Source organism: Ammospiza caudacuta, chromosome Z (assembly GCF_027887145.1).
Source record: "Ammospiza caudacuta isolate bAmmCau1 chromosome Z, bAmmCau1.pri, whole genome shotgun sequence".
In the NCBI taxonomy this organism is placed as follows: domain Eukaryota; kingdom Metazoa; phylum Chordata; class Aves; order Passeriformes; family Passerellidae; genus Ammospiza; species Ammospiza caudacuta.
Window position 1 is genome coordinate 28421126 of NC_080632.1, and position 288358 is coordinate 28709483.

Here is a 288358-nt window from a genome sequence, read left to right on the forward strand (position 1 = left end):
ATCATATTCATCTGAACAGAAGTATCATTGGTAGCCATCCCTAGTAGAAAACTAGCACAATCTTTTACAAGGTCAACTCCTCTTTCCTCCTCCTCAGAGCAAGCTGTCTTCTTTGTTCAGAAGGTAATATTTTTTTAGGTTAATTGTACTAAACTGGGACTTTAGGCTAAGATAAGCTCGATCATTACATAGCTGTAAAGCAGTGTCTTGGTAAAGGTAATTTGAATTAAATTTTTAAAGTGTAGTTTTCTGTTTTCAGTTAAAAGGAGATGAGAGAGTTAACATACGTAGTAGAAATAAAGTACAAAAAATATAAGTGTAGCAGTTCCTTAACTTTTAACAAACCACAATATGTGCAGCAGCACCAGCTAGACTGAAATAGATCATTTCTGTGCTACCTGTAGTGCCATGTGACTTTTTCAACAAAAATCCTATATATCCATTTAAAAGTTATATTAGGAATAAACAATACCTGAGAGAGAATAATTACTTTTTTTAAAGTACTTACATGCAAAATGAGTTAAATACTCTTCCTGCTTCATTGAAGGCAGAGTTGAAATGATAATATTTCACTTTTCAAGTTCAAAATGGATGGTCCTTATCACAGTTGTCAGACATTCCTAATTTTCCTGCACAGAACAATATGAGATGGAGGACACCATGAGGAATAGCCTTCTCTACAAAGTCAACATATCTGTAAAGTAGGACAAATGTTTTTCACGTCTGCACAATGGAAGTCATGGGACTTGGAAAGAAAAAAGTTGTACAAAATATGGGGATATTTATTGAATGCTTATGGTATACATTGAAAAGGTTTTAGATCTCTTAATGTCTCCTGTAACAGCTACTTTCTAGAGTTCCTTCAATGTTCTTTTTGAATTTTGCTTTTACATTCAGAAGCTTATTTTCTTAATGTAGAAAGGTGTCCCTAAATATTGGTCTAAAGTATTGTACATATTTGTTATTTTGAATACAGCTTTTTTGTCAGGCCATGCTCTCATAAAAACTCTGAAGGTTACTTGATGTGCTTTTTAATTTAAATAGCTGAGAGTTTATTCCATCAGGCAGCTCTTTAAGCTTTAAAGTTAAAACATTCGCTGCTTCTTTCACTGAATTTGATGGGTGAGAAACAGCAAAGTCATCCAGCAGTTACTAAGACAAATATTTTTGTAGTTTGACTGCTTTATGTACTTTTATAGATTCTATTTATTCTTAAAAATATTGACTCAATTTTACAGCCTGATTAGACTTAGACTTTTTCTTGTGTAAACCCAAGCCTAGATGACTGCTACATATGCGCCTTATTTATTACACGGAAATACTTTGTTCGTGTTCAGCTGAGATGCAAATTTTATACAATTGAAGAAAGCTCTTTCAGTGGTGTAATATCCTTGTCACTAATGAACTTTACTAGTTAATTAAAAAATTAATTCCCCACAATATTATATGTTTTAAACTGTGTGTATATCCATTGTAAATAATAGAGTAGATCAATAGCTGGCATCACTACTGGAAACCCTCCTGACTTTGGTACTAGTTACCATTATAGCAGTGTTATGTCCTCTGCATTTCAAAGGGCTGACAGTCTGCCCTTTTAAGGAGGGGAAGAAATTAATTACAATTATTCTTTTTCTCTTTTATTATCATTTGTGCTGATGCAAAATGATTAGTGTAATTTATGTGTGAATATTTTGCATTTTGTTAATAATTTTAAACTTTTTTTGTAAAAAATTCGTCTAAACTAGTCTGTGGGAAGAGTGGTTTCAGGGAACTGTCTGACTTTTCACTGTTATCTTTAGAGAACCCTCCTCAGAAACTTCTCCTGAGGATACCTATATCATGACCTATTTCACCTCCACTGTGCATTTCACAGCACATCCACAGCAAAATAAACTTTCTTTCCACTTAATTTGATGGATTAACTTGGAAACTGATAATGCCGTGGTCCATAAGGAAAAAATGTCACTTGGTAACCATCAGTTACTAGGAAAAATGGGACAAGATGTGCATCAACTGACATAGCTGGCAGTAAAGTGACACTGACTGTATAAAATTAGATAATACCTGGAAAAATTCAAATGGCTTGATGTTGTCTAAGCTGTTATTATGCAACTCTAGCTTATGCTTGCTTTTAATAATCATTGATAATATCTGGCTCTTTTGAACAAATTATTGGTCTTTGGGTTTTGTTGAAATGTAAATAGTACATTTCAGTATATTTTTAAACTACCCTATTATTCTTCCTATAAATGCAGAAAACATAGTTTAACAGAAGGAAATAAAATGTAGTTATATAATCATGAAATGAAATAACATCTAGTAAATTTTTATTACTGTTTTTAAAGTCATTGAAATGTGAACTTATTTGAGATTAATGTTATCTGTCCTGCACAATTCTTTCCGTTTTTCTCATTAAACTCCATGTACCAATTAGTCTGCTAGTTAACCTTCCTCTCCGGTGTCACACTGTGATCTCAGAATGCTACTGCATTTTCAAATTTTAGTTCAAGATGTCACTACTGATATAATTGTGTGTTTTGTACTCCACAAGTTTATTTATATGTAGTAATTTTAATCATAAAATTTAATTAATATTTAAATCAGCAAGAAAGATGTTTGCACTTAAATAATTTACTTTAGTCTTGTTTTACATTAATGCATTTTAGTCAGTGTCTAAAAACAAAGTAGAGCTTCTGCTTAGTAAGAATTTAGGATAGGATGGCTATTGAAATAGTATTTGTACTGCATTTAGTGGGGGTTATCAAATGCAGCAAAAATTATTTCTTAATCTCTTAAATATATATTAAGAAATATTAAGGACTATGTAATGATTCTATATTTGTAGAGGTATCATATAAATAAAAATAAAAGTATTTTAAAAAGTAAAAACTCATCTTTAGCATTTTTGGTCTATTTAAATTTTTGCGTGTTTATTGTATTAAGAAATTAATGGACCATCAGTAATTAAAGGTGGAAAAGTACATTTAAATAAAATCTCATGTAACGTAATACATTTACAAGAAAAATGGGAAAGGATTTCTGAACCTATTTGGTTACCCTGTCCACTAATAACAGATTTGCTATCTGCAGATACTGAATTTTGTACCTCTTCTTTAAGATAATTTTAAAAAGGGTTTGATATTTTTATATATGTTTTTCTTCTGGTTTTACCCTTCAATAACAATAAAAATAACTTTAGGACAATTCAGGTTGCAAAGGACCTCAGGAACTTCTTTCCTTCTTACAGAAGGATTAGTTATGATCTCACACTAGGCTGCTCAAGACTTCATCCAGTGGGGCTTGAAAACGTCTGGATATGGTGTCTAAATAGCCTCTATGGATAACCTACTTTTTATGCTTGACTGTCCTCAAGAAAAAAAAATCTTATATCCATTCTGAATATCTTATTTTGTTATAGATAATATAAAAGATAATATAGCTTGCAAAATTCGGTTTCATACTTGACCCTGCACAACATAGCTGATGACAGAATATGCTATCCAATGTTTTTAAAAACTTCAATAGCAACTTTGAAGTGCCTGAATATTATTTTTGTGTTGTATTTTATCTACTGAAGTTCAAGTGAGAAGGGGTCTATATACCATATTTCCTAATTCAAATTTAAAGCATTCATTTACTGGAGAAAAATGTATTTCGTTCTTAATAGGTTTGAATTATTTTCAGCTGGCATAAGCATTCTGAATTGCACAAATGCAGCTTCATATACCCAGTAGTGTCATGAGATATGGCCACTCCTTCTATTGAGACTTCCTTGAATAAAGGTCTGGTAACTTTTTAGATTAAATTTAAAAATCAGCAAAACAAAACAAACCCCAAGCAATCAAACAAACAAACAGAACAAACCAAATAAAACCAAGCAAACAAACAAAGCCGACAAAACGGAAAATAAGGATGAATTATAGGAAACCAACCCATAAATACGTTAGACTGGCTTTATATTCCAGAGGAAGCAGGGAAAACTGATGACTATTTGAAGATGGGAATAGGAATGCAATTACTAAGCAAGCAGGATCAAAGCAATAGGTTAGACACCTTTGTGAAGTTGCTCCTTAGAAGATCTCTCTTCTAGACATTGAGATACGCAAAAAGTTAAAAACCACCACTTGGTCTAATGTACTTGTGGTACAATCAATTTCAAAATTAGATAAATAATTGAAAGTTAAGGACGTTTACCTAAGTTCAAATGACTAGGTAATAAAATTATTTTTCCTTTTTTTTTCCCAGAATCTGCTCAAATATGGAGTATTTTAAGATATTAGAAGAATGAATTGAAAACCAGGGTCTGTAAAATTTGAGTAAAAAATAGCAATACCTCTTATGATAAATGAACAACAGAAATAAATATACATTAAAAAATGCCATACATATACTGTCATGAAATGACTATGACCTATCCAAATAGCAGTGCTTACATTCATTTCTGTATACAAAATCTACAAACTGAATTACTTACTTTTTCTTAAGCCCACAGGCAATTTTAGAAAGTAATTTTTAAAGTCTGCCTTAGCTTGTGCTATACTGCCCATTTCTTTGAGCGTTGGTTCAGTGCCGTACTTTCCCCATTGTCACAAAAGGCTATGGGAAATCTAAGAAGTTCTTTCAGGGAAACAAGAGAGGCACTTTTGCCTTTGTACCTACCATTCATTTTTGATAAATATCCAAATGATGATAATTCTCTAGGTGCCCTAGCCATCTTTGGTGTGGAAATAGACTTAACATGTTTAAATAAATAGCAACAGTGTGAATATTTGAGTACATTACTTAGGGAATCTCCTAGTTTCTTTCCAAAATAGTCTCATACTTCATTTGGGACGAATGAAGGCTTTGGTGTGAGCAGGCAAATAGGGGATTGTACTGATTCTTACAAACTAGTGCTGCATTTAGGATAGTTAATTTAGTGTTAAAGTCTTTAATGCTCTATAACAGTAATACCTGTAGGCTGTTTCAAATTCACCACCATTAATACTCATAAGCATTTCTGAACAATTTGACATATCACAGAGTGGCGTTTCAAATTTCATACTCCCAGTCTCCAAGTACTGCATTATTTCTCTGAATCCACATATTTTGCGACAGATTTCTGTACTTTCACAGGAAACCTGTATTAAATCCCCTTTTATTCCTTCGTAACTGATGGCTTTCTTTTACTTTTGCAACATTTTCTATCTAAAAACATGGAAACAAACATTGTGGGGAGGTGAGGGGAAAATTCTGAGCAGTGATCTCATGGATTGCTTTGTAACATTGGTTGAATAAACATAACTCTGAGACATATTAATTCTTAATAATAATAATCTGAGTAAAATCACTTTATGCACAAACAGCTCTGCTACTTTTGACCTTGAACATTAAATATATCTTTGGCTGTGTAAGTTTGTGTTGTAGATTTTGCTCTGCCCTGCCTGCACCTTTCTCAACTGATTACACCTAAAAGCCAGGTGGTAGCACAAATAAATATGAAAATGTATTTTTATCAGTATCTGAACTCTTTGTATGAGATATCTGAATCTCATGAACTGAATTTTTATGTATACTCTTATTGTGAGAGATACTAATGAATATGGTGCTTAGTGAGTAATATGCTTCATTAGTGACTGAAATTGTTTATGTGAATCTGCTCACCATTCTTCAGCATGGAAGTATCCGTAAAAGGAGATATATTAAGTCTTTCTTGCCTTGATGTGTCTTGATGGAGGTTACAGGTTCAACACCAACTCTTCCAAGCATCTGAAAATCTAGCAGAAATGTTTCCACTTTTGCCTTCTTACTCGTTTTGAATTGTGACCACTTTAAAAGTAGCTCTGTAAAAATAAGGTCTCTACTTCCATTGAATTGTATTTGACTAGGAAAGTAATAAGAGTAAAAGAGGGCAATTTGTAGAAGGATAATCCGCATTTTAAAGTAAAGTAGAAATTTTAAATAAAATCATTAATAGTAAAAAATATTTGTTTGTGATCATAACTAACCCTGAAACTGACATTTTAATTTTCTCAAAGCCTGCAGTTAAAATATGTTGAGTAAAAAAAAGGCATTTATTACTTGAAGTTCACAACTGTGATAGAAGAATGTCATTTTAATTAATCAAAGCATATATTTCATTAGTAAGATCCTCTTTTAGCAGTGCTATGTATGTTCTGAACTAAGTATTCATCTGACAATCATGGTCTATTAAAATTAGGAATTATGCTAATGGTACAAATTTATGATTCTAAATTTGTGAAGGTTGGTATAATTAAGATAGGCATGCTGACAGAAGAAATGCTTCTATCAAACTTGTTCAAGGTGATCAGTGTCAACATTTTGATATTTAAAGCCAAGATTTTAAAATTGTGCAATATAAGTTAATTAATCAAAATGTGGAGGAAGTGTCTTTGCTTCCTCTTCCTTAAGAATGAATGATTATGGCATTTTATTTCTGCCATAAAATAATCTTGAAACTGAAGAAATTATACCTGTGAAATTGCTTGAATTTGCTGACTTCAAATCTACCAAGTTTTGTTTTTTGAAATGTGAAGCCTTACTAAAATGTTAAATCTATAAAGTATGGATTAATTTCAAAGACTCCAGTAGGCAACAAAAAGCAGACACAAAATTTTATGTCCCTTTGTCTGGGTTTCTCACTAGTGTGATGAGAGTTACATGCTGGTCCAGCAAATTTCATCTGTTCAGTGGTTTCTGTGAGCCAGGAGACAAATCTTAGTCTGTGGAATCTGTAAACATTGAAAGAGGGCTAATTTTACATTGCATGGGGATTAATAATTTTACAGTTTCCAAGGCTCATTATAATGTTTAGCATACACCTTGATAAATCTCTCCCCCTTTGTTCTTCTGATTTGTCAGGAGAATGAATTGTCTTTGAATATTATTAGACTGAAATAGTTTATAGATTAAGGTGGCAGAATTTTGATCTCTTCAGAACTATGATCTCTTCAGGAGATGGTCTGTCTATCACTTAGGATCCATAAAGTTAGTAAAGATTTATTATTTCTGTAGAGCTGTTCAATCTTCTATCCAAAGAAAAGCATATCTTAAAAATTAGTAGAGCATAAACAATAGCAATATTGGGTGACAGTGCCTGATTCAGCTCTTAAAAGTAAGTTGTGTCTGCTAGGTAGAGCTTTTCCTAAGGAGGGACGTGTGGTCTAAAAGTAGGTATCTGTGAATAACACATTTTCCAAGGTGGTGTGAAATTTAGGATCATAATAAATAATGGTAATCTCTCACATGATAGTCCACTTCTCAGGCAAAAAAATTTAATTATTTTATTTATTATTATTATTTTTATTTTTAATTTTTTAAAATTAATTTTTTTGTTTTTCTAAGCAATCCATATTAATTTTCTTTATAAGAAAGATTAGAGTAAAAGCTACTTGAGAATACCAGGTGGCCTGACAGACACAGGAGTCTTTTGGCAAGAGAGGAACAAAACCTATAGGAAGGAAGGTAAATAAGTCACATATTTATTGGAGAAATATATTAGCCACAGGAAAATTGCACAAAACAGAACAGGAACCAAAATTTTGTTAATGTAGTGATAGGAACTGCAGTTAAAACTTTTATCAAATTTATCTTAAATTCTTATATGGGTCAGGAACAACTGAACTTGTGTTTTCCCACTGCCCATTAAAGAAAATTATTAATTAAATTTGAATTAAAGTCTTTCCAGAAGCAAACTACTTATTGGTACAAAACTTTTTTGCACACTTGCACCAAATTATTAAACTTTTCTGGAACAATATTAAAAAGCATGGTAGAATAGCACTGTACTGGCCCTCTCTTCACTCTTGCTGCAGTTTCTCTAGTAATAAACATTCTGCCAAAAGGCAGAGTTATAAAGAAAACATAATTCAGTCTTGTAACCTCAGTTACCTGGATGACCTGATGAAACAGCAGATGATATAAATAATAAGATTTGCATAAAAATCACTATCTTTCAAATCACATCAGTTGTGGTTCCCCACCTCATCCTAGTTCTAATGGCACAATAAAAATGTAGGTCTAAGTTTATGCCTGGGTGGAAAGTGAATTTAATGTATATTAGGGTAGTGAAATGTAGATTACTATAGATTTTAGATATAGCAGACAGGGATAGAAGACACATGAGGCTTCTCCTCCCAGTAGCTGTCAAAACTTTATAATCTAGTCTGCTAATTGTCCTATAAAAAATAGGAAACTATACTTCTTTCACATCACATTCCTATATCTCTAGATTCACACTCAGCCAATATCAAAATCATTGTGAGATATGTATAAAAAAAGAATATACTAAAATTAAATTTGAGAAAGAGTGAAAACATTTACTGATCTAAAGAGAATAGAGGTTTAGTTTAACTAAAATATATTTTTCCATAGCTGCAGCAAGAGATAATTTCCATATTCTTAATCTATCAGATTTAATAGATAATCAACTAAACTATGGCAAAAATTATAATAAAAATTGAATCCTAGAGCTTCATAATTTCATCATTAATAATAGGATTTGTGAGATTCAAGTTACTTATAACTTCTGAAAAGTAAATATTCTTATACTTATCTCCTAATAATATCATTATGTCACAATACAAATCCCTTTATTCTTCACCCTATACTAGCTACACCCAAATTGTTTTTTCCAGAATTCTTTCATGAGAAGCTTCTCAAAGAGGTTTATTTACTGTATATACTACTGCATTTAGGTGATTCCCCTGATAGTTATGAGAAAAATGAAATGCCTTTTTTCCAGTTTTTGACATAAATGTTCAAATATCATATGATTCTAGGCAAATAATGTACAATTATTCCTTTCATCTACTCTCTTTAGATTTCTTAGAAAGAAATAAGTTTTGTTAGTGTTTAATACACGTTTTTAGGGTTTCTAAGTCACATAGCATTGTGTACACTTTTGCTTTCCAGGTGCAAAAAGCTTCCTTCTTGTATTTTGCATTTACATGGAAACTATAATGGCATTTTTTTCTGCTCCAAGGATTTAAAATTCAACGCAACGAGACTTAAGATAACCCTGAAAGAAACTGGAAGAAAGTATGAGTTTCCTGTTTGTGAAAGATCTCAAGAAGAACCACAGCTTTCCATCACCCATCACATGGGTCTTGATACCTTCCTGTGCTCCACAGGGTGCCTAGGGTTTACCAAAAGTGTTTCTGTTGAAATAGTGTCTTAAATCAGTAGCAACTCTGTACACTCTAGTAGCCAGAGTTCATCCCAGCTATCCCACATTCCAGAGGTGCTGTGATCATTCACACTTTCTTATTTCTTGAATTCATGTATCAGTTTTTTATAAGAAAAATTTCAACCAGCATAAGAGAATGATTTTCTGCCCCACTCTCCCCTGCCCTACTTTTCTAATCTTTGACAGATTGCTTATTCAGTTATTTCACTCTCATTCCCTCCCTTTATTTTACAGGGTAAGGCCAAAAAATTTACGAAATTCGTCTGTGTCTGCCTTTTTAGTTGGCTTAGACTGTTCTGAAGACCAAATGAATAGTGTGAAATAGGAAGAAAAATTTTTATTTGGCAACAGATGGCATCTAACATGGCTTGTAACCTCCCCTTTGCTTTCTACTCCTTATTTGATTGATAGTACTGGCTCAAAGCATAGTATAAACTTTTGACTCCTTACACTAATACACCTACTAGATTTATGCTATGAATAAACTTTGCGTGGTAACTATTTTTTTGTCTGAAAACTTTGTTAAAAGTGATGAGCTATATCAATTTCTCATGAGGGTTGCATACCCTGGGAATATTAATGGCTGAGGATGTGGCTTGTCACACTACTCCACAGAAGTTAGATTTTGTGATTTTTTATCTTTGAAAACGAGTTCATAATTTTTGAACTGTGGAGATATTTTACATGTACTTTTATTCCATGTATGTGTGGTAGTGAGCAAATAATGTAGTCCAATGTAAACTGTCAGTTTTGGCTCTAAGTTTCTAGCAAGGCTGAGATGGAGCAGGAACATTCAATAATTGGAGCAAGTGTTAAAACCAGGTCTGAAAGGATGCTAGATTCAATGTCTAAAGGTTTAAAATAAGTGCTTTGAATTATATTTTACAGAAGGCTGTCCTGCTGCTGTTAGAAAGTATGAGAAAGGAACGTGAGGGTGCAGTCTTTTCCACCTGGGCTGGCCGTCGCTGAATCACCAGTAGGTTGACCTAAGCAGCTGTCTCCAATTTGGCTTTCAAAAACCCCCAATTTGGGTTCCCTGGAGCAAGATTACTGCATAGCAGAGGCAGGTGCACCTGATAGTCCTGTATAAAATCCCTTTGTAAGGTAAAATGTTTAGGTATTAATGCAGAAGATGTGGAACCATGTAAGAGTGGTGGGGTTTTTTTGTTGTGTTTTTGTTTGTTTGTTTTTTGTTGTTGTTTGTTTTGTTTGTTTTTTTTTTAAGAAATTTGGGGAAGTCTCTTACTGCTTTCCCATAGTTGTCTGAACTCTGTAGCTGTTTTCTTCAGGCCTTTAAAATCTGATAATTTGGTTGTAATTGCAGCTGAGGAAGGGCCTTCTGTAAACTGGTACCATGATGTATCTATACAGTAAATTGTTGGGGTAATTTTACCCTGAATGATCTTGGATTCTCCCCTGTCCCCTTATCTATGAAATTAAATCTGTATGAACAATCAGCTAAGGACTGTAATTTAACAGGAAAATTATTCCACTTTTTAAAAGTGAATATCCTGGTCAAATTAAAAGCTGTGGATGGCTTTGAAGTCACCTTTGGGTGACATCATATACAGTTAAATATTATTTTTATTTTGTTCTTTTAGATGTGACAAAATTTGTTGATTCCGTGTTGGAAAGGACCTACATCTCCATGCAATGTATAGCCTATTTCCGCAGAATGGACAACTTCTTCTTCACACAGAATTTACCCAAAAGCAAAAATACATTGTGGGTGATAGTACATATAAATTCACATTTTAAGAAAAGGACTTGTGTTGCTGTCTAGTAGTTTGTCACTACTTTTGGAACACAATTTTACCTCATTGTTCACTTCTAATGAAATACTACGTATTGTGGCAGTCAGTGAGGGAATTTGTCAAGTGCTTTGTAATGAAATTAAATCTGCTTATTAACAAATTTTCTATGTTTAATTATTTAAAAAACAAATCAAATACCAAACCCCTCATTAATTCCAATAAGTGTTCCTCAGAAAAGAATGAATTTTCTGAGTTTTAGTGTTGTAGCATCAGTGAAATTATGGATTTCTTCAGCTATTTATAGTTTCATTTTCTTAGTTACAAAGTCTTGGGGTTTTTTTAATTACAAAAAAAATTTGAAAAATTAAAAGAACTCTAATACCTCTTAGAATAATTTGCAATGTTTTATTTCGTGTTTTATTACATTTTGAAAACCAAAAGCCAGTCAGAGTTTTCTTATACTTGGAGACATGCACCATGAAAAGCTGTGTTGGCAGTTTATTAAATGTAGTAAAGGGATCTTGTTCCATCCCTACTGTGAGAGCATGTGCGTAACAAATTGTCCACTCACACATTTGCACAGCAACTACAGCACAACTTGTAACTACAGAAATCAGGGCTACAGATGCAAAAAAGTGTAAGAGTTTGGAGGGAAAAGACCCAGAAATATTAATATTCGAGGTGTTTGACTAATAAGCATGTAGATTTATAAGAAAGTAAAAGATATTTTCTTTGCCCTGCCCATGGACTGTTCATATGCAAAATTACTGTAAGTTTGCTGTCTTAGCTTTCATGGGGACTGTCGATTTTCAAATGAATCCACAAATTTAAAGGGCCACTGTGCCTTTCTGTTTCCAAATGGGCTTAAGGGGCTCTATATTGTGACCCTCTATTTATTACTTAGCAGGCAGCAAGTTAAAATTATACCACTTTTAATATAACATCTGGCAAAATGATATCTGTGAAGACACATCCACTTCATAACTGATTACCCATTTTCCCATCTGCCATGTAAAAAATTGTGTGCTGTCCTCAGTGCTGTGGGGAAGAAAAGAAACAGTTAAGAAGGTGTATGTCTTGCACCTCACAGACTAAAAAAATCCCATGTTTTTTCTGAATTTATCATTAATCTCCTTTCTATGTTGAAGCTACAGGATTTGTGTTGTGAGTGTGGTTTGTGCAAGGAACAGCATTACACTTATAAAGTCAAGCAAGATGTGTAATATAGTATCTCAATTACATAGATAGCTTTTGAAATTATACATTTGGAAAATGTTGATTCTTAATAAACACTATTGCCTACATCTTTGCAAAAATAAACCCCAATAATTTTTTTGGAAATCAATGAGTATCCTGTGAAATACTAAAAATATTATATTCAGGTTGGTTCAATATTAAAGAGATTGATTCTCTTTGTTTTCTTTGACTCTAGATTGCTGGGATAAATGTTACCAACAATGACTAAAAGTCCTTGTTGGCTCTAGTCTATGTGAATTGGGTTTATAGATTCATCTAGGTTTGGAGTGATGTGTGTTCAGCTGCTGCTTCCTTTAACCAAAAAGTACATTACAATATGAATTTTTTGTCAAAGAGTTTAATATAAGCAAAACTATAGTACTGTTTCAATGCAGGAATGTGACTCAAGTGGTGGGATGGGAAGTGACCACTCCATGAGAAAACTTGATTAAAAGGCTAAAAATGGCCTCCAAGATTAATTTTTCGTGGTGTGGAAAGACAAAGTTACCAAGGTCATCTCAGAAATGAAATTATGGGAAAAGAATTGGCATAATATATTTATTTATGCAGCCAGATAAGATGAGCCATTTTCATGTGATATTCTTCTGCAGAAAGGTATTAGAACATAGAGGGGTGAAGATCTAGAGAAAGAGCTACATTAAATATTGTATTCAGATATCAGTAAAAGGTGATGGACAAACCAATGGGATAGTCCATAGGAGAAAAAAAAAAAAAAAGAAAAGGGAAAAAGGGAAAGAAACCCAACAAGAATCCAAAAGAGAGATTTCAAAATCCTTGAAGAAAGATATTAACATTTCCATTTTACCTATATAAAGTTAATGTAATGGCTGGGATGAGAAGATTGTCTGTGTAGCATAATAAGCTCTGATTGTACTTTTACAGCACAACATACTGAAGTTTGACATAGTGAGTGCATTGAATCATAGAATATCCTGATCCACAAGGATCACAATGTCCAAGTTCTGTCCCTGTGCAGGACAACCCTGGGAATCACACTATGTACCTGAGTGTCTTGTCTAAACACTTTTTTCTTTCTCAGGCTTGATGCTGTGACCCTTCCCTGGGGACCCTGTTCCAGTCCCCAAACACACTCTGGGTGAAGAACCTTTTTCTAATATCCAACCTAAACGTCCCCTGACACAATTTCAGGCCATTCCTTTGGGTCCTGTCACTGTCACAAGAGAGAAGAGATCAGTGCCTGCCCCTCCACTTCCCTCCATGAGGAAGTTGTACCTGCAGTGAGGTCTGTCCTCTGTCTCCCCCAGGGTGAACAGACCAAATCACCTCAGCTGCTACTTTACCATTTCTGTTGTCCTCCTTCTGACACTCTAATAGCTTTATGTCCTTTGTATACTGAGGTGCCCAAAATTGTACACAGCACTCAAGATGAGGCTGCATCAGTGCAGAACAGAACAGGACAATTCCTCCTTTATCAGGAACCTAGAATGATAGAATTACTATGGTTGGAAAAACCCTCTAAGATCATGATGTCCAACTATGAACCCAGCCCTGCCACGTTCATTACTAAATGACTCTCAAAAATGCCAGCATCATGTATTTTTTGAATACTTCCAGGGATGGTGATTCCATCGCTTGTCTGGGCAACCAACTCCAATGCCTAATCACCCTTTTAGTGAAGAAAACTTTCCAGATATCCAATCTAACCCTCCCCTGGCACAACTTGAGAGTGTTTCTTCTTGCCCTATCACTTGTTATCCTGGACAAGAGGCTAATGCCCACCTCTCTGCAGCCTCCTTTCAGGCAGTTGTAGAGAGTGAAAGGTCAGATTCCTTTTCTCCAGGCTAAACAACCCCAGCTCCTTCAGCTGCCCCTCACAGAACTTGTGCTCCAGACCCTGCTCCAGCTCCATTGCCGTTCTCTGGACATACACACATGGTCCAGCACTTCAGTGGGTTTCCCATAGTGAGAGGCCCAAAAATGAGAACTTAGTTCATGGTGTGGCCTCACCAGTGCTGAGTACAGAGGGACAATCACTGCCCTGGTGCTGCTGGCCACGCTATTGCTGATCTAGGACAGGATGCCATTGACTCTCTTGGCCACTTGGGCACAGCTGGCTTGTGTTCAGCCATTATCCATCAGCATGTCCTTTTCCACCCAGCAGCTCTCCAGCCCAGAAAGCCTGTCCCAAGCCTGTAGCACTGCTTGGGGTTGTTGTGACTCAAGCACTTGGCCTTGTTAACCTTACACCATTGGCTTCTGCCCATCATCCAGCCTGTCCAGATCACTCTCTGCAGAGCCTTCCCACACTCCAGCAGGTCAATGCTCCCACTCAGTTTGGTGCCATCTATCAGCTTACTAAGGGTGCACTTGATCTCTTCATCCAGATAATTGATAATTAAGCAGGACTGGCTTCAATACCGAGCCCTAGGGAGCACCACTGGGCAGTAGCCACCAGTTAACAGGATTTAACTAAATTCACCACCTTTTCCTGTGCCTGATCATTCAGCCAGTTTTCTACTCAGTGAAGAGTGCACCCATCACACCATGTAAAGCCAGTTTCTTCAGAAGAATACAGTGTACCCACTGTATTATGGTATTAAATGTTTTATATGGTATTAAAGGCTTTACCAAAGTCCATAGACAGCATCCACATCCTTTTGCTCATCTAATAAGCAGTTCACCTTGTTGTGGAAGGAGGTTATTCAGGTTATTCAGGCTGGACCTGCCTTTCACAAACTCATTATGGCTGCCCTGATGCCCTGGTTGTCCTCTACATGGAACATGATTGCACTCAGAACGATCTGTTCCGTGACCTTCCCTGGCAACGAGACCAGGCTGAGCGCCCTGTAATTTCCCAGATCCTCCTTCCTGCCCTTGCAGATGAGCCCTCACATTGGGTAATCGGTGACTAGCTGTACATCCCGGTGTTCTGGGACCTCCCTGCTTAACCAGGACTGGATAAGAACTTCACAATGTCAGACCAAGGACAAAGGTCTGAAATGATCATGAAGATGATGGAGGACACCTTTACATTTTCTGAACTAATCAGAGTAGGAATTTTCATTCACAAAACATAGGAACAGAAATATGAGTTGTGCACAGCTCTAGATATAGTATCTTCTGGGAACAGATTTTAACTAACAAAAAAAAAAGTCCAGAAGCCAGTCTTCCATCCTAATGCATCTTTAGATAAAATTACCAGCAGATAGCTTAGCACATCTGTAGCTTGAAGCTCCATTTGACTAATTGTTCTCATTTAAATGAGGACTACTTCTTTCAGCAGACTGTGAATTGCTTTTAAATCGAAGTATGGTCTAGTAAAACATGGGACAATATAGAAGGATTAAGTTTTTCCTGTTTTCTTGAAGCACCTATCATTATTTAATTTTTCTTTAAGCAAAGTTAATGTGTTATTTTTGTATTTTGCCTTCAACCAACTAGTGAAATTCATGAAAACTTTGCAAATTGACTCCAGGGCCTTGTTCTTCTTGACAAATACATTAGACTGTTAGAGTTAATAGGAGCTACATACAGTCATTAAGGTGAAATACACATCAGCTTATCTTCACCTTGACAGGGAGTTAGGGGAGTAAACACCCACGCTGAATTTTTGTATGTGACAGCTACTTTTCCTTAAAAAATCCCCAGCTTGTAATGCAATGTTCAAATATTTAAGAGTGTGGCTTACTTTCTAGACATCTATTCTGAGAATCCTGAGTACATACAGGGCTTTTTACTTGCTGTTTTCTAAAGCATTTTCACTTAATTTTTGTGGTATGAATCTCCACAGCACAGATAATCCACAATTTATCTTGTATGAAAGAACTGAAGGTTGACAGCCTTTTTTTCTTAGAGAAAGTGTATAAATATATATAACACATAAATAGAAGATGTAATTAGGCGCTTTAAGAGAACTGGGTGGTCCTATTTTTTGTATACAGATTTTTTTCTGCGATGTAAATTCATTTTGCAATAGCCAATATTTAAAAAAAATAATTCCTCCTTTACTCAATCAAGATCTGATCTGGAAAACCAGTCTTTTAAAAATAATCAAAGATTCAACCTAAAATCCTCATAAAATACATACATGAATTAAAGATCATTCATTTTACACTGCCTTTTTACTTAGGTTAGTTTCAGCTGTGCTGTGTTCTTTTTAATAGTGACTGTTGCAAGGCAACCATGTCTGTGCTGCTGTTTAACTCACACCCAACTATAACTTACATTGCACATTTATCAGTAGTTGCAATATACTTACTTATGAACAGCTACCCCTACCAGGAGACGTTTTTGCTTTTCTTCCTGTACACCTTCCAGAAATGCTGTGAATCTGTCAAGTATTGATTTGTGTTTGTGACTATAAAGCATCTTTGAGCATGCATATCTTCAAAATAAATACAGCAGCTGGGGTTTCAGAATTGTTTTGCCCTTCACCTTTTTTATGGATCTGGAGCGTATTGAGCAGGGTGGAAAAAATCCCTGGCTGTAGCTGAGGAGAGAGGGATATAAAGACGTCTTTGTACTTGTGTTATTGCGAAGCTGTTCTGCGTCCAGGCTGCTGGCACCAGCGCGCCGTGCTCGGCCCACGACTCCCCAGGCTGCCAACGCAGCCAAGACTGGCTACGTGTCTGCACCCTCCAGGGGTTGTTCCTGCTGCCCTCTTTATTGTGCTCCTTACAGAAGCCCTGCCTCTGCTGCAAACACAGCTCAGACAAACTTTTATGCATAAGGAAGCCTGTCACAGTTGCTGTGCGCAGTGTACACACAGTTGTTATCAAACGGAAAAAATATCTGATGACTTTGTTTATTCATTTGATTATACACTGTGAAAAGTATTTTGGGGCAGCTGCAAATCTGTGTCCGTGCAAGCTACTATCTATATATTCAGATGTTTATTTTCTAATATCAAAAGCAAGTTCAGGCATGCTACTTGAGTTTTCTGAATGTTATTTACTGTGTTCTATGAAATGACCAATAGATATTAAACAAAGAGTAGAAATCACTATCATTCTACAAATAATAAAACACATTTTTGTGTTTTTATGGTTCAAAATGCAAGTTCTAGAACATTCTGAAAGAACATGTGAGAAAATGGATCAATATACATTTTTTAAGTAATAAAATGAGGAATAATTTTTTTAGAAATTTCATTTTATTTCATAAATTCACAAGAAACTTAACTTGAAAATTTTCTGTCTGCTATATTAATGCTAGAGGTAATTGCTACTGGGCAAATCAGGACAAGGTGATCCTTGTAGATATTTTGCCTATTGAAAAACAAAATTTCAGCCTTTTTGTTTGCAAAGTAAATATCTATTCCAGCACCAATCTTTAAATCCTATTTTTATCAGTTTCAGAGAATGTAGCCTCATGAAACTCTGCAGTAGAGTCATTCTGTAGGTTCACAAATATGAATAAGGGTATCACCATGTGATCAGAGGTCAGAACCAGATGGCTGGATTTATCTTTTTCCTTTTACAAAAATAAGCTTTTACAAAACAAAGAATTTGACCACATATAAAGAGTCCAAAATTATGCTCTGAAATTAAGATCTGCAACATATGTCTATTTCTCTTTCAGTTTTTGAGAAGGAAAATGATGCATAAATAGATTTACAGAAACTGCGCTCATGTATTTTACATCACAAATTTCAAGTGGTTATACCTGAGCATAGGTTTTGGACAAACTACTGCTAATTTTGCACAGGTTTGCCAATGGTGTATATATATATGCAGTCATAATGAAGATCTTTTGTGTTTTAGAAAAAAACCCCTGTTTTACTTAATTTGTGCATCTTTTCTGAGCAGACAAAATAGAGAATCCTGATACTCTGGGACCTCTCTTAAACAAAATAAGGACTATAACCATTCCCATTCAGTCTACCAAATATGTAGAACTGTTTTACACAGGTCTATGAAGAATATGTAGTAATTTTGCATCCTACTTCCACAGAATTTACCAATGAAGTAACCAGTTCAGGTGGCATTTCCTTCATGGCCAAACCTTATTAATATATATCTTAATCTTTAAATATTTTTGATACATATTCCATTAAAAAAATGATGTTTTATTAGCACCTAATCATCTTGATAGTGTGTTTCCTTCTATCCATATACTTTGCCTTGTAATGACTCCACTAAACCATTTAAATGTTTCTCAGACTCTTAACAGGGCTTTAAGTATTCAAAAGGGTCTATAATTATCCTTTAAAGGACCTTCATTACTTTCATGGTGATGAATGTTTAGGTCTGAGAGATCTCTTTATCTCAGCAGGGTTTTTGTTTTCTTAAAATCACCTTAGATGTCTTTTTTGGAGGTACTTTAACACTATGTATCTCTTGCCACCATAGTGGCTGCTTACCTCCGTATTTCATGGTTAGTTATATTTATGTTCTGTATTCTATATTACATAAATTTCTGAAGCAGAGTAGAAACTGTATCTTATAATGGTAAATTCATTACCAAATCCAGCAGGGGCAGGATAGAGGACAAGGAGGTAGAAGAGATAAAGAGAAAGCTAGTAGTGAAGCAAGAATTTAAACAAGAAGAAACGCAAAAGTCAGAGAATATGAATAAAGGGAAAACTACAAGGAATGCTCTAGACTGTAAGATCTGTTTTTAGATAAGTGAAAGAGGTTAGGAGATTTCTATACAATAAATTAGCTTATTCTTTGTAATCAGCATAAAAGTAACATTGCTACGTTACGTGTTTTGTTTCGGGATTTTGGTTGGTGGCTTTTTGTTTGTCTTTGTTTTGCTTTCTGCATCCTGTTGTTCAACTTCTCTTTTCCAGACTCAGAGTCACAAGCTAGCAGTTTGTAAGAGTCTGTAAGTCTAAGAGACTGGAAAGTCAGAAAAGAAAACCAAGCAAGCTACGGCTTTGGCCCCTGCAAGTTTTGATTGCTTCAGAACTTCAATCAAAATGCCTGGTTAATGTATTTTACAATTCCTCCTCTTCTGCTGCTCTTCCCATTTTCACTCAGGAACAATTTATTAGAAGAACAACTTCTGTAAAGAAATGAAGTGTCAATTTTGACTGCCAATATGAGAAAACTGAGAATATAAGTAAAGGGTCTTTAAGTAAGTGCCCCTTACTGTTTCAGTTATGAAAACATACTTGCAGGAGACGTAGGAATTGCAGGAATATTGCCTGTATCTCAGACTCTTTTCCCAATAGGCACCCATTCAGCAGGTTATTATTCTGTGGCACAAAGTTGTATGGGAGATGAAGGCAATGGCTGAAACTCAAGGGTTAGACTCTAGATCATATCAAGTATGTGGAGCTCCTTGAAGATAAAAGCAAAAAAAATCAGCGTATGTAATAAAAAGCATTGTATCAGGAAGCATTTAAGGCCCAGAAACCAATTTCTTCTTTCCTTCCTCCAATTAATGTCTCATTTCTGTCATAGTCAAATGGACATATTTATATATCATTTGGCTCTTTTGTATGTGACATTTCCACTAATGCAGGTTTGCAATTAGAAGCAGAGTAGGTTGCTTTCACTGTCTTCTTTTATTTTTTTAAATCATAAATATAATATTAATTTTTATGTTAAACAGCATGAATTTGGGGTAGCACTAGAGGACCTTCAAAAGTTACCTTTCAACTCAAACTATTCTGAGCTGAATATTCTATGTCTATAGCCTATGTTCACTACTTCTATTAAATATATGTACCAGTCACTGGTACAAGAAAACAGTGGAAGTCTAGCTAGAATGCATTTCTTCCTGATGAATCATGCTGGATAGTGGATTTTGGTATCTACTAATAATAATAGAACCTTACTCTTGATGTTAAATGAAATGGTGTTAAGTCAGTGATGTTCGTTTTTGTTTTGTTTCATTGCTTTTTCCTGAAAATTCCAACTTCTCTTCCAAGTCTCAGAATTATTTTCACAAGACTTAGAAACTGGGTCAATTAATGATGTAGGTGCCAACAAAGCAGTACATTCTGTGCCTGATTTTAAGCATTTGTCTTCCAAATGGCCACACAGAACACATGAAGTCTGAAAAAACCAAAAAAGTGCAAACTGTTAACTAAAAAACACTAAACATGGCTTTTATTGTTTGTTTGTTTTAATTTGAAAGTCTGTATTTATATGCTGTAGGTGCACAAATCAAATTGTTTAAGAAAGACAATCTGTTTGTCAAACCTAGCTAGATCACAAAATCTGTTTAATTTTATCTCTTTCTTCCAGAGATTTTTGTCTTTATAAAAAAAATTAAAAATCCCATCTCTGGTATTTCTTCTGATATGGTATGATGCCATGGCCACCAATCATTCATAGAACTATTGTTCTAGGGAACAAAAAACTTTTCCCTGTCATTTTTCACTTAACAGGGTACCAATTTGAACTGCAGAATACTATCTTCTAACATCATAGGATTATGCCTTAACTGTAATGCTATCTCAAAGGCAGAAAACTGAGCATACCTTCATTGACACCATCAAAAAAAGAGGATAAACTGGAGGAAAAACTGTGTGAAAAAGAGGATAAACTGGAAGAAAACAAAGACTGCATAGGACTTTCAGAATCAAGGTATAAGATGTTTGTTGTGGAGCCTGAATATCACATTAAGAACTCCTTTGTAAAGTTAGAAGCAGAAATCTCTGGGAAGGTGAAGAATGTGTGAAACTGTAATTCCACAGTTTAAGCAAAGAGTTAAACACAGATCGCTGGCCAGACCATTCTCTCATTGTTGGGCAATCGTACAAAAACAGATGCCTCACTTTTACAGCATCTGTTTTCTGAATCACTGCAGGTTGTATTCCAAAACTAGGAAAGTCCACACCTAAGCTGGAGTAGAAGGCATAAACATTGTACAGAACAGACCAGGCACTGCCAGTGGTGGATGGCTCTTACACAAAGATCTTTATCCTGCAGCATTTAAATGACCACTTCCAGCAGTGAGTGACCATTTGTTTATAAATTTATGCTCACAATTTCTCCATACAGTCAGGATATGCTTTTATTAATTCAGTGTGTCATTTTCTGGGCATTATTTGCTGCCTTCAGTTTGTGAATATTCTTCTACAGAGGGCTATGCACATTTGAATTAATGATGACAGGATGATTCAGAAATATAAGCGGCTGTGCAAAACTTTCCTTATCTCTGGAAATGAGGCTTCTAAACACTTGGTTACAATTTTGTTCCACAAATTTTCATCCACCACAAAGCTGTTTTAGTTACCTTTTTTCTGTACCTCAATTAGTACTAAGGGATAGTGTCATTTAGATAGTTGCTGGAGATTAAACAAAGTCAGTCAGAAAATAAAAAACATGTTATAGAGAAAACAGGTCCTTATAAAAAAATAAGGTCTTTTTTGTTGTTTTGTTTTTTTTTTTTTTTTAATTTAAGACTAAGGAAGTGTAGCTAGAATTCTTCAATACTGTTAATTTGTTTAATTTATTAGAATATTAGGCATTCTGAAAGTGTTAAACTGGGGAAACAGTGTATTTTGTCACCTAAAGATTACTGTCACAATAATGTCACTCTTCTGTGAAGGGATAATCACACTTTATACATTGTGATACTATTGTAATATTGGTTTTTGCTCCAAGAGTACAATAACTGCTCTGGAATAAGAAATTAAACTATTGAGAAATGTTTTTTAAGTTGATTGGGACATTCTCATCGTCACATTATTATATTCATGCATACATCTTAGCAGCAGTTAGGATAGTATTGCCAGTACTGAACCATAATCACAAAAATCCTGATGAAATCTCCCGAGTTGGGGCTCTCTTTAAATCCACTGTAGCCTGTGCTCCTGTGCTGTACAGGTGTGCAGCAGCTATTAACACTGGTACAAAACAAAGAGAAATTTTCACCTTTGAGTTTCATGAACTTCCACAGAGAAGCACTGACACATGGAAAACTTGCTTCCAAGCTTTGAGTTTTCCTACTAGGTACAAAATTTTCGGTTTCCTTTGGATGACTTCTACAAAATCTGTTTCAGCTTCTCCTTGCTCCAAATGCCTTTCTCATACACCTCATTGTAGCTTGGTCCTTAACCTTTTGCAATTTATTGTGGACATTTATCCCTTCCCCACTTCTCATTATATCCAGCCTGTGTTGGAGAACAGGTTTTGCATACACTAATCTCAGACATTTCTAGCTCTGAACTCATTGCACAGGGTAATCTCATCCATCAGGTCTCTCACAGCTTTTGGAAAATTAAAATTTCTAAAGCCTCTACAGACTCAAATTTGATACAGAGAATCAGCTAGAACAAGAGAAGTTTCTTTGGCTGTGGATGTCTGTGGATAACAGAAACTCAAGATAAAAGAAACTGTTTTATAAAACTGATAATACAAAACCCTTGCTCACAAATTTGACAATTCTCAAATCAGAGGAGTTATCCTAACAGATTTAAATTCAAGAAAGAGAGGGGAATGGTGCCATATAGTTCTTTCGGACATTTCCGTTGTGCATGTTTCTAACATGATTCTTATATTCTGGCAACGGTTGTTTCTAGAAAAAGACATGTTGGTTACATTAGACATCATGATACAAGTATCGACTTGGATCATATTTAATTTGTGACATTTCATTTTTTAAATTTTCCTTTTTTATTCATATCTCACATAATGCCTGCATGTTTTATTCCAAGATACTAATAACAATTGTGCTTTCTATACAGATTGAGTATACAGAAAATGCTAGTAAAAAAGTAAAACAGACCATGCGACAGAGGAGACAATTTTTTAAAAATGGTGCTAGTCTTGTTGCTCAGTAATCCCTCAACAAAGGTAAGCAGCTCTTTTTCACACTGGTAACCTGTCCTGAGTGAATCTCCCAAGGATCAAAACTGAGACCAAAGATTTTTAATAACTTACTAGGAGATCTGGAACATGGGATCAAGTGTGGGGATAAAATTTTGGGGCTGCTATAAAATTGGGTGGGTAAGTGAACATTTCAGCACCTGCAGGGACACCTGGATTGGCTGAAAGAGGGGGCTAACAAGAACCTTATGAAGTGCAACAAGGACAAGTGTAGCTGGGAAAATACAATCCAGAAGCGCAGCACAGGCTGGGATCTATCCAGCTGGGCAGCAGCTCTGTGGAAAGGGACCCGAGTGACCTGGCCAACAACAAGCTCAGTACAAGTGAAGAGTGGGCTGCTGTGGCAAAGAATACCAGTGGGATGCTGGTCTGCATCAGCACCACAGAAAAGATATTGCCATGCTCTACTCAGTACTTGTCGCCATACCTGAAATCTTGTTTTCAATTTTGATCTCTGCTATACAAAAGAGATATGGCTGGAGAGATTCCAGGCAAAGGTCACAAAGCTGATTAAAAGACTGGGAAACCTGCCATGTGAGGAAAGACTGGATTTGTTCAGCTTTCAAAAAAGAAGATTCAGGGGAAACCTTATCACTGTGTTCCATTATTTAAAAGGGTGGTTACTAAGAAGATAGAGAATCATTTTCTTACAAGAAATCCCATGGAAAAACCAAAGTTAGTGAATATTTCAGCACATGCAGGGACACCTGGATAGGCTGAAAGAGTGGCCTAACAAGAACCTTATTAAGTTCAACAGGACAAGTATAGGGTCTTGCACCTCGGAAAATACAATCCAAGGTACAAGTTGAACCTGGAAAGATTCTGATTAGAAAGAAGAGGAAAATATTTTACAATGAGAACACCAATATTGGACACTTTTGAGATTCAGCTGGACAGGGTGTTGGGCCATGTAGTCTATATTGTGCTTTTTCCGGAAAGGTTGGAGCAGACGATCCTCAAGCTCCCCTCCCACCAGGTATTTTGGTATTCTATAAATCTAGAATACTATCTAGATTCCTTTTCCATCTCAATTACTTACCAGCCTTCCTTCCCCTAGAAGCTTGTACTCTGCTTCTACAGTAGAAAGTAAGAACAACATATTACAACCACTATTTTTCTGTGTCACCAGCCAGCCTCTCCTTGAAGAATGGAGCCCCCTGTGAATCTGAATGACCAGCCCTTAAAGTTCACTGACACAAGATGGGTCATTGCTGTTGTGTTTAAAATACTTGAAAAGATTCTAGGTGGGACTTAAATTAAAATGAGAGGCCATCATTACCACTTGCTAATTCCTTCCTTTACTTCTTAAGATACAATTGCTATAATAATTATTTTAACTAAAATCTACATCAGCTTTTCTGTACTTAGCTTTTGATTTTAATGATGTTTTAGCAGATTCAACTGTTTGATTCCTAAAGCAGAAATTGAATTTGTTGGCTCTAACCACTATCAACTTGTTGCATTAACAACCTAGGGGAGCTCTTGGCAAAAACCACCATGAAAATGATGTAATTTCCTTCAGTCATATCATCTCAGTCTAGAGCAAGTCTACTTCTGGAAGTCAATTAATTACATGCACTTTTATATGTAAAAACGAATAGGGCTTGCTATGGTATCCTCAAAATTAAGAAAACTGAACATAAAATATCATTTGTGGCTACCTAAGGTGTAAGTTTGCAAAGAGGTTGCTTCATGAGACACAAATTTTTATCCCAAATACTGTGTCCCATAAATATGAGGCAACCATAAAACAAAACCAAAACAATACAAATCTAGTTTACCACATAAAAGAATAATTTTTTAAAATTATGCATTATTAAATTTAATTATATTTGACATTTAAATGGCTTCACTATTGCATTATCCATGCACTTCATAATTAACAATATTTTCTTTTTATATACATTGCAGCCATGAGAAAATATCAGTTATCTATATATTTAAAAAGGGGAGGGAGATAGGTAAGGCATAAGGCCCAATTCCACAGCTGACAGAATAGGAAAGCTAATTAAAAAACCTGGAGCGTTACCCTGATGATTGTTTCAGCATTCTGCATACAGCAGGCACTTCCTAGAAGACAGACCAAATCCACGATGCTTGCTGGGAGTTCAGATGCATTCTCCTGATTCCTAGGTTGTAGTATCATGTTTGCTGGCTTGCTTTTTTTCTCATTTTTTACAGGCCAGGGAATCTTAAACTACCTTTTTTTAACAATAGAATAGCTTCAGAAAATGGAAAATACTGCCTTCTACCATTGAAAATCTATCCTTGGAGAAGCTGAGAGACATGGCTTTCATTTCTTTTGAGGCTACGTGGTGTTTGCCACTCCTGGCATTTGTGAGAGAGGAAAGTTAGAATGCCTGGGTGGTTTTGCCAGTAATGCATTAAATAATTAAACTCCTTGTATATTCACCAGACAGTGGCTATAAGTGCTCTGTGAAAGATGCAGCAGGGTGAATGCTGTAATTACGGAGGTCAGCCACGTTTCAGAAAAATGGCTTGCTGCTCAGCTCAGGAAGACAGATGTAGTTTGGTGATTAAAGGTGATATCAAGACTAGTAGGTGGCTCTGCAATTTGGGATGGAACACCTAGCTCATAAGTCTTTGCTACCTTTCTTTTGATCTTGCCTTAAATGGCTCAGACTTATTCAGAAAAGCTGGGCCAACAAAGAATACTCAATAACCTGAATTAGATTAGCATCAAAATTATTGGCTTATGCTTCCTCTGTTATTGAAGCTGACTGAAATTTTCAAGTTAACCAAATTCCAAAGGCTGAGAAATCACATATAAAGCAATGCCAAGATGAACTTAGTTATTTTCAATTAGTCAAAACACCAAGAATGTATCAACTCCTTGATATCCTAGACCAATAATAATTAAATGTCATATGTGGTAACAGAAATAAAATCATAGGCACCTGTTCTGAAGATGTTAATCTAGGTATAAAAGGCTATGCTTTTTATTATTCCTCTGCTTTGAGTCTGTTTTCTACTTTAGTAAAACTCCCATTGATAGCTTTGTGACTGAGACTGGAACACGAGAAATATAGTCCTGTGCAAAGACATAAGAGAGAGAGTTTTGTATTGTTTTTGTTGTTTGCTAGTATTCTAAAGTTCTGGAAAGTAAACTAAATGAAGTAAAAATTAATACATTCTTGAAATATATGATTTCGTTGGAAATTTTGAAACCAGATCCATAAAAGGTGTTATTTGTCATCAACTAACTCTTTTCTACCTACATATTAAATGCAAAGAGTAAGCGTTATTCAGATGAAGTCATAAATCAGTTAAATCTCATTACTCGGTCCTCAATATAAAGTCCCAGGTTTTAACTATCCCTGTTTCCCATATAGGTTATATAAGAAATAAATAGCTTATCATCATTTGCATTCAGAATGCGCATGATGAAGTTACATTTTAAAAGACAGGGAAGCCAGTTGAATATGTAATTTGTTTCTTCCCTATTATTAAAACATGAAATAGCAAAAGAAGACAACAACTATAAAACATATTGAACATGACATATATGAGATTAATGTCTGATCATGTACACCATACAAATGAATAAGCAGATTTGTCAGTATACAACATTGTGACTTTTTTAAACAAGGACTTTATAAAAGCAAAAAGCCCTATTATAATCTCTGTCTCAGATTTTCCACATAGTGACTTGTATTACAATGACTATGCATTTAAAGTTTTTAAAGATTTTTCAGAAGAAAGGAAAGAAGTTTTGAGGTGAAGAAAGTTCATAGCAGCAGTATAGATGACTTTCAGTGATAGTTTTGAGGTGAAGAAAGTTTGTAATCAGCAGTATAGATAATTTTCAGGGATACAGTGTTGCTCTTACTGGATATAAGAAAACGGGACTGGGAATTAAAGAGCGTATAGAACCTCTTTCTGTTAATTTTCATTAAAATTTGCGAGTTTCTGTGCAAAGCAGCAACGGATATGTTCTGTAGAAGCTCTAGTGATGTCAAATTAGAAGTAAATAGGAGTAAACCTAAAAGTCCTTATTTTTTTCCTGTGTCTCTCAGATTTTTTAATCTCAGAAATACACGTCCAGTCTTCGCCAATGTGTGCTTCTGTGATTATGATAAATAGAAACAAAACCGTACCTGATTGTTTTGGCTGACTCTAACCAATTTTATAAGTACCCTTGAATTTCTCTCCAGCATGACATAATTAATGTTTATGCTCGTCCGTCTGTCTGTTGCTTGCTTACTTTCTTCTACATTTCTGTAAAATCCGTGTGTTTCCTAACCCTGTTTAGTTTTTAACTGCACTAGCAGTATTGCTGATATCAACAGGGGCACACAAAGCTCAATCAAGGTTATATTACAGACAAATTGTTCCCTTCTATGGGAAAAGTGCCGAGAAAGATCAATATTAAACCTTGGTTTGTGGAAAACCCAGGGCATTAGCTACTGTTTCAGGAGGGATAAATGGAAGAATAGAAGGCCTAAAGAACATAAGCTTCCATGTAATTGCATCAAGTGTGAGGATCTGAAGGGGATCTTGATTCGTAATGCAAAGATACAGATGCTTAGCCTCTGCAGTACCCCTTTCAAGGCGTTCCTCCTCTTTGCAAGGTATACGGTTTAGTGGATGCTCTGCTGCTTTCAGGTTGAGTATTAGTTCTTGCTTCAAAACACACCAGTCTGGACTCAGTGTTGTTTTAAGCAAACTGCAGTGGCAGTATGGCAAGAGCAATTCATATATAAAGACAGGTGCTGCCTTCAGAATGAGTGTGCAGAGGGTAAGTATTGAGCACAAGAGCAAACAGGGCAATACCACATGAAAATACAGTTGTGTATTAAAACTACTAGGCACTTGCTTTTCTTGTTTGTTTGTTTTGTTTGTTTTTCCAGCCTTGGGTGAAAAGTCTTGCTGGCAGTAAGGATGCAGTAAAATCTGGGAAAATCAGAGGTGCCTCTGATTCATTTACATCTTGTTTGTCATGCCAGGACTTTGAGATGTTGTATCTCATGAGATTTCCCTAGAGATCAAACACAAAAAACATAATTCCCAAGGAATTCTCCTTCCCAGACAAGATGTGGTCTGGGTTCTTAATGCATTATTCAGCAAAAAAGGCAATGTAAACAAATGAGTGAATTTGTCCAGTCAAGTCTGTAATAATAAAAAGAAGCACAAAAATAAGTTTTTTTTTTCTTTTTGGTTATATAAAAGAGCATCAGAGAAGACAATTGCTCATTTTACATTCAGAATGAAACTGCATTTGCAAGAGCTTGATTGCTTGCTGATACGGATGGGGAGAACAACTCATGTGGTTGCTAATCTTTCTGTCACTGCTCATATCCCAAATGTCTCTCCCTCTCAGTGTCTGTTTCATAATGAAATAAAGAAAGACTACTTACCTGAAGCACACCTCCAAAGCAATCTTACACCTTGAAGAGATAATGATCATATTTAACAGTGAGGCACTGGTACTAAGAGTTGCTCATGGTATCATGTGATGTTTATATTACTAATATATATACATATATGCAAAATATTCAGGCTGGATACTTTGCATATAATCCCAATAGGCATATAAAAAAGGAAAGGGAAATAAGAACATATAAAATTATTTTCCCCTTTCTGATGTCTGCAAAATAATATCTAAAACAGGGAGAAAAAAAAGGAATTAAATAATTTCCCTTCAGAGAATTGTATGTGTATGTTTCAATGCATTGAACAATGTCAACAACTGTTAACCTACAGTATGTAGAGTCTGACCCTGGTTTGTAAAATACAGCCCAGATCAATGAAACATTGGCTATTTGCAGCTTACTCTCAGTGCTGACAATGCAGCTGAGACCTACCCATTCAATTCAGAGATAGTCACATTTTTGAAAGAGCTGAGTCCCATATTTTTTGATCTTCTTCAACTTGCAGAAACCTGTTTACTAACTTTCTTCTTTTGTATTATCTCTCTGTTACACATTGCTTCAACAAAGCACCAGATTAGTATCCTAATTCTGCTGTCAAATGAACAATTTCACACAAATTAAGATAGGGAAGACATATTATATGCCTTTTTTTCCTAACATGGTGGAAATAAGGCTTGCATAAGTTACATCTTCTGTTGCACGACAACTGAACACTTGACTGCTTTCCACAAAATTGATGGATTTTACACATGAAATAATTACATATAATAAAGCCTTGTAGCAATGATTTTGGTACAGTCAAAAAAAATTACATAAACAACTTCTTCATGTTTACCTTCCTAATATTCTTCTTCAAGGAGAGTATATTCCTACCTCAAGGAGACTTGTAATTTGCATAGAGAAATAAACCCAGGCTCATTATAGAATCATAGTTTCATGACTCTTGCCTTCTTGGCACTGAAATCCAGGCTTGATACAGGAAGAAATACAGAAAATATCTCAAACAGAGAAATACAGAGCTGAGCTTCACTTTTCATACGTCAGGTAGACAGACATATTGGAGCTCCAGGCTGGATGCTTTGTAGTCTCATTTACACCTGTGTTTGTAGCTGTATTCTTGGGCATGAAGATAGCAAACAACTTCACAGCAAGCCGCTTCACCTGACTTTAAGGTTCTTGAAATCTCCAGATTTCAGCCAGGTAAATAAGCTCCCTATGTGATGCCCAGGGTATGCTAGTTGTGAATGAGAATTATACCAAGACAAACACTCACTGAGAAATGATGGAAGTTACTCTTCATAAAGCACTAAAGAAAATAATCTTAATTCCCTGTTTCTGTTGAAGGAAACTATATAAAATAGAAGCCACAGCACAGAGTCTTCTTCAAGATTTACTTGACTCCTTTGGCGAAGGAAGCAAATGTTATACCAATATTTGAAAAGATTTGAAGAACATCTGGGAGTTTGCATCCCAATCCAAGGCATGGATCTTGAGTTCTTGAAGATTTTTAAATTCGTATTTCATAACACTGGTACACAGCATGGGACTGGGAATCTCTGGTTACCTTGTTCATTTCTGCTCAGACCCCTTTGGCTCTCACTCCATTCCCAGCTTCCCAGCTCAGAAACATTCCTTTTGCGAGTTACAATTGATCTCTTCTTTTTTTTTTTTTTCCTGTGGCTCAAGCTAAACTTATATTCATCTCACAGTTGGCTGATTCTCCTAGGATCTTCTGCTTCCAACTAAAGAACTAACTTACAACTGGCGTCATCAATATTAGCCTCGGATAATGCACATTCTTGCATATTTTACCATTGCATAGCCTCTGACTTTTCTTTGGGAAGGTCATCTGTGTGACACCTTTCCTACACTGAGTGCATTTTCCTAAAAATCTCCCAAACTGTACGCCCCACAAGCCTGTTCCTGCTTTTTTCACTGTAGCCATATGAATGAATACATTAAGCAAGGCTTATACATAAATGACACTTTTTTCACCTTTCTTTACTGCCTTTCCTTCTGATTCATTGCACACATGCTTTGCTATCCTCCATCTTTTTTACATTATCAAAGAAACATCATAACAGTATCATACTCATATGCATCCAGTGTCAAAAATTTATACTCTTCCTTTAGGAAGGAATCAGATATCAAAGAGAACTATGAGCTTTGTATACTATGATCTGCCTTTGATAAATCCATATTATATTTTATGCCTTCACTGTGCCTTTCTGAACTCCATGCCTTTAAATATTCTATCCTTCAAGACATGGTTTAATTAGGTAACAAAAATCACCAAAGTACCTTAGCATCAAGTCCTCAATACTGTTTACTTGCTTCCTTTTGTTATTCACACATTTATTTCTACAAATGACTGTGAATAACATCCTTTTAAAAAATATCCATGCCACATGCGAGATGTTAAAAATACTTACTAAACACTGTTGTTTTTTATTATTGTTGTTGTTATTGTTATTACTGTTGCTACTAAAACTCTTTTTATTGTCACTATTAAATATTTAGAAAAATATTTGAGGCCAATTTTGTTTAATACCTTCATCAATGACCTCGAGAGGGGAAAGGAATGCATCCTTTGTAAGTTTGCAGGTGATAGCAAGTTGAACAGGAGTCTTGATCTGCTGGAGTGTGGGAATGCCCTGCAGAGGACGCAGACAGGCTGGATCAATGGAATGAAGACAACAGCATGAGGTTCAGCAAGGTGAAGTGATGTGTCTTGCACTTGGATCACAACAAACCCAGGCATTGCTGCTGGTTGAGGCAGAGCGGCTGGAAAGCTGCCTGGCAGAAAAGGGCCTGGGGGTGCTGCTCAACAGTGACTGAACGTGAGCCAGCTGTGCCCAGGTGGCCAAGAAGGCCAATGGCACCCTGGCCTGGCAGCAATAGTGTGGCCAGCAGGACCAGGGCAGTGATTGTTCCTCTGTACTCAGCACTGGTGAGGCCACACCTCGAATTCTGTGTTCAGTTCTGGGCCCCTCGATTCAACAAGACATTGAGGGGCTGGAGCACGTTCAGAGAAGGGCAGTGCAGCTGGTGAAGGGTCTGGAGCATCCTGTGAAAAGCTGCTGAGGGAGCTGGGGTTGTTTGGCATGGAGAGAAGGAGGCTCAGGGGAGACCTTACCACTCCCTACAGCTGCCTGAAAGGAGGGTGCAGCCAGGTAGGGGTCAGCCTCTTTCCCAGGCAACCAGCGACAGGAAAGAAGGAAATGGCCTCAAATTGTGTCAGGGGAATTTAGATTGGATATTAGAAATAATTTTTTGACTGAAAGAGTAGTCAGTGTAACAGACTTTGTAGCAAATGATGGAGCGACCATATCTGAAAGAATTTAGGGGGCATGTGGATGCGACACTTGTAAACATAATTTAATAGCATAGATGTCAGTACTGAGGTAATTGGACACGATCATCTTAGAGGTCTTTTTGTACCTTAAAGATTCTATGATTGTGTATATAAGTTCATTTTCCAGTACCCTGTATTTATTTCCCGTTTTGGGAGGCACAATACACAGGGTGTTTATGACAGAAATAATAAAATTCTTGACTGTGAAATGAGAAGAGCTAAGAAGAAGCATTTTCACAATCGCGGAAAAAAAGCTGTCCCCAGGATTTTCATGGCACCCTTTCTTGTGAAAAACCTGAATGGTCAGATAGTAGCAGCAAAAGAACTCGCTGTGTAGCCACGTATCTTGTTACAACCTTCAAACACAGATTCACAACAGTGCTAAAGGCATGAATCCTTCTGAAGGTGCATGGAGCCATGTCTGCCCTGGTTTGTGTTCTGTGTCTCATCTGAGAAAATAAAAAGGTTTTAAATCCTTAATGAAGTCATTAGTGTAGGTGCAATAAGTGTAGCTGCAGTAGGCAGTAAAATGAGCCATACACAGACGGCTTTCATCCCCTCCCCTTTTAACAAATACAGCCTAAAAGGAAATTTGTAGCTTTGCAATAAGACAAAATGTGCTATGCTGGCACTACTGGAAAATAACAAACCAAACAAAAACCACAAAACTAAAACATTGTTAAGACTAGTAGTTTTGCTACCCCGATTTCAATTTTTACTCTATGTCATACCTACTATAAAGAGATCTATGATTAAAATAATACATGTAGCAATATAAGGTGCATATGAGAATGATTTTTTCTTTAAAAATGGCTTAAAAACATTGCAAATATCACTTACAGTGTACCTGGCATTATGTGTTTCTGTTCATTTATTTTTGATTTATATTTGTCTTTGAGCATTTCTGCTGTCTGCAGTCTCTGCAGACAATTACAGCAGGTTTTTGTTTTTTTTTTTTTTTTTTTTTTTCTGCAGGGTTAGGAATAGTACTGAGCAGATTTTACGTGATTATGAAAGAATTCGATTGCATTAAAAAGACACATTCTCCAGCTGCATGATACGACTGGGTGCTGTGAAGAGAAACCTGCAATGCCAAGGCAACTGCAGCAGGTGGCACCAGAAGGAGGGTTAACCAAGGCCATGACGCAGACGAGGGCACCGAGGAAACCAAATAGGAAAAGATGAACATAAACGTTTAAAATTTTAATCTTTATTTCTGGCCTCCTGAAATAAAGTTGCAGTGTCACTGTTAGTTGGATAGTAAATGTGAGCTTGATGGAGCTGAATTAGTGAAGGGTGAGGTGAAGAAGGTAGTAAGTGAATAGCTAATTTCTGATTTGGTTGATGTCTTTGAATGAGGAATTTACTAGGAAGGAATAAAACAAGTATTCTCAGTTAGCCAGTATGGACGCTGCTGAATTTTCATACTTTTATTATTGTGCTTTGCAAGCAAATTATTATTTTGTTGTTATTAAATAATGTGTATTGTATAACTGTGATACACTTAAAACAATTGTACTGTTGTGAAGTGGATTTCGTACCAGAAACAGAAGGTGCTTATAACCATCCTTTTTAAAATTGGTTTACAATTAATAAGCAGATCACAATAATATCAGGACAATGGTTAACATGAATTTAAAAGTGTTTCTTCTTTATAGACAAAAAGTCACAGTGTAAATAATTTCAAGAGGAATTATTTCTGTTAGTTTTTGTCTGCTAGAAAAGGACTTCACTACAAGGTCCTTCATCTGTAAATGAAGGCTGGCAATACCCAGGTCAACTAATTAAAGTTTTGAACAACTAAACTTTGCAGATGCTTTATCTGCAAGGATTAATTTGTAACAAGACACAGTTCTTCTGGGGAACTTGCAGTCTTTCTAAAGAATACATATATGAAGATCAACTGGAAAGATTCTCTATCAAATCAAGTGTTCATAATGCTGCATTTCAAAAGCAAATAAAATGAGTAAAGTTTTTGGTGTTTAGGGGAAATTTCAAAAGTACGTTATGAGAAGAAAAACAAAACATTCGAAGAGTGGGGGAAGTTTTTAAAATACAATAGGAAAAGAGGCTTGTAAGAAACAGAAAGACTTGTCTGAATTCCACAAAGAGGATCTCAGAATTTAGTGAAAAATCTGGACACTGTATGGAAGAGAAATGGCAAACGAGATGCTGGTATACAGAGATAAGATTATGTGAGCAGAAATATTTCACGGATGCAGGAGAAAGATATGATGCAGAAGCAAAGAGGAGGTTGCGATATTCTGTGTGAGTCACGCTATGCTATTTTATGCACTTTACCAGTGCCAGATACCATAGATTCATCCCTATGAATAAATAGATTATTATCTTGATATTCCAGATACATATTGTATAGACTTCTGTAATTCTATCTGTACATGTTTCGGCATACCATTTTATTCTAAGACTGCTTTTTCCATAATTATAAAAGTATATTATATCAATTTGTATATTTGCATTCAATTCAGTCAAAAAAAAAAAAAGTGGAAAATTCTATGACCTTTGTCTGTTACATGTTCCATTTTGGTGACTGTAAGCTATTTTATAAGACAAATATTTACCCACAATGGCATTGGCCTTTTTACTGAATTTGCATTACATTACCAGAATAATAATTCTTTCTGATTCAAAGCCCTGGGGAACTTAGAGCTAATCCTAAAGAACATCATTACATTGAAAGTCCTTGCCAAGATTTTATGTGATATTTGTCCTATTTTTAAGCATGAAATTTTGTCTAGCTGCAGAGTCAAGGACCATCTCATGGGATATTTTTTAGAGATGGGATGTTGCACATGGAACATTTTTATGCTCATATTAATTTAGTTAGAAGGTCAATATTAACTCAAGGAACTATATAGCAAAGAAATCCAGCTTCTGGACAGTGACTCTATGGTTGTACTAAACTCTGGAAACAGAATGTAGAATTTAAAGGTTGATTTAGGAGAGCTGGAAGGCAGCTTATGATTCACATAATCTTTAATACAGTTTCTTCATGCATTTTTGTTCAAATAAAAGTTGACATGGAGAAATGGAAGGCCAGCTGCGTAACAGATTATTAACTTCAAGATTATTAACTTGAAACTTTCTACCCAATTTAGAAATAGGCCTCTTTGTCTCAATCATGCTGATTTTTAAAAGGATAAAAAAACCTGCCTCTCAAGTTTTTTATTTCAGTTGTTTTGGCTGAACTGAAATACAATTTTGTAACACCTAACACAGGTTGGCTTTGGTAGCATGAAACCAGAACCCATTTTACTCTTACTTCTGTAGATGAATAAGAGTATCCTTCAAGGAGTGAGGAAACTGATTTGAATAATGAACAAAAATTCAGATTCTATGGGAGCTTAATTCATGTTTTGTTTCTATCCCACAGTTATTCTTGACACCGAACAGTTCTACATAGAAATTTGCTGAAAATTCTCTGCAACATGGAAGAGAGAGCAGTCAGCAACATTGTACCTAGGGTCTAACCCACACACATCAGTATCACTTAGGATGAAAAATCCCGTTGGTATATATGAACTGCTAGATAGCTCACATGAAGTAGGAAGACGAAGTTTAGACCACTGGGCTGAATATAAAAATGCTAAGTCTGCTCTTTATATATCTCAGAGTCACAAGGCATGCAGTTTTGTATTGTCATAGTAATTTCTGCAAAAACATGGACAGTTCATACAGCTTAATCACTGCAGAAGCAGCGGGGATGGGGCCATTGATGTGGTCCTTTAATGCAGCTTTTACCCTCACTAATGTCATGAGTTTGCTAATACGCAGTTATTACACAGTTATTACACAGTTTCTCATACTTGAGAAAAAGCGTCGCTAGAGTTAGCATATACAGTAACTCAGCCTGTTTTGCAAAAAACCCACAAACAAACAAACAAACAGAAAACCAAACAAAACCACAAACCAAAACCATACACTTTTAAAATATAGTTTGAATACAATTACTTAAAATTTCTCTGAAGCTCTTTCTCAAATGAAGCTATTTCCCAAACACAAGCAATAGGAGGGTTTAAAGACAGCTTTGTGAAAGGATAGGAAGCAAAATGCTCTATGTGCTATGTAGGGCCCAAAGTATTTTGGGAAAGATATGTTTAGGTGTTTACTCTTAGGAGTTGAGAATGTAATTCTTTAATGCCAGCATTAATAGCGATAAAGCCCGCCAGGGACAGTGGTGGTGCCTTTTCCTGAGGGACAGTCAATCACTCACTCCTCAAATAAAGGCAGGCTGCTCATTTTACTCGCAGGCTTCGGCTCTCTCCTACAGGCAAATCGCTTTCCTTTAAGAGAGCAAAACTCGCAACGCTTTTGCAGCTGAAAGTGTAAAAAAAAAAAAAAAAAAAAAAAAAAAAGAAAAAAAGGAAGACAGATTGCTACGCCGGGAGAGGCTGAGCGGCGGGCAGAGCGGCGGTGCCCAGGCGCAGGGCAGGGCGGGCTCCAGCGGGCCGCCCAGCGCCGCCCCCGGGGCCGCTCGGTGCCGCCCGCCGCCGCCGCCGCCGCCAGGGGTGTCCGGCGCCGCCCCCGCGGGCTGCCGGCTACAGCGGCGTGCCGAGCCGGCCCGAGCGCCCCGGTGCCGCTGTGCCGGCGGGGGCAGATCCTCGCTGCTGCGCCTCTGGGCTCGCTGCTGCGAGACTGGGAAGCAGATCCGGAGGTGTGCGTGCGTGTGCCAGGAGATGCGGAGCGCGTTTGGCTGAGGTGCCTGGCCCCTGGGAAGCTGCTCTGCGAGGAGAGGCGGAGAGAGGCGGTGGGAAGGAGGCAGGAGCAGAACAGAAGTACAGCACAGCTGTTTCCGAATACTCTGGTTCTTTTGCGTGCCTCAATGATTGTGAACATGGATTCTGTCACTGAAATCTTCTTGAAGCTGCTCTTTTTCCTGTGTGTTCACCGCCAGCACATGGCAGTGACAGGGAATAAATGTAAGTATTGCATATGATTTAAAACTCAATCCAGAGTGTGTTGAAAACTTCTGTGATTTTTTTTTTTTTTTTGCATTTGGAGTAAATATAATTTTTGAGATAAACATTTATGCTTTGAAATCACGACATCAAGCTTCCAGCCTGAAAATGTTCTAAAACTCTTCTTTAGATTTTTGTCATGAGTCTATGTACAGAATGTTGTTTATAAAGCTTACTGTATAAGAGTATTTGAAAGCAGCATTTTGCTAAGGGATGCAGGTTCAGCTGTATTTTCATTTTTGTTTTCTCTTTTGAAGTGCAGTATTTTCCAAGAAATTTTGTCTTACATGGAATTACTGGCAGACTTCTATTGTGCAATGTTTCTATTGTGTAGTGGATTTTAGCATTTGAAAATTTTGAAAGCTAGTATCTGCATATCCTGGATTAAGCTGGCACTCAACTTGAATGGCAATCACAGTGCAGTTCAAAAGCAGTAGAAATGTAACAAGGAAAAATGTGGCTAGCAAGACTTTAGAGTCTCTGCATTGATTGCTTAGGGAGTATTGTTCATGCATGACTACAGAAGAGAATGCTAACAGTTACAATAGAAAGTTTGGTTTTTGTTTTATTTTTTTAATGAGTTAGCCAGCAGGGTGGTATCCCAAAATAAAGACCGTGATTACAGTTTTAAGGACAATCTACTCTCTAGGAGGTAAATCATATATAGAGAGATATATAGCTAGATAGATACGCACACACACATACATATATATATATATATAAAAATATATATGTATCTGAAAAATCTGTTTCCAGTATTGAATTAGGTTAATTACCTTTAAATTAAAAAAGAAAAACCTTATTAAATAATTAATTTTCAGGGCTTTTATAATTCAGTTATAGAAATGAGTTATTCTTGTTCCATTTGATTCAGCTTCAACAAGCTGAAGGATTTCATTTTGTGTTCTATGGTAGTGCAGTAGCCTAAATGCCAGATGCTCATAACCTGAACTGGACATATTTTTTCCCCTTCCTGTTAAGGCACTGCTTGTGCATCACAGGAATGGGAAGGGCTGAAGTAATGATTCCATGGGAAGAAACTGCATGTCAAAGCACTGAGGAATGTTCAGGAATAACCTTACACAGCCCAGTGGCAGGGGACAGCTCCCTGGAAACATTTGAGCAATGGCAGAGAAGTTTGAAGTGCTCAATGGATCTATAGCCTAGGGTTTTGCATATGGATGGTTTGTAAACTAAACATGCTCCCATGAGCCAGACATTCACACTGCAGCACCAAAATGATCTTGTGCTGTCATTCAGTAATGATATCTCATTTGATACTCAAGTGCATAGTGTAGCCCTAAACATGAATACTAAGTTCCTCATGTTAAACACCCTGCTGCAATCCAGTCACAGCTTTAATTCTCTTCATCATTCTGCATTGTACAGTTTATGAATACATCCATTTTCACAAGACCATGATAATTGAATTGCACATTAATAGCATTTGGCACTATGCATGAAACTAAATCAGTTGCTTACAGGAAGGCATATTAAAACCATTGCAAAAAAAGACTCGCATCACACAGCAAAGCAGTAAAGCACTAGAGGTCACTCTTACAATTTAGGAAGCAAGGTTGGAGGAAGAGGCTCAAGCTTCTTTCCAATACAGAATTCTGAAGGATGAAACAAATCAAGTATAAAATATGTTCACTACTGGCTTTCTCAGATACATCTCAAAAACAGGGAAAAATCATGTGTCAAATGGTTGAATTGAATGAACAGATTTTTTCATGTAAATGCGGTTATTTATAAATACAAAGTATTTTTTTTTAGGAATAAATCCTTACAACTGTGTCAAAACACTCATCCAAATGGAAAATACAAGAACTCTGCCCATGCTACAGAGAAGATACCATTATTATGGAAAAAATAATTTTTTTTATTTGAACACTGAACAATAATGTATTGTTGAGAACTTGGCCACCCTAATGCATATTGTTAATTTTCAAGATCTAATCTGGAAAAAAAATATTTTATTTATATATATATATATATATATATATATATATATATATATATACATTGTTTAGGAAGTGAAAATTTCTGTAGGAGAGGTAGTTTGTTTTAGAAGTGACAGTTTACATCTGAAGTATTATGGTATAAATTTTGTTAGCGTGTTACAATTAAAAAAAATTACCTTAGGAGAAAAGGTTTTTCGTAATTGCTGATTATGGTAGATCCATGCAGGAGCCATTATCTACCTACTTGAACTTATTTTACTCCTTTCTTCTTGTGTGTTAACCAGGAATTGAAATCCTTTTAAGTAGGTGCTTCTACTATTGGCATTAAAGTTATTAAACCCATTTACAAAATCAGGTGAAGTTTGAATATCTTGAATGAATTTTGATGGCTAGATTTTCCAGTAGGCTGCCAATCATCAAAGATGATAGGATGGGGTTTTAATTTTTCCTCTGTATTAATGTATTCTTCTTGTTTTAATTTTATGGTTCTTTCTGTAGTAATAGATCCTGAATACTTAAGTTTTCCTTTGCCTTTAAGGCCAGCGGCCAGTAAGAAAAGACAAAAGTAAAGACCTTTAAATGTCATCTTGAAGTGTCATTGATAATATTACTAAGTCAGTTGTCCAAAGAGAATTTCCTAGATCAAAAATTGATGTGTTTAAAATTATTTCTATCTCAAAGAAATCACAATATTCCTCTTCTGATAAAATGATTTTTAAGTTCTTAGGTTGTCAGCATATTTTTAATATTTTAAATATTATAAATTTCATTTAAATATGAAATTTTATTTCTAGGGTCTTATTTCTTTTTGTTTCCCCTGAAAATTAACTCTGACACTTCCAACCAAAAGAAGTAACAATTGGTGCTGAAATTCCAAATATTTTAAAAGTTCTGTAATAGTGCTGCTTAGAGCTTTCCTCTACTTTCTTCCTCCCAAAGAATTGAAGTTCCAGTGTAGTTGAAAGAAGTTTGAAGTGCAGAGCCTTAGTAAGTAATTGTATAAGGTTCAAGTGTGAGTTTTAAATGAAAGATTAAGGCAAGTACTGCTCTAAGTTTTTTTCCACTGGAGCTATGAGACATTTTTGTTTTATTGGTAACTGTCTCTAGTGTTGTAAATCAGCAAGTTACTAAATCATCACTTGAAAACCTGCCAGAAATTGGTACTCCAGTAGGTGCAGGGGCTTTTTTTTTAAACTCTCTAAAACTGAAGTGTTGCAGAAAATATAATTAAACCCTCTATACAGATCAAGTCAGCTGTGACTAAAAATTATTAAGGGAAATTGTTGCAGTGAATGGAAATAAAGACGAATTGGGGAGTTTCCATGCAAATTCTCACTTCTGCATACCTACTTCTCTGTGTTAAAACTCCCCAGTTTTGCAGAAGCTTTTATGAATTCAGATTTTCACGTGTACTATGATGATCACAAGTTCTGTAAGCACATAAACATTTATTATTATTATTACTACTACTACTACTGCTACTATTATTATGACTGCTGTTGATTTTATTTTACATAACAGGAATTTCTCATTAATGCTAGATTAGAGAACCTCTCTAAAGATGACAGAGAAGGACTATTAATGAAACTGAAGTTTTCAAAGAGAGGACTGAGTGAATACATACCTTGATTATACCATCAGATGCAAGTCATTGTACAGGTATTACCTGTTGGGAAGGGATTACTTTCTACAAGGAAAACAGTGTATATCAGTTTTGAAATTATTACCATTCTGATGTTAATCATTGGTACCAAACAACTCCGTAGAATAACTGACAATTTTATGGAACCGCATTGAAATGATACTGAAGTGCTGTTAATCAAAAGCAATTTAATTTAAATTGTAATTCTTTTACTGTTAGTTTGTCGTTGATACGAACTGGAGGGGAGGAGAAAGCAGTCCCTTCCTTAATTTTCTTTTAGCTTAATTAATATTTATTTTCTGTTTATTATCATCTATCTCTGCTATGAGAGGGCAATGGAGAACTCATCAGAGATCAGGCCATCTCTGGGCAATTACTTACGTGAATAAAACATTACAGACATCTCTGGTATATTTCATATGTTGTTTCTACAGTAACATCAAAAACTTGCATCAACATCGAATCTAAACTAACACCAAAAGAAAAATATGGTTTTTTTTAGACTTTAAAGGCTTAGAATTCACAGAAAAGCCTTGGATTGATCACACTGAGTATAATCAGCAATTCACATCCCATTGCTTCAGGCTTTAGAATTCCCATGAATACACTTGTCCCTGAGCCCAGTCAGAAGGATGGATGGAGCAAACTTGGTCATGACTGGAGAAAAGTGAGAGACAATTAATGACGTTCTCAAAGTATGATAGTATCAACCACAAGCAGAAAATGCAATAGGATATATGTTAATTATTTATTACATTTGCTGTGTAAGTTAGGACATCCTATATTTTGATTAAATGCCATTCAGAAATTCTATAGGAAGCACTAACTTCTTCATGTTCTCATAAATACTCAGTCATGGCCATTCTGCTTTCCTTCTTATTACATTAGAGCACGTAAGCCTACATCTGTGTTCGTCCATGAGAAAGACAACTTTTGGCTAAGATGATTTGCCAAAGTCTCACGAAATAATGTGCACTTCTGTCATATTTTTGTGTATGAGGAACAAAGTTCAGGTTTAATATTCTTTCCAGGCATTTCTCTGTTGCATTAGAAAAAAATCCACAAACAGATAATCTGTACTATATATTTATAGGTCTGTGTTGTTTTAACCCCAGCCGTCGACCAAGCCCAACATAGCTGCTCAGCGTTTTCCCCACCAGCAGGTAAAGATGAGGAAGGGTGATAGGTAGAAAACTTGTGGATGGAGAAAAATTGAACTTGATGGTCCTCATAGGTCTTTTCCAACTCAGAAATTTTCTAATTCTGTGCATAGAAAAGGTAGAAGTCACATGCACAAGCAAAGTAAAACAAGGAGTGTTTTTTCCACTTCCATGGGCAGGCAGGTATTCAGCCATCTCCAGGAGAGCAGGGCCCCATCACACATAGCAGTGCCTTGGGAAAACAAATGCCATCTCTCCAAATATCACTGCCCCACCCCTTCCTCCCCCTTCCCCCAGTTTTATATGCTGAGCATGATGCCATGTAGTCTCGGGTATCCCTTTGGGTCATCTCTCTTGGCAGTGTCTTGTCCCAGCCTTCCGTGCATTCTTAACTTCTTTCCATTGAGACAGTGCAAAAAGCAGGAAAGATTTTGCCCCTGTGTGAGCCCTGCTCAGCAATAACAAAAGAAAAAAAGAAAAAAAAAACCTCTCTATATTACCAACCTTGTGTTCTGCACAAACCCAAAACACAGACCCCATACCAGTCACTGTGAAGGAAATTAACTCTACCCCAGCCAAAATCAGCACAATATCTCATATGATATACTTGCTAGTACTCTGTCTACTGATTCATCTTTTGAAAAAAACTTCAACAATCTCACCTTCGAACAAGTTTAGCTGAGAAAAAATAGGCCACATATCCCCCCATCCCTTCTCAATCCTGCTACCTCCCCACTCCAAACAAGCAAATCAAAGAACAATTGAGCAGTCAAGATGCATTAAATCTTTCAAATATTTCTTTTCTTCCCCCCCCAGATAAACCTGTGCCTTTGTGCTGCTTGTAGATCTGAGAGTTCAGTGTGCTGTATCACACAGGATTGTGGGAAAGTTAGAACTGCTTCTCAGTACTTTTAATGTTTAATGTTAGCTGCTCTCAACTAACAAGGTGATAACAGAGGTGGGAGCTGTGAGAGCCATCACTAATTCAAAGGGCTTTCCTTCCTAGAACACTCCAGGCAATTTTTTAAAAACAGTGAAGAAATAACAAGTAATAAAATTAATCATGTCTGTGTCTGTCACTGACTCCAGAAGTATACATTATTTTTAAGATGTTTCTGAAGTAAAAAGTTAAAATTTGCTTTTCCCTCTGAATTTTCAGTTGTTTTATGAAAAGGAATTGAAAAGTGAAAACAATAGTGAAAACATTGATTGTGATGAGTTTCTGTAGAATTGCTTGTATTTTGCACTGTTAACTGTTTTGTTAAATTGATCTGGTAGTTCTTAAGTATAAAATTTCTTTGTAACTTGTAATTTTGGCAGTCAGGGCCTACATGTGACTTGTAGATTAAAAATTGAAGAAGAGGTGTCTTTCTCAGTATACCGATATATATTAGATAAATATCATTATAACAAAGGCTGTCCTTCTAAATTTGAGAAATAACATAAAACATATAGGAGAAACAGCATGCTGTCAAGACCAAAATGTGTTGCTCTATTTGTTTGTAAAAAATGATGCATCTTTACTGCTAGAATTTAGCCAACTGTGGTTTGCTGGAATTTTACCTCTGCAATGTTTTGTATCTCTGTATTTTATCATTCTTACTTATTTGTCATGTGTTTGTGTTTTATATATGTGCGAGTATCCCATTACAGACTAATGTTATTCTCTGTAGAATATACAATACTCTGTAGGTCATCTATTACCACTTGAAATTGAGGCCAGTAACCTTGAGTTAAATCTATGAAACACAGTGGAGGATTTGTGTCCAATTATTTTGCTTTTCAGAAGAAGGTTTTGAAGTGTTTACTACAAATTGGTGTGCTATTTTTAGGAACCAAAATACTGTGCGGACCTGAGGTAATATCTATACTGTAATCTACTTAATGAGCACTTTTTGTGCAATAATTTGAAAAGTGATTGAAATCTTGGAAGCTTCATTTTAAGTAGATTAAAATTAAGAACAACAGAATTATTATTTAAATATCATACTCCCTTAATGCGCAAGTAAAGAAAAGTGCCTCTAGGGCCCTAAGTCTCAAAGGATAGAGAAAAAGTATGGTTAGAAAATTTGTCCAGCTGGGTAGTGGGTCTAATAATTTTTCATTAAGTAGATCTTGTTATTTAGTTGTGCTCAAGAATAAGTTATTTCTTGTTCCTTGCTGTTAGAGTCCTTGTTTGTTTCTAAGATATTATTTGAGCAATTAAAATATTTGCATATGGGGTCTTGAGGGAGAAGTAGATTAGAAGCAGTATGTTGGAATATTTGAATTTATTTTATTACTTAATATAATTTTTTTCAGCCAACAGCTGAAGAACATCTTTCACTTTTTCAGGTCTTCCTCTGTCCTCTTCTAAATCTAAGTAGAAAGTGTTTTCAAAACCTTAGTTGTTTCTAAAAGTAAGATTTTCTATTTTTTTTCCGATTATGTTTAATATTTGCTGCAAGAAATCCCCGTCTGTATTTGCTTGATCTGTTCACAGTTATTGTAAAATAATACCTTTATAGAAAATTCTAAAGAACAAAACAAAATTCTCATAAAATACGTGGTTAAACAGAGTATGACAAATATTGTTACTCAGATGCCACTCACCTGATAAACCACACCTGGAGAGAAAAACAGAGTATCTTGTTATTAAAGAAGCCCTGGGGCAGAGGTTTTCAACAAGATGGCAAGAGTAAAACCTTTTGAGGGGAACATGCACTAAAAAAGTGTTGTTCCAAACAAACCGAGTTGCATACAGGGAGCCCGTAACACTGGTTTAGTTCACTGGCAGCATTTTGCCGCATCCTGAGTTACATTAGACTGGATGTGCTCAATATCGATGTTCTGTAATTACCTGAAAAATTTAAGGGGACAGGCAAAGTTGATTTCTTCAGTATTACTCATTATGGTAAAGTTAGATGATGTGTATGGAATACGAGTAAGAAAATACCAATTTGAACCTCAAAGACTTTTGGAATTAGAAATAAAACTATAGATTTTAGCAGGAGAAGGGAGAATTTCCTTGTTCCATTTATTTGCAAATATTACTTACTTTTGAGGCGTATGATTAACTTATGTCTTCCTCTGAGACAGGAAAAATGAGATTTATCTCTATGAAATTAAAAATCTGAAATTTATATATTTGCATCTGAGCTAGCTAAGTCCCTTATTAGTCATATGAAAGAAAAAAAGTTTTTCTTACGTGAAGAAGTCGTGACAAAGATGGAAGGAAGAAATCGTATTCAAAGGGAATTTGCAGTATAAATGTGCCATTTGGCTGTCATTACTGATTTTGACCAAGTAACTAGGTAATCTGTATGCTTTGTAGACATCTACGCTAGATAAGATGGGTTCCAGTTCTGTCAAAATATCTTACTGTAAGTAAGTGTTAGAAAAAAGTATACCAATCTGTATTGATTATCTTGTACAGAAATCACCAGCTATACCTGGCAACTCATTCATGTTTGCTGTTAAGACTCCCTGAGTCTCCCTTTTCAGTGTTTGGTAACAAAGGTGCTCCTTGATTTCCCAGGGGTTAAGGCTGCTGCCATTGCTAGACCTAGACAAAACATAGGGACTAAGTAAGAAGCTGCAAATGTCCTACCAGTGAGACTGTCTTTCATTCCTAAAAGTGTGCAACAGGTATTTTGACCATACACAATGTTCTGGTAAAGTGCAATCTCATTAAATTAAATAAGCTGAAACTGACTGTTCTATCCACCTGAGACAGTCTGATCTTTCCACCCCTTTGATAAACCATGATTACAGCTCAATTTTAACCCCAGACTTGTCAAAACTGTAGGGTTTTTTTTTTCTTCCAAAGAAAGCATAGAGTGAAATAGACTCAATTATGAAAAAAAAAAACAAAACCAGAACCCTACAGCATTTCTTTTCATAAAACAATAAACGAAATAAAAATATCCTGGTACTTTTGTGGTTACTTTAAAGCCTTTATACCATCCAGACTGACGGTTATTTAGATTAGGAAGCTTCAAGGCAGTAAACTGTGGCTCTCACTATAATTTTCATTTTCATTCAATGACAGGAAGCCTATCTGCAGTAGTCTAGTTTGCAATACTTTTTAATCGTAGTGAGATTTACTTACCCCTCTTTTTTAAGAAGAATAAGCAATCTTTAGGAATTGGTGGGGGGGGGGGGGGGTTTGTTGTTGTTGTTTTTTTGTTTTTTTTCTTGTTTGTTTGTTTGTTGGGGGAGAGTTGTTTTTCAGTCAAAAATAGCACTGAATTTCATCTTTATTCTTTATACTAAAGCTCCTAGGGAAATCAATGGAAGCTTTGCGTAAATAAATATTGAAGAATAAAAGCTTTAGAAAGAATGAGCTGAATATTCATTCAAGAGTGATATGCTGCATAGTTTGAATATGACTGGTCTCTTTATTTCCTTTCGCTATGCCTTGTTTGGAGGGCTCAGATACACAACTGTACAACAAACAAGAATTACTCATTTGTCCTGCTTGACAAAATATAAATATGAGAAGAAAAAGACATTTCGAATTTTAGCTACTTACTGTGGTTGGGGAATTTCTATGCCTGTATTGAAAAACTACTGCTGTTTTCTGAGTCAATGGTAACTTTTTAAAAAAAACTGTCAAGATGATTGATTTTAATTTTCAAGGGTGAAATAGCCCTTAAAACTAAATTCTTTCAGGACTATCTGGATGCAATGGAGCACACTGACGATTGCTGAGCTCTGCCCTGAAACTGATAAAGTATGCTGCAGTAAACTCTTAGTTTTATCAGCCTGAGCGTGGAAGTTTTAGGGCTGTTTTTCAGTTTCACCATGCCAGCAGGCTCTGGAGCTCCACTATACTTGTCAGAGATTACATTTCTGTTTTCAAGCAAGGTCTGTTTCAGGTCTTTCTCCAAAGACTAGACATGTCCTCCAGTAATTAACACTGAGAACAAACCAACCTCCTGGAGAAAGGAGGGTTTAATATAAAACTTGTTTGCAAATACTAACCCATAACTTTACTCCTAACATACTTGCTCTTCCATAAAACATATTTGTAAACAAATGTGTATGCCACTGAATATGTTTTTCTCCCTGCAAAACAGAACAAACAGTACCATGGTACTGTTTGTAATCTTCTTTCCTGGTGTACTTTTGGAAGATCTGGACAGCAGTGTTCAGCCTGGCACAAGAGAAGACTATGACAGGGTTTTTCTCAAAGCACAGTTCTGTAAAAATATTATTTGGATGTCAAGTAAAATAAAATACAGAAGGAATTCGGTGATAGATCAGTCAGCTGCCAAACCTTTGTTAGGTTTTGATCTACTGTTACCCAAAGAGACTATCAATATGCTTTTATATCTGGGTAAAATTTGCAGTGCCTATAACAATAATTAAGTGTAAAACTCTCACCTAGACACAGATGACAGGTTAAATGTAGCTATAGCATTCTCCTGAAGAATCCTTTCAGTTATGATAGGCAGTGTGTAAGATTTTTTTATGGAATATCACTTTAGCATCTACTCCTTGTATATTTTTAATGTGTTTGGGGTATGATGACTTTTAAATTTTTTTTTTGTTTTTCTTTCTCAAGGGCTCAAAAACCTCCATCTCTACTCAAATTGTTTTGACTTTTGTGAACAGTCATTACCTCATGGATCATACTTATGCTATATATCTGTGCTTTACTGTGTTCTGATTAATTCTCTGTGGGCAGGAAAATAAAGAGTTTAAGAGGTAGATACTGGGAAAAAGGAAGATTGATGTGCAAGTACCTGTATGTACATTTCTGTACTGTCTGCAATGAAGTGTTGTTGTTTTCAAACCCTTTACAAATTGTCTACATCTCTTTGCCAGTTTGCTCTTTGTAGCCCAGCAGTGGTAGATACACAGTCAGACTGCCCCAAATTTAGAGTGATGAGTGAGTGATGGATTCACAGTTTTCTGAACTTCCTCTCTGTTATACTTAGGAAACTGCAGTAGAAAACAAGCTTTTTTTTCACCATTTTGTGTCTGGTTGGGGCAGGGTGGGAGGGTGGGTGGAGGTGGGGAATCTACCATGGCAAATAAGTCTTTTCTTCTTGCATCTCTACAGTGACTACATAGAAATTTGACCACATGCTGCTTCTTGGGAAGGATGGTAGTATATTCTCTGTGGATATTCTACACAAGGACAGATTGAGAAACTCTAACAGAGAATTCTCTGATCTAGCTCTCAGCTCTAGTATAAAGTCTATATGTGTGATGGAGGTACCGAAGAGAGTAGTCTCTGTTTTGATGTTTCTAATATATTTTTGTAATGTCTCAGTGGAAGTGTTTCTAAGATAATGCCGCAGGTGTTGAAAATGTATATTGAGTAGAATCAAATTATGTCAAGTTTCAGTGCATGGTTGTGCATACTTGAATATTACAGATTTAGAGATGTTCATATTTACATGTTAGCTTTTATAGTTACATGTATCCTTATCTTGCTGAATGCTTCAATGCTGTCTCAATAGATTTTTTTTAATGAGAGATTCATTCATCTTTCACACCTGAATTTTTGTTCATATGTTACCATTTACTGATGGCATAGATATTTAATTATAATATCATTTTTGTGGCTTTAACTAATGTAGAAGTACGTTTGGGAAACATCCCAGATTGGACATGTGTCATTTTCTCAGTAATTCACAATGGTTAAATGTAATAAATCTACTCCTAAACCAGGAAGCCCAGGAAGAATTTTTAAATGTTTCTGTCATCCTTCCTACCCTGTCTCTTGCCAGTAAAAGCTATGTGTAGGAGAAAGTTGTGATGAAGACAGTGTTCTGCTGACTTTGGAACCCCACTGCTAAAAATATATTAGAACCACTTTTGTGGTAGTGGACAATTTTAGTCACAAAATCAGGTATTGTTTGGTACAATTTTTTTTTTTTCCAGACTAGAATATTCTAAAATATTGGATATTTCTTAAACTGTAATTTTTCATAAAACGTAACTGGGTAAATAGGTGGCAAATAGCAGTGAGTGGTAATCACTCAGTGTGTTACTTCTTGGAGTATAAATAGTGGTCTATCTTATAGGATCTTTTAATATCTGCCTAAAAATATTTGACAGATAGTGTCTTGATTGCTTAAATTTATTCCAAGCAAATAATTCATTGTCACTTTTACAACAATTAATCTGTCATCACTGAGAGAAGAAATACTATGCCACATCAGTATTATCAAAATTAGAATATGGAATTTTTATGAAAGAAGAATTGTGTTATTCCTTTAGATTAAACAGAAACTTTATTTTCAAAGCCTAAATGTATGACTCAGAAGAAAATAAAAAAATTTTTAAAACAGTAAATAGTAAGTGATATACTGCTTAAACTAGTTGGGGAATTTTTATTTTATCTGTCAAGGCATATAAAACATGTTCATGCTTAAATATATCTATCTATATATCTATACCTATATCTATATCTAGCTATCTATCTATATATACGTAATTGATGAATAACACAGTGAGCAGAATCTCACTTTAATAAGTTGTTTTAAAACAAGTCTGCATAGATGCCTCTTGACAGATGTTTTCTACCCACTAGCCCGAGAACCAGCCCTGTGAGTGGTCACACCTTGGTCCACCCTTTGGTCTAGGCCTTCTCCCTGTTCTGCTGCCCAAATTTGGACCCAATCACCTTACTGGTATTCCTGGATTGCTGTAAGACAATAGGGAGTCATCTATTTGGCAATCTTCCTCCTAGACCCTTTAATCCCTTCTGAGGCATTCTTACCCTCTGTACCAAATTATTTCTGAATCACAGATTTACTACTGATGACCAGTTAGAATTTGACTTGCCCCTTTCCACTTTTCTACGTATGTAGCTTTGCAGGTAACTGTTTTTTTATTGTAGTTGAGAAGTCTGATTTTGTGGTTCTAATGTTAAAATAGAGTTTGTACCCAACTTACACACAATACTATGTTTGAAGTTCTAGACTATGGGCAGGAGCAAAACACAGATGCCCATGTCTCAGTCTGTTATGTTTTCAAACAATATTAAAATTGAGGAATGATGCCTTGCCCAGATTTTTTAGGACTTGAAAATTCATTCATTTACTATAAAAATAATTACACTTCTATGCAGGATTTTTTTTCTTTTTTTTTTTTTTTTAGTTTTTTTTTACAGTGGTGGAGTTTGCTGTAGTATGAAATAATGTTACATGGTCAGTCAAAACAAAGGTTTGTGGAACTAGACTGTAAGGGATACTCTTTATCTCATAAACTCCTTCAAATCCCTTTTGCAGGTATCAGAAATTCAGATGCTTGATTGTTTCATTCACCATGGCCTCATTTGTTTCCCTGGCAAATTTTCCAAGATTTGGGATTATCTCTATTTCTCACACTTGATTTGGTTTCTACGATAGGCATTGGCCACTCTGCTCATTACTGTTTCTTACTATGAGAGTGAGAAATGTGCAGTTTTCTTTCATAGGGATATGAGCAGATAGGTCCTTTGAAATTGGAAGTCATGCATATATTTGAATATTAGAAGCAACAACTCATAAAATAAAAAGGAGCCTGATAGACACTAAACCTGTGTACTGCTGACATTCCATCTGTAACACATCATCTCTTGTGTTAGCAAATGGGTTTACTCAGAACCATTGGTTGTGCGTGTCAGCGCTGCATGCAGAGTGTTGCTATGTTGTGTGGTTTTAATGCTGGGTTTTGATATTGTACACCCCCTGTGTAACTCCAGTATTCAAATGGTTTCACAAAATGAAGTCTTTCCAATGATTTTTTTTAAGAATTTAATCTTTCTAATTGTGGAAGAGAATAAAACAACTTCATGAGTTGCCTCAGCTAAGGCATGAAATACCTGTGTGTCGCTCTAAAGGATTTTAAGTCTGGGTCCCACTCTGGGCTCCCGGTCTGTCCTTGTTCAAGAAAAGATTTCAACAGGAACCTAGCTGGCATGAGCACCTTTAAAAGAGCAAGAATATATTCCCTGATTTTTCCATTGTTTTGCATCTTAGTATTTTTTGGTTTTAAGAATTGGTTTTATTGCTGGGAAACTCAAGCTAACATTGATTGTATTGCCAGGTAACTCAAAATTGGGGGAAAAGAAAATCACAAAACCAGCAAAGCACTATAAAAGAACTTTTCATCATTTAATTGTCAGGAGCTAAACTTCTTAAAATTTTTATACATCACATCAATGAATTCTGTAGGGTGGCAAGATAGCACTTGTAACTGTACTCACAAATCTATATGTAAAGAATCATTTCACAAACCAGTGGAGCTTTTTGTTATTATTTTTAAAATTATGATTTAAAATTTCTTTTAATGAAATATCTAACATACATTAGGATTTTTTTAATGTGCCTTAGATTGTGGAGCTCTCTTAGACCTCTCTTTTTTGCTCAGTTTTAACATGGTTTTCCAATTGATGTTTATGTGTTTATATTCACATTTGCGAATTTAACACGGGACACAAGCAATCAAATTGCGAATACCAATGCAGACCCTGCCTGAGGGTGATCAGGAAGATATCTCTCATTACTCTTCAGTGTAAATTTCAGAGTTAGTTCTGATATGCATTCACAGTAAAAAAAACAAATGCCAAACATCCTGCACAAACATTTCTGTGTTTTTTTAGGTGTGCCATTCACAGCTGCTGTGTGTTGAGCTCACATCTGTAAGAAGGGATGCCTTTCCAAGTAACAGAATGCTTCACTTAATATGTCTTTTTCTGTCACTAGTACAAATTTTAACTATCTTATGCAACACCATTGAACAAAGTGAAAACACCACTTTATGTCAAAGGAGGAGGAAAACAGCCATGACCTCCTCTAGATGTGTATGTCTCTGATAGTGCTGTCTTCAGTCAAGCCCCCCAAAACAGCTGCTTCCCTCACCACTGCCCCCACCATAAGTTTAAATTATTGATCTAACAGTAAGAAATACTTGGTTTGATATTATAATTAGGCACTATCTTGAGGAGAAAATGGATAGATAATACTTCAATAATTAGAGCAGGAGCATTCTACACAATGAAAGATGAGTTTTATTTTAATTGTAGGTAAATTCATTAAGCAATAATGAAATGCAGTGTTTTTCTATGTGCTCTGCTATGCTATTAGATGGGTCAGTTTGTTTTCTCTAAAGGTGAATCACATTTCTTTAAGCAGACCAGCAAGATAAGCCAGGCTCAGCATAGTCTTTTTGTCTCCACAGCGATTTTTACAGCTGTGTATGGAAATGTGAGAAGGCAGTACTAAACAGAAAAGTCTAGCAAGGGATTTCCTTTCCATGCAAAGACTGCCTTCATGGAAAAGAGTGAAGAAAAACTTGATGAACTAGGGCCAAGAGAAAAAATTAATTAATTCTATCAAACAATGCATACTGTTCAGAAAAAAAAAAAAGAACCCAAGTTATTTCATCTGTTGTATTTTTGAGATTTCAGTATTTGCCAAGAGATTAAGATACCATCTTCAGCCTAAAATTATAATTTTTTTTATGGTTTGAGTAAGCACAACAGTAGCTATCTCATACAAATTTTTCCCTACTAAAAAACTAACATAATGATAAGAAATGTGATAATTAAGCTAACAAAGTAGGCTGGTCCTATAACCAGGAAGGTGAATTTTTTTCAAAATAATCTTTCTTCTTGAAAAAAGAGTTACTGGATTGCAAGATTTATGTAGCAAGTAAATTGAAAATTAAATTATACCTCAAAGGCCTTACTAATTCTTCAAAACCAATTACTAAATTGGTTTTAATGTGTTATTTTTGCACTGTTACTTTAACACAGTATTTCAATTCTACTAAAATGAGAGAGTGCAAAAAAGATCTTTTTCCTTTCTTACATTTCTGTTTTTTCTTGAAAGATTTCATAATAATTTTGAAAGATTTCATAATAATAATATTCTACTCGAGGAACAGGTTGAAAGGGAATGTCCTTGTGAATTACTTTTGTTTTCTTTATTTCACATAGGCAGCTTGAATAGCTTTACTTATACTCACATGAATATGATAGTGTTAGCAATCAAAATAAGGCAGGAACTCCTAAGGTTGACTGTCCAAATGTTTCTAATTGGCCCTCAATTATAGTGCACTTGGAAACTTTAAACAGACAATAGGTACAAGATGTTGGTTTTCACTGAAAGGTCAATATTTAAAAATTGGTTTATCTGTTTTAATAGTTGTTTTGGTTTTCTTTTAAGGCTTGGTTTCATCAGTATTTTGTACTGCTTTATAATGAGTGTGTCATTACGTCAGTAGAGCTCTATCATTCATCTGAGAGCAAGCAATCAGTAACACTGGATTTTGTTTTCTATCCTAGTACTGTATTCTTCCTTGTGAATATGTAAGGAAAGATGTGAAAAATGACCCTTGAAAAAGGAATTTTTTACCTTTCTCTAAGTCTCTTAGTCCAGAATGAACAAAACCTTGATTTTTTTCTGTCTTGGTTTGAAACACAGGTGTCTCCTAAGGAAGGCAGGAGCCTCCTGGAATGGAAAATGTAAACCCCCTCCCACTGAATTATTAGAATTTTGAAATTCAGGGGGTCTCAGGAAAAGAGATGAGGATAGGAATAACATTTCTTTACTGGTGTGTAAGATAAAGCAAACAAGCACCCACGGCTGCGGCACCGACACCAAACAGGCCCCGGGCCCAGTCCCGGCCTGCTCGGCCGCGGGCCCTTTCCCTGCGCTGCAGTTCCGGGCACGGCCGGCAGGGGCGCTGCTGCTCCCGGGGCGGGGCGGGGGCGGGGATTCCCCGCGCCTGCAGGGGGCGCTGTGGCGCGGGCTGGGCAGCGCGCGGTGATGGCGGCTCGGCCCGGCCGGGAAGGGAGGGAGGAGCGGCTTCGCCTCACGGCCCCGGGGCAGCCGATCCCGGTGCCCCAGCAGGGCTCTGAGGAGCACCAAGCCGGGACAGCAGGAGTCTCGGCAGGCAGGGTCAGCGGGGCTGCAGAGCAGTGAAAACTCGGAGCGGTGCTGAAGAAACAGCAGGGACAGGGCCGGGAGAGGCGAGCTCAGGATCCCGGGCACCCCAACAGTCGGGAATGGGTCCCTCTTTTAGTGAGGGAGGTGATAAAAAGGTCTCCGTTCAGTGGCTGCTCTCACGAGCAGAGGCTCACCCCACGGTAGAAGCAGCAGCTCCGGGCTGGGCTCTGGTGGCAGCAGCGAACTCCCTTCCCCAAGCAGCAGCTCCGACCGTCCTCCTCCAAAGCCAAGAGAGAGAGAGCAGCTGCCACAGCCCCGTCCTTTACCTGCCCAATTCTCGGGGAGAAACTCCCAGATAAGAGAAGTGCACCCAGACGCCCTCCTCTCCTGAGCCTGGCGCCTCCTTTTGTTTTTCTTAGGTACCCACTTGTTAATGTTTCTTAGCAACTTACGGGGAAAATTCTATAAGTAAAAAGGAACAAAAGGAAATAAACCCAATCCCCTACAGTTTTCTGCTCTGTTTTTCTTTCTTGTCCTTCCAGATGATTGAGGGTTGTAGATGAGATGTTACCCACTAGGACTAGCCTATAGTAAATTGTATATATCCATATCTTTGGGGCTGGGACATGGATTTGTAATTCTTCATGTTGAGACAGCAATTGAATGTGATAAATTTTAAGCATCCACTTGCTTTTTTACACGTGTAAATAATTTTATGTCATTTTATGACTGACTAGTACGCTTTGGTCATGTCTGTTTAATAGGCTTCTGACTTGAGCTGAAATTCTTGTTGTTTTCAGTCAGGTACATGACCTTGTATTTTCTGATGCCAGACTTCATTCTCTGTTACACTGCCATCATCTAGCTCTGTCTTTTGACATCTTGATTCTGCTCTGTATTGATGACACCTAATTGTACAGGGAGGTGAATTCATGGATATATCTATAGTTTTTGTTTCATGATCTTAATGAAATTAAGGAATTCCTTGATTCTGTGATTACTAAGTCATGGGTGGTTTGATTCTTCCCTTCTCAGTATCTCATATTGCCATTTTCCTGTTTTTATGCAGTATGTAGTTCCTTTTCTCATGTACTCATGAATGACTAGCAATTTCCTATATAACAATAGATAAAATCAGCCACTGCTTTTCTAAAAATTGCCTGTCACAGAAAACCACAGATTACTTTAACTTGATCTACATGAGATAAAGTTTGTTCCATTTGATCTAGTTTTTTATTTACCTTCATTTTCTTAAATATTCTTTCAGAATTTTCCTAAATTCTTTTGTATTATTGAAGTCAGATTTACACTTTTTTTTTCTATCAGTTTTTTTTTCTGTATACAGGATTTTTTCCATTTACTCTGTTCTAATTCACCCTGTTAGATTAGTTTATTTGCATCTGTAGTGACATGTATCAGGTTTTCAGAATTTAGAGACAGACACTTCTGAACAGAGCTGGGGTGCTATAATACACTGCTCTTGACTTTTTTTTTGTTTTTCATTTGTTCACATTATGCATTGTACTTCAATATCTTTGGCCATCAGTCACATTTATAAGATCGTTTGAGAGAATTTTTTATATAATTTAGTACATAACATTGTATTTGTGGGAGCAAGGAAATTTCACATTTAAGCCTGGATGTTTTCATGCTTCAAGAGGAAATGAGATGTGTGTAGTGGAAAGTTGAATGTCTCATCAATAAACATAGGCACTCTGTACTTGTTGGACATAATGATATGCAGAAGCATGGATATTAAAAGATACATGTGTACTCAGAATTAATTCTTAAATTTCATCATAAAATAAGATGGTAACAGCCAGTAAATGTGTAAGTAATATGAATATTGGAATTCTTTCTGGGATTATTGCTTCTAAAAATACTTTGCATGTACTTTATATTTGCTTTTTATTACATTATGAGGGAACAATCTGATTTAATTCTGTACTCCTGGCTTTTCTTTTGCTTTTCTTAATCTGGTTAGATCAAGTAATGTATTTGAGCTGTTACAAGTGAATAAATGGTTTTCATTTAATAAAGATATGTAGTAAAATTTATATCTTCACCAAACAAAAGCAGATCTAATAGCAGTAAGTTCTGTTTAATTGCCTAAATGTGAGGTGCCCAGTAAAAATGTTTTGTGTAGTATGATTTTTTTTTTTAATGCTTAAAAATATATCTGTGTTTCAAATTCCTGCACAGAAATTTTTGGAGCCCCTTGATTCTGTGGTGAGAGTTATTAATTTATGTCATTTAGCTAATCAAGTCTTTTCAAAATCTGGTATAGATCTGAAAAAGGGTGAAACTTGATTCTAAGTATCTACATTTGTATATCTTGAAATAACATACATTAATAACTTTAAATAGTTAAAGTAGTAGTAGTACACAGACATTTTTCTAGATGAAGCAGGGAAAAGTACTTCGTTTGCCATTTGTCTGAAGTTACCAAGTTTTTGACTTCTCTCCATTTGTATAAATTTAAAGGAAAATTATTAAATTATGCTGCATTATAACTGTAATGGCCCGTCATTTTGAATAAATACAAGCAGTTAAATGTAATGATGGTTTTATGAAAATTACTTTGGCTCAATCCCAATTTTAGGGTATTTTTACCATGTAACAACTTTTAGATAACTGTTATATTAAACAATAATATGAGTATTCTAATAGTATCTCATGGACTTTAGGTAGGAAAGAACTGCCAGTGGCTTATATTAAAATGTGTCTTTATATGACACTGAGTCCATTGTATAAGATTATATAAGATATGCCTTTTTCACTATTTTTCATCTATTGTTTTGATATTACCATCATATTGTGTATTTATCTGCTTGATTTAAGGTTTTGTTTGCTTTTTCTAAAGAAAAAGATTAGTATTCTGCAGTAACATTCTGCCTTCTCAACCCTGAATAAAAATACAGGAAGGAAAGAAGTAAACTTGATGATATTGCGTGATTGACTTGAGCTTTTATAAGCTTTCAAACTGTAAATATTTATGACTTTTATAAGGAGAAAACATAGTATTTTACTTCAACCTTAAAATGCTAAAACACCCCAAAACCAATTTTGACCTGCTTTAGAGTAAGTTTCAGCAGAGTGTACTAAGTATTGATACTAATAAAAAATACTGGGGAATAAGGGTTAGTTATCCCTCTCCCATAGGTATCTCAGTTTTGTTTGACTTTTGTGGGTTTTTTTCTTGTTGTTGTTTTGTTTGGTTAGTTGGATGTTTTGGGTTTTGTTTGGTTTTGTTAGTTTGTTTTAAAATTTCCTGGCAGGCTCACCATGAACTCTCCTGCTAAAGGTCAATGTTCTTAGGACTCTTTAAAATGATGAGTGTCAACCTTATTCATAGGCAGTTGAAACCTTTGAAAACTGTCAATTTTGATAGAGCTTTTTTCAAGTTTGGTTTTCCTCACCAGTATTTAAGACATCATCAGCACATTTCTTCAGTTGCCACACACACTGATTTTACATGACTGTGTGCACGTACACTGTTCTGTATGTAGAGGAGAAGAACCTCTGTTTCATTTCTACTCTTTCAGGTTTTATTTCTCCCTCATATTAAAACCTGAAATTTTTAAGAAGAATGGCAAACAAAATGAAAAACTTAACAGATATGATATTATAATAATAAAACCATTACATTTCTACAAATAACAACTTCTGTAGGGGGAAGAAGTTGGCAGGAGCTGATTAAAGATTTTAATACTTCAAAAGCTGCAAATGTGTGCATGCAGGTATGTCATAGTGTAGTTTGGTCCTGTCTCTAATAAATAACGGGATTGAGAATAATTAATGAAGCTGAAATAAGGAAAGGTGGAATTGAATTTCTAGAGGTTTGTATTTCATATATCTAATTTTAAAATATTTTTCTATTTAAAATTTTGATTTAAAATATGGATTAAAATTTGATTTTAATTTTTTATTAAAAATGTAAAATATTTTTCTTTCATATACCTAGGGGTTTTCTAATTCAATAAATTGGAAATACTTAAATAAATCCGAAATATTTTGTATGAATGAATTGATTTTGTTCTGTTTGAGGAAGAAAAAGAATAGGTCACCACTAAAGAAGCCATGATGGACTTACATTTTGCAGTATAAAATTGAATATATATAAACTGATATAGATTCACATTTTTCCATAGATTTATATTTTGCAGTATAAAATCAAATGTATATAAACCGATAAAAGACATTTTGAGTGCCACTGTAAGCATTTATCTGTGTTTGTGATTATTTGTAGTTGATTGTTTAGATTTTCTGGTGCCTTACAAGAAGAAGGTCCATCTGGCATCCTTAATAAAATCCCTTTCCGTTATGATCTCAAAGTTTTGATGAACTTCACTATCGTTATAACCTCTCCTGTTCTTAAAAATGAGTTGAAATAAGGAAACATAAAGCAAAGTTGGACAGCAGAATAGGGGAGAGACATAAATAGACACAAATACTGTAGAAATACATAGTTACAGAATTATTATGTCTTGTTTCTGTAGGGAACCACCTTAAACATTATAACACTTTCTTGATGTAGATTTTTTAAGTTCTTGTATGAATTGTGAGGAAATAAGTGTCTAGTTGCATATTGCTTGTGCTACAGCCACCAAGCCTTTGCTTTGTTTATTCACACCACCTGGTACGTGTCAGAAACTTTTGTGAAGGTGAATGTCTTGAAAATTACACACTCAGATGTCACAGTAATGGGTATTGTGAACTAAACAGGAGAGAAATTTCTTTCAGTTTTGGTCTGTGTTGCACCAGAGCACCATGGAAACTGTAAGCTCCTGGTTAAACTCTTCAGTGCAGGAAAGAAATATCAAACCTTTAGCAGTTTGTAATACATGTATCTGAATCAAATGTCATGAAATTTATACTGGACATGAAGATGGGCAGATATTTTGCTGGCTAGTTTTGCTTCAAAGTAGGTAGATAAGTCTGTGATTTCTTTTCATTTCCTGTTACTTGCTTTTGATGTAAATGTTATGAAATTGCTCTGAAGGAGAACATTAATTTTGCAGATTAAACAAGGACAGTCTGTAGTTTCCTGAATATGGTTGTGTACCATCTTCATCTGAGAGCATTTAGGTTTGCTGTGGCAAAAGTATTAAGCACCTCTTTGCTTTAAATAGATGATTCTTGGATATGATTGAAAACTTATATTTTTTAACCTTCCAAGAAATGACTTATGTGATTGCAAATTTGTTATTGTTTAAAATATATACTATTTTAAGTCAATGAAACTTGATTCAAATTCTCTTCAGTGATGGACAGAAATATTTTAATCATATGGCTCAAAGATAATTTTCCTTATTCTCAACCCCTTTAAAATCTCTTTGTGCTCTTAATTAGAGCTTTGTTTTGTAGTGACAGTGTATATTCTTGTAAAGCACTGAATTCTGAGGTTCATGCTGAGCATCTCAGAAAAGTAATCTAATGAGCAAATCTGACAGAAAAAAATGTGGATGCGTATACTACTGCTCCTTGTTTGTTTGGTTTTTTTAAAATTTAAAACAGAATATAAATTAATTATTCTGGGTTCTGGTCTCAGAGATTGTGAATTACAGATCTTTTAATTTCATATGTACTTTCCACCCATGGTCAGAGGGGGAAAAAAGTCAATTGGCCAGAGAGAGAGGAATATTCCCATTTGTTTCTTCATCCATTTTATCATTTTATGAACCACATAAATTCTTCTTGATGTGTAGAGCAAGACAGTTCATTTGAATAACATTGGGTGAACACTTGTGTCGTGATTCAGTATCTTATGGTCACTTTAAGAATCACCTGCAAAGGTATCAGTGAATATGAGCAAATAATGTAAAAGCTAAATCATGACGGAGTTCATTGGCAAGGTTCACTCTACTTGCTGGATGCTTGAGACACACTAAGAAAAGCAGACTAAATTCTAAAATCAAATTAAAACCAGAATCAACCCCAAAAGTGTCTGTCTCAAAGAGAGGGAAAAAGAGCAATAGTAGGAAAGGGTAAGGATAATAGGAATGTTATTTAAGGAAACTTGCGATAAGACACCCCGTGCTAAACTGATTTATTTTTAGCACTGTGAATAGAAGAATTTTGTTGTAAAAAATACTCTGCATTACACATATCAGAAGTGAAGTAGATTTATTCTTTATTGCAGTGAATCTAAACTTTATCATGCAAATAATTTCTTTACAGTGGGTGATATCTACTTTTGGAGCATTATCTCTCTGACGGTCATGTGTGTCCAAAAGAGAATGTTTCCAAGAATGCTATGGATTTTAGGTGTGATTTCAATTCAACTCAGTATTCAAGTTAAAAAAAAAAAAGAAAAATGGAAAAAGAAAACCAAACTAAAACTTGAGTGTTTTCCTCAGAGTTCCTGACTAATAAAATGGTCCTATAGCAGTTCCATAAGAAAAGGAAGGGCAATTTTATGCTCTGTTCACTTTCTTCATGCTGAGATCAAGTCCTTCCTTGTGCTAAGACCTTTTAAAATTAAAACCAGATTTACCAAGAAACAATAGAAATGGTAAATGAATTATTAAATGAATCTTTTCGGTCTTTACAAACCTATAAATGGTGGGATTTTGCCTTTGGGAATAATTGTTAAGTTATCACAAACTCTTCTAAAGTATGATCAACACAGCCTTCTTTCTGAAACTAACTAAATGCCCTTTCTGCAGAATTAAACACCTGACAAGTATCTCATGCTATCAGTTAAAAAGAAATCTTCAGTGAATACCTAATTCCACTGAGTTTGTGTGTGGTTGAATAAGTGAATCTTTCTGTAAATCATAGAATTAAAATTATTAATAATAAAAATTAAAATTAGTAATTAGTAATAATAAAAATAAAATAATTAGTAATAATAAAAATAAAAATTAGTAATAATAAAATTCAGTTTTTAACCATGAGTTGCTGTGAAGTTTAAAAATCCTATTTTATTATAATGCGAATATTAGAATTGTCTTCTATGGAACAGAAAAAATGTATTTTTTTAATTAAAAAATATTTTTTTAAATTCAAAAATAAGGTAACTACATATCAGAATAAATACAAACACGCTTTGCTTCCGAAAGCAACATGAATATTTGAGTGTTATTCTTCTAATACTTTAATGAGTTTGAAGTTATAATCCATAGAATCAAGTATATTTTTAATCTGTGTATAGCTAAAGGAAGATAAACATGACAAAAACTATAAATCTATTTAAAATTTTCTGATATTTTTACATCAGTCAATGCTAATGCTGTGGAGGAAATTGTGGGTTAAACAAAGTTTTTTTCTTCTTTTCAGTGCTGGATGACAGTATACAATTTCCACTGTCCATCATGCATCTCTTGTTTGATTTTTCCACTTTTATTTGGTAGACTACAAAATTCCAAGTTGTTTTGAAAACTTCTCAGTGCATTTGTTTGCATAGAGAGGGTTGTAGGATTGTTGTTGTTGTTATTTATAAGACAGAAAAACATAACTATTGTCTTTCATTTAGACATGCTCTTTGATATAAAATGGAAGGGAGGTAAACTTGGGGTGTAACTTTTGTTTTTCAGGTGTTATGTTCAGGTCAAGCTGAAGACAGTTCAGTAGGAAAGACAAAAGCCATGCATGCAAGCAAAGGAAATCAAGAACTTCATTCACATCTTCCCCTTGGCAGCCAGGTGTTCTGTCTTCTCCAGGAAGGCAGGGTTGTACTCAGTGTAACAGTGACTTGTAAAGATGAAAGAGAATTGCGCAAAAGACAATTCTTCCTTCCCATTTCTTCCCCCAGTTTTCTACACTGAGCATTACACTGTATGGTATGGTAGTGAAGAGGTTTTTCAGCATCAGCTAACTGTGTGATTTGCAGTTCCTGAAGACACCAGATTGGTGCAGATTAATATTTTGGTGACTGATACTACTTTATTTTAGAAAGTACCTACTCTTCTAGGAGTTTTACAAAGTACCTACTCTTCTTGGATTTCTTCACCACCTACTGGACTTAATTTTTGCCTTGTGACTTCATTTTTACTCTACCCACATTTTAATGCAGGAAGAAAAAAGTAAAAGGAAGGTTTTCCTACGTGCTATATTAATAGATCTTTTTTGTTGCCTTTAATTATAGAATTATCTGTTTTCAGAGTACTTTACTGTGGATCTAATTAATTGATAGATGAAATAATTTCTTTCAGTTAATTTAAAAACCTCTAAAAGTTTGCTTTCATTTTCTTCCTATCACTGCGACCCTTTGGGTTTTTTTTTCCTTTTTTTTTGTAAATTTTATTATTCATAATCAATGAAGTGCTTCAGTTTTGAGTAGTTTCTTGTAAAGATTTATAATCTGGCTTTATTGAAATGTTTGCAGCTTTACTCCTTACTTACTGTCTATTTAGCGTTTCATAACTACTGGAATCTTTTCTTTTGTAAATGCATTTTTCCATAGCAACTAAATAATAAGAGGCCTCAAAATGATATTAAAGTGTGATATGATGTATGTAGACTAGATAAGATAAGCCATGTGCTAACATCAAATTGATTTTGTAACTGAAAACTGTAAAATTCCTCAAAATCAAGCATGAAATTCTTTACTTTGAGAAACTGTAGATGTTCGTAATATAAGGATTTTTATTTTCAACTTTCTGAAAAAGGGAAAATTATTCACAGAGTTAAAAAAAAATGAAAAATAAACCAATTTAAACCAAATACTGTAGCTAGGAGTGAAAATCAGTTTCTTAGCTGAGTATCTCCATTATTGCTTGGCTTCCTACTATGAGTTTTACATACATAATATGGGACTTGGATTTTCCGTGTGATAAACTGTGTCATGTATTAAATCCAAGCAAATGCGATACGTCCCATATTTAGTTAGGTATACTAGAGTGAGAAAAGCTCACTATGCAGCAAAGAAATTCAGTTGTAATGATTTAGAGAAACAATGTTGCCTCCTTCAGTGGGATTTTGTGAGCACATACTGTGTTTTCGTACTTAAAAGAAACTACTCCTATGTTTTGGAAGTCCTGTATTGATCCCACAGTTAATGTAAGTGTAATCTTAGGGAAGAAAAATTGCTGTGAGATCAATAAAGTCAGTCTTCCACACATATACATCTACATAACTTAGTTTTGCGTCCAAAATGCTTTAATCTTCTATGCTAACGTAATTGTGAGGGAAGGCTTGATAACTTTAAGCGCTACAAAGTCTCACCTTAAATTTCTGAAATCAAAGGACTGCTCCTTTGTTTTGAGTTTTGATGTTGAGTGTTTTTTTTTTTTTTAAATACTAATGTGAATAATCTAGCTGTAGAGACTAATGACTGCAAGACAGCTGTGGAAAATAACATTAAGAGATATGGCTGCAGAAGGCTGGTGATGATTGAAAGGAAGATATGATTTACTCAAAAGTCAGGTCATAATGACTTCTGGTTTTTTCTCATGCTTTCTCTCTCTGCTGAGGGAAAACAAAAATGCTTTAGACCAGATAACTATTCTTGCTTTCATAATTTAAAACAGTCGTGAAGCTGGTGAATTGATGACCTGAAAATCATCTTCTTTAGGGGGATCTGCATGACTTTGAGCTGTTATAGAAGGCCCTAATTCATGTCAGTTCTAGCCTTGCACTCTTGGTATGAATGTTAAATAAGAGCCTACATGATTTTTGATACTGAAGGTTTTTGCAGGCAGAGTAAATTAACAAAAATTATCAATGCTATTGCATTATTTTGCTTTCCTTAGCTATGTAACTGTATGTTAGATGTTGTTATGATAGTAGTATGTTGTTGATAGTAGCTATGTAGTTACATAGCTACTTAGATGTAGCTATGTAACAGTATTATCTGAGGCAGTTGTTTCTGATGATTTCATTGTAAGATTGGGTGAGAATTACCTTATTTTGAAAATTATAGGTTACAGGAGATATAAATCTGCAAATGCCATAATGTGATCAAGAAAAAGCAGTAAATAATTTACTATGTGAAAATAAACATCTAAGATGTTACTTTTCAGTGTTAATAATTTAAAATTCTCAGAATATAGTGACATATAATTTTAGAAGTTCATTTAAATTTTCCTACAATTAGTGGTGACTCAGCTGATCCGGAATCCCATTATGCCACTGTGCTTCCTAGTCTACAGTTTAAATGAAGTTCCAGATACACAGTTAGCTTCCAATGAAATTGTGCAACAAAACCAAACCAACCAACTAACCAACCAGCCTATCAACCAAAAGTTCCTTATTGTAAGGCTGTTCTTTCCCAAATCACCGTAGAAGTCATTGTGAAAAGACACCATTATTTAAAATGGGCTGCCATCCGCTGCTTTTCTGCCCTGTGTGGCATTGTGTGGCTTCTATTTGAATTTGAAAAGTAAAACTTCATTGTAGTCAGAACCCTGTGTTCATCCCTTCCTGAGACAAAAAATTTGGTAACTAGGGTACGTTTTCTTCAAGTCGTGTCAAGAAATGATGAATAAAATGTTGACAAAACAGAATCTTGGAATTCAATCTCTTTGCCATCCATTCATAGAAATGTAGTTAAAAACAAACAAAAAACCAAAACCAAGCAAGCAGACAAAACCACAAGGAAGACAGGCTTGTTTTGTACAATGTAGATTTGTTCTTTCATTGTGAGTTGTCCATTATTTGACATGCTTTAAGTCACTTTACTTAAATTGGGTGGAAATGAAGTTTCAAAAAATCTCTGAATGATTTGCTTAATAATTTAATTATTGAAGTGTTTATAAGGGAAAAAAAAGAAATTAAAGGAAGAAGAAATTGTTTCCCTACTTTGTCAAGTATGCTGTTGGAAAATGTAGGATTGACTCTGTACAACACGGATATTACTCTTCCTTTCACTCTCTGCCATATTGCACTAATGTTTTCCTCATAAACTTAGGTACTAGTTTAAATGAATGCCTACACATCATAAAACAAGCATCAGTTTGAGATGCACTGTTCAATGATTTGGACATGTATTAGGGAGTTACCGTATTCAATTCCATTTACAGTGCTAAAACAGTGGAAAAATCTATATGGCATAAAGTGGTTAAAGTCCTTTCTCTGCGCTAGGCTGACTTGGCAAAGCATGGTGCTGCAGTTTTGCTTAGGCTATGTTTTAATGCCATGCCAGATACACAGACAGCTTCAACTAAACTTGTAAAGAAATGAAAGTCCCTATTGTAAGACCTCCTTATGATGAGTATGCGCTGCTGCTGCTGCTGATGATTATTACTACCCAAATCACTGTTAAAGTCATAAGGCTAAGATATCATAATTTAAAATTGTGTAGAGTCCCCTGTTTTATTTAGATATATGGTGTAGTTCCCTCTACTTTGTTTCATTACAAGCAATAATGCAACTATTTTAGAAGAGATTTTGCAGTTTTGGTTGCTATACGAAGACTTATCCAAAAGTCTTACAAATAATTTTGTTTCCATATTTCCTTCGTGTTTTTATTAATAGTAATAGCAATTGCAGTAGTATCTGGTTATTCAAGTAGATAGAGTTGTGCAAAAATTCAGTTTAACAGAGAAAATTATTTGGGAGGATTTTCTGGGAAATGTCCCAAAAAATATGGCATGAAGTAAAACTCTCACTGCTTAGCATTTAGCCAGGTGGCATAAATTTGTAAAACTAGCAGATTATGGAAAGGAACATATCTTCCTTTGTCTCTCTTCCTGAGATAGAGTTGAGCATTGAACCAGGAGTGGAAATTTGCCCACTGATAGTTTTGGTCTTCCTTCTGTTCTTTACTCAGATTTAATCAATGTCTATTGGGTTCCACATGAAATATCACTTTGTTTTACTTTAGAGAGGAAATAATTATTGAGGTATTTAAGAGAAACTTCTGTGTAACTCCTAGAGAAATGTTTAATCCATTCTGGATCTCCAATCACAGAAGAAATTGCTAGATTTTGTCCCTGGGAAGCCTGCATTTTAAGGAGTTTAATTTGTGGAATCCACCCTGATATTTTAACATTTGTTATATTATTGTAGAATATTTTCTCTTGGGAAACATGGAAAAGACATAAGTTATGAAAACATTATTTTATCTCCACAAAGAACTTATCTTCTCTGTTTACTGGACTGCAGCCAAGACTTGCAGGACATTTTAAAGTGTGCTTGTGACGTAGCATAATGTAGGTCACCTCAAATTCTCTCCCACCCCAAACAGATTAAATGGATAGTCACACACAGGTGTTTTTAATCTTCCCTAGTGAACTGATAAATACTAAATAACTCATCCAGTGCAAAAGACCTGTGTGGTAGCACGCTCCAATCCAAGAGCTTGGAAGGGGTATTATCCCTTTGGAGCAAGGAGCTGTTCATTGCCTAGCAAAGTAGATACGTCAGCCAGCCTAGAAAAGATACAGCTGTGTATTTAAGAAGGTGGAACAAAGATTATTTTAATTATGAAGTGTGGTCATCTCAAGAAGGGAATAGAAGGAGATATGGGAGGAAAAATTAAATCTTTCTGAATCCCTAGGAGACTTGGAAGATGAGTTTGCCTGTAAGAGTTAGGGAAGCAGTCAAAAGGGGGAAGCTCAGCATGTTCATTAATGGAAGAGCTCTCCCCAGCTGGTATTTTCTGTGACAAACAGTCCTGAACAGGCAACTACGGTTTATAAGGAGTGAACGGCAAAGTAATTGAGCAAAAAATTGACAGACAAAGAGAAATAGAAAAAATATGGTTGTTGTCTGATGTTATGGGCTTTCACTTTTCATAAGAAGAAATTTTCCAGATTATTTCTTTATCTTCTTTCTTAATTGAAAGTGAATTTAATGAGATTGAAAGTACCTGGGTAAGAACTAGGCATTATCTGTCTATGCAGGTAGTTTGGAATGTTAGCTCTCAGGATAATTCTTCCAAAGAATGCAAAAAGTAATAGTGTGTGTATTCACTCTAGCTGAAGGGGCAAGTGGAAAAATGTCACCAAAAATGAAAGAGAAGTTTGTTCCAGCACAACATAATAATTGAGAATGCACTGTAGCATGCAGTGACATGCAATGAGGTGTGCATGCCTAAGCTTCAGGATTTGTGAGGAGTGTGTAACATTTCTGCTGTAAGTATTTGTACTGGTTTTTTATTGTATCCTTATACAATATGATAGATTAATGAGAAATTTATATGGAGATATTACCTCTGCTTAAAACAATTTCCAACTTTCAAAATACTGCTTATTTTTATTAGTAAAATCAGTACAGTAAGTTTGCATGGGCATTCCTGGGAAATCCAAAATATTTCCAAATTTAATATGCTTTTCTTGTTGATTGTTCCTAATTTTTTTTCTTTAGGGTTTCATTGTGTCTTTAATTATACCAGATTTAATCATACATGCCAGTGAAGCTGACAGCCTATTTCATTGTTTGTTATACATGATGATACCAGGTGTCAGTTGTTCCCAAATATTGCAAAAAAATAAGATGTTACTCCTTGTTATCCATTCATGCCCACGCATTCTAGAAGGGCCTTAATACCCCTATTCCTTATTGGCATTTGCAAGTTATAAAGTGGTTAAAAAACTTGTGAAAGGAGGTGAAAAGGAATTGTATTTGGACTTTGATGAAGTTGTAATGAAAGTTTTTAGTGGCAGAAATCACTTTCATAAAGGTCTGGATATGATTTAAGAAGACAAACTTATGTAACATCCTGTAGGTTTGATCTACTGTGGGACATTATTTAAGGCTGTAGGATTCAAATAAATTCTTAAACTTAAAAATTCACTAATAATCAGAAGGAGTAAATGACATATTAATTGAAAACCAATTATAAAAGCACTTCTAGTATATATTTCAATAATTCAGTCATGTGAGGGATTTCTGGGTAAAACTTTGATTAAAGAATTGCCTTCTGTGTTATTTATAGGAAATCTGAAATTCCAATAAACTGGCTCAGTGCCAATCTTGAAGCATACAGGTGTAACTAAGGTGAGGTCACTGGATTGAGCATTGTTTAGAAGGATGCCTGAGAGACACGTACTTAATCGAATCCTGTTTTGTCAGTAACATATGCTGGGGTACAAATTACATGCTGCTAATAATGGAATTACTTGGATGAAGAAATAGACTGCCTCCTCAGCAAGTTTGCTGATGATGCAAAAGTGGAACAAGGACCTGTACAGGCTAGGAACTGACCTGCTGGAAAGCACCTGTGTGGAGAAGCACCTGGGAGTCCTGTGGGACAACAAATTGTCCGTGAGCCAGCAGTGTGCCCTTTGAGGCCAGGAAAGCCAGTGGGATCCTGGGGTCCATTAGGAAGAGGATTGCTAGTAGTTCATGGCAGGTGATCTTATTACTCAGCCCTGGTGAGGCACAATTGGAGTGCTGTGTCCGGTTCAGGCCTCCCCAGAACAAGAGAGACATGGAGCTTCTGGAATAAGTCCAGCAGAGAGCTATTAAACTGACTAGGGACATCTCTATGAGGTGTCCTGGTTCTAGCCAGGACAGAATGAATTTTTATCGGGAGTGGACGTGGCCAGCACCCAGAGGTTTTTCTGTACCACCTCACATCATCTTCTGGGGATGGGGGAAGGGCTCCTTTTCATGTTAGGTAGCCTGGAAGAGAGAGAGTTTGGGTGTTGTCAGGGGTTTCCACAGAGGGTGAGCAATGTGAATCCTTCCTCTTGTTTTTTTGTGCACTTTATCATTAGTATTGTTACTTTTATTGTTCTTTATTTTATTTTGTTTCTGTTTCCAGAGAAGATTGGAAACAAATTTGATCTAATAATTTGTCGGTTTAGATCCAGAGTCACTGGTCGCAATTTGTTTGGTCTCCTCATGTGATTGTGGTACCTAATCTGTATATATTCCTATATATGCACTATGTGCTCCTTATAATGTTCTTTTTCAGAGCAGGGAGAGGGATCACAATTTTTTTTTTTTGCTGTACTGTGTGATACCAGCTTATGACATCAGAACATTAAGGGCAATGAAGACAACTTGGAATGTGTATTCAGTGTTGTTGCGCTATCCTTACCTTGGTTGTTACCTTTGGGAATCTGTTAATAACTGTACTCACTGGAAAGAACAGGGCAACATTAATTTCTGCAGCCTTTCACCCCCCACCTTTTCTTCCTTCAAGCCTGTTACAATTGCTTTTGAGAATTTTGAATTTCTCTTTGATGTTAAGGAAAGCATGTTCTTGTTGCTAGGTCTGAGTGTGGTTCACACCTGTGTTTGTGCCAACAGGAGTGACAAAAAAGATTTTTAGGAGGGTCTTTCAGACATCTGCCCTCGAGGGTGGATGAATGGCATGGGAGGTGGAAGAAAGTGGGTCAGCTTTCAAAGGACTGCTCTGCTCCTGTGGTTCAGAAGTCTGCCCCTGAAAAACTACAGGACCATGATTAGGTGGCAGAATATCTGGAAGATAAATTGTGTGACAGCTCCAGAGAGGCACGAAGTTTTGCAACATGCTGGGCTGTGGCTGCTACTTACCAGGCACTGCTTGTTACTATACAGCACTCGGGGAGGAGAGGAAAGCAGAGCAACAGGCAGCAAGGCCATTCCGACTGCAGCTGAACCAGAGGAACAACCCATGCCAGCAGCAGTTGCTCCTATACAAAAATAAGATCCAAGAACAAATCCATTAGCTTAGTGAGGAATGAAGAGGAAACAGGGCTGTCAGAACTGGAGGAAGTGACAGAGCAAGAGGTAATCATCCAGTCTCTATTCTTGGGTGAGCTCAGAGATACATAAATAAATTTCAGCTGCCAGTTGAATGGGCCCCATGTGACACGCCCACTCTGATGCTGGGATATCATGGCCCATGGTATGAAACTAGATGCTAGTGAAGCCAAGCAACTGGGATCCCTATTCTGGGATGTGGGTGTTGACAAGGGGATTAAGAAGAGGACAGAAACTCTCGGCCTTTGGAGGTCTTCTTTAAATGAGAGAAAGGTGTTCTCTCAAGGGTGATCTAATAATGCACCCAAGCCTTTGGAGCACAATGGAGAAAAGTACCCAGTACCTGAGAGAATGAGCTGTGCTGGAGGTAATCTATAATGATTCAAATAACAAGTTGTAGACCTCTTTGTAGATCCATGTGAGGACCAGTGTACACAATCCATGTGGCAGAAGTTTGTACAGAGTGTGCCACTGTTGTAGGCCATCCCATCAGCTTTGATACCAATGAAAGAACAAACAATGCTTCAGGTGACTACCTGACTCTGTGAATGTGAAGATCATCTTTTCTCCTCCCTGCCAAAATGTAACTTGTCTGTGGAACCTGTCCAGGACTGCAGACAGACTCAAAAGACTCAAATAAATTAGAAAGAAGATGTCCCATGCCCTGCCAGAATGGACCAGAGTCTCTTCTGTGGGGAGCAAGCATCCCATGCTTGTGAGAGAGAGGATCCATGCCATGAGGTAACATGGGGTTTTACCCACATGACCACAGAGAGGACATGAGGAAGTGGGATGGAAAGCCCACTTCTGCACTAACAGCAGGGGTACATAAGCTGAAAGGAAAAACAGGTAGCACAGGAAGTTCTTCAGGGATAAATGCCACTCCAGTTTCCAATGGCCAGATCCTCCCTCAGACAGAATAGGAGGGCTGGTGTTACTTGTGGACCCCTTGAAGGGACCTCAGTTTATATTTACAATGAGAGCCATGACCAGGACTAGAGGGGCCCTGACTCCAGCCAGCTAGTGGAAAGGGACAGTCAGATCTGTTGGACTGTGAGGATCCCATTCCCTGGCACATCAGACACGCAAGGGTATAAAGCTTTAGTTGACACCAGAGCACATCTCATGCCATTGAGATGTGTAGGGGTAGCATCCATCTCTTGTTTCTGGGGTGACAAGGGAATCCCAATACCTGACTGCACTGGAAGCTGGAGTGAGCCTGGCTGGGAATGAATGGCAAAACACCCCACTGTGACTAGCCCAGAACCTGCATGGATCCTTGGCATAGATTACCTCAGGAGATGGTTTTTCAAGGACCCAAAAGGTCATGGTTAGGCTTTTGGAATAGCTGCTATGGAGACAGAGGGAATTAGACAGCTGAATACCTTGCCTAGTCTCTCAGAGGACCCTTCTGCTGTGGGGCTGTTGAGGGTCAAAGAGCAACAGGTGCTGATCGCTACCACATCACTGCACTGCCAGCAAAACTGCACAGCTGGGACTCTGTGTCCCCAGCCATGAGGTGATTTGTGAGATGGAGACTCAGGGAGTGGCCAGCCAGCCTTGCTGACCCTTTAACAGCCCTGTATGGCCAATGTGTAGGTCCAGTGGAGAATGGAAACTGACAGTGGACTGTCAGGGCCTGAATGAAGTCTGTTTTCACCTGGAGGGGCATGGAATACACCTGGAACTGACTGCCCCAGTACTGGAAACACAGCCCCACCATTTGCCATGGATTGATCCAGACTGCAGTGAAAAAGAACAATTTCAGGACAGTGATGACATCATGATGTGTGGCAACACAGCAGAGGAAGTTTTGAAGAAGAGGTGAAGACGATTCAAATAATCCTGAAGGCTGGTTTTGCCATAAAAGAAAGTAAGGTGAAGGGGCCTCCCCAGTAAATTCAGTTTTTAGGAATAAACTGATGTCATGGTTTAGGAATAGTACTCCCCAATTTAGTGTTCCTACTGGGACTCTCCAGACCACACTTCTGCTCACTTGCTTCTTTCTGCCTTCCCTCCCGCCCTTGCAGCAGGCTGGAGAGGAGAATTTCAGGCACAAAAGGTAAAGATCACAGTTGAGATAAGAACAATTTATGAGAAACAGCAATGAGATAAGGAAATAAATGATAACAGCAATAACACTAACAACAGAGTGTGCAAAAAATAAATCTTACTGCTCACCAAGGAAACCCCTGAAAACAGACAATACTCAACTGCCCCTTCTGCAGTTAAGAACTGAACCCCCACCACTCCCTCCGGCACAGAACCAGCGCACCCAAACCACTCCAACCAGCATAAACCAGAGTTACCCCACCTCTCGGTCCACTACACTTGCTCGATGGGAAGGAAGCCCTTCTCCCCTTCCCCTGCACCCTGTAAGGTATTCTGTACCACCTCAGGTCATCCTCAATGACATGAGGTGGTACAGAATAACCTGACTGTCCTGGTCTTCTACTGGCTACTGCATAAATTAACCCTGGAGTGAACCTGGATGAATGGTAAGACGGATGTCATTGGGATTCCAGTGGATGTGGTCAAAATAGCAGCTACGTCCCCCACAACGGGCAAAAATGAAATTCAGCCTTTCATGGGTGTTGTGGGGTTTTGGAGGATGTGTATTCGAGATCACAGTCAGATTGTAAACCCTCTCTCTCATGTGACCTGGAAGAATAATTTTAATTGAGGTCCTGAGCAGCAACAAGATTTTGAACAAATTAAATGGGGGATTGTTCATACAGTAGCCCTTGAGCCAGTCAGAACAGGACAGGATACAAAAAATGCACTCTACACTGCTGTTGGAGAGAATTGTCCTTTCTGGAGACTGGCAAAAACTATCCAGGGAGACTCAAGGATGACTCATGAGATTCTGGAGTTGTGAATAAAATAAGATCTGAGGCCTGTTACACCCCAAATGAAAAAAGGCAGCTTATGAAGTGATTTGAACTGCTTCAGAAGTGATTGGCACTGAAGCACAGCTCCTCCTGACTGCCTGAGTGCTGGTGCTGGGATGGATGTTCAAAGTGCCTTCTGCATATCATGACACTGATGTGATGTGAAGTAAATGGGTTGTGCTGTTCACACAGCGAGCTCAAATACGAAACCCCAATATTCCAGGGATCTCAGAAGTCATCACTAACTGGCCTGAAGTCAAAAATTTGGGACCATCATCATCATAGGAAGAGGGGAAGAAGATATGTGCTGAGGAGACCACTCAATATAATCAGCTACCTGAAAATGAAAAGTGATACATGCTCTGAAATGATGGATCTTGCCATCTGCAGGGGTGCATCAAAAATGGATGCCCTATGTGATGAGTCACAAAAGTTGTTGAAGGAAAAGGTGGATCAAGTCAGAGCTGAAAGCCTGGCTTTAGATATTGCTGAAAGGGAAATGGCCAGCACTCTGTCTCTACACTGACTTATGAATGGTGTCAGATGCTCTGTGGAGGTGGCTGCAAGGATGAAAAAAGACCAGTTGGGATCACAGAGACAAACCCACCTGAGCTGCTGAACTGTGGCAGGATGTGACTGCCTGGATAGAGAAATTGGCTGTAGAAGTTCATAATGAGATGTACATGAGATGCACAACTCATGTGCCCAAGAGTTGGGCTGCTGAAGAACATCACAACAATGGACAGGTGGATTGAGCTGCCAAGATTAAAATGTCTCAGGAGAAGCTGGACTGGCACCATAAGGGTGAATTATTTCTGATTTGGTGGGCCCATGACGCCTCATCAGGGAAGAGATGCAACACCCAGATGGGCTTGTGATGAAAGGATGGGCTCTTTATCCCAGGTTGTCCATAACTGTGGAAGGTGCTGGGATCAAGCAGGCCAAGTAAAGCCTCTGTGGTATGCTAGAGAGTAGTCACAGAATCACTGAATATTCAGAGTTGGAAGGGACCCATAAGGATCCCTGAGTCCGGCTCTTAAAGAAATGATCCACATAGGGATCAAATCCTCCAACCTTGGCATTGTTAGCACCATGCTCTAATCAACTGACTCAGATCAAAATGCAAATAAGGAAAGGTTTGATTGTGTCGTGCTCCTGCAGATGTACCAAGGCAAGAGCTACATGCTCTCAATGGTGGAGACAACCACAGGATAGCTGGAGACATACCCCGTGTTTCATGGAACAGCATCTTGGGCCTTGAGAAGCAAATTTGACAGATATGATATATGAAAGTAATCAGTGAAAATTTGCTTTCAGCCCAGAGGAATGACCCCTGCTACCAGTATTTCTGCTTGTACCTTTAGTTCAAGAAGAAGCTGGAAATGCTGACTGTTCAAAGTATGCCTTCAAAGTGATGCAGGGTGTGGAAAATAGGGCTTGCTGGATAAGACTGAAATAATTTGTTTTATTTAAGAATTCTTCAGGTAATTTTATCACCATTGGCATAAACTTTCACTTGAAGTAGTACAACTGATAGTGAAGAAAGGAGATTTTTTCTATATGAAAGATAACTTTGGATCTTGCTGTACTGCAAAATTTGAGGTAATTAAATCACAGTCAAAGCTTTCATCAAACCAAACAAACAGCTCTTTCCCCCTTTTGTGTGAAATCTCTCTGCATCTGCTGGTTTAGGAAAGAGCAGAAAGATTTCTGTGTACTTCTGGTAACAAGACATGTAAAATACCCTCTCTTGTGTTAAAGAAGATTTTATTGATCTCGAGAAACATGGATATATTATCTGATTATGTTATTCTGGATGAAAAGAATTTATTTCTAATAAAATATTCCAAATTTAAAAACACTAGGACATAGCGCTAAGATGGTGAAAATTTAATCAACCAGCAAGAAAGTTAAGGAAATACCTCATGAGAGGACCATACCTCATGGTGCTACAAAATTAGTTTTCATATGTTGCACAATGACATAGGAAAAAATGAATGCTAATGGTAAAGTTTATGTGCTTTTTATCTATATTAAATATTTTAATTATAAACTGTTAGTATTTTTTCAGTTCCCATACAATGTATGTATTCATTTTCATTCTCTCTAAAAACCTTGTCTTTTCTACCACACGTGCTTGAAAAACTTGCAACTGACATTATAAAGTGCATTAGTCTTTCATAACTTTGTTAGAAAAAAAACTCTGTTAGACCTACTGGATAATTTGATCTGATCTTATTTACCCACAAGATCATACTTACTAACATTTAATTTATTACTGTCTTTTTATACTAAACACTTTTTTCACCCTGTAGTCCAAGTTGCTAAGATCCCCACCAAAACTCAATGAAAATGCATTATATTTCAGAAATAGAAATATTAATTAAATATTATTTTGAGTTTATACAAACAAATAACCAAAAAACTCTGATTCTGTGATGTTTTGGAAAGTATCCTAATTTTGCCATTCTGACTCATTTTGAGAAGAATAGGCCTTTAAGTCAAAAGACACAAAACTTGTCCATCTAGTACAAGCCCTTCTACTTGATTCACTGTAGGATCCATCCTGAAGAAGTTAATCTAAAAGTATTATTGAAGCATATTTGCTTAATTAATAAATTTTGTCTTATTCTTTCAAAGTGAATAAGAAGTTCCTAACTGGAAGTCATCAATTTCCCCCATCACCTCTCAGGTCTAATCTGTCCTAGTCTAATGTTTTTTTGGATCATATGCTTTTTCACTACTGAATTCACAAATAAAAAATGCAAATGGAATCTATGAAAAAATACAGTCTTTATATAATCATCTTTGGACTTACTATAAGAACTTTTCAAATGGTAGTAGGAATTCAGAGTTAAGTTTTAGTGACAGTACTTGCCTTGCATTGAATCCTTGTCTGAAGGTTTCTGGAAAAGACCAAGAGAATCAGGAGTGAGTTAATTCCCTTGTCTTTCGTGTCAGTTAGTAGTAGTAGAGTTTCTGACTTGTGGCTGGTTTCTGAGTACTCAGAACAAGAAAGTCTTTTATTTCACTTGATCACGGATTTTCAGAACTCTCTATGATTTTCTGTCTCCCTTTCCCTAATATATATATAACAAAAGTATCATGTCAGCAGATAAAAGCAAAATAAAAATAAACAAATAAAGACCTAAGGAAAGCATAATTTCCAGCCATATAGCAACCATTTCAGCAATTGAAGATCTGTTGCAAGGTGTCAATCTTCACAAGTGTCTGTAGGGAAACATTTTTTGTATCCTTTCCATTCCTGTATAATTAAATTCTGATCTATATTTCTGCAGTGTTTATCTTATTCCTTCTGGTTTGTCATTTTACGTTTGCTGTGTTTAGTCACAAAAAGTCTTTCATGTCCCCGGAGAGCAACAAGGCTGTCTGTGAATACAGAGGAAATTTGGCTTTTTGTACTCACTAGCTGTTCTTGATTTCTTGTTGGCGTGAAATAGCTGCAGTTGTGGAAAGGGATGGCTCCTTGAAAGGAAGAAAATACAGCATTTCATATATTTTGTTAGAGTACAAGTCACATGACTGATGTGAATACAAAAGGAAGAATTGACTGCTAAGTGTAAGAATCCTGTGCTGAATTTGTGTTAGCTGCTGTCTGGAGAAGATGATCAGAAAACTGGAAGACTTTTTTCAAGTTCAAGAAAATCATCAGCCCTGCCATGTGGGTTATGTCCCTGATAAAGTCTTTACATTGCAGAAAAACTATTTCAAAATCCTAGAACCTTCTTTTTTTATCTTAATCAGTCAGCTCCCTGCCTTCTCTTTCCACCATCTTCAAGAAATAAGTGAAATCTATTAATGAAAACTGGTCTTTAAATAATAAATAAATTAAGAAAACCAGCCTGAGCTACTCACAAGTAAAATTTCAAAATTTCAAAGGTTAACATCTTTCAAATAAGCAAACAGCAGAAACCTTAGTGAAGTAAGGCATTATGAACTCATTTGGCTACTACATGCAGTTGAAATGTAATTATGTGGAAATGCCTAATATGTTCCATAAAACGAGCTGAAGAATGGAAAACACTGGTGGCTATCAAAAGGCATGAGTGAAACACTGCAACTTTCCTAGTGAGCTGTTTCTAAGCTTCTAGCTACAAATAGCCAGGACTAGACCTGAGATAAAGAAGTTCTTCAGCTCTCTGAAAAAGGATAATTTATCCCTGTCCAGGGGGCAAATGCAAGCATAAGCATATAGAAGCAGCAGTAATGACAGGCTGGGTCATCTGAAGTGACATTGCATCTTGTGTTGCTAGGCAGCCTGAAGACTGTGAAGGTCTAATGGTCTGTAAATCTGTTGACTTCTCATTTCTCTTATTGATGAAGATTTCACTAAGATTGGGACCAGCATAATGGTCAATGCCTCTCAGGAAAACAAGGAGAGGGGAAACCTCTTTTCACCTATGTCATAGGAATCTCATTAAATTCAGTGACTCTTTTGGAACTGATTACAAGCCTGCACTCTGACCAAAGACTAAATTACCACAATTAGCATACTTAAAAATTCTATTAGGTGAAATGACATAGGTGCTCACTCCTGGGGAAACTAAAGTCTCTTTTGTTGAAAAGAGTAGACAGGCTAGAGAATATGTGGTCTTCTCACAGTGTTGGGAGAAGAAACTTCAAAGTGCACATAACAGAACCAAAGATTTAATAAATATCTGTTGGAGGGCAAATTTTGTGGCACCTTTTTTTAGGTTTTAGCAAGCACTAGTCTTGTTGCTACAGTATGACGTGCTTTATTGGTATGAGTCTTGTTCCTTTTCATGAGGTTTTTCATCATAGACATTAATTTATTAAAAGTTGATAGCAAAGTTGAGCCTTCTTAGGGCTTACTTGCATGGGAAAGATGAATTCTTTTACACTTTTGAGAGACTTCCAGAGCTGTTGCCTCTTCTATTCTGTTCCACTATGATTGCATTTCTAGTTGTTTTTAGCTGTTCTATTTGTCTGATGATTAGGTATTTAGTTTTCCCTACTTGAAAAAAAGTTGCAAAACTTTCTTTGATTTGTTTTTTTTACTCTTGTGTTGTTTTCATGTGGTTTACTGGAACATTTTTTTTTCCTTCATAAAACTGAAGAACTTGATAGGTTTCTTGGGAAGTCAAACTTCGTAAATTTTTTCCTTCTATGTTACTTCTGTCCTGCCTTATGAGAAGTTTAATAGTTAATTAAGGAGTTGGTAGTTCTTGTTGGTTGAGGGAGCTTGGAGTAAATTGAATTTTAATAAAAAAAGGTGCATGAAACAATATAATAGCTGAAAATAATTTCATTAAAATGTAAAATAAGTGAAATTGCAATATATTAATTTGTGTATGCACTTGGGTTGGGGTGTTTTAGTTTGAGTTGAGATATGTCATGAGTAAAGTCAATGTGATGATGAAATGCATGTACGTTTTTGATAGTTATGAACAGAATATAATTTTTCACATCAACTTGTGGTAGCTATACACTGTATGTTGACATTTGCTTATTTAGAGTGAATTTGCATTCAAATTGAAAATCATTAAAATCTGTTAGTCATTATTGTGGACCAAGCTGATAATTCAGACAAATAAATTGTTCCATTCAAAGTAAAATCAGTGCCATATATTTTTTAAGTTTTCACAGAAAAGAAAAGGTTTATGCCTGTAAATGAATTTAGTTTTTTTTCACTACATGGAAATTAAAATATACACACATGTATTTTGACTTAATAACTCTCAGATTGTCCCAGTATTCTGCTATTTTTATTACAATTTTTATTTCAGCAAGCAGCTCCTTTGGTAGAAGAAACAAAATTTATTTGTTCAACCATAATGTTGTAAACATAGTGATGATAACTGAAAATATTGTTACTGTAACTGTTATTATTATAGGATGATATCCTATTTGAACTCTTTAATTGTAGTTCATATGGCATGATCTATGTAATTTATAGTATTTGTGTATTAAAAATTTCTTGGCTTATTCTGTGTATGCATAATGGAATATTGTTTGGAGCTGGAAGAGAAACGATAGGCATACTTCACTCATGCATCACTTCAGAGTTTTATTCCTTTAAAATGTCTCAGTTGCTTTGTAAATTTGATTAAACCCACACTGGAATTACATATATGGAAAGGCATGCCTTATATAGCTTGCATAACTTTTCTTGAATAACAGATAATATGTATTTTGTTTATATATTTTTTCTTTCACAAAACCTTATTTTTTACCAGATTTTTGTGCATATTGAAGAAACCCAGGGGTTCTTCATGCTTTTGGTATTCTTGTGTATTGTTTAGAAAATATATATTTATCACAAAAAATGTAATAAATGCTATATGATGGACAACTTTTAACTAAAATGCCTTGTTTTAAATCTTGTGGTAGAATGGTCTACTTAAGTGTTCCTTTAGCCTAGAAGAAGCTGTGTGAAATATCACCAGAAAGCCCTACATTACCTTCTGCAGCGAGATGTGTTCTGTTGAACAGTGGAAGGCTGTCCAAGAGAAATGAAAAGTCACTGTTACCATGTGAGAAAGCACTGAATTCATAGAGTGTTTCCGTTGTGTAGAATATCTTCCAGTGTAAGTGAAAGTATACAGAATTGTCACCCTGTAGAGAGTATTCTTTCATTTATGTTTATTTACATTAAGAAACAAGTTCATACTGGCCATCTGGTTCTTGACAATTTTTACAAAGTGTTTTGATTTCACTCTGGAATTCATACTAAATTTTGAGTTAAATTGCACAATGGAAGTTGCCACAAGAATATGTTTTAAGCTACATGTGCTAAGCAATAAAGCAGAAGTTTATATGAAGTAATTTTCATGAAATAAAGCATAGTCGCTGTTGTAAAATAAATGTATAATTATTCAGTGTATATCTATTTGTGACAAATTGCTCATTTCTCATATTGTGCAAAAGGCAGAAAGCCATGTCATGTTCTGTTGGATTTTGGATAATACCTCTTTTAATATTCAAAATTTTATGTGCCTTTCTATTATAAATCAAGTTTGACATAAACTGTTATATGATAAATGCTAAGTGCTCATAGAATTCTTCTGGGAATATCTCAAAGCAATATGTGTGTTTCACAAATACACATGTATTAGACCATCTGGGTAGAATAATTCAGTACCATTGATTCCTTTCCAACATGTACATTAAAAAGAAAAAAGGTGAAAAATGTATTTGGCAGAAGCTAACATTACAAAGGCAGATGTATCATCCATCCAGCGGAAATGTAGCTTTTTTTGGTTTATTTTGAATTGAAATTTGTGAAGTTATACCCAGGGGTGATTTAAAAGTAGTGTGCCTGCTGTTGTTTATCTACTAGTGCTTCTATGTATTAATGGCATGCTCTCATTCCTGATGATTCATTTCATAACACGTCACCTCTCACCAGAAGATCAATATTTAAAATATGAGGCATTTGAGAGAGATGAGACATTCTGCTGCAAGTAGCTCTGCAATTCTGAGCACAGGGAGGACATGGACCTGTGGAGCAGGTCCAGATGAGGGCTGAAAAAATGTTCAGAGGGATGGAGCAGAAGCTTGCCTCGAAGGAGAGGCTGAAAGAGCTGGGATTGTTCCGTCTGGAGAAGAGAAGCTGCCACGGAGACCTCGTTGTGGCCCTTTCAGTGCTTAATAAGAAAGTCTGTAGCAAAAGAACAAGGGGAAATGGTTTTGAAACAAAGGAGGGAAGATTTAGATGAGTTACAAGGAAGAAAATTTTTATTATGGGGGTGGTAAAACACTAGAGCTGTTTACCCAGAGGGGCTGTATAGGCTGCACACTCAGAAACATTAGATCAGGTTGGATGGGCTCTGGGCAGTCTGGTCAAGTGCAGGTGTCCCAGCTTATAGCAGGGTGTTGGGATCTACGACCTTTAAAGGTCCTTTCCAACTCAAGCTGTTCTGTGATTCTGTGGGTCCTTGATTGTATATCAGGCAGATAGATTTGAGGAAAAATAGCTTTTATTTTCTCCTCTTAATACGCCTCTTGGTATCTAGGCTTACAGTGTAGGCTTTGGCTGTAGAAACGGGATCAGTGACAGTTGAAGCGTTCCCTTGAATCAGCAGCGTAAGTAGCTCTCTGTGTGAAGCACAGCATCATGACATTCTCTTTCTAATGCAATTTATGACTAATAAGTTCTTTCTGTTTTCTGTGCTGTAAAGAAATTTCACTAATGAGATCCTTTTCTAAGACGTGCCAGTGCAATTCATTTACTCATAAGATCTTCAGTTTTTTTTTTTCTTTTTTGTGCTTACCACTTGGACAATTTTTACCAAGTAGAATTCTTTCACCATTGTATATCTAGTCTGTGGATAATGAAGTGAAAAAATGACTTTGTAGCTGGACACTAAAGAATAGTATAATTTGTTTTCCTTTTTTATTGTGTAAACCTAGAACAGGAAATAAAGTTCTGAAAGTACGAATAATTTTATTCTAGTTTTTTTTTTTTATTGAGAGAAGTACTCTGATTTTGATAGAATATGGCATATGTGACTTTATCAAGAGCAATGATTTAAACCTGTTGTTTGTTGTGAATGGATATTATTTATAGAATTTAGGAGAGAATGTTTAACTGTAACAGTCAAGACCACTACTAGGCCTTTCCTTTAGAAAGAGTTTTCCTCAAAGAACTAAATTAAACAACTTCAAAACCAAAATTTTTGAATGTGATCAAAAATCCCCTTGAGACATTCACATTAAAGTCTGCGTTTAATTAGAAATATCTATAATTACTTAGCAGAAACAATTATTAATTTAAGGAAAAGATTTTGTATTCATTAATATTTATGGGTTTTGACTGTGAATCCTAGTTGACAAATAGAAGGGTTGGAAGAAGAATTCACCGATGACTTGTCAGTTACTAGTTGCATCCAAAGAATGTGATTGTCCTGAAAAGAAACACTTCTTAAAGACTAAAATTTGACATAATTTCCTCTTTTTCTAAAGAACTGATGCCAGCCCCAGTAGAGTTAGGGAAGGACTTGCTGTACTTGAGTTTTTTAAAGTTAATTTTCTTTCAGCTGAACTAGATCAGATACTGATTCTCAATTGATACATTTCAAATTTAAATGGAGAATGAACACATATACTCTGTAGTAATTCAGCTGGAGAGGCATTTAAAGCTAGAGTATTGATTACCATTTGCTTGTTTCTTCACAATTGATTGTGAACTGCAGTTAAGTCTTCTTTTTCTGAAATGCTCAGGTTTTATTCTGTATGATGTTAGGACTTGCATACTAATAATTGTGAGATGATTATTTTGTTGTGTCTGTGTCAAATGCATATACCATTTGAAAAGCAAAAATTTTCCATTTTGTCATGTTCACTGTGCTAAAAAGGGGTGAGATAACTTTTTTATTTAATTTCATTCAGTTTGCTTGGCTTTATGATTTTTTTGTTGAAACAGCTGTAATAAATGTGATTGCACATTAAAAGTGATTGCAAAGACCTGTGCTGGCATCAGGTCAAAAGTAAATAAAAAACATGTGGTGAGGTTGTAGGTTGGTGCTGTAGCAGAGAATTGAATGTGTCACTTGCTATTTATGTAAATCATAGTGAGTGGACAGTGAACCATTCCTTGGTGTGATCTCAGAAGTTAAGTCAGAAGTGGGTAAAACCAGCTGGTTAAAGAAAATTATGGTAAATTATTGTCTGGTTGTCTCATGAAATACTGGGTAAAGAAACACAAAACCTGTGCCTCAGTACTGATACTTCTGCACATGCTACCGCTGGAGGAAATGTTTAGAGATATGCTGCTCTCAGTTGCAGAGCTGATTATGTTACAGTTCCAGTACATGGTTCTGTGGGATTAACCTGAATATGATATTTTTCATTGACAGATAATTGTGATGATCAGCTGGTGTCTGCCTTGCCTCAGTCATCATTCAGTAGCTCATCAGAGCTGTCTAGCAGTCACAGCCCTGGATTTGCAAGGCTTAATCGAAGAGAGGGTGAGTGATTTTTACTGGTCAGTTGTTAATTCTGGGTTGGAATGAAAACAGTTTAGATACTCAAGAGCATATGTTATCTTTCAAATAATTTTTGTCTGGTGTTTGTATACCAGCCACGGATGACAGTGTAGTCCCAGCTCAAGGACGTTACGAATCTCGACTTCTGACCCTGTGGTAAGCTGTCTGAGAACATGAGCCCTCAGTGGCTGGAGCTGCTCTGTGAACTTATTGAAGAGGCAGCATCTATGGATACTGACTTCTGTTTAGTTATTACCAATGAGGAATCTGATGAATTAACTGTTTCAAAGGCACTGTCCTGGAAAATTCACTAAAATATTGCATCTTAAGTCAGAATCTAGTTCTTAATAATTCAGCCACAATATTAGTGATGGTATTCTCCTTAGAGAATTCATACCCATATATAATGTCCCTCATGTAGTCCATTGTTGTATTTTGCATTATTTAATTTAGAGGTATATAAAATCTTAATAATATTTTGTCCTGCCAAAGTAATTTCTGTCATTGAACCTCTATGATTTACTGGAATATTTGCTATGTCTGATAGATAGAAATACTATTGTGAAGAAGAAATATCCCTATCTGTTTTATTCACCTGGTACGCAGTATAAGCATGAGCTTCTGTTTCGGATGAAGTTGCGATATCAGTGGAAATTATATATCCTGGAAGGAATTCCCTTAGTGTGAAGTAGTATATGCTCTTAGAATTTTAAATAATGCCTGTATTATCACCAAAGTTAGCATTTTCATATTGGTCTTCCCTAAAACTTTATGTTTGAAAGCTTTTTCCATTTGGCTCTTTTCATGTGTATGAAATTGTTTATGCCATGTTAAAATGGATTTTTTATATTTATAATTCCCTTTACTTTGCCCTGTACCGTATGCACACATTAGAAATGCTTATAACCTTACATCTGGTCTCATTTGAACTCATGTAGATACAAAACAGCAGGTAGCTTAATTAGAAGATTGTGGCTGTCTGCCTTCTCATTCTGTGTACCTCAGGTTCATGCAGCTGAACAGAGTACAGGTTTAAATGTTGTATTCATTTGTCGTTTTTTAATAATATGACCAGATTGTTTGGCTAGATATCTTTTGCATCATTCAGACATAATTTTATGGAATGCTGTAGATGTGGTGAGATGAAAATTTCTTCAGTCTTCAGTAAATTAGTCCTAATTAAATTAGTTTTAACTTATATTTTTTTTTTTATTTTTTGGTGAGAGTAGAGACTCACTACTTGATGTGGAACCAGGAATACATTTTCTACATTGAATTTTTGTTTTGCTTTTTTTTTGTGAATTTCCTGTGCAAAAGCTGATTATATTTATAGGTGTATATACATCAAAGTTTTATTTGGATGGAACAAAGCTTGTTATTATTATATACGTGGTTATAAACAAAAACATTTAGGCACACAAGAAATGATTGCTAAACCATACAGACTGGAAAAAGCATCTGTTAGGAAAATATGATGTGGGCTGTCAGTGATTTTATGAAAGCAACAAACACATCATTAGAGTTTTAAAAGAGATTGTGTGATAATTTGAGGTGGGTTTGCATTTAATAGAGATCATTCTCTACTTTGAACAAAAGCTTCTCTTTTTTCCAGCCAAAGTTAGATTGTGACCTCCTGACATTCATTTAGGACAAGCAGATTGTGGTTTTAATACAATAATATGCTTGGTTCTTAAAATGCCAAAGTTAGGGAAAATCAAATGTATTTTTGACAGAAAAAAAGTTGAGTATTTTTACACAGATTACATGGAAGTCAAAATGTTGTCCTTCATCAATAAAGAAATAAACTAAATGTCTATCTACACCTCCACTGTTTCAGTTGGCAGTGGAAAGTTAAAAAATAGCAGGAAATGTATCAGAAACGTGGGAAGTTGCAACTGAAATGGTACTTTACTGTGTAGATTTGTGTTTACTGAATGTAGAAAATCAATAGGAAAAGTAAGGGGATTGAGGAAAGAAATTTTTTTTAGGCTTAAGTACAATATGTACTTTATGTGAAGACATAGCAAAAATGGTAACAGCAGTGAATGATTAGTAAAACAGCTTACTGAGAATATGTTTGAGCTTTCTCTCTGTAAAGCAGAAAGATAATGTGGTTGAACTCCTTGATAACAAAAAAAAATTTCCAATCCATTAGCAGTTAGGGAAAGTGATAACATCCAGGAATAACTCATTAAATGTTCTTCAGAGTTTTAATTATTACTAGTTCATTGATTCCCTGAAGTTTTCAGATACTCAATACTCAAGCACAGCTAATGAATACTTCTGGTAACTGCTAAAGTAGTTACTCTGACGTCAGCTTTGCTTGCAATATTGGAAAATTAGATAGAAAAATTAAGTAAAAAGAACTAAGTCAAAAAACTCCAATCACTAATAGCAGTTGAATATTTTTAATGGAAAAATAAAATTTTTAAAGCCATGATTTAATTGTTTGAGGCTAGCAGATATAAAATGCAGGAATTTAATATAAGTAGAGTTTGACTTTTGGACTAATTTTGTATGAATTTTTAATTTTAAATAGTAGCACCATATCAGTGCAGTTCAAATTAAATGTATTGAGATCTAGCTGGTGGACCTCATAATGCATTTATCATTTTTATGTAAAGGTGTTTTCAGAGAAGTTCAAAGGAAACTCTAAGGCCAGCTATGTTCAATACTTTTGTTGATTATAAGGAAGTAAGGACAAATCATTTATGATGAAATGCATAATGAAATGAAGATTGGTGAAATAGTGACTAAGCATGGCAAAGCAATTATGAAGAAATATGTAATCAATCAAATATACAATATAAATATACCTAAATGTATAATATAAATAAACACTTTAACAGGGTGAGTTATAAAGTATTTAGAGGAAAGAGCAGAGGTCATACCTATTAAAGAGGAACTCTATTCTACAAAGCTGTGGCTCAGATTAATTTGGGGATTTAATAAATTAGCAATCCCTCTTAGCTTCTTCTCTAGCAAAAAAATACCCAAACCAAAACAAACCAAAGCAAACAAAAACCAAAACCAAACAAACAAACTTACATGCAAGCAAGCAGAAAAAAAGACGTTCTTATTTTCTATATAGCTTTATACTTTACCACTGAGCTGTGTACTAAAATTCTGGATGCTGAAAGTGTGGTTGAAATTCTAGACTCTTTTGCTATGCCAGTGGGAATAGGTGACACAAAAAATGTTCAGGGGAGGCGCTCTCTTTTTACTATCTATTCACAAGAGAGTAAATGAAACAAAAAGGAAAAAAGAACAAAGGTAAAGTGCACCTCTTTATAGGGCGAACTGAGGCATCCCAAAAGGAGAGAAAAAGCAGACAGCATTCAGAACATGTCAGCCTGGGATAATGATAGGAATTTAAATACCAATACCTAACCAGGACCATCAAGGATGTGTTTCTGTCCACTCATTGCCAATAATTTACATGATGAGTACTCAGTTGAAATCTGGTGCTACAGAGGGCTTGTTCTGTTTGCAAATTCTTGATGTATTGACCCCCAGCCATGAACTGTGAAAGAGCCCTTTACCACATGGAGAGAAGGTTGTGTCATTGTTGAGCTCAGCATTTTCTGGTTTTGTCTGCAGTGGGCTGTCAGGCTGGTTGTACGAACTCTCTAATTCACCATTCCAATACCCTTGGAAAAGATACATTAATTGCACTATGAATCACCACACCATGAGCCTTTATACTCAAGAACACAGGCCTTCTGTTGAATTAGTGAACTTCTGAAACCTTGCAAGAAAAAAATTCAGAAGACTGTTGTTCTACAAGAGTGAACATACCATTGGAATAGCCTTAATATTTGGACAGCTAAATAAGCTGGATAAGGATTTGGCTGTGATTATCTTGCCCCATATTCACACACAATTAATTGATCAAAATATGACAGAGTAAAATTGAATATAGAAGTTGTTAAGTAGCCAAAAAAAAACTGGCTTACAGCTTTCTCTTTCCCTGAAGTAGGAAGAAACCCATGTATTTTAATTATGCTGTCAGCTTACCCTGCCAGTTTTTCAAAAGCAGCCTGAAATTTTGAATGCCTTAACAGCAGGTGTATTTTTTTTCCCCTCTGGTGTATATATGGAACTTCTTTGTCTTTTTCATTACCTTTACCTTACCATTACACTGAATATCCTACGCTTTATCACATTCTTTTTGTTACAAGGAATATTTAAAGGATTGTTTATTCAGTAAACTCCATACTTTTTTTTTTTTATAAAACAGTATGCTTTAATCACTTTTTGAGAAACGACACTAAGTAGGTCAAAATGGATAAATGAATTCTAGCAATCAGTAGTTAAAGAAAACATCAAGTCAACAGTTAAAGAAAAAAAAATTGTTACACAATAAGAAAGTCAGTTTTCATCAATTTTTATAAGAAGCAGTTTAGCCTTCATAATGTAATGCTAACAAATAAAAAAAAATGGGAGACAAATTAAAAAAACTTAATTGCAGCTAGGATTGTATGACACCAAAGGATAATTAGGAAAAGCTTACCCCCTCCATTTCAGCAGTATGCAAATAAAATTTATTAAAGCTGACATTTTACTTTAATACAGGGAACAACAAAAGGAAACTAGAATAAAAAAAAAGTCAAGTCTGATGTTAATCATTATGTTTTTATAAACAAACAGCAAATCTAAGTTGAAGTGTCTAACATTATGACACATTTTTATGATTTACCTGTTAATGTACATATATATGTTAGGAAAAAGGCAGAAGTAACAATCTGAGTCTTTTGCTTTTAAACAAAAAACATTAAGAACTTTTACAGTTATTTCTTCATAAAGGACCAAATGATGTACTGTTGTCCAGTAAAAGCACAGGACCATGCAGTTTCTGAAGAAGAAATCAAACTGGTTTTCTTTGGTTGGTTTCTTTCCTGTAGCTAACTATTACAATAATTATATCTTTTAGCAAGAGCCTTACCATGGATCTCTCAGCATATTAATTAGAAAATTGTTTTTAATGCCATTTTACTTTCACTTCTTTTGCAGAAAATGTTTCTAATAAGGGTTTTAGATACCTTAAAAAATTATGCCTATAGGCACATAGAAAAGTTGTTTACGGTGTTGCACATGCATATGTTGCATATACACAATTTTAAAAATTCGCAGGGGTATATCAGCCTTATAAAGGTAGAATTTGAAGGAGTATTATTGCATTAATGTCAAATTTTGAATTTATGCTGCTTTTGTTTTGCTATATCTTCTGTTTATATGTGTATATGGTGTGATTCTAATATTGCAAAAGCATGTAGGGGTGAGAAACTGAGAAAAAAAGGAAGAGAAAGATAGAAAGAAAGAAGGAACTAAATTGCACTTAAGCAGAGTGTGTAAATAGGATCAAAGACTCAATAATATTTTAAATATTTGCAGCCCACTGTACTTTCATGAACATTTATGAGTTGGAATATTTGTACAGTTACTTCAAGAAACTTAATTTCAGACTTGTCATCAAAATTCATTTAAGCATAATAAAGCATAAAAAGAGGTTTCAGCTAGCTATTTAATGTTTCATCACTGGAATAGCAAAATCCATGGTGAAATGCACAGAAGAGGTAAAAAATGTTAATAAGGGTACTTCATTCTTGAAATTGTTTGGGACTCTTTTTCTACCTGAAATATAGCTATGGGAATAGAAAATTTTTTGAGAACTGACACTAAGTAGGTCAAAATGGATAAATGAATTCTAGCAATCAGTAGTTACAGAAAACATCAAGTCAACAGTTAAAGAAAAAACAAGTTTTATAAAAACTTGTGTTGAACTACTCTTACAAGCAATCTTGAACAGGCTTGAGAATAAGATTAAATAAAAATTGACTTCAAAAATTTTGAAGCAAAAAAAAAAGTTTGCTACAACCCATGTCTACTGTCCCTTTTGTTAAAATTAATAGAATGAAAAATAGAAATTTGGATATAGCCATTTCTGGGGGGTTTAGATAGTTCTAAATAATAAACTTCTAAAATCTTAGATAAAGGCTGAACTTCATGCAAAATTTGAATCATTAATATATCCTTTAGAGAGTCAAAATAAATTTGACTCCCAGGATTGCTTTGCAGTAACAAAGAATTTAGGATCATGCCGCCTTTAATTTTTTGAGGGATGGAAAAATAGATCATAAGTGATCTTATTTTCTTCTTTTTCTCTCTTGTATGTTTGGGCCAAGGGTAAAGGAGCTTAAATATTTTTTCAAAAACCAAAAAAAGCACCAATTGCTAGATGGGATAAAACCAGATTTTGGAAAAATTCCTGACTTAAAACAGTACAAGATCTTCTATGTCATGTAATAATGACTAATTTCAGCTGTAGTGCAAAATAAGGCTGAGTGTCATAAATTCCAGTTTCTAGAGAATTATGACATTTTCATTTTTAAAGGGGAATGCTATAAAAATAGAAAACATTCTTCGTGCCACACCCCTACAAAAAGTTCTGAGACTTTACTTGTACAAAGGATCCGTCTTTTGACAACTCATTTATAATAGAATTCCTTAGCTTCTTAAGGACCAGCTTCCTTGCCGTAGGAGACATGGGTTTTTCCCCTTTCATCATCCTGCTTGTACTGCCGTGTTAGTGCCATACTCGATTGTTTGAACGGAGAGCTCAGGATTCCTAGAATAATCTCAAAGCTTTTAAAAACGGAGTTATTCTAATGAATATACTCTTCACTATTTCCCTCAGTGTCATATAGGCATACAAATATGCCTATACCATTCTTATAAATATTGTAATTTTTATGACATTTATATATTATGTTATAATCTGCGTCTTCAGGTATCTCAAAGAGACAAAAAATCATGAACTAAGCTACTTCAAATAAGAGATAAGAGCTGAAAGTACATCAGACACTCTTGAAACAGGTCTGTAGAAAGTATCACTCATCATATTTAGTTGACTAATATATAAAGTAGAATTTTCTGATGAAAAATGACTTTGACTTGTCTCAGCTTTTTTATTTGTGTTCAGCAGGATTTTATTTTCAAAGATAGATGTAATAATAAAGAATAAGTGAAATACACAGATCTATTAGATAATGGCACTAGGTTAGCAAAATGTATGTTTGTATACATACTACCTTTTTCATACACATTTTTAAACTTTCTGTCCCAAACTGCTCCTGCTCTGGACTTAGCATTTGCCAAGTGAAATAAGACATGAATTTGTATTACTTAGCTGTTTTGAATAAATTTCACTGCTCTTGGGGCCAGATAAAAAACAGCAGTCTCTGTCTAGCTGTCTTATATCCCAAAACAGGAATAATTTAAGTTCCAGAAGAATAATTTTCAATTACCACCTGTTGCATATAAAGAGTTAGGCAGAGAAATTAGTGCTAGGTCATGAAAATGAGTGTAAAATAAACCAAAAATCTACTTGTTTCTCCGTTTTCTTGAGATTTTTAATGGACAGTGAAGTCTATCCATCATTCTTCAATAAACTTCCCTATTACAGTACCTCAACTGCTAATCAGAGAGATTGTAACAAATTATTTTCATATAGATAATTGAATGAGCGTATAACAAAGGTTTGGAGCTCTACAGAGAAGAATAAAACAACACACTGGCATCCTGTTCCATGTTGGAATTAATTCTAGTCATTGCTCCTGGTGCAAATATCACATAAAGCTACAGTGGTTCAGCTGTATTAACTTGGATGTATTAGCTTGCAAGACAACTTTGTGTACTTGACTTAATGATCTGCTGCACTCTCAAGGGAGTTTTTTTCCAAAACTCCTCCCAATGGCTTAAAGTAGTAGAAAAAGGTCAAATAACTACATCAGCAGAAGGTTTATGTAAAAATAGAAGTGCTAATGTACTTTCAGGTTTGATTTGTTTTTTTCTTATTTCATGGTATGATGATCAATATCGTGGTAAAGTGGGCGGAACTGATTGGGATGAATGCAGTAGAAATTTTTTATAAATATTTTTAAGTCCTTCATGGAAGTACCCTTTTTTGGAGAGCTGTTTTGCCTGCCTCTTCATTTCCTTTGTTATTATTTATAAAAATTAATAATTCTGTCAAATTTTAGTTTATTATATAACACCATTTGAGAATCAATAGATTATAATTTATCATAATATTTATATAAGTTGTAGGATTTAAGATATTTCTATTAGTAATTTTCTGCTGTTAAATAATTTATGAACATGTGGATCCTCCAAAAAGCCTTCACATGTGTGTTTTAAAATTTCCATGAATATGGCATGCCAGGTCCTTTGTATGATTTTGTAGGTTTCTTCAGTTTTAAAGTACCAGGGACCTAAATGACAGTGTCATGAAGATTCTAGAATTTAAATAATTTCTTTAATGTTCTTTCTGTTGTTGTGGTCTCTTCGTAGTGTCATATTGGTAATTGTAGATTATAGCTGACCAACCATGTTAAATGAAACTAAAAGGTCATCAGTAAATTAAGCTGCTCAATCTTCAGTATCTTAGGTTATAAAAATCATTGTTCTTTATATACTGTGTGACTTTATCCAGACTATCAGCACTAATGCTGATTTGTTTGTCTTAAAAATAAGAACATTACATTTTTTTATGATTATCTGGTGTGTTGCTTATGGGATTGTTTGTTTTTGGGGGTAGAAGCTTCTCCATTTTTTACAGTCATTTATCCTACATATTAGTATGACTTTCATTCTCTGTTTGACAACTGAAATACAGCTGTGCATTAGTGTCATCATGACTGCGTCTAGAAAGAAGATGAAGGGTTTCCTATTTATTTATGCACGTGTTTTATTTCAAACTTTTTCTAGAAGGTGATTTGGGTATTTTATTTTCCAGTGTCTTAACATGCTAGAATTGCATGTATGCAGTGATAGTCATTGCAAAAGTCAGATCTACAAGCATTCTGAGGTCAGAAACTGAGTGTTTGTAATGTATTTATCATACTTTTATTCTGTAATCCTTCAGTAGAGAATTAATTTGAATAGAAATTGTGCTGTTATCAGATTCCTGTGTATCAATTCATGCTAAGGTGCCTGTCTGCCTGAAGCATGCATGGGTTGCAGGATGTCTCACTCATAGATTGTTCTCTGTACCATTTGCGTGACAACATTAAGAGGTCATTGATAAATAGTATGACCTGCAAAGGAACAGAAAAATAAAATATATTTTGCAATTATTGGTAATTCTACATTGATATGAGTATATTTAACAATATCATCACCAAAAGGCTAATCCCCCTTGTTTTGGAACAGAAGGATAAGCAGAGAGAAATGTAACCTTAAGTAATGCTGTTTGAGGAAGTTGATTTAAAGGAAAAAACAAAATAAAAACCCAAAGTAAAGTCCAAATTATTAAACTGTTGTCTACATTAACAAATATGTCTCAGGACAGGTAATTTATTGTAATCTAAACTAATTATTGCTTCTCAAAATATTGCAGTGAACCTGAAAATTCAATAGGGGTCTGCCAGACTTTTTAAGAACTGAATTTCAAAACAGAATTTTGATTCCATTACCTGGGAATTTTGTGAAAAATAATTATATTTAAAAAATTAGAAAGTAAATGTCCAGAAAAATGGGGAGGACTTAGTTAAGGTCATTTGCAACTTTGCTAGCCTAGTATTTTGCTGCAATGTTCAATTAAAAAAAAAATAAAAGTACTCTGAAGACTAAAAGAGCCTGTTTTGCTTAATAGGGGACAAGAATGGTGGATAATAAAATAGGAAAAATATAATCCCTCATTTAATGATTTGGTTTTTTGTTGATAAGTTGAAATTATCTCTTTTAAAATTTCTCAAATGTAACAAAATAGATTTATTATTGAATATGTTGTGTGAGCAGGATACTACATGTATAGCTAATACAATTTTGAAATGTAGAGGGCATTTTAAGTACATAATTAGTGTCATTGATCAGTCATTGATTTAAAAATACACGCAATTGAGATCTCCAGTGTTGCAAGCTACAAGAAGAAAAACATGAAGGTGGGAATTTTAACAGAGGTACAATACAGAATGCTTTGTGCTTTTTAGCATCATTTCAGATAGCTGGTTATTTCAGTAATACTATGAAATTCAATTGAAAATTCTGCATTTTTAAAAGAGAGTGTTGAATAATTTTAATAATTGAATAAAAATATTAAGAAAATGGATGAATAGATTCCATCAAAATGTTTTTCAGCATTATAGTTTACTTGTTTTTTGAGTGATGGGTATAAGTTGTGCTCTTTATTTTTAGATATAAAGCAGCTGAAGTCTTCCTTTAATATTAGATCTTTGAGCTATAGAAAGATGAATGTCTTTCTAATGGGAAATCAAAAGTGTCTATTGACTCTAAAGTGTAAATTGTCAAAAAACACTGGCAAGAGCTCACTGATAAATCAGTTTTCAGAAAGCCTTGATATTTCAACTTCTAACATTTTAAAAGGGGTTTAAGCTGCCTTGTGTTGAAGTGCACCTGGTTTCTAAATATAGAATGAAGGGATGAAGTGGAATCTTCACTTTTGCTTTTATTGAGAGAGATAATAGATTTACATCTGGCAAGCAGAACCCTTTGTTTGTGGTTATTGTATGTCTTTAATTCTGAAACAGGATGTCTGCAATTTAAGCCCATTTATAGAACCCCTGATGTTTTTAATTAAGCCCAAAAACAAACAAACAAACAAGAGCCGACCACAAAATGTGAACAATAGCAAAGGATGTAATAATCTTGAATTCAGGAGCCTAAATATTGTAAAGTACCTTAAATCAAACAAGATGATCAGGGTTGATTTGGAATGAAAAAGAACTGGAAAAACTAATGTTTTTTTTTTTTAATAATTTAGATTTTTATCCTTTTATTCCAGCTCATTTTACACTAAAGGTTTTTAATAAGATTTTCAGTGGACCATTCTCATGTCTTTCCATGTATTTTAACAATATTTATCTGCACAGTGTTCAAGACATCCTCTAAGCATGTTTTGATTAATAAATTGAGAGAGTTTAAGGAGACATTTTAACTCTACTAGAATTCTGGACAATGCATGCGATTTTCCTTTGTTTACTCCTATTTTATGGTATTGTTTTATCTCTTTAGATCTTCACTGTGTTCTAACAAATAATCATCTTGTTAACTGAATATCCTTTTGGTTTTTTTAAAATATTAAATGTGGGACTCATTACATTGTGAAAAGGAGTACTGCATTCTAAAGTGGACACTAGTTGGCAAAAGGAACACCTCTTCCTTTTTATAGAATAATTGCTCCTGAATATATCTGGTAGTAAAAAATATCTTCAGTTTCCTTAAAAAGTGAATGCTTTACAGTTTTTCGGGGTGCAGCTATTAGAGGTAAACTATTCTGAATTACTAAAATATAAGTATTCTGATAGTTTTGCAAAGTTTAACACATACATTGCCATTTTGCTGAGAAGCAAATACTCAGTAGAAATAGGAGCAACAGCTCTTTGATCATTAACTATGTGTGCCTCATATCTAATCTAAAATACAATGAACCAGAGCAGAGTTTAGTTTTGCTATTGGTTTTTAATGATTGATCAGGATCCTTTTATTTTAAAGAAATAGTTCAATAAGTTTTTTTCTGTGTCACACTGTTTTTTGTACTTACCCTCTAGCTCTGTGGCCACATTTAGGTATAAGGTTTTTTTCATATATTGATTTTTTTTTTTACTTACCTAGAGACTTCATTCTGTATTGCTTACCTAGACTCCATTCTTTTCCACACCCTCTAATAGCAGTAATATTTTTAAAATACATTTTGGAGGGAAATCACTGTATAGTAAGTAATAACTGTATATACTCATAGGACTAGATTCTAATATGATGCAGAAGGCCAGCTGTCTACATTTAGCAAAAAGTCGACCTTGAAATTGGTAAGCTTAGAAGAGTAGTCATGAAAGTGCAGTCCAGGCAAAAAGGAAATGATCCATTGAAATCATAGCTTTCACAAGTCATTACATTGTTTACTGTGTTTCCTCTAGGGATTGTTTTGCCTTTTGGATAACTAAGAAGCCTTGATTATTTTGCTAGCCTTCAGAAATATAAAAAAGATTTTATTATTTAACCTTTTGCTAGACACTTACATATATATACATATTAAAAAAAAAGGTAATTTCAGCTTACTTCCTAATAGAGCAAAAGAGAACAAAGAAAAAACCCCACCTCACCTTCTATTTATAACTGCAACAAATAATGTCTTATTTATGCTGTTACATGAGTATTTGTCACATAAAACTAGTTATGTGATCATTTTTGGGTCCTTAAAGTTTTCTGCTGTGTTTACATGGAAACAAAGATTAACCTAGTCGGACTGGTATGGGTAGAGATGCTTAGGGGGGCGCATGCATACATAGGATTCTTCACACTCAAATGACAAAGCACAAAACCCTCCGTGGATTTGTTCTCATTTCTCAATAGCATGCAAGGTATTTTTTCTCTAACAAATCCAGAAAAGTTGTCTGTGTTCATGTTTCCCAGAATTCTTAAAAACTTGTTTCTAGATTAATCTATGTGACTGATCATGCCTCTCACTGTAGTCTCAAAAGGCAGTATTTTCAGCTAGAATGGGATTTTGTGAGCTGCTTTTAAGCAGTTTTCCCTCAGGTATTCATCATTTTCTGGGACTGGGGATTGCAAAGAAACCAGGAAAAAATTTGGTGAAATTGAGACTGAACTGGGATTTCTGGCACACATAATTACAACACCAGAAGCGGCAGTATGAATACTGCTGTACTGTTTGACCTAGTGCCAGGATCTGAAGCAGCTGGAGCCTCATCCTAGGAGGGCATACATAATAAAAAAAAAAAAGAAGAATTTTCTAAATGTCAAAATTTTCTTGAGGGAGACCATATTCCCAGTACAGTTTCTGGCTGCATTCCACTTGCAGTAGCTCTCAGGTCCTTTTATGTGCTTTTTACACTCATTTCCCTAACATTTTCACAATTTCTAAGATCAGAAAAGCCAAAGGCACAATTATTTTTGTGGCTTTGTGCTTGCTGGGGCAGTTTTGGCTTATGTGGTTACAAATGTCCTTCTGGCCTTTAGTCCAGGTTCCAGACTGCCTGGACTCAATTTCACAGTTGAACTACCAGAAATGCAAAGCAGATATGAAGGCAGTGCTCCTGGCTGACTGTCACAGGTAAGAACTGATCTTACAGACACAGGATGTCCCACGTAACATGAAAACAGTTATCGTAATACATTTTCCACCTCAAAATCCCTATGAAAATAGAACACCACCTGCAAATGATTCATGTTTTGGAACCAATAAGCTTTTGACTTCTTGTCAAATCAAAAGCAAATAGTATCTTAGTAATCTCATCCACGTCAAAAAGTTGATTATTGACAATATCCTTCATTTGTGCAACATCTTTGACCTTGTTTTTTCTTCATCTTACAGCATCCATATTTATGGGCAAAAAAATAAGAAACAAACAAACAAACTAAAAAAGAAACCAACATTTAAGGAACATGTTCTTTCCAAGATCACAATTTATTCTTTCTGCTTGTCACTCATTGCCATTCCCTTATTCAGCCTACTTAAATACTTTCTTCATATACTCACACATTCGGTATTGATGATGAATCTAGTGCAGTTATTTTAAACTACTATAGAAGAGGTCCACTTTAAGTCACAGTGTTCTTTGTGTACTTCTGTACTTCTCATCTTTGATCAAATTCTTATCTTCCTCTATTGCATGTTCTCTTCACTGAAAGAAAGCAGATGGAAATGAACTGCAAAATAAATTTTCTCACTTCAGTTTTTGTACCTGGTGCTAGCCCATAAATTACACCAGTGCCTGTACTTCTGTGGAGTAATGCAGGCAGACCTTTCAGGGTTAACTAATAACCTAGTAATACCTTGCTCATTTGTTTCTGTTTTATATATCAGCCAAATGTGGTGGTTGATAAGAAAAAGGTGGAAAAAACCACATTCTTGGCACATACTCATCACATAATAATAAAAAAAAATCTTTGTATTAGTCTTAGAATGCTCAAAGCATTTCTCAGATAAGAAAAAACAAAAACAGGACTAGAAAAAGAGAGGAAATAAACCTGAAAGGTGCAAGTTTTCGGTCTACTTATAAGTCTGACTGAATGTGAATTACCTGGAAATAATGGATAACCTTAATAATAAACCGTACTACCAAGATTTCCTATAATGTAATTCTTCGTAGCTTTTTTACAGATCAGTGGATTTGAAATCCAGATCTATATCTTTTCAATTTCACGTAACTTAATAAGGGAGGAAGAACATGTAGCTCTTGGCAAGCTGTGGTTGGGCAATCAACATTTGGAGCTGACATCTAACTGTAAAAGGCCCCTGTAATATGATCAGCTGAGGGCAGGTTTGGGATTGATTTGTGGCCCATTCCAAGCCCTTTTGTATAGTTTCCTATTCAGTAAAAAGCAACATACTTGTTAATGCTTAATTATTAAAGGAATATCAGTTGAAAGTGGAATGTCAGCTATCAGATTTCTTATTTGTCTGGTAGCTCATATGGCAGATTGTCAGATACTAAGTAAGAAAAACCCTAACATAATATTTGTGGGGGATTTTTCATCGAGTTTTTTGCTACAGGCTGTACTTTGACCTCTGAATTACCAACACTTTCTTAACCTAAGAGCAGATATTTGCTTTTTGGTCGGAGTATAGTATCTTGGTATGAAGTATCATACCTTTGTATATATGATTTAACCACTTAAAAATTACACAAATTCGTTCTATGCTAGAGTATTTTATGAAAACATTCAAAAAAATTTCCTCCCTTTCACCCCCAGGTAAGTCTGTGATACTGTGGATATACCCTGTAACAGTGTTAGGGAATAGATGATTCTTTCTTGTCTTATTTTTTAAGTATCTACATATTAGTAGCTCTCCAAAAATCCTAATTACCTTCCAGAAGAGAATCTCCTCTATGAGACTTCAAAATGCAAACATGTAAGAAATTTACGGTTAGAATTTGGGGAGCCTGGTTTTGTGTGTTATTTTGTGACTGCCTCTACTAGGTGGGAGATGAGAGATGTTGGATAAAATATCTCTGATGACAAAAAAAAGGGAAGGCTTATTACCCTGCTTCCCAGCAAATAGCATTGTGAAAAATTTGAGTTTTTTAACACCCTTTTTTAATCTGTCATCTGCTGCATTACTACAGCATTCTAGTCTTGACTAAGACAGCTAGTTTATTTCTGTTCAAAATTATCTTTTTGCTGGGAACTCCAGTTTAATTAAATTAACAGAATTAAGAACATGTTGACCTTCCTATCCAAGTTTTATGTGCCGTATCTGTATTCCTCTTCATTTGTTGGCATAATTTTTAAAGCATGTCATAAGCTTTTTGTGAGGTTTTGGCTTCTATTTTGGCCTTCTCTTAAGATATGAAACTGGTTTAGTATTGGTAGTCAGAATATAAACTTTTCAACCAGCTGCAGTATTTGACAGTTTCTGCACTCAGTTAACATTATTGTTATTGCACAACTGTAAAAACTAACATTCTGGCAAAAGCAATTGTAAATTATTTCCTTTTGTTTAGCTTGTGATTTTGTTGTAGCCCAGTAAAAGGAGAGACTGGTAATACAATAAAGGATATTTCTTTCTACAAATGACAGCCGCAACACAAAAAGATTCAAATATTAATGCATAACTAATTAAGTATCCAACTTTAATTATTAACAGCTTCACTGCCATCTACTTATTTAATAAAAAAGATCAATATTCTATAAATATTAGTTTTCAATGTGAATAAATCTTTACTGTACTACATCTTCATTACCCTGTATAAGTAGACAGAATTTCTTCGTAAGGACCGAAACCTGCAAACCCAAGAAAATTAAGTATTATGATGTAGGCAAAAATGTAATATACATAATGTCTCAGAAGTTTAAAGCTCTAAACCCACATCTTTTAGAGGCAGAGACTGAGTTTTTATTCTTGGACAGCTTTTAATCCGTTTGGCTTCAATCCTTGACTAAATCTCTTTGGACTATCCAGGAGTAAACAGAAGGGAGTTCTTGAATTCATGAATCCATTTGCAATCCAGTTGGTAATGTACAATTTTTAGCCACCTTAAATTGCTATATCAAATAAATAAAATGCTTTTTAGAATTTAAGGGATGTTAAGGGATCTCTGTATGTGTATGTGTGTATATATATATATATATATATATATATGATTTTTTGGAAAGATTGAGTCAGCTTCTCTTTTTTTATTATATGTGTATATATACACACACATGTTTATTTATTTATATGATGTGTTTATGTGTATTTCTGTATATAATATACATCTATATATAGATATATGTATGTATACATATATAAATCTGTAACGTTTGCTATCATATTCTACTTCCAAAACTGTTTTAAATATAGAGAGGTAAAACTTCAACTCAGTTCCATAACACTTTACACATTAAAAAAAAAAAGTGCAGAGAGAACAGTATGATTTTTTAATTGAATATCTATCTAGAAAAATCGCAGATATCCCATAATCCAGGATAATGTTTTAGGACATGGTGTTAGTTAAACTGGGATATGAACATTTTTACTTAAAGAGCAGCACCACAACAATAATGCTGTTAGACCTTAGCTTGCAGTTGGGAATAAATAATTGTATAAATATAGGTTTAAGTGAAGGAAAAATATTGTCTGGCCACATCCTATTATTATCTATATTTTTGCCTTTTATTTTGTATTAAATGAGTTTTTTAATTTTATTAGTTAACATTTTATCTACCTGTGTGTTGTGAGAAGTTGAAAATAATTTGCAGTGATTTTATACCTCAAAATACAATAAAAAATAATAATTGTATTAGCAATTCCTGATAAAAGATAAACTTACAGTTCTTTAGGATCATGCTAAAGAAGTCTCAGTTCACAAAATTAAATCTTAAGGACAAGAAAAGACAATATAAACATTAGTAAGTTGCACTGGATTTCATTAAGTTACATTTTTACTGTTACTTAAATTTTCTGCAATATTTTAGGTAATATAATACTTATGAAGAAAAAAGTAAAGTTGGATCATGGTAGCCTGCAGAATTTGTACCGTTCAATCCCTCAAGGTTTTAACAGTAATACTGCCTTTCTGAAAACTGTAGAAATTTTTCTACACAACCACTACCATTTATTTATCATTACATATATTATATAGTCTGATTCCAGTAGCTGTCCAAAATGGCTGTCATTAAAAGTAAAAAGCTGTGATGACCTTTAAAGATGGGATCTGAATATGCATAAATATGCATTTTTTAGTCTGAGAAAAGCTTTTCAGTTAAGCATAATTTTAGAAGTAATACAGCTTAGTTGTGCATTAGTTATACACCAGTTGTCTTAAATCTGATGCAAATAAAAAATCCCTAAATTAGTCATTTGTCTGTCAAGATTGGCTGATTTAGTTTCGTAAACATTATAATGCTAGTTTTGAAAATCACAAATGAGGACTAATATTATCATCATACTCTGGGGAAAAAAACTAAGATCCAGAGTGCTGAAAATTTTTCTAAAATTAAGTTTCCCGAGGGACAAAATCTTAAATGAATGGAACTGCATTTTTCTTCATTGTTAAATAATTCAATTAATAATTTTTTTCCTCCAATATTGTAACAATAATAATAATTGGAACAATAATAAATATATTTTATTAATAGCATACCACCTACGATTTAAACATTTAACCAACAAAGATGTTATCTCCTAGGTAATCAAGCCAGATGTAATTATATTTCTTAATCATGAAATTCCATTAGTCTAGCTCAATTCCATTTTCACTGTTATTTTTTTCTAGCCATCATTGTTATACTCTCAGGCTTTATGCCAATAAAACTGAGTCTTGAGTCAATGCTGTATAAAAAGGTTGAAACCCCAAAATATTCAAATCTCTTCTTATTTATGAGCACTTCTTTCCAAATTATATGAGAAAGTAATGAGATCATAATGCATGGACTCTGAAAAACACAGATGTTACGCAAATACACAAAACCAGAAATTGACTTAGATTTGAAGAGGAGCAGTATATATATTTTTTTTTAAATTCTTTTTATAAGAATAGGAATCTTAGACCATGGAAAGTAAATGATTGGTCAAATCTTGACTTTGTAAAAGCTCCATAAAAATTTCTCTAGCAACGTTTTATTGTTGAAATCAGTATGAAAAATATTATTGGAAACTAAATACAGGAGTTAGGGAGAGTTATACTGACTTCCCAGCTGAGGATCGGGCATAGTGTCTCATCTATAGATACCAATTAATGAAGTGCTAAGTGTCATATGAAGTATATTTGTAAGTTAAATATTTGTATTGTAACAAAATGCGGTGAGTAATGACTAGAGCACCAAATTGGGGAAATACTGTACATGTAGGGGATAACACGTGTACCAGTTTTACCTCATCCTTTTATATTCTTGTCAGGTCAAGTCACTCAAAGGTGTACGGAAGTGGAACTGCACATGTGTATGCATACTGTTATAATTGTACCTTACATAAAGCCAAAATGTAATCAGAGTGGACACTTCTGTTGACTTATAGAGTATCTGTCATTTCACTGCAGAATATTCATATTCTTGTGCATGTAAGCACAAACAGATTTAAAGAGTAAAAGGCTGACGCTGCACTTGTTTTCTTAAAAAATCACATTCTCTTTGTGCATGTCAGATATACATGCAGGCTCATAACTAGCTGGAGCTGGCCAGCATCTCTCTGGTGCCACTTGTAGTAATTTACACCCACAATAATGGAAATAAAATAGAGCTTTTCTGTTTTAAATATGTATACTTAGAATATTTTTGCTTGGAAACTGTGCGTGTCAATATTTTTTCTGTTTGCTTTGCTGTACTGAAAGCATCATGTGTACTGAAACAGGGGGCAGAGTCAGTGAATCAGCATTTTGAAGGCTGAAGTAAGTTTTTCAAAAGTACCACCAGAACTACCAAAGTGGATTACTGAGGATTGAGATTAAAGTAGTGATAAAAATGACAAGCACAAACATGTTCATCAGCTCAAAGTTACAGTCCTGCTCATTTTGTTGTAAAGTATACAAACATATCACTTTGCTAAGTAAAACTGGAGATGATACATCTAGTTATATATTAGAACTGGGTGATAAATGTTAGGGGGTTTAAGATTTGATGGATAGTATTTTTGAACTTGTTGCTGGTCCTTCTACAGTTCACTGATACTGCTGTGCAACATTCTTCAAAGCAGTAGTCAAGTCCTTAAGGAAAGTACAGTAATAGCTGAAATACTCATCTACTGGGTTTTATTTTGCAGCGAAGTTTAAAAAAAAAAAAAGTTACTTCATACCTGTGTCAATCCGTCCTTAAATCTGTTCTTAATAAGTGTCACCATTTCCTATTAAAGTGGTGGATATATATTTGAGGAGACAGGGACACAAATCACAAATGAATGTTTGTATGACATTCAATTCCATCTGTTCCATGGGGTCGGTGGCTGGAGGCAGGGACGACACACACACACCCCAGAGCTCCACGGCACAAACAGCCTGTCCTTCTTACAGAGGGAGTTCAACACTGCCAGGTCTCCACAGCTCACTGCTCTGATCCTCTCACAGCCCAGCTCCTGACCAGGGAGATGCCAGCAGCTCAGGATGGAATGTGATAGGTGAATGTCCCTGTCTCCCAACCCAGAGCCCAATCTATGAAACCAGGCTGAGTTTCTTATTTATCAGTACAAGCCAGCTTGTACAGTAACATGTTTGGATCAGAAAAATACAATTATGGTACACGTATTTGTATGTTTTGGTGTAAGTCACGTCACTGGAGATTGTAGTGTATATTAGGAAATTTAATTTAATTACCCTGGAAAACCTCGTCAGAATGCTGTCATAGTGACAAATACATAAAGTATTCAGTCTTCTTGTGTCAGATGTACTAAGGCCAACTGATCAATGCCAAATGTTTTGTGCTTGCTTTCATTTTCTTTTAATTCTGTGGCTGTAGTCAGTAAAATATTGGGATGGCACCCTAGCTTGAAGTGGAGTAAATTCTAAAAAAAACAGGTTTAATTTGGTTTCAGATTATGGGTTTGCCTAGTTGTTTCACCCTGGAATTAATGAAAGCAAAACAGCTAAGAAAGAAGGAAAGAATACTGAAATACCTGTAAGTGAATTAATTGCAGATATTTAACTGTAAAAAAAAAAAATCAACGTCTCAATATAAAAGTATTTTGGCCACAAAAGCTATGGCTAATTATCACTACTAGCTTTAAATTGCAAGACACGAGTGTAATATTTTGGGCCAGACCACTGAGCAAGGGAAACAAATATAGGTGGCTCAGTGAGAGCAGCTGCTCTGTAAAGAACATGTAAAAATCTATTAACTTGAAAAAATTATATAACTTTATAAAACTGTGATGCATGGTGTGTTTGAACTACCATGGGTTTTTTTTGTTTCATTGTAAGAAATATTTATATATTTTCCATTTCCATGCAGTTAGTTTATATTTCCTGACATAATGCTCTATATCCAAGAAATTACATCAGTACAGAAATTTAAGTGAGAATGCTGCTTAAACTCAGTGGTGTAGTGAAGGGTGGTGGCAGTGAAGTTTCATTATTTTTGTTTTCCCCATTAAATTTTCTGTTCATCATCTATGAACAACATAAGTGCCTCAGGTAAAATTTAGAGTGGTGAGTGATGCTCATTTCACTGATGGAGAAAAAGAGAGAGAAGGTTAAATATTGTAAGTAGTGAACCAAACTTCACGCAGAGTAGGATTTACTAGTACAGCATCCTAAACGTGGATATGGCCAGAGGCTGCAGATAGAGAAGAGAATAACACTATCACAAGCATCCATTCTCCTAAGGAGGAGACAGTCTCCCAGATTAAGTTCTGTTTTGCATTCAGCCTTGGATTATTGTCAGAATATGTGCCAAAAAGGTGTACAACAGCTATGTGAAATTCCTAGTTTGTAGTAAGGGAGATAGTTTGCTTGTTATCAAGTAAAAGTATATGGCAATAGCCAAGAATGATGCAAGTCTTGCAATGAACTGGGACGTTTCCAAAATAGATTTTCCTGAGAAACTTTGTGGAGAATACATCCTTTTCTTCAGCAGAAATCTGTTTGAATGACTTTTTTTTAGTATTTCTTTCCTGCTGGAGGAAGAAAAATTCACCTTTTTAGTACAGTGCTCAGAAGTGGCTCAGATTATATCCTACACAATTACAGCTTGATTACCTATATAAAAGTTCTTTACTCAAACTTGGGCTTCCCAGTGCACACAAAAGATATTTCCTACTATAGGGCACTGATTCATAGCACTGTGTGGTGTGCTGGTGATGAAAAATCTGAGCAAAATAGTGGCTTTGATAGGTCTTTGAACCATTGCCAGTATGCTTTCCTTTTGATAAACCATCTCAGCTTATCAAACTATCTCCTTTGATATATTTACATAATGATTAATTGAGGAGAAATTTCTTCAGAGCTTTCTGAAGAAGCATAAAATGGGATTCACCAACGCACTCACTCACCTAATTTAATGTTAATGCAGAAGGGGGAGTGAAATAAAGTTATCTACCTTCTGTTTGAATGATGCAAAGTAGATCAAACTTTGTCACTATTAATGCCATTTCCTAGTTCCTTTGTGTTGCGCTGATTCAAATTCAAAATGCCTCTGAAACTCCTCCTGACATAGTAACTACTACTTGCCACAAATTATTACTAAAACCTAATATTCATTTTATAGTACCTGTCACAATTTTGAAAGTCAAGTTCCTTAAATATTAAATATTCTGACAGTTGCAAAAATAAACGCAATTGCTCCTTCCCTTCTAAGATTGTACATGTTTTCTTAAATGATATTCAGTTCCAGAGTATCTTAAAATAAGGTTAGACCTTCCTCCAAAATTAAGCTTATTCTGCCTTTGAGGCCACTGAAGTAACAGCTACACCCACCTCCCTTAGAAAGTTCTGTCTGACTGAAGCATTAATATAGCTCTCTTTATCTTCTGCCTCGAAAGTATATGAAATTTTTTAGTAGTTTTGATTTCTATTGTGACACCTCTCCATGCCACTCATGAAATAATCCTTAGAAAACATAACTTCCCTACATGGATAAGCCAAAACATACTTGTTATGTCTATACTTATTCTTGAAAATTACTCAGGTAGATTAATCTCATCCTTCAGATTTTAAGAGGCAAGATTTCTTCATTCATTTCTTAACAGCAAAAGTAATTTACAGGTTTCAGAATCAGATGCCATTCATGGGATTTTTCAGTCTTTATTCAAACAGTATGTCTCATAATAAATTCCTGTGAGCGAGAAGTTCTGATATCAGGCCCTCAAAAATGTGTCTCTTAGTTATTCTCTCACAGTATTTTCTGAAATCTGGCCAAGAGCTTTCCTAATAATCCAGAAAATGGTGGCTTATATGTTCAGAAGGAAAGGGTAGTACTGAAGACCTTCAGAGTTTATATAGTGCATCAGATTTGGTTTTGTTGTAGTATACAGAGATAAGTACTGTTTTCCAAAAAGAGGACATAATTCAGAAGAGTTCTTTGAAGGGGAGATACTGTTTTTGATTTCTTGAAATATATCCCAGATTCCATTCTGTTTCTGTGCTTTTTTTTTTATATTGAGCTTAACTCATATCTGTCAGTTTGCAACATAGGAAGACAAGACTAGAAAACAGCTAAGAAGCTATCCATGAAGCTGGATTATGTAAGCGTATTTCTTACTTTTCATCAGTTCATCTTAGTGGTTGCAACAGCATCAGCTAAAGCTTGGTTTCCTAGATACAACTTACATTATTTAAACTGTTCTAAAATAGAAGGACAGTTGTGAAGACATTGAATGATTTCCTATGAAATCCAGTTATGGAAGGATAATAAACCATGACACTGTCCCGAAGGACAGCCATCGAGAATTTCAATACACAGGTAAGGTTACAGGTAACACCTGCTTTTAGTCTCCTTCATATGCAGAAAGTAACTGTGTACTAGAAGGGTTAAGATTCAACTATTCAAAGCCCCTTGTTCTAGTAATCTTTAAAGAGATGTGTCTGTGATGTTATGCTTTGGCTGAATGCCCTATATCATCCTAACTTGCAAATCTTAAAATCAGAAGAGACTGTGGAGATGAAAGCATCAGTTTGTTAGAGTATGGTGCTAATAACACCAAGGATGCAGGTTTGATCCATTTATGGACCATTCACTTAAGAGGTGGACTCGTTGATCCTTGTGAGTCTCTTCCATTTGTAACATTTGGTAGTTCTGTTTCCAAGGCTGTGCCTCTTGAGACCTGCTAGACATGGGTCTTTCATCAGGCAATAGCAACTCTTTTTGAAGAGCTGCATTTTCCTGCACTGAATGCTCTTGTGGTTTTTTAGGTGCTAAGATTGGTTGTTTTGTATGATAGTTTTAAATATAAATGATATGTGACTATGAGAAAGACTTTTTAGTCCCAATAATAATCTCATAGAAAACAATAGAATGGAAGCTTCAGATAAAGTTTGTCGAGGACAACAAGGACAAAGTTCAGAAAGAAACACTTTGCTTTGTAAACTCCTTCTTAGAGAGGAGTCTAGGTGAGGCAGGATCCATCCTAGTCCCAGACTTAGTCAAAAGTTTATGTCTAACGGTTTATGTAGGTGTAATTCGGCCTTTATGTAAATTTCTCCTACAGGACTAAGGACAGCAAACCAAACATATTTATATGAATAAAGTATGTTGATTTTTAAAATTGATGATGATATGGTGATAGTGATTAGACAAAAAAAACTTTAATCAGAATTACTTCCTGCACCGTATATCTACTACTTTTTTAAAGCAATATTGAAATAATTACATTAAGACTATCAAAATAATTATTAGCAGGAGACTTAGGTTACTCAGCCATACCAGTGACCCTGGGCAACTCTTTAATTTGGTCTCAAGGAGTAGCCTTGAGGTGATGTCCCCACTCAAGGGAGGAATCTCCACATGCACTCCTAGAAGGAGTGTGTTGCAAGTCCCTGCTGTAACAAGAGGGATTTATACTGTGAGCTTTCATAGAATAAAGTGGTTGGCTGTTGTTCATGTATTTGAAGCCTGCTGTGTCAGCTCAGCAGCCTTTAGATAAATTATGACTATTACCACTTACTGGTTCCTTTATAATGATGTCTATATGCTGCATCCTCACTGGTATGAGTTTCTGTAGGGAAATGTTGTTCTTCACATCCTCAGAATGTTTAACTTTGGGATTGATGTGTTAGGCTGGCCTCAGTGTTTAACAACAAAAAAGCCCCTCCTCTTCATATATAATCAGTAAGTTTGGAAATGTGGTAAAGTTAAGACTGTTTTATCTCTACTTAGGCAGAGCATCATGCTACATATCAAAGGCAAAAGATGGACAGCTGTCAAAAATGTGGTTGAAAATAACCATGCAGAAATTTTATATGTGATGCTGTAACTGCAGAACTGGGTTCTGATCTAGCTGTCCTTCTCAGTCTTCTTCAATCTCTGTGGAAAAAAAAATAAATTCTGTGTCTTTTATTTTTTATTCATAGCTCAAGGTCCCTCATCCCTGGTTTCAAATTTTGAGGCTTTTTTCTTTGTCTTTTATCACTGAAATATGGCTCAGAACAGCATTGCTGTGGTAACTTCCCCACAGTCTTTCTGAAAAATATGCCAAGTTGTGATTTATGTTCTTTTGCATCTTTGGCTATTTAGATTCTTCTTGATAATTACTTTTCTTGCATTTTGCTAGGCTATGAAGGGGAATTTCTAATTGTCTGAGCTCTGTGTCTTGAGTTGCCTCATCCAAACATAGGAGAACTAAAATGAAAAAGGCTAAGGGTTTATCACAACAGTACTGTTACTCCGCACACCTTTTCAAGGGGCCAGGAGCATTATCACCTGCTAGCAATGCATCAACATAATTTATCAGATATTGCACCCTACTCCCCACCTCCATTATCTGTCAGTAAACTTAAAGAACAATACCCTTGGACTGTTTATATAGGTATACACCTAGATTTTTATTTCTCAGTTTGTGAAAGAGGATACCATTCAGCTTAAGAAATTAAATAGTGTCATATTTTTGTATTTTAGAGGTTTTGAATGCTGTAAACCAGTTCATTTTTCATTTCACTAAAACCGTAGAAGACTCAGTTGTCAATTGCTTGCATGCAGAAAATCTGCTTTGTAATAAGTGCAGGCAAATTCATCCCTGCTGCAACTTTATTGACTTGAAATTAAAATCAGCTTCTGTTAAATGATCCATATGGGGAAATACACAGTTTGATTAATCAAAGGAAAGCATCCTTTCTGATGTGTGTTAGTTTTAAACCTTAACTTTTGCTAATACAGGTCTTGCAGTTATTTCAATTAAATATGCAAAAAATTCACAGAATTTAAGAGTGATGTAAATGCTGATGCTGGCTAAATGGTCTAATGAACTGCACGTGAAGAAGCAGATGTCAAGACATGTATGAGTGTGGACTGTTTTGCGGTTTACATGACAATACAGGTGATTGCAGTCATAGAGCCAGGTAAGCAAAAAGTGGGGTGCTTTTCACACAAAGGGGCAATCTTTAAGTCAATTTCTATGCTATATAGTTTGGAGTTTTTGAAATGAAGCAAAAGTAGCTAGGCATCCTGATAACTACACAGAGCAAGTTTGGAAAGCTTAAGCATCACCTAATAAATTTTCTGCCATCAGGGTTAAAAGTTTTTAACCTGATATAGCACTCCAAGTCCACTGTAGCTATACTCAGGTGTTTTCTGCCCTAGATGTGAGATTTGGACCAAATCTTCAGTCATTTTGAGTTTTGTTCTCTTGTAGCTATTTGCTAACTTTGCTGAGTTTATTTTCTTTTCTATTTTCAATGTTAGTGATAATGTTACTGTCATCCCAGTGAAGCTAAGGAAATAGGAAGGCAGAAGCTATTTAAACACATATCTTATTAGACAGGAACCCAGGGTAATTAAATAATATCCATTCAGTGTTGTCATTTGTTTATATTGGTGGTCATGGGAAAGGGCAGAGGATTTTTTAACCTCCAAAAGCAAGAAAGGTAGTTAATAAAATTTAAACCACTTATGGAGAGCATAAAAATTGAATTCTAGAAATAAGATATCTAGAGGTATCTGAAGGAAAGTAAGTCTTCTGCTAGAATTTTAGTGCATAAATCCAGGGCAGATTTAAAGCTGCAGTCTTGTTTACAGTTTGACAGTTGTAGTGATGAAGAAATTGCTGACTAAACTGATGAATGGTGCCACCTTGTATAAGTCCCAGAGAAGAGCACTGTGCATTGCTTGGAGTGAATGTGTGAGGAAACTCCAATATATTTCACTTAACTGACTTGAAAAGTGTATATTATTGTAGAAACAGAAATCAAGAATAACAGAATTCCACAGGCAAAATTTGAAATATGAAAGATGCATGATTGCTTAGATTTTAAATCTAGCACATTAGTCAATTTTAATGCATTAAAAACATCAACAACTTAGAATTTTTTTCTATCATTTAATAATCAATTTATTGATTAATATAGTATAAAATGAATGAGACTGTTTATGAATTAGTATGTATAAGTGACTGATGGAAACTCTAAACTTTGCTTTAATTCTCCCAGTAACCACAGATCCTTCATTTACTTATGAGCCATCAAGTAGAACTGGCAAGTTCTTACTAAAATGGGATTCATGATCTGGAGACAGATCATGAATCTCTGTCTTACTAAAAGACAGAAATTTGTGAGTTAAGAAAAAGAGTTAGTACTTCAGAAAAAAATATTGCTAAATGTGTTCAGTGAACTAAGTACTTCAAAAAAATACATCATGTCTACAAACATTTTCAAACACTGGTATTTAAAAGTATATAATAGGAATTATAAGTGAAATGAAAAAATTCTTTTGTATTACCTGTGTGTTCAACTTGAAGTCAGCATGTTCTTCATATAAAGAAAGTGTGCAATGCTTGGGGTTTTTAACAGAAATAAAGGATGAATCCTGAATGCTCGGGCAGCTTAGATTTTTTGCATGTTGCATGCAAATCTCAATATTGGCATAAAAAAAGTGGAAAATAAAAAAGGTTAAAAGCCCCCTGAGATAAAGTTCAAATAAAAGAACTCTACATACAGATTTTCTCTCCTTTGAAAATTATTTTTCTGATTTGCTGTTTGTTTGCAACAAAAGATGTTTCATCAGTTACTGTAGAACATAGGTTCAGATGTAATTGAAGAAAACATGTGCTTTTAATAAAAGACACTGACAAAAATAAGAGAGAAGAGAAATAAGGTGAAAACTTTAAAGTCAATAATTCAAGAGTTTTAGAGATGACTAAATTATGTTTCTATAGATCTTAGTCTATCCTTGAGTGTTCATACATTTTGGCAGAGCCTTGTTTAATACAGGTGGCATCTGCATCCCTGTGAGAAACTGTTTAAGACCTCTCCAGATCTTCCCAGAAACACCCACACCGTACAGCATGAAATGTGACAAACAAGATCCTTTTGACATCTGTTACGCAGCTGACTTCTGTGCATCACCATCACCAGATATATTCTACAGCCAAAAGCGACTACGGTTTGGTACACACATTAATCTTGCTGCAAGGACAGGACACCCTGTAAAGAATTCTGGGTCAGAAGCTAACATGCTCTTCTTGTGTTTCCTGCAGGACTGGGCAGACATTTCATATTTGTGATGTTTCAGGTGGCAGTCAGATGCGGGGGGACACTTGGCTGCTGGACAGTCAGACAAAAGAGCTCATGAAGAGCCTTTGACAGATGAAAGCATCATGTGAACCAGTGTTGTGGTTTTTCAGGAAACATGCTGCAGCTTCTGCCTGGTGGTCCAGGCTGTGGCTTAATACAGGCTGTTGGAGATACCATGCTGCTTCTGCTCAGTGGTTATTCTTTATGGGACTTAAGTTGTATTGGTCAGATGACTTCTGGGACTGCATCTTTACTGCAATGCCTCAAATCAAACAGCCCTGACATCAGAACACTGTGTACCTGTGTCTTTATCTCTTCTTTCTTTTCTGGATGTAGTGCAGCATGGTAAGGGTGTATACGCTACGTGGTGGCGTGCCTTGCACAAACTTCTGGAAAACACAGTAATAAAGACAGGAGTGCTTAGCTCAGGCTAGAACCAAGTAGTACTGCCATAACACACTGCTATTCAGGCATTTTTTTTTACATTCTTCTAATTTCCATTACTTCATTCTGAATAAAGTTATGCAGTCACCAAGTGAAGGTGTTTTGTCTAAGAAGGAATTTACAAATTATGTACTCAGCACAGTCTGCCAGATTACTCCTGTTGACTACAATTCAACCCTGCCTTTCAAGTGGAAAGTTCAAAAACGTCACCAAACTTAGCACGGTGACACCTAATTCTAGGAAGGCTTTGGATAACACAGCATGGCAGAACGTTGTTGTGCCTGGAAGTGTTCATGCATGAACTGAGCTTCCGCAAGCTAAGGAGGCGGTTAAGTCTTAGTGTGGCGATGTCACAGATACAGGATACGACGTGAATGTGGACCACTGTGCCTGGGGGTGCAAGGACCCTTGTTTAACCTCCAGTGCTGACTGTTCACAAAGTCTGCTTGTTTGATGCCACCACACTGTTCTGCACAGCTACTAAAGGATGAGTTTATGTGGTCATAAGGAAAAGCTTTGGAATCTGCTTGAGAGTAATTGAGATGCAGCCACTGAAATCACGTATTTGCATAAAATTCAAAATACTGATTTAGATAAAGAAAGAAAAAAGTATACACAGTATTTAACTCCATAGTTTTAACTGTGCTGTATTTTAATTTGCTCTTAAATGTGTGGACAAAGGAATTGCTACATATATGGGACTTCATGTTTTTCTCTCAGTTCTTTCTGTACAACAGACCTCACTTTTTTGCAATTTATGAATACCTATATAATTTCCCACCATTTTATTTTTAATTTTTATATTTAAGTAAAAATTCTTTTTCTTTTGTGGAGGAGGTAATGTTTAGAACTTGGCTTATGACTCTAAGCAGAATTAAGCAACATGTAGTATTTAGCTATGAATTTTTCTACATCTTGAAGCCCATACAAGCATAAAATTGGATTGTAGCAAACTGATTGTTGTGGAAACTAGATATGTCTGTTCTGATTCTGTGTATGCATGCTTTAAAAACTTTTCAAGGTACCTCTTATATTGTGTTTTTCAGAGTCAGATCTAAATCTTTTCTTAAATAATGGGTATCACACCATTCTCTGATAAAACTCAGCAGATGCTGTGTCTGAATACTTGCATATTTTGCATTGTAGTTCAGTAAAAAAGTGTATTTTCTTATGAGATTGTTTGATACCTACCTTTGACCTTTTCCACCCAGCTTTACAGGAAAACTAGCATGATCTGAGTAAATGAAAGCAAACAAAGGAAGACAAAGGAATGCTGAATTGATTTAATTTCTTCCTTTTAATATCTTCCTGGTTAGTTAAAGTACTGGAGGGGTAGCTCTCCACTTTGGGCGAAATATTTTCTTTGCGGACAGGTGTACCTGTGCTTGAAACTGCATGTATATCTCGTACTCTTTTATCATTTTGCTTACAAATGTTTTGGTCATTTTAAGGAGCATGTGCACATTTGCCGTCTAACTGGGCTTTATTATTTCATATGCAAATTTAAATATCCAGGCCTCACAGAACATAGTCATGCAGAATGACTGCGACGGGACCTCTGGAGATCTTCTAGTCTATGTAAAATGAAATTGAGATGCATAAAATAAAAAGAAAAAAACCAGATTTTTTTTTACTTGTAGAGTGTGGTTGGTAAAAATTACTCTGTAAAATTTATTGTAGAACTTCAAGACAGAGAAAAGTGTGTGAATCGCTTATAATTTAGAATAATTATATTTGGTTACCAATATTTAGTAATCTAGTATATATTTTCAGAATACTTGCTAAATAACATCAAAATAGTTTTGGTGCAACTATAGCTTGAATTAGAATCTGAGAATCATTGAATTGTTTGAGCTGGAAAGGACTCCTAACAGTCATCTAGTTTGAAAACTAGATGAAAAATGCTGGATATTTTTCATTAGATAATGTTGCTCAAATGAACGAAATTATTTTTGTATATACAAGTTTTGTGCTGACTTGCTTATTTTTAGGAATACTTTTCATTCTTTTTTGTTCTTTTTAAGGTGCTGGTGGCTGGTCTCCACTTGTGTCCAATAAATATCAATGGCTTCAGATTGATCTTGGAGAAAGAACTGAGATTACTGCTGTTGCTACTCAAGGTGGTTATGGGAGCTCAGACTGGGTAACAAGCTACCTTCTGATGTTCAGTGACAGTGGACAGAATTGGAAGCAATATCGTCAAGAAGAAAGCATTTGGGTATGTTCTTTCAATAAGGAAAATTATGTTTCTGCAAAAGTCTTAAAGGCGACTTACTGCACATTGTTGCAAATCTAAGCAAAGCTGTAGAACATAAAGAACTACACTAAAAATGTTTAGATAATTAAATATACAAAGCAATTTAGCTCTTGAAAAGATGAAAGACAGTAAAAAGCAAACAAACATCAAAAACCTAGCCACAGAAGTACTCCATTAAGACACAAGGAATTATTCTGAGGATTACAAATGCACGACAAAATTTCTTTTGTCTTACTATGTATGGCAAACTTCTTTTCCCAAAAGTATTGATCCCATTGCATGAGACTTGGCTTTTAGTTACAGTTAAAAAATAAAACAAAACACTTCCTTTATTTTTTGTGCATTTTTTGTGCATAAAAACATTTAAACTTATTGTAAGAATAAAATGAAGCAAACAAAGAAATTAAAATCTTAACAAGCAAATCCCAGTCCATTTACAAAAAATAAATAAATTAAGCAATATTTAAGTTTTGGTCATTGAATTCAGAGTCTAGTTTCTGATGCCGTAACCTGCTTATCTCTGACTAGCTTTGTAAATATTAATGATGATTAATAAGCCATTAATAAGATCATAATTTTCTTTTTGCATAAATATAAATGAGGGCAAAGGGTACAACACCTGAGAGATTATGTCCAAAAGATTATGAAAAAGTGGATTATATCGTTTTAGTAAAGGGTTGCATCTTTCCTTGATCCCCAATAATTGGCAGCTTGCACTAGAGGAAGAATATTGGAACTTGTGTTATGTTATTGTAGCCTGTCAAGTGAATTCTGTTCTCCATGCATAGAGCTGATTAATTTCTAAATTTTTCTAAGCCTTAGACTTCACTTATTTCTTGCTGCAGTTAAACCTTATGTTAAAATCTATTTCATTTTATGCGTTTTGATTTTGTTGACTTTTAATTCAAAATGTTCTTGTCACTCTTACTGTCAAAACCTGTCTATGGTATAATGAGATTATGCAGTGTTTTACTTGTTGCATAATTATCCTGCTTTTTAAATTTGCTACATACTTCCGCTTCAGATTGTGTTTTCATAACAAAACAAAATAAATGAGTTTCTAATCCATATGGCTGTGGGGAGAAAGAAAATCAATCAATTTTCCAAATGTTAAATGAGCATAAGCTGCTACAATATTGTCTTTACTCATCTTAAGACAGACTGACAAAACATATCTGAGAGGTAGGGCAGCTTGGTCTCTAACATGACTGCTCTTTTGAAATCTGATATTGGTATTGCAAACAGTGATGCAGATTGTTATTTCTTGAATATTGCCACCAGTAAAATATCAAATGAAAGTTAAGAAAAATAGCTAAATGCTGATGCAGACATTGGATAAAGGGGGTTGTTAGATCTATAGGAGCGAAAAAGTGAAGCTTCAATTCCATCATCTCAAACTTAATAAAAAATGATTATTTTAATGATTGCAATGCAGATTGAAGGTATGGCTTGCAGGCAGTAATGAATAATTCAAGAATGCAAACCATCAAATTCAGGGCAGTCTATTGATCTTTTTTATGCATCTTTATTTAGGAGTTCTGCTTCTAGGGGAATATATTTTCTCTTTTCTAAACTAATACACAGATGTAGTCTCAAAGTGAAACTCTTAAATCCCTATTTATTTTATAGATTTTCTCTGACTGTTATCTCTTTATGCTGACTTCTTAAATGACATGCTCAAGTTCATTAAGGCAAGAATCTCCAACATTTTATAAAATCTGCTGTGTTGCTGTGTTATTTCTTTCTTATGTTTAACTGAGTCATTGGCCTGTTACAAGGCTACTGACCAGAGGTAACATGTAGGGTTTTTCTAATACTACTCTGCGTTAGAATGATGGAAGTTGTCCAATTCAGAGGGCCCTGTGTTGAAATCTTCACTATAGAAAAGAATTTTTACTTCATAACCACTTTTTGTAGACTTAAATAGAGATAATCTCTTGTCTGCAAATTCACGGCTTCCTAATTTCTATATATCTTTTCAGAAGATAGTTTTGAATTTTATTTATTTCCTTACTGCTTATCTTAAGGTTCTGAAGCTCACTGTACAGCTATAACAGCTTTTTTGTCATCTGTAAAAATTTTATAACAGCTGAGGTGAAAGAATATTGTCTACACATCTGCAAATTATCTAGTTATCAAAACTCTCTCAATAGTCTGTGAAGTGGGTAGTTTTTTCCAAGGCTGGCTCCTCTGACGATAGGTGTCTTGCTTGGGTTGAAATGAACCATGTTTCACCTTCCTTTGCCTATAAAACTTCATTGTGTGTTAGTGCTGAATTTGGATGTAAAATTTCTGATGTTAGGTGGGATTATCCTCTGTCCCTTTCCTGCTGCTAATTATTAAATATTTGTTTTCACTTTTCTGTATATTGGGAATTGGTTTAGAAGGCATCATGGTGAATAGCGTTTATTCCTGCAACATATTTTGCTCTCAGTGTTCTCATTTTTTTCTTGTATTGGTGTCCTAAATATATGCCTTACTTGCTGTCTCATAACTGGAGGAAGTCTGTATTTTATGTAGATTTTATTTATTGCTTAAAGTAATTTAATTACTAGAAGAGTTTTTGAAAGACTAACTCCATTATTTTTAATTCATAGGACTCCTTTCACTATAGATAAAGTATTGTTAAGTATATTTAGCTATATGTTCTACAATAGAGTTTTTCTTATTTCAGCCATACATTTTGATTTCTGCTCTCAGTGGTATTATTGTCACTGTCTTTTTAAAGTTAACTGTAAGTATTTTCTGCCCTCTTCTTGGTATTTATGGTAAGATTTTTTCAGTCAGACCTTAGCAGAATCAATATTTTTATCTCTTTTAGTAATTGATACAGTTTCAGTCAAGATATAATTCTCAAGCGAAATAGTTGTTATTAGTGGTAAAACACATGTTTTTGCACAGAAATAATTCCCTTTGGTAATGATTAGTTGAATTTCAGAAAGAAATCAATTCAACTCAATATTATATTTTCTTTAATTTTACCATAAATACGGAAGTGTTAGAACAACACATGCTGTGCCCTTTTATATTCAATCTTTTTATTGTGTTCCTATTCATTAGGATGTAGTTTCAGATGCAGTAGTGTTCAAACTCCCAGCCCAATCTTTTGCCCTGTTCTTTTTTTACCTTTAAAATGAGCAGAGGCCTCAAATCTCTGTGTGTATTTTCAGATTATTTTCTCTGGAAACGATTATTCTTTTCACTTTTCTTCTGTCAGACATCAGGTGGTATACAGTAAAACATCATAAAATATATGTTAAGTTTTGGTCAAGAAGTGCTAGGAGATCTTATGTTTGGAAATACTACTTTTATTAGAGGTATTGCTATTCATTTGTCCTCTTGATTTGTATTTGTATTCTTCCTCATAATTCTAGATATCATCACTTGTATTTTGGTGGTGAAGAATCTCCTATTGTAATTATATTTATCAGTTTGGGGCTGTGTATACTGATCCTTTCAACTAGTATAATTTCTGGGTTTACCTGATTTTATAGTTTTGTATCACAAGAGTTTTTGTGCTGTATTCTCTCCTTGACTTTACTAATGGCTCTTCTTTTAAAAAGAGAGTAATAAGATTGTCCTGGTTTAGGACAAATTAGGGGAAATCTCCAAAAGGGAGCCCCCCAAAAAAAACCAAACCTCCCACCACCCCTCCCCCAATACCGGGTTCGGGAAGGAATTTCTCAGAGGAGCAAAGTGGAAAACAAAACCTATTTATTGACAAGTAACAAAAGAACACTCCCCAACACAAGAAAAGAAGAGAAACCAGGCAGTGTTGTGGAGGGCGCTGAGCTTCTCTCGCAGACTCCGGGGGTCCTGGACATCCCAAGTCTGGTCCGGAGCCGGTCCAGTATCTTCAGGGGAGGGTAAGAAAGAGGGAACGAAAGAAAAGAAAAAAAACAGCGCAGAAAGCAGAAAGCAGCAAAAAAAAAAAGCTATCAGCTAGGGGTCGAAGCAGGAGCAAGCAAGCAAGCAAGCAGCAGCAAGCCAAGCCAAGCAGCCAAAAGCCAAAAGCGAAAGTGCCCAGTTGCACTCACTCCTCCCTCCCCACCCCACCACGGCAAGACGGCCGGGGAGGGGAGAGAGAAAAGGCCCATCGTGCTAAGAATAACTCTCCCTTATGCTCCCAGTCAAGATCTATCTTCAAGTCCCCTATCTTTGCAGCCTGATGTACTTGCTGGTTGTTTTGCTGCTTTTCATTAGCTCTACTTCTGGGGACATGGGCATCTACATGGCGAACCTTCACAGGTAACTTCTCTAACCGAGTAGCGATATCTTTCCACTCTTCCGCAGCCCAAATTGGTTTTCCTCTGCGCTGCCAGTTGGCCTCTTTCCATCTCTTCAGCCATCCCCATAGAGCGTTGGCTACCATCCAAGAATCGGTATACAAATAGAGCCTTGGCCACTTCTCTCTCTCTGCAATACCTAGGGCCAGTTGAATAGCTTTGATTTCAGCAAATTGACTGGATTCACCCTCTCCTTCAGTAGCCTTTGCAACCCGTCGAGTGGGACTCCATACAGCTGCTTTCCACCTCTGTTTCATCCCTATGACGCGACAAGAACCATCGGTGAATAGAGCGTAACGTGTTTCTTCTGCTGGCAACTGATTGTATGGCGGAGCTTCCTCAACCTGGGTCACTGGCTCTTGTTCCTCATCCGCGACACTAAAGCTTTCACCTTCGGGCCAATTTGTAATTATTTCCAGAATCCCAGGGCGATTTAACTTCCCAATTCGGGCGCACTGCGTAATGAGGGCAATCCACTTACTCCAAGTAGCACTGGTGGCATGGTGGGTAGAGGGAACCTTTCCTCTGAACATCTATCCCAACGCCGGTAGTCGGGGTGCCAGAAGGAGTTGTGCCTCTGTACCAGTCACCTCCGAGGCGGCTTGGACTCCTTCATAGGCGGCCAAGATTTCCTTTTCTGTTGGAGTATAGTTATCTTCAGACCCCCTGTAGCTCCGACTCCAAAATCCCAATGGTCGGCCTCGGGTCTCGCCAGGCAGCTTTTGCCAAAGGCTCCAGGACAGACCATGGCTCCCGGCTGCAGAGTAGAGCACGTTCTTCACATCTGGTCCCGTCCTGACTGGACCAAGGGCTACAACATGAGCGATCTCCTGCTTGATCTGGACGAAAGCTTGCTGCTGCTCAGGGCCCCAATGGAAGTCGTTCTTCTTGCGGGTAACCAGATAAAGGGGTCTCACGATCTGACTATACTCAGGGATGTGCATCCTCCAGAAACCTATAGCACCTAAGAAAGCTTGTGTTTCCTTCTTATCAGTTGGTGGGGACATAGCAATGATTTTGTTAATAACATCCGCAGGAATCTGACGCCGTCCGTCTTGCCACTTCACCCCCAAGAACTGAATTTCTCGGGCAAGTCCCTTGACTTTTCTTAATGGCAAATCTGGCTTTCAGGAGAATATGAATGATCTTCTCTCCTTTCTTGAACACTTCTATTGCTGTGTTCCCCCAAACAATTATATCATCAATATATTGTAAATGTTCTGGAGCCTCACCCTCTTCTAGTGCAGCCTGGATCAGTCCATGACAGATGGTAGGACTGTGTTTCCATCCCTGGGGCAGTTGGTTCCAGGTATACTGCACTCCCCTCCATGTGAAAGCAAACTGAGGCCTGCATTCTGCTGCCAGAGGGATGGAGAAAAACGCGTTAGCTATATCAATGGTCACGTACCACTTTGCTGCCTTGGACTCCAGCTCGTACTGCAATTCCAGTATGTCCGGTACAGCCGCACTCAGTGGTGGAGTCACTTCATTCAAGGCACGACAGTCCACAGTCAATCTCCATTCTCCGTCAGATTTTCGCATGGGCCAGATAGGGCTGTTAAAGGGTGAGTGGGTTTTACTGACCACCCCTTGGCTCTCCAGCTCTCGGATCATCTTGTGGATGGGGATCACAGCATCTCGATTCGTCCGGTACTGCCTGCGGTGCATTGTTGAGGTGGCAATTGGCACTCGCTGCTCCTCTACCTTCAAGAGTCCTACTGCAGATGGGTTCTCTGATAGTCCAGACAAGGTGTTCAATTGTTTAATACCCTCTATCTCCACTGCAGCTATTCCAAAAGCCCACCTGAATCCCTTAGGATCTTTGTAATAGCCATTCCGGTGGAAGTCTATGCCCAAAATACACGGAGCCTCTGGACCAGTCACAATTGGATGTTCCTGCCACTCCTTCCCAGTCAAGCTCACCTCAGCTTCCAACAAAGTCAACTGTTGTGATCCCCCCGTCACTCCAGCAATGGAAACAGGTTCTGTCCCCACATGTTCCGATGGCATTAAGGTACACTGTGATCCAGTGTCAACCAATGCTTCATAGTCTTGTGGCTCTGATGTGCCAGGCCATCTGATTCACACCTTCCAAAAAACCCGGTTTTCCCATGCCTCTTCCTGGCTAGAGGCAGGGCCCCTCTAAGCCAGATTTTCCTTCTTTCCTTGGGTGTATGCCTTAGAAGTTCCTTCAAGGGGATCGGACATGTCATCATCATCATCATACTTAACATCTCAGCTACGAGCAACCAGAGCTGCTCTCTTTTTGGTGATACTTCCTCTTTCCTTTAAATCACGCACCTGTTGTGCCAAAGCAGCAGTGGGTTTTCCATCCCATCTCCTCATGTCTTCTCCAGACTCATGCAGAAAGACCCATAACTCAGCCCTTCTCTCCCCATCAAAGGAGCGCCAGCATTGGATACCAGGGCCTCTAATTTGTACAGCTGAGATTTGAATAAGGTCCTCCTTAATCTCTTCCCGGAGTTTCTTATGATTCTCCTCTATTTTGTCCTCTAGTTTTTGCAGTCGGGTTTCCACTGCTGCAATTCTGGCATGAGTTGGGCCATGCACAGCATCTGCATACGCTCGAAGCTTCTTCGCCATATCGAGCACAGTCTCATATGTATCATCCCGTTTCATTATTGCTAGGGCAGAAGCGCATTCAGGTGGCCCAAGTTGCGCAAGTTTCCTCCACATTACAAGTGTGCATGGTACCAGGTCCGGATTCCTAGTTGTTATATCATCTGAGAAAATGAGCTCTGCCACCGCCATCTCTCTCAGGCATTGGATCCCCTGTTCTATGGTCTTCCACCGTGTCTGCTGTATATAGAGATCATCTGCACATAAGTATCTTTGTGCTACACTATCCAGGACCCGTTCCCAGAGGCTGTGAGGGCTAGCCCTGCTCATCATACCTTGATCGATGACAGGATCATGTGACAGGGATCCCAAATGCCTCGCTTCAGTACCATCCAAAATCATAACCTCCCCTGCAGCATCCCAAAGGCGGACTAACCAACTAATTATAGATTCATCAGGTTGTCGTCTGTAATCCTTTCTTAGGCCTCTGAGGTCCTTCAGAGAAAAGGAGTCAATATTAGCTCCAGAATCTGTGCCCCTTGATGTGGCCTCTGATTTTGGTGAGGGTCCTTCTGCATCATCATCATCATCATCCTCCACCTTTCGATCGGTCTTGCCTTTACACTTTCCACCTCTTGTATTAGCTGCAACAGCCATGGGTTGAGGCCTATTGTCTGATTCAGCTGCTAGCCTGGAGCCTGGGATGTTAGCTGCAGCCTGGGTCACTGGGATAGTAACTAACTTATCACCCTGTTCCCTTTCTGCTATCTGCTGCTCCACAGTATCTAGCAGAGTACGGTAAACAAATGCCAAGGCCCAGCTCACTGCAGTAAGCCTTTCCTCCTTAGTATTACCATGGCACTTCTCCCTCAAATACTTTGCCACCTCGACTGGGTTCTGAATTTGATCAGATGGAAAGTCCCAGTCTATAGGATCAGAAAATTCCTTTAAAGTCTGGCCCATATCCTCCCATTTCCCACTCCAGTCAAGATTTTTCCTGCTTTGTTTTACTCCTGAATGAGGAGTCTCTATAACCCCTCTAGAAATCTCAGCTTTCATTTTATATACACTCCAGAGAGTATAGAAAAGGCTTAATAAATTAAATGCCAGAAAGATGGTTTCTTTTAAACTCAGGGGAAATTCAATATTTTCTAATAGAGATGTCAACAATTTGGAGGAGAAGAAGGAAGACAAAAGCTGGAAAGCCCCTTCCCCCTCTTCTCCCCAAACAAACTGAGTACACAACCATAACAACAATCCATACATTCCTGAAACAAAGTCCAGCATTTTTATAAACCTCTGACAAATCATCACACATAAGACCAGCCCAACGACTATTCTGGTTAGTGCCCCCCGCTTACAAGAGCTACTTATTAGGGACAACACCAGAGCTATTTCTGGGTAAGGAAATAACCCTAGGGACCACAAAGGTATTAAAACTTCAAAAGCCCCTAGGGACCAGAAATACCGGCAAGCTTCCACCACAAATGACATCATGAATTACCAATATGCCCACAAAACAACGAAAACCAAAATATTATTGTTATAGGTTTTTTTTCCACTGTCTTTGGCCTCCGTTTCCTGGCCAATGCACCAAAAAATATACTGTCCTGGTTTAGGACAAATTAGGGGAAATCTCCAAAAGGGAGCCCCCCCCAAAAAAACAAACCTCCAACCACCCCTCCCCCAATACCGGGTTCGGGAAGGAATTTCTCAGAGGAGCAAAGTGGAAAACAAAACCTATTTATTGACAAGTAACAAAAGAACACTCCCCAACACAAGAAAAGAAGAGAAACCAGGCAGTGTTGTGGAGGGCGCTGAGCTTCTCTCGCAGACTCCGGGGGTCCTGGACGTCCCAGGTCAGGTCCGGAGCCGGTCCAGTATCTTCAGGGGAGGGTAAGAAAGAGGGAACGAAAGAAAAGAAAAAAAACAGCGCAGAAAGCAGAAAGCAGCAAAAAAAACCCCAAAAGCTATCAGCTAGGGGCCGAGGCAGGAGCAAGCAAGCAAGCAGCGGCGAGGCAAGCCAAGCCAAGCAGCCAAAAGCGAAAGTGCCCGGTCGCACTCACTCCTCCCTCCCCGCCGCGGCAAGACGGCTGGGGCGGGGGGAGAGAGAAAAGGCACAGCTGCCAGACACAACACACGATATTGGGATAAAAGGCTGTCACCCCACGGCAAAGATAAAGAGATTAAAAGAGAGGAGTTAAGAGGGGGAAGAAGTATAGCAACTCACAGTTTGAACAACAAGTTTTCCATGGCTGACAATTTCTGTGAAAACATGAGTCATCTAACTCATGGAGAAAAGCATCTCAATGTTATTAATTAGCAGGAGTTTTGAGGAACAAAATAAGTGCAATTTCTCTTTGATTTAATGATGACTGTTTCTTCTCTGACACATCTTTGGAAATACACATATATTCAGCCTTCAGTTTTTATTTTTTTTTCCTATGAGAATAGTGATTTATCCATTCCATAGCTGAAATTGAGTTTTCACTTCTATTTGTTTTGAATCTTCCCTTTAAAAATTATTTCCAAAGAAAGAAGTCAAAACTTACAGAGAAAAATAGCTAAAATGTGGGGAAATTATGACTGTTTTAGTAAATTTTCTTTTAGAAGACAAATTTGTTTGTATCTGTTTATTTTTGTACATACATTTAGGTTCTGAGCCTACTGGTTGTTTAATTAAACTTAGCCGAAGTTAAAACTGTAAGTTGGTTTTTTCATAATATATGCAACCCTGTGAATTTGCACAGAAGTATTTTCAATGTAACAGTTACTATTTTAATGGTATGTAGGATAATTTTATGGATGGTGAAGAATTAATTGCCTATGCATTGCTACACATATTCACAACTTTCTTTTTAAAGGAGTTGGGGCTTTTTATTTTATTGGAGACTTCTCATGGTGTAAAACAACTCACAATTATGCAAAGTTGAAGGTTAAGAAATACCGAATCACAGGTATTCTGTGATATTCACATTGTGAGTTTAGAGAATGCACTGTTTTGGTAAAGCTGGTGACTCTATCTTAGACTCAGTGATTCATATTTGCTATGATCCTCCTCCTTAGAGAGCAGAGTCATCATTCTTGGTAATAATTTGCTTCACTTTAGTAGCAAAAGACTGCTACTTTTATATATGCTACTTTTTTGGACTTCTGCTGATTACTTTTTGAATCCAGAAGGTTTTTCTGTGGTTTCCTTCTGCAAGGCCAGTCATAGATCATTTCAATGGGTACTCAATCACTACATTTTCCATAGGTACAGTTTTGGAGTTTTGTGACTTCAGACTGCCTGACACTTCTTTTGTTAGTCACAGGAAAGAGACAAACCTCTTTATCTATTAATTAAAGTAGAGCATATAGTAATGACCCCCATGGGGGACCCACACCGGCCCCTAGAGTAGCTGAAGGACTGCAGTCTGTGGAGAGGACACATTTGATGGTTTTTGATGGTTTTTGTTTTTGTTCTGACTGGGGAAAGATGTAGGGGAATGCAGGAATAGGCGGGAAAAAAAGCAAAGGAGGAGAATAGTCTTAACTCGAGGTATAAAAGGAGCTTCAAGGAAAATATGAAAAATTAAGTATGAAGAAAGAAATACAAGGAATCTTGGGTGGAATACTACAGGCAGAGGACTACTCTGCAAATGCCTCTGTGAAATTGTTTGCATGCATAAACTTCCACTTCTGAGGACATTTTAATATTTATTTAGGACATTTAAAACATAAAATTTCTGAACTTATCTTATGAGCTTTTGCATTTCTACTTCTATTTCAAAAGCACTCTGACCGTAGTGCTATTTTTAGACACTTAAATGGCAATCTAATAAGGCTAATTTTGCAGTCACAATGATTAATGTACTGTATAAAATATCTTATATTAGGTGAAAAGATGAATGCATGCATCAAGGTTAACCTGTCCCAGAATATTTAAGATAAGTTAAAAGGAAGGAAAAAAAGAGAAACATCAGCAAAAAATGTAGTGCCTTAAATAAAACCTATATAATTTTTGTGGCTAAATATTAAAGGAATTGTTAATGCCAAAACCGGTAAAATATATATTGACACTATGTATAATAATGCAGACCATATTGTGGAAAAAAACCTACACACACACGCATTTAAAAAACGTGTATAACCAAGGACAGCAAGATACCTTGAAAATATGCAAACCCAGCAGCATACGGAAGTAAATACTCTAGGTTCAGACATTCGCAGGTTATTTTAAATATGTGTGTTAATGCTGCACTCATAAAATTAGCAGCAGCTTTGGGAAACAAACTAAATGTGTTGGAATGATACTTTTTTATTTTAAAGATTTCCGCTATGCAAACTACTAACTTTGTACCAAAATTGGTTTCTGGGACTGATCTTGATCAGGACTTTTTTCCAGACAGTTTCCAGCTGCATCATAAGCAATAGCAAAAAGTTACAACTTTCTATATTTGGGTACTACAACAGAAACAACAACCATTGGGTTCTTTGCTTCTGCCTTGTCTGCACGTTTAGTGAGTTTGCGCTATAAATGACTTCGCACTTGTAAGATGCAGAAATCCTGTAAATGACAGTGCTATTATCTTGAGTCTTTTTTGTAAGTTAAAAATAATGCTTTTTTATTAATGTAATTATTTTCTTTAGATGTCTGATTATCTGTACTCTAAACATATTATCTCTACTCAAATATATTGATGCCAGTACATAATTTTTCCATTAAAATAATTCACTGTGATATATGATGAATTATTTTATATTGCCTTTACCTATTGGTTATCTTAATAACATTGTAATATTCATACGTGTGTGGAAAATGCCATAGCAAGCATTAGAACTACAAAAAAAAAAAAATTAGTTCTTTGTCTCTCCTCTCAGGTGTTGGCTGCTCTAGAGTGATACTGCACTCATCCCTATCATTTTCATTCTAATATGAGAATCTTATGCTTGAACACATATGCCTGCCTGAAAATGACTTATGATGGATGAAGAAAATTGTGCTATGGCTGGGAAAATATTGTCCCTATTTTCTGCAACAGACAGATTGTGTGCTTGAAGAAATCAAGCTGCCTTTGAAGAAAGCATTTCATCTTTATAATCAGAACAGAGTGTGTTCAGTTTGCTCAAGGCTTATTGAGCAACTAAGTAGTAGCACATATTCAGCTTCTCTCTTGTTTATTCCAGCCACTCTCCTTAAACAGAGCAAAAATACTTTCAGAAATGGACTTCAGACCTGATTTGAAGAATGTCTCTGTCATATAGGGATTTGTTTTATGCCTAGTATAATTGAAGTTAACAAGGTGAAATCACTGATTTTTTATAAGAACTTCAGTCATTGAGCTTCAGAGAAAACCTCTAATTATTTTGAATATATAATATCTTTACCCTGGTATTGGGATGGTCATGCCATTTTAATAGTGTATGATTTATTTTATTAATGTATCATGTCTACAACATAGTAATATTTAAATGATTTTCACATTTCCATTTTAGACACTTATATTTCCTTTACAAAACTTTTTATGCATTGAAACTAAAGTCCTAAAAGTAGAAAAAGGAATTTGGAGATCTAAGTGTTTCTTGAACTTGGCAGCTCCAACATATGCTTAGATGCCCAATTTCCTCTTTTAACTTTTAGGAATCTGATTTTTGTCAATAGCATTTCAGTGTTTTCAATCTGTTTTCATCTGCAATTGTTTCATCAATTTTCATCTGTTACTGCTCTTTCTTTGTATCTGCATTTCTGTAAAACACATGCCATGGCTAGTAATCTTCTTCTCTTACATGACTGAATGCCAGTTTTCAGGCTACTGAGGAACTAAGATCTGCCTTTATTCTTTTGTAGCTGTTCTGTTTCATAAACTCATGCCTTAGCATTCACTGGAAGCCTAGATAACCTCTGCCTCACAATTTGTTTATGAAGTAAAGGTTGTAAATAATGGGTAAGAATTTTCTTCTGAACACTTTCAGAATGCAGAGACTTTTGGGGAAAAAAAATCGAAATCTATTTTTGAAGTATTTTTCTTAATGGGCAAATACAGTTTAAATATAGGGTGAGTCACAGAGTAGTTTGGGTTGGACAGGACTTCTGGAGATCATCTGGGGTCCCTGAGGCCTACCTTTAGCAGTAAAGACTAAACTCAAAAAGCCATTCAGTATCCCCTCCTTCTCTGTGTCCTCTGTAGGACACATACAACATTCTGCATCAGATCGACATTTCCCCTAATCTTCCTTTTACTACCAATGTCTTTGAAATCCCTTTCCAGATTTAATTCCAAATAGACCCTAGCCTTCCTTGTGACCTTCCTGCACGCTCTAAAAATGAAATCTTTATGTTTAAGACAGACGTTTACACAAATAGATCTTTTTTGAGATAGTGGATACAGTTTTTGTTGCTTTTTGGAGTAAAATGTTCATGTACCTTTTAGTGTAAATGTCTTATTTTATCAGCATCACCTTCAGTTGATACCAACCTGACCAGTATCTTGGTAACAACTTAACTGTGCATACTTTTTTAGCTGTCTAAGAGTCCATGTGATCATCATATCTTCATAGTGTTGGTAATGGCATAGAATTTGCTAAAGTTTTACAAGCTTTTACTTTATATATTTTTGATTGTTGGAAACTTGAATATTGGGACGACAAACAAGGTTAGTAATTTGTATATCAATACTGTGTACTTTCTTGTTTGAATATTTGAGGGCCTTTTCATAAATGGAGAGAAATGTTATTCCTTTACCGGACATGTACTTAAATCTCAGGACCTTGCATTTTTATGCTGAATAAGGAATAGATTTTAGGAATAGGTGTTTAACCCATTTAAATCTACATTTTCTGCTGCCAGACAGTGACATTTTTTACCCCTTGTTTTAAAGGTCATTGGTAAGTAGTTTTGAATTAACTTCATTGCATATTTCTTCCCTTGTATAAAACTTGCTAGACTTAAATTGTGTAAGGAATATTTCAGTGTGTTTTAAATAATTGATTCAGCAACTATAGCAGTACTATTCATATCTAGTAAAGATTTTTGTGTTATCAGATCTATACTTTGAAAATTCAGTGAATACCTTATTCTTTCCCACTTCTTAAATTGGCTTATTTTTTCAAGGTTAAGTAGCCCTAATTAAAATATCATTGGAAAAAACTCCCTTAATGTTCCTCAAGGAGTCCCTTCCTCTACTTTTCTATAGTTATCTGTGAATATGCTAGCTAGAATTCATGGGGTTTTTATCTTCAGATCTGAGTCAAAGTATCAGAAAAGTTTCATGAAACATTCTCATTTACAGCATTTAACTTATTTTAAGCAAAAGCATGCCCTTTATCAAAAGTTTTTATTTCCTATATCTGTTTATTTATCTGTAAGTTTTCAGCAGACTTCCTAGTGGGAAATTCATATCTTTGGACAGGAATTGAGCATAGAGTCTTTTTTGGGTAGACTTCATTAACTTCCATAATTTTCTATTAAAAAAATCTGAATTTTATTTTTACCTGCTAGATAAAGTTTTATTTGGGTTAGTAGACAGGTCATGGATTCGCTATATTTGTCAGTTCTGCTATCACATTCTATGATGTAAAAGGCATTTCTTATGGGACTCCATGGCATTTACAATAATTATATTTTTTAAATAGCTGGCTGTGCAGCTTTTTCCTACAACATTCATTATTATTTTTTAGGGTTTCTGACAGGAATATTTGGGGAAAAAGGATAGAAGCTCTTAACTAAGGGTTTAGCACAAATATCTACAACCACCTGATAGGGATTATGCAGTTAAGTTACTATGTTCTTAAGGGAATTTTAAGAACTCGGTGGTGTTAGTGCCTAGTCATAGATACAAACTGGAGTCAGCATGGAATTTTTTTTTTCAAATTTGTGAGTTATTATCTTAGGCTTTATTCTCTAGCAGTCTAGTGATTGGAAAATAGAAAAAGTGTGGAAAGTATTTTTTAGCTTTTATGTATGGTTTTGCTGACTTAACTGATTATTTTCCCTCAAAGAGACACATCTATCTATATTAGCCTTGGCATGGCAAGTTTTAAGAGCTCTATCAGTTACTTTTATGAATCTGTTTATCTTAGTCAAACATACACTATATTACTCTTTCAAACAACTCCATCTTTCAAAACTTAAAATGCATTATTCACCTCCAGTTAGAAATATTTGGGCATTTATTACTGTTAAGAGCCATTAACCATAACATTTCAGTCTCTCACAATTGAAATATGTAATGAAAAATAACCTTGAAAATTTTAATCAGTGAAATGCAAAATTTATCAGATATATCAAAAAGAGTTTTAGCATTCAGCATATCTTCAGTTGTTGCTAATTATGTTTTAATACCTGTTTGGTCTTAGTGTTTGTTGCTATTGGTGGAGATATAAAAAGTACAAAGGTCAGGCTTTTCCTCTGATCCCTAGAAAAATACACAACAGCTTGTTTTGAGGCGTGAGAGAAAGTAAAAACTTACTGTCCTTCAAACTCTTTGTATATTTGTGAAAATAGTTATATTTTTGGGGTTTTTTTTCCCCTTGGGCCAACAAATCTCCAAAAGCATGCAGAAGCATTATAAAGCTAAGGAAGAATACCTTTAAGACACAAGACGAGAATTATTAAGCCACAGTAGTCTTAGCCACTACCAATCATCATACCAATGTCTTCTTAAGGAAAATTGTCCAGTGCAATTTTTTTGTCATGATTTAATGAATTGATTATGTATAGGCTAATTAAGTGGTGAGTTTATGTGATGACTTTATGAGAATGTGCTTGCTGAAAAGTTATGACCAGGTTAAGACTCTGAAGTCATTTGAATTTTAAAATGAGAGACCCAAAGATGGGCTTTACTTAATGCAGGGAAAGGATTGAAATTTAAAGTAGGGGGTTTCATGCTTTTTCACCTAGCAAAATCAACAAGTTGGGCAGGATTTTATTTCTTGATTCTGATATATTTTGTATATATTCAGTGTATTTAATTAGCCCTGAATGCACATGTTTTCTTCAGGTTTTGTTTTTTGAAGGCTGAGTCTAGGTTTCAGAGGGCTATCACACTCATGCAAGCTGACTGTGAGAAAATTTGGGATATTCCACTAGAAAATTCGCCCATTTAAACTCTTCTTCATATCTTAATTTTGTTGTGGTTTTTATAAAAGCATACTGAAATCTATAGTAGATGAGAGATGAGTAGTTGCATATCTGGAGTTTTTAAATTAATCTGTAAAACTGTGTGGCTTGATTTAACAAATGAATTTATGATTAGATTGGTCTTATGATGTCTTCATTAAATATACTCTCTTATGGAAAGTTGTTATTTCAGGGTACTGGAAGATGAGGAAAGGAAGTGGTCAATTTTGTTGTTTTCGGGGATTCCTTTTTCCTGTTATATGTCAAAGATTTTTCTTTCTGCATAGTTTCCTTCTCTGCTTTAGCTTATGGAGTTACCAAAGGTTTCTATCAAATTTGAACAGGTGTGATGTTCCACTCAGGGCAGTTTGAGTTGTAGAAAGAGGGATTTGTGGTGATCTCAACAGCGAAAGCTTTCCCTTTCTTCTTTGCATTGCTGTAAATTGCAAGCATTCTGGTTTCTCCTGCTGTCTGTCCATCAATCTTCATCACATTCTGGCACAGAGTGGGTGGTAAGAGTTGAAAAAGTTTCAGATTCAGGACAGCAGTTTTATCCTTAATGTTTCTCAAACTGAAAAAATTGTCATCATAAACTCAGTTGTCCCACAATCTTATTGTTCGTCAACAATAGAGCAGTAAAAAACTGAAATTAGCAAACTAGTGAAGTGAAAATTCTGCCAAGAAAGATGGGAACCTCCCTTGGAATGCAAAATATTATGCACTTCCCACTGAATTATTATAATTTTGAAATTCAGGGCCTTTCAGGCAAAGATACGAGAAACAGAATAGCAGCTCTTTGCCAGTGTGTATAGCAAGGCAGGCCCACAGCAGAGGCAGCGACGGCAAAGCGGAGCGGAAATCCCGTGGAAGTCTCCTCCCACTCTTCAAGCACTGTCCCATCGGTGCGGTTCCGGTGGCGGCCGGCAGGGGCGCTGCTGGCTCCCGGCGGGCCGGGTGAGGGCAGTGCTTCCCCGGCGCCTGCAGGGGGCGCTGTGCGCCACTGCCTCACGCGGTGATGGCGGAGGACGTGGTGAGAGTGGGCCCCAGCAGGAACCTCAGAGCAACAGCTGGAACCTCAGGGCAGGCTGTGGCTGGAACCACGGGGTGTCCCAGCAGGCAGGGGGGCCGTGCTACTCCGTAGTAAAAGCTCAGAGCAGTGGCAGAGGAATGAAAGTGCTGCAGCCCTGCCCTGGAGCCCAGAGGCTCTCTGAAAGAGGATAGGGCTGGGGTCCCAGGGTTTTCTCCTGAGGCAGTGGAGCAGATAGTAAAAGGCTTTTTTTAAATGAGGCTGTTAATAGCATCCTAATAATGTTAATAACATCCTAGTTCAGTGGCTGCTCTCACAAGCAGAGGCTCACCCATGGCAGAAGAAGCAGGACCAGGCTGGGCTCTGGTGGCTGCCATGAATTCCTTCCCTCCTCTCACACCTCCCCCCCAGTCCTCTCTAAGCAGCAGCTCTGACCATCTTTCTCCGAAGCTGAGAGAGCAAGAGAGCTGCCCCAGCCCCCTTTTTCCCAGACCAATTATCACGATATCTCTGCCCTTCCGAAAGAAACCCTCTGATAAGAGAGTAGCCAGCTGCATCCTTCCCGGGGCAACTTCTTTTCTCTCACTACTGGGTTGTTAATGTCTCTTAGCAACAAACTGGGAGAAAATTCCCTAACAGAAAGAAAACAGAAGGAAGAATCCTAACCTCCAACACATGGTTTATAATGAATTATCTCTTGCTAACATGAAAAAAATTATAATGTTCACTGGAAAAAAAGTTGCTTCTGTCAAAAAGTAGAGGTCTCTGTACATCTCATGTCTCTATTCTGTCACTGGCCATGATATTATTAAACCCTAAGGGTAAGTAGTTGTTTGAGATGTTTTGAGTCATTTATGCCTGTGCAAATAATGTTTTTACATTAGGGAAAGAGTAAACCTGTATCTTCTTACTAGACCTTCTTGTAGACGGGGCTCACATTTGCTAACTTTGAATCACCCGAGACATCTCCGATTAACCAGGACTGCTGATCAGTGGTTGGAAGTCTCTCAGTAAGCACTTCTACCATCTCCCTTGGTACCTGTGGGTGAATTCTATCTGGCTTGGTAGACCTGTGTGTGACTAAGTTGTGTAGTAGACTAAGTATTAATGTAGAAATTAGATTTCCCCTTTAATTTTGGTCTCTTCATTCTTCTCCTCACCCTGCCTTCCAGCACAGGCACCGAAGTATCCCCAGAACAAATGGTCTTTGTAAGACTGTACCTCCTGTCACAAAATTTCTGGGAAACAGCGTCAGTATATGTTTCCAAAAATTTATTTCCGAAAGCCACTCTAGTTTAGTTCTGCATTAAGAGTTCTTTTCTTTCACTTTGTAGTAATTTGCCTTCTGAAATAAAAATAAGCTATCTTGAAAGCTTAAACTTAGTATTGTAAAAATTCTAGAATAAAGACGGTATTGGCAACAACATTTTGATGTTAAAAGCTGATTTCAGCATAAGTTACCATTTTTGAGTGTGGTCTGTGATAATAGCTATATTATGAAGCCAGACAAATTTTTAGAAGGAATTTTATGCTCAGGTGTTGTAACTGGAAATGCAGTTATTTGAAACAGGTTACTGGAAAACAGTAGTTTCTGGCCAGCGGTAATATTATGGAAGTCTGTCCAGGCTACATTAGTTCAGTCCTTGTTTTGAAGGAAAATCTCATGGACAATAATATCTTCTGATAGTGAGAGGGAGCAAGGGACAGACATATGTGCAGTGGATAAGTTTTGACGTAAGAAAAACAGCTCTATTTCCTGTCTATTGTTTAGCCTAAAAAAGAGCCTGTGATTTGTGTCTGTGTATTATCTTCAGCAGTGTTGAACGCCGTCTTTTATGAACCCTCTATATTGGTCTTACATCCTTAGCTATCAAAAAAATGTAAAAACCCTTATGTTATATGGAAAAATGTGCACATGAAGAATTCCGTACTGATCTTTTGTGTCTTAAAAAATTTAAGTGGATGTATGCCTTTTCCTCAGGTCTCTGTATGGGTCAGTCTATTTGTGAATAATGATTAAAATGGACAGAACTTCAAATACACTTAGAAAAAAAATCCATGGATAGTTCAGGTAGGCTTCTTTGATTTTTTTCAAAAACCAATGATCACCACATAAAACTGATGGCATGTAGTTGTGACATCAGTCTATTAACAGTAAGACCGATGTGTAAGGCATCTTAAAAACTGCCATAGCTTGAAATTGTTTAGCTATTACATTTCAGTTCATTCATAGTACAACAAATTGCTATCTCACTATTAGGAACATTTCTTAGCTATTATTTTTAAAAAATATGTTGAATTAAAAAGCTTGCTCAACATGGTTTAAAAAAAGAAGTAAAGTTGTTTATCAGCATCTATGCAGAAGTGAGATTATGATTCTGGTAAAAAGAAGTATGCTTTAAAAGATTTGCATTTTGCTTTTCATCTTCTTAAGAAGAAGAGTTGAACAGAGTTGAACAGAAACTTGCAATTCTGAGGAAAGCAAATTATGCTTTCTTTTTTTTTTAAATATTTGAAAATATTTTGCATTGAAGCAATTTGCAATGTCAGATTTATTAACAGGCTGTTATGAATGACAGGAGATAAAGTGGACCCAAGTTTATTGTTTTGTCATCTCTACTGAAGATGAGATGTTCAGTTTTGTCTTATATTTAAAAAGTTAAGATATTTAGACATTTTATTATGCCTAGATCTTCAAATTTAGTAGGAGGTCAAAGTTTTTGGTTTCCTGATATTTAATTGTAAGACTTTGCATGAAGCTTTCTTTTTCATCAGAGTTGTACTAATTTAATTTTAACTGAAATAGAGAAAGAACTTTGTATAATTTCCGTTTCTTTTCAGGAACACTACCTAAACTGCAACACATATATTTATATATATTTATATATATTTATATATATTTATATATATTTATATATATTTATATATATTTATATATATTTATATATATTTATATATATAAATATATATTTTTATATTATTTTTATATATTTATATATATATTTATATATTTATATATACACACGCACCTAATTGTTCAAACTCTGAAATGTAAGGATATATCAGTGTAGTCACACTACAAATGGCATGAGGAAAAGTAGTACATGACCCCCTGAAATCTCTTGCCATTATACTCCTATGAAAATTGTTGGCTTCCTTTTGTTTTGTTTTTTAACTCATAGTGATCAAGAAGCTTTTCATAAGCTTTTCATATTTTCAAGAAATAAACTTGAACTATGATTGCCATTCTGAAATTTCAAAAAACTTTAGCCCTAGTGGACTCAAGCCTCTAATTCTTTATTTGTTTCTTAAGTGTGTTTGACCACAATTATGTTTTCTTTTTGTATTTATAATTTAGTAAATACTTTCCATATGTGAATTTGAATTTTTTCTTCACTTTAACAAAATTTTATTTCTTTCTTTGAGACTGCAAATGACTTCCATTTTTTCTTGAATGACTGTATTGTCTTGAGCATATTTATAGATTTTTGGCATCCTGTTGCATGCAAATTTTTTCCTCTGTTCCTCATATATCTTCTTTTAGTTCTTCAACTTTTATAGTGTGAGAGACAGGCAAATTTTATTTTTCCTAACCTTTTAAATGCATTTTTAATGAAAGAATACCAATTCCACTCTGGTTATATTAATCTGTATTTCTTGCATGATCAGATTGCGCCTAGGGTCAGTTTTACAGTTAACACGATGTGAAAATAGCATGGCATGTGGACATACACAAGACCATATATAAAGCCACATCCTTCTTTGTTACAAATCTCTAGACAGCATATCTGCTGGCAAGCACTGGTTCAGTGGAGAAAGCCAACACCAGCAAGGTATCAAATGGAATTGACAGGTCAGAGGTGTCATTTACACTGGGAAATAAAAAGTCACTTTAAGTGGAAAGAAAAATGTTTTTGACAGTTGCATTTCTTGCTTTACCAAAAGTCTGCCCAAAGCCAAATTGTCTGCTCAAAATCCATTGCTATTCTTGTATTATTAGACGCAATGGAAAATACTTGGCCAGAGGTACTTGCTGTTTCTTTGTCCTAACAATGTAGTTTCAGCAAAATGTTAAAATTTGAATGGCAGTGACAAAGCATTGCTGCAAAGCCCTGTACACAGGCTGAAGAAAAAATTTCATGGTTTCTGATTCTCCACTGACCAGATGTTAAAATCTACTCTTTGTCTCCATCAATTTCTCTTGTGTGGATCTATTAATTCATTAAGAAATGTCTTTCCTGTTTATGTCCATATCTCATCCTACCTTACTGGACTGACATTGTGCACGATAAGTGTTTAGCTTTTTGTTTGTTTTGGAGGTTTTTTGCTATTTTGTTTCTTTGGGATTTTGGTTTTTTTGTTTGCTTTTAGGTTTTTTTTGGAGGTGGGTTGTTAAGTTGGTTGGGAGTGGGTTTTTTGTTTGGTTTTTTTTTTGTTGTTTCACATTTTTTTATTTCTATGTTTTAAATATGTGAAGGAAGTGTGTAAATTTTGTATGGTTTTCCTATTCTAGTGAATATAAATACAGTATTTTTCCTCCATAATAGACAAAGAATAGTCAGTTAAAATGAACAGGAGATGGATCACAAATCCATACTCATTTTCAAATTCTTTAGCACGTATAGGAAAGCACACTGTATTAAACTAACCTGTCATCAAAATTGATTTCTTTCATTGTATATATTTCTTTTCTATAATGCAGTGCAAATTTCAGCTCTATATAAAAAACCATTGATGAATAAAAAAAAACCCCATTAATCACCGAATGCCGAATCTCAGAATGATTAAATTTGGAAGGTTCCACTGGAGACCTTCTAGTCCAACCTCCCTTTTTGAGAGGACTCTCCTGGAAAACATTGTTGAAGATTATGTCCAGATGGCTTTCAGATATCTCCACAGAAAGAAACTCCTCAACTTCTTTGGATTGCCTGTTCCAATCCTTGGGAAAAAAAAAAGATCTGAATTCCGATTCATTCAAAAACTAACTAAAGATATTTTTTTCTCTGACTTGTGAAAGAAGAAAATAAGAAGGATGGTAAATGTTAGATCAACCCTTCTTTGAAGGTTAGTCTTGATACCATATTTACTTAATATTAGTGTAATTAATATTGGGAGACCAAAAAATCTAGAAAGTGTTAGTTCACATGCATTTGTGCCCCCTACAAAGATGAAAAGGCACCCAGCTCAAACCAAAAAATGCTAAGAACAGAGTAGCCTATGAACAAAACCAGTTAACACTGGATATTAAGGCAGTAAGAAGGATGTAACTTGAATTGAATGAATGAATGAATGAACTTGAATGAATCAGCAGCAGCAGAGAGCTCACCATTTGCAGGACCTTTATGGCTTTTTTTTCTCTTGGTAATATCTAATGCAAACACCATCCAATTTAGTCCTATCTTCCTCATTCTGTTAGATGCCTTTGGGACTTAAACACTGATAAACGTTCTTTTTATTTATTTTTATAGCACCAGGAAAAATATGTTTGGCCTATGATACATGATTCACACTAGGAATTTACTTAGGTTTACTGGGATATGGAACCATTAACACCCTGCAACTCCAGAAACCATTCAAAATCATTGCAAAATATGGGGAGAACTTCATATTTACATGCACTAGGGTACAAATAGGTACACAGAATTTTAGCAAAGTGATAAAATGTCCAGCTATGCTTATTTATATGCTTATATATAATCTAGTCTGTACAATTAAGCATTGTATTTGGACATCTGCTGATCTGTTCTTTCACAGAGTAGGAAGTCAGGTATTAAATATTTTTCTTTTTAGTTCTTTGGGGTTTTTTAATTATCATATTTCCAGGAATTGATGAATTCTCCTTCTAATATTTTCATTTCTGTTGGGTTTTTTATGATCTTATTCAGATCTATGATTGCACTTCTTGTAGATTTTCTGTGGGATCCTCACTTGGGTATGATGTAATTTCTTTAGGTGATTTTGCATGCACTCTCCTGCTTGCCCTCTTTTGACAGTAGTTTCCCTTTCACCTCATAACAAAACAAATTAAACAAAGGCCTCTCTTTCAGGGAGAGATTTAAACATATTAGGGATTATTTTATTTGGATTATTGATGTGTAAATGACTTGACATTGTTTCTTGTGATTTGCCTTTCTGACTCATGGGGTCCTAGTGTTAATAATATTGCTTGCATGAAATCAATATATAAACTCAAGTTAGGAAACTGTGCATGATTGCCTAAGTGTCTGCAAGCTGAGACTAATAAATGAGTCAATTCTAGCACAGTCAGACATGTATCAATAAGTGTTTCATCCACACCAGCCTAATACATACTTTGATCATGTGCTAATATACAAAAATATACTGTAGCAATAGAGGTTTTTATTTTTGTATTTCTCTGTGAAATTATTGTGAACAAACAAGAAAGCTTGAAGAAAATGAAGTAATATAGGCCTTTGCAGATAGTAGATCCTGCCAAATTAAAATTATTCCTCTTGTCCAACATTGTGTTTATAAAAAGGCAATATTTTGTCTTATATCTACAGAAAAATATGATTGCTTTAGGGGAGGAAGTATTTAAGTGTTATGTTCTGCAGTTTGTATTATACAAGTTTTAAGTTATGTTTTATACAAAGGTATTTAGGAAAATAAATCTTACCTGCCTGCACAGCCTGAATTCAAGGAAGTATTGAACTACTCATGAATACAACTTTGGAAAAAGCAAAACGTAAAGATAGCAAAAATGGCATTTTTAATTCTAGTTTTTACAAACTGTTACATATTAGTTTTTACAAAATCAGTGTAATAATGACTGTGCTCAGGATAGAAACCTAATGGGTTTCGGAAACAGTTTATAATGAAAAGTTTCATGAAACGTCTCACAGGCCACTTGTTTGGTTTAGCTTTATAGTCGTCCTAAATTTTCTGCTAGCTGAATGTATGTAGCTGTGAATAAATGCACATTAAGCACATTTTGAAAGGACTGAATTGTCTTTAATCTATATGTTAATGCACTTTCAATGTAGTGTGGTGTTTTCTCTTTTATAATGTTACTGATGGAACCGATAACATACTAAATACTATAATAACTGAAACACAAAAATTATTAACAGGGAAAATTATTCATTACATAAAAAATAGAGCATGGAAATTAAAATCACAGAACTGTTAGTAAGAGGAAAAACTGAAGAAGGAATGTTTTCCTCTTAATGGCAGCAAATATAAAGTATTTTTGATCAAGTACAATAAATTATTTAACATGTATGAAACCAGTTTTCTCAGTTATTGAGCAGAAAATCCTCAAAAAAGACAATTTTTACATGTTGTAAGTCAAGATTTTTACTGTTGTCCAATTGAATTTGCTGTGTTAGATAATCAAACAGTGTTTCCTGGATTTTCCTTGCAAAACTAGAGTTTAATTTGGTGTAACATAACAAACATAAAAAAGAAATTGCAGCTCATGAACATGGCTCAGAATACCTTTTTTTGTTCATAGTTTTCAGCAGAAACATGTTGCCTTTTTGTTTTAGAGATAGTTCAAAATTTTTCTTGATTTTTTTTTTTTTTTTACTTTTTTTTCTATTTGTATTTTTAGACAACTTTGTATTACCTGCTAAATCCGTTTGACAGGCTGTATCTCAAACAGAAAATGTGCTTCTTGAAAGCAAGAACACCTCATTTCTGCATGGAGTATCTTCAACTCATTAGAGTGCTGGTACCGATTGCATAAAGGCCCTGAATACCCCACTTACTTATGCAACATTCTTGAATGATGACACTTGTTCACAGGATATCAGTGAACGGCAAGATACATAGATCCTTACACAACTTTGAGAGCTGGTTTTGGGTTTTTGTCTTTCATTACATGTTATGTCAGCACTTCTTCCCATTATAGGTGCAATTTGCTTCCTTGATAGCATAAAAAATGCAGTTCTTATTATGTATTTTTTTTCCCTCAAAATTCATTCAGTAATTGGAAGATACCTTTGCTATATACTTGCACATATAGTGAGTAGCTAGAAAATTTTAGTATCCTTGGTGGAGACAACTGGATGCTCAAGACAAAATCCATTTCCATACTCCGTGAAAATATAACACATAGACTGATAAGAAGGCTACACAATCTTCATGTTTCTAAAGTCAAATTAATTTTCTAAACTGCTTCTCTTTTTCAATAAATTAAATACCTCTCCCTCTTCTTTACCTCATCCCACTCCCTCTGCCTGACTCCCTCCCTTTTGTTTACTCTTTCTCACTCTCTCACTCTCACGGAAGTCAAGAAAAACCAGAGAAAGCACACTAAAGTGTTTTACATTCTCAAGAAGAATCTGGAAAATTTGTTAATCTTCCTTAATTTACATATTTTTGAATTTTCTAAGTTTTGACAGTCATGGCAGATTAGTATTGCTATAGGAGCTTCATGCATTTCCTTCTGTGAATATTAATGTATCCAGATATTTCAGATAAATACCTTAAATATAAAGGTAATTTTGAATCTAGATAAATTTATTTTTCTCTTTTGCTTTCTTCTGCATGGACCATAATCATACCTTGGAGTGGTTAAAAAAAAATACAAAAAAGAATTTGTTACACACCACCCACGAGAATTAGCATCCAGCTTTGTGCTTGTCATCGATCACATAAATATCCCATTTAACTCCAATGCTCGTCTTTGTAGTTGATTGTCCACTTACATTTAGGAATATTGTCTGAATAATGGCAGAGTTACAGTCCTAGCCTTAGAAAAGACCATACTGGTTTTGAACTCAACAGGCAATTCCTTAGGGAAAAGCAGAAACAGAAATGGGGTGTGGGTGGCACTGCAAATATCCCCCAGGAAGGACGATATGACACATCTATTAAGATATTTATTGTGGTTTAACTTCGCTGTGAAACAGTCTTGTTCTTCAATTCTCTTTCTTTTCCTTACCATAGTCAGAAAAAATGTGTATTTTAAGTAGTATTCAGAACCAGATTGTGTAGCCTTTCATGTTTTTTTTGGCTCTTCAGAGGGATTGGCTTGCTGCCATTTAGATAGAAGTAGTTAATCCAGTGTGTATGATGAAGCTGTGTCATGGTATTTAGCCATGTGTATTCAATTAGATGGAAAGGATTTCTTCTTTCATGCTACTGACTTACTGAGAACTGCTTCTAATAGAAGTGTGGGGAAGAACCTCATGTGTGAGAAGTATACATTTCAAAATTATTTTGTGTCATTCTCAAAAAACAAGTAGTTTTGACTGGATGTGACAGTTTCAGTGGGAAAATTAGACATGTTTCAGACTTTCAATAAAATAAATGGAACTGCATGATTTTTTTGAGACATAAGATGATATTGAAGGAGTTAAAAAAATCAATAATAAATAGTGAATCAAGAGCTCTTCTTAAACTGACTTAGATTATATTGTACATTTATATTCTATATACTTTCATAGAGGTGGAGTTTCTTTGTAGGACATCTTTCTCTGCCTAATGTCATAAGAGATCATATAACATTTCCAGTTTATTCTTTCTGTGTTCTCTATATGCAGCCTAGTAATTAGTGTGTGAATGAGCATTAATGGATCACTAATATTGCAGGCAATAAATAGATTTCTTTTCCCCTTCTAAAAAAGGATACTTTCATGTTTGATTTCCCTTTTTCAGTCAGTGGGTGGAACTATAGAGAAAATAGAATAAGAGGGGTGGAAGTCGTACTTATTATTATGAAATCGTCTTAAAAATCCCATATCATTGCTCTTGTATGTTATTTCAGACTACAGAGTTTATTGATCAATTATGTGGAATATTATTTAGCTCTGGGTACTATATTTTGTTTTCTATGGGTTTCTTGATTAGTCTGCTGTTATAAGAATCTTGAACAGGGGGTATTCTTTTACTATTTTATAAAGGGCTTATGAGGATCTTGCTTTGTTTCTGAAATATTTTGAATTTTTTTATTTGTTTGTTAATGTAGAACTTGATTTGGGCTTTTATTTAACATGAAGCATCACTAATGGTTTATGATTAAAATTAAATTAAACTTTTTTATTACTGTGTCCCAGCATATGTCATTTGAGCACAAGATTCAATACAATTACAAATTAGGATTTTGTCAATGGGTTTTCATGGTGTGAAAACATTTATTCCATTGCTGTTACAATATCTCACCTTGAAATTAGAATATGGTAGTCATTATGTTGGTGCCAAAGTCATTTTAAGGAGATGAAAATTAGTGTAGTGGAGGAGTTCCGGTATAAGGTAAATAATCAGTAGTGGGATTTCATTGGGGTGTAGTCAGGGTGTAAGGTGAAAAGGAAGCCACAATTTTTGCTATGTATATCCCTAGTAAAAATAAGAATTGAAACTTAAAAGGGATTTTCACCCATCTAATATTCATATGATTTCCAGGGTGAACAGAGGCAAAAGAAAGAAAAAAACACCTGTTTTTTTAGTATGAATTTTATTTTCCTTTCTTTCTCAGGAAATGTGGGTCAAGCACACTCTCTCAAGTCATAGAAAACTCCATTAATTTCTCTACCTTCTTCTTTAGTAAATGTGACCTGCTAGTCCTCTCTTTTCTAAGATACAAAATCTCACATGGAAGAAGAACATAATTGATTGCAGACATTACATTTTGGCAACAATTGAACAAAGGATAAAATATGATTAACGTGCAGATAGTGTTTGCCTAGGTATACGCAATGTCATTTATATGTTGAATATATAAATAAGTTCCAGGAAAAAAATTAATTTGTCTAATTAAGTATTTTGTATAAAGTGTATGTCCTTCTTGAGGCAGGGTGGGAATTTGTTTTACTCTCAAACTGTTAATTTACTATTCTATTGCATTAAACATTGAAGAAAATCATTCTATTGCTCTTCTATTTGCTCTTCTTTGCATTAAACATTGCTAAGAAAGAAAACTGTCGCTTTCCGTGAAGAGCATAAAATATCTTTGGTATGGAGTGATTTCTCCATAAAAATAGTGCTGATATTTGGATGCATCTCAGTCTAGATAAATATACTGAATCTCATAATCTCATATACATTCAGACTCAGTCAATTTTTTAAATATGTTTTAAACAAAATTCAATATTTTATTGAAATATTAAGGAAAAAAATCTGGGTTACAAAGAAATACAATGAAATTTGAAATCAACAAGGAACTAGTTACCTTATATGGAGTCAGTTTTTTTCTCAAAGAAACATTGCACTAAAAAGAAATTTAACATTTTCAGGCTAGCAGAAGAGACATCTAGGAACTACTCAATAAGAAATTATGTGGTCCCTATAACAGCTGTTACATGTGCTCAGCTATGTATTTAAAAGACCCAAAACAATATTTTTCATTTCTAGAAATATTTTCAGCTTTTCAGGATTTAAATTCTATTCCTAGAAAAAACTTTCATTTCATTACTTTTGTTTTCCATTCTTGCAAGGAATGGCATTTTACCATCAGAAATTATTTGAATTTTTAAATATTTCAGATATTTCCATTGAGTTACTAAATTAAAAAAAAAAAAAAAAAAGAAGAAGGAGAAGAAAGTTAATTCCTGACATAGATATCAATTTCATAATTTTGTTGTTGATGACCTTGTTTGGCAGTAATTTTTTTACCTGGTATCTTTGTTATTCTTATGCTAAAAAAACTAAAGTTGGGCAATGCTGGGGCAAGACAGGCAGGACTACCACAACCCTCACCTAGTTCTGTTTTGCCTGACACTCCAGTGAGCTCAGCTGCTTGATTGTCTGATAGAACAGATTTCTGGGAATTCCTGCAATTCATGCAAATTCAAGCATTTGCCATCCTACTGGGAACAAAATAGTAGCCTTCTGGATTACTTGCATCCATTTTTTCACTGAATGATGTCTCAAAGCAAAAAACAATGGACAGTGAGGCTGGTCTGTTGAAATTAGAGATTTATTATGGGTATTTGTTTCAATGTCGTTAAGCTTGTTACAGTTTAATATAATCATGATTGGCCCTGATCAGCTCCAACATATCTTCTTATTCTCAGATAAATGTGCACAACTTTTAGGCCACATCTTGAATTCACATCACTTTTTAAAACAGACTTAATTAATGAACATTCAAAACTTGTGTATATACGGTTATGTGATTTCATTAAAGGCAAATATTTGTGTATTATGTGGCAGTATTTTAGATTTCACAGTGAAGCAAAAAGACTGTGTCTTTTCCTATTATGAAAGAGAGAAAAATAAGTCTTTCATTAGAAAATATTTCCGTCCCAGTTACATTCATGTACTTGAAGACATAATCCTCTTCTGAGCACTTTCCACAAATCAGTCCACTGCTGTCTTAGCATATTTAAGGCCTCGTAATGCAGAATTCAGGAGGGGGAGGGAAGAAATTACCATTATATTACTGCTACGCTCCTGGAAGGTGATGTAAATGATTTGACTTAATTCCTGATAATAAATTTTCAGGAGTACCAAATTAGTGCATAAATATACCATCCTACAGAGTGCTATTTAAAAAGGAACTGCAGTAAAACTCTTTTTAGTAAACCCATTTTAATTCTCAAAAGACATTAATGGAAAGGAAAAGGTATTATATATGAGAAGGGCATATGGAAAGTTTTGCTATAAACAGCATTCCACTGTTCAAGAGCTTTATGGGCCACTTAAATTTCTTTTGATCAGGTTAGCATTTAAGCTGTATTTATTACTTTTTATAACAGTACTGGGTTACTGATACTGTGGGGTGTAATATATTTCTACTCCTACTGTCTTCTAAACCAAGATCAATTTTGCCAAATCCTTAAAATAATGAAAAAAAAAATCTAAGAGCAGAATGAAAAAATTAAATGTCTGTGGGGTGATAAAGATGTTTAATTCAGAGACTCTGATAATGAGGAAAACATGAGGTGATCACTTTATATTTAAAGTCTTCTAGGATCACAGTATCAAAGATGTTCTTGATATTAGCTAAAATGACCTTTTTCTTCTTATTTGCTAAAATAGGTAATATGCTTAATAATATTTAACTGCTGCGTTCTGACAAGAATGGAATATATAAACATTCTAAAAGAAAATGAGGAAGGAGTTCAAGGATGCAATAGAAGGGGTTCTTAGGATACAATTTCCACAAGGAACAATGAAGGGTAGAGAAGAGGCTGTGAGAGTATTCCTAAGACAGTCATTATGACGTATAGAATAGGGAGTGGTTTTCAATTGAGTAGTAAAGCACAACACAATTTTTAACCTGAAAAATTTGCTTGTGTTGAACAGAAAAATAGCAAAATTCCCACCTGATCTGATGAATTTATCTTGAAGATGTGTAGATTAAAATAAAAAAATGAGAATTTTTAAAAATAAATTATTTAAGTTTTTGCAGTTTGTCTTATATTCATTTTTAAATGGAAGAGAAGTATCCAAAGCGAGGTACTTTAATTTGTAGATTCAAGTCAACTGAACTTCAATAACCTAGAAGGAAAAAAAAGAACAAGTAAATGTTTCATCAATGTATATAAAAAAAAGGTTACCGGTATGTTTGAATGCTTTTTTTACTTGTGTATTTCATGTTTACATAAAATAAAGAAAACCAATCTTGAAAAATAAAAAGATTTTATTATTCCCATTGTACACTGATTGCATGAAAACAGAAATAGAAATGTACAGAAGATGTGCGCCCTGCACTAGATTTTTAAGTTCACAAATTTCTTTGAAAATTGATAACTTTACAATGCTATTAGCAATAGCGTTGCTAACACTATAAGTAGTGTAAGAACATGTATTTAGGCAGAGAAAAAGAATCATTTTTTCATTATTTAGTGACTTTATTTAAAACAAACCACAGACTAAGTAGAGAAGCTACCTTTATTCTACCTTTATTCTACCTTTATTCTATTCCTCATTGCTAATCTAAAAGTGTCACTTCCATTGAAGGACGCTGTATTAACTTTTTCCAGTCTTATATGGAAGCTGGTAAAGCTCAAAACACAAAAACTAATTCCAGATTGGAATTCTGTGGTTTACAGAACAACCGAGTGCTGAAGCTTTCCATTAGAAACTAGATTAAGATCAACAAAATCTTCACAGATCAACATGCAATCTTTGTCTGTATTATTCAATCACTGCTGAGTTGAAATGAATTTAAACTGTCACCTAGAAAAGAAAAGCTGTTTTTCCCATTTCTTGCTCTCTTCAGACGCAGGTGTAATATCTCTATTTTGATCAGGTGTTTCAAAGAGTGATGTCTTCAGCATATGAATTAATTGGGCTCCTGACAGTTACAATGATGACAATGACTTAAATGGTATGGAAATAATTTTAAATCTCTAAAAGCCACTTTTATCAAGTTATAGTTCATTTTTGTTGATTTACTTGAGCAGTGGTTCAAGATATTCCTCAGAGATGTGCTAGAAGCTGAGAATTCTACAATAAAAATGATATACTGTGTAGCAACAACTATTCTTCAGCTGCAGTCAAGATGGAAACTGCTCTGTCCTGTATTTTATATTGTGTTTTCTCTTAGTGGCCTGCCTTTGATTTTGTTTGTGCTTTATGTCATAGGATCAGTTTGTCCCTAGAATTCTATAGGGAAACCTCTGATACCTCTTGTTTATTTTCTCAGATCATATACTACACTATAGTATGTGTTCTAGGGAAAATTATTTGTAGTTTAAGGTTATTTTGTTAAAAACAGATGTTTGCAGTGCAAGCCTTGAATAAGATTCCCTTAGAGAGCTCACAACTCTCTTACTCTGAGTGTGGGATTGAAGAAAGATTTTTCAGATAATCCTGTTTATTTCTGATAGGAAAAAAAAAGTAACTTTGCTACCTGAAAGTGTGCTTTCAGAACTGCTCTTTCAGGGTTTGTAGCATTCAGCATCAGAACAGATGTCACACGTTTGTAAAGCCATATGTATTATCCAGTAATAGAAACTTATTTTTGCACTGGAAAAATACCAGTATTTCTGTGTCATTGCAAATGCGAAAAGCTAAGGCATTTGTAAGTACTTTAATTTAATTCCTTTTGCCATAACAAAATAATTCTGAGATAACTGATTTTTCAGGGCCAGTTTACATTCAGGTGAAAAAGATTATCTCTGATTCAACAGCATTAAAATCAAATTTCTAATCTATATAAATGTCTTTAAGAGAAAATATCAGCCACCATTTCCTTGTAAGCGTAATTTTTTAATTTTTGTTTTCCAGTGTAAATGTCTGTGAAATATATGGAATTGCAAGGACACAATAATAATCAATAAGATGCAGTTGGTATCTCTACAGGCTTGAATTTTCTTCATATTGTACCTTCAACTAATTGAGAGAAGTTAGCACTACAGTTGCATAAAACCAGCATTACTTGTGAATAGTAGACAAATTGTTGTGGCATATTGTGAATATATCTTAGATGAAGTACAAAGAATTCACTGTTTTAATGAAATAATCAATTTAAAAGGTTTATTCAGTTTTTTTAAAGCATGTTGGTCCGCACTTAACTTGTGCTGCTAAACTCACTGCTCTCAAGAGAGATGATTAATCTTTCTGGTGTTGGCAATGGCAAGTTTTACATCATAAAAGGAATTAAATCAGAAGTCTGTCGTTTCTGGTGGCATGGCTGAGAATCTTCCTTTCTACCCAAACTGCAAAAATAACGTTCAGCAAGGATATGAAACAATGGTATGGTGTCTGCTCATCCTACAGCACATTTTAAATTCTTATGTAACAGGCACTTGTCATTAATAGTGTGAAGATTAAAGGTTTCATATGTTCTGTTTTCCTCATAATTACAATTTAGGTTACTTTGACCCACTTTATGGAATATTGTTCACATGAAAAGTTCAAATGCCAAAATCGGCAGAAAATCTAGCTAGAGTATGTACAATAGTATTTTTGATGTTGTGGTGTATTGATCAGTTTGAACCACAGCAGTGTAAACACATGGACTCACAAAGGTACAAAAAAAAACCCCACCACCACCACCACCAAAATTAACAGGTTTTGCATTAAAAAAATCCTCATCTACTTAAACATTTAAAAACACCCTAATGTGAAAAATTCATATTCCCTTACTTTTCAGGATTAGATTGATTTTTTTCAATAGATTCCTAAAATTATTTTGCAAAATATAAATGATATTTTTTTTAAACTCAATTATATTTTTCATAAGCGTTACATCCCTTGATGGTTTTTTTTGTCTACTAATCTGTCTGAATTTCATTACAGGCAACATTATTTTCTGCCTGAAATTCATTACAACAGCTTGCACTGTTGCTTTTCTCCATATATTCCAGTCCTTCGGAAAAACTACTTTTTAAAACTTAATTCAGTTATTTTTCCATGGTGAAGGTTGTTGACCACCAAAACACGTCTGAGATATGTTAGAAATATAGCTGACATTGAAAACTTTTAGATCAATAATTAAATAAATAAATGTTAGAAATGGAGCTCTTAGCACTATCTCAGTGTTGCCTTTAAGAATATGGTCATATATATTAATGTGTTTTTAAAGATTATTTTGAATAAATTATTAAAGATTCTAATTAAAAATTATCATAGTTTGTCTTTACTTCTTAGATTTAAAATACTCTCTTATTCATTCCTACCTCTGCCATTCCTGTTATATCATCATTTTTGGAATTCAGGTGTCATTCTCTTCTTATCTTTATCTTCTCCATAACTATCTTCCTCCTGCATCTCCCTCAGAAATATCAAGCATACTGGAAAATCCGGAAATATAGCTGAGAAATTAATACTTTTCAGATTGCCTGTAAAGTCTGTTTGTATTTCATAATGTCAAATAATTTTGACATAATGCCTCTTCAAAATATTTCCCAAAGGAACCCTGTAGATTCATCTATTCATGTTGCTCAGATTGTATTGTATCTGCATTTACTCCCAGAAACCTTTTTATTTGCAGTGGCACATGGTGAAAAAAAAATCAGAATTTATTCCCTTAATTCTTCACTGATAGGTTTCTCCCTGAGGTAGAGAAATGAAAATTTAGCAGCAAGTTATTCAGTAAGTAAATTAAACATATGTCAACTTTATGGTAATAACATTTTAGAAAGTTGCCTCTTAGGATATTTTTGAGCATGATGAGATTTGATATTTCTTAAGAACCTGCTTGAGTGACATGAATCAAGTCAACATTAAAAACAAATAAACCAGCAAACCCAAACCCAAAAAGACTATAAACCAGCAACCAGCCAAAACAGCAATGCAGCAACCACCAAAACCCAGTTTGATGGCAGTGAAATTCTGCTGCTTTTTTTGTAGTGCAAGTCTGGATAGTTTTATGTGTTCTTTTCAGTGTCTACAGACTGGCAAGAGATATTGGAAGTTAATATTTCCTCTTATTTAGAAATCAGACATTTCAGAAAATAAATGCCATTAAAGAAATTTCACAGAATCACAGAATAATCTGAGTTGGAAGGGACGCTTAAGTATCATTAAGTCCAATTCCTTGCTCTGCCCAACACCATCCCCAGGAGTCACAGCGTGTGTCTCAGGAATTTAATTTAATGCTATTACCATTTCTTAATTTATTATCATGACTAAAAGACTATTCAGAGATTATGAAAAAAATAGAATTATACTTCTTCAACATTCTTGACAAAAATAAGTTAAAAGAAAACTTGAAATAATTTCATTGAGTTTTACTTTTTATTGTGGCTATAGATGAGAAACCTGTGATTTTCAGGTGTTTTTAAACAAGGAATTGAAAAGTATTGTCCTGAAATTGTGAGATAAAATTCTGGAATGAGGTGATGAAAACTGTTAAAAATAATCATTAGCAGTACTACTGGCAACATGGCACTGTAGCTATTTTTTACATTCATATACCTTTTTCTACATATAATACAATATTTTATAGAGTGTAAAACTGTATTTCCCATTTATTATAAAATATGTTATTTATGTACATACAGAAGCATACAATGGTTTATGTTGTAAGGGACTGTAAAAATCATCCAGTTCCATCACCCCTGCCATGGGCAGGTTCACCCTCTGCTAGACCAGGCTGCCCACGCAAGGACGGGCACATCCAGGGATGGGACATCCACAGCTTCTTGAGCAAACTGTTTCAGTGCCTCATCACCCTCAGTGTAAAAAACTATTTCCTAATTAATTCCTAATCTTAGTCTATCCTCTTTCAGTTGAAAGGCGTTCTGTCATATCCTGTCCCTTCATGCCCCTGTAAGTAGTCTTTCTCCATCTTTCTTGTAGGCCCCCTTTTACTGGAAGGCTGCTCTAAGGCCTCCCTGAAGTCTTGTGTTCTTCAGGCTGAGCAGCCCAGCTCTGTCAGCCCGTCTTCATAGGACAAGTGCTCCAGGCCTCAGGTATCTTCATGGTCCTCCTCTGCGCACAGGAGAGTCTAGCCTTAGATTTATATTGTGAGAACAATAAAAGATGGTGAAGATAAGATCTTGAAAAGCCCTACCAGGAACTCTATGTAAAGTTTCCATAATTTTTTTTCATCCTGATTAAGTTCCCAGTTAATTTACATTATTAAAAATGTCACCTGACATTGTTAGTGTAATATTATGCTGATTTGTGACCTTTTAGTTCTGAAGGGTAAACCCAAACAACCAAGCAATATGCGTAATTGTGTTGTATGTTACTTAGGTTTTGCTGTGTTTCTTTAATTTAGCCGATACAAATTCACAAAATTTCAAAAGAGGATAATGATTCTTGCTTCATTGTTGATGTGAGAAAACTTGACTTCATAGTGAGGAAAAAGATCTGCATTGTCCTCGAGAACTTTTCTTCCCTCAGTGAGATGATAATTTTCAGCTTCTCCTTGTTGAGTTGATATCAAGGAGGGCACCAGTAAGATGAAACCAGTAAAAGCAGCTATAATTGAAGAATTAAGTGAGTTGAATTTCATTATATTCTTCCATGATTTTATTTGGTCTTAGGGAATTCAGGTAGTAGCAGGCTGTAAGCAAAGTTCTGTCAGTTTATATACAAGACAAAAACTTTTGGATAAGCTGCAGTAATGAAAACAAACAAGTCGTCCTTAATTATCAGTACTGGTATTTTTTTCACACTGTTTAGGGAATACCATTTAGGGGAAATGTGTCTCTATTCTTCTGAGGTGCAAATACTTCAGATGCAGTGAAGCTTTAGAGACTTACAAGATACTTATTGTGTCATAAATTATGTACAGTAGTTCAGTAGTTTGCATTTTCTGTGAGTGCACTGGCACAGTGTCGAAACCTGGAACCTGTACTGTGGAAGTTGAGGTGATAAAATAAACATACATATCAGGGAAAAATTGGTGAATAGCTAATATATTTCATGCATTTTTAATTATCATATATATTTTAAATTTTAAAATTAGATAATATAATTTCTTGATGTTCTATACTATCTATATATTAGTACATAAGCAAATAGAATCTAATTCTCTCTAATTTTTTCTTCCCTGTTTGTTAATGGTATTTGGGAATTGAAGGTAATGAAGTCCAAGTAAAACTGGATTAATAACGCATTTTTATTTCCAAGAGTCTGGCTAATGAAATGAGATCCTCATGATGTGCCCAAGCTGTTTAGTTTGTAACAGTCAGCATCATGTCATTTTTTTTTTAAAAAAAAAGGTCAAAACGCCCCCCCACCACCTGCATATAATTATTCGCATCATGTGATATCCATGATATTTCATCTCTCTTCCAGCATATTTTCTGCAATGTAAAGTGAAATTGCTGTGTTAACCTCTGATCTACTTTGGGTGGTGTCTGGAGAAATATCACCAGAGGTAGTGTCCCATATGATTGACTTCATCAAGATATGATATACTTTGCGTCTCTGAAGAATCAAACCATTAATAATCTGATATAAACAGAATGAATGCTTAATTATGCTCTCTGCTTGTCTCATTTCTTTTCTAACCTCTTGTAAAAGTGAGAAAACTGGGGAGAAAATAAAATTTTCCTAGAAACAGGTTCATGTGACAGATGTAAGGATGCACAGCAAAATATTAAGACAGGTACTGGGAAAGCCCTGAGAAACCCTGTCTGTCCTAGTAGCTGACCTTCTTTTAAGCAAGAATTTGGAATATATTACTTTCCAACCCAAATTACCGTATGATTAAATGAAATAGTATTCTCTTCAAATATTTCTGAAGTTTAGGTTAGCAATTAACCTTCTCCTTTTTTTATATTGTATTTTTCTATACTTCTGTTTTGCAAAAGGGAATACTAGTTACACGATATGGAAGCAAATGAAAAACTATTAATGTTTTATTTCATTTTTGTAGAAGCAGGATGATTTTAACATTTACAATTCGTTGAGCTCTCAAAATTCCTATCCTCATCTACATACCCAATGCTGAATTATCACAGGTTCATATTCAAATCTGTGCAAATTAATAATGATAGCATGCATCCATAAAATATGCACATATTTGAAAAGATTCCATCAGTTAAAATTACAAAGCTATACATACTTTCTTAAATATTCACTGTTTCCTGCCTCTTTCTCACACAGACATAGAAATATCAGCTCAAAATACTGTTTGACATTATATGTGTGTAATTTTGAAAGTGTGTTCCTGACAACCATTCAGGTCTTGTTTTGTTTGTTTTTTATTAGACCAAACAATAATGTAACTTTGTATGTCAGAGAAAATTCACATTTTCTTTGAAGCAAACATACTATATTGATATTTCACCAAAGGCATCTCCTTACCAGAGGTAGGAAAAAATGTGTTGCAGTAACAAGTGCATAACTCAAAATGTATTAAACAATTAACATATTGGTTTATTCCATAGTCTTGTATATGACCTTGCTATTTTAAATTTTCTCTGATATGGTCCAAAATTTCTTCTTGCCTTCTTTTATTTAAAAAAAATTAAGAGAAAAAAAGGAAAAGTTAAAGCAAATACTTCTCCCAGATGAAGTTATGACTTAGCTTTTGGCCTGGAGCATTTATGAGGCTTTCTAATATTTACATATAAAGTACTGTAATTAGGCAGAAATACAGATATTCTGTCTTCATTGCTAACAAAATGTACATGGGAAAAAAATCCCCCAAATTACACCCCCAAAAATCTGCCATCCTTTCATGTTAAATGAGCGACTTTGGGATGCTCCTTCCAAGATGACACCTGAAAACTCTGAAACATTTATAATTATCAGCTTAGTCTTCTGGAACAAAGATGAAAATAGACTGTTAGAATTATTAAGAAATTGTAGCAAATGAGACAGAAAAGCTTGTTATTCCACTGTGAATGTGTATTTGTTGTTGATATTTTCAGCGCTGATCTGATCATTCATTGCAAAATAATATAGCTGAACTGGAAAATATTCAGAAAATTATGTTTTAAAATATTAAAAAGCAGACATCTGGCATGGAAGAAGTGACTGAATAGACTGGAATTCTGTGGCCTGGAAAATGAATATTGGGTGTGAATGTGACAGAATTCTGTAAGCACAGTGTCATGAAGAAAAAGAAGGTCAGTTCTTCATTGCCTCTACCAGTAGACCAGAGTGAAAATAACATACCCTGCTCATGACTCAATAGAACTCATCAACTCATCCCTTTGGGGATGTTTTTTCTGAGTAGGCTGCTTAAACTTTGAAGACTCCATTCATTACAGGAGTACCTTTAAGGGCAAATGTAATGGTGAATATTGCCACTAAAATAAGCATATTTCATATCATACTTTATATATTTTCTAAAACATCTTGTAAGTGCAAATAACTAGGGATGCTTGCTGTGATGAAATAAACATTCTGTGTTTTATAATATTCCCAAATGCAGAAAATTTCACTTGTTCTTTCTGAGAATTAATTGTACCAGTGGTTTGTATCATATGGCAAACACATCTTTGATATTAAATTTGGGATGTTTGAATAATGGATAATCACACTATGGTATTTTCTGTGGCTCTTATCTGTTTAGACAATATTTATCATAATGCTATTATAATTTGTTTGAAGACAGATTTTGTTGTTCATATGGAGTCTGCATTACAGTTTGGTTAATTAGTGTTGTGAGGTGTTGATATTACGTTTTCATTCCACTATGTTATCTCAGAAAACAAATGTTATTCAAGCCAAAAAATCCTACTTAGAAATTATCTAACATAGAATAGAAATTAGTCTGGAGTAGTAAAGAATCTGTACCAGTTTTTATTTAGTAAGTCTAGAAGATCATAGTCTTTAAAAGAAAGAGGTGTATTTTTGTTAGATCCAGATGCTCTGTGCTGTTACTAGCTTCCATATAACAAAGAGCAAACATTAAAACAAAAAACTTGAAAAAAAAAAATCCTCTGTCAGAATTACTTTAGTGCAGGATATAATCTTTTGAACAACTGCAACCACTCCAATTCTATTTGTGGTGGTGAGCCTTAGGAACAAGAAGTACCTTGCCTCTGGCAATGTAGACAGGAGAAGTTTAAAGTTTAAAAGATATTGTCATGAATGCCAGTAGGAGAAATCTGAACTCTTTAATGGTAGCTTCTGCAAGACTGAAAAATTTGTGTGGTCTCAGGTGCAGAAAAATATAAAAATATATATGTGAATATAGTGTACATAATATAAATAAATTGCATGGCAAAAATAATACTTGTTATTGAAGCTAGGACAAATTTATTAATGAAAAACACTGTTGTATTTTGATTTAATAATAAACTTATCTCTTAACGATTAAAAGTTGAACTCATTAATGAGATTAAATTTTTTCTTACGAATGGTTCAATCGAGCCCTCAAATTGATATAAAAAGAGATTTAATGTACAAAAAAGAAAAACAATAATACCTCTCCTTACTGAAGGCTAAGCTAACTCATGATTTTAAATATATTTAGAATTGCCAGGAACAATATGAAACATGAATATTTTTAAGTTTGACTTTCCCTTAGTTTCCATTCTTTTGCATTCTAAGGTAGCTTATTTAAAATAAATTCTTAAGAAATAAATAAAATACAAACGGCAAATGCACTTGCAGTGTATTAATTGCTAAAAAATAAATTATTTTTAGTTTGTTTATAGCACATGCTTTCTTTCCTTTCAGAAATAATGAAAATACATATAGTTAGTAAACTGACTTTTAAAATAAGAAATAAAGAAAGAATTATAAAAAAACCCAGAGGAGAAAAAAATAACAAAAAAACAACAGAAAAACAAAACTCTAAAAGCACAAACAAACTTTCTGAAAATAGGAAGATAGGAAATAATTAAGATTGCCAAATTCTAGTTTGATGAAGCGAAACAGTAAGAAAGAGCTAAGTTCTTAATTGGATTAAGTATCCATAGCTAATTTTCTGACAAACAGATTTTACTTAAGGAGGGCTTGAGTGGTTGATTCATCATGCATGCATTCCTCAGTCTAAATAAAGCACACTGCAATTATTCTAACTTGCTTTATTGGTTTGTTACGGTAGATTTTCCACATACTTTGTTCTTTCATCTGACATGTTTTTCTTTCTATTTTTCTAATTTCTCTAATAAAAAAATTAAACTTTATTACTTCAATTGAAAATACTCTCCTCAATGGAATTATTTTAAAATGCTTAGTCTTTTGTTCACATGAGATCAGATCTTTGCTTTGTTAAAAATGCAGTCAGTTTAGGTGATATCAGTGGAATTATGAAGCAGTATTTTAGCTGAGCCAAAGTGTTTTCTTAGACATGTATTAAAATAATAAATATTCTGAATTTAGCAAGTAGGTTTTTTTCTGGTGTTTTTTCCACTTTTTCACACTCTGTGTTGAATATACCATTGAAAAAGTCTTACACTTATCATGTTTTCTGTCATTGTTGAAGACTATAATTAGTTTTCATACTTGATTTTGATCATCCTGGGAAGGTTAGTTGTAGCATGGAAGGAATGTCTCTAACACCATCCTAATTTACGATTTTCTGAAGCAGTGAGTCAATTGTAACAGATTTTTGGTGGCATGGATTGAAATTCACTTCATAACAGCCTGTATCTTTTCCCAAAATTTCCTGTATTTTCAATAATAGAAGTAATAATAGGATTTTAATGTCATATTTGAAGTACAATTTACTTGTGTAGGGCAAGTTTTTTGTCTGGGTATGTGTGTAGCTTGTAGACCCCATACTCAAGCCTTCTTACCAAGGTGAAGATGAGCAGCATGATGGCAAAGCTCATGTTGCAGGGAGCAAATCTCTGGCAGCATGAGAGTGGATGTATTGCAAGGGTTGCAAAGAGTAAAAGGGCGCGTGAAAGCGCCCTGATGTGGCCAGGAAAGGGCAGCTGGTTGTACAACTGCAGTGTCCTCCCACAGTGGGACACTGACTGCCATCCTAGCTGAAGATGTATTCATATGATTTAGGGTACCCAGCAAGGGTCTCTGCTCAAAGCCTTGAGATCTGTTCTTGAAATGCTTACACAGCTCTGATTAGTTTTTCTGTTAATTTAGTTTTGCTGAGCTGGAGCTGGATATCTCTTTCTTGGACCACAGTTAGAGAAAACTACAGAATTCTCTGTGTCCAAGGTAATCTTTAGATTTATAATGCTGGTTGTAGGCTTAGCTTAGCGATTAGAAAGTTATGACTGGGACAAAATAGAAATTGATGGTTTTCTTTTTATTGCAGTCACTGACATCTGTCAAAGACCTCAGAACAAGTTGGGGGAGGTAATTTACCCCTTTGTGAGCACGATAAAAACTATGCTGTAAAACCACGGAATAGTCCTAGAACAGAATTGAAAGTTTCTCCTCAATCTGGTAAGGTGCAGAAAGCAGCAAGGATATAAGCTGCCAAGAGACTTTTTAGGAGGTCTTGGTCAAAAAAAGAGCCTGGAAGAAAAGGAAGATTTAAAAGTTAGGTAGCAGCCTTGTCCTCTGTTTCTGTAAAGAGCAATAGCTCTTTGCTTGATATAGAAGGGTCTGTTCCCAGAAGAAAACATGCTAAAAATGCCTTTCTTTAGTTTTGTGTTTCTAAAGTAAACATATAGTAGACAACACAGCAGCAGCTTACTTCAGTTGTGCAAGGAGAAAAGCTACAAAAGTCATGAAAGATTATTACAAAATTAAGTAAGATTGAATGATATTTTTTTAAATGATTATTGATGAAAGATGTTCTGAATCTTCTGCATAGTAGGTCTAAGTGGGGATTTCAACTCCAAACGTAGTGTCAAGCATTCAGCATTTTGAACTGAGTGGTGAGAGGGAGCTAGGCTGGAGTCAATTACAATATCCTTTCCAAGTCAATGGATATTTTCAATGATTATAACTATATACTTTCATTTGTTAGAATAATTTTGCTTTTTTTTTTGGTACTCCTGAATCTCTACTGTGTTGCACAAATAGGTGTAGATCAGGACAGACCTCCGTTGTAGAATTTTCCATCTTGATCTTTAGCAGCTAAAAGCTGTTGGAGCCAGCCACCTCCGACTTTAGAAGCAAATGTCAAATAGAAAGACTTGATTTATCCATCTAACACGATGGATGAATAATTATTTTTGTCTAGTAGGGCTACAGGAGGGGAAGCCAGGTAAACAAGTAGGGATCATGGTTAATTACTTCTCTGCTGGATTTTTCTTTTTCTCTGTTAGAATACAGGTAAATTTGTAAATTCAGTCTGAAAGAGATGGTCTTTTTTATTATTTATCACTGTCAAAATATCTAGTCATGCCAACAACATAAAAAATACAACACAGAAACTCACAGATGGTTCATGTTGCAAGACCAACTTTCATAGTCTTCATCTGTAAAGAGTAAAAAAACTGCAGAATAGTGCCTGTAAGTTTGTGTTTCATATTCATTTATCAGCTTCAATCATTCCAGATCCTAATTATGGTCCTAGAATTTATTATCTGTGGCAGAATAATTTTCTCCTCAATTTATTTTCAATGCATTCTGCATCTTTGGCAAGATGACTCTTGGTCTACAATCTCATGTATGTAAAGAGCTGATCGCCACACAGACTACCCGCTTCTGGAATTGCCATCTTTGTATGAGAGATGGTAATTTAAATCTGTTCTTTACCAGCTAACAAGTAAAGACCAGGTACACTGGCAGTGAACATGACCATGTGCCTTGTTAATTATGACAGAGGTGAAGTTTTGTGCATTCCTAGGGACTGCTGTCCTCGTAAGAGTCCCCTTAGGACAGACTTCACACAGAGGTAGAATGACAGATAACTGAGCATATATACTAAAAGCAGAGTCTGAGAAGTCTGAAGGGATGGTTTTGGTTGAGTTTTTAAAATTTTTTTTCTAGTTTTGAGTTTCAGTTAATAATACTGTAGAATAAAAAAATTCAGTACATTCAACATATCTTAAGGAACCCCATGTGTTAATCTATCATAAGTAACTTAAAGTTGCAAAAGTATTAAAATAATAACTTTTTTTTTTAAGAATTACATAAAGAGATTGTGCAATGCATCACAAATTAGTGTTTGTGATAATCCATGATTGTATTGTGTGTTTCTTGTTATTGGGTTTTTAAAATGTGTATTTATTTCAAACGTTTGTGAAGAATTTTTTGTATTATAAATACGTTTACAAAGCAGTGTCATACTCTTTATAAATACTTAAAAAGCTTCTTATTTTGTGGTTTGAAAAATTAAGATAACAAAATGTGACATTTATTAATATTTTAAATACAATGTGAATGACATTTTCATTTTGAAATTATTAGAAATCTTTTACTCACTCTGTGTTATATGAAGATAATTTGAAATATTGTTAGGCAGTTGAAGAATGACTTCCATTTTCTGACAGATCTAAAAATATTTACAAATGATACCATATTGAATTTTCATGTCCTTTTCCTGTGTCATTTTGAAATTACTTCTGATGCAAAGGTGATAATTTGCCTAACAGAAGCAGTCTTCTTTTACAATGATCCCGATCATTGATTCATTCAATGACAATAAAGGTTTTTAGGAGCAAACAATTCCTTGTTTAAAAGAGAAGGTTGCTTTTACAAAGTACAGATTATATGACAGTGATTTAATTCATAGCTTTTAACATAGGTTAAAAAAACCCCAAAACTTGTGTGGCTTTCATGAAGTATGAACTTGCCAACTTTTAAAACAAATTAGATTGCAAGAATTAGAAACTTGAGAACGGTCTTTAGAATGAGTGTGTTGACTTCTGTGAGCACTTCCTACTACATTGAGTGGATCACTCAGTATCAGATGGAGGGACCACATGAACTGATGAAGTGTTTCACCTCCTTCCTTTTCCCAAATATTTATCTGCCCCTACTAGTTGTAAAAGACACTGGTGAATTACTCTGTAATTGTTCAGTTAATTATATTGTATTGTTATCTAGAAATTTGTTTTTAGCCTTTGCTCTCTGGGTTCTCCAAGGAAATCACTCTCGTTGAATTGTGATCAGGTAACTTCGTGCTTGATCTTTATCTTAATATATTTTTTTCCAGATTTTCGCCTGCCTTAAGAAATATAATGGAGTTTCTACTGTAACACACACATACTGAAATACACTTATCAAAAGGAAGGAATAAGTTGTTCTCCTATGTGGTGACAAAATGTTTTTGAAACTGGCTGCAGTTTAAATATCAGCTCTTATTATTTCTTTTTGCTTTCTTATTATTTCTTTTTTCTTTTTATATATAAAATACCTGAAGTCCTTTCTGTCCTTAACAATGAATTGTGAACTGTGCACACTTAAATGTTGGTTGCAAATGAAGGAGAAAACAGTCCTCAGTAGAATTACCATTGTCTGATAGCAATCTGTATTTGTAAAGTGGAGTAAGAACAATTTTACTAGTATGCATCTCTGCAAATTCACCTGTCCCTAATTCAACTGGGGGAATAGCATTGAGACAGATTTTAGTGTTTGTTACAAGCATCACATGTTATTTTCTTTTTTTCCCCCAAGAAATCCTACAGGAGACTAAAAAAAAAAGGTAAAAAGTTAAAGACAAACCCAATACTAGAGTTCAAATTTAGATATACCTTTGAATTCCTTCAGGTTCTCAGTTAGATCTAAGTTTGAATGTTTTTCAAAAGCATTTCAGAATCAGTTCATCTGTTCAGATGCAGTTTTCTCAAGGTGTAAGAGGATAATTCTCCATTTTTTTCTGCCTTGCACTTTGCTTTTTTCCAGATGCACCAAGTAGGTAATGATGACTTGCAAACTAAAAATATCCACTTGAAATAGCTTGATTTATAAGCATTCTGCAGCATCGGTGTGCACCAAAGGCAGTTAAAGATGTTACAATGTAAGCAAGATCTTTAGGTTGAAATATTCCAAAAAACCTAAAGCAGTACACATTAATCTATCACACTCCTTCCTACAGGTTACTGCAAGTTTCTATACATTAAAAGTCATCTAAAAGTTTGTTTGAAATTACATCCCATTTCACAAACATTTAGTCAAAGAACTAGCATTCTTGTATTCAAGATTCTTGTAAAAGAAAATAGCATTTTATGGAGCTCCAAGTTCCACAAGCAATGTCTACATGAAAAAAAAAAATCTTACTATTTAGCTATTTTCTTTTCCTACTGTACAGAAAGGCATGATGGGCTATCCATCCACTATTTTGGTTTACAAAATGGACTTTGGACCATCTTCATTCCACTCTGGACTGTTATTTTTTCTCTTAGAAAAGCCGTTCCCACATAGTCTCTTTTGAGTATCAAAGCTAATTGAATAAAAATTAATTTCCAGACTACTCTTGAGCAAGGAATAATTTAGTTTGAGAGAATGACCACCCATGTACCTGTACTCATCATAATTTCAAGTGCCATGCACAAATGACTTTCACTGTCTCTCATCCCTCAAGCATTTCATAAGTGTTAGACATGAATTCAGTGTTCTGGAAATGATGATATTAGAAGCTGGCAACACTTTTACTTCATGAGAGTTGTGTGGCTTCATTTTTGTCTCACAAGCTTGTTGCTGGTATGAGAGCCTCCTTCTAGGGATACCAAGTGAAAAACAAAATTTCTTGAAATTCTTTTATTTAAGATGAATTCTTTTTAGTATAAAGAAACAATCTTCATATGCATATTCAATGCCACTTTATCCAGAAAGCAGTTAGTTATTTTAAGGAAATGGTTGATTGTCTTGCAGTGTTATTGTGGTTGATGTCTTGGTGTGTGGACTGAATAATCTGTGTGAGCTTCAACCCATTTTCTTTGGTCTGTATTTTAGCTTTAACCCATAGTGATAATTGCATGCGTAGAGGTACAACTAAATGTTTGCTCTGTTTACATGAACTAAAGAAATTAGCATCACAAATAACCAGTATTATTCCCATATATTCAGTCATGAAGTCATCTCCTCCTCTGAAGAATCAGAGTTAGGGGTCATGATGTCATGTGCACTAAGTGAAATTTATTCCTATTTATGCCATGTAGTCTGATTTCTGACTATTAGAGTTGAAAAACCTTAAAAGACCTTAAATATTTGAAATTCAGTGCTATGTTCACCCTGTTGTATCCTTAAGATATATACTTTTGGGTTCTTACTTCTGGGTTATGCATTTCTCTCATATTATAACAGCCTTAGCCTAGAGCTAGATCCCAGTGATATATGCAGTAACACTAGGGACTCTGAAGTAAGCATTAGGGACTCAGCCTATCTCTGAGGTAAATCAATATTAGTAACTTGAATTTGTGTTTTTAAACTTGGGATACAGGAGTTGGGACAGCTGAAATCAAAACATTGTCAGTTCCTGATACATTTTTGTTTTTTTTTCCTCTGCCTTTTTACCTTAGTGAAATGAGAAGATGAAGTAAAATATGCTGTGGAGGAGATGGGATAACAGTAAAGGAGCCTGATCATTTTAGGTTTCACATAGAAAGTGATGTATCAGAATTACTGTTAGTACTGTATTGGTACAGGTGCTTTCCTTTTGCTTTCCACCAGATAGCCCTGTCTGGTGGCAGAAAGCTGGTGACCTCACTGATGTGTCTTCAGGCTGCAAACCATGTGTCAGGTTTTCCCTGTGAGCCGTGGAGTTATTGAAATTTGTACCTGGAAAGAGACTTTGTCACCTAAAATTGTCCTCTCCAGTCTCACTTTGAGGATTAACTTAATGTTGTTTCTGCAAAGTTTTTCTGTATTCCTTTCTTTTGTGGAGGCACCTGTGCCAATCTGCTTGCCTTGTCCTGTAGCTGATGGGCACCACCGTGTCAGTCACTTCTTTCCCTCCCACAAAGGTACCCATTCGCTGGGGGTTGAAGGTGTGTCCATTCTGTTGGCTGCCCATCATGTGGTCTCTCGTTGCATGCCAAATTTGCTGGTCACTGGTATTTTCTAGTCATTAATTTCTATTTAAATGCACAGCAGTACCGGAAAGAATCAACTGCAGTTAGTTTGTTGCTTAGGTTATCCAAATACCTGAAGTCTGTGTTAGAAACGAATTCTCCATATGACAAATAACTAGGAAGTTGATTTTATTATATTCAGTGTGGCTTTTAAGACACATCTCCTGGGCTCAAAGAGAGCACTCTAGTAAATATTCCTAAGTGATCTAGTAGTATGTTTACAGTGCAGACTTTGCTCTCTGCATTACATTTCTGAGGCATCAGTCGCCTACTAGAGCAATAGGCTCCACCATGAATGCTGATGTTTCTGAAAAACTGAAGGTCTACTTTTGTATTCTAAATGTTCTTAACAGGAAATACTTCCCACATATTTTTACTAGTTCCTGATAACTGCTGAATGCAACCCTAATATACATTTGCTGAACACTTTTGCACAGAATTAGAATTAGTAAACAGAATGTTCTTACAGCCTTATTGTTCTCATCATATCCAAAACATTTAATCTCAGTGAGTTTTTTTAGCTTTTCATTTCATAGTATCTTTTTTCAGAGTAAAGCTAAAAATAGGGAAGTTGGTTTCTTTTGAAAGGTATTCTAAGTACCAGAATGGCAAGCCCTATATGAAAAGTGAAATTTTACCACTAAAGTTTTTGGTGAAATGGGTGAGGTATTTGAGTAATGTTGCAGCAACCTAAGAAACTGATTGTCATGTTAGTTTGATGTTATACACTAGTCTAAATCCATAAAGATGAGTTAAAAAAGAATTCATTTACCGAAATTTCTTTAAAGGTAGAAATCATGAGACATCATGTATGAAAAGCCACAGAAATAATTTAGTAGGAAAGCTTATTATTGAACTGTTATATTTTTTATGATCCTTAGAACATAAGAGTATTTGCTGTGTCATTTCTATATTACAGTTATTAAGGTTTCTTTCCTTTCTTTCTGATAATTAATTTCATTTCAAAGCAAGGTGTGAAATTTTATGAAAATAAAATTTATAATATAGTATTAATAAAATGTTTGTTTGGGATTTCTTTTTTTATATTGCTTTGAGCAAACAGAATTCCCACGTGCTGTTTTGACATTTCAGTGGATTTCATACCCAGCTGTTGCACTAAAGGTATTGTAGTTATAAATTACCTGGATTACCTTTCTGGTAATCTCTGGGTTATGTCACGTATTACAGAAGTACAATAGTGAATTGTGATTCCTTCATAAATTTCATTCAATGAGAACTGTACCAGCTGCACAATTTTCTTATTTTCAAATTTTAACAGGCAAGTACGTGAATAAACATTTTAAATATGTTGTTGCCCCTTTGAAAATATTTGATAACACTTATGGAGTTAACTATTTCTAAGTGTATAAATTCAATTTTGTACTCCAGATTAAAGAAACTAGTAAAAACATTTGTTTACCCGGAAGAAGAGTAGTGATTAAACTTCAAATTGATTTGAAAGTGAAAGGACAGTTGCACTTTACCCCAGATTCAAAATGTATTCATATTTTACAGATTTTTTCAAATGGATTTATTAAAAAACAAGGGGGAAAAAACTTAAAATACAACTACGGAAATTTCTTTGGTTGCTACCTTCTGAGATCATCACACCTACCTTTGGCATATCAGAATCTAAATTCATTGACTACAGATCCATATTATAAAAAGCATATCTATATTCATTTCAAATAAAGAGTTAGCTTATCTTCAAGCATTGTTAAAGAGTGTGTAAAATTCCAGTAATACTTTTATGAAACACATTCGTATTTTCAATTTTCAGGAATATTTCTGAGGTCCATGTAATTAGGTATTAGTAGATAAAACATAGTAGATTCATACTCTATATTGGGATTTTATAAGGAAAAATTGCTGTGATAATTTTTAAAGGGAAATGTTGCGCCTAGTTGTGTCAATACAAGAGCTCCCTCTGATGGTGACAAGTTACTTCACATAACATTTTTTACTACATCTGAATGATGAAATAAGGTAGATGGAAGAATTCAAAACACCTGTTGAGGCTGGTGGCTTAAACATACATATTTTTAATTTTTATTTTTATTTTATTTATTAGTCCCCATACCATATCATTTGGAAAATTGAGTACCTTTTCATTTCAGCTATATTGAACATAAAAGGAATAAAGAATGAGAAAGAAAACAGAATTTATTAAGCCCATTTCAAAATGAGCATGGCTAGCTGTTGATAAAACTCTTCTGACTAACAGAAGCTGTTCAGGGGCCTTAGATTCAAACATTTTGTGCACCCCTGCAATGTTATATCCAACTGCTACTATTGTAAGAAGAGAAAACCTCACGATCTTTTTCCATTAGCCTAATTTTAGATATTGAACTATCCCTCTTCTATATTAACATGAAAGCAAATTGTTTCACTTGTTGTCTCACAAAAACCAAAATCCAAAACGACAACAACAAAAAAGAACATCCCCCCTCCCAAAAAAATAAAACCCTAAAAAAACAGAAGGGCAGAAGTAATATCTGGAGTCCATTTAGAAATGCCAGATGTCACCTTTGATAAATTAACTGATAAGTGTGGTCTCATCCTCTCTTCATCTCTTAGTTCTGGAGCTATTATGGAACTTATGTAAAGTTCCATAATATATATAAAGTTCCATATTCCACTCACATGGTGAAAGACCAAAAAATAGGGGAAGAACCATGACAGTGAATAAAACACTCACCATATGTAAAGAAATAAGAGAAAGAGATAGACTGAAAGAGTATTTGTATAATTTACCCCACTGTCCTGTCTCTGAGTGACAGTGATGGAAAGCTTTAAGTGCAGGAATAGGGATTTAGGTGGTACAAGCAGTGAACATTGACTGGAACAACAATTTATGATGGTTTTCTGCTAAGTGTTTTTTCTGTCTGGTCTATATTAATCAGGTTGTCATTAATATGTGCTGTCTTTGCTTTACAAAAGACATTATGAACACTCAGATTTATGAGTATGTGTAACTGCTGTGTGTTTTGATCAACTTAAGATAACGCTATTATATTTCAACTGTGTCTTCAAACAATTAAAGATCTAGTGAAAGGTACAGTAAATAACTGTTGGCACAGGGCTTCTCAGTATAATATCACTGTTATTATTTTATATGAGACATATCAGCTAGCTTTTGCATACATCATTTATAACCAACGAAGTCTTAAAAATCTGTTAATTTAACATTTGTGATCATTTTGTCCTAGCCCTATAATTGTAATGCAGACATCTAAGAAAGGAGGCAATTGTCTGTTACAGTGTTCTCTGGTCAGAGTGAAGGACTTTCACATTTTTTCAGTTTAACTGAAAAGTTCATAGTTGTTGACTTTGGGGAGCCACTTCAATAGACTAACAATAACTCACCACAGTGGTAATAGGATGAGAAGGATGAGTCCGAGTGTTTGGATTCTAGTTCAGAAAGCCTGTCAGTTGATGTGTACTTGTACTGTGTACTAGGTTATCTGGAATAGGTACTCCTTTTTATTACTGAGATATAAATAATTTAAACTGTAATATAAACTTGGATTTAGACATATTGGGAGAAAATGGGAGAGATTAGTTAATCCTGCAACATTTTTAAAGGCAGTAGTTTATACAAACAGTTCCAGTTACTTCATGCTGATTTTTTCTGTGGTTGGTACTGGAATTTATAAACCACATGATGAAGTTAGACCCATCCTAAGGTACACTAGTACCACAACTTCTCTTCTGACGAAGTTATTCAGGTTTGGTCCTATTCTACTACTTGTTATTAATCACTACATGGGGCTTTGCAGCCAAGTATACCTATATTTATTTATATATGTACATTTTTAAAAATAATATTTGTAATAAATATATTCACAGCAATGGGTACACAACACGTAAAAGCTTTGTGCATATTATTTAGTATTATTTTTTACAGCATCTATTTAGTATATTATACAGTAAAGTTATATTTGTAAATAAGGGTCATGTCCTCTGGATTATCTGAATTGTGGGTCCTACACAGTTTGATTTCTGGGAGAATTTTTGATTGGTGGGAAAGTTTTTAACTTTCCCACCAATCAAAATGGTGGGAATGGATGCCTATATTATCCCTGGTCAACACCCACATGTGCTTTCTACATAGAGGATGTTCAGAGAAACCGAGGAGCTTTTTTACCTTGTCTTGATGCAAGCTTACCTTCACAATCACTCTCAGCTTGCCAATGCCCTCCTATGGACAGGACTTAGATCTACCACTCCAGAGTGCATCTCTGCTTTCTGACACCATAATGAACTGAATAATTCTGTCTTCAAAGCAGGGTTAAAATAGCTTGAGATAAGAAGTTACTGGATTAGAAATTGAGTGGGACAGTTAAACTCTCCAAGTCTGAGAGCAGTTCAGGCTCCCAGTTCAGGCTTCAGTACAGCCCAGAATGCTTCTACTTCATGCAATGACATATGTTGTGGAGTGTCACCTACATAGATATCTCTGCTGCTAAGTGGCCCTGTTACTGTTTACAGCTAAACTGCAATATAGTATTTCAGTGTTTCAAAAACTGCGTTCTTTAAGGAAGATGGTATGTTTTCAAGCCATTAGGAATCAGTATAATATGTAGTTGATGTAAATACATTAATAAGAGTCGACAAACAGTTATATTGGGTTAAGTGTATGACCCTATTAATATTTATGCAAACATTTTAAACAGTGTTTATTAGGTGCAATTATTAGGTGTGTTATTCCTATTAATAGAGGTGTGTTATTCCTATTAAAAGATGCCACATGGCATCTTTTTAATCATTAGCTATCTGTGTACGTTGTGAGGATAATCTAAAGTAATGGCACGTTCCCTATACGTAGTTTGGCATAAGAGTGAAGTGGTCTGAACAGTCTAAAGGAGAGGGGTAGAATGAAAAAAAGCTCATTATGTGTTTATAAATTCTATGTTTTAAAGATTGCTGGATTGGACCATGAAACAGTAGTTGTGTTCTACTGTAAAGACAGGACTGTCTGAAACGTTGAATATGATTCTTCTCTAAAAAGCTTACAGGATACTTTCATAGGTTTCAGGTGCACCTTTAATACTGTAACCTAGAGAAAAGGCAGGCTGATTTTGTCCTCTCTTTTTTTGAAGGGGTCTTGGACTGAAAAAAAATCAAAATACTTATTTTAACCTTTAGACTGTTTAAAACAAGAAATAAAGACCCATTTAGTACTCAGCACAATTGATACACTGCAAAACGTGGTTTTCCCAGATAAAAGCCTTGTAAAATTGCATTAAAAAAATACTGTTTTCCAAACTAGCCATTCTGAATGGTGTTAAAGAAGTAGTCTGAAGTATTTTTAGGTTATTGTTGAAGCCAAAACCCAAATTTTGAATTAAAAAAACTACAGTCTAAATATACCCTACAGCAAAAATATCAAGCCACATACAGTCTGTTTTCAAAACTCAAATTAATTTTTATGAGGTGGCTGCTCTCCAAAAACAATTTTGCAAAATTTAAATCTTAACTGAACACTTCATTTGCTCGCAGTGCTTAAACTTCTGGGGCCCGTTTCTGGTTCAGTTAACAAACTAATTGGTGCTTTCATGGGCAGTTATATTTGTTACAGACTGCAAATAGGATTTGAAGGGACAAGATGTCTGGAAGGGTCTCACCCTCCAAATAGTAGATTTCCTCTGATTTTTGTTATATTTCCACCTTTAGGTACTGTTTTAATGGAATTACAAAGCATAAAGCTAAAAATGGATATTCAAATTCACTAACTCTCATTGCTCATTCCTAGCCCGATAGGTTAGCTTAAATAAGCCAATTCACTAACTGTTTTGATTTTCATTTTGATTGGTTGGTTTGGTTTTGGGTCTTTTTATGAAATTTCCTTTTTTTTTCCCCATTCAAAGTTTAGTGATTAAAATTTACTGAAATTTTACTACTACAGGAGAGAGAAGGTGCAACAACCTGTGTATAGAAAGATAAATAATGAATGCAGTGAAGCTCATCTTTGTTTCTAAAACTTATGGAAAGAGAAGCTGCATACCTAAAGATGTTGGTTGCTATGTACTTCTCCAGCTGCAACATCTGTGGCTTATAGCTATGGCAACAGCACTGTTCATACAGCCAGAAAGGTATAATCTTTTAAATACGGCTCATCTAAATATTTCAGAGAGCCATCAGATATTTGTATTCAAAATGTCTGAACAAATTCTTCATGCTTCACATACCAAAAACAGGTAATGACAAAAAAACACCACACGACCCAGAGAAATCAGAAAATATTCTCCAGATTTTAGAATGCTATGGCTTATTATTACAGATTTTTTAAAATTTCTTCTCTAAATTTTTATGTATTTCTGGGTTTTTTATGTAAGAAAATGGGAAAGTAGTTTTATCAGTCAAATACTGTAAAAAAAAGTTTATTTTTTTTCTTTCACCTTGTTAAAAAACTGAAATAAAGATTCTTCTCTTTTAACAGGACACTGAAACACATCCTTTTTACAATTTGGATTCTTTAGTTGGAAATAAGTCTTTTATTACCATGATCTGTCAATATAAGACCATTTTAAAAACAGCATGCTATGCATTTAAAACATAGGCTTGCAATGAAATCCATTTAGCCTTTCAGTAGAAGGAGTTTGTAGACATCACTCAGTTTTCTTATGCTAAAGTGTTCGATAGAGCCATGCACTGAAATGTGAGGATATTCCATGTGTTTTTTGACAGGAATGTTCGGGTTAGCAGGGTTCGTTCACTAAAATTTTAGAAGCAGTTAAATACTTTGCTACATGGGGCATCAGCCCTAAATACACAGATTAGTTAACACCTTATCCAAAGGAATCATCAATATTGAATCGTCCTGATGTTCCTGTAAAATTCACTGACAATTGTATTTTATTCCTGTGCTTGACTGTTTGCCAGATGAAATGGAAGTAAAATATATAAAATTAAAAGATCAGTGATACTTCCATATATTTCTGTATTCAATGTGGATGTGGCTGATTTCTTTTTCATTTTCTAGGCGTTTTCTGGAAACACCAATGCAGACAGTGTCGTGTACTATAAGCTTCAGCATTCTATTAAAGCAAGATTCCTCCGTTTTGTGCCTTTGGACTGGAATCCAAATGGCAGGATTGGAATGCGCATTGAAGTGTACGGATGCACATATAGTAAGTTTATTTCTGAGTCAGCTAAATGAAATTAATCTTCATCAATGTCTTTGGCTGCCTAAATTGCATTTGAAAGTAGATTTCCAAGGCTGAATTTAATCTCAAATAAAACTGAATTAATAAGTTTATGTGCATACTACATTATTTCTACATAAGCTGTCAATATGTGATGCTTATTTTCCTGTACTTTCTGTATTGGAATGAATGGTATGGACAAAATCCAATTCCTGATTTTATGCAAACTGTTCCTTTTTTTTTTTTGTCATAGTTGTAAAATACTTGCTATTTATCTGAAGGCCAAATTATGCTAAATGTTTACAGTTTTAAATCTATATGGTCTAGATCCTGAGAGAGTAAGAATACAACTAGATAGATCCACAAATAAAAAATTGAAGGACACTTCCGAGTTTTTTTATGTATTTATATTTTATATATTTTATGTATTTAGAATAGCTTTTGTGCCCTCAATAACTGACATAAGCCTTTGAAAGTAGATTGTGTAAGTGTCGTGGTTTTATTGATTGGCTGGACAGTGTAAATATTCCTGACATCTTCCTTTTGCAGTTTGTCATCCATGGATTTTTTTTAAAAATTCCTCTATTTAAGTTTTTTACTGCTTTTTATTCTTCACATCTTTTCTCCATGATGGAAACAGAATTTATTTTAGCAACCTCTTTAACTGCTTTTTGTGCATACTTTTATCTTTTGTTCTTTTTTTTGTTTCAGGGTTCTTTTTCAACTTCCTTATTTAAGTTACATTTTGTACGGTTGATTTCTTTTGGATGGTCTCCATATAACTGTTTTCTATTGCCATGCATTTTTATCTGACTTTATGTGCATATCAGGAAAATATTTCTCTGGCCTTTCTGCCTTAAACTTGAATTTTTGAAATTGGTAAAAGGTAATGAACTAAGGATATTGAAAATTTAAACCTGGATGCAGGAGATTAGGTCACCTCAGAAATCAGGTAAATCTCCTCATCCCAGAAAACAAACATCTCATACCAGAGAAAGAGCCTGAAAGGCTCACACAAAATTCCTCAGTGACAGCTGCCTTGAGACTGGGAACATGACTTATGATTCTTAGAACAATCTGAGAAAATGGCCTTGAAAACTGAGTAACTGAGAAATATGATTATGATTCAACTTATCCTCAACTCTTTTAAGTTCCAGAACAATCAAAGTTTAAAAATGGAGGGTAGACAAATGAATTTATCATTCAAAGCTAAAATCTCATCTAAATCTTCTATTTGAGACCTGATTTCTGAGGTACATGATGGCAGAATAGTCTTTCTTCTCTTTAAGCTTCACTTTAAAATTCCTTGATAGTCATCAACTTTACTTCTTCACAGTCCTTCGCCTTTTGCATGTGATAACATTTAAATCCTTACTCAGTTTTGCTGTCAAACATTTTCAAACTGAAGAGATCTCTTTTGACCATGCCTAAAAGTCAGATTTTATTTATCTATATTCACTATCGTAATTTTCTCTTACAAGATCCATATTATGGCTCTCTTCTGTGTCATGCTTGTTGCCCACTACTGGAAAACTCTGTGAGTCTAAAGGACAAATAAAGAAGAGTGTCCATGCAACTGAAAAAAGAAAACATTTAGAATAAGCAGTTATGAAATAAATTATTTTTGTGTGGCCATTAGCTATTTTTGAGGAAGATTATGTTTTTTTCCATGTTACATACGTGGCACAGAATGTATCCTATAGACAGCTAAAAGAAGTAAATCAACTATAGTTATCTTCTAAGATTAGGATGAATTTAAAATTAATATTTACTTGATCCATTATTCACTGTAATACAGTATGTGAAGAACATGATGTCATCAAAAATATGTAATTTTTTTTAAAGTTTGTTAAGATTTTATTTGAATTAATGATCATGGGTGTTCTAGAAATGCTTTTTTTCCTATCTGTAAATGCTATCATTCCAAATGAATTGCAGTCTTCTTATCATCTATGTATTTTTTTTAACATCTACTGATTACCAAGTGCCTTTACTAGGTAAATTCAGTGGTTGCCATTGAAGACAAACCAGGTCATTATAGATTTACAGTTTTAAAAATTATTTAAAAATATAAAAGCTTAATTCTTTCTCTCCAGTCTTTTTCTCCATTTATCAGGCACAATGAGGATATGCAGTTATTGTTACAGTAATTATGCCTGGCTCTTTTTGAATGACTGTACTTTTCGAAGTGGGACCAGAAAAAAAAAAAAGTAGAAATGCCAGTAATATCTACTTTAGCTTTGATTCACGTGTTTTACATTTCCCATTTTCTCATCCTTTTCTTCAGGGATCTCTCACTGCATATTAGATTTTAAGAGTAAACAACTCTCTTTTTGTTTACTGTCAAGTATGTGAACTGTGTTCTGTATTCAAGTGCAAATGCACTAATTTCATTCTTCAGTCTTACCTGTTAGAAATTTCAGAACTAAAACTAAACTTGTGAGAATACAGTGTGTAGATCTCTCTATGCCATAAAGTGATGTGAAAAATGTATGTCTCTATGTTCTAAAAAAGTCATTACTGTCTTAATGAAGTTGTACTTACAGGGAAAATTTTGACACCACTTCAAATTTGCTGTCTTCCAGTCAAATGCCTGCTCTGAATAACTTTGCCTAGTATTCTCAGAAATAGTGTTTAGCCTTTAATTATAGGCTCAGTGAGGCTTGGTAATACTCATTGTATTTTCCTGTAGGATGTAGCAGATTATTATGGGGTTTTTTGGGGTTTTTTTGTGTTTTTTTTTTTTGTTTGTTCTATTTTTTGTTTTGTTTTGGTTTTTTTATGTGCAACTTGTTTTCTACTTTTTAGATCAAGGACTGTCACATTTTAGATGTTTGTAAAGTGTGCATGCAGACAAGCCCTTCAATTTTTGTTTCTGCATTTATTGAGTAGAAAGGCCAAATAAGGGCAGTCAGTTATGGACTTAGATGAAATATTTAAAGAGTTCCTTTTTTACTCATGTTCTATAGACATTTAAAGAAAGAAAAGGGCAGAGGGAGGCAGACAGGCAGGCAGGAAGGAAGGCAGGAAGGAGAAGAAAGAAAGAAAGGGAAGAAAGGAAAAAGGGAGGAAGGGAAGTTCTGGGAAGGGAAGTTTCAGGGAAGTTTCAGGGAAGTTTCAGGGAAGTTTCAGGGAAGTTTCAGGGAAGTTTCAGGGAAGGGAAGTTTCAGGGAAGTTTCAGGGAAGGGAAGTTTCAGGGAAGGGAAGTTTCAGGGAAGTTTCAGGGAAGTTTCAGGGAAGGGAAGTTTCAGGGAAGTTTCAGGGAAGTTTCAGGGAAGTTTCAGGGAAGGGAAGTTTCAGGGAAGTTTCAGGGAAGGGAAGTTTCAGGGAAGTTTCAGGGAAGTTTCAGGGAAGGGAAGGGAAATTTCAGGGAAGGGAAGTTTCAGGGAAGTTTCAGGGAAGTTTCAGGGAAGTTTCAGGGAAGTTTCAGGGAAGGGAAGTTTCAGGGAAGTTTCAGGGAAGGGAAGTTTCAGGGAAGTTTCAGGGAAGTTTCAGGGAAGGGAAGGGAAATTTCAGGGAAGGGAAGTTTCAGGGAAGTTTCAGGGAAGTTTCAGGGAAGTTTCAGGGAAGTTTCAGGGAAGGGAAGTTTCAGGGAAGTTTCAGGGAAGGGAAGTTTCAGGGAAGGGAAGTTTCAGGGAAGTTTCAGGGAAGTTTCAGGGAAGGGAAGTTTCAGGGAAGTTTCAGGGAAGTTTCAGGGAAGTTTCAGGGAAGGGAAGTTTCAGGGAAGTTTCAGGGAAGTTTCAGGGAAGGGAAGGGAAATTTCAGGGAAGGGAAGTTTCAGGGAAGTTTCAGGGAAGTTTCAGGGAAGTTTCAGGGAAGTTTCAGGGAAGGGAAGTTTCAGGGAAGTTTCAGGGAAGGGAAGTTTCAGGGAAGGGAAGTTTCAGGGAAGTTTCAGGGAAGTTTCAGGGAAGTTTCAGGGAAGTTTCAGGGAAGTTTCAGGGAAGTTTCAGGGAAGGGAAGTTTCAGGGAAGGGAAGGGAAGTTTCAGGGAAGGGAAGTTTCAGGGAAGGGAAGGGAAGTTTCAGGGAAGGGAAGGGAAGGGAAGTTTCAGGGAAGGGAAGGGAAGGGAAGTTTCAGGGAAGGGAAGTTTCAGGGAAGGGAAGTTTCAGGGAAGGGAAGTTTCAGGGAAGGGAAGTTTCAGGGAAGGGAAGGGAAGTTTCAGGGAAGGGAAGGGAAGTTTCAGGGAAGGGAAGTTTCAGGGAAGGGAAGGGAAGGGAAGTTTCAGGGAAGGGAAGGGAAGTTTCAGGGAAGTTTCAGGGAAGTTTCAGGGAAGTTTCAGGGAAGTTTCAGGGAAGGGAAGGGAAGGGAAGGGAAGGGAAGTTTCAGGGAAGGGAAGGGAAGTTTCAGGGAAGGGAAGGGAAGTTTCAGGGAAGGGAAGTTTCAGGGAAGTTTCAGGGAAGTTTCAGGGAAGTTTCAGGGAAGTTTCAGGGAAGTTTCAGGGAAGTTTCAGGGAAGTTTCAGGGAAGTTTCAGGGAAGTTTCAGGGAAGTTTCAGGGAAGTTTCAGGGAAGGGAAGGGAAGGGAAGGGAAGTTTCAGGGAAGGGAAGGGAAGGGAAGGGAAGGGAAGGGAAGGGAAGGGAAGGGAAGGGAAGGGAAGGGAAGGGAAGGGAAGGGAAGGGAAGGGAAGGGAAGGGAAGGGAAGGGAAGGGAAGGGAAGGGAAGGGAAGGGAAGGGAAGGGAAGGGAAGGGAAGGGAAGAAAGGGAAGGAAGGAAGGAAGGAAGGAAGGAAGGAAGGAAGGAAGGAAGGAAGGAAGGAAGGAAGGAAGGAAGGAAGGAAGGAAGGAAGGAAGGAAGGAAGGAAGGAAGGAAGGAAGGAAGGAAGGAAGGAAGGAAGGAAGGAAGGAAGGAAGGAAGGAAGGAAGGAAGGAAGGAAGGAAGGAAGGAAGGAAGGAAGGAAGGAAGGAAGGAAGGAAGGAAGGAAGGAAGGAAGGAAGGAAGGAAGGAAGGAAGGAAGGAAGGAAGGAAGGAAGGAAGGAAGGAAGGAAGGAAGGAAGGAAGGAAGGAAGGAAGGAAGGAAGGAAGGAAGGAAGGAAGGAAGGAAGGAAGGAAGGAAAAGAAAGAGAGTTTGTTTTCTGTCTTTTTCTACCTCGAGGTGTTAAACCTGCCTTCATGTGAACTGATAAAACATCTGCTTGTGCCATGACTGCACACTGCGCTGCAAATACTCTGTACTGAACCTCAGCCCCAAATCTGTCTGAAGCCTCTGCCTGATAGTTCTTTCTATTTAGTGTGTACAAAAGAGAACAGTGAATCTCTACTGACATTTCCTGTGTTGTTCCTGAAATGCCAGATTGTGACAATTAAGCCATGTAAAACACAGTTAAGGTTAAGCTATGTCGTGTCACTGAAAAAAAGGGATATTAGGAATGTGTTTAGCTTACAGTTTCCCCTCTTCATTCCAGTACTCTCTTATTTCATCCTCTAAAAACTGGTATTCTAAAAGTAGAAATCAAAGAAACAAAAAGGTGGGGATTTTTTTGCCCTGGTGGGCAGAAAGATAGGTTTAAATCTGAAACTGACAAATGTATAAAGTAGTAGAATATAGATAACTGGAAAATAAATATATAATTCACATTAAAAATTGTCTGTTATGTATGTTATGATACCTAACAAAAAGCACTGCAGATACTGATCAAACCCTTTTGTTTTCTTTCTATCATTTCTAGATGTACTGAGGCTTTTTCAGCATTTCCTACCTGACTGAAATGCTTTAAGTCAGCATTGCAGTTACATCAGTCAAAGAAAGGACTTCATATTCTCTTCATAACTGGAATAATGCCAGTTGGTTTGCGTTGGTTTAATTTGCTTTTTTTTATTTTTTTCCTTTGTAGAACATTAGTATTGATTTCAATTTATATAAAGATAAAAACAAATTTTCAAAGACATTTCAACTAAAATTTTTGCTCAGGATCACTAGGATTCTTGGTCCTGTGGTGTGTGAGGCCTCCAGAATTTCCAGTTTCTCAGGGGCATTTTGTGATTTCCAAAGATATTTTCATAGTGCACTTAGGATTTATATCACATTAATTTAAGGAAGACACTGCCAATTGTGAAAACAAAAGATGAGTGTTCATAAAACAAGTCCACCTGTTTTCTTATTTACAACAGTTGAGAAAACCATATAGAGGATTTTGAAGTCCAGTAGGTTGCAAGTAGTTGGTAAATAAGAGACGAAAATCTTCCGGTAATCTGGATATGTGCCCACATTCTATTTATCCTTATAACCCTGCAGGACACCCAAGCTGTCTTTCTCACCCCTCTAAATATATTGCTAAGGGTAATTCATGGATGGTGAAGACAAGACCTGGCAATCAGAATTCTGTGAAAAGAATTTTGGTTGCCATCTGCAACAATTTTTCATTCTTCATTAATTCCTGGGATGAGGGCAGGGGCAAAATTTAATTTTCTTTATTTTCCAAATTTTGACAAAGCAGATATTGCTTCTTAGGAACCACTGCTGCGGAATAGTATAGGGGATTTTGGAAAGCCATATTAATGTTCTTTATACTCTGTCCCAATAAAAAGAATATGTTCCCAGTCCTACAGTTACTATTGCCTACTAAGTAGATGGTTTGATAGATGTATATAAATGTAAAAGTGGTCTTGTTGAAGTCTTTATTGAAGCTATTCTACATCACATTCCTTATTTTAATTCAATATTAATTAACACTTTTGCTGTCCACATTCATTCAGTGACAAAATGAAATAAAATCTAAGGTTCATGTTTAGGTAGAACATCATATTTATTCATTGTACATTTGATAAATGAGTTCTTAATTATCAAGATATGAAGAAAATCAAGAAACTATATTTAAAAACATAACTGCATTCACTTCACAAGAGCTTTGTTAAAATGGAATATAAATTAGTAACCTAAAGTACAAGAGGTAATTTGAATTCATTCCATTTCCGTGCTGAAGATATGGAGAAATATTTATCATGAAATTATATAAGTTAGTAAATAGATAATGGGTTTCCCTTGACTTGCAAGAAGTCAACCAGTCAGTTGAAAAACAACTTCATATTTTATTGCGTATCCTTACATCTTCATTCACTTCAAAAATGTATTTTTCAAGGGTAATTATTTTTTCTTCATTACATATGAACTTGAATTATCTATGAGCTTTTTATAGTGTTATCAGTTCCTCGGTGTGTGTCTTGTTCAATCTGTGCTGATTTTGATGGATATTCTTTTATACTATTGAGATAAAATCAGTTAGCCCTATTTCCTTCCTTTCCCAAAGGTCAACAGCAGCCTTGGCTTTTTTTTTTGTTTTGATTTTATTCATTGGAATGAATTGCATATAAATTAATAATGATTTTCAGCCTAAGAGTACAAGTAAAAACAGAAATGGTCAAAGTACTTTATAACTCCAAGAAAAGGAAGACCAGCATATGAGAACATTATTAGAGTTGAATAGATGCCAGATGTCTTCTCACATGGTTTTATTATCTAGTTATACCATCATCATTAAAACACAACAGTCTTAATATACGGGGAAAAAAATAAAGTACAATTTACTGTGCAGAAGTGATCTAGACATGTTAGTGATGGAACTTCATACCATATTGAAGTAACATGCAACTGTTTCTTTTAGACATAGCATTATACATTATCTTTCATTTCTTTACTTCTAGGGTCTGAGGTGGTTGGCTTTGATGGGAAAAGTTGTCTAATTTACACATTAAAAAAAAAACTCATTAATACACTGAAAGATGTGATTTCTCTGAAGTTTAAGACAATGCAAAGTGATGGAATTCTCCTCCACAGAAAAGGACAAAATGGAGACCACATCACCATGGAATTAACTAAAGGGAAGCTGTCCCTACTCATTAATTTAGGTAACAGCAATAGTCTCATAAAGTCTAATATAGTTACTAGGCATTATTTGACTAAAATTTCTCTTAAACTGTTAAGTGGATTTTAATGTATTAAGTATGATAAACTAGCAGTATATTTTTGAATAATTTTATTTTTTCAATGAAATTAATAGTTTTTATTTTTCTTCTTTCAAGGTGATACTAAAACTTATCCTTCTAATGCCCAAATTAATATTACGCTGGGCAGCCTTTTGGATGATCAACACTGGCATTCTGTTCTCATTGAGCATTTTAACAATCAAGTAAACTTTACAGTGGATAAACACACTCATCATTTTCATGCAAAAGGAGAATTCAGTTATTTGGACCTTGATTATGAGGTGTGAAAATTACTTTTCCTTTATTACATTTATTACCTTTGTTATACAAATGCATTGAAACAGGCAAAGGAAACAGAACTTAAAGAAGTTTGTAGTCCTTAAGACATTGGGGATTCTCTGTCTGTTAAGGGAATTAATCAAAAAAAAGAGATGTTCTTGGAGTACAAATCTTCCACTAGACTCAACTCAGTATTTTCAAAAGACCATCTTTTTCATCTCAGAATTCATTATTTTAATACCTTTGTTTTAATAGAGCTGCAAGTGTGATAAACAATATTGTAAACATAATGAATGAGACCCAACTCAGTGCTATGATTTAATGAATATTAATGTTATGAATATAAAACTTGATTAAAATTGCAATGTCAGCATAAAAACTGTTGTAGAAATATTTATATCAAGACTAAATCTCTGTTAGATCTGAAAATTATCCTGTGAAAAAATCTTTCTTGCACAAATAGTAAATAAATGAACAGGAGTAGATACAATGTGCTGTGAAATTTTCCTGCCTGTGGTTAAAAATACCACTGTTTCACAGTTGTAATGTGATGACTGGCTGCTTTATGTTTGCCCTATACTGTTTGTTGGATAAGACAATGAATGATAGAGCAGAATGTCAGGAACCTGCAGACTTTATTGTACTCATTCCAATTTTTAAGCATTTTAGAGTTAGATGTCATGCTGTTCTGTGTCAGCATTATTCTATTTCAATATCTGCTCAGAATTTCTGAATGTAAATCATAATGTCAAAGTTTGGAGGATCATACTCATTTAAAAAAACCAAAAGCTAGAGGAAAAGTAACTGGTTGGCAATTTGTTTTAAAAATTTTAAAAATTAAAAGGTTAGTAGTTTAGACTGTCAGTTTTTACAATGTTGTCTAGAATAGCTTTGAAATATGTGAGCTCAAATGTTCACTTATCCTGGAATCCTACTGCTGGTGGTGTAAAAGAGTTAAAACATATACTAGAGAAGAACTAAGGTCACGATTGTGGCAGTGCTTTTCTGAAATATTTTACTGCTTTCTAGCAGCTTTTGCCTTAGGGCGGGGATGTATTTAGACAGAATGCTATTCTTGAATCTAGTAGCTCTCAATGGGTTTTTATTTTTGTTAAATCTTCCAGTCTCTCTCTGAAATAAGTAATTTTACAGCACCATACAAAGTAATTGCACAGCCTAAGCATTTTGAAAGGGAAAATGTGCCTCCTTTAGTTTGTTTTAAATCTGTCCTAGAATAATGTAATTTGATATGTTCTTCTTTACTGCTATAGTCGTTATGGTGTGCACAGAGTGGAGAAGTTAGGGTCAAGTTGCTAAAGAAATTGTTGCTAATTGTATTCTCCCTTTTTACACTGTTTTGCACAGTCTCCTTGTACTTGGCCTTGTCCTTCTTCTTGGTTTCACAGCTGTAAAAAATGGACCCTGAAAACTGATTGAAGACACAGATACATCAGAAGAAGAAAAAAAAATGCAACATGTCAGAATGATTTGCTACATACATTGGACTTGATATAGCCTATTTTTTTGTTAGCCTATTCTTTTAGCATGTAGATGTGATACAGTGAAATACACAAGTAACAGATTCATTATAGGCCAGTCTTTGACTTCTACTCTTACAGTATAGTCAACTTCTTTCCTTAGAAAATTACTTAATAGTATTATTGATTTCTCTTCTCTTTCTAAGCTCAGCTTTGGAGGGATCCCAGTGCCTGGAAAATCAGGGACATTATCACGCAGGAACTTTCATGGGTGTTTTGAAAATATTTATTATAATGGAGTGAACATTATTGACCTGGCCAGAAGGCATAAATCTCAGATCTACATTGTGGTAAGAGATTTATAGTTAAGAAAGAATAAAAAAGAGACAAAAAGATCACAACCACTTTCAAATCCAACCTGTTAGCACATGTTTCTGGTAAAATCTATGTTAGGTAATGAAAGAAAGATAAAGTAATTACCAAGTTGGGCTACTTTTCATTTTATGCTGCGTAGACTCCTCCTGTTAGAAAAGGCAGGATGCATTTTATTCTTGAGATCTTTAGCTGATATTTAGCTATGTCTGATACCACAGTTGTTGTGTGCTTTCTAACTGGGTGACAAAAGTCAATGAGTAACAAGATGCATCAGAAACCATCAAATCTTTGGCTTTGTAGCAGAGTAATAAGAATATGTGTCTGACTAATAAGAACACCAGCAGTACATTTTTTAAGTTCTTTATTACTGAGGACGCTGGTTCACTTTGTCCAGAGAGGTAAAATTTTGATAGATCAGTTCTGTTTTTCAGTTTATACTGATCTGTTTCTGAAAACCTTTAGTTGAGGTTGGTGGGTTTAATGTATTCATTGTGATATGGCCAGAAGTCATATTATCCAAATTCCTACCTTTTAGAGAAGGTAACAAATGTGTTCTGTGTTACAAAAGGCTTTCTAGAAATTTTACTGAGTCCTTCGCTGTTGGTTTTGTTTTTTGTTTTCCTAGTACAACAAGGGTCATCTCTGTAACATGTGTTTATTTAGTAGAAGGAAATGCAGAGGTGTCAGGGAAATCAGCTCAGAATAATTAAAAATGTATTAAATGCTTTCATGATCCAAATATTTTAACTTGGATTTCTGTTCAAAATACAAAGAATCAAATTTGCTCTCTGTCATAGAAGAAGTGAATGAGAGGCATATCTTTCCATGTATAATTCACTTGAAATATTCCAAAATTATGTGAGCTTGTACTGCTGCATAGTATTCTTTCCATGATGCTTATGAATATTGGGGAATGGGCAGTTATAGTAGGCTCTGTGTGGACTAGTGGAAGGGGATCTATGAAATCATCTGTAATAGGAAGTTTCATTACTTTCATGTCAAATGTTCTAAATTGTTGTGCACTACTTTCAAAACTATTTAGGAGATATTTCATGATATAAATAATATAAAAAGAATCTCTGTTACCCCAGAATCCCTGTTAAATGGGCACTTTACTGGGGGAATCTGCAAATGGCCAGCTTTTAGCATTTAACAAGGCTTTTATAATCTGCTGAGTATCTTTTCACTATGTGTCAGTTTAGCTGACTATTCATTTCTGTACAGCTGAGTTCATAAGATGAAGCTTTTACTTATTTATCTATTTTCCTTGAAGAAAATGAAAACCCATAAACTCTAATACTTTGCCACACCAGGGACTAGTGAATATTTTTCTTAAATTGATTTTAAAGCTGCTTCATGTGTGGTCAAAGTTTTATGTATGCTCAAAAGTTTAAAACTTCTTAGTGTTGAACAGAAATTAAGTGCACTTTAAATTCCAAAAACATTAATCTTTAGTAATCCTTTTTCCAGAACAAATTAATTATAGTTCAAATGGTGTCAGCAAGTCACTAGATCAGAGTGTACAGTGTACTACTATCAAGCACCATAAAGTGTTAACTAACTCTGACACCTGATGCAAAAAATTCATTATTCCCTTTCTAGATTTCTTATCTGCATTACTCAGTACAAGTATAGATGCAGGTTACTCTCAGAGTTTTTCAATTAATTCAGCCACAAGTTTACCTAAGACACAGTTATTTCAGAAAAAGGTAAGCACAAAGCAAGCGCTAGGTGCATAAATCAAACTTATCATCTAGTCCATATAAGCCTGCTTGAAAACACATTCCCTCTTAAATTAAGAAGTATGTGTTGTGCATTTGTAAGTAGCAAAAGTTTATATGTGGAATTTTTCTATTTGTGAAAACAAATACTGGAGTTGGTGCACATCTCCAATTGCATTAATTTGGAATTTTTTTTTCGTAAATTTAACACCATCTTAAACAATCAGTGCCAGCTCAACGTTCTTCTCTGCATCCAAGCATTTAGACCCATGGAGGTGTTTACATGCAGTCAGTGGCATGGTATTTATTTGTCACTGAAGAATTTGTCAAGTTCCTAATGCTCACTGAGGCTGAGCCAAGCTAGGAACAAAGCAGATCTTTCTAACTCCTGAAGTAGCATTAAATCAGCCTCATAATTTAGGATCTTACACCATTCCCTCAAAGGTCCTTGCCGCTCTGTGCAGGCAGATGAGTCTACTCTGATCAGACATTAACATTTCTCAAACTGATGATGTTCATGTTTAATTTTTAGACTAATACATCCAAGTACTATGTACCATGTTTTGAAACTCTGCAGTTTCCATGGAGAAATTCTCATGACTCTTCCTAATGCCATATTTGTTTTATTTATTTCTAGGGCAATATGTCCTTCTCATGTTTAGAGCCACAGGTGGTTCCTGTGACATTTCTGAGCTCCAGCAGTTTCCTGGCACTGAGAGGCACATCAGGGCAAGATGAAGTATTTGTCAGTTTTCAGTTTCGCACTTGGAACAAGGAAGGACTTCTGTTATCCAGTAAACTGCACCAGTCTTCAGGTGGTTTCCTCTTATATCTGAGTGATGGGAGAGTCAAAATCAATCTTCATAAAACAGGAAGAGTACTGAGTGACATCGCTGCAGGTAACAGAAATGAAGAAAAAAATTACAAGACTCCTATGCATAAAAGAAAAAAAATTAAAAGTTATTTATTTGCTTTCTTGACTTATTTTTACGATTAGTTTTTGTGCAGCTCTGCTTTACTTGTGGGAATTTTACACCCAATTATTTCTAAATGCGTTTTTTTCTCACAAACATACCTATTCTTTTTTTCCCCATGAGTGAGCAGAAATTACTTGCAGTAATATAGACTGAAAAATTGAGTCCTTAGCTTAACACGTATACAGTATGTACAGCTCATGTGTATGACCTGGCAAATCTAAGCAGCTTTTTCGGTTGTGAAGTGTAAGAAATTTAGTCTCTTATTCTGTCACGCTAAGTCATTAAGATGTTTCTCACCATTTGTGCTTTCAAAAGGTATCAAGTAACAATTTTTTTATAAAGTTTTACATCACTATAAATATAATGTCTGTTATTTTTTAGAGTCCTCAATTGCAGAGATATCCATTAATCTGGGGCAGTGGATGCCCAATACCAGATTGTATTTCAGAAAACCAGGGCAAGTTGGAGTGTATGATTTAAAAATGGGAACTTGAGGAAAATGAATACCTGAGAGCTAAAAGGTCACTTTTGTAGTTAAACACTGAATCAAGACTAGATCATCTACTTTTGGTAGTGCACTGCTAGGCATCCCTCAGGGTAAAACAGATTTTCAGAAAGCTAGTACCTAGTCTAGTCTTCTGATGAGTAATTTCACCCTTGGCAAACAAATATGTCAAGACAAAAGGATGAAGCTACTATAGTGAATACGCAGTCATGTTAGAGAGCATTCAGTTGGGATTCTTAGCAGATTCCAGCTTTAACTTTCTCTCTGCCTGGCAGGAATGGGAGTAAGTCTTTCACAAACAGCGTCCTCAGTTTTTCTGAGCACTGTTGGCAGTTGATGTGGGATCATCAAGACTGTTGGCCTAGTCAGGAATCTCTGTCTTTGAGGAAATATGGTAGCAGGACAGAAAAATGTTGTCTCCACCTTCAGAGGCTTCTTATAAAATGCTGCTATCCCGTAATGTCCCCATGTAATAATATCATCACCTTCACCTAGCAGCTTGTCATCAGTATTGTACTATCCTCTTGCATTCCATAGATTACAGCTACCTTAGAGCTTCTCATTATTTATGCAAACAAATTTAATTTTGCCCTTTACTTGTAGATGGATTATATGATGTGATGTGATAGGATGAGACCTAAGACAGGAAAAAAGACAGTAAAGAATAGGTGGATACAAGGGATTACAAGGAATTTATGATATAAGGAAATTGAGGCTGGGGTTGGAGTCGTTTCTGTATGGACAAAGACGACCAGAGTCCACTAGCTGGAGCAATATATTGTAGAAGCAATGGTGAATTTCGATGCAGAAAACACATTTATGATATCCAGAACATCACTTGATCTTTGATTCATTCTGATCCATACACAAGCCTGTATTTTTTATTTTATATTCACAAAGCAGAATATTATCAGTGTAAAAGAAGCCAGGTTAGTTCCAGTTATGTAACAAAGACCAAGTGAGAAAGCCCCAAACTAGTTATAATCAGTATAAAGACAAAATAAGAATCAACTGTCTAAATTTTTCTCAAAACTTATTCGGCAGTATAATGCAAAGGGAGCAAAGCAGAATGAAACAGGACAGAGAAACAGCCACAGGATTTGAACATGAGGTCTCCTTAATCTTTGTTCCATGCCCCTGTTTCTTTGATTGATTCCTTACTTTAAATTCTCTTAATAAATGAAAATTCCTTCCCTTTCTTGAGGGGGAAGGAAAGGGAAGGGAAGGGAAGGGAAGGGAAGGGAAGGGAAGGGAAGGGAAGGGAAGGGAAGGGAAGGGAAGGGAAGGGAAGGGAAGGGAAGGGAAGGGAAGGGAAGGGAAGGGAAGGGAAGGGAAGGGAAGGGAAGGGAAGGGAAGGGAAGGGAAGGGAAGGGAAGGGAAGGGAAGGGAAGGGAAGGGAAGGGAAGGGAAGGGAAGGGAAGGGAAGGGAAGGGAAGGGAAGGGAAGGGAAATGTAGAAGCGAAGGGAGACGACCGTCCTCTGATCAGCATCGAACTCCGATTTATTGATCCACCATGCCCATTTTATAACAGTGTTAATTAAGTTCATACATATTGCAAAACCCGAGCTCATCATTGGTTACAGATTGCACATCAACCCCTCCTTTTGTTTTCAATACTTGTGGTTTGTTATTGAGACCAAGACTTTTTTTCTCATCCTGTTGTGAACAGTTCTCAAGGCCTCCATGTTTGTCACTTTTGCTTTCCCATACCAGCCAAGGACAGAGTATTTACTTGTTATTAAAAAACAAGCCTGAGAACGTGCCTGAGAATTTTGTTGTTTACATGATCAGGCATGAGAATTTGCTGCTTACAGCTGCCTTCCACTTTTCCATCAGCTGTATATTTTCATGGCCTTTTTTTCCTTCAAGCCATGTCTGAGCAAAATTCCCCAACAGGGAAGTTTCAGGGAAGGGAAGTTTCAGGGAAGTTTCAGGGAAGGGAAGTTTCAGGGAAGTTTCAGGGGAGGGGAGGGGAGGGGAGGGGAGGGGAGGGGAGGGGAGGGGAGGGGAGGGGAGGGGAGGGGAGGGGAGGGGAGGGGAGGGGAGGGGAGGGGAGGGGAGGGGAGGGGAGGGGAGGGGAGGGGAGGGGAGGGGAGGGGAGGGGAGGGGAGGGGAGGGGAGGGGAGGGGAGGGGAGGGGAGGGGAGGGGAGGGGAGGGGAGAAAGAACCTGTGAAGTTCATTATGTTTCTACTGGTGTATGATTACGAGTAAAATTTTGAACTATTGATTATTTTAACTCAGGAAAAGACTAAAAGCCTCTAATGACCACAGATAATGTTGAAATTTTCATAAATACTTTGATCCTGTTCCTGTGGGTGATAATAGGTATGGCCCTGGTATTTTTTATTTTCTAAAATAACCAATGCACAAAGAGTACCACTTTAATGACAAGAGATTTCCCTAGGGTTACCATTTGAAAATGTCAATTTCTTAGTAAGAATGTCAGTGGTATATAGTTAGCAGTGATGAATTTGGTTTTTAGGAGCTATTTCAATTGCTGTTCAATTATGTGATGTATGTTACAGAAACTGTTGCCATGCACTGTCATTTTAACAGACTGGCTGATGTTGGTGGCACTTTAACAGCAGTAGGTAGACTTGCACATGGGGCAGTTTATTCAATTTCAAAGCTGCAATACAATACATAAAATATTAGTGTTAGCATCCCAAAATAAATTGTGACATTCTATGCTGAAACAGAATTTAATGTTCTCATGCTAGGTTAAGCTTCCCATTCATAAAGTCTAAAAGGAGGAATTGTGTTTGTCTTTTTGAAGGCAAAAGCTACAGCAAAATCATCTTATCCTCTTTTGAGAGGAATTTTATCTAACAAAACCATATGGGAAACTTTTCCTTGAGTTTTTGAAGCGTTTGGTGTAGCAATCATTGAAGCAATTTAAGTCTGCATTTGGAGGTTGAGTAATTAAATTATGGATGGTTGGACAGAAGATTTGCTCCCCCACAGGTAGGGACTTACGACCTTACACACACACACACACACACACACACACACACATAATATTTGATAATTAAATCTGAGCATATTTCTTTGTGCACAAGTCTTAAATTAATTATCCCATGTTTTTTAAGAATTTCTTTAACCGTATAAAACCGCGGAGAATGGCATATCATTTCCTAACTAAGTCATAGTAAGTTCTGTCTTTCTTTTGCAGAATGACTGCTTAATGTCTTTAATTGGTAGCCTCTTTTGCAAGTGGTACATCAAATATTCACAAAGAAATAACATAGGTTTAAAAAAAAAACAGAAATCAACACAAAGTTAACTTGTTTTGAATTATGAGACCAAATTGAATTATAGTATTTGTAAAAGTTGGACCCTACTACTCAGATTGTTCTGTGACCCTCTATTTCTATGAAGCTTTTAATTTCCATGCAGCTTTTAAGTGATGTTAATAATAATGGAATTTCATTGTTATACTTCAGACTAATCTATAAATTACTTTCTTTAAACATTTTTTTTTGTTTCTCACTGATCTCCTAATAATTTATATACACTGCATTTTATACATGTGTTCCTGAGGTTGGGTATCATTGTTCTGCAAGACGTCCCATAGACCCAATTTTAAAACTTAGATTTAAAGTGCTAGAACTAATGAGAATAAATGGACATCTTGTTTAACAGCTACGTTATTATGTACTAAAAAAATCAATTGCTTTGTTTTTCCTGTTTGTTTGTGGTTAAGCATTTTTTTAACTCATAATAGAGCAGCAGACAATGTAAGTTTCAGATGGAATGTAGATGTTGGTACTCCACTGGCCTCTTCCACTTAGATGTTTTACCACTCAGTGGCTCCACAAAAGCAAACATGAATTTAGTCAAAGTTCCCAATTCAAGGGCTAAAATGAACAGTTTTCTTCAGAGTGTCTTGTGCTCCCACAATGGCATTCCTTAGTTCTCAGACTTAATAAAAGGGATTTCTAGGAAGTCTTAACTTCAGCTGTATGAACATTGGTGAATATCTCTAACCATGCCGACCATTAAGAAGGGGAGATAAAATACCCATTCCAAAATTATATACTAGGTCAGCAAGGTGAATTGCAATCAACAAACCAAACAGTGTAAAATTCATACTATTAATTTTCCAGTAACCAAAATTTCTGGTGGTCTAAAATACCCTTCTTTATATGTTAGGACAGTCTCTTACCTATCTTCACTGTCAAATATTTCAAGATTTGGAATATGGTTTATCCACCAGAACAAGAGGCTACTGAAGGAGGCTACACAACTAAGAATTGAAAGCATTTATCCTTCTAACAATTAAAATAAAGTGGCAGAGTTTATTGCTAAATTTAATATTTTCAGTAATGACACGGGTAGTGAGATCAAGTGTATCCTCAGCAAGTTTGCTGATGGCACAAACCTGAGTGGTGCAGTTGATTCGCTCAAAGGAAGGAATGCAACCCTTGGTAGATTTGAAGATGGATGATGCTTGGTAGACTTGAAGAATGGACCCATGTGAAGCTCATGAAGCTCAGCAAAGCCAAATGAGAGTTTCTGCACCTGGGTTTGAGTGCTCCCCAGTATCAGTATAGGCTGGGGGAGGAAGGGTTTAAGGGTGGGCTTGCCAAGAACTTGGAGGTGCTGGTAGATGAGACCCCCACCTCAAGAACTCCTTCAAGCTCTAGGGTCCCCAGCACAAGAAAAACATGGTCCTGCTAGAAGGAGACTGGAGGAACGGCATGAAAATTATCAGAGGGCTGGAGCACATCTCCATGAAGACAGGCTGAGAGAGTCGGTATTGTTCAGCCTGGAAAAAAAAAAAATTAGGGAGACCTTTTTGTGACCTTTTCATACTTAAGGCCTATAATGGCAATTTTTATTCCTTTTTTCCTCCCAGGATCTGTAGTGGCAGAACAAGAGGTGACAATTTTAAAGTGAAACAGGTTATATTTACATGTTCCACTCCTGGAAATTATCAAGGTTATGTTGTATGGGGGTTTTGGCAATGTGATCCAGTAAAAAAAGTCCCTGCAAAGAGCGGCATAGATTAAACTGGTTTTTAAAGGCCACTTGCAGCCCAAAATGTTATCTGATTCTAGAGATTTTTTTAATTTCTAAAGGAAGAGATAAAGTATTAAAGAGTTGTGACTGAGGAAAATTTCAATCATCATGAGAGGCTGGGGCTAAAGCAAAATGTTTAGGATTTCTTGTTACGTGTTCCTTAGTAAATACGCTTATTAAAGTAAGGAAAAAAGGTATATAGGACTAATATTATCTTAAATATATCGGAGATGTTATCTAGGTGATAGTTCATCTAAGTTTGCAATGTCCTTCTAGGGTTTATCTCTTCATTTTATTATGATCTTGTATTTAGATTATGGTAATCAACAATGTGTGGATCCCAATTATGCTATAATTTAGCTATTTGAACCTTTTCATCTTTCTCTTTTTTATTTCTTTTCTTTCTGTTTGAATGAATCTCTTAACTCATGGACTGCTACTGCAACATATACAGCATGTTCTAGAGAGGACTACTTAAATACATGAAGTTTCAAGAGGGAAATCACAGATCACAAATCATAGACACTCTGCAGTCAGAAAATTCTTTGCCTAATTTAGAGGTTGTATTCTTTATTCTTCACTGAAAGAAGTACCTCTGCTCTGAGGAATACTCAAGAACAGGATTGACTTTAGGCACTTGTTAAAGATAATAACATGGTTACAAGCTACCCTGAATAGAATTTATTTATGTGTATATAAGTGCTTTCCAGAATCAAGGCTATAGTTTTATTGCTTTGTGGCACCTTACACCTACACAGCCAGGAGTAATGTAAGTTTGTGGTCATGGCTTAACTCTCAGAATATTTTCCCACACATGTCCAATAAAAGAATCAGCTGAAAGCAAAATTGTCTTGTGACATTGACATGATTATTACTGAAGCTTTTAGCATCTGCAGTATTTTACTATTTTGCCATATTGTAATATAATGACCACTTTGTAACAGTGTAATAAAAATATGTATTATGTGTAAAATACTGTATCCACCATCACAATGATGTTTTAATGATAGCCTCCTTGGATTGGGAGGACACTCCTCGCAATCGTTACATTAAATGAATGTATTACAGATAATTCAGCTACAACAATAGTACTATAACACTAAGACTTATTCAGTGAAGTAGCTTTATTTTTTATCTACCAAATGTGAAGCAAGGTTCTGTCTTCACAAAAGATGCTTATGCTTATTAAGTTCTTTTTCATTTTACTATCACTTGGAGATTTTATGGGCTATGATTGCTCTCTCTTGGTTCTTTCTCCTTTCAATTCTAAAACATTTAGATAGTATAATTAGATAGTATTAAAATAGTATAATAAAACATTTAGATAGTATAATAGGTAAAAGTTCATACTAAATTTTGGGGGTTTATTTTTCTTTCAGGTGCTGGATTAAATAACGGCCAGTGGCATTCTGTATCCCTCTCTGTCAAAAGGAATCGGATCAGTGTAAGAGTGGACAATGATGTGACCTCGTCTGCTCATGCTTTCACACCTCTGCAGATTTATTCAGATGTTTTCTACTTTGGAGGTAAAATATCGTTGTTTGTTTATCAAAGCTATATCCAACAGTTACACATCAATTTTTCCTGACAAACCTAATCAAATGAAAATAGTTATTTAGCTTGCTTCAAGTCTTTTTGCCTAGCTTGGTTCAGGCACTGTTCTGATATTTTCAGTTTTCATTAAATTTTACCATATTGGGTAGAATAAATCACTACCTTAAATTTTTGGTCACTTTTTAGATAACTTGTATTGTGTTCTGATAATTGAATATAGTCTGGCTGGCAATCCAACAGACACACAAAGGTTTCTCTTTCTGCACACTTCTTGTTTTGCCAAATGAATATTTTACCGAGTCTTCCACTGGAATGACTTCAAGTTTTCACCTTAAGTAAATGCTTATCTTGTAAATACCCTCTTTGTACATAGACTTTTTAGTTTGTTTTGTTTTTTTTTTTAACGCAGTGATATAACTTTTCTACGTTTGATAAATATAATTTGTGCCTAAAAACTTATATGTACATATGTCTTCATTTTTCTAGGAATATCAACAGTCATCTGTCATCAAGGGATTATGTCATTAATGACATGTATTGTTATTGATAGAGTGGAGCAGATTGTTCTGTTATTCATATAATTCTTTTGGGAATGGGCTGCATAGAAGCAATGATAAACATTATCTGAGTTCATTGGTTGTTTGCCTAGTGCTTCCTCTCTTTTAAACAATAATGGTTAAATTGCTAAATTATTAATTATTTAATAATAATGATGAAATTTCTGTGAAAACTGAGAAGGTTATCTACAAAACACTAAATAAGTATGGACCCAGTCATTGTCCACAGATCACTTCCCTTGAAACAACGGCTTTTAAATAAATTTCATGTTCACAGATATGCACTTAGTACAGTACACGTGAGCATTCACGTGAATTTTCATGTCTGGCATCTACCATGTAATATTAAAAATACCCCTTGACTTGGCTAGTAGTCAGCAAAAGCAGAGAAAGATGCAAAATACTACTCTTGGGTAACCCTTCTATGTTCGTTCAGGTTCCCAGATCTCTGATGAGGTGATTTTCACCATTGCAGGGTTGATGGCACAAATGAACAGTTCAGAAGGGATGTGGGGATCTACAAAAAGAAGCATATTCAATTAAGTTGTAGAAGGACACTTCTATTCATGTTTTGCAGTGTGGAGAGGACAAATTAATTCCATACTGGAAGAAGCAACTGCATATCCGTCCCTCACATTCTCTGACCTCAGCCTTATCACTGAAATCTGCAGCTCATGCATCTCATACAAAGTTAGGGAATTCTAGAAGTGGTTTTCTGAGTTTAGAAAATTCTTTATTAAATTTTTATGTTATATGCCACTGTCAAAATCCAGACAATGCGTTTTTACTTTCTTTCCAAGTTTATATGAATATTTACCATGTTTGTGCTGTTTGTTAAAATATGAGTATCAGCCTTTCAGGGGAGATGTCCTGGGGACATGGTGATTTGTTTACTTGTTTTAATGAATACAAATTATGCAGGAAATGTGTGTGTTTAACTAGGAAAATGTGTAATAAACATGAAAATATCTTAGTGTTATGTCAGCACTATTTCTAGTCATGCCATCATCAAAGATCTCTAATCTCTCTCGGTTCTTGTAATAAAAACTAACCACAACTAGAAGAGAAAATGAGATAATTGAGTTTTGCAATAAGTAAATAATATAAATTTAATGATTAAAGGATTTTATCTTTAATATTCAGTCAACAATTGTAAGGAAACACAATTTAATTAATGTTAATGATATTTGTCTCTTCTCTAACAGAAGACAATTTTTGAAAAAGAGACACCAAGAAAAATATCTGACACACGATTTTGTAAGATAGCTATGCCAAAATTTGTAAACTTTTCCTACTTTCTCTGGCATTTATTTATTTGTTTGTTTGTTTATCTACTATTTATTTATTTAAGCTCTACTGGAAGTATTTAATTCTCAAATGAGCATTATATTTTTCACCAGAAATGACAGAATTTATGTTACCGTTCAACTGTAGAATGCTGTAAGGCATGTGGTTAAACTTGTAATTCATTTGTTTGGTTCTGAAAACTTCCTGTGCTCTTATTTTTACTTTTGCAAGTTTGCATATTTGTTGTTCTTAAAGCAACACACCAAGTAGATGAAAAACATTTGCCTTTAGAAACATGATAAGAAATTTGAACAGTTTGGCTCTTGAGCGGATTTATGAACACTCCAAGTCTATCAACTTGTAAAATTTCAGTTTTAATACTTTTTCTAATCTAAATTTTTCAAAAATATATCTATACTACTTATGTTTTTGCACACTTATTTGAATATATTTAGTAGTTTCCACTATCATTTTGCTTTCCTATATCATAAGCCTCTTCAATATCTTTACTGGACTTCAGAAGTACTCATTAGCTCTGTGGAACAGAAAAGTGTCTTAAAACTCATTGCTTTCTATTTCCTAGAATAAGAAGGTCTTCAAATGCTGTAAACCAGAATGCAGTATTGTTTGACTAAGATCAAGGGATGACCCTTGTACATCATTGCAGAAACAACATTACCCTGTGGAAGAAAGTCAAATAAAGCATTGCAGTGTAGTGTTTACCTGCCACTGGGAAAAACTGCTCAATGTACATGTTTTAAATCAAATCAGGATTAAAGCAATTTATTTATTTTTACAAATGTTTACTTATTTGGCAATCAGTGAACAAGGCATTTCAGGACCAGTAAGACGATAGATAAACCACAATATTAAATTCTTACAGAGTGTGTACATCCAGATGGTATGTAGTCTAAGCCTCAGTTCTGATCAAGTCTTAGATCAAGATGTACTGGGATATGACCACTCAAGCCATTTACATCTGCAAAGATGGAAATCTTAAAACTTCTTGGGGCACATTGTTCTGATATGGACCACTGTCAACATAAAAACACTTGTTGCTTGTGTCTTCTGCCTTATGATCCAAATATGCAGGTTTATATTTTTGTCCTTTGCCTCCTATCGCATCACCATGTACTGCTGGAAGTAGTCCTGCTCTATATTCTCTGTGCCATCTTATTTTCTCTTCTTAAGACTGAGCAGGCCCAGATCTGTCAGCCTCTCCTTATAACTGCATTCAGCTTCCAGCCATCTTGGAGGCCTCCCCTGGCCTCACTCTGGGACACTGATGTCCTTCCTCCCCTGTACTGGGGAGCCCAGAGCTACAGCACTCTCGATACGGCCTCACAAGTGCCATGTAGCAGGAAGAACCACTTCCCAAGACTTGCTGACTGTGCTCTTGGTAATACATACCAGAATGGCATTGGCCTTCCGTGCTGCAAGAGCACTTCCCCAGATCATATTCCACTTGATGGTCACTAGGATTTCAGGCCTCTCTCTGGACAGTTATCCTCCAATTTGGATTGTTGCGTGGACTTGCTTCATGTCAGATTAAAAATCTTGATCTTGTTCTTAATGGATTTCATGGCAATCCTGTCCAGGTCCCTTTGAGTTTCAGCCCCGTTCTCCGACATATTGTCCCTGTCTCTGGTTTGGTATCAGTTGCATGCTTGCTGAAAGCACATGCTGCCTCATCATCCAGGTCATTAATCAAGACATTGTAGATGTCACTACTGATCTCTAAAGAATCTTCTGCTCCCTGATCATCAGCTGGACTTTGCAGCATCAACTGCCTGCTTATCCCACCCAGATATATTGTGAATCTGGTGATAGGGACACTATAGAAAGCTGTCAAGTTTTTGCTAAAGTCATGATATGCAATGCTCAGTGCTCTCCCTTTATCTATACTGTTCATCACTTCAGCAAAGAAAATAAAGACCTCAGTCAGGCATAATTTAACCTTGAAGCTAAAGTTAGCCAGTTAACTTCCTGTCCTTTGCATGTTTAGAAATGGCTTTAAGAGGTTTTGCTCTGTGAATTTGCCAGGCACCTCAATAAGAATAACAGTCCTCTAGTTTTTTGAAGATGGGTGGAACTTTTCTTGTTCAGCATATTGCCAAGACCCTTTGAGGACTAAGATGTTAATGGATTCACAATGACAATGGCAATTGTTCAAATGGCATTGACCCGCTCCTGCAACGTCCTCAGGTACACCTTGTTCCTTTGCTGTGTTCCTTTACCACGGATACTCCATTCATTTTTTCATGCTCTGCTAGGTTATGGGAATCCTAAGGATCAGTTTTACTTCTTCCTTTCCAGTAAAAGGAAACAATTCTTCTCTAGACCCTTGTTGTTAAGTCCCCTGCCCCATGAGATATATGTATAATATCCATAATCTCATTAGCCTTCATTTTCTTACTGTTGAACCTCCTAAAATTTTTTTTGTTGTATTTCAACATCTTTGGCAAGTTTTATCCCCTCTTGGTTTCCTAAGTGCATTCCTAGACACGCAGGTTATGTCTTTGTATTCCCCTATATGTTGCATGTCCCTGCTACCACATTTTGTGTCCTTTCTTTTTGTGTTTGCACTCACTCAGGAACTCACTCAGGAGTGTTTATGTTTGCAGGCCTTATGCCACACTTGATTAACTATTTTGATACCGCTATGGACTTCTCTTTTGCTCTGAAGACCTTTTTTGTTGAAATCTCTCCAGCCCTTTTGGTCTCCAAGGCAATTTTTAATGGTATCCTCAAAACAGATCCTGAACAGAAAAATTTTGGCTCTTCTGAGGTCAAGGGTTATAATTCTGGAGTTTATTTCTCTCTCTCTTCTCTGTGGCTCATAAACTCCACAGCTTCACCTTCATGTTTGCTGCAACCAAGCCTGTCCTTGACCTTTACATTTTCAATCATCTCTTCCTTGTCCATGAGTGGCATGTTCAGTGGCAGGAGCATCTCTCCTATTTGAGTCATTGATGGTCTGCAACAAGAAGATTCAGTACTTTACAAAATATTCTTAACAGCTGACAGAGTAAAGTGACTTTAGTTAGTAACTGGTTTGGGGTTTTTTTTTTCTTATTTCACTTCAATTGTGATTTAAAACTTGTTCTGATCATGTGACTGTGTTGTAACCTAACATTCTGTTCATATCTTGATTCTACTCATTGCTTTGGAGCTTTTGTTTCGGTTATCCTTTAACGGAATTTTTAGTGATATTTTGCATATGCTTTCAAAACAGTAAGACTGCAGAGAAGTATTTCTTTTCAGTCATACAACCATGGCTTAATCAGAAGAGCTTCTGGCTAAAGTCCCCCAGTCACAAAGTTTAAAATGTGTAGAGGTTATAAAAGTTCAATTTACTTTCGGAGTATATAAAGTTTTTCAATAAAATATTTCTTTTCAGTGCCAGTTTTTATTCTTTTTTCAGGCTGTCCAAGCAGTGGAAACATTTCTGAATGTAATACCTCATTTGGTGGTTTTCAAGGATGCATGCGACATATTTCCATTGGTAACAAAGCAGTGGATATCATCTCTATTCAGCAGAACGGTTTTGGCAATTTCAGTGATCTTCAGATAGATTTATGTGGCATTACAGACAGGTGAGGAAATAATGTTTACTCATTAATTTATTTATGCCTGTGTTTTGTTTCTAATAGTGATTTGATGACAAAGAACAGAACACTGTTACAAAATAACATGCTGTTTCTTTTGTAAGAATTTAGAAATCCTGAATAAATGCAGAATATGTAGCATATAGCAAATAGGCTTCCTTTTACTGCAAATAAAATTAAATTTGAATAAAATTATTTTATGTTTCTGACAAATTTAAGTATTTTGCTTTCTTCTCAAATGAGCTGCAGACACAAATCCCCTACTGCAACCTGTAGTCCCATCCACCTTTTAATATACTATGTTTTTTACAAGTTACTGCTGTTTCCTATCTTCTACCTCTCCAGAAACAAAGTATAAAATATCCATCACAGTGAGTGAACAATTGTCTTTTAGACCACGGTCAGAACTAATCTCATAACCTGCAATTAGCATTTATCTAAAAGAATGGCTAGTTGAAGTGTCGCTCCCCAAAGGAAAGTCCCTCCCCAAAGAGGGATACATTCCCAGTAATGGAAATGCTTGAAGGACATTGCTGGACTTCAGTGTAGTGAAAGCAGAGCAGGTTGCAGAACAACACAAGCTGCTGAGAAGGGAGCAAGTGAGCAAACAAACAGTCAAAGAAGGAGAAGTTTTATTCTGTAGACTCCAGAGAATGCAGTCACAGACAGATACCCTGTTCTTAATCCCGAAGTGTTTTTCTTGGACACAGCTGAAAAGCTGTACTGAAAGGACACAGCAGACAGAGGAGAAATTATGTACTTTTGAATAATTCTCCCTCACTTTCTATATTTCTAGTCCTCATAAGGTGTCTTTTAGTTTCAAAAACTCTGTCTGTTGAATTATAAGACTTTTCAAAAGTTGTATCTTTTTCGGAAAACGCTGTAGGCAGAAATCTGCTTTAAGACAATAGCCAGTTTCAGGATCAGTCACACAACCTTACTTCTGTGACCTGCAATCCCTTCCTAGAGATAACACGGTGTACAGATATCCATGTTCTTATTTTGGAAACAGTCACTACTCCTTGTAGATGAAAGATGGAAAAAATACTAGTTATTTACCTAATTCTTCTTAAAATTTTAAGGAGAGAAAAGTCCAACATGAGGATAAAATTTCTTAAGATCAGTGATACAAAAGGAAAATAACATCTTTATGGGAGATTCGTGGTTGGTTGGTTATGTTTTCTCAAATATTTTCAGATCTTAATTTATGTCTCTTCTTCTATCTTGACCATTGTACCTTTCTTGCATTGGCTCTCAATCTAAGCAAACATTTAGTTTTCAGTTCCCATCATGCTAAGCATATGTCTTCCTGATTTATCAAAATGGAAGTTTAATCTACTCATTTTTATATTTCGTTACCCTCATTGTATTTTTTTTTTCAAAATAGACTACTTTTAAAAATCCTGTCTGATCTTGTTCTGTCTTGCTTCTGGGACTATTTCTTTCTCGTTGCTTTGCACAGTATCATTTAATTCAATATCTGCTGCTTGTAGTTTGGAACAAACTTCATGTTTCTCTTTAACAAATTAATTCTGCATCTCACCATAAATCCCAGGTGGTAAAGCACATATATTTGGCAAAATTAAAACTGCTTGCATGTTTTAAACAATATTTAATAGGTAGCTTGTATGATCCTGCGGACCATATTGTTTGAGAAAAAATGCTTCATTCCTACCATGATTTATAAATGTCTTTGAATGCCCTAAGCTAAGGAGCATTTTGTGTTCCCAGTAGTAAATATCTCCCTAAAGGTGAGCACAAACAAATCGCTTCTTTATCTTGGAGTCTTTATGCGAGTCTTTAGATCTTCAGTTCCAAATAATGAACCATGGCCCAAATTCTGGAGTTATTGACAGCTTTTTGTAATAGAAGTGATTGACACCTAAATGGAGTCCTTTTGTATTAGTTTTACGTATTTGAAGTGCATGAAAACAAATAATATTTACTCTTTGCATAGCAAACTGGATTTATATGCAATGGTAAATAAACTGAAAACAATTCTGTTTAATCCGTTCTTTACCTCACATATACACATTTAGTATATGAAGAGTGTTTTTTATGAGATTTACAATCTTCATGGAGAGATGTTTAGTTAATAATTAATTTTTCTGAATATAAATTATTAACTTTTTTTATCCATTTTATACAAACAAATGCTGTACCGTTTTCCTATTTGCAGTTTTCTCAGTTTGATAAACTTTCTCATTCCTTATCCTACTCTTCAATTGTTATGACTGTTTGCAGTCATCAATCTTTCCATGATCCCTCATTCAGCCATTTCATTTCAGGACATCCTTATATTGTTCTATTGCTCATACATCTCTTATGTGTGCAAACAATTCTCTTCATATATTTCTCCTTATTATATTTTCTCTCAGCTCCTTTATCAATATATATTGGTTTAATAACTCCTAATTAGCTATAAACCATTCACAAAATCACTTTAAAGGACACGGTGTCATTTAAATGCATTGCAATGTTAGCATATTTAGTCTCTGAGGAGAGAGTACCAGATGCGTCTGTCCTAATTATATTGAGCCCTACACAGAAACATACCATTTCCTACCAGGAGCTCTTGCCTTTTTGTCCTGCCAGCAACATACAAAAAAAATGATTGAACGGGTTTATATCTTTAAAAAGAAAAAGCCAAAAATAAAAATTATGATCACTGCACAGTTCTGAAATAGTTTTTTTCACTTTTTTGTTTGAACAAGCTGAAAAATGAAGAAATAATAGGCATAAAAAATGCAGCAGTTATTTACTTTTTAAAAAGGATATTTTAGCCATAATTTAGAATCAGGATAAAGAAATCGTATACAGAAAAAAAATATATCTAGTTAAAACTGACATAAAAAGTTCTTATCTTTCCCTTTCTTTAGCGCAGCTATATTCATATTTTGGATCAGTATTCTCCTCTCAATATTAGTTTATAGTTATTAATAGGCTGCTTCCTTGGTTTAAAATATTATATAATTTTCAGAAGCCATGCACTTAAAAGCATATTATCAAGAAATATGCGGCAAATGTTTCATTAACTGTTGCTTTTCTGGTTTTAGCAGACATAAAAATTATTTTTTATAGATTGAGTATTAGAAATACTGTTTCAAATATGAGAGTTTTTTGAGAAAATTACCTTGTTCAAAGAAAGCTGTGTCCTAAATCTTGCTTTGGGGTAGGGTTGCAGCATATAATGTAATTTACATTTACTTTGATGTAGCAAGTGGCTACTTTCTATTATACATTCCAAAGCAGACGAAGAAACTTAATGTTAAAAGATTTAAATTTATTGTTTTAAGATTTAAATTATACTTTTAACTTGTTTGCACTTTCATTAAAGTTGGTTCAAACATTATCAATTTCTTCAAAGCTTTTCATCTTGTGAAAAATATTAGGAAGATTAATTAGTAGGGACAGGGAGTTAATACAAGTAAAGGCCATATAAAACACAATTTTTAGATAATGTCTTTATCAAAAAGGCGTAGGACACAAAATGTGACTGAAATAAAAGCTGACCAGCTGTCAGTGAATGCACTGAAGGTCTTGAATGGCAGTTTTGCTAGAGATTTGTGTTTCTAATAACTGATGATTAGAAAGAGAAATAGAGTATTTACCTAAGAAATATTAGTATGTATATTTATGTAATTCTGTCAAACAAAGTAATTAAAATAATTGTAAGCCTGATGCCTAAATTTTATCTTTAGGCTCCAAAACATAATTCAATGAGACACATATCATCTGTTGACTAGTCTTAGGAACACGTTTTTTGAGTGAGAGAATAGATACAAGATTAGCTGTTTCACTGCCAAAAATGTCACAGATTGCCATGAAAATAGATGACATCTATCAGTTTACTTACTTTACCTATACTTCACCTGCTACTTCTTTTTTAATTCCCTCCTGTGAAAACCACTTATCCTTGTTTATAAACATGAAAGAAAGATAAAGTTCTTGGAGTGCCATGAGCAGTGAATGTGCAAAGACCCTGAATTATTCATAGGGCAGATGTGAAATGCTGGACTTTCTGCAATCCTAATTTAATATTCTCTTAATATTTCTTGGATGAATTAAAAGGTATTTTAAGATCCTGTGAATATTAGTGGGCATGTTGTTTTTGTTCCTTTTTTTTCCTGTGGCTAATGTCAACAGTAAAGTAATTTTACACTTTCTGTACTGTATCATGCACATAAACTCAGTGCAGTTAGAATGTTAACTAATTTCTAAGGTGAAAAGCTAGTTAATAATTGGTTAAAAGCTAGTTGATAATTAGTTGAAGTGTGCCAATCTATTTCAATGTATTTTCAGCTGCATTTATAAAAAAAGATAATTTCTTTTTTTTTCATGTAACAGTTATTTTATACTTTAGTACAGTGCTGCAGTCTTAAACACTAAGAAGTTACAGGTAAATTGTTTTTTCAGTCAACCATTGTATAGTTAGAAGAAAGTAATCAGAACTTTTCAGGATCTTAGTCATATTACCAGAGTGGAAATGGCTTTACAAGTACTTAGTTATGTTGGAACCAACATACTGAAATCTTTCTAGGATAGAAGGTAAACAGGATTTTGGAATAAGAAACCGATGTCTAGTGCTGTGGTAAGATGAATTTGCTGGTGAAACAGAAGGAAGCCTGCTGTAATGTTGCTTTGTTTATGACACATGTTATTGAAGAAATCCCGGTCATTGTAAAACTTGCCATTGAATTATCAACACATGAATCTTTATTAGTCTGTATTGAATTGTGACCAGTTGAACGCTAATAACAATTCTCTATCTTATGCCTTGTTTCTGTTCTCATAGCCTTGTTACATAATTAAGATATTTTATAAGTAAAAGGAATGCCAAGGAAGAAATTATCTTAATTTTCTTTTACTTACGTTGGCATCCTTACCAATGACATTGATGACTCCTTCACATTGCACTTTTCCAGGATTTTGCTTTTATTGCTAAGTACAATAGTAAGTGAGGAGAAAAAAGAGTGAAAATGCGCATTGTTTTTTGTTTTAGGTGTTTGCCTAATTACTGTGAACATGGTGGTGAGTGCTCACAGTCCTGGAACAGTTTCCACTGTAACTGTGCCAATACTGGTTACAAGGGAGCTACTTGTCACTATCGTAAGTATAAGGTGTTTTCTGGTTTCTGATTATGCTTTTATTTCTGATTTAATTTCTTCACCACAAAACAAAACAAAAAGACAAAGCAAACCAAAGTAAAAAACATTTGAACTTACCATTCATAAAATATTCTCAGTTATAAAAATACTCATAATTTGGTTTGAGGAAAGGCCTTGGGAACTCAAAATATAGAACAAAAAATTGATTGAACTTTTAAGTGTTTTTCTTCTACATTTTTGTATTTTATATAAGATAGCAATATCCTCTCTCATCCATGTAACTCCACTTTCTGAATCAATGCATCATTTAGAAATACAGCAAATTCATCTGTATTAATCATAATAACTAATATTTATTATTTCTGAGCCACTGGGACTACATGCATTTCCAAAGCAATCCTATGCTAAACCTCAAACACATGTTTATATAGTTTTCTAGATCAGGAAGTAGATTAGAAGAAAATAAAATAAACACATTTTGAAAGCCTAAGTAAGTGTAACTTAGGTAATTTCACAGGAGATGCTTTAATTTGGTACTGCTTTCAGCAGTAGATAAAAGAAGATAAAATAAATATAAGATAAGATAAAAGAAGATAAAATAAATATACTGGCTTTCATTGCATGCCTATAATAAGTAAAAATCCATAGGCATTTACTGGTTTGGGTTTTTTTTTTTAATACAAAAATTGCCCTAATCTCAGATAAACAATTCTATACTTACATATTGTGTATATAAAATCATTACAATCTTTTTGGCCACTTTTACAAAAAAATGTATGTCCACCTAAATGGGATTTTTTGAGAAATCACTGATTTTAGAAGACTGCCTATTTAAAAACTTGCTTGTACAAAGTCAACAATAGTCATAACTAACAATATTAAGAAAAACTATGTAAAATAGAAAATATTACAACAGTGGCTTTTGAATACCATGTGGTACCCCATTAAAACCTGATGAGCCCAGAGTGAAGATGAAGGTGATTTGATTCATTGCAATTTGAAAAGTCACAAATTGAATCATCTGTTAATTTCTATGAGGACAGAGGGAGGTGAGAGTTTCCTGATGATTAGGACTTGAGAAATGTAATAATATGAGTTACCAATTTTTTTATTGTCTAAAATAATAATGAATAACTGAAATTTTGTAATTTTTAAATTTAGCTAAAAGTATTTACTGTACAGAACCATAAAATTGCGTTTGAAAATTGCAAAAATTGTTTATTGTGGATATTTCATAGAGTAAATAAAATGAATGGTTTGTCTCTTTTTATAGTTGTTGCCATATAATGTCAGTAGCCATCAGGCAAAAAATAGAAAGATAACACTCTTTAATACAATAGCTTATTAAAAAAAAAAGTATAGCACTCATAACTACTTTTCATTATTAATCTAACAGCTCATTCCTTTTGGCGTAATTTTTTAAAGTTTTGATAACTGATAGAGTGCAGTTTAATTTTGAAATGTAAGATAAAAACATTATGACTGCTCAAAAGAAATATGATAGTTAAAGGAGAATTTAGATTAATGTGTCCAGCTGTGACATTATCATCATGTTTTCTGAGATCCAGTTATAGAGGTGGACTCATATATCTTTTTTTTCTCAGATATTTGATGTATAGGGGGTATCACAGAATTTTTTTTTTAGATCTTGACTGATACAAAGTATACATGACAGGGAACCAAGGAGCTGTCATTTTGTCTTTGCTAATTTAGTTCTTTTACTGAAATCTCTGACATGTCACTTGCTTTTCCATTTACAGTGGGAAGAAACTTAAGAAGTGTGAAAGCCAAAAAATGCTTACCTTCTGCTTTACGTTGCAACAACAGCAACAAAAATCTGATTTGGTTGAGGTAGTCAATGGGGTTTTCCTCAAAATCAGATTACCAGAGTCTAAGTAATACCCTTGGCATTCTAGGATTTTTGAGAAGTTTTTCAACCATTTACTCACCTATATTTCATGTTTTTCTCCCAGAGGTTTTGAGCTGGAAATACAGAATAAAATCCTTAAAAATGCAACATGTAATCTCCATGTTAAATAAAATATGCTTAACAATTTCTAATAAAGGCATAGCTTTGATTGCATGAATTTTTCTTAATTCTTTAGCAGACAGCACACACCCAACTTCTTTTCCCAATGTCAAGGGTCATGCACTTTTTTTTATAATTTCTTGAATAAAATGTAAAATCATGCCATTACATTTGTGATGGAATATGTTCTTTTACAGCCATCTATGAGCAATCATGTGAAGCCTATAAGCACAGAGGGAACACTTCAGGCTTTTACAATATTGATTCAGATGGAAGTGGCCCCTTGGGACCATTTCTCGTGTACTGCAATATGACAGGTGAGGTGATAAACTTCCTTAGCTTACAGCTGTGGCTGTATGCGTGCTCATTATATTGAAACACAACTTATCAAGTGAGAAGTCTCTGCAGTTTGTGAATTTAATGTAAACATGAACAACAAAATGAAGGCGACTCCTTAGCTCAGGATATTGGGCAAATAATTAGGTATAAAAATTAGAATTATAACAGGATTCAGGCTGTGAAGCTAACACAGCATTCCTGTTATGCTTTGCATAAATGGGGCATGTGTTCCATATGGAGACAATGTCATACTAGTTCATTTTTGGGGAGCAGCTTTGTTTTCACTGAAGTTGCAGCCTCTTGCGGATACTTAGGAAAATGAGAAATAAGTTATGTTTATGAGAAATTTTCTGACTTTCCCTGATAGCCTTCTGAAAAATTTTAACTTAGATCTGGCCTTTGTTGGGAGGAACATTGATGTTAAACTTCATCTTTCAAACTGCACGGTGATCTTTTGGAGAATACAAATGCAACAGTTGGTCTGCTTTTTAACAAAGCAGTTAATGTTATTTCCGTATGGTATATGGTATATTGGTAAAGGTCCTTTCAACTAAGCTTAAATTTAAATGGCTGTTTGGAATTTATTATTGCTGGATTTATGACTGTCTCCTTTACAGTTTACTTAGCTCCTTTTATTTGAAATTCTTTCCAGCCAAAATGACGGGAACATTTTATTGTTTTGTTTGACAAAAAAATACTTTTACACAGTTTTAACTGTTTAAAAGAATAGATGAATAAGCTAGATTTGAACTGGCTAGGGCTAGATATGCCCTAAGTGTTGAGAACTTGACTTAGAAACCTTATGGTAAGATTTTGATGTCGACTTGAGCACTTTTCCTAGTCTCATGGTGTCAGCTCCTGACTTTGACTTCTACAGTGAACTGTGCTTGCTCACAATAAGCACGTTTCAGATTGGCACAGGCTCTTAAAAAGAAATATTCTAGTGTCCTGTGAGACTAAAAGAGACCAAAGAATCATGGCAGAAAGATGACAATTTTTCTAAGTGGGTATAACTCTCCAAGGTACAGTGTTGCGTCTGTTTTATCCTTGTGTGTCCATGAACAGCTGTTCCTGTTTTCCTCAGTCACTCCTTATTCACCACATTAAGCAAACATCATTGATCAGTTCGTCATCTCAAGATGCATTCTGACAGGACGAATCCTCTATATTTGTTTTGTTCCCAGTTTCCTCATGACTGGTATTCCCTTTTCCCACCAGAGGCAGGAAAGGCAGATGCCCACATTTCTTACTGCACTGCCTTGTCTTTGACATTTATGGGGCTCTGTTTTCAGGCAGCTGGGAGGGAGGTGCCATTTCCTGAATTTATTCTTGGAGGGCAGTTTCAGAATCAAAAGCCTGCAGTCCACATTGTCAATTAAAATGCTACAAACTTTGCTGTTAGCTGTTTTTTGTGTAATTTTGTGAGTGTGACAATGAGTTGAATATCCAAACTCTTTGTCTTAATTTTTATGTTCAGTGTAATGTTTAGATGTATTCGTGTCTGTATGTGTATCCATCTACCAAAAAAACCCACAACTATAGAAAACAGTTCCCAAAACAAAGGAACCAAAATTTAAATTTGTTTTTCTAGCTATCTGGTTTTTGACAGTCTAATTACATCCTTAATAAAATTTTATGATTAGATGAAAAATATTTTGTTTAGATTTTCTGACTATTACCTATCTCTAAGTGACCATCATTCTTTCCTCTTCATGGATATTTTTATATGATCTGCCCTATATGGCCTATAGGCAGCTGATGATATAAAATACAGGTCTAGTAGTTAGAATACTATTGTTAGAATGTCTGAAATATAATGGCAATACTAAAATTTAGGAAAAAAAATTACCTTTTTTTTCTTTTTTTTTTTTTTATTAGCTGGCCATAAATATGCAAGAATACAGTGACCATGAATCTGAATTTGACTGTCCCAGATGGGCTTTAACTGAAGCCTTCTCACCCCTACCTTGAAAGGGGTTTTGGTCAGGAGAGGCAGAGTTACAGGTTTTGAAAGGGGGAGTTGAAACAGAATAAGCTCATTTTTAACCTATTCACCAGTGAAGGATCTTGGCAAAAATACAAAAAAGAAGAATGATATGAGCCTTCACCATGATTACTATTTAATTTTAGGTAGCAGTAATAATTCACCTTTGTGTAATCTTAGTTTTACAGTAAACTCAGTATATGCAAAAAACTTCTGCTTCTATGTATTAAAGAAAAGGCCTATAGGCCTTTTTATCATACTGAATAAATCAGTTCAAGCTATAAGGATGTATTTAATGTAGGTAGATGCTAGGATAGAGTTAGTGTTATTTTATGCAGTATTTAAGCCTAGGGAGAGTGGTTTTTTCTTCTAATCTTTCATTGCAATTTACCAAGTAAACAATATTTTATTTCTGATACAAATATTTGGGTGTCATCAGATATTCTTTCCCTATTGAATAATCCTAACTAGCTGAATATCTGTTACAGTCATGGCACAATGATCTACCTATGAATAGAAACAATGAAAAATTGTTTTCATTTTTGCTAAATGATTTATGTCTGTTTCATGGGCTCCAACGGGCTTTCTGTGATCAGAGAAGTTATCCTGAAGTTTGGCTGATTTCATCATTCATGCTCTTTCCCTTACTAACTTGCACAATGCTCTGATTCTTTATTACTTTTCACATGTGTTTGGAAAGATGCAACGTGGACGATTGTACAGCATAACAGCACCAACCTAACCAGGGTTAAAAGTGCTAATCGAGAGAACCCACACACTGTGTTTTTCAAGTATTCTGCCACCCTAGACCAGCTTCAGGCTGCAATAAACCTTGCAGACCACTGTGAACAGGAGCTTGCTTACTACTGCAAAAAGTCAAGGCTTTTAGATAAGTCAGGTAAGTAAAGCAGACAAACCTTATTATGTTGCATCATGCTTTTATTTTGCTAGCTACTAAAGTTATTTATTTCTAACAAGACTATGGCTTTTTGCTACTGTGGAGTTTGAACTACTTCAAATATTAAGTTCTCAGATTTCTGTAAATTGCCAAGAGATATTTGAACCAGGAAAATGCAAATGTTGATTTATAATGATTTTCTTTCAGAGAATTAAATTCACAAGTTAATTTCTCTCATAAGACTTTTAAATTAACAGAGATTGTGAATAAGATCCCATCTTATTTAGTCTTCCAAGAACTTTTTAATTTTAAAGAAGGAATTAAATTGTTACTGAGGAAATATTTTCTTAAAAGAGAACAAATTAGTGAGTAAATACTAGTAGGAGCTAATGTGTGCACTTAATGTGCATTTTGTGAGTACTTGACAAAACACATCAATAACCTTGAATTCCCACTATCCAGTATAAACATTCTTAGAAAGCTCAGTAGTTAAAATGTGGATTATTGACAAAATTATAATTGCCTTAAGAAATAATGGAAGATCTGATCTACTTAAAATAAAAGCGAAGTTATGTAGTCTATTTAAATTTTAACTTTATTGACACAGAGCTGGTGTTAAAAGACCTTACTCTGAACATCTAAGCGCTCCAAATAATGTGGAGGTAAAATCTTCATTGTTTACTTTCTTTTGAAAAACTTAGTGAAATTTTTTGGCTTGTGCACCAGAAACTCTTAAAATGGTAAAAATTGATTCGTTGACATTCTTTCCTACTAAGCAGAGAGAATGCCTCTGCGTGAAACCCTCTCTGGTTCTAGGTCTAAGCTCTTTACTTATGCATTATTTCTCACTAATTATGGCATGGGTATCTCTGGACTTCTCAGGCTGGTGTTTGCTTTTGGAACAATACCTTTTTGAAAACACCTCCACAGCAAAAAAAGTGAACCTGCTGCTTAAGGTGTCCTGATGAACCTTCTTTTTACTGTGGGCTCCAAATTAAAGCTATGTTTAGATGTTCAAAACCCTGGTTTGCCTCAAGCAGAAAGTTTAAAGACTTTTTTTTTTTTGGTCCAGGGAGATTGCATGTAAATGTGCTAAAATAATTCACTATCTATATTGTTATGCTGTTTATATTGCATATAGCTTCATGTTTATAAAATGCACATAAATTTGTTAAAATAAATGTTTTTAAAGTGTGCAATCAGATGTGGTAAGTTATTTAAAATTTAGTTTTGAATGCTAGGAATAAATGGATGTGAAAGAGACTTATATGAGACTTCTACAAATTTTCTAAAATAATTTCTTTTTAAACAGAGTTTAATCACTTTCATTTCTACTGTTTACGATCTTCACTAGGTATGCCTCAGAAATAGAAAATTTGATGATGGTTACATAATATATTTTTTGGAACATACAATCCACCTACTAATTCTAAACTGACTGTATTTTAGGAATGCATTGTATTCAATCCGCCTGGATAGCATTTGCAAATGATCTCATTAAAGAAGCCATTGCTTAATACATTTATGTGATCATTATGAAGAAATCTCTAACCATTTTAATTAATGGCTTCATTTTGCCCAGGCAGTACTTTCTGCCAAGGCGGTGAAAAAAATCTGAGCTAATCAGTATGAACTTGCAGCATTTCAGTAAATACTATCTCCTTACTGCTGTATGAACAAATAACTGAGACCAGCTTTTAAACATACCTCAATGTCCCTAGTGAAACGTTGGGAATGCTAATTCAGGACTACAGTATAAACCTATGGCATGCTGTTAAAGCAGCAGAAATATTCTGCTTTTTACAGCCTTAGTTGCTAGAACCTTTTTAAAGTGTTGTCTGATAAATTATTTATACACAGTCTCTGGGTTTTCTTCCTCCTGTGATGGTTTGCAAACGCAAACACTGATATTGGACATTGATGCCATTATGCAAGCTTGACTTTTCGAAAAACTGCACATACTGTTTTTTGGCCTGCTGGGCTGACAGTTGTGTGGTAATGAATGCAGTCAATATGTTCACGATCTGAAAGATTGTCTGTGTAACAGAGGTCTTATCTAACAGTGAGGTTTAATAAGCAGTGGTGCTTGTAAGCAAAGTTGAGAGTAGAATAAATTCCAGCTTCTTCATGGGGGCCCGGTGCTGAAAATGGAGCTCCAGCAGAAGCAAAAAAAAAAGTATCTATAAGAAATTCTGTAGTTTAACACTACTTGATTGCTTCTCATGCCTTGACTTTCATGCATCTATCACCCTTCTTCCATCTCATTTGAGACGGTTTATCTTTTTGCTTCATATCATTTAGCTATCATGTGTTCTGCAGATATTTCTGTTGCTATACTTGCTTCGCAATATCTTTAAGCTTATTCTGCAGTACTGTACTTTCATTAAAGTGCTTTCATTAAAGAAAGTAAGTTTTATCATTTTGCTACAAACAATGCTGACTGGATGCACCACAGAGAGATGTGATAGTCCTGGCCAACTTCACTTTTCCTCATCAGATATACCAGTTTGCTTATGGGATAACCATTAACATGATTTCTGTTGTCTCTGAGTATATAAATTCTGAATCTGCTGTCCATGACTGAACAGCTGTCTTTGGATGTTTCTGTTTGACACCACGACTCAGCTACTCAGAGCTCATCACAGATATTGGTAGTAGTGCTCTGTAATACTCTTGGTAGTGGGATGAGGCCATTTCTGTAACTTCCCTTATTCTATTTCTGGCGGTTCCAACATCTGAAATTGATCTTTACTAGAGAATATAAACTATCCTGATTTTTAGGATGATTATGTCTCCGCTTTCATGGACCATTTTAAAATGAATTATATAAATTGACTGCTTAAGATAAATTATTCTAATATCATGGCTGGCTGAACTAGGTACTGTGAGTTCCCTTTTCTACTAATGCAAGCAAAAATCTGTGACAATCACTTAGTATGTGATAACGAAGTATTAAAATGAAAAATTGCTTATCAAGTAAAGGTGGAAATTTATTTTTTCCTGGTCATTTAAAGGTGTTAAATTTGAGCAGGTTTTTTTGTCTTCTTAAACTTTTGGAAAACTATTTGGATGGGAAAACTGAGAGAAGTAGGAGACAAGACTGGGCATTGATTTTCTCTAACCTTTTTAGATGGGATGCCACTGAGCTGGTGGATTGGAAGAACCAATGAAACTCATACTTACTGGGGAGGTTCCTTGCCTGCTGTACAAAAATGTGCTTGTGGACTGGAGGGAAGCTGCATTGATTCCCAGCATTACTGCAACTGTGATGCGGACAGGGATGAATGGTGACTTTTTACTGTTCATTATTCATAATAACTTTTTTGTTAAAAGTAAATAAAGAAAATATACAGGCCTTAGCACATTTATAATACCAAGGCATTTGGAAATCTAAGTTGCCATACTGTCATCTGATTCTTTGCTATAGAACATAATTTTTCACGAAGTTATTGCTGGACATATTAAGTATTATTGCTAATTCTTTCACTGTAAATTTTGGGGAAGATTTAATTTTACAGATACTTTCTAGTCTTTAGTATATTGCATGTTATAAATTTAGACAATAGTTCTTTAGCCCAACTTCAGTTAGTTTTAGATTACTGAACATAATTAAAGTTAAAATAAAGCATTCTGTTAAAAAAGTTAATTCTTAGCATAATTTATAATTACACTTTAAGGTTTAGACTTTTTACATCCTTTTTTTTTTTCATCTACAACATAGATAAAGAAAATTAATACTCTTGCTATCAATGAAGCAAAGCAGTCATATGGAGTCCTATTCAAAGAGAATAAATGGATTTCTAGCATGTACATCTTCCACTTGTGCCTAAAATTCTCTGGTGTCATTTACAATAACTTTCAAATAAATAATATAATGAATGAGTTCTTGTTACAATGTCAGATCTGAACCTTACTTTTCATTTAGTAGGATCAGATGCAACTTTCTCAACAATAGCTCTAATGCAGCACAGGATTTGATAATGCGGAGGGACTTTTCAAATGAAAGCTCTTCTGTTAAAGAAACTTTTATGGTCTTAAAATTGTGAAGTTCATTTACCTAAATAAATAAAGTTCAGTGAGTACATTAATATATGCATTTTAAAAAAATGTATCAACATCTATTTTTTTTTGAAAGTGGGAAAATGTAAAGAAGATTAGGAACTTAGAAACAACTTGATGTATACAAAATCAAGCAATACATCATTTTTTTAAAGGAAGGTCCACCCTTCCTTTAAAGGAGTGACTACTGAGTTGGGTCGGAAAATGCTTGTTCCCTCAACATGAGCAGGGAATTCAACAGAAATGAAAGTACAAGAAAGAGTTAATCAAAGAACAATTCTTCACAAGCTTCAAAGATTTCTGGAGAAAAGAATTTCCTATTGCAGTAAAATTCGCAGAGTGATATCTGTGACATTTATTCCAAAAAAGAGATTAAAGAAACACATACATCACTAGGAATTTCCCTAATATTATGCTGTATGAAAATAAAAACAATATTAATTTCTTACAAAAAAATAAGGTGTTAAAAGATTAATGCATTTTGAGAAAAAAATTAGCACCATTTCTCAGACATGTAAAATGTTATTGCTCAGTTTTGTCATGCATTCAGTCCATGCTCACATATATACGTTAATTTTTAATGGCAATATATTTGTAAATACAGTAGATGCGAGGCTTATGTGCATGTCTTCACATGCACATCCACTTCCAGTATGTTGCTTAGATGTTCATGAGTGTATTAAATTCAAAGTACAATGACACGGGGTTTGTATTTCTGTTTGTATCCATTTTTGATACTCATCTTCCCAGTGACTCCAGTGTTACAGCAGTTATGTGTGCACTAATTTTGGTAATTGTGATTAATGTTGTATTTGGTTCCCTAGAGACAACTGTTTTGGATCAGTTTACTAGATACTGTTCAGTGGTGGAAAAAGTAGGCAGAAGCTCTGCTTGTTCGAGATACATTTTGAGCACAGGGAACACCATGGTTTTGAAGCACTGGTTTTGACAGTCTACTTTTATGGTGAAATCTATCTTATTTCATGCGTTGAACATAGATTTAAATCTAAACTCCTTATTTGAGTAGTCAAAAGCTTTAAGCCTATAGAACTCGACAACAGAATTTTATTTTTTTTTAAATCTGATACTAAAAATTTAAAAATTTGAAATCCTCTCCACAGAAGATCATTTATATTCAGTTTCCTTTTGTTTACAGCATCATTTTACTGAAGGAAACACTTCTGATGTTTTGAGGGATTTTCTTTTAGTTCTAAATTAGAAACCTGCAATATCTCACTTCATGAAAAATTAACATTTAAAAAACCTCATGTTTTGCATTCCTCAGTGAAGCAAAATAGTTTGCTAAAAACATGTCCATTTGTTTGCACTGTGCTCCAAAACAGATAAACAGAAATTGTATGCAGAAGAAGGATGATGATGATGATGGTGATGATGATGATGATGATGATGATGATGATGATGATGATGATGATGATGATAGGAAAGGAAGAGGGGAGAAAAAAGTCAATAATTTTATTCAGCATAAGGAGTTTCTGCTGTTTATTCTGAACTATTTGCTTTGCCCTTAAAGGGAGGATTCAACCATGAATGGACTAAATGGACAGATTAAATTTTCCAGAATAAACCTGAGTAACTGAGCATTTCCATGGATTTAGGGAAGGAAATTTTAGGGCCAAAACTGGTGCTTATGAAATTTAAAAATTCGTTTCTGGCACTAAGTCAACAAAGATTTTAAACAAGGAACTAAGACTAATATTACAAGTACTAGATGTGTGCTCAGAGTGCAAAGTTGCATATTTTCTTTTCTGCAAGTTTCATATTTGTAGCATGTACTGTTTTTCCTGTAGTCAGCATGACTTTATACTTTTCTATTTGATTTTTTTTTTTAACTTTTGTCAAGGTTGGCAAAAAAAAAAAGTTAGACTTACTTGAAAGTTATATTAAGGCATTAAATATTCCCTATTGATGACGGAGTAAATTACAGATACAGTATGTCCTCAGCAACATAAAACTCATTTTCAAATTTGACTTGAGCAAATTCATTGTCTTAGGCAGCTAGTGAGGTGCCCATTTATTCAAGAGGACTTTTCTCACAACCATAACAACCATGGTCACAACCATAAGACTACCTGCTTCCAATGAAATTCTTTTAGTCCTGTCAACTGAGCCCAGTGTCAACTCCAAAGCATACGTTTCTATGTACAGTTTTTTGTATCACACATACACAAACACATTATACACACATACATATTTAGGCAGCCTTTTTCAGTTTTTTTTGTTTTAATTTCTTTCCTTTTTCTCAGGAGTGTGTCAATGATAATGACATATTTATTGGAAACATTTAGGAGAACTGTGACTTTTATTTTACCTTTTCAGGACAAATGATACTGGCTTCCTCTCCTACAAGGACCATCTACCAGTAACTGAGATTGTGATCACAGATACTGACAGACCAAACTCAGAAGCTGCTTACAAACTGGGGCCTTTGCTTTGTCGTGGTGATAGTAAGTAACTAATAAAGAGTTTTGCTAAACAGTGATGCATTTTTTCTGCAGTACCTTTGAAATATTATTTGTTACAAATGTAAGATAGACTTCTCTAAAAACCTCATCCAGTTCTTCGTGGAATTAGAAAAAAAAACGCCACCATCGAGTGCAAACCATCGAAGTTGTAAAAATTTACTTTTCACTATATACGTCAATAGTGAGAACAAAAAGTGTTATAATAGTTTTCAAACAGATATTTTGGTTTACCCAACTGGAATTAACTTATGAATAAATCATTACATGAAGGGGAATTTGTAGCTGGTTACCATGTCTTGGGGACATACCATTCACTAGCTATGAATGCATCCATCACAAAGCATTACACATGTTATCTCCTCTGAATATTTATGCATCTAGGAAAACTACACTGTAGGGGAATAATTCAGTGTATGCAATATCTACATGTAAATTTTCTACATGTAAGAATTTAAATTTGGCAAATTTAATCATAATACTAGATTTACATTCTAAATACATATATGTAACAACCAGAATAATATGTTTGTGCAAAATGACACCTTATTGAAAATTTGTGATGATACTTCTCTTTTTAATAATTTCCCTTCTCAATGGAAAAGAGAACATGTTTGGCTTATGTTCGCTAGTAATGTATTACACAAAATTTTATGTCTGCTGCTGTTTGTAATCAAAAATTAGGAATTAGGAGAAGAAATGCTATAAAAAACCCCAAAGAACTCAGCTGAAGAATTGCGTGGGCCATATTTGATAAACAGTTGAGTAAGTTAATACAGTATTCAGATAGGTTGATTTTCTTAAATCACATTACCTTATGAATTTTCATGAACTTAACTGTTATCTATACTAATTATTATATTTAAATATAATAGATACAGTATTTAGAAATATTTTTATTCTTTATGTGATTTTCTGCATTCATCATATGGTGTCATGTTTGGTTTTCAAATTTCTTCAGTTTTATGAGTAAGAGAAATACCAGTAGTGTACTATTTTCTACTTTTAAGCACCCTCAGTAAAGCACGTTGATAAAAACATATAAATTAGTATGTATTTATTTTTGTGTCATCTCTGTCTTGTCAGAGTAATTATGCCTGGAAAATTTGTTAACAGATGTGTGTTTCAGCACTGCATTCTAATTTTCTTATGAAAATTCATAAGACTTAAAAAATCCCATGGGGTTCTTTCACTTTGCTAGTCTGACATCTGATTGTGAGCTGATCATTTGTCCTACATATCATAATACTATGATATAGTATTATGGTATTAATTCAGAGTGATAGGACCTACTGAGGTGTCCTGCTTATAGCAGGATTAGCCATGTGTTGAGATCACTGGTCTCTCAGTGCTTTGTCAAACTGGTGTTTGAAGCACCCTAGGATGGAGCCTGCACTGCTTCTCTGGGCAGCTTCTACCTCTGTTTGGCTGTCCTCAGTGAGAATTTCTTTTTGCTTTCATTCAGCCTGAAACTCTGTGCTTTCACCATAACCACTGTCTTTGATATTCACCCCTTACACCAATGCAAAGACTCTGTATCAGTCTCTTTGATGATTTCCCCTTAGGTTTTGGAGTCTGCTGTCAGGTTCCTCAGAAAACCTTTTCCTTCCCCTGGCTGGAGCAGCCCAGCTCCTCCTGCCTGAAGGGCAGGACAAGTGCTCCAGACCTGAACATTCCGGTGGCCTCCACAATGCTTGATGCTGTTTATTAATGTTTTCCTTTGCTAGAGGAAAGGAAATTGGAAACCCAGTGTAGGTGTTCTCTTACAAATGTCAAATAGAGAGGGGTAACCACCTCCCTCAGTTGGCTGGCCATGCTCACTCAGCCTGTGGTGCAGCAGACCTCCACTGTGGCCACAGACCATGAAGCCAGTGACAAAGAGAGCAGTGAAACAGAAACACTTACAGCTTGTGTAGTTCTAATTACTGTGGGGAAGAATTTGAATTCCACTACTCACCAAGTTCCCAAATATTATTAATTACATAACCTGACCTCAGACGTGACAGATCTTAAAACATGGAAGTCAACTAGCTTCCTTGGAGTAATCTCTAAAACATACAGAGAATTTTGACACCCATTGACCTCCCTGAGTTCATTTGATGTTTGCTTAGTCTGGGTGATTGAATTGCTGCAATATTTTACACTGATGATGAATGATCACAGTATTTCTAGACAAGCTGTGATAGAGGATTCTACAATATCATGACAAAAAGCACAAGAACTCAGTCTGAATGTCAGAGAAATATTCTTGTAATGTCATACAACTTTATAGCATTTGACTTCAAAAAGAAGCAATTTTGAAATGAAACAAGCTCAGTGAAAAGATTTCAGAATATAACCGTTCATGGTCATAATACAACAAAAACCTTGGAATAAGAACATTGATTTAGATTGTTCAATAATGCAATTTTTCTCAGCCATTTACATCATAAAGACAGTATGAGAAGACATGTATTTAAGGAGGTAAGAACTAAAATTTGAGAAAACAAAACAATTTTTGAAGGAAAATAATTGTGTCATAGATTTTGACATAAACCCAAAGTGTTAAAAAACCCAGAAATTTTATGAGTGTATATAATAAACTATCTCAATACAAGTTACTATATAATTTTGGCATGTTATATGTATATTTAATATTTTTATGATGTATATGATGTGTCACCTATATTAGGAAATTGTCATATAAATATTTTATAGCATGATATATAATGAGGTCCAGGGAAGGGCAGTAAGGCCGATGAAGGGCCTAGAGGGTAAGTCCCATGAGGAAAGGATGAGGAAGCTGGGGATGTTTAGCCTAGAGAAAAGGAGGCTCAGGAGAGACCTTATCACTCCCTGCAGCCACCTGAAAGGAGGATGTAGCCAGTGAGGATTGGCCTCTTCTCCCCGGCAGCCAGTGGCAGGTGAAGAGGACACGGTATCAAGCTGCACCCGGGGACGTTCAGGTTGTACATCAGGGGAGTTTTTTCATAGAAGGGGTTATTAAGCATTGGAGTGGGTTGCTCAAGGAGGCTGTGGAGTCATCATCCCTGGAGGTGTTTAAGGGAGGACTGGACAGGGCACTCAGTGCTGTGGTCTAGTTGGCAAGGTGGTGACCACTCAACAGTTGGACTCAATATTCTCAGGAGTCTTTTGCAATGTAAGTGATCTATCCTACACAGGAAATTATACATATATATATTTATATGTATATGCAATATATAAATATATATATATTATGGGCATATATATATATAATACATAGACTTTATTGAAATATAATAATATAATTCCTCATACATAATATGTGCTGTAATAAATACTGAGTACAGGACATAGCAGATTTTTTTCTACTCATTGTGTATCAGCAGTGGAATTTATAATGAACATTTTCTTTGATATTCAGTTTTATGGTTAATGTAAATAGCTATGACTTGCAGTAATTTCTGAGTTCTGCATATTAATTTTCACAGTAGACAAAATTGATGAAGTTTAAACTCTCTTGCCAGGCCACTGCTTCTAGCATCAATTTGAAGCTGCAGAAGGAAGGAAATCTGCTGTTAAAACTTTTTTCCTAACCTGAGGTTGCTGACACCCATGAGGGTGTAATTAATGTACATAATGTATTTAAAAGAATGTAATTAAATATACATTTAATGACATTTACCTTTGCGTAGATGAAGAATGCAGAAAAATGTCTAGTGGCAAATACCCATTTTTCAGAAGTGCTGTCAAACAAGGCAGAATAGATATTCCTGGACTCACAGTGCCATTTGAATACTCTTCATAGAGATCATTGATATTTTTACTTCTGTCACTCTCCAGAATTAAATTATACAATTGTATTTCACAGGGGATATCTTTTATTAAATTGGTTTCTGTTCTATCTGACAGACATTAGTTTTTTAGGATAACTGACTAGCATACCGTGTAGAAACATGGAGGAGAAGGTTTACTGGTATTTATAATACCTTCAGTACTTCATTAAATTACTTGAATCTAAACAATCAGAAATTCTTATTCCATCAATAATCTATTCCTTGTGGGACAGTTACTTGGGAGGAAAAGAAAATGTTAATTCCTACAGCAAAATAAAAGTAGAACCATGAATAATTGGTTGAATTGAATTGCCATAAACCATGCACTCCACTGACTTAAGTTTCCAAGTTAGATTTACTTATTTGGGTGCTTCTGAAAACTCATGTATCAAATACAGTCCAGCAGAAGGTGGCTCTTTATTGTTTTAGTTAACATTCCATTTCAGTACTTGGCTTCTTTATTTTAGGCTTTAAGGATTGATCTCTTCAACGAAGTATGTTGCTTATAAGAAAATCAAACCAATTGGTCAGAGCAAGGCAGGAAAGGGTAGCCTTCGGTAAGGAAAAAACCCCAAAATAAAATAAATACAACATAGTTTATTTTATAAAAGTTTTTAAAAATTACATTCAGGTGTTATGTATTTTTTTCAGCATTTTTATAAAGTTACCTTACTATAAGATGCCAAGATAGGACTCACACTTTTCTATCACCTTCAAAATGAGGTACTGATTTATTACTGATTCATTTCTATAATCCCTTTTCTGCTCTACAATATGTTTAATAAATTGTATGGTATGACAGCTGGCATCAGATTGAAAAATGTATCTAACTATAGTGAAAGTTATGATTAACACTAACTAAGAAGAGTAACAGGAAAGATTTTGAAGTATATGAGAATGAACAATGTTTTTGGTACATTAACAGATATAAATTTTATGGTCTTCATGAAAAAAGAAAGTTATCTTCATTTTTTTTTGTCATTATTGAAGTAAAAGCTAGATGTTAAATAAATTCCAATAGAGTCAGTTAGTGGGAGTAGATTAAAAATACCCACCCTTCTATGTTGGGTGGTTTTTGTTCTTGTTCTTTTTATTACAAGGGCTGAGTAGACATATTCTCATTTATTACTATGAATATCCAGTAAGTGTTAGGACATAAAAATAAATCCAAAATACTGAAATATGGCTAATGTGCCAAAATTATGTATATTAAATGGGTGATTATAATCTGTCAGCATAAAACTAATTCTTGGGCCAAAAATAAAATTATTGATTTAGATCCTTATAAAAAATAATATAAATGCATATTTATAGATAATATAATGCATTGTAAAGATTATATACCATTCAGCAGGAATTTACATTAATAAAGATAAGGGTAATACTGGTGAGGACACCAATAGAATTTAATAAGGTATTTGATGGAGTCTTGTTTACTTGGCTGAATAAAAAAAAAGTAAATTCAACTGCAGAGTGACAGAGCAAGCATGTAAATGCAAGCAGATAATCCATTCAATGTGAGTTCTCTGTTTGACATTTAAATAAAAAAAGAAATATTGTCAGCTTTGGATGTAACAGAGACTAACTGTATCAACCACTTGCAATACCTTCATTAAAGCAGTGCAGTAAATTTCTAATTTGGCAAAAAAAAGCCTGTTTCATCTCTCTTCAGTACCCTGAGAAATCAGGACATGTCTTTCACTTTCAATAGCAGAAGTATTTGTAAACCGCGTGTTCAACTCTTCCCCTTTATTTGGTTTATATCAATTGTTATTAATTCATGTTTGTCCTAACCTCAGTCTAATCAACATTGTTTTAGTCCTCTTTGCAGCTTCCTGCATAATCAAGAGGTTTAATACAAGTCTGTGATTACACTTTTACATATATGAAGAGAATGTAAGGTTAAAGGATAGTATTTAAGAAGTTGAGGTTCATTTTTTAGTGAAAGCATTTAAATCCCTTGTTTGAATTTGGGTATAATCTAAGGTGATATGTTAAACTTAAAAAGAGTTTCACAGAGGAAGAAATTCCAAATGATATTCTTGAAAGCAGGAGATAAAATCAGGAATGTATTTAATGTTTGGGATTTGAAGCTACACTGTATGTGAATACATACATATGCACAAACTGACAGTAAAAGCATTTGTGAATTTTCCATAAATTGACATTTTTAATGCAATCAATTGAATATTTTTCCTAGACTAAATTCTCTTTTTCAGACAAGACTGATTCAGGGAATTTATATAGTCTGTGTTATATCAGACATTGAACTAGTCCCTTCTGGACTTTTATCTGTGGAACGTAGAGTTAAAAAAAAAAATCCCAAAGTACAAAATGTACAACATAAGATCTTTATTTTCTTTGCCTCAATACTCAGTGTCCCTGCTGACAGAATGAAGATGCAGCCATTAGAGATATGACAAGGAATTGACACAAATGATGAACAGATTTCAGTTTTGAGTAGGAAGTTGAAGAGCTCTATGAATTGCAATTGCACAATTGTTTTGAGAAGGCTAATTTATCTGTCTTATTATTATTGTCCCTTTTTTTTTGTTTTACAGTGTCACGTTGGTAAGGCTAGTTGATATATGCCAAAAACATATGTATATTTTTCAATAAAAATAACTTCATGTATAATTTATATTAGGATCTTCCTTCTTTTTACTCATAGGAAGACTCCAGTCTTACAGCTTAGATAAAATGCTAAATAATATTGATTTTCTAACAAAATGGTGTTTGGCAGTTCCAGAAAACTAAATGGGAGACTGTGAGCCAGATGCTGTAAAGTTAAGAAATTCTTTTCCCACCCTGATTTACAACAATATAAGATACTTTGTAATATACTTTTCCTAAGCCTGTATTTAAGCTGCTTGATCGATAGAGCATCTTTACATTAATAAATTACACAGTTCTCAGAGCTGAGAAAAAGAATGGTTAGACAAGAAAAAGCACTAAACTAAGAGAGAAAAAAATAAAACTTCCTATCCCTCCCCCAAGGACTCCATTTTGATTTACAAGTATCATTCAAATGCTTCTGTGAAACTAATTGTATCATTACTTTACTGGACTGTTACTGCTCCTATTGCCTCTTTGCTAATTGCTGGCAATGTTGTACCAATTTTGTATAAATTACAGTATTAAACTTCCTATTGTGTTGGAATTACTGGTATCAGCCAGCCCATTATTTTTAAGTAGCTGTGATACACAGCTGTTAGTCACAACAGTTGTGAAGTTTGCTCTGTGGGAGCCATGACCTGACACAGTTGAGGAGCATGGGCTTAAAATTGATGCCAATATGTAAGGCTGCTGCTTTTGTCTGGTGGCAAAACTTTTCACAGGTTGGCAACCTCAAGAAGCCCATAAGGCAGCACAGGAGAGTGAGGTGCAAAGCTACATGTTCCCCTCCCAGCCCGAGCCATCTGTTCACAGCTGCCTTACCATGCAAATGTTATCCCGATGGCTGCTTTAACTTGTGATAGCTGGCAGTACTCCCGGGTGTCAAAAGTCATAATGAGCAATCGCCAGAATATGTGTGAAAATCCTCCCATGCTGCTTTTCTAGGGTTTTCTACGTTTGGGTTCCAAACTCTTCCAAAAATGGTAAAAACTCTGCTGGAATGAGGGAATGGACTTTAATTGTACTTCTCTGGCTGTGGATTAGGCCTCCATATAAACTGCATAATAAGGTTTGCTTTTGCAGGGAAGAAAGAAATTTTCAAATATTTTTTTTTATTTCCCCTTCCCATCCTAAAAGCACTACATGGCTGGAGCAAGAATTATAGTACTACATGACTATAAGAGTGAGATCACAACATTATCAGGAAAATATTCAATAGGCTTGATCAATTAGATAAGAAAATATTAAATGTATCATTTTGTTTAGGAAGCAATATAGTTTAATAAAGAAATACTGATATATCTGTAATGATTCAGGTATATTAACCAGGTACTTCTAGTTGAACACCATAAATGAAGATTTTTGTCCTTATTAGAAGAAGGTGATATTAGAGATTTTACTTCAGCATTTTAAAAATCAATAACAAAACCTCGCAAATCATGATTGGATGCTTACTAAAAATAAATAAAACCAGGAAAATATCTATGCTGATTTATTAAATTTTCCAATTTACTTCCTTGATTTCTTCTACAGTAATTGCAAGGATATTTGTCATGCATTCTTTGAGATATCTGGTAAATTTCGCTGGACTGCAACAGTAACAAGTCTCTTTTTCTTGTTATGTAAAATATATATTTAATAAGTCTCATAGTTATTGCTTGTACTAACTAGTCCTAGAATTGTAAAGGTTAAATATAAGTAAATCTATAATAAAAGGTCTTAGCTGTTAGCTTTGCACCGCCTGCATGTTCACCACTGAACCACGTCCTCAAGTGCCATATCCACAAGTTTTTCAAACACTTTCATGCATTATGACTCCACTCTGGGAAGTCTGTTACAATGCTTTACAACCCTTTCAGTGAAAAGAATATTTGTAATATTTAATCTAAACCTGAGGCCATTTCCTCTCATCCTGTCACTTGTAACCTGTGAGAAGACAATGGGCCCTGCCTCACTACGCCCTCCTTTCAGGCGGTTGCAGAGAACACGGTCCCCACGAGCCTCCTTTTCTCCAGGCTAAACAGCTCCCTCAGCCATACTACTTTAATGTAGGTAACGTACTTCATTCATAGCTGCTGTGTTTGCTTACTTCACGAAAGGATACGTCAGGCCATAACCGGACTCCACAGCTGAGATGAAATTAATTTTGTTTCCTAATAATTGTTTTTTTGTTGCCTGAGCTAAGCACCTTATTCTTGGTGAAACATTATTCTACATTCCCAATAATGCATACCTTTTTGTGTTATGAGCTAATGCGGAAGCTTCTGTGGATGTGAGACCCTCTGAACACTGCAACCCATTCTTAGACCTGGGAATTTTCTTTTGTTTATCAGTTATAAAACTTACACTAAAAATGTTAGATAACACTGTATCTATCATCCTTTCATTGTCTTAACCAGGAACATTTTGGAATTCAGCTTCCTTCAACACAGAGACATCCTACCTGCATTTCCCCACCTTCCATGGAGAATTCAGTGCAGATGTCTCATTTTTCTTTAAAACTACTGCATCCTCAGGAGTGTTTTTAGAGAACCTGGGAATTCAAGACTTCATAAGGATAGAGTTGCAGTGTAAGTAACGTGATTGATGGTTTTGTTGTTGTTGTTGTTATTATAAAAATTGGATTTCATTTAATTTAAAGGAGGAGTATTTAAAAACTCTTCTCTACCTTTTTTACTTCTACTGCTACTACCAAATCTTTATTATTATTGGAAAAAATTACCACACTGAGACCAAACAAGCATCCATTTGAAGAAATTTTCTGCCCCGGGGATTTCTTAATCTAAGAGCACAGCAATTAGCCTCTCACTGCTAAGACTGTTTCTATTTCTTGTGTTCAGTGCATCTCTACCACCAAATTCTCTTCCTCCCAATTTTAAGACCAGGCATTATATGTGGCTGCTGGAAGAATCACTCAATTGCCGTGTGAGACTCAGACTTCTTGTGCCACAGTATCTTAAGTCACACATTCTCATCTTTTTTCTTTCTGTTTTTTTTTCTTCAATTTTTTTTTTAATTTATGCAGACACAAATCCTTAGACTTAAAAGCAGCAATAAATTTTTTTTGCATAACAGAGAATTAAATATCCCACTAAATCTGACATAAGGTGACCAACGTAAAATGAAACCTTTATCTTAGTTGATCCAATGTATTATTCTTATATTGCTCATTATTGAAAAGGAGAGTATTTGAAAGGATAAAGCATTTTTTCATTAGTCTTTTGAATTAATTTGAAGTGTCACATTAATTGAAAAGTCTTATTCTTGCCTGGTGACTCTGAGAGTTCTCTAAAATTGTTCTATTAGAACAATTTTTACCTTGAGATTAGACAGTTCCTCATTTTTTTCCAAATGGATTTTCTTATCAGCCTCCCATATTTTCTGGAGAAGAGTACAAATATATATATATATATGTTGTTTTGCAAAATATTGCTATAGAAACATTAACTAAAAATTTAAAATAAAATATTCTGCTTTCTTGGCTTTTTTTTTTTTTGTCCATGTTAACATCTTATGTTAATGAAACAAACAGGGAAACACCTTTTATATTAGTTTAATTATAGATTATTGGTTTGTGTTTAATGAAATTGTGTTTCATCATCTCATACTATAGTGCTGTACTTGAAAACTACCCTGTTGTCAACACTTTTTGCCAGGTTTTTTTTGGCAGTGTGAACTGCCTTCTGTTAAATCTCTGTGAACAGTTTAAAGGTAAACTCAGTGTCATGCAATACAGAAAATGTACTGGATCAGCACTTCAGTGGAGGCTCTCTGAAGCACTGATGATGGTCTTGTCTGATAAATTATTTTCCATTTTCAAAATAAACAGTTAAATCATGGAAGCATTAGAGGAATGGTTCTGAGAATTGAATTTATTCAGACATTTGTTAGAAGACTGTAAGTTTTTCTTCAGAATAATAATATGAAGACAGACTCATGTCACTTGTCCCATTCATTCATAAGCATAAAAACCACTGCATACTTATGGGTTTAAATGACTTTATATGAATAGGGAGGTGTGAGAGAAAGCAAAAGGCTGAATGAGTCTATAATTTCAGCATCTAAAAAAGCAAAGTTTTCTCATTTTTGTATGGAATATAGAGATATTTCTTCATCTCCATAAACACCCTAATTTGTTGAGTAGACAGACCCACTCTTTTTTGTATGTCATATCTAAATCAAGTGGAGGATTGTTTGTAGTGGACCCAGAATTGTCTGCTTTTATTGTGGAAAATATCAGTCAGAGGTGAGCAATATATATTTCCATCAAGAGTATTTTTCTCAAAAAAAAATTTAACTTGAGTGTTTCATATGGTATAAGATGACTTATATTTCATCATCTTATAAGTCCACATCCTTTATAAAAAATGTGAATGTAAATTACCAACCTACACTTGTGTACTACCAATAGTTTCAAATAAATTAATATTTTTTATTTGTGTAATAATAAATAACAATAAGGTAGATGTCAGATGTTGCTCTTTAGGATGATGATGTGAGAAAGTGTTTAAAACTTTATCATATCATTAACATTTGACATTCAGTGCTTAGGAAAACTTATTTTTTGTTATATATTGATTGTTTCCAAACTTTATATCTAATTATTTTATTTATGGGGAGTGTTCTTTAGACATTGAAGTCTAGCTTCAAACAAAAAAGTCAGATCCAAAAATATAATACGAAATGTGAGACTTAGAGCTATTTTGCTGATTTTATGAAGTTATAGACACTGTAGTGCATCTGTGTACACATTCTAGAACACTATTGCAAAAATGGTGCATTGCATCCTAACTGTATTTTAAAAGAGAGGGTAAATAAAAGAAGATACTTGTCTCAAAGAAGACATTTAATCCCTTATTTTTGTTTTGCAATAAGTTATAACTGCATGTTGAACTTCTTCCTGATTACTGATTTACTGCAGAAATACTGGTTGACAGCTACAAAGCTGATTCAGCACTGAAGGGTACACTCTGCTAAACAGGACCAAAGGTTACGTTCTCTAGCCAAAGGTCTGGTTATTTTATATTAAATGCTCACTGAAGGTTTATTTCCAAAGAGTTAAATAGAAATTTAAAGTAGGGTTGGAAACAGAATGGTGTATTGATTTGGCTGGGCTTCTGCAATTGCTTTGGAAGTAGTTCAGAACAGTGCAATATGCAACTACTGGTGGCCTTTGCCCAAATTTGCGACTTACTGTCCAGGATGAGTGCAGTTCAACTTCCTCCTTTATGGAAGATGCTGGATTTTGCATTCTGTAGCATATTAGCTGGTAATCACTTTCTGCTTCTGCACATGATGCTTACACTCAATACTCTGGATGGTTCTCTGTAGCTGTGCTTTCTGTTAGTTGTTCTAGCCGCAGCTAGCCACTGACCACTCTCCATGACTGCCATCAACTTCCACTCCCCTTTGCCAGTCTGTAGTTGTGCTCTGCCTGTGTTTGAATGCATTAGGGTTACAAGAGTTCTTGCAATGCTTGGATAGTTTTTAAGTGAGACCAGTGTATGTAGGACCCAAAAAATACTTTTGTGCCAGAAGTCCAGGGTGCATTATCTTCTGCTACCTAGGATGCATTCTCTTCTGCTACCTAAGAAACGACCAAAGTGCTCTGTGCGTATGTCCTTTGTTGCAAGATAATATATTTTAGAATCCAGTATCATCCTTCCACGTTCCATGGCATATTCTCCTGGTGGTTCTTATAAAACCAAGTTTTCTTTCAAATTTGCAGTATTGTTCTTATAATATTATAGAATGTTAAGTGATGATATCTTTCACTTTTTCTGATGTATTCTGGTTAGTCTTCAGACACTACAATGGATGACCATGAACCCATTCTTGTTACTGCAGCCTTCATATGTGGAACTTCAGGGATTTGCTTCCTTTTTTCGAGATTGTATGAATTTTTTAGTGGTACTAACATAACTCACTATTTCAAAATCTTTGTTGTGCACTTTCTTGCCTTTAAAATTTAAACAGTGACTTTATTTATCAGATCTGTCATTCTGATACGCTATTCAATAGGCCCATTCAGTGAGTTCAAAGCAGAACTTGTGTTTTCAAGCTTAACTCCAATAGTATCCAGAAGATTACAAAGACCTCTCTGCAGAAGGTAACAGTCAGTAGAAATTCTTTTCAGCCAGTCACATGGATTTTCTGTGGCTTTTGTTCTCCTGCTGTGTGGTTGTGGTTGTTTTTGGTTGGGTTTTATTTTTATCCCTCTATAAGAGAGAGTGAATTCTCAGCTTTTTCCAAAGAAAAGAAATTTTTCCTAAAGCTAATTTATTTTACTGAGGAACTGTGTTTAGATATCAATTATCTCTTATTATTATGTAAAACGTGATTTTTAAGCAGAGGAGGTAATTTATTACAAAAGGCATTCCATTTTTAAATTGACTGCACAATATGCTTTATTTAATAACTGAAACAGTTTATGTATTTCCCATTTTACTTTTCTGTCTTAGGTTCAACTATTATAAAAAAAACGCTTTATAGCAACAAGATTTAGGGCTTAAGGATTGCAAATGTGTGACATTACTCAGTCTAAAGATTGGCTAAAGTGGATTTAAATGTTTAAAAATATCTAATGTCTTTTTTAAAAGTGAAAAGAAAGTAAAAAATACTGCATGGAATATTTTTTTCCACTTCAAGTAATTAATGTTTAAAATGTTGTTTGAAGCTCATCTAATTACCTTGATTCCTAATTCTTTCGCTTTTCTGTCAGAATTCAATGATGTCGATACGAAACTTTTTTTTGGATTTGTGGAATCTTCTCTATAATCCTTTAATTAAATCCTTAATAATACAAAATTATGGCTATCCATTGTCAAGAGAATACTTTTCTTTCATACATTATTGTCTTTCAATATATAAAAGAAAGACTTTCAGAGAGAATATTCACAATTTTCAGATCCTCAGTATTCTGACATATGCCTCATCTTTTTATTTTGACCTGCAAAGGTTCAGTGATTTTCTAGGCAAACTGTGAAGTTGTGCAATGTGAAAGTTGCTCAGAGAAAAACTCAATTTAAATCATAATTTTATAAACTACATCAAAATCTTCTCTCTGATGTTCGTAGAGGCTGTATGAGTAAATAACAAAAGTGAATAGACAGTAGAAGATGCTGGTTGGATTACAGTTGTGATAATTTAAATATAGTTAACAACAGCAATAAATTAACATGTAATCAAGAGGTGCATTTCATCCAAACTGAAAAGTTGCAAAGCTAGCACATTTCACTGTTTCTTGACTACTACGCTCTCCAGGGGTCCGCAAACTGATTGGTTTCTATGTGGTGCATAAATCATTGCTCTTGCTGTCAGTGAGTGTGAAGAATGAGCTGCAGGCCTCTGCAGTAAACTCTTCCTCTAAAACAGTCAATCTTATTCCATGAAATAGTAGCTAAACCTTAAAGTATCTTGTTCTGCTATTAATTATTTTTTGACTCAATTAATTATGAAATAATTTAAATGTCTGCTACTACTTCCCTCTTTCTAGCTCCATATGAAGTGGCTTTTTCATTTGATGTGGGAAATGGGCCTAGCGAAGTCATAGTGCAATCACGCAATTCCTTAAATGACAACCAGTGGCATTATGTGAAGGCTGAACGAAATGTAAAAGAGGCTTCCTTGCAAATAGATCAACTTCCTCAGAGATCTCACAGTGCTCCACCTGATGGACATATTCGCTTGCAACTCAACAGCCAGCTTTTTGTAGGTAGGCGCTGCACAAAATATTTCCTAATGATCATCATAAAAATAAAAAAATGCTGTTGTGAGGAGGGGAAGAAAAAGTGTTGCCAACCAGATCTTTTGAAAACACTTTGTATGATGGCATGAGAGACTTTGTGAAAAATCTGTGCAGAAATTCACTATTTTGAGACTATAGATCTCAAAGCGCCTTGGCCAGTAGTTTCTCCGGAACAGGATTTCAGATTAAGTTTATTTCTTCTGAGGTTTGTTTGAAGGACCAAGGATCCAAGGATGTAGATTTGCAACCTTTTTTGAGAGGACATAATCTACTAAAGGAAGTTGTCCCATTTCTGTAGTTTCAGGGGAATTTTGTTGTCTCTTTATCCACAGCTTCTCAGGTTGAAACACGAGAAAGCACATTAAGCACAAGAAAGCTGAAACACTTTAAGGCATTTGGAAAAATGCTGAAAAAGTAGAAATGGAGTAAAATAGAATTAATTAGTATTTATTTAGCTATTACAGAAAGCTATATAGAGCTATGTGTTATATCCACAGTAGTGTTCTTAATGTAATATTGACTTATTATGAATTCAAAAGTCTCTGGTGTAAATATATGTTGTATATATAAGAGCATTTAAAGCTGACCCTACTTTTAAAAAGGTCTTTTTTTATGCCTTCTCTGAGAAACTCATACTAAATTAATGTAAGTTTTATTTGCTGTGGGTTGGGGAGGAATACATTTAAGGACAATAGTGTTCTTAAATTGCCACCACCAGGTCGTTTTAGTCTATTATAACTGAAAATAATGACAGCTATGTCAAGATATTCCACGTAACACAAATAATTACATAAAGTTTGGAACTGAAAAAACTTAAAATGGATGATCACATGGAAGCATTTATCCAAATGAGAAATGGAAATGTATGAGAATTATAGTTTACAGTCTCACACATTGTGGAATATTTTCTGCTTTTACTTTTTAAAAGAGGACAAAGGACAAGAAACATCAGTGGGCTGTGCAAGAAAGGACAAGAGAGAGAGTATGTAGGTTACACACCTTGCTAAGTAACACAGATAAATAAAATGTTAGCTATCATGAAATTTGCTAAAAATAAGGAACAGTGAAAAAAAATGAATTAACAACTTTCATTACTCGAAGGATTGCTCTGTATAGTTATCACCTCTGCTAGGTAGTCAGATATAATCTGGCTGTTATTTCTCTGCATAGAGGGGCTTTAAACTTCCTATTATTGAAGAGTAGACGCAGCTTCCGAGACAAAGTATATCAGAACAGACACCAGCTGAGGGGTATCATGGAATCATTAAGGTTGGAAAAAACCTCCAAATTCACCAAGTCCAACCTTTAAATGAACACAACCTCATCAACTAAACCACAGCACTAAATTCCACATTCAGTTATTTCTTGAACTTTTCGAGGAGTTGAGACTTCACAACACCTCTGAGCATCCTGTTCCGATGCTTAATCACCCTTTCCATGCAGAAATTCTCCCTGATGTCCAACATAAACATGCCCTGGCACAGTTTGAGATTATGCCCTCTCGTTCTGTCAGTATTTTCTGGGAGAAGAGGCCCACTCCCACCTGGCTGCACCCTCCTTTCAGGCACTTTTAGAGAGTGATAAGGTCACCCATGAACCTCCTTTTCTCCAGGCCGAGCAACGCCAGTCCCCTCAGCTGCTTCTGTCATGAATTACTCTCTTAACCCTTTTACCCACTTCATTCCCTGTTCCCTGATATGCTCCAGTGTCTTTATTGTAGTGTGGGGCCCAGAACTGGACACAGCACTCCAGGTGTGACCTCTCCAGTGCCAAGTACAGGGGGACAGTCACTGCCCTGTTCCTGCTGCCACACTATTGCTGATACAGGCCAGGATGCCATCGTCCCTGGCCACCTGGACACAGCTGGCTCACGTTCAGCAGCAAACCCAGATCCTTTTCCAGCAGGCAGCTTTCCAGTCACTCTTCTCCAAGCCTACAGACTTGCATCAAGTTGTTTTGACCAAAATGTAGAATTGCCAAGATCCTGGTATGTTGAACACACAGCTGACCTCAGCCCCTTAGTCCAGCCAGTCCAGATCCCCTACCAGATCCTTCCAACCCTTCAGCACATCAACCCTACCATCCAGCGTAATATCATCTCCAAACTTACTGCAGGTGCACTTATCCAAATCACCAATAAAGATGCTAGACAGAGCTCCTCCCCTCCCCTCCTCTCCCCTCCCCTCCTCTCCTCCTCTTTTGTGAATTAATAGAGTCTTCAAGGGCTCTCTGTAATTACTTGACAAAACAGAAATCAAATGTACTTTTAAAGCTACTTATAAATATTTTCATATTAATAAGTTTGTGTGTTGGAAAGTCATAATATACTGTTTATAGGCTGTAAGCTATAAAGTTTGTTTACATATCAATTATTTAAATGTTTTTAAAGCTCCTGTAAATTTATTTTCAGGTGGAACAGCATCCAGGCAGAAAGGATTTTTGGGATGCATTCGTTCATTACGGTTGAATGGAATGGCCCTTGATCTGGAAGAGAGAGCGAAGATAACACCAGGAGTTGAACCAGGCTGCCCTGGACATTGTAGCAGTTATGGTAACCTGTGCCACAATGGTGGAAAATGCAGAGAGAAATACAGTGGATTCTCCTGTGACTGCACTTTCTCCGCCTATGCTGGTCCATTCTGTAAGAAAGGCAAGCATGTCTTTTAGCTTTATCAGTTATTGAAAACAGGATCATACAGTCCAGATCAAGATCTTCAAATCCTCTTAAAGATATGTTGAAATCTTGCAAAATACGCACTTTACATAATGTTGGTAAATATTCAGCTGAATTTACTCAATATCTGTAAGTTTTGCTAAACACTTTTTTTTCAGAGATAACTTCAATATATACCATTTAAGCAGGAACCACATTACCCTCTTATAGCATGAAGATGCTGAGAGGATCAGCATCTTCATGCAACTATTTTGATTCTTTGATACTACAGTAAATCTAGGAACTATATTTTTGTGGTAAAGCATTTGGATTTCTGTCTTTCAAATAGTAATCTCAAAACTAAGTCTGAGTTTGGAAAACAAACCAAGGAACAGAAGAACTTAAATCTACTTTTTGCTGTAAGAAAGTAAGATCTTTGCAGAAAGGACTGAACCCGTTTTCCAAGTCTTTTTAAAGTAGCTCTTTGGTGAAGTTATCATAATGGTAGATGATGACAAGTCTGAATTTCAAAAATGAATGAATGAATGAATTAATTAATTAATTTCAAAATTATCGAGAAGTTTTAGTGTTTGCATGTAATTCAGATTTGCAAAAAATCTTGCTTCCTCCATGTATTAAATGCATTCTGCAAAGTACTAAGCAGCTTATATGCCACAACTTCATGTTACTCTAAATTAGCACAAAATCTGCCTTGTCATCACTGCAGCCACAAAAGTGAGGGACCCAAAGTCTTTGGACTTTCCATATCTAGCACTGCAGGTCTGATGGCACTGTATGAGGAATGATGTTTTCCTCCTCTGCATCAGAAGGGGCTAATGGTCACACTGTAATATTCAGCAGAGGCAGACTAGCTTCTCTGGCTAAGAGTGTGGGGTGACCAAAGTAATAACTTTCAGTCAGCTTTTTTCAAATACTTGACCAGATTACAGAAACTTCAAGAAATTCCTCCGAAGTGTGAAAGCTGTGATCCAAAGCACTAAGACTTTTTCTAAGAACAAAGACTAAAACTTTTCTGCTTTTAGCAGAAAACAGCAGAAAACAGAAATCACAGAATTACAGAAGCTCTCTTTAAGTGATTCAAACATAAGAAGAGCATAAGTAGGTTTCTATTTTCCTTTTTTTTTCTCCCACCTGACCAGTCTCTTCTACCACATATCTAATCTAAATATTAGGATTCAAATTGCTGCACCCACTTATTTGTAGGAGCACTATGCATGCGAGACAGGATATACTGTGCTTGAGGACCAGGATGATCAATAGAAAATAACCTAGAAAAACATGTTCTTCATTAAACAGATATTTAAGACACACATCTAAATAAGCTTTTGCCTTAGACCAGGTTGTGTCTTAAATTTCTCTGTAGTTCTAAATGCTAGTTTCATTTAAATTTACTTTTTAGCTTTATCACAATAGTCTAGAATACATTTTATTTTACTCTGTGGTGTGGCAGAAGGAAAAAAATACCAACTAAACAACAAAAAAAAGCTCTCTAATATTATTTTGCATTATATTAAAATATTTAATTACTTTTTGTTTCAGAGATCTCTGCCTATTTTTGGACTGGCACTTCTGTGACATACAACTTTCAAGAATACTACACATTAGCTAAAAATTCCAGTTCTCATGCTTCTTCTTTCTATGCTGACATGACACTGGCCAGGGAAGCAATCGCATTTGCCTTTCGAACAACACGGACACCAAGCTTACTGCTCTATGTCAGCTCCTTCTACAAGGAATACCTCTCGGTCATTCTCACCAGGAATGGTGAGTTTTCAGCTTGGTTGTCTGGAAATACTAATGAACATCATAACTGTCAGCTTGGATTCTCTCGGATTTCCAGACCTGAAGCAGGAACTACATATTGTCCTGTTGTTTCTTTAGATGGTATCTTTGTTTTTCAGCTGCATCAAGCAATTCTTTCCACATGAAAAGCATTCCTCCTACTGTACTTTCAACTTTCACTACTGTTTTTTAATCATGTTGTCAAAAATATTTATTTCTGAAAATCCTTTAGAAATGTTTGGGTTTTAGAGTTTGGAAATAAAAATTTAAATTTATCTGAGCTGTGTTCTATTCATGAGGCCTATTAATTGTCATCCTCAAAAGAAATTATGAAATAAAATACTTTTTAAAGTGCATTATCCATTTCCCAAATTAATCAGAGGTAATTTCATTAAATTTATTTCATAAGCTACTTATATAACTATGAATATATATATATATATATATATATATATATATATATATATATGTATGTATGTATGTATGTAAAAATATATGTAACATTACTGATATTTCTGTGTAAGCTGAGCATTAACTATTAGTCAGATCTTTCCATTCTTTCATCTAGATCTAGGTGTTTTCTTCTTTAAGTAAAAGCGCCCCACGGACTGAGTTAAATTTTCAGGTTTATCTTTGCAGTCACTGTGGGTCTGTGCTTGAGGAAGGTTCTGTGCTTTCCTAGAAACATATTTGGATATAGAATAGCTGTATTATCCTCCCCGTCATGTGACACGGAACATGTGTTGCTCATGACTGGCCTGGATCTGACATGGGCCCCTTTTTCGAGAGCATGAGTAGAAAATTCTGGTCCAACTGCAGCTGAGAAGGAATTTCTGACCAGGAAACTACATTGCCTCTGTGTTCTCTTCTGAGTCTTTGTGTGATTATTGTGTACAGATGGTGTTTTGGGAGTTGGCAATAAGGAATGGAAAGTGAGCTAGGAGTTAGTACACTGCATTAAATTTAATTTTCAAATGGTCAGAGGTTAACAGGACTGGACAGGGAAAACATTATTCAAGAATTACGAGTTATATTTGGTAAGTCACAATTATGAGAGCTACCAGACTAAGTCTTTCTCAGCTGAATTTTGAAAGTAATTATAAAATTTCTGCTCAAATTTTAAGTCAGTAATCAAAATTGAGACAGTTTATGACTATTTTTGCCACTGTATAGCTTCTGACATTGCTATTACTCATTCTGTTGCCTTTAATTTCTCACTTATATCCATTACTCATGGCTAAGTCCTTAAACAAATCAAGCATTTGTTTTGCCCTTGCAGTGCCCCTGTGAAGCATGTTAGATCATATATTGTATAGTATCTTTCACAAAATATATGATCTATACTGCTTATAGTGTATGTAGTGTACTACAACTTTTCTCTCTTTATCCCTGCAGGAAGTTTACAGATTAGGTACAAGTTAGATAGCCATCAAGATCCTGATGTCTTCAGCATCAGTTTCAAAAGCATGGCTGATGGACAACTACAGCATGTGAAGATTAACAGAGAGGAGGAGACACTTTTTGTAGAGGTAATTCTGTTAGGGGTGGGGGAAAAAGTGGATTATCATAAAAAAGTAGACAAGCAAAATGCAGTAAATACTTGCAACAAGGCAATTACCCCCAAATAAAATGTGCCTTAATATCTCAAGTAATCAAAGCAAAGTTAACACTCTCGTGATGCACAATCAAAATTAATGTTAGACAATCTCTTTGATGTTATTTTTTTTTTGTTTCAACAGGCCAATATCACCTCCTAATTTCATATGAAAATGCAAGTAATTGTTTGATGGCTGAATTTTCAAAATTTAGTAAATGTGTGTGACTGCTGTTGTTTGTATTGGGTCTTGGATTTTCAAGTTTTTTAGTTAAATTATGCATTACACTACAGTACAAATATATTACTACACAGATAATAATGTAGGTCTTTTAAAATTTTTCTTTGGTCTCTTTTACATCATCAAAGGAATGTGGCTATTAAGGAAGATATTTTTTGCTGTTTTTGTGGAAATTTCATTATAAAATACTAACATTTATTTTGCTAATGGTTGATATTGACAGGCAAAAAGTCTTTTTTTAATATAATTTTGAATTCAAAATACCTGCATGTTATAATTTAGTATTTTGAATCTAAATAGAACTTGAGTAATGGTACTTGGCTTGAAGTTGTTCTAGAGGTACCCTGAGAGGCAGAATATTTACAATATAATATTTGATCTTTATGAAATTAAATACTGAGTGCCTTTTTAAAATGAAAAGAGTTTTTCATATTCTTAAAGGTTTGCTATTTTTTATTCATCTTAGAGGTGAAAAAGAAAGAATCAGGCAAATAGCTAAGATAAATAAAGGTTTATTAAGTGGGATGCTTAAGAATATCAGTTATAATCAGTGATCTAAGGAAGCTAATAATCTATTTCCTGATGAGTTTTTATGCTATAAATAACAAATGCTTCCCTCAGGTCTTCTTATTTTTAGCCTTGATCTTACTTGCTTTTTTGAAAATATTGACTACTATTTCTTCCATTATTCTACTTTGTTCCTCACTCTATCATTCTGTAGGTTAACCAGAATGAAAGAATGAAGTTTATTCTGTCTTCAGGCACAGAATTCAATGCAATCAAGTCTCTCACACTTGGGAAGATTTTAGGTAAGTGGAACACCACAGCATTTTCTAAAACTACAAGGTTTTCTAAAATATGGATCAAACGTCATCATGAGGTGTGAAAAAAACCAACACAAATGTCACTGAAAGGTATTTGTTGTTGTGGATTTACTTAGACACTGAGTCACAATCAAGGTAGAAACTTCAGTCTTGTGGAAATATAATCACAAATAAGTGCTTCCTGAAAAAATTATCAAGTGGGTTCCATTAAAAATAATTGTACACTTCTCTCTCATTTTGCAATCAAGCATTAAGAAACACCACTTTGTTTTCTATTCTGGATAAAAAAACAAATCAAATTGAAGTCGCACACAAAGATGATATAATATTATTAATCACGTATTGTACTTGAAAAACTTCCTGTGATTAGATGTTGATGTAAACAGTGAAGAATATGGTAATGTGAGTCAAATCTTTGTTGGAGATTCTTCGTCTAGTGATGATTCTTCAAAATATCTCTGTTTCTCTTAAGTAATCATCAAATGAAGTTTACCAATCTACAATCACCATTTCTTTAAAAGAAAATAGCAATAGCCTGGACTGAAATTCTCAAGATCTTGTTATTTTCATACCTTTCACTTTGACAATGATAGAGGAAGATTTGGTGTTGGTGCAAATTTAAAGGGTATTTCTCTTTTCTCTAAAGTGATTTCATAGAATCACAGAAAGTTTTGGGTTGAAAAGGACGTAAAAGGTCATCTAGTTCCAACACTCCTGCTGTGTGCTGGAACAGCTTCATCCAGACCAGGTCATTCAAAGCCTCGTCCACTGGCCTTGAACACTTCCCGTGAGGGGGGTGAACGGATTGAGAGCAGCCTTGAGGAGAAGGGCTTGGGGGTGTTGGTGGACAAGAAGCACAGCATGGGCCAGAAATGTGCACTTGCAGCCCAAAAGCCATTGGTACTCTGGGACTGTTCAGGGCCAGGTTGGATGCAGCTCTGAGAAACCTGGCCTAGTGGAAGGTGCTCCTGCCTATTATAGGGGGTTGCAATGAAGTGATCTTTAAGGTCCCTTCCAGTCCAGGCCATTCTATGACTCCAGGCTTCATCCAAAGCACTGTGGCCAGCAGGGCAAGGGAAGTGGCTTTGTGCTGAGACCCCATCTGGAACCTGCATCCAGCTCTGGGGTCCCAGACAGGAAAGACATGGACTTGTTAGAGCAGATCTAGAGAAGGACTGCGAAGATAATCAAAGTACTGGAGCAGCTCTCCTATAAAGATTGAGAGAGTTGAGGATGTTCAAGCCTGGAGAAGTCTCCAAGGTGATTTTATAGCAGCCTTACAGTACCTAAAGGAGGCTACAAGAAAGCTGGAGTGACATTTTACATGTGCATGTAGTAATAGGACAGAAAGGAATGGCTTTAAACTGAACAGTTGTAGATTTAACCTGGAAATAAGGAAGAAATTCTATGCTGTGTGGGTGAGAGATGCTGGAACAGATTGTCCAGGAAAGCACTGCATGCCCACCCCAGTCTGTATTGATACTGGGGGTTGCACAGATGCAGGTGCATAACTTTGCACTTGCCATTGTTGAATTTGATGAGATTCACTTAGTCCCAGTCCTCAAACCTGTCAATGTCCCTTTGGGTGGCATTCCATCTCTCAGGTGCGTCAACTGAACAGTTCAGTTTAGTGTCATCCACAGAGTTCCTTCAGATGCACTCAATCCTGCTCTTGGTGTCTTTAGAGAAGATGTTGAACAGAAATAGTGTTGGCCCAGAGGAGCACCACCTGTCACCAATCCCTGTTTAGACATTGAGCTGTTGCATGCAAATGTTTGGATAAGGAGATTCAGTTAATTCTTTATCTGTCAAATAGGTGGTTGTTCTCAATTATGAGAATGTTATCTAGAAAAGGTAGAATAATAATTTTAAATATATCATAAAATTCATACAGGGATAGTTATTTTTATGAGAACAATTACCAAATGCTAAATAGCTTAAAATGTATTAAAGAAATTCAGAAACCATGTTTATAGGCCATAAAAAGAATTCTTAATTATTATTTAGTTATCTTTAGGAGAATCTCAGTGTAGCTAATTTGTTTTCTTACTGTAAAACTAAGCACCTCTAACACAAACAGAAATATATACTTTAGAAATGTAGATTTTATATATAAATCTTACACTCCAAAAGAGACCTGGTGTGTAAATACGCACAGAAAATGAAAAAGAGAATGATCACTTATGCATAACTTTAAAGCAGTATTAGCTGAAATATAAACTATTACAAGAAAATGTTACAAATATTTCCAAACTTTACAATATTATGATAAAACTGAATCAGGAATGTATAATATTTGAAGTGTGGTAGTTTAGTGCAGTCACACTCACATAAGGTTAATACCACACTGACCAGTACAGAATGAAAACCTCTTCTATCTTTGTTATAAAATATCATATCAAAACTTCTATCTGTTTGCATAAAAATGCATTTGAGTAAATCTATGGAAATGTACACTTTTAGATAAATAGTCTATTGGCCTTTTGACCAATAATGTCCCTTCTGAAGGGCCATACAGTTACAAAAATTGAGGTGGGATTTTCTTCAGTTATATGATGGCTTTGCAATGACACAGCAGTTCAAAGCACAGAGTTATAATGACCTGGGGGGCAGTCAGCCCAATTTGTCTCAGAATCTGTACTGAAGAAAACATGTTTCTCCCCATTTCAAAGGAGTTACTATTTCTCTTAGAAATCTGATTGCTTTAGGTTCTGATTCTTGTGAAGTCCTATCTAGAGACTGAAGAAGACTTCACGAAGGCAGAGGAAAAAAGTAATGAATGTTTATTGCAGTGAAGAGATCTAAACATAAGGAAGGAGTTAACAAAATATGAGATCATGTATTTCTTGTACATGAAAATGTTGTTTAGGAAAACCACACAAGGAAACTTTTTTTTTTAAGAAAGAATTATCTTCAGTTGGAGAAGTATTTTTCTAAGCTCTTCTGCATTTGAACATGACAGTTTTTTTGTTCAAACAAAACTTGTGCAGAATCTCCTGCTCTAGCTGGATCCCTATGAGTCTATGGGACCTGAGGGGATTCAAACAGTAATACTGAAAAAGCTGGCTGATGTCACTGCCAGGCCTCTCTCCATGGTTTTTGAATTATGGAATCTGTTCAAGTCCCAGTTGATGGGAAGCTCACTGATGTTGTCCCAGGTTTCAGTAAGGGTATATAAGACTGACCCAGGGAGCCACAGGCCCGTCAGTCTCACTTCAGTGCCTGGTATAATTATGGAGAAGATTATTATAGAAGGCACTGAAAAACAGCTGAAGGACAATGTAGTCATTAGTCATAGCCAGTACAGGTCCATGAGAGGAAAGTCTTGCTTATCAAACCAAATTTCTGTTTATGACAACATAAACATTCTTCGTTAATCAAGGGAAGCCAGTTGACATAATCCTTTTCAATAAATCTTTTGAAGCTGTCTCTCGCAGGATCCTTCTGGACAAAATGTCCAGCCCACACTTGGATAAGCACATCATGTGGTTAGTGAGCAGCTAGCTAACAGGTCAAGCACAAAGGGTTACAGTGAATGGGGTGACATCACCTGTCACTGGTGGGGCTCCACCAGGCTCCAAACTCAGCCCTCTGCTCTTCAACATCTCCAGAAATGACTTGGATGCAGGACTTGAAGGTACAATAAGTTTGACAATGATACTAAATTAAAAGGAACTATTGACTCCCTTGAAGGCAGAGAGGCCCTGCAGAGAGACAGAAACAAATTAGAGGGCTGGGCAGTTGCCAACTGTATGAAGTTTAATGAAGACAGGTTCCAGAGTCTGTAGCTGTATGTAAGGACATAATGGGAAATGAGATGCTGGAAAGCAGCACTGCAGAAAGGGACCTGAGTGTCCTGGTCAACGACATGTTGATCATGAGCCAGCAGTGCCCTGGCAGCCAGGAGGGCCAGCCCTGCCCTGGGGTGCATCAGGCACAGCATCACAGCTGGGCAAGGGAGGGCATTGCACTGGGATGGCCTCACCTCAAGGTGTGCAGTTTTGGGTGATGTAATATAAGACATAAAGTTATTAGAAGACATCACAGTTCTTGTCTTAAAATATTCTGATAGGATCTGTATGTCTGCTGACTTTCTGCTTGACCACTTCAACTCTTTGAAGTGTTGGGGGTTAGGTACATTTACTTTGAAGTAAAAAGTAGCAAAACCAAACCCCCAAGATTTAAGGGTGCGTAACTTCAGTTTACTGTAACATACAATAAACAACCTGTGAGTGCTTTTGAGTGCCACTTTCAGTCACTTAAATTTTACTTTAGGAGGAAATTGCCCCATCCATTATAAAACCTTACTTTATCTAGCAATATTTTCTAGTTAAGAAGTCAAGTGAAATCAAAGGATTCATTTATTTCCTTTCCTATTATATGTAGTTTAGTAAAGGATTTGTATAGGAACTAAAAAATAATAGAAACCACTCTCCTCTTGAGGTTTTCAATCTGACGCATATTTAGAGGTATATATTTTTATCACAGAGGGTTTGTGAAAAGCTTTCTTGCCACTTCATTGTTAATCTTTTTCTTAAAATATCCCATCCTAGCAGATCCTTCAGTGCATAGAGGCAAATATTGAAAACAGCTGCAAAGAAAGCAGAGACAGTTAAACATCTTATGTAATCCATCAGTGTAGGTGAGCAGACTTTTGTCTGATACCCTTCTATCTCATAGTCCATCATCACTGCAATAAGCAGAGATTAGTTGAAGAAAATGCTACTCTGCTTTTTTGCAATATTCTACCTGAACACACTATCCCATTTTTCGCTATTAACCTAAATTTTATTGAGCAGTGCACTGTAAAACTTAAAGTTATTATGGTGGTTATTGTAAAGGTCGCAAGTTCATTTGTGGGTTCCATGACATGTTGGAAGTGAAAATTGAGATGAAATTCCTTTTTTATTTGCAAATTTACTTCCCTTTTGAGTTCTCCTTTTATAACTAGTACTTCCAGAGTTTTTGCTACAATTGGAACTGTCAGGGTAAATAAACTGTTTGTTTTCTGTATCAAAAGTGGTGCTTTAGTGAGCATTACAGGTGAATTAACTGAGAGTTCTAATGTGCAAAGTACTCTTCACAAGCGTTTGGAAAGGTAACTCAAGAGAAAAAGTGGGGAGGTATCTTCTTTCTTTTTTTTTCCCCCCCTTTGTGATATCATTTATGGTATCACGTTTTAAAATGCATAGTAAATTTGAATACTATTAATTTTTTAAAATTTCACAGAAAATATCTTGATGGATTTCCAGGTTGGGATGATCTGAGCACTTCACGGTTTGTGCTTTGACAGACTTAATGGTACTGATATGGAGTAGATATATGAGTCTATAGAATGAATATGTTCCAAAAATGTTTATTTATGAGAAAAAATCCAATAAAATGCATTTTTCTGGAATTCATTCTTCAGTCTTATATTTTTGCACAATGAAAAATAGTTGCATTTTGATTTAAATACTTTATTTACAATAGAAACTTTTTGCTTTGGAGCTTGCTCTAAGAATTTAAAAGCATTTCCCTCAGCAAATTAGCAACTGTCATCTATCCAAAAGAAGGGGAGAGGTGTGAATGTATCTGACTGTCTTTTCATTAAAGTCAGACAAGAAAGAGATTCAGTGAATCTACATATGTTGCTGCAATTCAGATATACTCAGAGGAACACAGGTTAATTATTCATTTATTCTTCTGACACTTTATTTTGTACATTTGCACTGTGATTAATTGTGTTCTGTTCCTTTTGATTAACAGAAAACAGTGATGTAGATGAGGAGACTATGAAGGCAAACTCTCAGGGGTTTGTTGGCTGTCTATCTTCAGTGCAGTTCAACCACATTGCTCCTTTGAAGGCTGCACTGCACCACAGCAGCTCAGCCCCTGTCATTGTAAAAGGGCGTTTCACTGAATCCAGCTGTGGTACTTTAACTGGAGCTGACTCAACATCAAGTGAAACAACCCATTCATTTGCAGGTAGCATATGGTTATCATTTGTTCTGATCTCTGAAGCAAAATCCAAATATAATACTCATGACCTGAATCACAACTGACTTTTTATTTTCCATGTGGGTTAACATCCCAGGAGTAGTTTGTAAATAATTCTCTTTTAAATGTACTTACTTCCTTTTCTCTAGCCTTTCTCTTTTCATCTGAATGTTTACATTTTTCTTTTTATCTCTGCAAAGTGTCATCCACGTTGATGTTCTATGCATGCTTACTGACCCATACTACTGCCACTGTACCGTATTGTAAATGAACTGTGACTGTGAGAATTTCTTTAAAAAAGTCTTCTATTTGTCTGTCATTTTCTTTTTTTCTTTTTTTTTTTTTTTTTTCTGCTGCAGATCACTCTGGACCAATAGATGAGGGAAAGCCCTTAGCTAATGCAATCAGAAGTGACTCTGCAATTATTGGAGGTAATAGGGATGGTAACAAATCCACAGGAAACCTTTCTAATTGTGAATCTGTCAGTGATGAATTGAAGTCAGTTTAGTTTTGTGTGCATACAGAAACAAGTAAAAGCTCTTCATTTTGCTACATTGGATAGACAGAAGTCAAGCATTGTTTTCAAATGCAATTGATCACACTCTTCTTATTACATAAATTTATGCTGTGTTGCTATATATTGAAACATTCTGATGAAAAACAGGGTAGTTAGGACAGAATTTCAACCTGCATAATAGTGTTGTCTATGACTTAAAAAAATGCTTGGATTTCTTGTGAAAAAAAACATATATTTAAGAAAGAACCATCATTTCTTCTTGACTTTGCCAAAAAATTACCTCTTGTTACAAAGTCATGTTTAAAATCTTCTTTAATAAATCTGAACAAGAAAGACTTTTTCTTAAGAATATGAGGTGTCACTGCTTGAATCAATCCTCTGACAGTCTGAGGAAATTTCATCCTGGTTTCCTGTTTGGAAGGCAATGTTGTCTTGGAAAGACTCACTTGTGTTGATTTACATCTTAAAATGCATGTTAAAATAATAACAACAAAAATAATTACCGTTGGTTTGAAATAAAATCTCTTCTTCATTTTCTTCCAATTTCTTTTGGACATTTTTATCAGGCCAAAATAGAATTACAAATGACCATTCATAAAATTTTTTTTTCCAAATACTTTTTTTTTTTTTTAATCAGAGGAATAGAGGAAGAACCATGTAGAATTCACTTACTTCCAAAGTGAATATGGTGATAGTCCCTTTTTTGTTTATGCCTGTCAGATCAGAGCATAAACCTTACAATAGATGTGTGTGCTTAAAGTACAGGACTGATACAGGAACCTGATGTACATGTTCCATCACTATCCCTTTCTGGATGATTATCCATCTCATATGAATCCTTTATGAAGGATCCAGCTCATATGGATACCCACATGAAATCTACCAGTTCTGTTTCTTTAGCAAAAATGAGAAGTACTCAAATGAGCCTCAATAGGTACAGTTTGTGGTTGGGGACCCTCATCAGAAACCCAACTCATTTTATCAGCATTGAAATATGTATATGTCTCTGTCAGTTCAAATTTTCTTTCAAGACATAGTGTCTTCTCCTGTGACAATCATTCTCTGTGAGAATTTCTAGGAGTATTTATTCTTTTGGGAGGAGCTGAGGAAATAAAGCTTGAAGATGATGTTTTGACAATATAATTCTGTTACAAATTGCATAGATACTTTGACAGGGCAGTGAGATAAAAAGGTCACCCCCTGTGTCTTTTAAATTCTGAAAATATTTACTTTCTAAGATTTTTTAAAGCCTCATAGACAAAGGAAATAATGGAATTTAGTAGAACAAAACTGTCGAGGCTTTTCATTTAAGTTAAAATTGTTTAGGTCTATGAATGGTTGAGTTAGGATAAGAACTTCTAGTCACTTTTGTCTTCCATTTATACAGTGATACCTGCTATGGTCACTGCATGCAAAAGCACACTGCATGACCAGTGATCTTTAAGAGAGTCGTACCCAAGATACTAAAATGAGATTATTAAGCCTAGAAACTTCTCTGCTTGTAAAGTGATACTTTAGTGATTTTGTACAGACCACATGAGAATTGTACCATTGATTTCAAGGAAGGTAAGAATTTAAAAGTACGTTTTTTACAAAAGTGAGTTTTTTACATGTCTAGCTTTGTCAAAACTTGATTTACTGTTTCAAAAGATTAATATTTTTTACATAAGTATCTGTACATAAAGATCACTATGTACTAGATAAGTTAGTGTGGGTGGGGATTTTTAAGTGTGTTAACAGCAAAGCATTTTTTTAAACTTCAAGCTGTAGTAGGTACAATCCTTTTAAGATAGTAATAACAGCACAATTTTTTTGTTATTATGAGAATTTAGCACTCACAATTTTTCTACTGCCTATGTTTGTTTAAAAGTCAAAACAAAGCAATCTGTGCAACATTAAGCAAAATTTAAACACCCTAAATGAATATAACTAAGAAAAGTATCAGTTCAACTACTTCAGACAAAACAAGTTTATAGAAAAGTCCTTAAAGAGAGCATCTACTGTGATTGAAATAAAAGAATGACTATTCTAGTTAATTTAAATAAAACCAAGGTTTACTTAGATTGCAAAGTCCATCTCAGAGAAGGATTTACTGTATTAAAACCTTTATATTCCTATAGTGCTGCTCATAGTAGAGATCAAGAAAATAGGCATGTACCAAATTTTGGATGCTCTGTTTTTATCTACAGTGCTAAGAGATTCGGTATTTTTATTTTTCTTGCAGTGGTGACCAAGTTGTGCAACAGACTGTCCCTTTGTCTACTGAGGCACTGAGGCACTGCATTACAGCTGTTTCCCAGTCTGCTTAGTGTTCTGTCCATCCCAACAGCCTAGTCCTGTTTTCTGCCACTGACAAACATGATCCATTTCCCCCTCTGTTTCACATCTCCTCAAATTCCTCTCCTGCCCATCTTCTGATTCATGAAGCTAAAGTCCTAAGACCATTATGACAGGATGAATGAGGAAGAGAGGAGATGGGCTGGCCACCTGTAAGGTCCTACCTATCTCTGTGAGAAGTATCTCACCTTACTGTTCCTTGTCTGCGGTGGCTTGAGTTCCTGAAGCAGCAGAGATCTAGGGCCTGATAGTGAAGGAGATAAAGAAGCCCTCCTATTGAAAATATGGCCCCTAGTGGTTTTCCATTCAATAATTTCAGAAATTATAATGATCTGTGGATTTTATATTATTATTAATAGGGTGCAAAATTTCAAAACAATAACTATGAAACTTGTACTAGAGTGCTCTTTCTGATTTGAAAGCAGCAATGTCTTGTCATTTCTCAGGGTTTCCTGTAAGCCCTTCCATTATGTGATGTAGTCATTCCTTCTTCGTCCTGCTCTCTGGCTTACGTGTTATTTGTCTGTCCTTTCTCATTACTTTTTTTCTCTTTTCTTTTTGTAGGTGTGATAGCAGTTGTCATATTCATCCTGCTTTGCATCACGGCCATAGCCATACGCATTTATAAAAAAAAAGGAATATACTCAAAAAATGAGGCAAAAGGATCTGAAAACGAAGACAGTGCTGAATCTGCATTGAAAAGTGAGCTCAGCATGCAAAACACAGCCAATGAAAATCAAAAGGAATACTTCTTCTGATTGTCATTAATGACATAATCTAATGTAATGATGTGACAGTCTGACTTTTTGCTAAGCCAGGGGGCTCTCACTGGGCAGAAAATGTTCTTGCACACTACTCTAAATGCAATGGATTTGAGACTTACTATACTTGATATGTTCAGTCTCAGTGATTGCTGTAGCGGGCCTCTTTAAATTACATGCATTCCTTAGCTATTATACCGTAAATGCATTTTATGTAACAGTGAATTAGATATTGTAACCAATTTCATTGTTGGTAGTTTCCGACTGTTCTAATGTGACCTTCTACAAATGAATTTTAATGTACACACTGAATATGATTTTTGAATGGGAAAATTGTTATGAATTTATTCCTATCCTTTTCTTTAAAATTTGATTGATGATTTTTTTGTTCAAGGTGAAAGGTAGATTCTAATACTTTGTGTTACTAAAGAAATTCTGCTGTGCTGCATTATGGTGATCCGTCTTACTTCCTCAAACTGAAAATGCCTTCTGAGCTGCTGTTGGCTGGTGTCAGCATCTGCTTGTGAGCCATGGCATTTGATGTCCAGAACAAACTGTATTTTTTCCCCCTGGGATATGACTGATATCTTCATTATCCCTTCCTTTTGTCAGGCTTAGCAGAACTGAAGAGTGTACAGTGGGTTGAAATATTTTAAAATCTCTTTTGCTGTAGATTTTCTTTTATGGTCAGGTGATGGCACCAAGAGACTCATGCACATTCTGGGCATTTTGAATAAAACTGGGAGGAAAAGGCAAGACCTTTGCTTAGAAAGATCAAGTAAAAGATAACAATAGTTAATTTATCAAGAGTTAAAACACCAAAAGATGGTCAGGGTTACTGTCCCTAGAAATTAGTGATAATGCTTCTGTCAAGAAGTAATGCTCAGTGCACTAATCGGGTTGTATTCTCTGAAACTGTTGTATCTATCATTTGCTGCAGGCCTCAAGTCTAATTTTTTTCAATGTTATAGAAATTATACAGTGAACACATGAACACTTTCATTCTGCACTCTTAATAGTACCTGCAATACCTCTGTGAGAAAAGGTCTGATTACACCACTCAAAATTAAAAAGGTGCTTACTATGCTGACAGAGTAAGTGAAAGCTATTTATATTGTACAAACAAATTGTTAGATATGAAGGCTAGGTTTGAGTTGTCTAAAAAAAAGATTGTAAGGTCACTTCAGACGCCATAGGGTATCTGAAATACCCATGTGGCCTGATGTGAATGTCAGATTCTACAGAAGGTATGTGTGTTTTGGTAGAAGGCATTATAAGTGGCATTAGATGACAATGTTTAGGTAACTGACCCATGCAAAGCATTTTTTGGTTTTCCCCAGTCAGATGACTGGGTGTCTGGAGCTTGGATCTGAGAAAACAAACAGGATTTCTATGACCTTGTAGACTTGAGATGGAAATTTAAATATCTTCCAAATTTATTTATATCTACTCCCACTGAAAGCAATGAGAACAGTCATTGTTTTTTATTCAAAGAATCAAAGCTAAACCCTAGATTGTGCAGTTTAGAAAATGTTTATCATTGGTGCCCAACAACTTTATAAAGACATGGAAAACTGACATGGTATGCCAAAACCATTTATATGTAAATTTCTTTACATAGATAGTAATTGTAAATATAAATATCCAGCAGATGTTTTCATTTAAAACTTATTTTCTTCCATCAGTCTTTACTTTCTTTTTTCAGAATTCTACCGTTCCTTTCTCCTTCCTTCTATACAGATTTACTTAATTTTTAGGAAAAAGTGATTTCTTTTTTTGGGGTGCCTGGATGCTCTGCAGTCATAAATTGTTCAGATTAACATGTAGTGCTTTCTTGTTTTCATTTTTGCAATTCTGTTTGCATCTCTGATAGATTAATCAGGCTGAGGACCCAGGATCAAGAACTGTATCCATGTTGTGGATTTCATACAGTTTGCTTCATGGTAAGAGGTCCCCTTTAGGAAGGCCAGATTACTGGACTAGTCTTAATAAAATATCATGAAAATATCCTGTTTGTGGGTGGGGAGTGGTGGAGGTGAAAGCCTCACATGAGCCATGACAAGAAGACTTTGAATTATGAAGTTTACTAGTCTGAACCTTCTCATCTACTTACTTTGAAGTGAAAATTATGACTCCTTTTTGAAGCTGTGGCCTAAATTGCATTAAATTCAAGAGGAGCCCTCTTACGGACTTATCTGCAACCAAAGCCTCTGCATTTCAGGAGGTTTTCCCTTTCTGCCATAGACATGTAGGTGTCCACCTCTTAGTGCCACTTATATCAACAGTGTCACCTGCAGGGGTGTGTCCCAGTCAACTCCATTTTTTAGCCTTGTGGGATGTAGTAAAAATGTGGGGACAAAACCTATAAGATGACTATTATAGTACACCAAAGCAGATATTTTGATTGAATAATAAAAGAGAGGTTGTCTTTTATCTTAACTCTCATAAGAGAGTTACTCCTATAAACCTAAGAAAGCCTAAATTTTACCCACAACAAGACAAGTTGGAAGAATGTAAACCTAACTTTTCAATCACTTGCTCTTGGTTTTATTGCCATGTAAAGTTTTATTGTGTGTCTTCATGGAGAGAAAGTTCTCTTTCCTTACTTTACTTTGTTCCAAATGAATACTTTCTTTCCCTATTCCTCAGAATTTTTAAAAGGAACAGGAAAGCTTAGTAAAATCCCTATTTCACAGACTAGATAAAAAGGCGGAGGAGGATAAAAATGCCTGTATGAGTGGTGCGCTATTTCATTCAAAGACTTCTTTTAAGGCATTTTATTTTGTGAGGGATTCTAAGAGGGAAAAGATATATGGATTTTGTTGAATGAACATCTGTAGATTTGTAGAATAAATCAGTTACGTCTCCCTGAAGATGCAAATGCCCATTTTCATCTGTAGGAACAGTGATCATATGTTTGTCACCTTTATCTAAAATATACATGTTTTAAATCAATGAAGCAGCATTTTTCATTACTTGCTGCATTTCTATGGGGATAAAAAAATGGTGGCACCGAAGTGCGCTAAAATGTCATGGAACATTGTGCTGTCCCTTTTTGATTCTCTATTCCATTGTGTGATTTTCACCTCACTGTTAATAAAGACTTTTTAAAATAAAGTGAGGAAAATATTTTTTAAAAGAATTTGTATTAAAAAGTTTAAAACTGGCAACAATATACTGATTTTTTTTTCAACAGTAAATATATGTAGAAGTGCACATAATATATTGGTGAGTGTGGTTATTTATAGATACTTTGGAGCACTAATGTGACAAATTTGCTATGCATTGACACATTTTCCATGGCAAATATATTTTTTCTTAAGTACATAAGAAAATAAATAGCGGCATGTATGCTGGTACATTTTTAAAGCTTTGTGTGGGCTCCAGCTATAAAGGGCTTATAATTGTTTATGTACTCAACATTTAGCATATAAATATGATTTATTTAGGTTTTGGGAAAACATTTTCCAATACATCCACTGTTGTGTAAATGAAGAATATGTTATAAAACAAGTACACAACTTAACATGAAATGTAGTCACAGTCAAAATAAATTTACAATATTGTTATTCATGGCAACAACGTACGAGAAAAAAGGCATGTAAAAGGCAAAATTTCTTTAAGGAAGCCCCTGCATAAATTCAGAACATGCAACTATTGCAACTTAGCAGGGAATTGATCAGAAACTATCATTTTGAAATAAAAGTAGTTACTTTTAGAAGCAATTGTAGTTGTTTGCACTCAAGGCAGAGATATAGGTGCATAAGCTGTGTTATGCTACAGGAAAAGAATGTTCTTTGTAACAGAAAAAGTATTTCCAGAGTCAGAAAACCTAATTCTGAAAAAGCTTGTGCCCTAGTCTCTGAGTGCAATGCACATTCTCTGGAGTAAATATGCAGAAACGTGACACAATTTTTTGCAGATTGAGCACCTAATTCTGCAGCTGAAATTATAGTAATTCCTTAGCGTTCCTGAACATTTAATGAGATTGTGCATTACCAAATGCACAAAAATAACAGTAAAAAATCTCTCAGAAACTAGTGTTGACTGAAAAGATACACGTGTTAATCTATGGAAGTAGTTTCAGTGTTGTTTTTGCTTTCAATGTAAACAACAACATGTTTAAAATAATACAGAACAGAAGGGATGTACCCTTTAAACTTCCTCTGTTTAGAACCTTCTCCTAAGGCCTTTTGGCGGTGGTGGTAAGACAAGGATTTAGTGAGTTTAAGTACAGAAATTCTGAAGCTGCTAATTTCAGAAACCGAAACAAAACCGCAAAGGTGTTCATAGACTGTGCTTTGCTAAGAAGTCATACTCATCTTTATTCTTGAAGGACTGTCTGAAAAGTAATTTTTGAGCTGGCACTCAAAATTTTTGAGCTGGCACAAAAACTGGCACTACTCTTTGGATACATTCCCTAAACCTCTTAATCTTTGCTCTTCCCATTTCTTAGAAAGGAATCAGGCATCACAATATCATTGCAAAGAGATGGATGCCCTTATACCAAACACTGACATAAAATCTCACTTAAATTTACATGAATTTCTGATGCATTATGAAATGTTGATGTTTCTAACATTTTGTAGAAATAGCACTGAATAAATCATTCCTGAAACACTTATTAAATAGAATGGTAAATCCACAGTAAAAATCAACTTCAGCCTCTGAGGAAAAGTGTGTGTAGAAACATGCACACACACATATGCTTGTAGATGGGCAATGATGTCAGTTCTAAGATTCTTTAAATTTTATAATTTTCTTTGTGTCATGTCAAATGTTGAAGAAACGTCCAGAGTGCAGAACTCCCCATACTCCCCACACTCCCTATGTTTGGAAATATTCAAACTATTTCAAGAAATAGTTGAGATTTTCAGAGGTTTTTCAAGGGGGCAAAAAAATAAGATCTTGAAGTCTCCTCAAGGCCTGTAAGAAGTAGACACCCAGACTTCTGATAAAAAAGGTTGCAGCATCCGTCACACACATACAGGGATTTTTTTAAATTGTTTTTTAGTTACATCTAGGGCTTGAGAAATTATTTGACTGATATCAAAATAAATTTCATGCACACATACACAAATCACAACATTGATCATCATATTTAAGCTACTGTGTACTGTGTGTGGTAAAAAAGTTCTAATTCATTACTAATCCCTGTCCTTTACCAATTCAGTTGAAGTGTACTTCTCCCAGTCAGTCACCTGTTTTATTTAGCATCAGGGCTCATGCCTTTAGATTAGGTGAGACAGTGGGCATAAAAAAAAGATTACTAAATCTGCAGAGGAGAAACAGATACTCAGAATCATTTTGAAGTCCAAGAAAATTGACAATAAATTGTCAATTAGTTGAACCGGATTTCATCACTGTGAATTTGTCATCAGAAACCTAGTGATAACAACATAAAAAGAAATATTAAAATAATGCTTATATTCTTCTACAAACCAGCTGATAACAGATAGGGCCTGGTAATCTTTATATGTTACACTTTTTAGCACAGCACAGTGTTTTTGTCTTTAGCATACTGATACATTCAAGATCCTAATGCAAGTACAATGCAAAGTTTTTGGAGTCTGTGCTGATGGTTTATTTTTCCCGAAAGCAACAGTGCCTTGCAAGCAATTTATAAGAGCAATGTTAATTTATCTAAAAGCAGCCATCACAAAGTCTGGATTAAAACCAGGAAATCTGCAGGACATCCCTCACTATGTACTATAAATTCAGGATGCACACCTGCCTATAAACTATTTAAGTAATTGACAGAATTTCAGCACACTTCTCTGCAGTTTGTGGGCTGAATTCTGAGAAGCCCAAGAATATCTATACCACCCTTAACTGTTTGGTCTTGAAAAAAGCCATTGACCTTAACACTCAATTTATGCAATGCAAAGAATACTCTGAAGTTTTGAGTAACTTGCTTAATTAATATTTGTGAAGCCCTTAGAAGATGAAAGCTTTTATGTACATAGACAGCATGATAATAGAAATAAGGTCCTATCTTTTATTTAGCGAAAAATGATATGGTAACTAATATTAATTATCTGTATTTGTTTTAATACATTTAATTCAGGAGATGGTCCTGTTTCTTTCAGTCAGAAATAATAGCATTTTCCTGTTCTTTTATGCACAGAGTAACTCATGAATAAAGAGTAGAAAAACAGACCTTGGACTACTTGGTGTAATATAGATTTGATTGCTTGTCTTCTTGTATCAGAAAATTAGAGCCCAGAACACTTTCATCTAAATAGATGAGAGATACTTGAAATAAACAAGACAGGTTTCATACAGATAAACACAAAGCAGGAATTACAGCCACACATCTACATTCTTACAAAATGTTTCCTACTAATTGATTAGCTCAAAAGGAGTATCATGTGTCAATGTTTTAGTGTTCTTAGTAGCTTCATCAGCTTCATTAATCTCATTTTCTGCTATTTTTTAGTTACTACAGAGTCACTCTTCTAGCCATGAGTAACTGCTAAGCATGCCATATTTTATTTTCTAGGTAACATGATAAAAAATCTACTGTTTTCTAATACCTTTAAATCTATTGCTGATAGAAACACTCCTTATTGACATAAAATAATATTGTGTATTCTTTGTGAAGCAGCAAATCTAATAGTAAACATATACTGATGTGGTCTTTGGTTCTTTTATGGGTTTTGGGGTATTTTTTTGTTGGTTACCCACACCATCCAAACACATTCACAGTAAACAGAAAAGGCTTTGCCCCTTTTAGCTAAATCCCATCCTGTTTGTGAATAAATTATTTCAAAAGGGTCCTATACAATGTTAATATTTAATTTAAAAACTGTAGACTTGGTAAGAAAACATTAATAATATTTCAGTAGTTGCAGCCCCAAGGAATATCCTCTCTATTTTTAATTAAAAGTATTACTAAACATTCTTTGTGTGGTGTATTTTTTTTTTCTTTGTTGCGCTCAATGACACTAGAAATAGAGGTTTAAATCTCACCATTCAGCCATGGTCCCCTTGCTGTGGCAGTTCAAAAACTTTATGTGTGAAATGCTTTCATATTTACATATAGGAACAGGAAATACTTTTCCAGCTACGGTGTTTCAACTAAAAAGCATAAAGGATCTTATTTTTGCACAGCAAATACACCCATGAAATTAAAATTCAACCGGATTGTTTAGTGTTCTGATCTGTAAATCAACTCACACTTAAGTTATTGGTGTTGCATTGCTGTGATTTTTCTGCTTTGATATTCGGATTCCAAATATATTCATATGATTTAAAGTAATTTTTCAGTAATTCTTGTCATAAGCATGCACATTCTGTGCTTCAGTTTTTTTACAGATAAATCCTACTGGAAATTAGCAGTTAAGTTTGGAATAGGTGTTTTTTTAATGTTTCTTATATTCCTTTACATGACACATTTACAAAGTTCATCTATTTTTAGAGAGTGTACTGTGAGGGATTTTTTGATGTATTCCCAGAAGTCATAATACCAATAAAAGGACAAAATTCATAGAAAAGAAGGAGAATATAGAGGAATATAGAGCAGGAATTTGTTGATAAAACTTTGTATAAAGTTCTGAAAATTTGCTTTTATGATTCAGTTCATATGAAGTGCTTGTTTGGGATCATGTCATTAAGCATATAAAATTTAAATTATTTATTTTGTAGAAACAAACTAACAAATTTTAGTTTTAAGCTGATATTTAGATGTCTGTTTGCCTCAGTAAAGTACTCCAATATGTAAATTAAGCACAGCATGAAATGCTTATTATGTACATTCTCTCTATGTCTGTAACATTCTCCATGAAAAATAATAATAATTAACAGCCCCCTGAAACAGGAAGATCTTTGAGTGTCTAGAGTTCCCTTCGCAGTATTATTTTATGATTACAAGCAAATCTATGTAGTTAGAAACTAATTAGGAAAGCATTAGTAAATGCTTGTTATTCAGTATTCTAGAATGGTTAAGTGCTACATTTGAGAGAAGAAATGCTTTTTAGATGAGTCAAATAATCCATATTATGGCAGGAACGCTGCCCTTGTGCAGTACCTGCCTTCCCACTCTAACACCTGCTAGTCATTAAGAGTCATTTCACCACTACCAAATGCACCTTAGAATCTATGGCATACTGTAACATACTTAAAAACTAAACATGCTTGCAGCAAATATGACTTACTGTTTCACACTGGCCTTTTGAACTTCATCCAGGAATTTCCTTATGTTTTGCTTATAATCATATATCTAGTGAAGAATCTGTAGTTGTAATTACATAAAAGGTAGATGCTTTGCTTATCATAAGGTGTCTTTTGTAGCTTGAGTTAGCTCACAAAAGCTGTCTGCACTGCCAACTCACTTGTCTGTTTTGTGTCTATTTTGATGAATTGTGTCTCTCAAAATGGTTTTCCTGAGATGAATTCATGGGAAAAGCTTCTGTCACCCATCTGTGATGCCAAGGTCTCCCAAGGACAGTGTGATCCAATGTCTGGCTGACCAGACATTATCAGCCATTCTCTGCAGTTCCAGGGCCAGCTTTAATCTGGGAGGAAGCATGCATGCTGCTGTTTGTACAAGACACTATGCTGCAGGGTCACCTGCAGAAGACACATAGGGACATACCTCACCTAGAAGCTTTTCTTGTTCCACACTCAATAAAAAGAATAAGAGGGTCAAGGGTAGCCACTTTTGCTCAGGCCTGAGAAAGGAGACGCGCAAGCTGATGGGCTGTCTGCAGGGAGAGGGCTGACAGTGACCTGCTCTGTCCAGGGAGCCGAAGAGGATGGTGCAAAGGAGGAAAAGGAGCTGATGGGTTCTTCTCTTGTTAGCAGGAAAAAACTCCATAGCAACATGACCTTTGGTACCCTCTTGAAGGCATTTCTGGAAACAGTATAAAAAAATTAGGACCCCCATACATCATATGAGCAGAGTTCTTTCCCTGTGTAATTGACAATGTCAGAACAATGATGCAATACAGCCTCACCAGGGCATGTGATACATTAAGAAAAGTGCAATTGGAAGGAAGTTATAATAAAAAAATTCTTAAATAATACCACCTTCAAAATTCCAGCATGGCATAGTTATTATCTAAGAAATCCCTTGCATATTGCTCTCTATTCATTGGGTTAGGTCAACAAACTTTATACCTCACTAACTGCTTCCCTCCTGCTGAGAACCAAGACATCTCACTCAAACCATTTTTGCTTGCTCCAGAGGACAAACATCAGGCAATATCTGTCAGAGACAGAAATATGAGGTAAAATAAGACCTTGTAATGCTTTAAGAACATGTGGCAGAAGTCTGTCCTCCTCCCTCAGTTAGGGTAAGCAAGTGTTACTCCGCCTGAGTGGGTGCAGCTGGTGAGAGAGAGACGGTGAATCTTGTTTCTTGAATCAGAAGGCTTGATTTATTAATATATGATATAATACATTATTACTATACTAATAGAATATAGAGAGAGGTTTGCAGAGCTGCTAGCTAAGCTAAGAAAAGATAGAAAAGAATCCACAACAAAGCTGTGGCCAAGGACTCAGTCCCCTGGCTTGCACTGGTGATTGGCCCTTAATTATAAACATAGGAAATGAGCCAATCAAGGTGTTCCTGTTGCATTCCCCAGCAGCTGATAATAATTGTTTACCTTCTCTTCGGGGGCCTCTGGCCTCCCGAAGACGCAGAAATCTGAAAGAAAGGATTTCTGTGGAGAAATGTCTGCGACAAGCAAGCTCTTCAAAAACATTTGTGTTGATTCAGGGGCCAGCTACATGTTCAGTGCTCTAAACAAAATTACTAAACTTTCAGTTCACAGAATCATAGAATGGAAGGGAGCTTTAGGGGTCATCTGATCCAATTTCCCTACTCAGGCTGGGCCACCCATAAGAAATTGCCTGGAAACAAGACAAGATAGCTTTTAAAAGTAGCTAAGGGTGGAGACTTGACAATCTCTTTCAGTAACATCTGTCAGTGATAAGTCACCGTCACAGTAAAAAAGTGCTTCGTTGACATTCTGAAAGAGTATGCGTTATATCTATTTATGCCCACTGTCTCTTGTTCTATCACTGGGCAGCAATGGACAGAGCCTTCTTTATACCTGCCCTTCACTCATTTATGCTCATGCATGAATTCCCCTCAGTATTCTCTTTGCCAGGCTGAACAGTCCCATTACTCTTAGTCCTTGTTCAAGGGAGAGACCACTAATGCCTTGATAATTTTGTGGCCCTTTCCGAGTCTCTCTGGTGCTGAGGAGAGGAGGCAGGATCAGCTCCCTCAACCTGCTGTCAGTGCTTTGTTTATTTCAGCCAGGAGACCACTGGGCTTCCCTGCAGCGAGGGCGCATTGCTGATTTATGTTCAACCTTGTTCCACCAGGACTCACAGGTAATTTTCTCAAAAGTTACTTTCCAGATGGATTACCACAGCATATACTGAGGCATGGGCCTATTTCTTTCCACAAATGGAGTTTGTGTCTAAAAACTGATCACATTGATTGGATGTTCTGATAAGCACACCATTGACATAATAAGCACTGTTCATCAGTTGAATTTCTTCATTAATATGTCTTTTACTCAAAACGACAACACTTAATTTATTGTAATCAAAGCCTACATAAATATCTGACTAGGCTATGTAAAAAGTGTTTCAGGAAATGCTATAAAAAGAGATTCAGCCGTCATTACATTTTTGCAGTTGTCTGTATGCTCTGTGTGTGTGTGTGTGTGTGTGTGTGTGTGTGTGTGAAGATCAATTGTTGAGTGAACAATAATGTTCTGGTTTTATTCTGACTGTGATCACATCTCTGACTTTTATTTAGAGGGAGCTTGGTACTACAAGTGGTGAGGCTCCATGAGGTATAGGGAACAGCATTAGTCAAATGACCACTAGCTCTTTTCTTTATGTAAGTTCTAGATGTCAGATTCTCCTTAAATGGTAGCTAATAAAATAGAATTACAGCACTGACAAATCAAAGTATATCACACAGTACTGTTTCTTTTCAGTATAAATTATACAAATGTTCATCTTGCTGTAAGGTCTTGATTGAATTAGTTTGTGAATGCATTTCATATATCAAATCCTGATATATGATAACAAAATGACATTGTTTCAACATACTGAATAATTATATGTTCTAGAATAAAAGAAAAAGTGACTTAAAAACTAAGAGAAAGCCCTGTAAAAAATAATCAGAGCAATATGTGATAATATATTGTCAAATATCTACATGTCCTTAGGATACACTCAGTAATATCAAGTCAAACAACGAAAACCTTAAACAAGTTGGAACTCTAAAAAGTTTCAAGATTCTCTCCTTTTTTCTTTTTTCTTTTGATAATTATTGTAAACTTTCAGTCACAACATTTCTTTTAAAAAACTCCCGCAGGAGAAATGCAAACTATCTGATACAGTATAAATAGCTTCCAGTTGATTTACATGCAGAGCTTAGAAGATTAGTGTATCTGGTGGCTTAACAATTTTAACTGTGCATTTCCCTAGACTGTGTATTCCTTATTTAATACATCATTCTTCCTGGATTTTTATTGTTCGGGTCTGTTTTTTGTTGTTTTTTTATTGCCTATAATCCGTCTGAAAATCCAAAATATCAACATTAATATTTTCATCTTAAAGGTGTCAAGAGATTTTAACTTAAACAATGACCCCATTGCAGTAATGGAAAACTATACACATATGTAGACATACAGTATTAAATTGAAAGAATCTTGAACAGTATCTACTCAGTGACAGAAACAGACACAGTAAATGAATTGACCAAAACACAGGAAAACTGACAGGGCTAGAAGTTGATCCCATTACTCCATTTCTTGTCTTCAACCAGCAGTTCAATATGCCTCCACACAGAACAATTCTTTACTTAATTTGTCTTATATATGAATCATCTGTAATTCAATAAATAGGAGGTGTAATTGGATTGTATCTCCTCCCATATGATATTTTCAAATATAAAGTTTAAAAAAAAAAAGAAACCCTTTATTCTATACCTGGTTCTAATTAAAATTCTGGTAATGTTTTTTATATTATCAAATTAAAAGACTGTCCTTAGCCACAGTTCTTTAAACAGCAGGAAATGGTATTAAAAATACATTTTTGTGCTTTCTGCATGTATTTGTCTATATTTTTCACTTTTTCAGAATGATGAGAGTGACTCATCAGTGAATTTGATCCTTTGACAACAGTGTATACCAAGAAATACTGAAAGAGATCTATGGAAACTCAGGGTTATAATGAGAGCACTTCATATAGAATAATTACACTCATGGCCTTCTTTCTTCAGGCTGTGTCAATCAATATGTAGGAGAATGAATTCTTACTCATATATTTCCCTTTTTCATCCAGTATTTGTTTCCCTGAAATGCACTAGAATAATCATTCTGGGATATAGAGTTTTTATGTCTTCTCTATGAATGAAAAATAAAACTGTCAAGAAACCATCAATGGCAAAGCTGCTGTTGCTAGTGCACTGATATCAGTTGTTCTTGATTTTTTAATGCAGACCACAGATGTTGTTTCATCCTGTGCTTTTATTTCAGATATATATTTCTGAAAGTAATTTTTTAAAAGAAAAATAGTGTAACAATCATTCCTAAGTTGATTGTGCACTTGCATATTACATAAAAGGGTATCTGTCATACAAAGCTTTTTGGATAATTTATTAAATGTGCAAGAAATTTACATTTTTCAAATACTGTATTGCTAGGTTAGCTCTTCTACCTTCTATAATAATGGTTTTCTATTCCTAATGTAGCTGACAGGCAGTTATTGCCCTGTGGATCTGACCTTGCCTGTGGGCATGTTCTGAGACCTGTTGGCAATGCTCTTTGGAAGTGCTCCCAGGTGAAAGCACTGGTGAAGGCAAACTGAAGCCTTATTCATGTCGTACCAAGCAGGGCCGGACAGGGAAGCCAGTTCAGAATGCCAGTGCTCAAGCCCTCAGCACCTTGCCTTTTTATTTGAAAAGTTTTTCTGGCCATCTGCACAATCAGGGGAAGAGAAGGAAGGCTAAAACAGCTCACGTGGATTCTTCCTTTTCAAGGTGGTGAATATATAACCAAGAGCAGTGAAAATACAGGAGGTCTTTATTATAGTGCATGGCTAACGAAGGGTGAACACATTAAATTGACAAGTATTCCTAGTAAAGATCTAACTCATTTTTATTGCCTTGTGTATTTGTCTTGCCTTTTTAGTTTTTTACTACTTTAAATTATTTAAATTTGTTAAGTTTTTTGTCTGGACACTTATTATTACAGTGATTTCAGAATTCTTTGCTCACATGACATTTCTAAGCCCTAAGATATACTGAGGACATAGCAAAATACATAGGGCATCTCTACACCTTCAATTCTTGAATCTACAGAAATACCTCTTTAGCTTTGGAAAAGAATTCCACATAAACTTTAGATTAAAAATTTTTCCACTGAAGAAAATATAAGACAGTTGCTACAAAGTAAAATCTATTCTTCCACATTACTTTTCAATGATTGTAGAAGAATAATATCATGGGGGTTTTTAGTAGGTAAAGAGGTAAAGTTTCTATTAACACAGATTTTAATCTTTTTTAGAAAGCATCCCTTTAATACTCTTATTAAAAAAAATTAAGTTCAACTTTTGGATCAGATATGGATGACTACAATAAGATAAGTATTGTTCATGAGACTGTCATTTTTTTTTTCTCTTTACAGATTTCTGTCGATTTATTGTTGCTTCATATGGACTGTGAGGTTTTCTATTTCCCAGAAACAACGTTTGAAAGGAAATACAGAGTCTGAAGTGAGGAAAATAAGAAACAAAAGCAAAAATACTTTTTAGGTAATTGTGTTTGTTTCTTTGGACAGAGGTGAAAAAGTTTTACTCACCTCTCTCTCTCACTCAGTTCCTTATAATTCACTAAAATGTTATTCATTTCTAAGCCAACAAAAGTAATGAGAGTCAAATTGATGGCATTCAGAGGGCTAAGCTATACAGAAAGCTAGCAATGAAAAAAGTCTGGAAGCCTCTTTTTTCATACTCTTCTACAAAATATGTATGCATTTTATAATCTGAGGTGAAACCACTTGACAGCAAGCAAGAACAAACAGGATTGAGTAAAAATGTGTCTTCAGCTTCAGGAAAAGAGAAGGCACATTTTCATGGTATAAAGTTCTCCTCAGATCACCTACAAATACTATATGTGTGTATTTAAACTCCTAAATTTCATAAACTAGACATCAGTAGTTCAAAAAGTGAATTTCTTTGATAAATATACCGCATAAGAAATTATAATGACAGACAACCTGTCAGCCTCTAAGAAGTACATATAAAAAGAGCTTTAGACTAAGATTTTTGCAACATGGGAATCTTCTTTGTGGATTAAAATGAAGTTGTCAGGAGTTTATGCATCCACCAGCTAAAAAACCACTTTGGAATGAAATTATTGAAGCAGATGTAGTGACATTTACTGCAGCCCTAACACTGAGTAGGAGCAGGAAACCTCAAGAACCTCTTTTCCAGGATCTGAGGCCTTTCTGAGTGTTTCTACCTCAGTGAAAAAAATTAAGTCCTTTGGTGGCAGATAACTGGCACACTGGGTAGACAAGAGGGAGAGGTGGCCAGGTGGCTGCTGCCATTATTTATTAGGCCCACTGAAGCTGTGCATCAAGCTTCCCTACATTTAATGCACTTTTAATGTGGCATTAAGAAATGAAACGTTGTTTGTTGGACATTCAGGCACATGCACAAGATAATCTGCGCTGCATCAGAAAATGCGAAAGCAAATTTTGCAGTTTGTGAATCAGTGTTGACACAGTCATAAAATTTATTTAGACGATTTTTAGGGAAAAGTTAGTGTAAGGGACCATAAAAACTACCATTACAGACAGAATGAAATAAAAATGTAACCCCCTTCTAGGTTTATCTAAAAAAGGTTAAGAGTTCACAACTTTGAGAAAAACTTGAAAATTATAAAAGGCATGAAGTTGTCTGTCTTTAGGACTCAATTGCCAAAGTTTCTTCATGGCCTCACCAACACTGAGATGTAGAAATTTTATATATATTATAAATATACATGTTATGTAAAGCTATTCAAGTCATCTTGTTCCCTGTCCCTTTTCTGTTTTTATTTTTCCTCATTTTCACTACATCAAAGGCAAAATACTTTCAGTTTCATCACTTACAAATATTTGTTATTACAACAGGCATGTTGATTTGTAATTTTCTATCACTTAAAAAGGAAATCTCTCCTTGCCTCACACTTATGCCCCAAAAAAGAGGGCTTTTTTTGAAAAATGAATTCCTTCCCTGCAGCACTCAGTGTGAGTTCTAATGAAATTTCAAATTTCTTAATACCATTAGGGTTCTTATCTGTTTCTTATACAGAATGAAACTGTAGAAAACAACTTATGAGGTTAAGTTGGAAAAAGCCTACGTGTAAAAACAGATAGTGACTGTTCTGTGAAGGAATATCAACAGTCTGGGACTACTTGTAGCACAAAGACATAAAACATTATAGTAATGACATGATTATAATATTTAATTTTCATTTAGAATTGGTTTATTGCAGCAAGAACTAGAAAACAGTCAAGGTAAAACTATGGCAGCATATTTTGTAGGGCTTCTGTTGTTAGCAGTACAGCATGTGCTGCAAGCATTCTCATAAATAATGGCACTAAAAATGTGTTTTTCTCAGTACTGTTCCCCAGATTTAAAATATACAGGAGCAAAAGCCAAAGTAGCATGCCATGGTGCAAGACAAGAGGGAGATGATAAAGGTAGGAGTTCAGCTTACTGTTTCACTTGCTTGCAGTCAGAACCTTTTCCCTGTTATCAGAAGTGTCATTCACTGCCCCAGAGCAGACCTTGTAAGTAAAATCAGAGGTCACTGGGCTGCCTGCAGGGAGGAAAAAAATAATTTAAAAATAAATCTAGCCTTTCAGATACTGCCACTTTCTATGGTAGGTATTTTAATTTTACATTAGGATGGATATCTAAAAATTTCCACTTCTACTAATTTTCTCTTGCTCTACTTGCAAAATCTGAGGTGTGCTTTGAAAGCTCATCCTTCATTATGTTAAAAGAAGTTTCAAAAAAACTGCAAACTTCATTGCTGATGTGAAATTTAGAGATAAGCACTGAGATTTTCTTTGTAATCAAGTAAGAATGGATTTGTCTTGTGATGCTAGAAATAAAAAATCCAGCACACAGACTAAGGCTACTGAGGGCCAGAATAAAATGTGCAACAGAGAACAGGTAAAGAACACACCTGAGATGTGCTTGCAAGTCAGTAATGTGCCCTTGTCTCTAACCTTTTTACACATGCTAGAGAGAAAATACATTAATAATGAACACTGAGGTGGATATACTATATGTTAATTCTGAGTCAAAGTTCATGTTACGAACACATTGTGGCAAATGTGTATGTATTTCAGTCAAAATTAATCAGATTTAGGATTAGCTTGTTTCCAGTTTCATGGTGTATAGTCTACAAACCTCCCAGGCAGTAGTAAAAAAATATACCTTGCTGAGCTACCATGGGTCAGAAGAAAAATAGATTATAATGCTTAATACCATAAGAAGAGATACTAATATTGAAAATCTCTTTCTCAGCAAACCTGAATAATAAAAAATGTCCCTTGCAAGCAGCAATATCGCTATTTCCTGGCTCTATACTCCAGACATATTTCCTGGCTCACCCCAGTCTTTGGAACAAAACTGCAAAGAAAGATATCCAGAATTAATTTTAATCAAGGACTCAAAGTCACCTATACAATGCATTAAAAAGTCCTTCTAGTTTGCAGCTGAGAATTCTGAAAATATATAGCCTTAATTTGTCTATAGAGGATCCATTTTGCTACTTCTAAATTGTTTAAAGACAAGATACCATAAAATCTTAAGCAAGAGCTAGAAGTCAAAGGCCAAACAAATTTATTCTTGATAAAGAGTATGTAGCAGCTTAAATGTAAACTGGAAAGAAAATATTTTTGTTCATGATTTGCTGCCCCTTTGCAAAACTGTTCGTATGGTGAAGTCAGGGAGCGAAGCAACAGACAGAAAAAATGGAGAAGAAAATATGAGTCTGAGAGGGCAAATAAAGCTCAAATGAAGTAAGAAAACAGCTTGGCACACAATCCATCCCAATTGCAAATGTTAATTGTTCCATTCCCAGAGATGAGATATTTTCTGAGTTAAACAAAGAATACCCTATAAGTGGCCAAGGTTAATTTATTCAACTTTCTTGCAAATACATTTAGACACATGGCTTAAGTCAGCCCTGAGCAGCAGAAAATAACCTGAGCTAGGTGGTGTAATCAGCATTACTGGACCTTCCCATTCCTTCTTCCCTAATATTCCTCAGACACTTGAAAGTGTCTTTCAGTATACAACATACAGCTACATATTTCTAGCAAAATATTGTAACATCTACTAAATATTACATAGATAATGGGCTACTGTGTTATATATACATAGTAGATTAATTTATATATGGATACACTACTCAGTAATGTTATAATTCTATTTAGTACACTGCACATATAATATATCGTGGTATTGTAGTAGATAATGTTACAATATTTTCCTTAAAGCACCAATCATTTTTTTCTGTTGCCATTATCACAAGAAGAATTGACATTTCATACCGAAGAAAAATATGCAGAGTCAAATAGGTTTTTGCAGCCCTGTGTGTAAATGTCCTCAAAACTTTAAGGCCCTGTCTCCTGGGGTTGACTAGACTATTAGCCTAAATCATAGTCATATTATCCAGTAGTGCTACAAAAAGCTGGGGTGGAAAAAGGAAAATGTGTTTGAATGCTTTTCCTTTCCTTTCTGCAAGTGGCTGGCATATTTTTCCCCTTGAAATATATAGACAATGGTCTTAGATATTTTCAAATATATTCAGGTTGTTTAAAAGAATGCTTATCTGACATTTATTAATCCTTTATTGTAGATGAGAAAGGATTAGGGCCAGACAAGGTTGCGAAAGAGATTATGTTTCAGGTTAACCTAATAAATTTCAAAAATCATTATTTTTAGTCTCTGTCTAGATCCAAATTTCACTCTCAATATGGTGTAAATGCAATGCTAAATATAAATATTCTTTGCATTTATAATGCAAAACTTCATTCATTCAGGTATACAAAACCTAAAATTCTTCAAAAGGTCATACAGTTTCTTGTAATTTATTTTTTGACTAGGTTAATTCCATATTTCATCATACCTGCAGATTTAATGATTATCAGTTTGCTCCTACTTTATACCTTTGACATCTAGGTCTAATAATCTACACCTATCTCCGTAACACTGACAGCTCTTTAAATAAGTAACTGGTGCAATGTGGTGCAGCAAAGCATATTCAAATGCTGAATTATTTCATTTTAAGAACTTCATATATATTGACAATTTCACCATTTGAAATGTCATGTCTGTACTTAAACCTTGAAAAAAAATAATAAGCCTGTGATTTACTTGGTAGTTATTTAAAATTGCAAATAAACATCTGGCAAGCCTTTATTGCTGTCTATCACACAGAAAATAATGAAAAGGCAAAGCTGTTGAGGAGATCTCTAGCCTTAAAAACAGACATCAATGCATATATGGGGAAAGCAAATAGTTTAGAATTTTTTCAAAAACTGTCTTAATTCCAGGGTTCTAAGTTTTGAAAGCAATCTTTTTTCTTATGGTTCAAGGCTCTTTTAATGCAAATACAGTCTCACCTATTCACACCTCTTTTTGGATTGGAATAATATATAATGTGTCCCTAGAAAATTTAAATCACCAGAATCTTTTAAAATACAGGTAATTACTTTCTTAATAAAATCTCCTTTCAGTGATTCATTCAACTGCTGATTTAACAGTCTGCTCAGAAGTAGAGGATCTGAATCTGAGGTAGCAGTAAGCTGAAAAAGAAGATCCAGAAGTGAAAAGGGTACAATGGTGCTGGACATGGAGTAGCTCTGGCTGTAAAAACTGGCACCGGAGCCAGGAAAGCAATCTGGTCAGAGGATACAGAAATGTGGTTTTCTCTTACCTGCCTACTGTGTTATTGCTACTGACAGTTCTTATAGTTTAAAGATAAGGGTCAATTTTAGGGAAGAACCAAAAGGTGTACCAGGGTCATGATCTTTCAATCAACTGCTTTGTGACCTGCATCTGCCAAACCTAGTGACTTTATTACAGATTTGGTTTTGGTGTTGTCAGAAGTAAAGACTTTCATGAGTCACTAATTAAAATTCCAAAATCACCCCTCCTCAAATTTCCTTGACTTCTCCAAGCATATTTTCCACAATTTGACATATGTCAAAGCTCCTCTCTAAAGCATAAAACCAGAAAAAGACAATCTGCAAAAGGAGAAAAAAGAAATCACCCTGAAGACTCTGATATAAAAAGCTGTAAGTCAATTTCCTTTCAAAATACACTATTCATCTGAAAATGAAAATATAAATATAACTATCAAAGAAAACATAATATACAATTGGTATAATCTGTCTATAAGCAGACATGACAATGAGTTTTACATAAAGCAGGAAATAAAGGTAGCTTGGGATTTCTGAACTGTTGCATGCATTCTTCAAAATTGAGACCTGAAGTTTGGTAGAAATTTTACTCCATAAATTTGAGTGTAGAGAGAAAAAAGAAGTGTTAATCGTTTCCTTAAGAAACAGATCATTGCTGACATCTTATAAACAGCTGAATATTATAATTTAGTCATATTTACTAGTTTCATACTACTACTGCTCAATAGTGAGTTATATGAATTTTTATCAATGTTACTCTTTTGGGGTTTTTCATCCTTGAAACATCTTTGTGTAACTGGCCCAGAAGTAATGTGTAGTCTTATGGGTCATATTTGATATGGAATAAAGTGGAAACAGCACAATCTTTGATCTTTTACTCAAACTTCTCAAAAAATATTGTTTTAATAAGTTTTTAACTAATTTTTCTCCCACATGTGGGTATACCCAACTGTGGCCAGTGGAGAACAAGGCCACAAGCCTGGTCCCTGTACCATTTCCCAACTTTGCCTGTCAATAAGTGCACAGTCTGCTGCATCAACTCTTTTCTGGGAATGGATAATAAATAGTAAATTAACACAGTGACAACTCAATTGGCCAATGGCCTTGGAGCTTGTTACGTGAAATGGCTCACGGGAGAACAGCAGCATTTCTTTTTTACCTGTCAATTTCAGAACATATTCCTTAAACTTATGCCACTGTTTACATTATGTCTATCTAACATTATGTCTATCTGCATTTCCTAGGTCCTAGAAGCCCTTATATCTGTACCAGAATTTAGCACTGATGTACAATTCACTAACAGAAAAATGGATGTATGTTTCATTCACAGTTTACTGAATTCTCAAGGATACTTTTGAGCATTAAAGAGAAATTACAGTGCTGTCAGTGGTTGATTTCTCCTCATCTTAATAACTACAGTAACTTTTCTATAGTTAAAAATCCAGTCTAAAGGTGTTCCTCTGGCCCCTGGCACCTTACTTCTGTTAAGGGTTTCCATGTCCTATTGCAGTTTCCTTCATTTTTACAATATTGCAGTTTCCTTCATTTTTACTACCTCCACAAATCTTCCCAGGAGATATCTAAGCAACAGATTTGTCACCTCCTAATTGAAACGTATCATGTGTTCTTCTGTGAAATCCTTAAAGGTAGAAGAAGCACAGTGGAAGAACTGCTGAATTATCTTAGTCCCTGGAATGCTCAAAACAGTACCATTTCTTTGTATAAAGAAGTTCTGACCAATATATAAAATAAAAACTACACCAGCCCTGTTTGATTTGATTGAACACAAAGGACAAGATTTATTTCTCTTACAGTGTATTTTTAAATTTAATTACTAGTCCCTGTTCAATGACCAATAAACTCTGAATGTACGTGATGGTAGTATGAAACCACGCAAAAGTCTCAGAAATTAAAATGGATAGTGATAAGGAGTTCATCATAGTGACCTGTGGATAAAATTTAGCTGTCAACCCAGCAAGGTCTGAGACTCATGGGGGCAGTATGATAAAGGATGGCCTAAGAGGGACCAGGTTGATTGTAGCAGAGTATCTTAAATAACCCATTAGCATTTAGGTACCTGAATGCCAACCTTTACTTTCATACAAATATATCTGTCAAATAATAAAGATCAACTCTTTTAATTTATTTTAAAACTTCTTGCTGAGGTTTTAGGAAGTCTTTAATATCCAGGTATAAAAAGAACATTTTCTTTGTAAGTACCTAAGATTTACTGCTGTATGAAACGTGAATGCTGTTTCTTGATAATAAGTTTATTCTATGTTATTTGAGTATTTTATTATTTCCTTACATTTTTTCAATTGTTTAACCCAGCTAAGGTTTGCTTTTGTCCCTTTCCACTTAACATTATTTTAAAAATAGATTGATACTACTATTCTGCTGTTTGCAGACACTAAAATGTAGCAGATGGGTTCACAGCTGATAAAGGCTAAAACTCTGAGTTTAATTTGCAGGTTTTTAGCCTTAACGTCTAACATGAGAATATCAGTGTCATCTCTTATGAGGATTTTGTAAGTTAGTATAATGTTCTAGTTGGCTGAAAGAGCAGATAGATAGAAATATTATGCTCCTAGAGTACTCTTTTTGTGCTGTAAATATTTAAATATTTATCCAATAAATATCTAATCTCTAACATTATAATGAAGAGCAGTTTCACCTTCATCAACTACTTTCTAAAAGAATAAAAAATTATGCTCCTGGATTTCAAGACTACTAACAAGTACCAAAATGGACAAAACTCTAGAAGTAAATATGGCGAAAAAAATATTTTTCAACGAGTTCTTCCAGTGACAAGAGGGTTCTGCATGAAATTATTTTCGAGGTCTACTTTTGCTAGCTAAATAGAAAATAGGACTATATAATACACATCAAGATGTAAAATTTGGCATATTTGCACCCATCTGATCGTTTGGATGTGGTTTTCCAGAAATGGTGATGTAGTTAGATGGGTATCAATTTACAGCAGCTCAGAATTTGCTTCATTATATCAACACCTGTAATAAAATAACACTAAGCTTGCTGATTTACCTAGCACCATGTCTTTCTGGGATCTGGGATAGAGCAGCTGTGAAGTACCCGTGTGGCTGTTCCTGGAGGCAGAGGCCCCTGCTGACAGTGATTCTGGAGACAGTGCAGTCCCCTCTCCAAGATGGAAATGTTGTTGCATGATTTGTGCAAGTGAATGAAAGATTGAAGAGGGAGAGTTTCTGGCTTGCCAGCAATGCTAAAACACTCTCAAGCAGAAAAAACAGAACAAAGGTTGTGTCTCCAAAGAATGTGTAATCAGCTGAATATCTCTAGGGGCCTAAATATAAATTTGGGTACAAGCAGATTTTGGCAACATTAGAATGACACTGTATCACAGTTTAATGAACACTCGGTTAAATTTAACAAGAGAGTGATTTTACCAAACAGGATCGGAGACCTTGTTATGTCCAAACAGAGGAAGAATGAAAAGTAAGAAATTGCCCCTCTGGATCGGGTCAGTGCTCCGTCTGGCACTGAGGCATGAGCCTGACAGTGACAGATCCTCCAGAGGAAGGCACAGCACACTGCCGACCTGGCTGCTGGCGGACTTTCTCGTTTTCCCCTACAGAAGTGGCAACGACTGGCTTATGCTCTGAGGTATAAAGATTTACATTTCTATCCTATAAAAAGCATTAGTTTATGTTCTTGATTTACATGTGAAAGCAAAATCCTTTTTCAGTGTCATTAGTTATAATCCCAGTGACCTCTTACGGAAGTAAATCCCCAGGCTCTGGGTCTGGCAGTATGTGTTGCAGAAGATCTTTCTCCTCCTCCTCAGTCTTTCCTTTTTTACATCTGACACATTTGCACTTCCACAAAAGGGAAAAATGTTTGTTGTTTTTTTTTTTTTTTTTATTTTTACTCACATGAAAAGACTGAGGGCAAAGTAATGGAGAGGCTAGATTCAAAACGATAATAATGTTTTGGCAACCCTGTCACACAGAGTGATGTTCATGTTTCTTGTGTATGTGGGCTTGCTAGAGGGGCTGTCAGGATTGGGGAGGACTTTCATGTGCCAGAAGAAGGTCTTCCAGCTCACTGCACAATGTGCAACTCTTTGGATTGTCCAAAACACTAGTGCTGAGTAACAGTGTGGGTTTAAATACTTGTTTGACAGTTGCAGTCAGTCTGAATCTCACAGCTTCTGAGACTGCTGTTCCCTTGGATGTGCAGCTAGGTAGGCTGCACGCCGCTACAAAGGCAGGCAATGAAATTTCACTGGCATGTCAACATGAGGAAGACTTGCAATGCAATGACTCTGCACTTACTGCAAGAGATCTGCCCATTGTGCCCATCAGCACATGTATAGAAAAGTGTGAAGGATTTTATTACCTAAGACAGGATCGCTATGGTTTTAAACTAGTTTTGAAATTTTAGGTACTTGGCATGCCCTTTGTCACGGGCTCTCAGCATTGTGTGTGCAAAAAGTTATGCACAATCACAGAGGACTGTAATAGCTTGTCTAATGTAGTGAGCTCCAGCTGAGAAATACTCTTACTTGTAAGTTACTAATAAAGAAGTAGATCCTAGAAAATGAGTCAGAATAACCGGATGGTTTTCAATATGATGTCTTTCTTTCAGACACTGAAGGTTTAGGTCAGATGATGTAGTAACAGAGTTTAACTTCCAGATACAGTTTATATCAACGAGTGGACGTGGTTGGAAGGAAGTGTGTATTGAATTTCAATATTCTCATAAAGTTTAATCAAGATTTGCATTGAAGCAAAATGAGTGTAACATAGGAATCAAGATCCTCTGTGCAGGTTTGAAAGGAGAAATTTTCTCTGCTGCGTGGAACATAATGAAATGACTTGGAAAGAAAATCAGCATATAATTTTCTATTTCTTCTTGTGAAAGAAAGTTATCATGAAGTTTAACATGTGCTATTTCCTTAAAGAATAATTTCACCAACTTGCTTTTTATAATGTAATATATTTGCATATCAACACACTGAGTTTCTCCAATTCTAGAACAAAAAATATTCCTTATTCCCAATTTTAAAAAATCCATCTCCCAGTAAACATTTTCAGGAAATATTTACATATACTATTATGATGAGAAAAAAAAATCAACAAATTAGAAAACTGATAAAACAAATTGTAGAAAAGAAGCTTGTCTTAGAAGAGCTGATGGAGAGACAGATGTCTGTTTTTATCTAATATGTCAATGTATTATACCAAATTGTGCTTTAAATGTTTTAAACTGCAACAGCTCCAGAACTACTGTATGGTCCAGCATGCCAGGAAGTACATTTTTCCTGTAAAGACACCAAAGTGTCTGAAAAGGCACCTCAGAGCATGTTAAGATGCACAAGAAAAAAGCATTGTCACTGGCAGAGAAACTGGGCATAGAGCTGTCCACGATTCAGAAACAAAGGCTGAGGCAGAACTGCTTTGTCAGACGATGTGTGAAAATCTGCATTGGTCCATGTTGCTAGCACAGCAGGTTTTCGGGTAACAGGCATCTTCAAATGGTCATCCCTTCCACGCAAACCAGCACAGCCTCTTTGGGACACTGGCTCTGTCACCACAGCCCATGGCGCGCCCGCCTGTGTGGTTCAGATGGGATTCAGAAAGACAATTATACAAAAAGGAGAGGAGCACTGCCCTGTCTAGGCCCCTACTGATGTAAAATATATAAATTAAGTAGTGAGTTAGCTACTGGAAAAAAAAATCAATTGTTTTCTAATGTGTAGGTCTTCATGCAGTCTGCATCTACTTCAGAGAATCTGTATATAGATTTTTTACTTTCAGAAAAACATAGTGGAAAGTTGTTGTTTCAGCATTAAATTTATGTGTCTTCATCTCTTTATTTCCAGGTCCTCAGGCACTTGCACTCCTAGATATGGAGCCTGCATGGGGTGATATAATATTTAATGAATCTCTTTTATCATCAAAAATCATGTGAAAAAATAGCTTTCTGTCCTTTTAATTAAATTGGAAAGATAGAAATCTCAGGCTGTGGCTTTAGAAGGAAAAGCCATTTTACCAGCATGGTGTTTCTCTTAATTTGTTTTAGTTGGATATTTAAGTTAATTCAGATGAAAACAACTTTTGGGTCTACTTTTTGACTAGTGTTTTCATTGACTTATAATAATACTTTAAAATTAAGGTTGGGCTCTACCAATAAAATGAATACAAAAAAGGATTTTAGGGGTTTTGTTTGCTTTTGGCTTTTTAAACTGTCCATTTTCCTGCTTAACAATCTTTGAATATTTATTAAGATAAAGGTTTTACAATTTTATTTATTAAATTTACTAAATTGACTGTATTTAACAGCTTCTAGAAAGGTTTCTGTTTTCTCCTAACAATGAAGTAATTTTCCATGGCAAGATTTTTGTGCCTCTTGAAAGATTTTTGTGCCTGTTTCTGCCTCCTCTGGCAGAAACTTCTTTTGTAGAGCTCACTTGATCTTGTGTGCGATTTGTAGAAATCTGGCTAATTTACTCCTTCACTGTTTCTTACTTCCATTCTAGCTTGCTTCTTCCCAAGAATGCCCCAGTTCAACATCTTGATTTTTAGTACAGATTCTTTCATTTTTGAGTTATGCATTATGAGTGGTCTACTTATTTGACTATGCTGTGTAGAGTCTTATATTCCCCCAAAAATAAATTCATTTAAAAAATTATTACACAACATGTGAAAAGTCATAAGAGGCTGTAGCTCATTTCTGGGCTCTTGGATGAGGCTATCCACCATTGTAATCAAGAATTTTGGGGTGAAGTATTTGGGTTTTGGTTTATTAATTTGGGTTTGAAGGACCAATCCAGGTTTTATTATTATTTTATAATAAACTGCAGTGCTGGACCTATAAGAGAATCCCTATATAAGTGAAGTAGCTTTCTAATAAGACATATTTTCATTATTAGTTCATTGTCCTTTACTGTTTTAAAAACAGACTTTGAAACTAGAAACTTCCTATTATGTCTGATGAAGAAAACCTGACTTTATCATGTTGATTTGAGAAATCAGATTTTGCCACTGTAATCCATTACTTATACTTGCCAAGCTATTTGAAATGAGTTTCAGTGCTTTGGAAGATTTTATATAAAAGAATATGACAGAATTTTTTCAGCCTGTCAGATAATTTGACTGGCTATGCATAAGTACTAAGGATTTTAATAATGGCTGTTCTGCACGTAATGCTTCTTGCAAATATAATTCATCTTTCTTGAATTTTCTGTCAGATGCCTGAAGTGACTGCTTCTATTTGAAATTGTAATTTGGTGCTAATTTGAAGTCACCATGGCTCAAGTTTCGGTATTGGTTAGTGTTACTAAGTGTTCAAGAAATAAAGAACAATCAGTCTACTGAACTATATGGGGTTCTTTATATAATTATGGTATATATTTATTTATGTGTGCATATATATTTTTAAAAAGAGAGAGGAAGTAAACCTTATATTTCTTCTGTGATCCAAAAAACAGAGAACAGAAGTAACTGGATGATATTTCTACACAATTTGTAGTACCCGCTTAATCAAAAGGAAAACCTGTCTGTATCTTGCTCCAGCTATCAACACATGACAGGTGGTTCCTTAGTAAATATAGTCAGCCTAGCAGAGGTTAGAGAAATCCCCAGGCTACTTGAAAACATCAGGGAATGCCATTTCTTTCCTCCTGAAACACAGGATTTCCTCTTAGCAGAGAGAGCCCTTAAGTGTGAGAAGGCAAAGGACTGAGAAATTCAAGGTAATACTTTCTAGTCCTTTAAATAAATTCATTGCTATTTCTGTCATGCTCTGGAGTACTATTATTTGTTCAGAAACTTTTTTTTTTGCAACTTTGCACTCTGTTTCTGCAGTTGCCTGTGCTACTGTTCAAGCAAATGCTCTCAAGACAGTGAGTATAGAGGAAAAAGATGTGGCTGCTTCTCATAAGCTCCTACCGCAGTGGCAAAGCTGGTCTAAAGAGAGCTGGACGAACAAGCAATGTGAAAGGTAAGTTACAGTGACATAAAGCACTGCAGCATTGTGCTGCCTTTGTGCTGGTGGTCATGTCCCTGTGAGGCTGCCCTAGCAACCTCAGGCTACAGCCTCAGCTCAGAATAGAGTTGCCAGCACAGACTCATTGGCTCTATCAAAAGTTTTCTAATCTTTGCTTTGCTGGACAGAGGAATAACTCAGCCCTGATAAGCCCGAAAATCCTAAACAATTTTCTTTAGTCAGGCAGTGTGTCACAGGAGAGGTGCCCAAGTAATAAAATATGCTTCCAGTGGGTATCAAACGAGGCACAAAATTTAAGTCTTACTTTCAGGCACTCTCCCAGTTTGATTGCACAACTGCAGTATGGGATATATTCTGTTTTCCTGACAGAGTATATTTATTTTCTAATGTATTTTTATTTTCGCCATGGCATGTGATTAGAATCCCATCTTTTATTTTTACTTTCAACTAATTATTGATTCAAGACTTTTACCAAAAGGTCTTTATATTAATTCCAAGTAGACATGATATCAAAATGTAATTCTTAATTTTGCGGGTATTTTTTTAAATATTAACACAAATTAATTAGTTAATTGTACAATTTTTGCCATAGTTTGAGTAGACCAAAATAAATATTTTTAAGTTGCTGCTTGTTTTGATTTGAGAGGAAATTGTTTGATTTCCCCAATTACTTCTTAGTGAAAAGTAAAACTGTCTTTATAAACACACAAAAGTTATTAATGTGTTTAGAACTGCTATCTTATTTTATAAAAAACATTTTTCTGAATTAACTGAGAAACAGAACTAGACAAGGCAAGGCCAATCTGACAAGGCTGAGTACTTCGTTGTAATTAATAGAAACACTTAGTAGTTATTTGAAGACACCAAAGGCAAAGCAAAAAAGCACGTGAGAGGGCAAAAAATCCCCCCAAAACACTAAACAAATGGAGGAACAGTTCAGTTAAGAAGAACCAGACAATCTCAGTTTTCACTTTTCTCCCTGAGTCAGCTCAACTGAAAGGTAAACAAATACAGGTTTGGGGGTTTTGTGGGTATTTTGTGTTTAGTTTAATCAGTGAATATAGTCTTAATTATATGTGGTCCCTACTTCATCAGAAACTAATTTTGTGACAACAAGAAAAATTTAAGATGTTGTGTTGGTTGTTGGTTGATATTTACAAATGAACGGAGATGGGCTACTCTGAACTAGTGTTCAAGAAAACAAAAAAAAGAGCCCAAACCCCACAAAATAAAGCCTTGTGTCCTTTTAATCTGTCCTGAATATGGGAGTAATAGGTCAGGTTCACGGGATAAATGCATCTCTGTGCATACAAATTATGCATCTGGAGGGTGTGTGGAAAGTTTTATAACCTGTCTAAAAATTCTAATAGGTATTTTTTTCAACTTTATGTGTATAATTTAAAGAAAAAAATATTGCCACAATATTAAGGAGCTACCTCATAGAACCTTGCAAAAACCATCCAGCTGAAACAAGGCAAAAAGTTCTGCACACCATGCTGCTGATTTTCTTTTTGAATTTGTTTTAGTGCTTTTGATTTACTAAAAAAATGGAAAATTCTTAGCATAAAAGCATAGATATATAGTGAAGTGGTACATCTCAGAGGAAGAAATATTGTCCCTTTGCAGAACTCTAACATGCTAAGTAATTTTTTACAGTATTATATGAACGGGAGTTCCATGCTTTCATCTTCTGTTCAGAAAGTGACTTGCAGGACCATAAAATAATTGGTGCTAGGCTGCTCTTTGCAGAGGAAACAACAAATAGCAGCACTATGATCTTACAACCCTCAAGGTGGGACAAATATTTTGTCCGTCTAAGTTTTATGTATGTGAGTCTCAACATCTGCTTGAAGAACTAACTGGGTTTATTTCAGCTTCAGGGAGGAAATTTAACACCAAATTCAAAGTAAACAAACCAAAATAAAGAGAATCACACCTATTGTGAGGATCTTTTACTGATCTCATACTGTTCTAACTGCTGTTGGTCAACCCAGAGACCTGCAAGGTTGCTCAAATGATGGTAGTGCTTAAAAAATATTACAAAAGGACTCATAAAAAACTAATTAGAAAAATTAAATTTCTCTTTTCAGTAAGCTGTCTTCCCTGTACTATGATCCTTGTAACAGAATCATTGTCTAAAAACTTTTCATTTACTTCCAGGACTTATCTAACATGTCCAGGTGATACGCCCTCAGGAGTCATGGGCTTTTGCTTTATTTCATAAGGACTGGAGCATGTGGATCTCCTTCCCATAGAAGCCATGACTTGTAGTCCAGCTCTTTAATATCCAGCGATAGATGTGATGTATTAGGAAGCAGGGAAACGCTCTCAGTCCATCAATATCATCACAAAACATATCCTTAATGGGCTCTTGTGGCTGATTGAGATTACTCTGACTTCTCACACCATGAAGGTTATATTTAAGATTACGTTTAGTATTTTTTCACATTACTAAGTGTTTTGATCTAAGTGCTTTTAAAAAGACAAACAGGTGTTTGTTTTCATTTTTAGGTGAATTTCTACCTTTAAAATCTGACCTACCTTTATGAATAGTAGAAGATCTCTTCTTTAACCAGATTTGTTGAAGCATCTATAATAATGAGTAGATCAAGGGTCCATCTAGCTGGACAATATGGTTTGCAATGTTTTCACTGCAGTCAGCTTATGTTATAGTTATATTGCATTTAAGTGTTTCAAGGGAAAAAGCTTTTCTTCATTTTTAATGATATTTTTCCCTTTTAGACAAATAAGTATCAAAACTCTGTAATTTATTTCATTTTCAAAACAAAGCTTTCAAGAAAAGCTGTGGGAATTGGGGGTGTTTGGCCTGGAGAAGGCTCAGGGGGTGAGCTTACCAATCTCAACAGCCACCTAAAAGGGGTTTGCAGCAAAGAGGGGGTTGGCCTCTTCTCCCAGACAACTGGTGACAGAACCAGAGGAAATGATCTCAAGCCAGGGCACGTTCAGGTTGCACATCAGGAAGAATTTCCTCATAGGATGAGTTTTCAGGTGCTGTAAAGTACTGGTTAAGGCGTTGGTGGATCCCCCACCCCTCTAAGTGTTCAAGGAATCACTACATGTTGTGCCTAGATCTGTAGTTTAATTGATGTGGTTGTGTTTGTTCATAGGTTGGACTTGATGATCTTGGAGACTGTTTCCAATCTTAATGAGTCTATTTTTCCATAATTCTATATTTACCCTAGTTTTCCCAGGGATAATGTGGCACCTCCATCTCTGGAAATACTCAAACTGGACAGGATAGAATTTGGAGAAAACTTATCTGACCAGCCCTGGTGTGAGCAGGCACCTGGCCTAGATGGTCTCCAGAGGTACTCATCAGGACTCAGTCATTCCACCATCTTTTAGAAAGAAAAAAGAAAAAAACCATGATAAATTACAAGCAAAAAGGTGTTTCAAGTGTTCTGAAATATCAATACCTAGGATGTTGTATTAATCTGACTTCTGCAAGTGTTCCCATGGACCAGGTAATCCTTTGTGTTCATGTGTTTGGGTTATCCCTATGTTCTCTTCTGAACATATTAAACATTTCACAATTAGGTGTTCCAGGATATGAAGAGCTGCTGTGGTTATGTCTGGCCACAGCTCTCTTCACAGAGACCAGCAGGCACAAGTTCTCCAAGGATTTTTTTTTGGATAGGCAGTGATAATCTCAGAGAAGAAGAGAAAACAATTCCTATCTCTACTTTCTGCTCCTGTTGTTCCACACATGTGGCATGTGTTATGGAGATCGTTTACCCAAAGTGATTTGTTAATTGGATACTGTTGAAGGTTGTTTTGATTCCTTGGCCAATTGGGCCAAAGCTGTGTCCTGGCTGTCTGCAGAGAGTCACGGGTTTTTCTTGAGTATTTTTTGGTATGGTGTCTTTTCAGTATGTAATTTAGTATAGTATTCATGTAATATAGTATAGCTTAATTAAGCATTTGTTCGGCCTTCTGAAATCATGGAGTCAGAGCACATCATTCCCTGCACTGGAGGCTCCCTGCAGAGATAGTTATGCATAAATCCTCCTTGGAGCTTGAGATAGGGAAGAGGTATGATTTTCAGTTCTCCTGCTCTCAGGGTATGGTTACTTACACAACAGCCCCCATGGCACTGGGTTGCCCACCCATTTCTTGTGGCATAGGATCCTTTTTCTAGCCTTGATGGAAGTGACTTCCACATGGAGGAGGCTGGGATCCCTCACCACTTTGTGTCCAGCTGGCTCATGGCCATTTTGCTCACAGAAGGGGTTCATGAGGCCTGCTGTCCGGTATGGTTTGAAATAGTGACGTATACTACATTTTCATATGCTTTGAGAGTATTATGTCATCTCATACCATGTATATATGAAAGTTTTGAGTTGGAGACTGCCTCCTGTCCTTGCCTGAACAGAAATAAATCTGATTAATTTTTTTTTTTTTTTTTTTTTTAAGTGTTTGTGAGGGATAAGGAGGGAAGGTGTATCAGTGAGAAAATGACCTGAAGATTCAGGGGATCACTGTGCTATACAGACCCTCTGATGGGTGGCAAAAGGTTTGCAAAAGCAGTGTGAATTGAGGCATTGCCTAAGGCAATTCCAAGGAGGATGGTTTTCCCTTAATTTTACCTTTTCTTGTTTAATTCTTCCTCTTTAAAGGAGTTTCTATAAAAGCCAGTTATCTAGAATTCTCTATTTCAGATGTAGTATACATGTAAATGGATTTCATTCTTTCAATTTAACAACTCTGGGCTAAGACTGAAAACAAAACACATCAACCAGCTAAACAACCCAATCCAGACATACATCACAAGAATCAAGCAAATAACCTGTAAACACTCAAAAAGCTTTGGGAAAAAGGTAAAATCCAAACAACAGCAAAAACCTGCTATTCTTGTCCTTTAGAGCAAGCATTTGACAACTTGTGCAAAGCAAAATCTCTCCTTTTGAAAAGTCCTTTAAAACTACCTCCCTCTTCATCTACATAATACTCGATACGTGGTGAATAAATTAACCAAAGCAAATGAAATAAAACACTGACCCATTAAAACCAAAAAACCTCACTCATTGAATTTGATTGAGAATGTAGTAATAACAAATGGAAATTTGTGATATTCACTCTCTTTCTCTCTTTCTCTCTTTCTTTCTCTTTCTCTACACATATATGTACTATTTTTCTCTATCATTGCATATTGAATATATAATTTTGATCATATAAACAAGAAGGGTGTCTGATGTGACCAAGACAAGGTTTTGAGAATACTGGTAAAAAGAGCTCGTAAGAAAAAAACAAGAATTTTTTTTCAAATGTTATCATACTGACATACTTATCCTTTATTTCCCAGTGTCTGTCAGATTATCAGTGGGGCTTTTACATAAAACCAGAGAGTATTCTAAAGATCAAAGCTACAAAGCCCAGAGTTCTTATTATATATTTGTAACTATGATTCATTTTCCAAATCTTTATTAGCCCAGAAGCCCCTCCTCCAAGGAGATATATCTTTATAGGTACATTCACAGATTATTCAAAAATATTACTGGATATGAATATTGTTACAGTATGACTGTAAACATCTTGCAAAAAGGCTGAGGTGTAATAAATTAATAAGCTACATGTAATATGTTAATCTACTTTTTATTTCTGTGTATTATTGGCATCCATAAATATTAAGAAGATCAGGTAAACTGTAATATTCTTAGGCAGATTGATCACTTTTAAGTATTTAATTTTTCATCCTTTTCTATGGGTTCTGTTTCAAACTTACTACCCTTTTTTACCTTTATTTGTCCCATAATATTTAATGTAGGCTATTACTTTTATATAATTATCACTTACAGCATATGTTTGTAAGGAAACACAGCATTTATGATCACCTTACTGATCTGACTTCAAAACTTATACTCATGTTTTTGAAAAGTTTTGATTGATTGCAAATAAATTTGAGACAATAGAAGAAATCCTGTCAGGTGCTTGCACGCATCATTTGAGTATCTCCAGTCTCAGTTTTGGCATTTGTCTTCACTGTACAGATTTAAAAGGGAAACATCACTCATTATTGTATTTCTGTATCCCTACTTATTTATAAGCCTTATATGCCTTTCTTAGAAGACAGTCTTGTGAGAACATACATGTTACTTAGTATAGCGACGAATTGAGTGGTGTAGCCCTAAATAATTTAATTTTATTTTACTTGTTCCTAATTTAGGTTAATTGCAAAATGCATAACAATTATTTAAACTCGAAAGACTATATTTATGCTTATTTGCAAATAAAACCAGACTTTAAGCATCATATTTTGTTCTCCATCCCCATTCTGCCAATCTATTTTAACTGTAGCTCTCATTATACTGCTAGTAGTTAAGTTTTGGAATCTGAAGGAGAGCTCTTGCCAAAATATGCCAAGTAAGGCATTTTTCTTATGAAAAATTGTAACACTGTTTTTAAGAAAATCTGTTTGTTTTTTTCACTGAATATCCATTTTATGTAAGGATTTTTTTTTCTTTGTTTGCTTTGTCATTTTTGGATTTTATTGGGTAGTTTAGCAAAATTTCCTGTCTTTTCAGGGCCATGCATAATCTTCTCTTTATCTGTGGGAATTTATTCAAAGGTACTATGGAAGTTATACACACAACTTGCTTTTAAAAAGAATGTCCTGTTTCTGCATTTCACAAATACACCCCAGTACAGGTTAAAAATGGATGTTGAATTCTGACACCCACTCTGATCTACCTCCACCCACTGAGGCGAATGCCCAAGCAAGCAAACAGAATATTTTCTTTCTGTGAGACAGATTACTACGTCATTTGCCTAATCAAGGCTTTTAGAATCCAAATCCAGTTACACAATATGCAAATTTTTCTTTTCCCTTGTAACTGCAAATACAAGATGACATTTTATCTCTCCACCATATTTTGAACAGCCAGAGACATTTTGTATCTAGATTTAGGGAGTTTATTTGTTAGTTAGTTTGTTTTTTTAATATAATTGGTTTAGATTTTTTAGTTTTACTTTTTAAAGTGTTAATGAAACAATATAATTTATTGATTAAAAACAAAACCAACCAAATTTTAGGAGCTTGATTTTTTGTGAAAAAAAATTACTTAAGGAAACCTATTTGCTGAAGCAGTTTTAAGTTGAGATTTAAATAGCTAGAAATGGATTTATATGTGAAGAATTCTTAAAGCTATGTTAAATGTCTCTTAGACAATGGAATTAAAATGTGAGAAAAAGAAAGTAATTGCTAACAATAGTGCTAGATATAAATATTGAAAAGCGCATATTCAGTATGCATTGATTGTATTATTGCCAAATATTATCTGCTTTGAGACATCTTACGTGACTAAAAAGGATACAGAGAGAAAGAGGATTGAAAACTTAATTTCTTTTAAAATAAAATATTTATAACTGATTTTTTTTGTTTTGCTATGATAATCAACAGTATGGTTTTGGAAGTGATCATTAAGGACATTGCTCATATTGGTACAACAGGGAATTTGAAGAAATATGTCTATGATAGAGTGGGTAACAGCTATTTTGAACCTCTGGAGAATTGGGATGGTTTTTATGACTTTGGCACTGAAAACTTTGCTGTAGTGTGAAGAAAATACTATAATAGGAGAGAGGAGAAAGACTTCTAAGTTTTCAGATGAATCTGAAGTTTATGAGGTAGTTTGCAGCAACCAAAAGACACCACAGAGTCTTAAAGGCTGTTTCTTTACCTCTATCCAGGAAACATTTCATTAGAGGGTCAGGAGAAAAACCACAAATCCTCATTCCTCCTCTACCTCTGCGTCTTCTAGTCTGCACTGTTTTGTCTCACCATGCCCACAACTCCTTACCTAGACTTATCTAGTCTGTCAGCAGACAATGCAAGGATAGCAACGTCCAAAATCCTACAATGTCCAAAATCCTGCTGAAGGTATGTTACAATGTGCAGTCCTAAAATACATGCATGGCCTTGCAGCTGCTTTGTCCGAGGCTTGGTTTTTCCCTCTCAGTCCATCTTCAGTTTATTCTCTTATCTCTTTCTGGGAGAATTAATCTTCCAGAGGCTATCCTTTTCACACTTTCAAGGATAATCAAAGGAAAGGGAAGACTCTCATCTTCTGTTCAGACCCCTATCTGGCACAGACTTTTATTTTGAGACTGACTACTAGCCTAAATTTGTCAGCAGATCTTGAATCATTTACATAAAATTTTCTTACCCTTCTCTTCCAATATTATTGCTCTGCCATTTGTTTTATTTCTTTAACCTTATTAATAACTTTTTTTTTTTTTTACCTTTGGAGATAAATCCTTTAAATTATTCTTTCTGGAGGTTTTGTACAGCACTGTAAACCTCACCTGCAATGTCCCTTTCTTCTATCCCCTGTTTTCTTCTTCCACATTGAAAAAAGGATTGCTGACATTTTTTATGAACTGTGTCAACATTTCAGCATCTTCAGCTGAGAATAGACACAGTTATATACACAGATAAAAGGAAGATACTATTTAGTATGGTATGAAGTTAAGATGCTGCTTTTAACATGTCATATTCAATAAAACAGAGCCTAGAGATCAAAACTAAGTTTAATGGTACAGAATAGATAATATATAAATGCCATTTCAAGACCTTTTCTAAAATCAAGTTATATTTTTCAACAAAGATAACATTCATTTTTACTGTGATGCCTGGGGAAAGTGGGGTAGAAAGAAATTGTTTAGCTTAAGGTCCCATGGTTCAAAATTATTTCTTTCTCTTTCCTCTCAAATCCTGAGATTAACATAAAGTTCTTCTGTTGTTTATTAAGAGATAAAAACACAACAGTAGTAACAACAATAGTATTCTAAAACAGTCAGAGAGAAAAGAAATCTGTTTGGAAGGATTATGTGCAAAAATAGTGTTCAGAAGTAGAATATAATTATAGTCAATCCTGGTGACAGAATTAATCACATCAATGTTTCAAGACCCTTTCTTTGCTGCTGAATGACATTATTTTTATTGAACACTGTGACAGTAAGGACATGCTGCTACTAATATCATCACTGTGCTAGTTTTTGCTTAACCAGAGTTAATATTCTTCACTGTAGCTACTATGTTTTGGATTTATGCTGAATGCTGTTATAAGGTAGGGATGTTTCTGTTATTGCTGAGCAGAGCTTACATGTGGCCAAGTACTTTTCTGCAATTCTTACTGCCACTGAGTCAGTAGGAAGTACACAAGAAGCTCTGAGGAGACACGGGAAGGACAGCTGGTCAAAACCAGAGGGATATTCCATAAATGTAACACATTCAGTACGTGAAACTGAGGAAAGAAGAAGGAAGATGGGAATTCTCAGAGCTATGGCATTTGTCTTCCCCATTAACCATGATTCATGTGTAGCCCTACTTTGAAGGGGATGGCTGGACACCTGTTTGCCCATGGGAAGTGGTGAAAGAATTCCTGGTTTTATTTTGCTTGTGTGTGTCACTTTGCTTTAACAATAAACTGTATTTATCTCAACCCAAGAGTTTTCTCACTCTTATTCTCCCCTAATTCTCTCCCATCCCACTGTGTGGGAGTGAACTAGCAGCTCATAGGGCTCATCAGCTTGCTGGCTGATTTTAAACCATGAAAATCACACAACAGTGTCATTCAATAACTGTATCACTATCATAGTCACATGTTGGTTTTCACTTTTGTAATTATACACTAATCGAGCCGATCAAATAATCTTTGTCATTATTAAACTTCATGGCGTTTTCTCCAAGCTCTCTAACATGCTGCATTTATCTACTGGCAGTATGTGAAGAACCAGAAAAAAATATGATTAATTGTCTGTACCTATAAATTCAGCTTAAGCCAGAGAGCTTAAACAGTAGCTGTGTATGAGAGCTGTCATGGTGATTCTTTACCAAATGAAAAGTAGCAGACACTCATTCTTGTGTTTCAAATGACCATTTGTTATAGAAAGAATTATGAGATAAAATATTAAGGGCTAACTACATAATGAAAGAAAAAACCTGCATGCATAGAAGAAAACAAAGGCTGCTAAGAATTGTAAATCAAGAGGCAATTCAAAAGAAGCCAAGTAACAGAAGAAAATCTAAAAATTGCTGGGGATGAAGAACTATCATGGCACAAAAGTGATAAATAACATTAGCACAATAATGATAATGTGCCAGGAGGAAGGCAACATGAGTAATTTGATCTGAAATCTATGAGTGCAAGAAAGGCAGACCAAAAACTTAGGCTTGGCCTAACATTGAAAAGGCAAATGTATAATTTGACACATGCGAGCTGGAAACTTCCTCTCCAAGAAACGGGCATTGGTACTTGACCAAAATGACAAGCACAACATTTTAGTACAGTCTGTATGAGAAGACTTTCCTATTAAGCAGCATTGCATTTCGGATTATGACAGTGTTAGAAACTGGCTGCTATTGCTACTGCATGATTGTGGAAAATGAATGTATTATGATTTTTCTATAGGAAAGGTAAGATGATTTATTAAAAAAAAATCAAGCAGTATTTATTACAGAGCAGGGACCTGGCTGGGAACAAAAAGGTAAAAACAGAATTTAATTTTAGGAGCCAGAAAATAGTTATGAGAGTGTAAGGCACCTATCTCCATGTTATAATTGATAAGAACTGATAATAGCTTGAGTGGATGCAATAAATTGATTTTATTATTTTTTCCCCTCAGGGATAAACTTGATTAGCATAGGTTTAGAAGCAGACAACTGGCTTTGTGTTAATTTTCAATGTATGAGAAAGAAGAAAAGGTAGCTCCTGCACTGGCATCTGAAAGAAGCTTCATGATGCATTACAGCACAAAATTGTGTATTTTATCTTTAAAAATGACAAAAGGAACTCACTGTACTATGCCATTGAGAATTAACCTACATTTGGGTGTTTTTTCCTTTCCCCTTTGAGATGATATCCAGCATACCAGCTGACTCACAGGCAATGTGATTACAGCAATGACTCCTACAGAAAGCCCAGACCCAGAAGTAGTTCATGGGAGATTTTCAGCATTGAAAAGAGGAACATCCTTGCTAAAAAATACACATTTGAATTTGGAATTAAGGATTTTCAGAATCAAGACCAAAAATGTGAACAAAGTTCCATCTCCTAGCATAAGTGCCTGATGACATTCTTTTGACAAAAAATTCTTTTTTCCAATGCATACTCATAAACTGCTGCTCAGAAGCTGTTTCAAAGACTGCAAGCTGTGTCACTTGATCAAGGCTTTTCACAAACTCACTGTGTTTTAGCTCCTGTCCATTGCCATTCAATGAGCACCAAGGGGGCAGAAAGCTTTACTACAATGTCTCATTACAGCCAGTTTCAGTGGGTTTTCTGTCAATTGGTATTTCTTAGCTAGAGAAGCTTGGAAAGAATATACAATAACACATCTGAGCTCTAGCATACACAAAAATTACATGTTATGACAGAACTTCACATGTTTTTGCATATATATGATTTTCCCACAAGAGATGTGATCACTGCAAACAATAAGAATGAAGCCTAATTTTATTCAAATTTTACCATGTCCACTAGTGCTTAAATTAATTTCTCTCATGTTTGAACCAGAGGGTATCTTTTGTCATTGTCTTAGCTTAGCTATAGGACATTTCTAAGAAACCACAGAAAATCGTGACTTAAGAATACAGATGTTTTTAACAGGTTATCCATCTCATGGGATTTCCGACACTACAGCTTTTAATCTTTTGATACCCTACTTGCATTTGAACTGCAGTCTTGTCAAGTTATAGTAATTGTGAGTAAATACTGAAGCACTTGTACCACTGTTTATATGAAAAAGGACACCACTGCTAAATGAAATCTCCACTTAAGTTCTAAAGTGAAAATGGAAGTTAACTTTTTAAAACCACAAGTACACAAATTGATTAAATTCTAGATAGCTAATTATTGTCTACAGCTCTGTTGGGAAGGATATAATTTTGGGGAGTTGGATGAGTAGAAAAACATATGCTAATTACTTTCTATTTTCACTTTCATGTGGGATTTAACTGGATTCCCTAGAATAACATGTATTTTGAGGAAATGTCTCTGGTTCTGTACCCTGCAAAGAATCAAAGGAAAATTTGATAGTACCTATTCCTGTGAAAGCTGTTCTGAAAATTGATTTTATTAAACCAAATAGTGTGAGGAATAGTGTTAGATCAATATGACACTCACCTGAAAATGAGAAGGCAGATTTCAGGAAATGAAGCATATATATTTTTTCTACATTTAGTAATTTAGATAAGAAAGAAATCTGGTCACACCATCTACCTACCTATAAGTAGCAGGGACAATTTATATTATGACCTTCATCTGGCTGATCTTCATCCGGTATCTCAAAGGAGTTGGAATCCTATTCTCTCTAGACAATGACCTTTGTGGGCTTCAGTATCATCACTGTGAAACATTTCTGATATCAAAATGGAATTTCCCTTGTTCCAGCCTGTCTTTTAACCTCTGTTCACACCAGAACAAGTATGACTCTTTGTTTTCTTAATGTTTCCAAGAGCAGTAAGCTCTCTCACTGGCTCTCATTGCTTCAGAATGAGGAAGGTTTCTTCATTGTTTCAGCCTTCCCTTTCCTAAAGCATGAGGCCTTCCTCTGTTATTAAATAAATTTAAAAATTTGATTTGGTTTCATCCAAAACTGAAAGCAAAAGCAGAACTATAACTAGATGAACCTAAATGCTCCTGAGCATAGCATTTAAATGCTCTGCATGGCACTGCGAATGATCTGATAACTGTAAGGAAATTTTGCAGGTGCTTTCTTCTGATAGATGTTGTTGTTGCTTTTTGAGAATAAATCTCTCCTCTGAAAACAAGGAAATTGCCAGTGTACTGTTAGAGTTTAGCATTTACATGTGAGTAATTCATTGCATTACCCTCATTTAGTATGACTGAAATGAACATTTCAGAGGAAAATAAAGTGGAGAAAAAAAGTTATCTTTCCAGTATGCTTTTTGATTTTGATTATTTGAATAAAGTAACAAATCAAATTGATCCAGTGCTGTCAAATGTCAGAAGAAAGACTTTAAGGACTAAGACCTGTAAGGTTTTGAAATAAAGAAAAGTAACACAGCCATAAACAGCAATGCCCATTAAAAAATCTTACTTCTTAAAAATAAAAGACATTGAGCCACGAATAAGTAATTCAGGATATGGAGTTTCATATTTGCAACAAGAATATTCCAATCAAACTTTCCAGCATCACAGATATATATTCTTGGCAACAATGCAATAAACATCAAATCTACTTTAACATGGTTTTGATAAAAGTATTTTGCCTGAAAATGTTTAAAGTGTGCTTATTATTTAAGGTTGGAACAATTTTTGGATAGGTTGACCGTGAATTTGGCTTGCAGTATCCCAGATGACAGTAGCCTTTCTGAAATTTTGTTAGTATCAATGTATAGGACAGTTGCTATTTCTGCTATATGCATCTGTATACTACACATTTTTAAGGGAGAATAAATATACACACATATAGTAACATAAAATAATTTTGCACTGCAGTCAGAAGTAATATGGCTGACAGAATTCACTGCAACAAAAATCAATCACAAATTTTCAAGTCAAATCTACAGATTAATCTAGATTTAGAAGATAATATTATATAGAATTTTAAAATCTTCTGTAAATAGGTGGTGTATAGGTATTTATTTCTAAAGGAAAGACCAACTACAAACAACTATAATAAAACTAAAATGTTTAGGGACAGGCCACCAAACAACTCTTACTTTTGAATAGGTATACTCCTACACACTTACTTGACAAACCTCAGTAGATGTGTAAAACTTTTTAGGAATGTGCTGCAGCCCTCATTTACCTATGAAAAACTGTAGCAGCTGAAATACCTACTAATAAAGTCCAGGGTAAGGAAGCAAAAAGGACTTTTGCATAATATCCAGAGATGTTTAATTTCGACACCTGGTAAAACGTTCAGGGTCCCAGGCACACACATGGAGAGACCCCAGGTTTCTCTGTCTGGAGGGACCCTGGGGGTGAACCTGCTCTCAAGGCAGTACCAAGATGAGAGCCAAACAGGGAATAGGGAGGGAGGGGCAGAGGGACACAGGAGCAAGGGGAAGGAGCCAATGGGGTCAAACAGAATAGGGTGTCTTTTGAGGGAAGCTTCCTGAGTCTCCCTAACCCAGGGAACGCCTTTCCAGTTCTCCACAACTTCCCATTTTGATATTATTAAGAATGCTTCTCTGAAAGATAACTGAATGAACACAAACGAAAAAACCAATGAAAAGCGCCCATAAGACAGTTTTCAAAATGTAAAGAATCCTGTGTCCCCAGTGTCCAAACAGATTTTCTGGAGCATCTAAGAGATAGCAGGAGGGATGTGGGGTTTTCTTGACATGGTTTATCAGGAGACTGAGCACGGAGAAGGTTTCTTCAGCAGGGACTGGTTCTCTGCCACCTGTGGCAAAGTGCTTGGCTGTGATAGGCTCTGCACAAGGTGATGTAGGGGGTCATGTGCCTGTTGGAAACTCCAAATAGAAATAATTAACTTTTAAGAAAAAGATGCTTACTTTAGGGAAATTTTCCTTCCTTTCCCTCCCAATCACCCCCACCTCTGGTATTGAGAAGGAATTATGGGAAAAAGGATTAGTGGAGGGGGACCATGGAAGGAGGGAGAGGGAGCTAGGAATTTGTAAGAACATAAAAAGGGGATAATGGGACAATGGAAAGGAAAAGGGGCCAGTGGGAGGGAGGCAGGGAGGCCACAGGAATTGGAGAAGGGTATTAGAAGAACTGTGACTTATCCGATTGGAAGGTCCTATAATTATGGAGGTGGACTTTTGGATGCAGGATGGCTCATTAGTGTTCTGTGCTCTTTTTGCTTTTAGGGTGTTGTTGGATCTTGATGGTTGTTGGGTTTGGGTTCTACTTTCTTGCTAGGTGTGTGGAAGACTTCTATGACATGGATAATATTTCACATGTTTGAAGTTTGGTGCATGTTTACTACCTTGCACGGAAACTCCACCAGATCCTGTCACATCGACTCCTTGGGGGCCTTTTATTCCTAAATTTTGGATAGGTATACCCCTACACTCCTACTTGACAAACCTCAATAGGCGTGTAAAACTTTTTAGGAATGTGCTGTAGCCTTCATTTACCCATGGAAAACAATGATGGATGCTTTGTAAGCACAGCTTACACACTGTGGGATTCTGCCACCTATCCTAAATTCTGGATTGTCAATTAGTACTTCAGTGCATTTCTTTTATGCCACTGGGCTGGCCAATTAAATGTTGGTGAAATAACAGACTGCTGACTGAGTGCAGATTTTTTTAATTACAAAGCCTCAGACATACATATTACATTCCTTAATTGTAAGCTCGAAGGAGAAAACAAAGTTCTGGAAGGAGAAAGATAAATGGGAAATTAGTTAAGAACAAGCGAAAATCCTATTATGGGGACAGTGCAGAGAAAATAAATGAAATTTATCAGAAGTTAAAAATTAATTTTATAAATCTCATTTGGAAATAGCCACACAAGGAAAGACTCTGCACTAATTAGCATATTTGGTATATTGTATAAGTTTCATTTTTATCTGTTTTTCTTTCTGTGTTATCTTTAGGCATTGTATGCTGGTAATGATTTTAACAGTCTCTTTAGAATATATTTTCATTATTTTTATGACTGTGTTTTGTATGAGCGCATGTGCTCTTTACCTCTCAAACTTTAGTTGCATCTGTGTCCAGTGCTGAGCTCCTCGGTACGTGAGAGACAAGGAGCTCCTGGAGAACAGTTGCAAGTCTACTGTCTCATTTCAGTAGTCAGGAGCCTGTGAAGTGTTACACAGGAGGACCTGTAGGACCAGTTCATTTGCTTAAGATTAGCTCAGATAAACCAGTCCTCTATTCTTTTGTAGTTCTGTACATTATATCATGTACTAGGAAGACAATTTAAGTACCACAGAATCTTTGCCTTAGCTTTAGGTTCGACTTTGTTTATAAGCCTTTGTCCCTCCATTTTTTTGTCCTTTGTACTGCATAAAATGGAATGCATACAAGATAAAGTGGCCTAAATAGATGGAATTTAACTTTGGTTGTCAAAAAGTGGCTTAAATAAATGGAATTTAACTTTGATTGTTAACTTTTCCTCTTTTTTAATGATATTATGAAGCACTAATGAGGAAAATTTTCAGCCACTGCACATTTTTTCTCAAATGTCAATCCTCAATCCATCCCTGACACCCCACTGTTGTGCATCTAAGTGTGTTAAAAGAAAGAGAAAGGGGATCTGACTTGTTATTCTGCCAGGCATGAAGATTTCTCGACTTCACCCTGGCTTTATGTTTTGTTATTGTTTTCTTGGGGTGTTTTTTGGTATTTGAGGTCTTTTGTTTGTAAATGAGGTTTTTGTTTCTTTGCTTGCTTTTTTTGAGGGAGTTGTTGGTTTTTTTTTTGTTTGAGGAGGTTGTTGGTTTTTGGTTTGTGGAGACTTTTTGAGAAATGTGCCTTCTGATTTCTCTTTCCAAATACGTTTACTAGATACAAAGATCCCCTTTAGCAAAAATAAAAACTAAAAAATCCATGCCTTCTGCATTTTATTTCTTTTTCTTAACAGCTGCCTTCTCTCCTTATTCTGAGTTGAATATATATTAAAATTCCACGAATGAATAAAGTTCTCTATCTAATATTTCCTGTCAGTGATTATTGATCTTGTTTCTGATGACTCATTTGTCTCCTGATCTTATCAATTCATGCAGACGTACAAGTTTTCTGCCATATCCTACAGCATTTTAGAACACTTCTTTTATCTTTCTCTACCACCGCTGCTGTAAACCTCCTTTTATTTCTGCAGTGGAAAAAGTGTAAAGCTTTACTTTTAAACAACAGTTTTGATAGGGAGGATTTTTTGTTTGTTTGAGCTTGATTGAGCACAGGATCAATGAATGTGAGCGCAAAATAGGTAAAAAGAAGACACAAGATAGAATAAGCTTAATTTAAAAAATGATTGCTTCTCTCACCATTTAATTTTAAAATCACTTTCTCTTGCACTCTAATTTTTCTCTAATTCCTGAAGGATTGGAACAGTTGAACCTCAGAGGTTTAACATTTAATTGTAATAAAAAGTCTGATAAATGAGAAGGAAGAGGACAGAGAGAGAAGACAAAAATAAAGAATGAGGAACAGCTGGCAAAAGTGGTCTGGCAACAATAGTAGGAATAAATCTCTATTAGAGTCAAGTAATATGTTTCCAGTACTGGCTCTGGATTTAAAAAAGGAAATAATGAGGCTTTAGTAAGAGGAATAAATTTCAGCAAGAGCCCCCTCTTTAGAAATAAACTGCGAGCCATTAAAATGGAAAGAAGACTTGTACAGGGTGGCAAGAGGTGACATGAGGCATATGACTACCTCATTTGTGTAAACAGAAAATTTCATTATAAGAAGAAAATTTAAAAGGAGGAAACAAAAACCCCATTGTACTTATAAACTTTTATAAGTCAAACTATAACAGCAAAGGAGAGTATAGTTGCTACTCCAATCTTAATATTGCTTAGATTATAATTTGGTAAATACATTTATACTCTTCATAATTTGTAGACATGAAAATAATATGTATGCTGAATTTATTTTCTTTTTATAAAGCTTAACATTAAAAAAAATCAAAAACTTGCAGTCAATTTTTTCCAGGCTCTTATCCCACTTTTATATTACATTGTACTATGATTAACATATACATAAGAGTTTCATTACATTTAAGAATATGAGAAGAATATAGGCTTCTAAAGATATAGCTTCTTCATCTCCCACTAGAATGCATGTGTATACATATGTGTACACTGGTTTCTTGCTATCAAATATGTGTCTATCTTTTTTTTACTGACTATATAAGATAGTCAGTAAAAAAAAGATATAGTCAGTAAAAAAAATTTTTACTGACTATATCACTTTACAAGAAAGGAAAAACACCTTACCACATGAATATCGTAATACAAAATTCTGAGTAGTGAGACTTTAATAACTCTTCTACTTTTGTAAATCTGACTGTTAATTTAGTTTAGGCTAAATTTTTAGCAACTAACCTTGAAAATTTAATGTTACATAACCACTTCCAAGAAGATTTCATTTATTTTTAAACCAAATCTCTATATTTTGGAATTTACCTAGAAATGTAGATAACATACAAACCATTGAAGTTGCAGTGTCTGGGGACTTATCTGACAAAATGAAATAATGGCATTTTATAGCCATTACATTTTCATTTTTTTAAATTATTAAGTAGTGAATTTCACATGGAATATAGCTAGGGTAAGGTAGATAGGTAAGATCTCTCTTCCAGCTATATCCAAGGTAAATCTCCAGGTTCAAATATTCAAGTATTTTAAAGGATTTTTTGCATAGCCAGAATCTGGGCTGAGATTTATTATAGATAGTTTAAATTTTTATACCAAAGAGGCACTTAATATTTTCTTTTTCTTAAGCTTAAAGATGATCTAAGTCCATATATCATCAATGATGAAGATAATAGTGTCCTAACATGACTACTTAAGTTTTAGCTTTCATATTTTCTAGATTCTCTGCATAAATATATAACTCTGAACTTCATATAAAGTGTTAGCAAGTTCTCTTCATAGTTTAGTTTGACAAAACAATCCTTTTCCAGCCCGAGAAACAAGGACACCATTACAGCTTCAGGCCCAAAAACCAAATAAGTGTGAATTGAAGAGGGCAAACCAGGAGGATGGGATGAAGCTGTCATTGGACAATTAACCCCAATATGTAAATGGATCAAAACTTACAAAAGTGTGAAAATGTGTGCTCCATCATCCATCTTGGGTGTAGCCACAGCCAGGCTCTTGTGCTGCCCAAGGTGTATCCTTTGAAGGCCTTACACATAAATACCTACTTTATTCTTGTAACACCTTCTAGCCTCTCTTCTAGGTAGCGTCTCAGGACATCAACATATTAATTCTAGTTATATTTTTTATATTCTGGAGGGTCAGATCTTTTTCTTCTTGGCATTCAGTGTCACATTCCACTAAGAATAATGCAGGGTTCTGGATTAATTTTTATCAGATCATTTATGAATATTAATCTCAGGTTATTCAATGACATTAGTCTCCAATTTAAAATCCAGCTTTACAATATGAGCTATAAAGCACCATACATGCATTTACTACTGTATAAATTTATTCCATTCACAATTTGCATCATTAGCTAGATTACTAAACTCAGAGACAGTACAAAATTAAACACTTTAGAATTGTTCTCACTGATTCTAAACCTAATTCTCAACTCTTCATCACATTATTTGGCCTAATAACTGAAAGAGAGGATGATGAAAAATGGCAAACAAAAAATTAAGGAGACAGGATAAAACCAGAAAAGGGAATGCTTTCTTAAAATTTCATGCATGTCAAAGACACATTTTTATAAATATTTCAGTCATATTTTTCCATTTAGTATAGCATAGACTGATTGAAATTTTTTTGGTTTTATGACTTTATGTTTCTAACTTAATTTTGACTTTGACAAATAAAATACTATTTTTTCCCATCTTTTTTGAATTATTTCAGCAAAAACTTCCACCAAGAATAGATGGGGCATTATGATTTAAATTGGCCACTTATGAAAAAATCCCCCAACATTTTTGAGGTTTTATACACTTTTAAAAGTTCTCTACACTTTATTTCCCGACAGGTTTGGTTTTAGGTTAGGCATTTCTGGGAAAGACTGTGAGAAGACCAGAGAAAAGAATGATAAACTATTCTTATCTTCACTTGCTGCACCTGTTGTTGGGAACATGTGGAATATATTATGGAGATTTGTTTACCAAAGGGTGGATTCTTAATTAGCCAATGGTGATAGTGTTTGGATTGGAGGACCAGTTAGGTTCAGGTGTATCGTAACTGTCTATAAAAGCAATGGGTTTCTTAAAAATAATATAATATAATATAATATAATATAATATAATATAATATAATATAATATAATATAATATAATATAATATAATATAATATAATATAATATAATATAATATAATATAATATAATATAATATAATATATATAATATAGAGATTGATCGGCCTCTGTGAATCATGAAGTCAATGCCAATTATTACCCAGCATGGGGTCCATTGACACAACAATTGGTGACTGTGCTGTGTGTTGCATCAATCCATCCTTCATGGAGTTGCAGGACAGGCGGAGACGCCTTGGGACCCCACCGGGACTCTGTTGGAACCTTGCTAGGACCCCACGGCACCCTGCACAGCCCACTCATAACCGGACACCTTCTGTTCCTGAGGAGAAGTAATGTAACCTTTCCCTGCGTCTTCCTGGACAAGATCTGTCCCTTGGGACTGCGTTTTTGCCCTCATAGCAGCAATAGCACTGCCTGCAACCCGAGGTGGGCTTGTGGTCGAGAAAAGGTGCCTACAAAAATGGGCATCTGAATTTCTATGCCAGAACATGTAACCCTTATAGTGTGGGGACATATGGTACCTCAAAGGGGACTTCTTGTGTCAGAAGGTGCTCTTTACAGGCTTTTAAGTTGGGCCAAAATTCATGGTTTCCCCATGGATCCCCTGGCCTGGGCCTCACTGGGTTTTTAGCTATGTGAGGAACTTACAAAGGGAGATGCGAGTGTGCCTCGATTACTACCAGTGTGGGGGATCCTTTACAAAACAATAAGGGGCTGGACCCCAAGGGAAAGCAAATCCACTTCCATAGGCATGTCCCAATCCAACTTGAAGGAGTGTCTCCCCCCACATGGGTGGCACATAGCAGCTGGCAAGCCTTTGCCATGGTGTTCCCTGTTCCACAGGCCAACCCCTTGTCAACCCCACCCCTCTCTCCGCTGTGGCCAGCCAGGAATGATCCATCTACGGGCAGCCACCGCTGGCTCCTTCACCCCCCACACCGTGGGGTAGGGCAGCATCACCCACAGGGCAGCCAGAGAGCTGCTGCCACAAGTTTATGCACAATTCACATTTTTTAAGCTGCCTTTGGGGTTTTTAAGCAAAGGTGCCATTTATGTCATAAAATCAGTAAAGTACTAATGGTCAGAATTCAAATCTAAATGTATCAGGAAACTGTAGTATTGCCAAAAACCTGAAGCACAAGTTGGAGAGAATTTACGTGAACTGCAGATGGGAAAGAGCTTGATAGAGACAGGCATGGCTACATACAGGCCCTTCTGTAGCATCAAATTTGACTGAAATTTGAACAAATTTCTTGCAAGTGAAACATGCTACTGCCCCAGCAGTGGGAGACCAAAGCACCAGGGAGCGGAGGACAAGCTGTTACTTTGCTGTGCACCATCTTTTAGGAGAAACTAAATTGTAAAAGTATTCAGTGTATAAATTCGCATGAGCAGCAATATAAATCAAAGCAAGGGAAAAAATATTGGTACGACTCCACCATCTGCACCACTAGAAATCCTTTTTTTCTGAAATTTTATCAGGTCTAATTGCCTTACAGCCTGGATTAGATTGACCCATCCTAATGAATACCAAAGGGAGATATTTCCTAGGTAAAAAGTCAGTACAGAGTTGCTCCTGGCTTTTGCAAAATGTCAGGCTTTGAGAGGAACTGGAATAAATCCCATGACCTTAAAATGTTTATGGGTAGAAGCACCATTTCTATGCAAAGGTCACTAGGCAGCCAGTGTTCACAGCTAGTTTAGCAGCTTAGTGCTTCTCTCCAGATGACAACATGATTTAACGTCGCACTGATGTGTTGGCCACCCAGCAGGTATTTCAAAGTAGACATCTGTCAACATGCTTGAAGAATCAGCTGTTTCCTTTCCACTGAGCAAGCAGATAATGAGGATGAGTTTGAAATAATCAGAAAACAAATAATTAGTTGAAATGAAGCTTTCGGTGTTTCCATGTGCAGATTGTTTTGTTAGCTCAAACTGCTAACAAACTGTTCTTGGAGATTTCTGTAAACAGTAGGGATATGTTTCAGATTACAAGTGAAAAGAGAAGGTCTAAAGTGTTTGATTTTTTAGTGTATATTAGAAACTTAAATATGCTGCAGAGAGTAGTAAAATGATATTTCAGAGCATT

At 35.3% G+C, this 288358-nt stretch overlaps 1 protein-coding gene across 2 annotated transcripts; it reads left to right on the top strand.

Annotated features, from left to right (window-relative positions):
• Nucleotides 1-36468: 36468 nt before the first annotated feature.
• CNTNAP4 (contactin associated protein family member 4) lies at nt 36469-239710 on the top strand. Of its 2 annotated transcripts, XM_058823339.1 has the most exons (24): nt 36469-36634; nt 81622-81732; nt 111830-112023; nt 166190-166337; nt 173989-174192; nt 174367-174551; nt 176234-176377; nt 178761-179022; nt 186009-186155; nt 191452-191623; nt 196638-196744; nt 198970-199089; nt 201796-201993; nt 205124-205280; nt 208390-208517; nt 217345-217515; nt 222441-222659; nt 225103-225342; nt 226906-227130; nt 228544-228677; nt 229705-229792; nt 235556-235774; nt 236146-236217; nt 239205-239710. In XM_058823339.1, the coding sequence occupies exons 1-24, from the start codon at nt 36538-36540 to the stop codon at nt 239396-239398; spliced, it is 3936 nt and encodes a 1311-aa protein (XP_058679322.1). In that variant the 5' UTR covers nt 36469-36537; the 3' UTR covers nt 239399-239710. The 2 variants fall into 2 exon arrangements, with proteins under 2 accessions (XP_058679322.1, XP_058679323.1); XM_058823340.1 differs by lacking the exons at nt 36469-36634; nt 176234-176377 and adding an exon at nt 80347-80356.
• The last annotated feature ends 48648 nt before the right edge of the window (nt 239711-288358 follow it).

What these genes read in the sequence shown, in the direction of transcription:
- CNTNAP4 (XM_058823339.1), top strand. Translation starts at nt 36,538, where the DNA reads ATGATTGTGAACATGGATTCTGTCACTGAAATCTTCTTGAAGCTGCTC. An exon ending in AAGGCTTAATCGAAGAGAGG is followed by an intron (nt 81,733 to 111,829) that starts GTGAGTGATTTT and finishes GTTCTTTTTAAG; the next exon opens with GTGCTGGTGGCTGGTCTCCA. An exon ending in GGGAGCTACTTGTCACTATC is followed by an intron (nt 196,745 to 198,969) that starts GTAAGTATAAGG and finishes GTTCTTTTACAG; the next exon opens with CCATCTATGAGCAATCATGT.